We start from the raw sequence: 280,084 nt of genomic DNA, 5'->3' as shown, positions 1-280,084 counted from the left end.
GTCACTCATTCATCTGTTCTATCTTTCTATTTCTGCCTGACAAGCACATGACACTGGAAGTTCCTTTGATAAGTAACTCTAGGGTCCTGCTTTTTAGCCTATACTCCCTGTACAGGACCACTTCAGCCTCTCTCCCAAGTCATTGGTGCCAATGTACACCATGATCCGGGCTGCTTATCCTTTCTCTTGAGAGTGTTTTGCTCTGAGATATCTTTGACCCTAGCACCTGGGAGGCAACATAACATCCTGGTGTTTCTTTGGCAGCCACACAATTTCCTGTATGTCTCCCTGACTGCTTACTCTCCTTACTTCTCCTGGTGGTCAACCATCTATCTGAACGTTGTGCCTTGACTGTGACCACCTGCTGGCATGCACAGGTAATTAGCTAGTAGAAACTGAGAATCAAGATAAATGGATTACTTTTCGATTAATAATCAGCAACCAGAGTGGTGACATGGGGAACAGTGCTGTGACCACAAGTCCATACAAAAGATTTGGATGAAGGGACTGAGTATGTAGCCAAATATAATGGTGTGCAAATGAACTAACTAACTAAAAACAGACAGTGTGAATAATCAGGTCACTTTTGGATTGGTAATCAATAATTAGTGGGGTCAGCGCTGAGCTCTCAACAATTACATGTATGTCTTGAATGGAGGATCCCAGCTGGACTGCATCCAGATCTGATGGTAATACAAAGATAGATGTGCTAACAAGTTGTGAGAAGGCCATAAGAATCTTACATAGATATAGTTAAAGCTATGTAAGTTAAGCGAATGGATATGAAATTGGCAAATGGAATATATGTGGGAAAATGTAAGGTTATCCATTTTGAAGGAAGAATAAAAATAAACAATAGTTAATGGAGTAAGACTACAAAATGTTACCTTCCAATGGACTTAGAGGCCTTAAAGCTGAAAGGGTACAAGAAATAAGACTAATTAAATGCTATTTTTATTGTTAGGGGTATGAAATATCCATATCCTTCACAATGTTAAGGAGGAAATTCTGAAGCAACCATACAGAGCGCTGGTGAGACTGCAGCTGAAGTACTGCATAGTTTTTGTCTCCATATTTAAACAAGACTATACTTACATTAGAGGTAACGCAGAGAAGTTTCACCGGGTTGATTCCTGGGTTAAAGAGGGTTGAAAATGTGGAGAGGTTATGCAGGTTGGGCCTGGAGTTCAGGAGAATGAGAGGTAATTCTTACTGAAACATACAAGATTCGGAGAGGTGCTGAAAGGGTAGATGCTGAGATGTTACTTCCCTTAGTGGGTTTTTCTAAATCTGGGGAAAATAGGTTCAGCTTTAGGGACCACCAATTTAAGATAAATAGTGAAGAGGAATTTCTCCTCTTTAAGGATTATTGCACTTTGGAATTCTCCACCCCAAGAGATCTGTCATCAAATATATTCTACGTAGAAACTGACAGAGATTTGAATGATAAAGAAGCCACGGGGATAGGGAGGGAGCAGGAAAAAGTGGTCTTGAACCAGAACTGGATCAGCCATATTGAATAGTAGAGTATCTTCAAAGGGTTGATAAGACTGCCTCTGTTTCTTTTGTTTTTTGTAATATTGCACTTCAAAATAAATAAAAGGAAGATGTGTTAAATGCACTTATGTCATAAATATCTCCTGTTCTGCATTAATTCAGACTATTTTTGTTTCTAACTTCCTCTCTTTTTTACTGCATCTTAAAAAATGGTTTATCTCAAACCAGCAGTTATTATATGTTAAGTGACCTATTAATGTCTCCAGAAATGTTTGTATGTATTTCATATTCCCAATATTATCAGCATCTAGGTTTATTTGTTGATGGCTTAGCAAAGATATGAGGAAACCAGAAAATAACCCTGCAGGAGGCATTTGATAATATATGTAGATATATATTAAGAGAGAGACTGGAAATTAATAGATTCATAGCATCTACCTTCAGGGATTAAAATAATTAAGAAAATAAGAACAGAAGGACTGAGTGGAAGAGTAGGCCATCTTGCCGTTCAAGTCTTCTCTGGTAATCATCTTGATCACTACTGACTTTTTTAAAACTCAGATTAATTTTCCAGCACCTCCCCCATTTTCTTTGATTCTTTTAATGTCCAGAAATCTACCTTTTCCTATTTTGAATAAATTCAATGATTGAGCATCAAAGCTCTCTTTAAGTGAAAAAAAATCTCCTTATCTCAGTTCTGAAGGGCCTATCCACTATTTTGAAATTGATCTCTGGTTCTAGACTCCTCAGCTGGGAATTTTGCAAGAGATTTCACAAGTTTCCATAAGTTCACTTTTCATTCTTCCATACTCCAGAGAATGTAGGCCTTGCTTATTCAGTCTTACCTCATATGTCAAAGTCTCCGTTGAAGAAATAGACTAGGGAGTCACTGTTCACTATGGCAAATATATACTTATTGGAGAGGAGAACAAAACTCTTATGCAATACTCCAGGTATGGTCTTATCAAAGCCTTTTATAATTGTAATGACACTTCTATTTCTCGACTCAGATCCTTTCATAGTGGAGGCCAACATATTATTTGCTTTTCTAATCGTGGCATACACAATAGCTCTCAGTAATTTCTGTTCAGGAACACCTAGTTCTCTTTGAACATCAACATTATTCAGTCTGTCAACAATTTTAAAATAATCTGCTTTCCCATTCTGTATATAGCTAAAGGAAATTTCATTATCTATCGAAATTCTTCTGTTTTAGTAACTGTTCAGTTGGATTAAGTGTAAATATCACTACATTATTTATAAAAGGAATGTAAAGCATAAAGTTATTATTCACATAACAGTTTTGTGGAGAGAATTAAATTGAGGATTAGTCTGACTGAACACTTGGATGTAGAACAGTGAAACTGCTTGAAGGCTGGAACAAAAAGTACTGAACAGAGATGCAGCAGAATGTGATCACACAGGGTGTGCTGTTCAATGGACACATCCAGATGTGCCCTTTAATAGCCATAACAGTGCATGCTCTTCGATGAGCGTAGGAGGATGAATCTTTAACCATTTCAAAGTTCAAAGTAAATTTATTATCAAAGTACATATATGTCACCATGTACAACCCTGAGATTCATTTTCTTGCGGGCATACTCAATAAATCCATAATAGAGTAATAACCGTAATAGAATCAACAAAAGACTGAACCAAATTGGGTGTTCAACCGGCGTGCAAAAGACAACAAACTGTAGAAACACAAAAAGAAAGAAATAATAAATAAATAAATATCGAGAACATGTGATGAAGAATCCTCAAAAGTGAGTCCATAGGTTGTGGGAACATTACAATGATGGGACAAGTGAAGTTGAGTGAAGTTATCACCTCTAGTTGAAGAGCCTGATGGTTGAGAGGTATATCTGTTCCTGAACCTGGTAGTGTGAATTCTGAGGTTCTTTATGGGTACAATAGGGTGTTCTCTCCAACAGACAGAACAGGGTGTATTGCTTAACATACAGAACATAAATGGACACCATAGAGTGTGCTCTTTAATGAACCATCAAATCTATGTTGGTTCTCAGACCAATCTCATCATTATCCACTTATTACCCTCTCACTTGTCCTTTAACTACCACTTCCACCCATCCTCACCTCATCCCACCACCAATTCTCTTATTATTCACCTACAAAAATAGAGCAATTCATATTAGCGAATTGATTTAAGAACCAGCATATATTTGTGATGACAAAGTAAACTGGAGCACCTGGGGTCTGAGGTGTTCAGGATGTGGGGAGGATCCAAGCAATCATGGGGAGAATGTACAAACTCACTCAAACAGCATTAGTTAAGATCAAACCTAAGTCATTGAAACGTTGAGTCACCTGCTGAACTATATGCTGAGCACAGCAGGTATTTCTATCTGAGTCCAGATAAAGGGTCTCAGTCCAAAACATTAACTGTTGAGTTCCTCCAGCGACTTGTGTGTGTTGTTGTGATCTGCGTCTTGAATGATGTGTGAAGTGTATGGCAGGTCATTTATCCAGGGATGCTATAGTATGCATCTTTCAAATCTAATAGTTCATTTCTGACATCCATAATCTATTATGAAGGAAATTGTAACCAGGCACTTAGAAAATAATGGGATTAGGAATAGAAAAGGAATATGTTTTTGGCAAACCAGTTGTGATTTGTAGAAGTTATTTGGATCTAACAGTATACATTGCTGGTTGGTGGCGTAGTGGCATCAGTGCCGGACTTCAGAGCAAAGGCTCTCGCGTTCGAATCCGGCCGGCTCCCTTGCATGCTTTCCATCTGTGCTGGGTTGAGCATTGAGCTAGCAACTCAGCCTCGTAAAAATAAGAATGCCTGCTAAAAAAATTCCGTCCTGACAGCGTCCCGATGACTCCACGCGGAGTTAAGGGCTTTCTTCTTCTTCTTCCGTATACATAATGGCAAATAAATTTAAGTGGTACATTCCAACTTTCAGAAAACCTTCAAAAAGGAGCCCGATGAAAGATAATTAAACAAAACTGGAGCACACTTTATTAGGGATAATGAACTGGCATGATTGAGATTGCTCAACAGATAAGCAGGTTGTGCAGCAGCAAAAGGTACTATGGCCTCAGTTGTTTACAATTTATATCAAATTTATATAAGTTATACATTCAAATCCTTGAAATTTAGCAAAAGTATCCATTTAAATACTTTGAACTTTCTCCACCCTCTACGTACTTCAGTTTTAAATGAACTAGCTCCCTATCTTGCAATTTCCCCTCATTTTAGATCTCTCACTAATGAAAATTTCTCAAGATCTATCCTGTCATACTCCTCCGTATCTTCTGCGTTAGGTCACCATGCATCCTTGTAAGTTCCAAAGAATACAAACCAAACCTGAACCCTTGATAGGATGATCTTCTCATTCCAGGAGTCAGCCGGGTGAACTTCTTTTAGATTGCTCCAATGTTACTATATCCATTTATAGTGAAGGACATCGAAACTGTGTATAGTACCTCATCAACACCTTACATAACAGTAATAAGGCTTCCTATTTCTAAACTCAACACCTTTGCAATAAAATCCAATGTGCTACTTTTCCTCTTAACTACTTGCTGCATCTGCCCGCTAAATATGAGGTAATTCATTTGCTGAGTTTTAGAGAATCATAGAGTCATTAGAGATCTAAAGGTTTTTGGATTTGAAGGAAATCATGGGATATGGGTATAGTGGGGGTAAAGTCTCACTGAGGTATATCATCATGAGTTCATTGAAAGGTGAAGCATGCATATGAGGCTGAGTGGATTATTCCATCTTCTATTTCTTTTGTTCTTACAGCAGTGAAATATGAACATCTCTTGGAATTCCGTCAGGCTTTTTCCTTAGCTTAGCTTCCTCCATAGCTATAACAAAGGCATATTTTAAGGTTGCTTTAAGAGTGCTTTACCTTAACATATTTCACCATTTTAAAAAATAAAACAAAAATCAAAGATAACACTTAAAATGATACAAGATAAATTTAGAATCCAGGTGAGTGTTTCAAACTGTAAAAGGGCCAAAATTTTGCTTCCAATTCATGTTGACATTTTCAGAGAAATATCTTAAGACCATAAGACATAGAGCAGAATTAGGCAACTCGACCCATTGAGTCTGCTCCACCATTCCATCATGGCTGATTTATTATCCTGCTCAATCCCATTCTCCAGCCTTCTTCCCGTAACCTTTAATGCCCCGACTAATCAAGATTCTATCAACCTCCACTTTAAATATACTCAATGACTTGGCCTTCACAGCCATCTGTGGCAAAGAATTCCACAGATTCACCATCCCCTGGCTAAAGAAATTCCTCCTCATCTCTGTTCTAAATGGACGTCTCTATATTCTGAGGCTGTGGCCTCTGGTCCTAGACTCCCAACATAGGAAACAACCTCTCCACATCCAATCTATCTAGGCCTTTCAGTATTCCATAAGTTTCAATGAGGTTCCCCGCCTCATTCTTCTAAACTCCAGCAAGTACAGACCCATACCCATCAAGCACTTCTTATATGTTAACCGTTTGATTCCCAGATCCATTCTCATGAACTTCTTCTGGACCTTCTCCAATACCAGCACATCTTTTCTTAGATAAGGGACCCAAAAACACTCACAATACTCCAAGTGCAGTCTGACCAATGCCTTATAAAGCCTCAGCATCACATCCTTGCTCTTATATTCTAGTCCTCTTGAAATGAATGCTGACATTGCATTGCCTTCCATATCACTGACCCAACCTGCACGTTAACCTTTAGGGAATCCTGCATGCAGATTCCCAAGTCCCTCTGCACCTCTGACTTTTGAATTTTCTCTCCATTTACCACAAAGTACACATCTTTATTCCTTCTACCAAAATGAATGACCATGCAATTCCCTGTATTATATTCCATCTCCCACTTCTTTGTCTATTCTCCTAATCTGTCTAATTCCTTCTCGAATACAATACACAGTCACTGACCCAGCTGTTTGTGCATGGTCGGTCAAAACATCACTGAAACTACTGATTCACTGTAGGAATGGCTGACAAGCAGGTGCAAAGGCCACACAGAAATATCTGGGCCCATTCTATTTCATGTTTGGTTGTTGTAAAGTAGAACAGGCTAATCCTGGCACAATGGTGTCAATGGAGTCACATGAAAGTTTCTGTGTGCTCTGCACTTATATAAATTATTGAGCAAAGGCGGGGATATTTAGAATTATGCGATGGATGGTTGCTGAACATGTTGGATCAGAGTGAGCCTTTGATTGTCCTTGTATTAATGATAAGTCATGCATTTTATTTTGGGAATGGTCTTCAGCAAAAAGTTGGATTTCTAGGTAAGAGCAGTGAAATTGTCTTCTCATTGAAAAAAGGTTGAAAATCATTTTCTAACCTAAACAATGCTAATGTGAATCAGTAATCAAGTACTGAATGTACGTGTTACAGCTTCTGCACAGCTCCAAGGACCCTGGATCAGTTCTGACCTCAGCTGATGTCTGTGTGACAGAGTTTATTTGTCCTCCCGTGACAATACAGGTTTCCTTCAAGTGTTCTGGTTTCTTCACACATCTTAGAAAACCTGGTTAGTTTTTAAACCGGGTGCTATAATTTGCCTGTTACTATAGAAAAGTGGAGAAAAAACTTTAAAAAGAGAAATTTTTGTATATGTGTGAGAGAATATGTTGTAGGTTACAGGAGAATAAGATGAGGAGATACCAACCAACAAGAAACCAATTACTCTACTCTAATCCTACTGTAACCCAATTGATGTTTCTCACATTTCCATCAACTCCTCTCCCAACCCCAAAGTGTAACACTCGTGAATATACCTGGGGACAATTTACTGGGGCCAATTAAGGTAACAGCTACCATGTTTTTAGGATGTGGGAGGAATCCAGAGGAACCAATGTGGTCACAGGTAGAGCATACAAAATCCACACAGAAGGCACTTGTGGTCAGGATCAAATCTGGGCTGCTGGAGTGCTGAGGCAGTAACTCTACTAGCTATACTACTGTGCAGAGAATTACTTAGAGTCAACATCAATTTGGTACATATGATACATGCTAGAGTTTATGCTCCATATGTCTTTCCGCCTACTCTATTTATCGAATCCTATTAACTTTCTAATTCTTTCTCTCTCAAATGTATATTCAACTTCTCCTTCAATGTCACCCGTCTAGTCATCTCAACTATTCAATGAGACATTGAGTTCAACATAATTACCAAAGCCTGGACACTTAATTCTCTCTAAGTTCACGATTGGATTGATTAGTGCCTGCTTTGCCCTTTTGGCCAGAGCTTTGGAATCCTGCAAGATAGAATTCTCTTACCTTTGTTCATCCTACCAAACCATTTCACAATGTCAAGTCTTCCACCTGTCTCTTCTTGGCCTTTCACTATCTAGAAGAGTCCTGGCCTGTTCAATCTTTCCAGTTTGGCACAGATTACACAGATCAATTCAGTGATAGTGTGTGTTTTCAGATGTCCATGTATTGAGAGGATGTCTTGCTAATACCTACATTTATTGGGTTTTCAGACTGGCCAGAGGATTGCGGCATCCCACAGTTCTTGCCGAATGTAGCTGGAAGGATTATATCTGGGAATGAAGCACGTCCACATTCCTGGCCATGGCAGGTCTCCCTACAGGTAAACAACGAGTTGTGGCGATGGATGGATATGGAATCTTTTGCAACAGGAGTCATAATGGTCAGGTCACCAATGAGTTCATAATATTCTCCCATTTTCTTTTTTTCAAGTATTAAACCTTTTTAAAAGTTGTTATAAATTCTGCATCTGAAAGCATTTGATTTTTCTTTGTTGATGACAAATTAGAACGTAGTCCTCTATTTCCACTGTACCAGTTAGTAGAAAGAGGCACCTCAGAAAACTCTTACATAATTTGGAAAGCTTCCTTTAGTTCCCTTAAGAAATACTATTGGTCTAAACAGGGATTAGACGGATGAAAAATAAACATATTTGAAAATAAACTTGCAACATAAGCAGGGAATAAAAAGTGCAGATTTGATCTTCGAAGTCATGGATGAAATAAAGTTGTGCAATCTCATAAGAAAATATGAGCAGGAATAGGCCACTTAGCCTCTCAAATCTGCTCCTCCATTCAAGGTGATTATGGCTGATTTTACCCTGGCCTCATTCCCCCTTTCTGTTCCAGTTCTCTGTAGTCCTCAATCCCCTGAGGTTTTAAATATGTATCTGCTTCCTCTTTAAATATCCCATAATCTAGCTTCCCAACACTCCAGGGTGCAGAATTCAAAACCTTCTGTGAGAAGAAATTTATAATCACTGCAGCTTTAAATTACTGCACTTTATCTTGTTACCATATCCCCTCATTAGAGGTTATTCCACTTGTGCAAACATTTTAACATCTACACTTTAATGCTCCTTAAGGATCTATTTCAACAAGATCCCCCTTCATTCTTCTAAACACAAATAATAAAGATCTAACTTTTTTATCTATTCATATAGGGCAACCTTTTCTTCCCAATAATTAGTCTAGTTAATCTCTTTTAGGTCATCATAAATATCAGTTTTTCCTTTCTTAAATAGGGGTACCTAAACTTTATACAATACTCAAGATCTGGCCTCATCAGCACCTGTATGTCTTTATGACATAGAAGGAGGTCATTCAGCCCATTGAGTCTATGTCAGCTCACAAAGCAATTCCACACCCCCGGTTACTTTCCCTGTGATTTATTTCCATTAACTCTACTCCACTAGACACAACTTAGAATGATCAATCAGCTTCGCAGCCAGCACATCTTTAGAATGTAGGGAGGAAACTGAAGTAGCACAGGGAGAAGTGCAAACTCAACATATAGAGTATCGGGGCTCAGGTTTCAAGCTGGGTATCTGGAGCTGTGAGGCAGCAGCTCTATCAGCTATGCCACTCCCTAACACCTTCTACAATTACTGCAAATACTTCTCTATTTCTAAACTTTAGATCTCTTATAAGAAAGGCCAATATACCATTTGCCTTCCTCAAAATTTGTTGCAGCTTCCTGTTAACCTTTTGCTGTTCACGTGTAAGAATACTTAAACCCCTCCATGCTTTGCTCATCTACGGTCTTTCTCCATTTAGATAATTGTCTGCTTTTGGATTTTTACCTGACAAACATTATACTCAATTTACACTCATCAAAGTTGCTGGTGAACGCAGCAGGCCAGGCAGCATTTCTAGGAAGAGGTACAGTCGACGTTTCGGGCCAAGACCCTTTGTCAGGACTAACTGAAAGAAGAGTTAGTAAGAGATTTGAAAGTGGGAGGGGGAGGGGGAGATCCAAAATGATAGGAGACGACAGGAGGGGAAGGGATGGAGCCAAGAGCTGGACAGTTGATTGGCAAAAGGGATATGAGAGGATCATGGCACAGGAGGCCGAGGGAGAAAGAAAAAGGGGAGGGGGGAAAACCCAGAGGATGGGCAAGGGGTATAGTGAGAGGGACAGATGGAGAAAAAGGAGAGAGAGAAAAAGAATGTGTGTATATAAATAAATAATGGATGGATGGGGTACTGGGGGAGGTGGGGCATTAGCGAAAGTTTGAGAAGTCAATGTTGACTTCTCAAACTTCCGCTAATGCCCCACCTCCCCCTCGTACCCCATTCGTTATTTATTAGCTATGTGATATGGAGCGTAATGTACATAGTGGGGTTTCAACACACATGCTACCTTTCTTCTTGTGGTACATGTCACAGGTATGCTGTCTGAACAGCTTAGTCACCTAACAGCAGTATATTATGCAAATGGTACGTAGTGCAGCCGTGGTGTACAGATAGCGGAAGGAATCAATGCTTGGTGTAGTGGATAGGATACCTATCAGGAAAGCTTTCTGTTTCAAATAGTGTTGATCTTCTCCCATGGCGCATTCATCTAGGCAGGTGAAGGGTATCTAGTCACATTCTTGACTCGTGCATTGTAGATTATTGAAATTGACAGTACTAAAGGAGACCATTTGGCCCATCAGTTCTCTATGGTTCAAAAATGAACTTCAGGTTAATGCCACTTTCATCTCCTGTACAGAACCCCACTCTTCCATTGCCACTCTGACACTCTTTCAGATTAAATTCTGTCATGAGCCCTTCAGGCCTATGCAGCTAACCATAGAGTAGCTATATTTGTTTATTGTTGTCTTAACTAGAGTCGTTAAGCCCTTTCTGTTTAATCTTGTCAAGTTTATTTTGACTGGCACAGGTTCTCCTTGTTCTGTGATTATTTAAAGTGGACTCCTGATTAGCGCTTATAGCGAGGTCCTTGTTTTGGAGAAGGATTGGTCTCACAGTATCACTTGCTCAAGCAACCATGTTCTGTTGGAATTCCTATGTATAAATTCTTGCTTCCATCTATACATGGGAGTCTGTCGTTCCACTGCACCTGGGTTCAGGGACACCATGATAAAATTGTATTTGCTACTTTGTAACAACTTAAACAAATCATCCATTTTCCCATGTGCTAGAACTTCAACCACCCTGCCACTTTTGGTACCATGAACAAATTTCTTAACTTCACCCCTTACACTTAAATTAAAAGTATTTCTGTGTACAATAAAGCAAAGTGTCTAATACTGAACCTTGTGACACTCCACCACACTTGGGAAAACGCCCATCAACTTTAAACATTGCTTTCTGCCACTGAGACAATCTTAAATCAAACTACCACTTTGCTTATATCATGGGCTTTTATCCACCTTCCACCCTGTCCTCAAATTTACTTGGTCCATTTCTGACACCTCCCTCCCCTTTCTCGATCTCTCTGTCTCCATCTCTGGAGACAGTCTATCTACTGATACCTTTTATAATCCCACTTATTCTCACAGCTACCTGGACGATACCTCTTCCCACTCTGTCACTTGTAAAAGCGCTATCTCTTTCTCTCAGTTCCTCTGTCTCCACCACATCTGCTCTCAGGATGAGGCTTTTCGTTCCAAAACTAATGAGATGTCCTCCTCCTTCAAAGAAAGGGGCTTCCCTTCCTCCAACATCAACGCTGCCCTCACCTGCATCTCCTCCATTTCATGCACGTCTGCTCTCACTCCATTCTCCCACCGCCACACCAGGGATAGAATTCCTCTTGTCCTCACCTCCCACCCTATGCATCCAGCACATAATTCTCTGTACCTTCCACCGTCTCCAATGGGATCCCACCATCAAGTACATCTCCCCCCCTCCTGCTTTCCGCAGGGATCATGTGACCTATGTGACTCCCTTGTCCAGTCGTCCCTCCCCACCGATCTCCTTGCAAGCGGAACAAGTGCCACACCTGCCCCTGCACCTTTTCCTTCACTACTATTCAGGGTCCCAAACAGTCCTTCCAGGTGAGGCAACACTTCTCCTGAGAGTCTGTTAGGGTCATCTACTGTATCCAGTGCTCCCAGTGTGGTCTCCTGTATATCGGTGAGACCCGACGTAGATGAGACTGCTTTGCTGAACACCTATGCTCTGTCCACCAGAAAAAGTGGGATCTCCGTGTAGCCACCCATTTCAATTCCATTTCCCATTCCCATTCCAATATGTCAGTCCATGGCCTCCTCTACTGCAGCGATGAGGCCACACTCAAGTTGGAGGAGGAATACCTTACATTCCGTCTGGGTAGCCTCCAACCTGATGGCATGACAATTGACTTTTTGAACTTGCCACCCTCCCCCCCCCTTCACCATTGCCCATTCCTGTTTACTTCTCTCACCTTCTCTCCTGACTTGCCCATCACCTCCCTCTGGTGCTCCTTCCCCTTTCCTTTCTTCCATAGCCTTCAGTCGTCTACTATCAGATTCCCCTGCCTCCAGCCCTTTATCTCTTTCACCTATCAACTTCCCAGCTCTTTACTTCAGCCCCTTCTCTCTCCCAGTTTCACCTACCGCTGTGTGCTGCTTCCTCCCCACCTTTTTACTCTGACTTCTCCCCTTCATTTCCAGTCCTGATAAAGGGTCTCCCCTTGAAACAACAATTGTTTACTCTTTTCCATAGATGCTGCCTGGCCTGCTGAGTTCCTCCAGCATTTTGTGAGTGCTGCTTTGGGTTTTCAGCATCTGAAGATTTTCTCTTGTTTGTGATGGGCTTTTACTTCTGCTTTGTGGGACCTTTATCAAATGCTTTGCTAAAATTCTTGTATTCTACATCAAATACTCTCCCCTTATTGATATTTCTTGTTATCCTTTCTAAAAATCAACTGTTAATCAAATGAAGTCTGTAAGTGAGAGACTTGGAGGAAGTAACTCCGAATCTGAACTGTTTTTGTCGCTGTGATATTATATAGTTAATTCCATTGGTATTCCCAAGGATGTTATTGGTGGGGTCCAAGTTACAGAAATGCAACTGAATGTCAGAAGTAAAACAATACCATAAGGCATAGGAGCAGAATTAGATGATTTAGCCTACTGAGTCTGCTCCACCATTCTATCACGGCTGATTTACTGTATTATCCCTCTTAACCTCATTCTCCTACCCCTTCTCCCCATTACCTTTGATGTTCTTACTAATGAAGAACCAATCAACCTCCACACTAAATATACCCAATGACTTGGCCTCCACAGCCATCTATGACAAAAAATTCCACAGATTTATCACTGTCTGTTTAAAGAAGTTCCTCCTCATCTGTTTTCTAAATGGGGACATCCTTGTATTCTGAGACCATGCCCCCTGGTGCTAGACTCCCCTACTGTAGGAAACATCCTCTCCATGACCACTCTACCTAGGCTTTTCAAAATTTCATAGGTTTCAATGAGATTCTCCCTTCATTATTCTAACCTCTAGTGAGTACAGACCCAGAGCCATCAAACTCTCCCCATACGTTAACCCTTTCATTCCCAGGTTAGGCTCTTTCTTGACGATGGTCATTGTCTGGCATGTGTGAGGTAACTATTACTTGTGATTAAACAGAACATACTTGGCTATCATTTCTTGCTGTAGTTACAAGTTCTTCTCTCTTGCTAGGAGCGTCGTCAGGGGAGTAAATCCTACAGCCACATATGTGGAGGAACACTCATTCACAGCCACTGGATCCTGACTGCAGCACACTGCTTTCAAAAGTAAGCAATGGTTTGAGGCAAGGTGTATGAATAACATACCATAAAAAGAGGTGGGGAGGTTTGCCTGCATTACTGAGTCAGGCAGGAGGGCATAGGTAAAAACTTGGCCACTAGTATCTTTGGATCTATCCCATACAAAGCCAGCGATAGAAAAAGACATTAAGCTTTGCACTTAGCTAGGGGCATGTCCAGGGCAGCAGCTCCCTTGGGAATTCTCTTATTCTTAAGATGCATGGAATTCAGGACAAGATTTTGAGTCCTCAAAAAATGTGGACTTCACTGAGGCACTGAAGTGGGTGATGCCAAAACCAAAGTAGTATCTTGGATCCACAAAGGTTAAATAAGATATGATTGGACCACTTACAAAGAAGAGAATAATACACATACCTCATATGGGAGTGAGAAGGGAAGGTGGTGTAGAACACAAACGCTCTGCTCTCCACTCCCTCCGCACTAATCTTAACCTTACTATAAAACCCGTCCATAAGGGGGGTGCTGTTGTAGTCTGACGTACTGACCTCTACCTTGCTGAGGCACAGCGACAACTCACAGATACCTCCTCTTATTTACCCCTCGATCATGACCCCACTAAGGAGCACCAGGCCATTGTCTCTCACACCATCACCAACTTTATCAGCTCAGGGGCTCTCCCATCCACTGCCACCAATCTTATAGTTCCCACACCCCGCACTTCCCGTTTCTACCTCCTACCCAAGATCCACAAACCTGCCCGCCCAGGTAGACCCATTGTCTCAGCTTGTTCCTGCCTCACTGAATTCATTTCTGCATACCTCGACACTGTTTTATCCCCCCTTGTTCAATCCCTTCCCACCTATGTTTGTGACACTTCTCACACTCCGAATATTTTCAAAGATTTTAAGTTCCCTGGCCCCCACCACATTATTTTCACCATGGATGTCCAGTCCCTATATACCTCCATTCCCCCACCAGGAAAGTCTCAAAGCTCTCCACTTCTTTTTGGATTCCAGACCCAACCAGTTCCCTTCTATCACCACTCTCCTCTGTCTAGTGGAATTAGTCCTTACTCCTAATAATTTTTCCTTTGGCTCCTCCCACTTCCTCCAAACTAAAGGTGTAGCTATGGGCAACCGTATGGGTCCCAGCTATGCCTGCCTTTTTGTTGGCTTTGTGGAACAATCCATGTTCCAAGCCTATACCAGTATCTGTCCCCCACTTTTCCTTCGCTACATCGACGACTGCATTGATGATGCTTCCTGCACTCATGCTGAGCTCATTGACTTTATTAACTTTGCCTCCAACTTTCACCCTGCCCTCAAGTTTACCTGGTCCATTTCCAACACCTTCCTCCCCTTCCTTAATCTTTCTGTCTCTATCTCTGGAGACAGCTTATCTACTGATGTCTACTATAAGCCTACTGACTCTCACAGCTACCTGGATTATTCCTCTTCCTACCCTGTCTCTTGCGAAAATGCCATCCCCTTCTCGCAATTCCTCCGTCTCCGCCACATCTGCTCTCAGGACGAGGCTTTTCATTCCAGGACGAAGGAGATGTCCTCCTTTTTTAAAGAAAGGGGCTTCCCTTCCTCCACCATCAACTCTGCTCTCAAACGCATCTCTCCCATTTCACACACATCTGCTCTCACCCCATCCTCCCGCCACCCCACTAGGAATAGGGTTCCCCTTGTCCTCACCTACCACCTCACTAGCCTCTGGGTCCAATATATAATTCTCCGTAACTTCCACCACCTCCAACAGGATCCCACCACCAAGCACATCTTTCCCTCCCCGCCCCCCCCGCTTTCCACAGGGATCGCTCCCTACGCGACTCCCTTGTCCATTCGTCCCCCCCATCCCTTCCCACCAATCTCCCTCCTGGCACTTATCCTTGTAAGCGGAACAAGTGCTACACATGCCCTTACACTTCCTCCCTTACCACCATTCAGGGCCCCAAACAGTCCTTCCAGGTGAGGCAACACTTCACCTGTGAGTCGGCTGGGGTGATACACTGCGTCCGGTGCTCCCGATGTGGCCTCCTATATATTTGCGAGACCCAACGCAGACTGGGAGATCGTTTTGCTGAACACCTACGCTCTGTCCGCCAGAGAAAGCAGGATCTCCCAGTGGTAACACATTTTAATTCCACATCCCATTCCCATTCTGATACTGTACATCTATCCACGGCCTCCTCTACTGTCAAGATGAAGCCACACTCAGGTTGGAAGAACAACACCTTATATTCCGTCCGGGTAGCCTCCAAACTGATGGCATGAACATCGACTTCTCTAACTTCCGTTAATGTCCCACCTCCCCTTCGAACTCCATCCTTTCTTTCTTTCTTTCTTTCTTTCTTTCTTTCTTTATTTATCTATCTATCTATCTATCTATCTATCTATCTATCTATCTATCTATCTATCTATCTATCTCTTTCTGTTCTCCCTCTGTCCCTCTCACTGTAACTCCTTGCCCATCCTCTGGGCCTCCCGTCCCATGATATCTCCTCCTTCTCCAGCCTCGTATCCCTTTTGCCAATCAATTTTCCAGCTCTTAGCTCCATCCCTCCCCCTCCTGTCTTCTCCTATCATTTCTGATCTCCCCCTCCCCCTCCCACTTTCAAATCTCTTACTGTCTCTTCTTTCAGTTAGTCCTGACGAAGGGTCTCGGCCCAAAACGTCGATGGCACCTCTTCCTATAGATGCTACCTGGCCTGCTATATTCACCAGCATTTTTTGTGTGTGTTGCCACACATAAGGTTGCTTACCAAATTAAGAGCCCATGATATTACAGGAAAGTTACTAGCATGAATACAGCATTGGCTGATTGGTAGGAGGCAGCGAGTGGGAATAAAAGGATACTTTCCTGGTTGGTTGCCAGTCATGAGTAGTGTTCCGCAGGGGTCAGTGTTGGGACCATTTCTTTTGATGCTGTATATTAATGATTTAAATGATCAAATACATGGCTTTGTTGCCAGGTTTGCAGATGATATGAAGATTGGTGGAGGGGCAGGAAGTGTTGAGGAAACAAGAAGGCTGCAGAATGACTTAGACAGATTAGGAGAATGGGCAAGAAAGTGGCAAATGAAATACAATGTTGGAAAATGCATGGCCACGCACTTTGGTAGAAGAAGTAAATGTGCAGATTATATTCTAAACGGGGAGAAAATCTGAAAATCTGAGATGCAAAGGGACTTGGGAATCCTTGGGCAAAATACCCTCAAGGTTAACTTGTAGGTTGAGTCAGTGGTGAGGAAGGCAAATGCAATGTTAGCATTCATTTCAAGAGGTCTAAAATATAAAAGCAGGGATGTGATGCTAAGGCTTTATAAGACACTGGTGAGGCCTCACCTTGAGTACTGTGAACAGTTTAGTGCTCCTTATCTAAGAAAAGATGCTGGTATTGGACAGTGTTCAGAGGCGGTTCACAAGGATGATTCCGGGAATGAAAGGGTTATCATATGAGGTAAGCTTGACAGTTCAGGGCCTGTACTCACTGGAATTTAGAAGGATGAGGGGGAATCTCATTGAAACCTTTTGAATGTTGAAAGGCCTAGACAGAGTAGATGTGGAAAGGATGTTTCCCTTGGTGGGGGAGTCTAAGACATGAGGGCACAGCCTCTGGATAGAGGGGCATCCATTTAAAACAGATGCAGACAAGATTCTTTAGCCAGATGGTGGTGAATTTGTGGAATTTATTATCACAGGCATCTGTGAAGGCCCCGTCGTTGGGTGTATTTATGGCAGAGATTGATAGGTTCTTGATTGGCCACAGCATCAAAGAGAGAAGGCCGGGGAGTAGGGCTGAAGAGGGGAAAAAAAAGATCAGCCATGAAATGGTGGAGCAAGCTCAACAGGCCAAATAGCCTAATTCTGCTCTTATGTCTTATGGCCTTATGATCCTTGAAATTTAACTCTTGACCCAAACCTTTGTCCATTCCAGAGGGAAAAGGAAAGCAGTGGATACAGCTAATTGGCGCATTGTACTTGGTAAACACAACCTGAATCATTCAGAACGAACCGAAAAGATCTATCGTGTGAAAAGAATTTACAGACACGAGCGCTTTTACTACCCGCGCCACAGTGAAATTGACAATGACATTGCCTTGGTCAGATCAGCAGTGGCCATTTCACAAAACAACTATATCCGATATGCTTGTATGCCCAAGAAGGACATCCGACTACAGTCTGGTCAGCCATGTTGGGCCACAGGATGGGGTGCAACAAGAGGTAAGACGAGATTTAAAGAATGAATTGGTGACAACAAGAAACAATTCATCTGCTTCTCAAACATATCTTCAAATGCAAAACAGGAAGGGGAGGGAATGAGTCCCCATATCCTCATGGTTTTCCAGAATCTGCCTAGTGAGTCGGAAAGGCAATTCATGAAATTATTTTTCCCAGTTAATTTTGTTTCTTTCGGAGAATGGGGTGGCTGGCTTTGTGGGAGATGAACTAAATAAAGTAGCATTATCACAGTAATGACAAAGTTTGTTACACCACTCAATGTTTTTCCTTTCTACTATTTCCATAAGTTAATTTGCTTGGGAAGAAAAATCATCCACTACAAGTTGATTTTGAGGTCCTTCAAAGGTTTCACATTATTTGACAATATTCTTTCTTTCAGTTTTGTCTTTGGAAGACAGAGTAACATAAACCTAATTTTCTACAATTCAAAAAGAAAATTATTAAAATATAATCATTCTTCCTACAGTTTGATGAGCTGATGGGCTGTGCAGCCAAAGAATGATGGACAGAGTTTGTAAAGAAATGGTAATTGGGAACCAAAACATAAGGATTGACCATTAATTGCCCATTTTCTTCTGAAAAGGAATTTGGGGTTTCAATTTGAAGACTCTGCAGCAAAGTATAATTCTAGAACGTTGGTCTCAAATATGTGCTCAGGCAAGGGGACTTAAGCCCACATCCTGACCAAGGCTAAATATCGATTTCCACATCAGCACCCTGTGAAATGAGGAAGCAAGCCTTACCTGACACTCCAGGAATAAGCAGTAGTGTGGTATTTGACCACTCAAGTCTGCCTTGCTCTTTTCTTTTCTTTACAGTACAAAAGGAAAATGTTGTTTTATCTGAAGTGCTGAACCAAGCCAGAATGCCAATCATTGATCATCAGACCTGCAAAATGAAGAAGTTCTGGGGGGATCGAGTGCGTAGCACAATGATTTGTGCTGGCTTGAAAGATATAGAGGGGTCTCCTGCCGCTTGTCAGGTACTTGGAAAGAATCTGGTTGGAGGTTAACAGCACCTATTCCCCTCATCAGCTTCTCCTCTGTACCCTTGTATCATCCTTTTAAATAGATCAGAAATGTACATTTAATATGAACTTTCATATGAAGGACACATTTCACAGGCTAGGACTTTATTCCTTGGAACATAGAAAATTGAGTGGAGATTTGATAGCGGTATATAAAATTATGAGCGTATATATAGGGTAAGTGCAAGCAGGCCTTTTCCACTGAGTTGGGTGAAACTACAATCAGAGGTCATGGGTTAAGGGTGAAAGGCAAAAAGTTTAAAGGGAACATGAGGGGAAACTTCTTCATTCAGATGGTCATGAAAGTGTGGAATAAGCTGCCAGCACAGGTGCTGCACATGAGCTCAATTTCAATGTTTAAGAGAAGTTTGGATAGGTACATGGATGGAAGGATATGGTACTGGTGCAGGTCCTGGAGTGGCAATTTAAATGGTTTGGATGGACTAGATGGGCTGAAGGGCCTGTTTCTCTGCTGCACTTCTCTATGACTCTATGACAAAAATATTTTGCAGAGATCGTTTCTGTCTAAAATGAGCCCTGAGTCCATGGGAACCCTTTCTGTATTATCTGTATGCCCACAGTCTTTGATTGCCATCTGGGCAATATAATAAGTCCTCTTCTTATTTGTAGGTAGTTCCTCAGGAACAAGGGTAACTCCAGCTCTGCACACTCTGGGGTGGTTGATGTCAATGTGGGATCCACAAATTCTGCTCTATATAGACAGGGTAGGAGGTGATTGATAGGGTGGGCAGATGGGCAGCTTGGGAGTTGGTGAATTTTATCTGCTTTTATGCTGAATTTCTGTGTGCTCCCAACAAATGGACACAAGGCTCTCAATGGAGTATTAAGTTGTTCTTGTCATTCTGAGCAGTCAGAGGCCAGAATACCCACAGTAGTGGGTATGTTGTGTATCTGCAGGAAAGCACTGAGATATTCCCTTTCCTCTGTCCGGTGGTAATCTCTTTCTGTGACCAAACTCAGAAACTCCCAGTTCAGTCCCTTCCTACTTACATCCATGACACTTCACATGCTCTGGATCTTCTCAATGATTTCAGGTCCCTTAGCCCCCATTGTATTATTTTTACTAGGGATGTCCAGTCCCTCTACACCTCCATCCCCCACCAGGAAGGCCTCAAAGCTCTTCACTTTTTTCTAGACACACGACCTAACCAGTTCTCCTCCCCCACTACTCTCCTCTGCCTAGCAGAACTTGACCTCACTCAAAATAATTTCTCCTTTAGCTCCTCTCACTTCCTTCAAACAAAAGGTGTAGCCATGGGCACTCACGTGGGCCACAGCTATGTGGAACAGCCTATGTGCCAAGCCCACACTGGTGACAGTCCCACACTTCTCCTTCGCTACATCTATGACTGCATTGGTGCCGTTTCCTGCACCCATGCTGAACACGTCAACTTACATCAACTTCACCTCCAACTTCCACCCTGCCCTCAAATTTACCTGGTCTACTTCTAGCACCTCCCTCCCCTTTCTCCACCTCACTGTCTCTATCTCTGAAGACGGCTTATCCACTGATGTCTATTATGAACCCATGGATTCTCACAGCAACCTGGACTATACCTCTTCCCACCCTGTTACTTAAGTGCCATCCCCTCAATTCCTCTGCCTCTGCCCTCAGGATGAGGCTTTTCATTCCAGAGCTAAGGAGATGTCCTCCTTCTTCAAAGAAAGGGGCTTCCCTTCCTCCATCAGCGCTGCCCTCAACCACATCTCTTCCATTTCACACACATCTGTTCTTACCCCATTCTCCCACCACTCTACCAGGGATAGGGTTCCTCTTGTCCTCTCCTACGACCCCACCAGCCTCTGTATCCAGCACATAATTCTCTGAAACTTCTGTCATCTCCAACAGGACCCCACCACCAAGCACATCTCCCCCCCCCCCACTTTCTGCTTTCTGTAGGGATCGCTCCCCAAGTGACTCCCTTGTCCATTTGTCCCTCCCCACTGATCTCCCTCCTGGCACTTATCCTTGCAAGTGGACCAGTATTACACCTGCCCCTACACCTCCTCCCTCACTACCATTCAGGGCTCTAAACACTTCACCTGTGAGTCTGTTGGGGTCATATACTGTGTCCGATGCTCCTGGTGTGGCCTCCTGTATATTGGTGAGACCCAATGTAGATTGGGAGACTGTTTCGCTGAGCACCTACCCTCCATCTGTCTGAAAAAGCAGGAACTCCCAATGGTCGCCCATTTTAATTCCACTTCCATTCTCAGTCCCATGTCTATCCATGGCCTTCGCCACTGTCGTGATGAGGCCACACTCAGGTTGGAGGAGCAACATCTTATATTTTGTCTGGGTAGCCTCCAACCTGATGCACGAACATTTGATTTCTCTAACTTCCAGTAATGCACCCCACCCCTCCTCTCCTTCACCATTTCCCATCTCCTCGTCCCTCTCCCACCTTATCTCCTTGCCTGCCCATCACCTCCCTCTGGTGCTCCTCTCCTTTCTCTTTCTTCCACGGCCTTCTGTCTCTTTTACCAATTTACTTCTCAGCTCTTTACTTCATCCCCTCCCCCTTCAGGTTTCACCTATCACCTTGTTTTCCCTCTCGCCCCTCCCCCCACCTTTTGAACCTACTCCTCAGATTTATTTTTCCAATCCTGCCGAAGGGTTTCAGCCCAAAACGTCAACTGTACTCTTTCCCTGGATGCTGACTGGCCTACTGAGTTGCTCCAGCATTTTGTGTGTGTTGCTCAGAACAGGGTGCCTGTACCTGGAGAGTGGTGTTTGATAAGCCAACAACATGACCTGATCAATGAAAGGGACTAAATGTAACCAGGGCATCACTGTTGGGTTTGTTGGCCTAACAGCGGGAGAGATTGCTTATTCTGCCATTGTACTCAGAAGGTTGTTGGTAAATATCGCTTCAGTGCTCTGAAATGCCTGTTGAGATAGTCAGAGGTGCATAGGCAGCTGTGGATTATTTTCAAAGTAAATTTATTATCATAGTACATATATGTCATCATATACGATGCTGAGATTCATTTTCTTACAGGCAATCACAGTAAATACAAGAAACACAATAGAGTCAATGAAAGACCACAGCCACCAGGAGGGACAACAAGCAATGAGCAAAAACAACAACCTGAGCAAATACAAAAAGAAAGATGTAAAAATAAATAATAATAATAATAATAATTTTGGCATAATATCTTAGTCCAAAACTAATCTGGAAAACTTACAGAGAAAAATAAGAAATGAAATGACAAATTTTACAGAACACTATGTACATTTGGACACACTTAGATTAAAACTACCTAGGACAGAAGGAGGGAGGGGAATAACAGACATAAAAATTTAAAACAACAAACAGATAAAACTTCAAAGGATATATTTTCATCAACCAAATCAGGATTCAGCACGTCATATGGGCAAATGCAAATCTGATAAGTATACACATCTAAACTTAAATAAAAGCACAATCCAGAAAAATGAAGACATTATCACTATAGAAGGAAAAGTTAACCAATGGAAGAGACCTCTTCCCAGAAACAGAGAGTTTTTTTGTGGCAATTCAGGACCAGGCAGTTAACACAAATAATAATCAAAAATATATAACAAAAGACCAACAAATTAAAGACGCAGAAATGGCAAGAGAAACCAGAAACAACAGCAGTTTAATGCAATCTGATTACTTACACAAGCACAATCAAGTGGTAAACATCATTCACCAAAACTGTGCTTTAAAGTACAAACTCAAAAACAACAGCATACTTTACTATAAATACAAACCTGATCCAGTTTCAGTGTCAGAGTCCCACAGATCATATTAAACCAATCTGTTATTACAGATAGGAAAGTCCATAATAACCATCCAGATATAATAATACAGGATAAGCATTCAAGAACAACTTATTTAATAGATATAGCCATTCCAAACACACATAGCATTCAGAAATCAATAAGTGAAAACACCAGAAATATGCTGAATTAAAAGAGTAAATTGAAAGACTATGGAATATGAACAGTTATTTATTGTCAATAGAGAATAGTAATATCTACAACTGGTATCATTCTACACAATAGCATTAAATAATTAGTCCTACACAACATTTACATAAATTTCCAGAAAGCCACAATACTAAACACCACTGGAGTAATCCAAAAGTTCCTAGCAATTGAGAAATTAGTGTGATTGGCTATGCCTGTACCTCAGGCTTTACCAGTCTGAGCTGAGAAAAAAACTAAAAATACAACAATAATAACAATAAATAAATAAACAATAAATATTAAGAACGTGAGATGAACTCCTTGAAAGTCAGTCCACAGGCTATGGGAACAGTTCAGTGATGGGGCCAGTGACGTTGAGTGAAGTTATCCTCTCTGTTTCAAGAGCTTGGTAGTTGAGGGGAAATAACTGTTCCAGAACCTGGTGGTGCGGGTTCTGAGGCACCTGTATCTTCTTCCTGATGAAAGCAGTGAGAAGAGAGCATGGCCTGGATAGAGGGAGTCCTTGATGATGGATGTTGCATTCCTGGGACAGCGCTCCGTGTAGACGTGCTCAATAGTGGGCATGCTTTAACTGTGAGGGACAGTGCCGTATCCACTACTTTTTATAGGCTTTTCCATACAAGGACCATAAGACCATAAGACCATAAGACAAAGGAGCAGAAGTAGGCCATTCGGCCCATCGAGTCTGCTCCGCCATTTTATCATGAGCTGATCCATTTTATCCTATTTAGTCCCACTGCCCCGCCTTCTCACCATAACCTTTGATGTCCTGGCTACTCAGATACCTATCAATCTCTGCCTTAAATACACCCAATGACTTGGCCTCCACTGCTGCCCGTGGCAACAAATTCCATAGATTCACCACCCTCTGACTAAAAAAATTTCTTCGCATTTCTGTTCTGAAAGGGCGCCCTTCAATCCTGAAGTCATGCCCTCTCGTACTAGACTCCCCCATCATGGGAAACAACTTTGCCACATCCACTCTGTCCATGCCTTTTAACATTCGAAATGTTTCTATGAGGTCTCCCCTCATTCTTCTAAACTCCAAGGAATACAGTCCAAGAGCAGACAAACGTTCCTCATATGTTAACCCTCTCATTCCCGGAATCATTCTAGTGAATCTTCTCTGTACCCTCTCCAACGTCAGCACATCCTTTCTTAAATAAGGAGACCAAAACTGCCCACAGTACTCCAAGTGAGGTCTCACCAGCGCCTTATAGAGCCTCAACATCACATCCCTGCTCCTATACTCTATTCCTCTAGAAATGAATGCCAACATTGCATTCGCCTTCTTCACTACCGACTCAACCTGGAGGTTAACTTTAAGGGAATCCCGTATGAGGACTCCCAAGTCCCGTTGCATCTCAGAACTTTGAATTCTTTCCCCATTTAAATAATAGTCTGCCCGTTTATTTTTTCTGCCAAAGTATATAACCATACACTTTCCAACATTGTACTTCATTTGCCACTTCTCTGCCCATTCTTCCAATCTATCCAAGTCTCTCTGCAGACTCTCCGTTTCCTCAGCACTACCAACCCCTCCACCTATCTTCGTATCGTCAGCAAACTTAGCCACAAAGCCATCTATTCCATAATCCAAATCGTTGATGTACAATGTAAAAAGAAGCAGCCCCAACACGGACCCCTGTGGAACACCACTGCTAACTGGCAGCCAACCAGAATAGGATCCCTTTATTCCCACTCTCTGTTTCCTGCCAATCAGCCAACGCTCTATCCACGTATGTAACTTTCCTGTAATTCCATGGGCTCTTATCTTGTTAAGCAGCTCATGTGTGGCACCTTGTCAAAGGCCTTCTAAAAATCCAAATATACAACATCCACTGCATCCCCCTTGTCTAGCCTACTGGTAATTTCCTCAAAAAATTGTAATAGGTTTGTCAGGCAGGATTTTCCTTTAAGGAATCCATGCTGAGTTCTGCCTATCTTGTCATATGCAGGACATTGGTGTTCCCGTACCAGGCCATGATGAAGAAGGCAAGGCAGCAGCTATATTTCATTAGGAGTTTGAGGAGATTTAGTTTGTCACATAAACACTCAAAAAAACTTCTACAGATGTACTGTAAAGAGCATTCTGTCAGGCCACATCACCGTCTGATATGGGGGGGGGGGCGGGAGGTGGCTACTGCACAGGATCGAAAGAAGCTAAGGAACGAAAGTTGTTAAGTTAATCAGCTCCATCTTGGGTACTAGCCTCTGTAGAATCTAAGACATGTTCAAGGAGTGGTGCCTCAGAAAGGCAGCGTCCATTATTAAGGACCCCTATCACCCAGGGCATGCACTCTTCTCATTGTCACTGTCAGGAAGGACGTACAGAAGCCTGAAAGTACACACTCAGCAATTCAGGAACCGTTTCCTCCCCTCTGCCATCTGATTTCTAAATGGACATTGAACCCATGAACACCACCTCACTTTTTTATATTATTTGTTTCTGTACTATTTTTAATTTAACTATTTAAAATACATGTATATACCTACCGTAATAGACGTACCGCATTGTACGGCTGACACTAAGTTAACAAATTTCACAACATACGTCGGTGATTTTAAACCTGATTCTGATTCTCATACTAAAATAGTATGAGGATAATGTTTAGTTGTAATGACTAGAATGTAAAAATATAAGAAATAGAAGCAAAATCTACAAGACCATTAGGACTGTTGTGCTTGCTCCCATTAAAAGTCATGGATAAGACAAGCACTTCATTCATAAAATGCATCATGGTGCCACCATAGGCATATTACAGGGTTTCCTGTATGTGATGGTAGACAATGAAATCCATTTTGATGCTGTGTCACTAGGATTCACTGTGTAATGATGGGCTTCTGAGATTCACTGCGTACGACTGTATTGTACTGGGACTCATTGCAGTTTGTTGTGTTTCAGGGAGACTCTGGTGGCCCTCTTCTTTGCCAGAACAGCTCAGGTAAATGGGAAGTTCATGGTGTGGTCAGTTTTGGACCCATGGGCTGCATTGGTGAGAACAAGCCAAGCGTATTTACCAGAATCACCGCCTACCTCCCCTGGATTGAGAAAACAAAAATAAGAGATTTTTTCTTAGACTGATGCCCCATTCTCAGCTCAATATTATTCACTGGGGAAAAAAATTACATAAAAATAAAAGCTTTTGAAGGGAAGTTATTGACTGTCTTTAAATTTCTGTCTCCTTAAACTGTGGATAGCTTGAAGGAAGAGGGAATGTGGAATGTAGTTCTTCAGAAAGAAAGAGAAAGCTGGGTCAAAGCACTTCACAACCAATTAAGTGCTTAGAAACATTGACATTACTGTAATAAACAAAAACTAAATGAAAGAAGAAACTATTTGCTGAAATTAATTTGAAGAATCTTAAACTAGCTCTTAAAATGTCTGAGCCAGCAGTATTTTGCCACTGTATTGCACTTGATCCAATGTGGATCCAATGTAACTGTGATAAACTTGCCTTAAAAGAAACCTTTTAAGTTCAGTGGCAAAAAAATTGTTATTAATGGGCACTAATAGCATGATTGATTTATGTTGCTTTTTGCAGCAATTTTTTTTGAAGTCTAAAAATTTGTTATCCACATTGATCTTGCAGCACAAGGATACTCAATTAACAACATATATTTACTGATATTCATTACAATGTTACCTTCCCTGTTAAAATGTTGCACAAATTAACTCTAGGCTTGACATTATAAATAATGAAAGCTACTTAAAAGGCTACCTGCACTTAAAGCAATAGTCCATTTTGTCTGCAGTAAATAGTGAAAATCTACTGTGAAGTGAATTGGTGCTGTAATACTGAGAAGTGGTCAAATCAGCAATAGAGTGTCCACCAGCATTTTCTGTTAATCCATTGGGTGCCTTAATTGCAAGATGTTGAGGAATGAGAGATTTTCTATGTCCACAATGCAGAAGACATACACCAAAACACAATAGAAAAATGATCACCTTTGATGAAAAAGTGAATGCTGGCACTATTTTGCTCTGAGGTTACATTGGTAGCTCTGGCCATTCATTGGTGTCTCTGGAAATATCAGCAATAAGCACTTCTGTGAGCATTAAAACTTCCCTGAACGCACATAGCAGACATAACGTTCCTCCTTTCTTCTCTCCTACTCCCACCTTCACTCCTACTCCCTCAACCAATGTTTTTTTTCCGTTTTGTGTAGTTTTTCAGAATCAGAATCAGAATTCAAAATTAGGTTTAATCTCACTGGCATGTGTCATGAAATTTGTTAACTTAGCAGCAGCAATACAATGTAATATATGATAATAAAGAATAAATAAACAAATAAATAAATTGCAGAATATATATATATATATAATTGTTAAATTAAAAATAGTGCAAAAACAAAAACAAAACTCAAAATATAAATTTGCTGATGACACAACAATTGTAGGTCGTACCTTGGGTAATGATGAGTTTGAGTACAGAGAGGAAATTAAGAAGCTGGTGGCATGGTGCGAAGACAATAACCTATCCCTCAATGTCAGCAAGATGAAGGAATTGGTTGTTGACTTCAGAAGGAGTAGCGGACCGCACGACCCAATTTACATCGGTGATGCGCAAAGTGGAACAGGTCAAAAGCTTTAAGTTCCTCGGGGTCAATATCACAAATGACCTGACTTGGTCCAGCCAAGCAGAGTTCACTGCCAAGAAGGCCCACAAGCGCCTTTACTTCCTGAGAAAACTAAAGAAATTTGGCCTGTCCCCTAAAACCCTCACTGATTTTTATAGATGCACCATAGAAAGCATTCTTCTGGGGTGCATCACAACCTGGTATGGAAGTTGTCTTGTCCAAGACCGAAAGAAGCTGCAGAAGATCGTGAACACGACACAGCACAACACACAACCCAATCTTCCATCACTGGACTCACTTTACACCGCACGCCGTCGGAGCACTGCTGCCAGGATAATCAAGGACACGACCCACCCAGCCAACACACTTTTCGTCCCTCTTCCCTCCAGGAGAAGGCTCAGGAGCTTGAAGACTCGTACAGCCAGATTTGGGAACAGCTTCTTTCCAACTGTGACAAGACAGCTGAACAGATCCTGACCCGAATCTGGGCCGTACCCCCGGACCTGCCTCTCGGTTTTTTTGCACTACCTTACTTTCCATTTTTCTATTTTCTATTTATGATTTGTAATTTAAATTTTTAATATTTACTATTTTAAAAATATTTTTAATATTTAATATTTTTAATCCAGGGAGCGGGAAGCGTAGAATCAAATATCGCTGTGATGATTGTACGCTCTAGTATCAATTGTTTGGCGACAATGAAGTATAAAGTGTAAAAGTGAGGTCGTGTTCATGGGTTCGATGTCCATTTAGGGATCAGGTGGCAGAGGGGAAGAAGCTGTTCCTAAATCACTGAGGCTCCTGTACCTCCTTCCTGATGGTAACAATGAGAAGAGGGCATAACCTGGGTGACATGGGTCCTTAACAATGGACACCACCTTTCTGAGGCATGGTTGGCCTTAAAGAGAAAGAATTTCTTCTGGGAAATGGACATAACCAGAAAATTGAAGAAGGATCAGAAGAGGAGATGTTTTGGATACTACAGAGGCTAGTACCAAAGATGGAGTTGGCTAATTTTACAACTTTCTGTGGCTTCTTTCAATCCTGTGCAGTAGCACCCCCTCCCCCATACCAGACAGTGATGCAGCCTGTCAGAACACTCCCTACGGTACATCTGTAGAAGCTTTCGAGAGTTTTAGGTGACAAACCAAATTTTCTCAAACTCCTAATGAAATATAGCTGCTGTATTGCCTTATTTATAGCTGCATTAATATTTTGGGACCAGGTTAGATCCTCAGAAATCTTGATACCCAGGACCTTGAAATTGCTCACTCTCTCCGCTTCAGATCCCTCTCCGAGGATACAAAGCAGAGTTCAAGACAGCATCTGGATTTCCTGGCTATGTTTATTTCCTAGGAGAAACTCTTCCTCCTAAAGGCCAACCATGTCTGAAAATAAAAATCAAAATACAGCAAACGCTGGCAACCAAACTCAGCGGCCAAGCAGAATCTTAAGGAAGACAAGTAAAGTTAATATTTTAAGTCAAGCATCCTTCATCAAGCCTTTGGTCGGGATCTTTAACTTGGAGTGTTAAGTCTGTTTCCTTTCCATAAATGCTGCCTGATCTGTTGAGTGTTTCCAGCATTTTCTGTCCTTATGCTTGAAAATAACTTACTTCAACAGGGGCTTTTAAAAATATTTCAAAGCAAACAAATACCGTAATATCCAAAGGTATACTTAAACCTTAGCCAATTATAGAAAATTACCAAAATCATGAATTGCAATAGCAACAAGAAATAATTCAGCAACTAACGCCTTAACTGTTTGTTACCCCTGTAAATATCAGACAAGTGGAGGAGGGAAATCCTTTATTCCATTTAATCTCATGTTCAACTTTGTGAGGACAGGACAAGATGAGCCCAAATTCCAAATTCACAGCAGTGGTATCAAATTAGCATTGCACATTGTGACTCCTGCTGTTACCTCCACCCATCTTACCCACCAGGTCTGGATGCAGAAGGTTGATATTTCTAGTCATCTGCACCCTCAGGTCAGACAATACTGTTGCAATGGTGACTAGGCAGCAAGCAGTTGATGATCTGTTGCTCTGGGGGGTAACCAACAACACACTTCACCATAAGAGAGATTGCCAGTACAGGTACCGGTTGAGGCTTACCGTGGACCAACACGAAGCCTCCCCACATAACAAGGAATTCCAAGGAATAGCACAAGCTCATTACCAAAATTCCTTATGGACAGTTTTTTCAAAGGATCTTATATAGTAAAGACGACAAAATGAAATAAACATAATCATCTAGTTACTTATTCCTGAAACATACACCTTATTTGAAAGTCCTCAAAATATTAGAATTAGAAGTGAATTCTAATGACACAATGCAGTCACTTAAGAAAATAACTGTCTTTTTTAATCTCACTCTTCACACTTCCTCTCAGAGGACAAACATTCCCTACTCTTTAACTAAGACACAAAAATACTGGAGCAGCTCAGCAAATCAGCCAGCATGTATGGTGGGGAATAAACAGATGATGTAGACCTTTCATCAGGATGCCTAGACTCCTAGCACTGATAAAGGCCTTGGCCAAAAATATCAGCTGTTTATTACCCTCCATACACGCTGCCTGACTTGCTGAGCTCCTCCAGCATTTTGTGTGTATTGCTCAAGATTCCTAACACCTGTAGAATCTCGTGTCTATAATTTGCTGCTCTACTCCTTTATGTCAAGAAGCTAATTACATTTCCGCCCCGTCTAATCTTATCAAGCATTGTACTTTAAGGCATCATCTTTATCTTGTTATCCCTTGGGCTCAGGTACACATACCAGTCTTTCACATGAAAAAGCATAAGGGAGGTTGTGGCCTGAACCAAAACTGGCAGTTAGGTTTCTGCCAGTGAGAGACATTACAGTAAAACAGTACTTAGTATTGACTGCAAAGGTTGAGCATGGCTTTAAAGTCACAATAGTAAAATCACCCACTATTTAGGTTGTAACAACTGTCAGCAGAGGTTTGCCAAAGTCGGTTCAGTTCTCTATACTTCTGAACCAACCAAATGGACTCACTTTCAAGGGCTCTGAAACTCACATTCTCAGTATCAATCAATCAATCATTCATTCATCTATCTACACAGATTGTCATCTTTTGCACTTTTTTTTTCAGTATTTGTGTAAAGTGGTACAACCTATACTTCTGGTATCATAACCCAGTGTTATAAGGATTCAGTTCTAACAAAGACACTTTCAACCAAAGGATTAACACAAGAACACAAGAAATAGGAGCAGGAGTAGGCCATCCGGCCCATTGAGCCTGCCCCGCCATTCAATAAGATCATGGCTGATCTGTCTGTAAACTCAGCTCCATCTACCTGCCTTTTCCCCATAACCCTCAATTCCCCTACTATGTAAAAACCTATCTAACTGTATCTTAAATATATTTAGTGAAGAAGCCTCAGCTGCTTCCCTGGGCAGAGAATTCCACAGATTCACCACTCTCTGGGAAAATCAGTTCCTCCTCATGTCCGTCCTAAATCTTCTCCCCTGAACCTTGAGGCAATGTCCCCTAGTTCTAGTCTCACCTACCAATGGAAACAATTTTCCTCCTTCTATCCCTTTCAAAATTCTGTATGTTTCTATAAGATCCCCTCTCATCCCCTCTAATGTCCTCTTCAATTGACACCTGATCCCAGAATCAGAGTCAGAATCAGGTTTATTATCACCGGCATGTGTCATGGAATTTGTTAACTTAACATCAGCAGTTCAATGCAATACATAATATAGAAGCAGAAAAAAATCAATCAATCAATTACAGTATACGTATATTGAGTAGATTTTAAAATTCCTGCAAAAACAGAAACAATAAAAATGAGGTAGTGTTCATGGGTTCAATGTCCATTTAGGAATCAGATGGCAGAGGAGAAGAAACTGCTCCTGAATCGCTGAGTGTGTGCCTTCAGGCTTCTGTACCTCCTACCTGATGGTGACAGTAAGAAAAGGGCATGCACTGGGTGCTGGATGACCTTAATAATGGACGCTGCCTTTCTGAGACACCACTCCTTGAAGGTGTCCTCGGTACTTTGTAGGCTAGTACCCAAGATGGAGCCGACCAAATTTACAACCCTCTGCAGCTTCTTTCAGTCCTGTGCAGTAGCGCCCCACCCCCCAATACCAGACAGTGATGCAGCCTGTCAGAATGCTCTCCATGGTACATCTATGTAAGTTTTTGAGTGTTTTTGTTGACATGCCAAATCTCTTCAAACTCCTAATGAAGTATATTCACTGTCTTGCCTTCTTTATAGCTGCATCAATATATTGGGACCAGAGCTCTTGACCCCCAGGAACCTGTTCCTGAAGTCCACTATCAGCTCTTTCATCTTACTGACGTTGAGTGCAAGGTTGTTGCTGCGACATCACTTCAATAGTTGGCGTATCTCACTCCTGTACGCCCTCTCGTCTCCATCTGAGATTCTACCAACAATGGGTGTATCATCAGCAAACTTATAGATGGTATTTGAGCTATACCTAGCCACACAGTCATGGGTATAGAGAGGGTAGAGCAGTGGGCTAAGCACACACCCCCAAGGTGCACCAGTGTTGATTTGCTGATTATTTCCAGGTTTTCCTGTTTTTGATAGACAATAGACAATAGACAGTAGGTGCAGGAGTAGGCCATTTGGCCCTTCGAGCCAGCACCGCCATTCACTGTGATCATGGCTGATCATCCACAATCAGTACCCTTTTCCTGCCTTCTCCCCATATCCCTTGACTCCGTTATCATTAAGAGCTCTATCTCACTCTTTCTTGAAAGCATCCAGAGAATTGGCCTCCACTGCCTTCTGAGGGATATAGAGATAGGCAGTTCTTATGTGTCTGGCTGAATCCTAGTGTCCAATACAACAGTTCACCTGGGTATGTAGACTTGAATTCAGATTTGGTTCAAGATAGTTGGACCTTTCCCAACATGGTCCCTGGTCCCTGTCCCATTTGATCACTGGGTCTCTGATCTTATGTCTCAAGATTAGAGTGGCCTGCAGGCCCAAAAGACCTATCCAGTCTTTGAGCCTCCAGTCCATTTTCCATGGCCCAGCCGTGTTTTGGTCATCTCTTCCTGCATGTCCCTTTTGCTTCCTAGGTCTCCTGTCCCAAGCCATTCTATCATATACACCATTTCATTGGGCAGATATGCAAGCTGAGTTAAAACAGCTCTCACAGTTCAGTGGTTTTCATAAGGCATTTCTCTATTAAAAATTCTATTTTGTTTTGAATTATCATTTCAATTCCAATGAGAGTTGAAGACAAAATTTTCAGTATATTTCTTGAAGATATCACTCCAACATAGACCTTAATGAGACAGCATCCAGAACACACACTGTTCTCAAGTTATAAACACGACATGGAAGTCCTTACATACTAATATGTCCCATAATATTATAAAGTTCAAAAGTCCTGCTATGTACATACATTCATTCCTTTGAATGGGTGAACTAGTTTCCTCTTGCTATACTTTTAGTAAATATTCTTTTTTATCAGTCTTTTGTGGTTTGATGTCATTTACTGTGGATGTATAGTTACTATATTGAATGATTTTTGTGTACTATCTGACTTACAGACAAAATCAGCTTGCAGATACAGTATCTTTGAAAACAGAACCTGGTCATTACCTGCAGTAGCTTGTACTGTATTGTGTTCTGGCCAGGCTCCCTACTTTACAAAAGATACACTTGCAATTGTGGGATTGTAAGATTGATTCATTAGATTGATGCTTCAGATGGTACGTTATTCTTTTTGTGTCAACAGACATCAAGCAGACTGGCCCTAAACTGTACTGGAAATCTAACCAAACATAGAGAATGCTGCAAAAACAGCATGTCAGTCAAAATCTGTGGTAAATTCCACAAATGCTGCCTGGCCTGCTAAGTTTTTCTGGATTTTTCTGTTTTGTATATCTTTGGAAGAATGAGAGGTGATTTCATTTAAATGTATAGGGCTTGATAATATAGATGCAAGGGTGACTTTTCCACTGGCTTGAGTATCAAGAACCAGGATTCAGAGTCTTAAGTTAAGGTGCATCAATTCTGGACTGAGATGAGAATACTGGGAAAAGAAGTGGGAGAATGGGGTTACTCTGTGAGACCGCAATGACCAAAATGGCTTCTTTCTATGTTATATAGAGATATGGAAATTCCTTCCCAACATTAATGGATCTTTGCTGATCTTTGGGGTCCACAAACCCATGAACACTACCTCACTGTACCTCTTTTATACTATTTATGTTTTATTGTAACTTATAGTAATTTTTACATCTCGTACAGTACTGCTGCCACAAATCAACAAATGTCATGACATATGTCGGTGATAATAAACTTGATTCTGATTCAATACGAGAGGACTGTGGAGACCCAATCAAGAGACTTAGGCTAAGTTCAATTGAACTTCAGATATTTTGAGAATTAAGTATATTTTAAAGTGGTTCTAATGTAAAAGATCCAGCTGCATGGAACCAGGGGTTGAGTAGACCTATTTCTACCTCTCACCTTCTTATGAAATGTTTTGAGAATCTTATGATGTGAAGTTGTAACAAACAAGAGAAAATCTGAAGATGCTGGAAATCCAAGCAACACACACAAAATACTCGAGTCACTCAGCAGGCCAGGCAGCATCTATGGAAAAAAGTAAACAGTTGACATTTCAGCCGAGACCCTTCATCAGGACTGCAGAAAAAAGATGAGGAGGCAGAGTTAGAGGGTGGGGGGAGGGGAGGAGAGGAAGAAATACAAGGTAACAGGTGATAGGTGAAACTGGGAGGGGGAGGGGGGAGGAAGTCGATTGGTGAAAGAGATAAAGGGCTGGAGAAGGGGGAGTCTGATAGGAGAGGAGAGAAGGCCATGGGAGAAAGGGATGGGAGAGGAGCAGCAGAGGAGATAAGGTGAGAGAAGGAAATGGGAATGGTGGTTGGGGGGGGTGCAATTACCAGAAGCTCGACATATTGATGTCTATGCCATCAGTTTAGAGGCTACCCAGACAGAATATAAGGTGTTGAGCCTCCAACCTGAGTGTAGCCTCATCGCAGCAGTAGAAGAGGCCATAGACAGACATATCAGAATGGGATTGGGAAATAGAAAGCGGGAGATCCAGCTTTTTCTGGCAGATGGAGTGTAGGTGCTCGGCAAAACAGTCTGGAGGCTGGTGGGGTGGTAGATGAGGACAAGAGGAACCCTGTTCCTGGTGGCATGGCGGGAGAATGGAGTGAGGGCAGATGTGTGCAAAATGTTAGGGGTGTTGGGGAGGGCCGCGTTGATGGTGGAGGAAGGGAAGTGCCTTTCTTTAAAGAAGGAGGACACCTCCTTAGTTCTGAAATGAAAACCTTATCCTGAGAGCAGATGCAGCAGAGATGGAGGAATTCAGAGAATGGGATGGCATTTTTACAATTAACAAGGTGTGAGAATAAATGAGCTTTATAAAAGATATCAGTAGATAAGCTGTCTCCAGAAATAGAGACAGAGATCGAGAAAGGGGAGGGAGGTGTCAGAGATGGACCAGATAAATTTGAGGACAGGGTGGAAGTTGGAGGCAAAGTTGAAGAAGTCGATGAGCTCTGTATGGGTGCAGGAAGCAGCATTGGTGCAGTTGTTGATATAACATAGGAAGAGTTGGGGAGTGATACTAGTGTAGGCTTGGAACGTGGATGAAAAACAGGCACAGCTTGGATCCATGTGAGTGCCTATGGCTACACCTTTTGTTTGAAGGAAGTGAGAGGAGCCGTAGGAGAAATTATTGAGAGTGCAGACCAGTTCCGCCAGATGGAGGAGAGTGGTGGTGGAGGGGAACGGGTAGGGTCTGGTGTCCAGAAAGAAACAGGAAGCTTTGAGGCCTTCCTGATGGGGGATGGAGGTGTACAGGGACTGGGTATCCATGGTGAAAATAAGGCGATCAGGGCCAGGGAACTTGAAATCATTGAAAAGATCAAGAACATGTGTAATGCCACAGAAGTAAGTAGGAAGAGACTGAACCGGGGGATAAAACTGAGTCGAGTATGCAGATATAAGTTTGGTGGGACAGGAATACGCAGAAACAATGGGTCTACCTGGACAGGCAGGTTTGAGGTTCTTGGGTAGAAGATAGAAATGGGAGGTGCAGGGTAAGGAACTATAAGGTTGGTGTCAGTGAATGGGAGATCCCCGGAGATAATAAGGTCAGTGATGGTGTGAGAGAAAACAGCTTGTTGCTCTGTAGTGGGATCCTGTTCAAGGGGTAAATAAGAAGTGTCTGAGAGATGTTGCTGGGCCTCAGCAAAATAGTCCTCTGTCAGACTACTACAGCACTCCCCTTATCTGCAGGTTTGATGGTGAGGTTAGGATTAGAGTGGCGAGAGTAGAAAGCAGTATGTTCGGAAGAAGTAAGGTTGGAATTGGAGAGAGGAGTGGTGAAGTTGAGATGGTGGATGTCTTGTCAGCAGTTAGTAATGAAAAGATCCAAAGCAGGCAGAAGATCAGAGCGGGGTGCTAGAAAGAGGAGAATGGTTCATCGGTGCAGGCTGGAGAGTCCTTAACAAAGAAGTAGACACAGACTCAGAAGCAGCAGAAGAAGAGCTCAGCGCTGGGGTGGGCACGAAACTAAGTGAGGTGTGAGTGCAGGGGGAGCAAAGGTGAAGTCCTACTGAGGACAGAACATTCCGCCCCAGAGAGGGGATGGTGAAGACCCAGCATGGCTGAGAGCTGGGATCAGAGGGGGAAGGCAGTTGGCAGTGTCTGAGGAGAGGGGAAGGTTGGGTGTTCAGGAACGGTGGGGTGAGGACCCAAGAGCTGGCGGTGGGGCCTGAGAGACACAGAGTTGGACTGGTGGTGGGGGAAGGAGAGACTGAGGATCCAGTGGCAGTGCGTGAAGACCCAGCCTGGAGGTGGAGTCGAGGTTGGAGGTTGCGCAACAGGCCCTTTGAAGATGTCCGGGGCCATTGGAACCTGCATTGATGGTGGTGGAATCCGGGTTCTGAATCTGCTGAGGAGTGTTCGAACTGTTGAGGTCGACCGCAGGGATTGCAGTCTGGGGATGTCCGTGCCTACTGGTGTTGTAGTCTGTAGACCAGTGATCTTTTGACCCTTGCTGGACGTAACAAAGGCAGAGAACTGACGACTGAAAGCGTGGATCCGATGCAAGATAAAGTATTGGACAGGTCCATTGCAGGCTGCAGAGACAGCATCCCAGAGTTGTGGAAGGGACTGGGATGGGGACTCCCAGGTACCGCTTCACAGTGGAAAATGTGGCGCGTAGAACAGAGAAGCAGTCAATTGAATGTGAGTACCTGGGGTCCTCAGAGGATCTGAATCCAGGAGCTTGAAAATGGATCTGGAAGCCATGTGGCACAAAATGGCAGCCAAGGACATGTCGCTGTCGTAGCAGGTCTGGATGAGCAGTAAGTTGAAATATTGTTATGCGATCAGGTGCCCAATCTTGACCTGAAATGTCTCTGCCTCCACAGATGCTGCCTGACCCGCTGAGTACATCCAGCAATTTTTTAACTTATGAAAAATTAACTTTGCTTTTCCCTCTACAGAAGTTGCCTGAGTCATTGAATATTTCCAGAACTTTGTTTTTTCTTCCAAATTTCCTAGCTTCTACACCTTTATTTTAAAATTGTATTTTGCCTCAGGTATCTCTTCATTTACAGGACGACAATATGGGCCAGAAAATTCAACTACTGTCCAGGTCCCTCTGTGGGAATGTATGTACAGAGCAACTCAAATGCAATACAATAACGTATTAAAATTAATTAAATGTAACAAAATTAATTAAAATAAATGTCTATGACCTTTGTATTTGTAAACTTCCTGAGTAAGTAACTATTCTGACAATGAGATCATAGCCTCAACACCATGGCGTCGAGCGCAGCAGCAACGTGCGTGTCACGTGGTGCATGCGCCGTAATGTGTGTTGTCCGAGCTGCTGTGAAGTGTCGTGCGGACGCTGGTTACTATGGTCTAAACGTTCTGTGTGTGAAGTTCGACAGTCGGTGACGGGAGCTCTTTTCGTCTTTTATTCCATTTCGATAGTTTAAAAAAATGGACAACTCGGGAACCGGCGGAGGTTTGCGGGCCGGCTTCGGTCTTTTCGGTGGCGGTGGTGCGGGAGCAGCAGGGAGCTCAGTAGCTGATTATTCTCAGCCCGACCTTTCCCGTGTCCCTTGTGAGTATGGCGCGGGATAGGCCGTGAGCGCCGAATGGAGGAGCAGCTTGTTCGCCCTGGGTTAAAGGGGCAATGAGTCAGTACATGTGTTCAAAATGTTGACAATACATACAGTCTGATCGCACCCATTATAACTGGCTCTCGATGTTAAAATAAGTACAGGGACCCACATTGTTTCTGGGTGTTTTGTACGTTCTCTTATGTAACTGATTAATTTTGTTCATCGTAGGTGCAGTTTACAAGTGATCTGCTCATTAACTTTGCATGTTTTTTTTGTCGAATCTGTATGTCCATCCGATTTTCATTCCTGAGAGCTGGATCAAGGAAATTGTGATATTAAATTTAAGTCAAATTATCATGCCAAGGGGAAAAACATAAACGTCATCTGTTACATATATGTTCGTCTGGAATATCAAGTCACTTCCGCAGTGTGGAAGATGTTGTATAAATGTAGATTTTTTTTTAAATGCTGGAATCTAGAGCAACAAGCAAGATGCTGGAGAAGTCTGAGCTACTTAAATCACCAAGGAATAGTAATTGAAAGAGGGAGAGTAAACATTTTAGCTCATCAACTCACTAACAGTTTCTTCTCCCCTCCCACCCCGATGCTGCCTGATTTATTGATTTTCATTTCTGATTTCCTGCACCTGTGCGGGGGGGGGCGGTACTAGTGGGATTCTTCCCTTGTCCATTAATTAAAGAACGACTGAGAGTGATTAGAGTGATTAAACTAATTAGGATGTTTGGCTGGTGCTTGTGAAATTGAATTTCAGTGCAGAGCCTTAGAGAAAGGAAGGTGTCTCAAATCTTTAGGGGGAAGGGCTGAGAAAGAAGAAAATAGTATATTTGCAGAAAAAACTTCTGAAGTGACTAACCAAGTAAGTCTGAAGGGTCAGCCATTAGTGCAGTGTAGTGAATGAGGAATATGAGATTCTAAGGTAGCGGATTCATATAATGTATGCTTGGAGTGACAAGAAGAATTGAGATGCTGCAAAAGTTGAGGTGTAGCCCAAATTTAATGTTACTTCATATGATTGTGGATTGGTAGCAAATTCTGGTTTGGATAAAGGTGGTGGTTGATGAGTGCTAGTACTTGAAAACAGTTTTGTGTACTACTTGAGAAGGTAAAGAACATAAGGAATAGGAGCAGGAGTAGGCCATCTTATTGCTCTGCCAATCAATAAGATTATGGCTGATCTGACAATGTACTCATTTCCACCTACCTGCCTTTTCCCCATAACCCTTAATTTCCTTACAATCTTGTCTTAAATATATTTAGTGAGGTAGCCTCCATTGCTTCATTGGGCAGAGAATTCCACAGGTTCACCACTCTTCAGGAAAAGCAGTGCCTCCTCATCTCTGTCTTAAATTTACTCCCCTGAATCTTGAGGCTATGTCCCCTAGTTCTAGTCTCACCTGCAAACAACTTTCCTGCCTCTATCTTATCTATCCCTTTCACAATTTTATGTTTCTGTAAGATCTGAACTCCAGCAAGTACAGTCCCAGGCGACTCAATCTCTCCTCGTAGTCTAATCCCCTCATCTCTGGAATCAACCTGGTAAGCCTTCTGTGCACTACCTCCAAAGCCAGTATATTCTTCCTCAAGTAAAGAGACCAGAACTGCACATGGTACTCCAGATGTGGCCTCGCCAGTACCTTGTGCAGTTGCAGCATAACCTCCCTGCTCTTAAATTCAATCCCTCTAGCAGTGAAGACCAACATTCCGTTTGCCTTCTTGATAGCCTGCTGCACCTGTAAACTAACCTTTTGCAATTCATGCACAAACACTCCCAGGTCCTTCTGTATTGCAGCATGCTGCAATCTTTTACCATTTAAATAACAATTTGATCCTCCATTTTTCCTTCCAAAGTGGATGACCTTGCATTTACTAACATTGTACTCCATCTGCCAGACCCTTATCCACTCACTGACGAAGGGTCTCAGCCTGAAACGTCGACTGTACCTCTTCCTAGAGCTGCTGCCTGGCCTGCTGCGTTCACCAGCAACTTTGATGTGTGCCACTTACGTAACCTATCTTTAACTCTCTGCAGACTCTCCGTATCTTCTGCACAATCCTTTTCCACTCAATTTAGTGTCATCAGCAAACTTAGATACATTACACTTGGTCCCCTCTTCCAGATTGTTAATGCATATCGTGAACAGTTGCCGGCCCAGCACCAATCCCTGTGGCACGACGCTCACCACTGGTTGCCAGCCAGAGAAACATCCATGTATCCCAACTCTCTGCTTTCTATCAGTTAATCAATCCTCTATCCATGCTAATACATTAACCCCAACTCTATGCATTCTTACGGATAAGCCTTTTATGTGGCACCTTATCGAACGCCTTCGGGAAATCCAAGTAAACAAGGTCCATTGGTTCCTCTCTATCTACTGCGCTTAGGGCCCACCTTAACTGAATCCATGGTGCATCTGCATGATGAATCCATTTCTTTCCAGATGTCTTTCTATTTCTTCTTTAATGATATCTTCAAGCATTTTCCCAACTACAGATGTTAAACTAAGTTGATGCACAGTTGAGAGTATTTAAATATCTTGTGATATCTGATTGGAATGTGAATTTTGCAGAGGGAGATGATATGGGATGGGACTTTGGGATTGTTGGTGGGAAGAAAGTTGTAGATGTTTAGCTGGATTTGGTTTTTGGTAGTATTTTGTATGTTTCAATGTAATTAAAGGGAAAAAGTTCTTGTGGGTGAGTGAGGGGAAAAAAGTGAAGTTGTACAAAGTTCCATTTTTATAAGCTTAGCTTGAAGTATCTGCAGAGAGTAAAATAGAGTTGATATTTGAGCTGTGTAGCTCAGTGTCAAGGACACAAGGATAACTTTGGTGTTCTGTCAACATGCAGCCAGCAGATTTTAAACTTGTGTTAGCAACAAAGGATTATTTTTATACTGACATGTATTTAATAATGAAAATGTGCTCATTTATTCCAAAGTAGTTTCACAGTGCAACTGATAAACATACCATGGTACTCATTTCTGTTCATTAATGTTACGATAATGGTTATAGACTTTGTGTAGATAGAAACAATCTGAATTTATTTTATGGAGTGTTGTTCAGTATAAAACAGAAAATGCTGGGTATACTCAGATCACATAGTGTCTATGAAAGAAATCTGAGTTACCATTTCACACTAATCTTTCATGGGATCGAGAGAAAGTTAGAAATTGAACAGGTTTCAAGCTGCTGCCTATCATTGGTTATTTTATATTTTAATTTCAGTTTTCCGGCATCTGTATATTTTCACTTTTGGGTTGTCTATAAGCAATTCTGGAAGAATTCCTTATTGGCCAGTCAAACTACTTTATAAATCCTGAGGAGTCTTTTTAACTACTCTTGGGAGGCTTGCAGCATTTAACTGTACACTACTCTGCGGCTTCAAGATAAATTTAGAGGCTGTTTAGTCCGCTATGCCCAAATATAATTACTCTTGTGTCTCTGGTTTTTATTGTCAGCATTGATAATTTTCATAGCACCTCAGTTAGTAACAGGATGCTTTGTTGATTTGTCAGACTGGTAACATCCAGGTAAGATGGACAGTTAGCGCTAATGCAAATTGGAGTCCAAAAGATCACTCCCCAACTAAAAATACAAAGCCTTGGCAGCAGATGCTATCCCATTGAAGTTTTAAAATTCAACAGTAAAAAAAAAATGAATTTATAAGCTCATCATCTGTATCTGAAGAGAGGTGTTTGCCAAAATCATGATTGTCTTTAAGAAAGACAGATCTAGCTGGAGGAACTGCAGAGGGCTTTCCCTGCCCTCTGCTGTGGAGAAAAATCAATGCCACAGTCTTCATCAAGTTTGTCCTCTCAGTGCTTGTAGTGGCCAGTGAAATCCAATGCCTGTGACCTATTGCTTTAGGAGAGATGATAGAAGTAGCTTCATCCACAATATGTGGTCTCTTCTGGTTGTTTTCCAGGTATAGACCACCCCAGTATTGCTCTAAACTTAGTTTTAGCTAATATTGCATCTTATTTTGTAGGAGACCTAATTGACCATTAATGCTAAATGCATCTTTTGGTGCACCAAAATAGATGCAATCCAATTCCATTTGAAAATGAGCATGAAAGGGGTTCTCATCCAGTAAGTCATATTGATCAGGGAAAAAATGAGGATCTCTACTCTTGCAAAGTGGAAATTCTCAAAGTAGTATGTGTAACCTCCAGCTGGATTGTTTCCTTTCCTGAAGAAGGTATGATATCACCAACTTCTGGTGTGAGTGTGGGGGAAAAAGGAATGAGTTTTGGTGGGCTGAGGAGGGGGGAAAAGATGAAATGTCGCTGGGACTTATTGTTGCTGTCTTACTGTTTTCAGTGACTGGGATGAGCCCTTTGTCTCCATATTTGAACCTTGATCCTAGATATCTGGTCCAGGTAAGTAGAAAATGTTTTTGTCCAATATAATCAAGGTTCTACGTTGGTTGCAACAAGACTTTTTTTAATGGCTGAGATGTATAGAACAGCTTATGTTCATTAATGATGTAGGACAGATACACAATTCAGAATGCCACTGCTTTATTTGGGAGGTTTCTTAAGATTCTCTGGCAATTCTGTAGGACTGGAATTAATGTCATGATGAACCCAGCCTTTACTTTTAATCTTCTGTTGGTTGGGTGCCCAGGTCAAAACTGATATTAGGCATTCAAAAAAAGTGCATTAGCTTTCTCTTGACAAATTGAATGTGGATTCATAAGGAGCAGATGTACACCACTGAAATATACTGCTGGCTGATGCCAGTTCTCACTCCACCTCATGATTGCACTACAGTGACAGCAGCTGTAGTTCCTGGCCTGAAATTTAGTTTTTGTTGTTTCCTTTCAATAACACATCTATGATGTTGTCCAAGATCTGAAGAGCATTCAGATCATCCAAGTTGGTTGAACTGAATGAATGATCTACTTCTAAAAGCATGGCTTTCATAGCTCATTTTAAAGAATGTACCTTCGAAAAGTGAAGATTGGGAATTTGCTGAAAAGGGGGGAAGGGGTTCCTTGGTAAGTGTAAATAAATAGAATTACCTCAAAGGGAAATTAATTAAATGGGCTTTTGATTCAGGCAGGTGTTACATACCCCGTAACTGGGTTGCCAAACCAGCAGAAATGGTTTCAACTCAGTTGGAGTCTGGATTACTAGAACTAAGAAAGTTTTATTAAAGAAACAAGCAACACAGTAATCGAAAGGGTAATAAATGCAACAGTTCAGCAATGATAAACACACGTGCACAGAATTAAGATAACAGCATCAATCAAGCTCTATCGTTGTCTAGGGGTAAATGACCAATTTCAAAGTGACACAAAAGTCCAGTTCGATTTAATAGTTCAGTTCACAGTAATCGTTGCCATGGTGATGGACAACGTGGTGGGAGGGAGAGAGAGAATGACTGATCATTCAGAAACGGCTTCCACTCACAGACCGGCGATATTGCTCACAAGCAGCTTTCGGGCGGGTCCTTTGTGATGTCACCTGAGGTCACCAACTGTGACCCCTCCTCCAGATGCGGTCGATCCTCTGCAGTGAACCCGGCACCCAAGCAAGGGCGGACACACACCGGGTTCCCGCTGATCGTACCTTTCCACCCTGTGCGTTTAAGGTCCGGTACTTCCCACCGACTCGTGAGAGGCGCACCGCTTCCAGGGTCTCATTACCTCGGGTGTCGTGTGTGTGCTGCCTTAGCGAACCTGTCCCTTTTTATCCCCCCGCTGGGGTATTGCCTGTCCATCACTTCAAACAGTTCAGGGTTCAAAGGGGGAGCCGCTCCAGACAGCTCTCTCTCCTGTCCCTTCATTACACATCTCCAGATCGCCTGTCCATCACTTCAAACAGTTCAGGGTTCAAAGGGGGAGCCGCTCTAGACAGCTCTCTCTCCCGTCCCTTCATTACACATCTCCAGATGCTGCTTCATTGTTCCTTATTTCTCCTCCCCCTGAGGACAGGTGGCAGACCAACTGCTAATCTCACAGGACATCTAACATCTATGTGTATTCTCGTCACACAGGTATTACATATTGAATTGGGTTTTGAATTCTTTAATTCCTAATTTACAACTTTGGCTGAAGGGCCTGTTCTTGTGCTGTACTTTTCTGTTCTAATCTAGTAAATGGAAACATGCTAGGGCATTCAGTCTGTTGAAAGCAGGTTCCATGCCATTTGGAAAATTGACCATTCTCCTTGCTCCCTGAAGTAGGAAATGCAGTAAGCAGAAAGAGATTCCTTTTGGATTTCAGACTTTGAGCTGCTTTAAGCAATAATTCACTTGCACTTTTTGTAATTTAATTTATTTGAAGGTGCTGATGTCGGCCCCTCCACACTGGAGAAGTCATGTACAAAGCAACCCAATTCAGTCAACGGAAGTGACCCTGACTTTCCCATTGTCTGTTGCTTGAATTCTCCACCTCACCCCTATGTGTAGAGGTGTTCTTCCTTAAGCTAACATTGGGCATCTTTGGAGCACATAGTCCTAGCAACTTGATAGTGTATTTTTAAAAAAAAATTCTCTCTCTCGTTCTCTCACATTTGTATCTGTTGCAATTTCTATTTTCCACCTCTATCTTTAACTGCTGTTTTTTTAAATTAATTTTTACCTTGACAAGTTTAGTTTACACCCTTTCACAGACATCTTGCCTACCTTCCTGCGACAAAAAAACAGCTTGTGTCCTCACTTTCGTTATTTTAAGAAAGACTTGGCCATGCAGGAAAATAAAAGGGTGTAGGCATAAGTAGTGACTGAAAGGTTTCTAAGTTAGTAAGCTCCAGATGTTTACAGCTGCCACATGCTGGTGAATGCAGAAATGGGAAGATACTGCAAGTGATAGCTTAACTAAAATTAAATTGATTATTTTAAATTGGGGCTTTACTGGTGTTGGAGGAAGTGGGATATATAGGGCTGGAACCAATATCTTTTAAGAGAGCTTTGCTAATTCCATTGGGGAGGAGATAAAATAGTTTAGGAGGGAATGGGAACCCGACGACAGTTTCGGTAGAGAATGAGGCAAAATTGGATGTCCAATCACAGACAAGAGAAAATGTGCAGGTGCTGGAATCCAAGCATCACACACAAAATGTTGGAGGAGCTCAGCAAGCCAAGCAGCATCTGTGGAAAAGAGTACAGTCAATGTTTCAAACCGAGACCCTTAATCAGGACTTCATCAGATCCTGATGAAGGGTCTCGGCCTGGTACGTTGATTGTACTCTTTTCCATAGATGCTGTCTGGCTTGCTGAGTTTCCCCCAGCATTTTGTTGTGTGTATTGCCAAAACTGGATGTGGAGTGTAATGAAAACTTTAAAATTTAGGTGTTTCGAAGTCTCTGGCAAGATATAGGGGTGAAGGTTTAAGGAGGAGGTGGTCGATGATATTGGTTGAGGAAAGTTACAGCTGTGAGATGATGCGCCTGAAAGCATCAGGACCACTTGAGTCGGGGGGAGGGGCAGAGCTGAAATGGTTTAATCACACTGGTTGGAGTGTAGTAGGAGACAGGCTTGTCTACCTTCAATTTGCTGTTCTGAGAAATGTAACAATAATAACTCGGCAGTGGCAGATTTGCATTACCCGTAACGTTAGTGGGGACAACAACAGAGTAAAGGATGTTAGAAGGCACAGAATACCTGAAATGCATCCAAAAGAATTATCTGAATGAACAAGGGTGTCAATGATGCTGAACTTAGATTTTTAGGTGGCAAAGCTGGGCAAATACAAGGTTCACAGTAGAAAATATTTTGGAAACAATGATCACAATTCATTTCTTACACTTAGAAAAGATGTAACATGGGGGATCACAATTATACTCAGGCAATGGCAATCCTGAGATTTTGCTACAGTGGACTGGAAGCAAGTATTTGAAAGTCAAATGGTATTGGCATGGTCCCTGTGTTTCTGAATATTCCTAAGGCCTAATATTCATTGTGTATGCCCTACCATTACCGCCATCACAAACAGTATTATTTTTATTTGCACAGTGTGTTTTTGTTTGCACATTGGTTGTTTGACAGTTTTTTATTTGTTTTTTTGTAAAAAAAAATCTATTGCATTCTTCCCTTGTAAATGCCTGCAAGAAAATGGATTTCAGTGTAGTATATGGTAACATATATGTACTTTGATAAATTTACTTTGAACTTCTGAATTTTGAGCAGTGGAAACATTTGTGAATGGGGCAGTCAGCATTCAGACAAAGCACATTTCTTATAAAAGAAAAAGGAACTCTCTGACTAAACCTTTTGTGGTTGTTAAGAGTCCACAGGAAAAGATGAAGCAAAAAAGCTTGTAACGAATAGCAAAAGCTCAACACTTAGAACTCCTCAAAGAATGCAGTAAATGAGGAATGAATTTTGAAAATAATTAAGAAAGCTGAGTAGATGGAAGAGAATTTAAATATGTAAATTATAGGAAATCTCATCTTCTCGTTCGTTAAGAGCAGCTCATTCTTCTGAATTCAATGAGTATGGACCCAACTTACTGACCTTCACTTAATAAGGATGGGGCATACACAATGAATATCCTCAGGAATATTTGGCAACAGAGGAACCTTGGTGTATCAATCCTACAAACTCTATGGATGGCAGCACAGGTAAGGTGGGGAAAAAGTCATAGGATGCCAGGGCCCTGTAGCTGGGATACATAGTAGAAGAATCAGGAGGTTTGTTGTAACTTCAAGTACTTTTGTTCATACTGGTTGCATCACTACAGGAAGGAAATGATCGCATGAGAGAAGGTGTAGAGGATTTGGTAATTGTATGGGATGGATCATTTAAGTTATGACATTTTGTTTTTTGGAGCACTTGGCAGAGGTGGTACTGGGTAAAGGTATACAGAATGATGAAGGGTGTAGAAGGGGCAGATTAGGAGGAAACTTTTTCCCCCATAGCAGAAGTATCTAAGAGAACATGAATTCGGGCAAAGGGTAACATTTTAGAGGGGATCTGAGGGAGAACTTCTTTCACCCATAACATGGTTTATGTTACTTAGCCCCTGTGAAGATTTAAAAATCTCTTTCAAGGCCCCAGCATTTTCTTTTGCCTCTTATAATAAATATATACAGTGGATTCCAGTTAATTGGTCCATTGGTTAACCAGGGTAGCCGTTTATTTGGGAGAATTCTTAAAGAACAAAAACTAATTGAAAATAGCTGGGATTCCCTTCATTTATTTGGGACACTATGCCACTTAATTGGGACAGGACACTATTGCTGATCAGTTTCTGACTACTGTCAACTGCGTGAACTGTGTAGATGTTAGACACCACACCCAGTTGAAAGCCTACAGTTTTTAAATTTTGTCATTTGTGTGTGTCGTGTTCAAAAAGCCGTGATTATTGCCAGTGATAGTTGGCAAGAAATAAGCAGTCAGACCATTTGGAATTGTTTGGCTCACTGCTTGGAGATGCCAGAAACAGCTGGGAGTGAAAATAAAATTATTTCTCTGCTTCAACAAGTTAGGAACTATGAAGAATTTGAAGGGTGCAATATAGGTGGCCCCCGTTTTTCGAACGTTTGCTTTATGACAACTCACTGTTACGAAAGACCTACATTAGTACCTGTTTTCGCTAATCAAAGAGGATTTTCGCTTTTACAATTAAAAGAAAGTCTGCTTTATACACGTGTTTACCATGACCATGAAGCCTTGTGCGGGCAGTTGTGTGCGCATTCGTGTACGTGCCGATTTTTTTTCTCCAAATCGATTTTGGCTCGCTGTCTTCCCGATTTTGATAGGTGAAACTACACTGTACATACATTATTTCTACTTTATATAGGCTGTGTATTTATCATATCATTCCTGCTTTTACTATATGTTCGTGTTATTTTAGGTTTATTTGTGTTATTTATTATGATTTGGTAGGTTATTTTTTGGGTCTGGGAACGCTCAAAAATTTTTCCCATATAAATTAATGGTAATTGCTTCTTCGCTTTATGACATTTTGGCTTACAAGCATTTTACAAGGAGTTTCATGGGAACACTGTACCTTCGGATAGCAGGGGAAACCTGTAGTTGAAAGCATTGTATGAATGCAATGCATAATTTGCACTAGGTGTCTCCACTCATTTTCATTTACAGTCAATCAAAAGAACAGCAGCTTGTTGCTGTATGTTGTATCCAGTGATAGCAGTGAAACCTGTGTGGGAGGTTTATAAAGTGGAAAAACCATTGGACTGGGATAGTTCCACTCTTTCGACCTCGGAAATCTGGATCCAGCGGTACGCATAGTTGTCATAAACTGGGATTTTCCTTGGTTACAGTGGATAACCATAACGACTTCCGTGCATTATCATGCCTTCGCTGTCCTCAAGGTTTTGCAGAACGGCCTTCTGGGCAGTTGGATCTCACTCTTGATCTCATTTGCCCAGTCCACCAGAGCTGACTTCACATGCTATGATAGGCATGATTCTATTCCATTGGGGTATGAGGCCCAATGGTGAAACTCACCTGGATTAGCCTACCTGTCGAAGCAGTGTACTGGGGTGTGGCTGATGTAGCATACTAACAGCTACTCGTAGTTGCAGTTAAGAACTGAGTGTCTGGTGGGGACCAAAGGTGAGTAAGCTGCCCTAAAATGGACACATCACCAGAAGTGCTACCCCATACTCGGAATGGTACACTGGATGATTCCTCCATTGATATCTAATATACAGTTTTATAGTACAAAGTTCAAAGTAAACTTTTTTTTAAGAGTGCATGCACAACACATACAACCTTGAGATTCTTTTCCTGCAGGCATACTTAGCAAATTAAAAGAACAGTAACTGTAAACATCAGGATCTGTAAACAAGCTGCAAATGCAGATATAAATAACGAGCATGAAATAACAATAGAACAGAGTGCTTAAATAAGTATAGCTATTTCCTTCTGTACAAGAGCCTGATGGTTGAGTGGTAGTAACTGTTCTTGTACCTGATGGTGTGAGTCCTGAAGCACTTGTACCTTCTACCTGATGGCAGCAATAAGAAGAGAGTATGGCCTGGGTGGTGAGGATCTGTGGGTGCTATTTTTCTACAGCAACATTTTGTGTAGATGTGTTCAATGGTTGGGGGGGTTTTACCCAAGATATACTGGGCCGAATCCACTACTTTTTGTAGGATTTTCCACTCAAAGGCATTGGTATTCCCATACCAGGCCATAATGCAGCCAGTCAGCACACTTTCCACTGCATATCTATAGAAGTTTGCTATGGTTTTTGATGCTATGCTGAACCTCCGCTGACTCCTGAGGAAGTAGAGGTGCTGTCGTTTTTTCTTTGCAATAACATTTATATGATGGTCCAGGACAGGTAATCTGAGATAGTGACACCCAGGAATTTAAAGTTACTGACCCTCTCCACCTTTGATCTTCCGATGATTACTGGCTCACGGATTTTTGGTTTCCCTGTCCTTAAGTCTACAATCAGTTCCTTGGTCTTACTGACATTGAGTAAGAGGTTATTGTTTTCAATCGAGTTTTCAATCTGCCTGCTGTATGTTGATTCATCACCCTCTTTGATACAGCCCACAACAGTGTTGTGAGCAAAATTGTGTACGGTGTTGTAGCTGTACTTAGCCCACTGTCATGGGTGTAGAGCAGGGGGCTAAGTACACATCCCTCCGGTGCTCCTGTGCTGATGGAGATTGTTGAAGAGATGTTTTTGCCAATCAGAACTGACTGGGGTTGACAAGTGAGGAAATCCAAGATCTGATTGCACAAGGGGGTATTGAAGCCAAAGTCTTGGAGTTTACTGATTAGTAGTATTGGTAGTGTTCTGTGTTTCATTTAAATATGTCATTTTTACTTAGTTAAACAGTAGTTGGTCTATACCCTTTTAACTATTTCCATGAAACTTCAGCTATTTGGGACAGCTGCTTAATTAGGTTAAAGTGTACTTATAAGACCAAAGACATTGGAGAAGAATTAGGCCATTCAGCCCATTGAGTCTGCTCCACCATTCCATTCTGGCTGATCCCAAATCCCACTCAAGCCCATATGCATGCCTTCTCGCCATATCCTCTGATGTCCTGACCATTCAGGAAACTATCAACTTCTGCCTTAAATATACCCATGTACTTGCCCTCCACTGCAGTCTGTGGCAGAGCATTCCACAGATTCACTACTCTCTGGCTAAAAAAAATTACTCCTTACCTCTGTTCTAAAAGGTCATCCCTCAATTTTGAGGCTGTGCCCTCTAGTTCTGGATACGCCCAGCATAGGAAACATCCTCTCCACATCCACCCTATCTAGTCCTTTCAACATTCGGTAGGTTTCAGAAGGATTCCACCCCCCCCCCCCAACACGTCCTTCTAAATTCTGATGAGTACAGGCCCAAAGCTGCCAAACGCTTCTCGTATCTTAACCCCTTCATTCCTGGAATCATCCTCATGAATGTCCTCTGGACTCTCTCCAATAACAACACGTACTTTGAGATATGGGGCCCAAAACTGTTGACAGTACTCCAAATGTGGCCTGACTAGTGTCTTATAAAGCCTCAGCGTTATCTCCTTGTTTTTATATTCTACTGCTCTTGAAATAAATGCAAACGTTGCATTTGCCTTCTTCACCACAGACTCAACCTTCTGGGAGTCTTGTCTGATGTTCGAATTTTCTCCCCCTTTACATAGTCTGCACTATTGTTCCTTTTACCAAAATACATTATCATACATTTCCCAACACTATTCCATCTGCCACTTTTTTGCCCATTCTTCTAAACTGTCCAAGTCTTGCTGCAATCACATAGCTTCCTCAGCACTACGTACCCCTCCACCTATCTTCATATCATCTACAAACTTTGCCACAAAGCCATCAATTCCATTATCTAAATCAATGACAAACAATTCATTCTTGTTCCACAGACACTGTTCAAAACACCACCTGCTGTGGTTTGCATTTCACAGAATTACGTGTCCCTATGTCAGTTTTTTCCCCTCTCTCCTTGTTAATCTCTAAACAGCTCCAAAAATACTGAAACGACCTCAGCAATCCTGACCACCTCCTTTTGTCCTTTCCATTCCTTCACATGCTCAGCAACTTGTTCCCACTTTCTTCCCCTGTCAGAGATTTCAATGTGAATCATTAACTTTCTTTTTCCACAGTGACCATCTCAAACTTGATGATCATTTCTAGCATTTTCAATTTTCAGTTCATGTTTCCTATTCCCTCTGGGTATCCTAGATTTTTAGAGGTCAAAGTGTAGATAACAATTTTGACTCTGTAATTCTCTACATTTTAGAATGCCCCTACAGATTAAAAAATTATAAATTCTTCAGTACACAAATGTAAAGTGCAACAAAATGATTGTTACTCCAGATTTGATGCTTTATAAAAAAAATACAGTAAGCATAAAGAATATAATAAAACAAAAACAATGAATATAAATATAAAAGCAGTCCTATACAACATAATGTATAAGCAAATATACATAGACTGATACGTACAGAAAGTGACACGGGGGGATGTATATATAATGGTGGTGGGGTGGGTTAATGAGTAGTGGTGTTGATCACCCAGTCGACTTAGGAGAAGTACCTCCTGGTGGGAGCCTCTTCCCTGATTAAGAGTCAGACTAACAGTCCACAAGTCGTGTGGGTGGACTCTTTTATGATCCTTTTCTGGCACCTTTCCGTATTTATGTCCTTGATGTTATGTAGGTGGTACCAGTGATGTATTGGGCTGTTTGTAGAGCCTTCCTCTATGCCACAGTGCAGTTTCCATACCGCACGGTGATGCAGCATGTTAGGGTGGTTTCTACTGTGTATCTGTAGGTCATGAGTATTGGTATGCTTAGAGTAGCTCTCCATCCTCCTTGGAAAGTAGAGGCGCTAGTGAACTTTGACAGTGGAGGATGTTTTCTGGTACCATGAAAGGTTGTGTAAGATGTGCACTCCCAGGAGTTTGAAACTGCTCAGTTTCCACTGCTGTGCTACAACTTCAGAGGGAGAGTTAAAACAACGACAGCAACATGGACTGTGGCATAGAGGAAGGCTCTACAAACAGCCCAATACATCACTGGTACCACCTACATAACATCAAGTACTGTAGGCCATCATGAGGGCATAAAGGTAATTCCATGTGAAGCTAAGGACAATCAGATGCACAACAGCTGTGACAATTTAACCTGCTACAAGTATGAACTTTTTTTAAACTAATTGCCTTTTGATGTGGCTGGGTGAAAGGTGGGGAGGAAAGCGTTTTGTCTATTTGTGTGGAGAGAGCCTTGTTTAGTTACCTTGTTTTGCTGTGACCGAACACTTCATGCCATCTAGTGCCAGAATGCTAGAGCAACCACTGCTGAAATTCCAATAATCTGGCACACTTGTGACTTGGTGTCGGACTGGCGGATATTCCTGATTCTTGGATATTATTCATATTGGCGTCCAGTGCACTTTTAATTTTAAGTTGCACAGTAGTCTAAGAAATTTTCCAGTGATTTTTAAATGGAGCAAATGAAATACTGTTGAGCAATCAGGATTTCTGAGTAGTTTTCCTTCTGTACTCGCTCACCTGTCATCCAGTTGTTTTTAAGTTGTATCTTTATACCTGAATATTAATGTCTACGTTCTAGTTAATTTTCAAAATCTACTTCTCATGGTTATTACCCTCTTGTATAACAGTGGTTCCCATTTAAAAAAAAAATCTTGCCCAAGCATATTATCAGTGTTACTATTGGAGTGGTCCAGTAGCGTAGTGGTTAGAGTAATGTTTTACACCACCAGCAGTCCTAGTTAATTTTCCACTATTGTCTGTAAAGAGTTAGTATGTTCTGCCCATGACTGCGTGGGTTTCCTCCTCCATTCCAAAGGCTTATGTGTTAGAATTAGTGAATTATGGGCATACGATATAGGAGGAGATTTGGGCCATGCAGTCTGCTCCATCATTTCATCGTGGCTGATCCAATTTTCCTCTCAGCCCCCAATCTCCTGCTTTCTCCCCATATCCTTTCATTCTCTGACCAATCAAGAATCTATCAACCTCTGCCTTAAATATACATAAAGACACAGGTGCCTATGGCAAAGAGTTCCACAGATTCACCACTCTCTGGCTAAAGAAACTCCTCCTCATTCTAAAAGGATATCCCTCTATTCTGAGGCTGGTCTCGGACTCTCCCATCATAGAAACAACCCCTCCCCATCTACTGTATCAAGGTCACCCTTCATTCTTCTGAATTCCACCGAATACAGGCCCAGAGCCATCAAGCACTCTTCATATGACAAACCATTCAATCCTGGAATCATTTACGTGAACCTTCTCCAGTTTCAGCACATCCTTTCGTATATAAGGGGCCCAAAACTGCTCGCAATACTCCAAGTGAGGCCTCACCAGTGCTTTATAAAGTCTCAACATTACATCCTTGCTTTTATATTCTAGTCCTCTTGAAATTAGTGCTAACATTGCATTTGCTTTCCTCACCAAAGACTCAACCTGCAAATTAACCTTGAGGGAATAATACACAAGGACTCCCAAGTCCCTTTGCACTATACTGTTTTGTATTTTCTCTCCATTTAGAAAATAGTTAACCTTTCAAATTCTTTGCCCATTCTCTTAATCTAAGTTCTTCTGTAGCCTCTCTACTTCCTCAAAACTACCTACTCCTCCACCTTTCTTCATATCATCTGTAATCTTTGCAATAAAGCCATCAATTCCATCATCCAAATCATTGACATATACCGTAAAAAGAATCGGCTCCAACACAGACCCCTGTGGAACAGCACTAATCACCGGCAGCAAGCCAGAAAAGTTTCCCTTTATTCCCACCCTTTGCCTCCTGCCAATCAGCCATTGCTTTATCCATACTAGAATCTTTCCTGTAATGGGCTTGTAGCTTGTTAAGCAGCCTTATGTGTGGTAGCTTTGTCAAAGGCCTTCTGAAAATCCAAGTACGTAACATCAACCAATTCTCCTTTGTCTATTCTGCTTGTTATTTCTTCAAAGAATTCTAACGGATTTATCAGGCATGCTGACTACAGCCTATTCTATCACTTGCCTCCAAGTACCCTGAGACTTCATACATCTTCCCATCCTCTGAGGTCAGACTAACAGGCCTATAGTTTCCTTTCTTCTGCCTTTCTTCCTCCTTGAAGAGTGGATTGACATTTGCAAATTTCCAGTCTTCCAGAACCATCTAGTGATTATTGAAAGATCATTACTAATGTCTCCATGATATCTTCAGCCACCTCTTTCAGAACTCTGGGGTGTACACCATATGATCCGGGTGACTTATCTACCTTCAGACCTTAGTTTCCCAAAAACCTTTTCTCTAGTTATGGTAATTTCACACACTTCATGACCCCTGACACCCGGAACTTCCACCCTACTGCTAGTGTCTTCCACCATGAAGACTGATGCAAAATACTTATTCAGTTCATTCACCATTTCATTGTTCTCTCCCTCCCTCCCGTTACTACCTCTCTAGCAGAGTTTTCCAGTGGTCTGATAACCACTCTGGCTTCTCTTTTACACTTTATGTATCTGAAGAAATTTTTGGTATCCTCTTTAATATTATTGGCTAGCCTACTTTCGTGTTCCATTTTACCTTAATGACTTTGTAGTTGCCTTCTGAAAGCTTTCCAATCCTCTAATTTCCCAGTAATTTTTATTCTATGATATGCCCTCTCTTTGGCTTTTATGTTGGCTTTAACTTCTCTTGTTAGTCACGGTTGTGTTATCTTTCCTTTAGAATACTACTTCCTCTTTGGGATGCATATATCCTATGCCTTCCAAGTTGCTTCCAGAAGTTCCAGCCATTGTTGCTCTGCCATTATCCATGCCAGTGTTCTTTTCCAATTAATTCTGGCCAACTCCTCTCTCCTGCCTCTGTAGTTCTCTCTACTCCACTGTAATACTGACACATCTTTTCAAATTTCAGGATAAATTCAATCATATTACAATCACTTTCCCCTAAGGGTTCTTTTACCTTAAGCTTTCTAATCAATTCTGGTGCATTGCCCAACACCCAATCCAAAATAGCTGATCCTCTAGTGGGCTTAACCCCAAGCTGCTCTAAAAACCCATCTTGTAGACACACTAGAATTTCCCCTCCTGGAATCCAGCAGCAACCTGATTTTCCCAATCTATCTGTATATTGAAGTCCGCATGACTATTGTAACATTGCTCTTTTGGCATGTATTTTCTATCTCCCGTTGTAATTTGTAGGCCATATCCTTACTACTGTTTGGGGTCTTTATATAACTCCCATCAGGGTCTTTTTACCCTTGCAGTTCCTTGGTTCTATCCACAATGATTCAACACCTTCCTACCCTATGTCATGTCTTTCTAATCATTTGATTTCATTTATACCAACGGAACTGTGCCTTTATGCTCGTCTGTTCGATACAATGTGTGTTCTTGGACATTAAGCTTCCAGCTGTAATCTTTTCAGGCATGATTCAGTGATGTCTACAGCATCATACCTGCCAATCTGCAACTATGCTGCAAGTTCTTTTACCTTATTCTGTATACTGCCTGCATTCAGAAGCAACGCCTTCAGTCTTGTATTCACCCTCTTCGATTTTGTCCACCTTTTACATTGCAACTCATCCTGTTGACTGCAGTTTTGCCCTATCAACAGCCTCTCCTCACCATACGCTGCCTCTGTTTGTAAACCTGCTACCTCATCTTCAGGCAACACACATAAAAGTTGCTGGTGAACGCAGCAGGCCAGGCAGCATCTCTAGGAAGAGGTGCAGTCGACGTTTCAGGCCGAGACCCTTCGTCAGGACTCGGCCTGAAATATCGACTGCACCGCTTCCTAGAGATGCTGCCTGGCCTGCTGCGTTCACCAGCAACTTTGATGTGTGTTGCTTGAATTTCCAGCATCTGCAGAATTCCTGTTGTTTTCCTCATCTTCAGCATTATTATCCACCTTTCTTATGATACTTGTTGTATTGAAATACTGGCAGATCAGGGCACTAGTTGAGCCATGTCCAACCTTTTGATTCCTAACTGAAGTTTTACCAACATCTGCTTCCACAACCTTTCCACTAACTGTTTTGGCACGCTGGTTTCCATTTCCCTGCAACTCTAGTCTAAACCCTATCAAACTTTCCAGCTAGGATATTAGTGCCCCTCCAGTTCATGTGCAAGCCATCCTTTCTGTACAGGACCCACCTTCCCTGGAAGAGAGCCTAATGATCCAAAAGTCTTATGCCCTCATTTCTACACCAACCCCTTAGCATGTATTGTGCTGTAAAATCTTCCTAGTTCTGGCCTCTTGAGCACGTGACAAGGGTTGCAATCCTGAGGTCATAACCCTGAAGGCCCTGCCCTTAACTTGCAACCTAACTCCTTGAACTCCCAATGCAGAACCTCATCTCTCATCCTACCCATGTCATTGGTACCTACATGGACCATGACTTAAGTCGCTTACTTTCGCACTTTAAGGATACTGAGGACTTGATCCGAGATGTCCTGGCACCTGAGAGGCAACGTACCAACCAGGAATCCCCTCCTCTCCAAGCTGCCAATGTCCAGACTGGCTGCTAGTCAAAGCTCTCGTGGACATTTATGGTGGGGCAGGAAGCACGGCTACACTTACTGGTGCCCCTGCACATCCGCTGACTGTGTTGCTCATTGACACAAACAACACATTTTACTCTATTATTCTTTCATCTTAAATGAGGCTTGCCAGGGTGACCTCTTTACAGTAGACAGGACAGTCAGGGGCTTCACTGAAGAATTTTTACACATCCCCAAAGGTCTTAACAATGGCCTTTTATATTCAAGAGTTAGGGATGGGGGTTTTCAATCCCCAGTTGGAGACTGGGATCTCCTGGTGATTATAAAGAAATGTAAGGATTTCAATATACACGTGACAAATAAAGCTAATCTTTGTTTTAGTGAATGACTCCCGTGCTCTCTAACATGCTTATTACTTCCAAGATTTTCTCTTGTGAATTTTGGAAATCTGAAATTAATAATACATTGCTTTAACTTCCACCACCAAACTACACATTTTTTAATGCTTTTTTGTGGTCAGTATTAAGACCTGTATTTCTTTTGTCAGCATTTTTGTTTATGATTTTAGTTGGTACAAGTGCAAGAGTATATTTTAATGTTGATGATATGAAAGACTTGTCTAGCATTGTCAACACGTGTCATCTTGGATGGAATGGAGATATCAGCAGCAGGGAAGTTCCAACAGCGATGTATCATAACGTTAACTTGCACTGTAGAGAACAATGCTCTCTTTTTCTTGTCTTTTTCAGGATACTGATGAATTTATATTACCAACAGGAGCAAATAAGACAAGAGGAAGATTTGAGCTGGCATTTTTTACAATTGGCGGCTGCTGTATGACTGGTATGTTTGCTTTGTTTTTAATCACTAGATGAGTGATGCCATTTGAGTAAGCCAAAATTAAATCCTGTAGGCTCTCAATTTCACTTTTACATGTATCAGCTAACGCAAACTGAGGTCTCCAAGGAAGGTGTATAGGTTTAGCTCCAAAGATAGAAGATGGGGATGGGGGTGTTAGTGATGAACAGGTGCAGAGTAGTGACAAAGAATCTTTGTTCAGTTAGAGACTAGAAGATTTTGCGTCAAGTTAGGCCTTAGTAAAGTACTTCACGGGACACTGAAAACTTGTCTAGGAATACATGATGCACATTGAATTATGTTGCTTCCACCCTCTCCTCCCAAAAGAAACTGTTTTGTAGGAGGCCTTCCACTGGTGGGAGTCGACCATGGATGTTACGTCCTAGCTTCCTACATTGTTGGTGAAACATAGAAACATAGAAAACCTACAGCCCAATGTAGGCCCTTCGGCCCACAAAGTTGTGCCGAACATGTCCCTACCTTGGAAATTACTAGGCTTACCTATAGCCCTCTATTTTATCTAAGCTCCATGTACCTATCCAAAAGTCTCTTAAAAGACCCTATCGCATCCGCCTCCTCCACTGTTACCGGCAGCAACACACTCACCACTCTCTCTGAGTAAAAAAAACTTGCCCCAACACCTCCTCTGTACCTACTTCCCAGCACCTTAAACCTGTGTCCTCTTGTGGCAACCATTTCAGCCCTGGGAAAAAGCCTCTGACTATCCACACGATCAATGTCTCTCATCATCTTATACACCTCTATCAGGTCACCTCTCATCCTCCGTCGCTCCAAGGAGAAAAGGCTGAGTTTGCTCAACCTATTCTAATAAGGCATTTCTCCAATCCAGGCAGCATCCTTGTAAATCTCCTCTGCACCCTTTCTACGGCCAGAAGCATCATCAGTCCCCAAGCCAGGGGGTTGGAGAGCAAGCTGTTGCCCATGGCAGCAAGCTCCCCCTTTCCATGCAGCTGATGAATCAAAAGGAACAGCAGGAATACTGTTTGGCACAAATGGTGTCACAGGAGTTGCCAGTCAGTGTTCAATTCAACATAGAACTCCAGTTCAGATTGTTCCTTGGGGGTTTACTCCCATGTGTGGGTATAGCTGCAAGGCAGTGGAGGTTTAAGATCAGAGTTTTTGTTCTAGATGAGCTGCTAACCACAGCTGATGAGCCCCATCTGCCTGGTTTTAAGGCAGCAGTAACTAGCCTTTGCCCCTTTTCCTGTCAGTAGAAATGGTTCTGCTGGACTCGGTAGCTAAGCCATATGTGAAGGCCAGGAGCTGGACTTAGTTTTCAGAGATTATTTAAGATGAATGGCATTGAGAGCATTTAATAGGTAGTGGGACCTTCTCCCCACTACCCATCTCTTGCTATGACAAGCTTAAGGAACCGCTCTGTAGTAATCTCTATGTAGAATTAATTTTGCTGCTGTTCCTACTGACTGATAGAAGTGGAAGATGTCAGTTCAGTGGAAATAGAGGGAACTGTTTGATCTATTTTGTTTGCTTTAATCATGGGTGAAAAATTTGTAGATGAACATCCCACACTTCCTGATTGTTATGTACAAGTAAAATCAAAGTAATCTTGATCCATTGGAAATGGTTTCATAATGATTTCTTATTCGGCTAATTGTCAGGATTAAATACAGAGCACTTGATCATGTGGAAATACGTGAATTAGTAATACAATGTGGATACTTATCAATAGATTTAACAGAATGCTGATCCTCCATGAGTCTCTAATTTATTTCATATTTGAGTTATTAATGTAACATTTGGCACCAGTTTCCCTGTTTCCTTCTGCAATTTCCATGATATCCTGAAGTAGGAAGGTGAACAGCTAGAGGTCATGGTACATATTGGTACCAACTTCATAGGCAGGAACAGGGAGGAGATCCTGAAAACAGACTACAGGGAGTTAGGAAGGAGTTGAGAAGCAGGACCTCTCGGGATTATTGCCTGTGCAGCGGGACATTGATAGGATGCAAAACTGGGCTGAGAAGTGGCTGATGGAGTTCAACCCAGGTAAGAGTGATGTGGTTCATTTTGGTAGGTCAAGTATAATGGCAGAATATAATATTAATGGTAAGGCTCTTGGCAGTGCAGAGGATCAGAGGGATCTTGTGGTCCGAGTCCATAGGACACTCAAAGCTGCTGTGCAGGTTGACTGTGTGGTTAAGAAAGCATATTGTGCATTGGCCTTCATCAACTTTGGGATTGAGATTAAGAGCCGAGAGGTAATGTTATAGCTACATAGGACTCTGGTCAGACTCCACTTGGAGTACTGTGCTCAGTTCTGGTCACCTCACTACAGGAAGGATGTGGAAACTATAGAAAGGGTGCAGAGGAGATTTACAAGGATGTTGCCTGGATGGGGAGCATTCCTTACAAGAATAGGTTGAGTGAACTCAGCCTTTTTTCCTTGGAGCGACGGAGGATGAGAGGTGACCTGATAGAGGTGTATAAGATGATGAGATACATTGATCGTGTGGATAGTCAGAGGCTTTTTCCCCAGGGCTGAAATAGCTAGCTAACACGAGAGGGCACAGTTTTAAGGTGCTTGGAAGTAGGTACAGAGGAGATGTCAGGGGTAATTTTTTTACACAGGGTGGTGAGTGCGTGGAATGGGCTGCCAGCAACGGTGGTTGAGGCGGATAGGATAGGGCCTTTTAAGAGACTCCTGGAGTGTACATGGAGCTTAGAAAAATAGAGGGCTATGGGTAACCCTAGGTAATTTCTAAAGTAAGTACATGTTCGACACACATTGTGGGCTGAAGGGCCTGTATTGTGCTGTAGGTTTTCTATGTTTCTAATTTCCCTCTGAAAATTTTGTTTCATCAGGTGCTGCTATCGGTGCAGTAAATGGCTTGCGTCTGGGCTTGAAGGAAACTCGGGATATGGCATGGTCAAAACCTAGAAATGTTCAGTGAGTATCTTTCCAAAGCAGATTCCTCTCTGAATTCTATAATGAGCAGGCAAGGCTTCAAATGTATAACCCATAGAATTTGCAGCAAGTGAACAGTTTTAACTAAAACAATAAGGATGCCGATGCTGTGGAAAATGCACATGCCGAATTCAGAAATAATTTGTTCTGAAAATCCATTATGAATGGTTACCTCTGATTAAGTTTTTCAAGATAGACATGTTAATTAGTCTTCTAGTGATTGAAAGGTAGTTTCCAAATGCAAATCCTGTGCATTTTACATTCATGATTTGGACACTTTGTACAAACTGAATCGAGCAATTGGTTTGGTAATATGAGACAGAAGACAGTGGTAGGCAAGTGTTTTTCTGACTAAATGTTTGCAACATTTGGTATACTGGAAGGATTGATGTGGAACTGATTATTGAATGAGAATATGTGTGGTTTGATAAGTAAGTTTGCAGAAGGCAGACACATTAACAAAGTTGTTGCCTGAGGTACAGCAAGACATAGATCAATTGGAAAGTTAGAGAGGTGACAGAATTTAATTCAAACAAGTGAGAAGTAATGCACTTTGGGAAGTTAAATTCTTATAGGACATGGAGTAAATGTTGGGGCCTTTAGATGCAATGATATACAGAGAGTCCTTGAGCTGAAAGTCCAGTGCTCCCTGGAAGCGGTGGCACAAGTGGATAAAATGTTGAAAAGGGCACTTCATATATTTCATAGAATAAGTCATTGAGTATAAGAGTTAGGATTTGTTGTGGTTGTACAAAAATTTGATTAGGTCTTGTTTAATGTGTGCAGTTCTGGTCACCATCTACAGAAAGGATATGATAGGAATTGAGAGAGTGCAAAAGGGATTCACTAGGATGTCATCTGGAATGGAGAGCTGTAATGGGGGATACAAAATGCAATATTTAAGATGTTTTTGGATGGGTAAATGGAATAGAGGGGCTTGGAGGATTATGGTGTTTTCATGCTGTATTATTCTGTGACTCTGTAGTTAAAAGGAGACATTGATAGGCCGTATTTTGATTGGAACGTTGGAGACTGAGAAGTGATCTTGTAGATGTGGTGGATAGAATCTTATTTACAGGAAAACGGAGTCTAGAACTATCGGACACAGATACAAGGTGAGAAGGAAGGAATGAACAGTGCCTGTTTCTCCACCTCCTCCTCTCCTCCCCCCCCACCCCCACAAAGTTTTCATGTGTATTGTTTTACAACATTGATTCACAGTGGGTTTAATTTGGCTTTTTTGACACTGATCAACAGAAAAGACTCTTGTGAAAGCAAATTTCTACAAAATGCTCTAAATGTATTGCAATTATTAAAACACATTGATTACATAATGACTCACTCCATCCAAGTTAGTATTTGGTAGATGCACCTTTGGCAGCAATTACTCTGTGTGAATTGGTCTCTATCAGCTTTGTACATCTGGGCACTGCAATTTTTCCCCATTCTTCTTCACAAAACTGCTCCAGTTCAGTTAGATTACCTGGGGATCATGAGTGAACAGTCACAAGGCCCAGCCACAAATTCTCGATTGGATTGAGGTCTAGTCTCTGACTTGGCCACTTCCAGAACATTAACTTTGCCTTTAAGCAATTCCGTTGTCGCTTTGACTTTATGCTTGGAGTCATCATCCGGCTGGAAAACAAATCTTCTCCCAAGTTGCAGTTCTGTTGCAGACTGCATCAGGTTTTCCTCCAGGATTTCCTCTGTATTTTGCTGCATTCATTTTACCCTCTACTTTCACAAGCCTTCCAGGGCCTGCTGCAGTGAAGCATCCCCACAGCATAATGCAGCCACCACCATGAGATGGTGTGTTTTTGACAGTATGCAGTGATTGGCTTACACCAAACATAGCGTTTAGGCTGCTGGCCATTCTTCCAGCTGACTGCGGAGTCTGACAACAATTCTTCTGGCAAACTCTAGCTGAGATTTCATGTGAGTTTTTCTCAGCAGTGGCTTTCTCTTTGCTACTCTTCCATAAAGCGGTGACTGATGAAGCAGCCGGGCAACAGTTGTTGTATGTGCATTCTCCCATCTCAGCCACTGAAGCTTGTAACTCCTCCACAGTTGTCACAGGCCTCTTGGTGGCTCCCTCACTAGTTCCTTTCTTGCACGGTCACTCAGTTATTGAGGACAGCCTGCTCTGGGCAGATTTATAGCTGTGCCATATTCTTTCCATTTCTTGATGATTGACAACTGTGCTCCAAGATATGATCAGTGACTTTGAAATTTTCTTGTATCCATCTCCTGACTTGTGCTTTTCAATTATATTTTTGTGAAGTAGCTTGGATTGTTATTTTGTCTTCCTGGTGTAGTTTTTGCCAGGATACTGACTCAGCAGTAATTGGACCTTCCAGGTACAAGTGTATTTTTTACTACAGCCAAGTGAAACACCTTGACTGCACACAGGTCTCCAAAAACAGATCTCCATTCAACTAATTATGTGACTTCTAAATTATGTGCTCCGGTGATGATTTGATGTGTCACGTTAAAGGGGATGAATACTTTAAAACACAAAATAATTAATTAAATATTTCTAATTAATTTAGATTACTTTGTAGAGATCTGTTTTCACTTTGACATGAAAGAGTCTTTTTCTGTTGATCAGTGCCAACAAAGCCAAATTAAATACACTGTGATTCAATGTTGTAAATCAATAAAACATGAAAACTTCCAAGAGGGGTGAATACTTTTTATAAACGAGTAAAATTTTGCACATAAAGGGTAGTGGTTATATGGAATAAGCTGCCAGAAGAAGTGGAAGTAGCAGATACAATTATACCATTTAAAAGATGCATGGACAGGTACTTGGATAGGAATGGCATAAAGGAATCTGGATATAATTTGGGCAAATAGGATTAGCATTGATGGACATCACATTTGACATGGACAAAGTGAACTAAAAGGGCCTGTACATTTCTAATGCTCTTCAATGAGTCCTTCTATTTCATTGTTATGGTTTGCAATTTAATTATTTCAAATCAAGTTTGCTAAATTATGAAGAAAAATTAGAAAATCTGGATATTAACGAGTAATATTGATTTTTAAAACACATTAAGTTCTACCAGTTTTATCTGTTGAAATGCACAAGTGTACAAACATTTTGTTTTATTCCCCTTACATAAGTACAGGAAAGTAAACTTAATTTTATATAAGTGCCTGAATGAGCATTTGTTATGCTGTAACCAAAAGCAGAGACAGGGCTACCACCACCTTATGAGGGGGAGCTGCACTTGTGCAAGACGCTTTAGCAGCTGGCCAGTCTAGATTCGTCTCCAAATCCAGCAAATGGAGTAGTGGTCCTGAGGCTCTGAATACCTTGCAAGGATTTCAAACATGCAAATTCTGTAAGATGAACACAGATTTTCTGTGGGGCAGGAAGTTATAATTGTCATTGGAGTAAATGGGTATCAGGGAGCAATTTTTTTTTATTATGTAGATTATCTATGTTTTAATTTTAAATTTAATTTAGAGATGCACCATGGAACCAAGCCCTTCTGGCCTAGCGCGCCCATGCTGCCCAATTAACCTACTAGTCTGTACATCATTGAACTGCGGGAGGAAGCTGGAGCACCTAGAGGAAGCTCACATGGTCATGGGGAGATCATACACACTCCCTATAGATAGCAGTGGGAATTGAACTCCAGTTGCCTGCTCTATTACAGAGCTACACTACAGTGCTGTCCTTTTGCTTGTAAGCTATTCGTAAAGGGATAACCTTTATAAGTGTAATTAAAACATCCTGTCCTGTTCGTAGGTGCAGAGAAATTAGGCAGTTGAAAATGCTGGCTTACAGAGAACTTTTTTTTGTCGTCCAAATACCGGTCAGGTGTTGTCCTAATAGTTGCATTGCCAATGAAATACTTTAGAAAAGTGATAATCAATAATCAGTTGGAATAGGGAGATCTCACAAATGGCCAATGTGATAAATGACATTTTATTATATTTCAGTGTTATTGAAAAGGTTGTTAGCCAAATCAGCAGAACAATCCCACAGTGATGAGAGATCTTGGATAATCACTTGATCATGGAAATAAGCACAAAGCAATGCAGCCTGCTCTTTATTGCATATCATGTAAATTAAATCATGTAATCATTAAATCATGTAACCCAAATTTTGTCTCCAAAGTGATCTGTCTTGGGCCCACATTTTTGTTCTTTGGCAAAGGACTATTGTTCCTTGATAGCATTTGCTTTAACCTTTGACAAAACTCTTTTCAATGTTGAATGCCAAGTCAACTTGGCTGCCTCTTACCACGAGTTAAAATGTGTTCCACATTTTGATGCCAAGATAGAGGTATGCAAATTTCTTTTGCACTTTTACCTACTCTGATGATAGTTGTATATCATAACCTCCACATTCTGGTTTTGCCAAGGTATGTATATCTAAGAGAATGCAGACGAATGTGATAAATAAGGCTAATTGAGTTCATTTCAATTCTCAACAATTAAAGTTCAGAACTGGTTGCCCTCAGCTATTATGTATTGAGGGCCCCTTGGAATGGTAGTTGCAATGTGTGTAATAATCATACGAAGATAAATAAATGTGAATGAAGGAAGAAGCAAATGAGTTTTAAGATGTTTGATCAGTATATTTTTCATTGATCTTTTATGATTAGATTAGCACTTAATTGTAGTTATAGGTGCAACATTTCTAATTAAAACTAGCTCTCAACCCTAGACTTCCACTGAAAAGCCGACATATCTATTTGGCTGGAACTACGGGATGGTTCAGACTCCTGAGTGGAGGCTGAAGTCCATTCCAGCTGTGCTTCAGATGGAGTCCCAATAGGGCAGCATAGATTGCTTCTGATTCCCTAACAGGACTGGGAAGTTTGCCCATAGAAAATGTGAGTCTTCAACTTGATTAAGTTTGGTGGTGGGGGTGAATGAATACTGGGAGAGTATGGAGGTAGGAATTTTAAGTATAAATTTCTTTTTACTTTGATTTTTGATTGATGCTTTTAGTTGTTTTGAATTTTTATCATAAAATTCTTGCAAATATTAATAAGTGTAAACATTTGGGCATCTAAATGTAATCATTGATAGCCAGTAGCCCAGGAAGGATCTTGCTGACCATCAAGTTAGTCCACATGTCTCTTGTGTTATATTGCACCTCTGATCAATTGGATATCTGTAGGAGGTTGCAATTGGGGAAATGCTATAATAAATGCCCGATGATTTAATTGAACCGTCTCACTTCGAGGGTTCCCTCTGCTTTCTCTTTATTTGCCCTCTCTAACCCACACCTAGAACCATGTATGTTAATTTTCCAGTTTCTGTGTTACAGAGTAGTGAAGGAAAAATTAATTCTGGCAGAATTCATTTTCAGCCAAGCAGATAGGCTGCTGAAATAGGAAACTGATGAGAAATATAAATAAATATTTGGAGTGAAAATGAGCAGCAGTCTAAATTAAATGGTTCATTTTTATTGGGGAAGGAGGAACAGGTATACCTAAAGGGTTTCACGTAGTCCGGTGTAGAATGTGACGTAATAATTGACAAAACTTTTGGAAAGGACACGTATAATTGTGGGTGTTTTAATACAAAGTCTTAAGATACAAAAGCATCAAAGTAATGAGTTATGGGCGTGGCTTGAATACTGTGTTCAAGTGTGAGCAGTACATCTTGGAAAGGGTATCAAGGCTTTGGAGGGTTGCAGTAGAACTTTACCAAATTGGCTCTGGGAACAAGAGATTTAACATTGTTAATAATGTTGGATTGTTCTGCTTGAAGCAGGGATGTTAATGGGAAGTAGTGACAACACTGGAAATACTCAAGTGGCTCAGGCAGCATCTGTGGAGAGACAAACGTAATTAACATGATTTAATGACCTTTCATCAAAATTCTGAAGTTAGAAATTGGAAGTTACAGTGAGGGTGGAGGAGTAGAGCACCTTCCTCCTTCTGTGATACGGTGGATGCCAAAGGAGACTGACTGACTATTGGTAATGGTGATGCTGATTTGGGGAAGATGGATAAGAGTAAAGGGAGTGCAAGCAAAGAAGCAAGAATGACAAAAGAAATTGGAGCAATGATGCAGAGCAGTAGAGATGGGGAGATGTGAATGTTGAAAACATTTAGCAGACCAGGCTGCAATTGTAAAGAAGGGCAATGGGTAAACAATTAATTTTAATCAGAGCTGATCAATTTTAATACAGTCTTGAAGAGTTTGTGATTTGAAATTGTTGAATCATATGTCAATTCTTGACTGTGATGTGCCATCAGATGTTGACTTACTGTTCTTCAGGGTTGCATTGAATTTTGTTGGACTAAATGTAAGAGTCCAGAGATGGAGGTCAGACTGGGCTGGAGAATTAGTGTCAATCTGGAACTAGAGGGTAACTTCGCAGCCTAGATACAAAGTGGTCGCCCTCAGTGCAATAAATTGAACAGGTAGAAGTAATCTGTTCCTTCACCTGGAAGTCTTTGGGTAGCTGGCAGGTGGAAAAGGAAGTGGGAGAATACAGGAAACCCTGTCTTTGCTGAGGGTGGGAAGAGAAGGGGTGTGATCAGAAGTGGTGGAAATGGTGCAGATGTAATTGAGCTAGAGCAGGCAAACCCATAGTAAAAGAGATCCCAGCAGCACTGGAAGGTGTCATCATCAGAACAGCTAACTACAGAGCTGTGTTGAAGAGGTACTGTCAAGGTACTTAAATTAGTGTGGTTGCAATTATATTAATGCTAATCTGTCCTCTGTGAAGGGAAAAACAGATGAACCAGCTGAAAGTACGGGCACAAGTGATGAACCTTTCCAGTGTGGGATGGGAACAAAGTAGCACCAATACACTCATTGATGAACTGGAAATAGAGGTGGATTGAGCCCAAATAGAACTGAAGAAAGCATTGGTCAATGTATCTCACCAAGGTAGTCATAGTTTGGACCCATGCTATGCATTTAGTTTGGAGGAAATGAGCAATTTCTCCAGTGTCTCTCAATGTGAGAAGGTAGTCAAGTATAAGAAACAATGGTGAAAGGGGCTTCTGTAACTTTTATTCAAAGCAGAAGCAAAAATTGCTGCCGGGCTATTTTTATTTTAGCTGTTTTTACTTTTTGAGGGATAATAAAAGTGTACTGATTTTGAAAATAATGAGAGCTATTAGTATAAAAAATTGTCTCCCCTTCTTGAACTAATTTTTAAGATAATTTGCAGGAAAAATGTTAAACAGTTCATATTTATTTATATTAAAAAAAAAACACATTTGCAAAGCTTGTTGGAGGGGAAGTGGCAGAGGAGCAGCTCTAATTGGATAGTTCTTTCAAAGAACCAAAATGCACTACATGTAATTCAGTGGAAAATGCTTGCTTTCTGCTACTAATTGAAACTCTGATATGTCTTGAAGATTGTGAATATCCGCCAAAATACAGACTTCCGCATCTTAAACTGTCTTTAAAAAGCCTATGATCCTGTTAGCCACTTAGGAAGGGCTGTTCTGTGATCTAAAGAACATCAATGAGATGCCACAGACCCGGAAAGTTTGCATAGCAGTCAGAGAAGTGGTGAAATCCACTTTAGCTCAAACCATATTCTATATCATACTTTTTAAAGTTGCTCTCTGCACTTCCTGATGTTGCTGCCCTTCTCAATTGAAATTTATTATTTTATTTATTGAGATGCAGTGTGGAATAGATCATTACTGTTCATCACTGATTGTTATATAACAGACTGTACTTAGTCCTAAAGGCCATTAAGAAAACAGGCAATAAGATTCATGTCCGTTCTTTGGAATGATTGCTGTATAACAAATAATTCCATTCATTCCATATTTCAACATGTTCATAGCATGGCTACAAGACCCTCTGTGGGTTTAGATGAATTGCATTCGGTGTTGTTACTCATTTATTTCCTTTAGTGTGAAACCAAAACACCAGTTGGTTAATCATAAGTGCCCCTTGAAATTTCACTTCAAGTAGTTCACTTCAGTCAAGCTTCCAGTCTGGAAAAATGAACTGCATGATTACATTGACTGATTTCAGTGGGTTATGGTGGCGTAGTGGCATCAGCGTTGGACGTCGGGACGAAAGGTACCAGGTTCAAATTCAGCCAGCCAGCTCCCCTGCACGCTTTCCATCCGTGCTGGGTTACGAGCTGGTGATCTCTTTGGAAACTCACCCAGCAGAAGGCAGTGGCAAGCCACTGCTGTAACTTGCCTTGTACGCAATTCCCCACTACGTCAGAGAGGCGTGGAGGGAAATCGTCTGCTAACCGGAGAAACTCCGGATGCGACATACCTTTCCTTTATATTGGTATAGCCGTATGGTTGCATTTAGGAAAAGAACCGTGATTTACTTTTGGTAAAAACATCAGCTCTCTTGGCAATGTTTTTCACAACCTTGGACTGGACCAATACAATTTATAACAATGAAGTACTTTTCTATGAAGTGTAGCCACTGTTGTATGTATATGTAGTAAATAATTTGTGGACAGCAAGCTTCCATAAACATTATGATATTGTTTTATTAATCATTGATCCGTGATATCTACCCTTCATAACAGTTGCTACTGGGAAAGATCTACATAAATGCACATTAAGGTCAAAATTAAGCTCTTTTCAATTTGCTGCATTGTTTTTCTCTTTTCATCTGTCCTATCTGTACTGCTCTTCAGTAGAACAACAGAAGAACAACCACTATATATCTGTGCAGGCTCATATGAAGAAAAGTTTGGTGAAATGGGAGCTGCTGATTTTTGATGGTTTCACACCACATCGTTGTCTTTGACTACTTGGAATAGCAATGCCTTAGCAAGTTTAGCAAATGTTGACCACCACAATGACATGAAATCCCAGAGTTTTAATATTTAATTTTCCTAAGGTCACCTAACTTTGCGTCATGTGTTATCACTGGTTGTACAGCTGTCTTAGTGAGTACATGTTATCAGTCTGGTTCTCTAAACCCAAGGTTATAACTAATCTTTTTTTTATTTGAATTATATTTCACTTGCAGGAATGCTGCATTATTGCAGGGAAGTTTTTTGTTTGTTTCTTTTCTTGCTCCCAAATGAATTTCATCCTAATTCATTAAAATTCTAGAAATATAAACATATTGAAACTACACTGGTGAGTATTTGATATTCAAAGTTAAAACATCCAATTCTCATGTCACTGCATTAACAAGCGTATAACCCACAGCTTTGGCGAATAGATTCAAAAGTGGTATAAATACCAATTTTCCAAAATGCTGACTATGGCAATACTACCCATTTTTGTTTCTACATGTACATTTTCATTTTAAATATTTCTTCTATTTACTACCTGTACTCAATGTTGAATATTAAGTATTTGGAAATAGTGTTTTCTGAAGTTGATCCTGGAATTACAAAAACAAATGCATACCACCATAGTTTGAGGTTACTTTATTTTGCTTGGGTCAGAGAGTGTTTGAGCAGCTGTGTAGTTTGTGTACTGAGTCTATTTTATCAGGCTAAATGATGTAATCTATATGCTACTAAAACTCTCATGCTCTGTCTGTTTGTGACCTCCAATTAGCGCAAACGCTGCATTACAGCGGCACTGTTTTTGGCTAAATCGAATTAAAATGCCCTAACTTACAGAGTGCTGACAAAGTTCAGGGTTATATATTCGTGTAAAATTGCTCATTCGCCGAAAATCAACAGGCTGCCTTTCACCCAAGACCCGATCGGCCATCATGGAAATCGGGACGCGACAGCCCTACGCATGCGCACAGCCAGCCTCAGCAGCGACACCTACCAGCTCTATTTTGAGGGGTCACATCTGCTAATCACCAGCATGTGCAGGATTGGGACGGATCTAACTGCCACCCATCAATAAGAGATAATTAAATCTTATTGTAATGACATACTTCAAGACACCCATAAAACCCTTTGCTGCAGTCAGAGGACAGCGGTGACTATATCACGTTCATTTAGGAGAGCGCCAACCACATCATCAAGAATAATCAGCATCCTTTGGTGTTAGTGCTTCGTATCTTCTATCCAACATTAGGGTAAAAGAAAATTGGTCAGCCTAATTATGCCACATGGAAAGGGAAGGGGAACATTATGGTCAAGAGATGACGCCAAACGTAGTCAGGAAGCAGCAAGGAGGGGAGGGAACAAGAATCGGATGAGGCCAGGGCCGCACGACTCCAGGATCAAAAGAGTCAGGACAAAAAAAGATAGACAGAGGAGGAGAGGTAGGCACGTCTCCGGGATCAGAGACAAAGAACAAACAGCAGAAGAGATGAGATGGGGGATGAAAGGACTGCACGTCTCCAGAATGACAACGAGAGGCACAAGGGTGGAAGGTAAACCAGAAATGATGCCATCAAAAGTGTCCTTCATTAAATGAGGAGGAGCTATATTTCTTTTGCTACGCGTTGTTCTTCTTTAATAAACTGAGGTTTTCTACTTCAGTTTCCAAAGCAAAGCGATACCAATAACATTCAGGAAAATTTAATATACATTCTGGTCACATCAGACTGCACTACCCTTCTCTCAAAGGGTGTCCCAGCTGGTCACCCAATTGTCTAGTAGTGAATAATTCTTTAAACCAAATGATCAATTTCTACACTGTCGCCCCATTTGTCCACTGTCCTCCACCTTGGGTGGAAAGGCTCCATCATTCTATTAGCTGCTTGCCTGAAGCAGTGGGAAGTGTAGACAGAGTCGAAACTGGGAGGCTGGTATGTGTGATGGACTGGACTATGTTCATAATTCTGTAATTTTTTTTGCAATCTTGAGCAGAGCAACTGCTATAATGCACTGGATAGATACCTTCTGTGGTACATCTATAAAAATTGGAAAGAGTCATCAGCACATGCTGCATTTCCTTTTGAGGTAGTAGAGGCATTCATGTACTTCCTTGACTTGGTGTTTACATGACTGGACCAGGTCAAATTGTTGGTGACATTTAGACTGAGGAACTTGGAGCTCTCAACTATCTTCACCTCACCACCATTGATACAGACAGGTGTGCACTTGACTCTTCTCACTAAAGTCAATGACCAGCTCTTTCATTTTGTTGAGAAAAGGGGAATAGTACTTTTCTGTCAACTAGTTGTTATTTTATACATGATATTTTATGTTAATAAAAAAATTCACCATTTATAATTTTTGTAAATATAAACTGTTGCTCTGCTGAGATTTGGGCAGAAATTGTGAGTTGATGCCTATCACAGTGCTGAAGGGAAGCTATTCTCATGGGCTGATTTAATCATGGATGCTCATGGCTGATTTTTTTTTTAAAACTCAGTGCTATTTTGTCTCTGATTTCTACATTACAATAATGATTACCCATAAAGAGAAATTCAATGGTTGTGAACTGCTTTGGGCTCTTCTGGCATGAAGAATATTTCAGAAACGGAAATTATTTTTTCTTCCATTACTCTTGCCTGGGAAATACTAGGATTCAGAATTAATTTGAGTGGTCGGTGTTTAAGTACCAAATAGCATGTGGAAATGCGGATGGAATTGTTTCAGCAACACCGCAGTTAATTGTACCTTGGCACATAACAAATTTTAGAAATAATATTATTACTCCTGCATGATTAAATTGAAACTGAGCTTCTTACTATTCCTTTTTTTTCTGACTTAGTTGCTCTTAAAACTCATACTTACTGTTTCAGTGACCTTGATACCCTTGCATGAAATATTTGTCTTAATTCTATCCATATTCTTACTTTTTGGAATAGTTGTTATCACCTTTTTAATGGATCCTTAATAAATGTCATGCTCTGTTTACCATTTAAAGCTCTTTTTATTCAACCATCAGAATTAATCAGTAGTTCAATGGTCTAGCGGAATAATTGTTAGTTTTATAGCTGCCTTTAGGACACTTGAAATCACTTCATGAATCCCTGTGGTATATCCCTTGCTTATTCATAATGAAAGCAGTTTCAACAGTTGCATTGCAGTATTTCACTAATAAACTTTTGTTTCCCAACTCACCTTGTGCAAAGAGTAGCTTGGCTAACCCAGTATATTTTGGCTCAATTAAGCTCCTGTCCCAGTTAGCCAAAGTTTCATGAAAATAATTTTTTTTAAAGATATTGAAAAGGCAAACTGAATAACAAATTACATACCTTTTTTTGTAATATAATTTTTATTGAATTTTCAAAAAGAATACATGAAAAAAAGAATCTACCCTCCCCCGTCCCCATAACCCTCCCCCCCCCCATATATAGTCCTACCTAAAAAGAAAGAAAAAGAAAAAAAAGAAAAGAACCACCTGGGTATTGGAAGGTTTCCACATGCTCCATGGGATTCAAAATAAATTTGGTATAATTATTTGTTACTTTCCCCAAGTGACCAAAGTCTTTATTGGAGCACTTAAATATGCCATCCTATCTTTTGTAAATAAGGGCGCCAAATATTCAAAAATGTTACATATTTATCTCTTAAATTATAAGTAATTTTTTCGAGTGCAATAGAACTAGCCATTTCATTATTCCAACAATCCATACTTAAATACGCATCAGATTTCCAAGTAACTGCTATAGTCTTAGCTACTGCCAATGCAATTTTTATAAATTCTTTCTGATATTTATTCAATTTAAGTTTCGGTTTTATCCCTTCAATATCACCTAATAAAAATAATACAGGGTTATGTGGAAGTTGAGTTGCAGTAATTTGTTCCAATAAGATTCTTAAATTTATCCGAAAGGGTTGAATTTTAAAACAAGACCAAGTAGAATGCAAAAAAAAGTACCAATTTCTTGATTACACCGAAAGCATTCATCAGATAGATTTAAGTTTAATCTATTTATTTTTTGCAGTGTAATATATAATTGGTGTAAAAAATTATATTGTACTAATCTAAGTTGAACATTTATTGTATTTGTCATACTGTCAAGACAAAGTCTTGACCAATTTGTTTCATCAATAATAATATTCAGATCTGTTTCCCATTTTTGCTTTGACTTATGAGTTCCTTGTTTAATTGTCTTCTTGAATCAAATTATACATACAAGAAATAAATTTTTAAATTTTCCCTTTTTGAATTAAAATTTCAATTTCATTAGGTTTTGGCAAAAACATTGTTTGACCCAGCTTACCTTTTAAGTAAGCCCTTAATTGAAAGTAACAAAAGAAAGTATTATTAGATATTTTATATTTATCCTTTAATTGTTCAAATGACATCAATATACCTCGTTCAAAACAATCTCCTATAAATTTAATCCCTTTTTGGTACCAATTATATAAAAGTTGATTGTCCATTGTAAAAGGAATAAGTCTGTTTTGGAACAAAGGTCTCCTTGCTAATAGAGATTTCTGTGTTTCATTATCAACATTTATCTTATTCCATAGATCAATCAAATGTGTTAATATAGGAGATTCTTTCTTTTCCCGTATCGATTTAGATTCCCATTTATATATAAAATCTTCAGGTCTATTTTCTCCTATCTTGTCTAGTTCTATTTTAATCCATGCTGGTTTTCGATCATCGAAGAAAGATGCAATAAATCTAAATTGATTTGCTTTATAATAGTTTTTAAAGTTTGGAAGTTGTAACCCTCCTAACCCAAATTTACATGTCAATTTTTCCAATGATATTCTTGACATTTTACCTTTCCAAAGAAATTTTCTTGCACGTTTATTTAACTCTTGAAAAAATTTCTGTGGCAATTGTATTGGTAATGTTTGAAACAAATACTGTAATCTAGGAAATATATTCATTTTTACAACATTGACTCTACCTACTAATGTTATTGGTAGTGTCATCTATTTGTCAAGATCTTCTTGAATTGTTTTCAATAGTGGTAAATAATTAAATTTATATAAATTCTTCAGATCATTCTCAAGTCTTATACCTAAATACTTTATACCATTTACCGGCCATCTAAATTGGGTTATTAATCGACATTGACTATAGTCTCCTTTAGTAAGAGGTAAAATTTCACTTTTATCCCAATTTATTTTGTAACCTGATACCTTCCCATATTCATCCAATCTAGAAGATAGTTTATGTAACGAATGTTGTGGATTTGTTAAATAGATCAAAACATCATCGGCAAAAAGATTAATTTTATATTCCTCCTGATTAACTCTAAAACCCATAATATCTGGATCAATTCTAATTAGTTCTGCTAATGGCTCTATCGCCAATACAAATAAAGCAGATGATAGTGGACAACCTTGTCTAGTTGACCTTTTTAACTGGAATGGTGTTGAAATTTGAGAGTTTGTCACCACTTTAGCTTTAGGCTTAGAATTTAAAGTTTTAATCCAATTTATAAAAGATGTTCCTAATCCATATTTTTCTAGTACTTTAAATAAAAAATCCCATTCTAATCTATCAAATGCTTTTTCTGCATCCAAAGCTACTACTATACTCTTCTCATCCCTTTTTTGTGCCAAATGAATTATACTGAGTAGCCGAGTTACATTATCTGCCAATTGTCTATTTTTAATAAATCCTGTTTGATCCATATGTATTAATTTTGGTAAATATTTAGATAATCTATTCGATAAAATTTTTGCTATTATTTTATAATCTGTATTCAATAAAGAAATAGGCCTATATGATGCTGGTTTCATAGGATCTCTGTCTTTTTTTGGCAATACTATTACAATCGCTGTTGAAAAAGATTCTGGAAGTTTATGTATTTTTTCTGCTTGACGTATTAGTTCCATAAAAAGAGGAAATAATAAATCTTTAAATTTTTTATAAAATTCAGGTGGAAAACCATCTTCTCCTGGAGATTTATTACTTTGAAGTGATCCTAAAGCTTCTTCAACTTCTTTTAATGTAAAAGGCATATCTAATCCCTTATGTTCTTCCAAATTCAATTTTGGAAGAGAAACTTGTGATAAAAACCTTTCTATCTCATTAACATCATTTTGGGATTCTGATTGATATAATTCAGAATAGAAATTTTTAAAAGTTTCATTTATTTCAAGAGGTTTATAAGATATTTTATTTGCCCTTGTTCTAATTGCGTTTATTGTTTTAGAAGCTTGTTCTGTTTTCAACTGCCAGGCAAGAATTTTGTGTGCTCTCTCACCTAACTCATAATACCTTTGTTTAGTTCTTATAATTGCTTTTTCCGTTCTATATGTCTGAAGCGTATTATATTGTAACTTCTTATTGACAAGTTGGTTTCGTTTTTCTTCTGACATATATCTTTGAGATTCTTTTTCTATTTTTGTAATCTCTTTTTCCAATTGATCTAGTTCTGCCATATATTCTTTCTTAATTTTAGACGTATAACTTATTATCTGGCCCCTAAGATATGCTTTCATCGCATCCCATAATATAGATTTATCATCCATTGAATGAAAATTTGTATCCAAAAAAAATTGAACCTGCTTTTTCATAAAATCACAAAAATCTTGACATTTTAATAATGTTGAATTAAATCTCCATCTATAAGCCACTTCTTCCTTATCAGCCATTATTATTGTCATTAATAAAGGGGAATGATCTGATAATATTCTTGCTTTATATTCCATATTTTTCACTCTGTGTTGAATATGCATTGATAATAGAAACAAATCTATCCTTGAGTAAGTTTTATGTCTATGGGAGTAGAACGAATAGTCTCTTTCTTTAGGATTGATTCTTCTCCAGATATCAATCAGATTTAAATCCTTCATCAATGATAAAGTTAAATATACTACCTTCGATTTTATAACAGCCTTGGTTGATCTATCTAAGACTGGGTCTAAAGGCTCCTCCAATTAATATTTTTTCATGCGCATCCGCCAAATTCAGAAAAGCTTCTTGTATGAATTTTGCATCATTTTCATTTGGTGCATAAATATTCATAAAAGTCCATAGTTCAGAAAAAAGTTGACAATGTATAATCACATATCTCTCCGCAGAATCAGTTATTACATTTTGTATTCTAATTGGTAACGTTTTATTGATCAAAATTGCTACTCCCCTCGCTTTTGAATTATATGAAGCCGCAACAACACTACCCACCCAATCGCTCTTCAGTTTCTGATGTTCTGTTTCCGTTAGGTGTGTTTCCTGTAAAAAAGCTAAATCTATCTTAATTTTTTTAATATGTGTTAAGATCCTTTTTCTTTTCACTGGTCCATTAAGAACCCTAACCCTAACCCTAACCCTAACCCTAACCCTAACCCTAACCCTAACCCTAACCCTAACCCTAACCCTAACCCTAACCCTAACCCTAACCCTAACCCTAACCCTAACCCTAACCCTAACCCTAACCCTAACCCTAACCCTAACCCTAACCCTAACCCTAACCCTAACCCTAACCCTAACCCTAACCCTAACCCTAACCCTAACCCTAACCCTAACCCTAACCCTAACCCTAACCCTAACCCTAACCCTAACCCTAACCCTAACCCTAACCCTAACCCTAACCCTAACCCTAACCCTAACCCTAACCCTAACCCTAACCCTAACCCTAACCCTAACCCTAACCCTAACCCTAACCCTAACCCTAACCCTAACCCTAACCCTAACCCTAACCCTAACCCTAACCCTAACCCTAACCCTAACCCTAACCCTAACCCTAACCCTAACCCTAACCCTAACCCTAACCCTAACCCTAACCCTAACCCTAACCCTAACCCTAACCCTAACCCTAACCCTAACCCTAACCCTAACCCTAACCCTAACCCTAACCCTAACCCTAACCCTAACCCTAACCCTAACCCTAACCCTAACCCTAACCCTAACCCTAACCCTAACCCTAACCCTAACCCTAACCCTAACCCTAACCCTAACCCTAACCCTAACCCTAACCCTAACCCTAACCCTAACCCTAACCCTAACCCTAACCCTAACCCTAACCCTAACCCTAACCCTAACCCTAACCCTAACCCTAACCCTAACCCTAACCCTAACCCTAACCCTAACCCTAACCCTAACCCTAACCCTAACCCTAACCCTAACCCTAACCCTAACCCTAACCCTAACCCTAACCCTAACCCTAACCCTAACCCTAACCCTAACCCTAACCCTAACCCTAACCCTAACCCTAACCCTAACCCTAACCCTAACCCTAACCCTAACCCTAACCCTAACCCTAACCCTAACCCTAACCCTAACCCTAACCCTAACCCTAACCCTAACCCTAACCCTAACCCTAACCCTAACCCTAACCCTAACCCTAACCCTAACCCTAACCCTAACCCTAACCCTAACCCTAACCCTAACCCTAACCCTAACCCTAACCCTAACCCTAACCCTAACCCTAACCCTAACCCTAACCCTAACCCTAACCCTAACCCTAACCCTAACCCTAACCCTAACCCTAACCCTAACCCTAACCCTAACCCTAACCCTAACCCTAACCCTAACCCTAACCCTAACCCTAACCCTAACCCTAACCCTAACCCTAACCCTAACCCTAACCCTAACCCTAACCCTAACCCTAACCCTAACCCTAACCCTAACCCTAACCCTAACCCTAACCCTAACCCTAACCCTAACCCTAACCCTAACCCTAACCCTAACCCTAACCCTAACCCTAACCCTAACCCTAACCCTAACCCTAACCCTAACCCTAACCCTAACCCTAACCCTAACCCTAACCCTAACCCTAACCCTAACCCTAACCCTAACCCTAACCCTAACCCTAACCCTAACCCTAACCCTAACCCTAACCCTAACCCTAACCCTAACCCTAACCCTAACCCTAACCCTAACCCTAACCCTAACCCTAACCCTAACCCTAACCCTAACCCTAACCCTAACCCTAACCCTAACCCTAACCCTAACCCTAACCCTAACCCTAACCCTAACCCTAACCCTAACCCTAACCCTAACCCTAACCCTAACCCTAACCCTAACCCTAACCCTAACCCTAACCCTAACCCTAACCCTAACCCTAACCCTAACCCTAACCCTAACCCTAACCCTAACCCTAACCCTAACCCTAACCCTAACCCTAACCCTAACCCTAACCCTAACCCTAACCCTAACCCTAACCCTAACCCTAACCCTAACCCTAACCCTAACCCTAACCCTAACCCTAACCCTAACCCTAACCCTAACCCTAACCCTAACCCTAACCCTAACCCTAACCCTAACCCTAACCCTAACCCTAACCCTAACCCTAACCCTAACCCTAACCCTAACCCTAACCCTAACCCTAACCCTAACCCTAACCCTAACCCTAACCCTAACCCTAACCCTAACCCTAACCCTAACCCTAACCCTAACCCTAACCCTAACCCTAACCCTAACCCTAACCCTAACCCTAACCCTAACCCTAACCCTAACCCTAACCCTAACCCTAACCCTAACCCTAACCCTAACCCTAACCCTAACCCTAACCCTAACCCTAACCCTAACCCTAACCCTAACCCTAACCCTAACCCTAACCCTAACCCTAACCCTAACCCTAACCCTAACCCTAACCCTAACCCTAACCCTAACCCTAACCCTAACCCTAACCCTAACCCTAACCCTAACCCTAACCCTAACCCTAACCCTAACCCTAACCCTAACCCTAACCCTAACCCTAACCCTAACCCTAACCCTAACCCTAACCCTAACCCTAACCCTAACCCTAACCCTAACCCTAACCCTCACCCTCACCCTAACCCTAACCCTAACCCTAACCCTAACCCTAACCCTCACCCTCACCCTCACCCTAACCCTAACCCTAACCCTCACCCTAACCCTCACCCTCACCCTCCCTCACCCTCACCCGCCACATCGCGTGAAATTGAATCTCAAGTGAGGAGATCAAAAAGCACGTGAGGGCTGATTTGCCCACTGCCCGCATACTCTCACCCTAACCCTAGGATGCATTACTGATGATGTGTCCCAGTGCATACCCAGTTCATTGAACCAAGAGGTGTCGGACCACGATAATGAAAGGCATGGGCCAGATTCACCTGGCTTCACCACACAAGCCTATGCGCCTTAGCACCTCATACCTCACCACTCAAAACTCCGCAGCCTTACCTCTCCCAGTCACACACATTTATCCACCAGCCCAACACTCAAACCTAATCCTAAAGTCCAAGGGGGCACACACCCCCACAAACCCTAGGCACATCCCAATGATCATGCCACACCCCCACAGACCCTGGGCACGCCCCGACTAACCCTGGCCACTCCCCCACAAACCCGATTAACTTTGTCAGGAAGGGCAAGATCCAAGAAAGGCAAGTGTTGGACCTGGTTAATGAAGGCGTGGGCCAGATCAAAGTGGCAGGGTCGCGTGAAATTGAATCTCAAGTGAGGAGATCAAAAAGCACAAGAGGGCTGATTTGCCCACTGCCCGCATACTCTCAACCTAACCCTCTCTGCTTTCTGGTAATCATCAAAAAATCTTTTTTCTCCACCAGACAAAAAAATCTTCAAGGTTGCAGGATAACGCAGTGTAAATTGATAACCATGATCCCATAGGGTTTTTTCCACTGGATTAAATTTCTTCCTTCTCTTCAAAAGTTCGTAGCTTACATCAGGATAGAAAAAAACTTTGTTCCCTTCAATTATCAATGGCCCTTTTCTATCTTTGGCAGCTCGAGCAGCTGCCTGTAGAATCCTTTCCTTGTCTTGAAATCTTAAGAATTTTATTAAAATCGATCGTGGATATTGGTCATCTTTTCCGGTGTCTTCTTCGAAGAAGCCGTTGCCACTGCCATTGCTCCCTGTTCTACCGAAGGAGATCCAACCTGAGTCCGAGGCTCCATTGTTGCAGTAGGCCCTTTTTTCTTCCCGTCTCGCGGCTGCTTTGCAACAGCAGACTTTTGTTGCGGTTTAGGAGGCATATCGTAAAGTAATCTTACAAAGTTTATAAATAGTTTTCAGAAAATATTTACTAACTGTGTTTTGTTTAAACGGTACTTTACTGATTTGTTGCGGGAGAGCTGGATTTACAGGTCTCAATCCCACGTCATCACGTGACGCCCCCCACAAATTACATACTTAAATGAAATACAGAACAGATTAAAACACTATAGTACTATAAAGCTGTATTAGTTTCTAATACTTAGCAATGGGGGAATTTATCCACGTCACTTTCTTTTGAGCGCAAATGAACAAAATTCACACAGACTACAAGTGCAGATAATGGACTGCCTTCATATAAAGGTGTCCATGATTGCATCCTCCAAATCTTCATTTTTCATTGCAACATTCAAGATAGTTGTTGATATCTTCAAATCCTTTGTGGTTGTTAACTTGTTGAAGTAGTAACATGGTTTCATTTTCATTCCTGGTCATTTCTGGTATCTCCAAGCCTGAATGCTTGAAACCGCAGTGAGCAAAAGAGTTCTGAATTGTCTTGCTGCTTATTTCCTGCCAATTGTCAGTGACAAAAATCGACACTTTTTGAACACAAGTATGTGCAAATCTGTGCTTAAAAACTTGTTCCTCCAGCATTTTGTGTATGTTGTTATTTTAGAAACTGTTTGCTCATTCCACAACAGTCTCCTCCCCCAGTTAAGCACCATTTTGTCCCAAATAAATGAAGGGTATCCTGGCTATTTTCTTGCTTTGTTTTAGTTCTGTAAGAATTTACCCAAATAAGCAGCTGTCCCAATTAACCAAGATCCACCGTATTTCAAATAATCATTTACAAACCTTTCCCATAGGCTTCAACACTACTTTTCCCCACTCATCTACCTCTGCTCCTTTAATAGGTTCTTAGTCTCTTTATCCCTCTAGAAGTTAATTAAATCCTTCTGCCAGCTTTTGTAGGAAAATTCCATTCTGTCACTTTGCAGCTTTCCAAGGGATTTGGAAAACACTTGCCCACACTGCCAATCCTGACCCCTTGTTCTCCAACTTCCAAAGGTTATGGAAAGTCTTGCTGTGTTTCAGTACATTATAAATTTGTACTCTAATGCTTGTTTTATTTTGCAGAATCCTGAACATGGTCACACGGCAAGGAGCTTTGTGGGCCAACACGTTGGGCTCCTTGGGTAAGTGCGTTTTACATTTATGAACATATATATCGGATATTGTGAGAACTATAGAAACATAGAAAACCTACAACACAATACAGGCCCTTCAGCCCGCAAAGCTGTGCCGAACATGTCCCTACCTTAGAAATTACTAGGCTTACCCATAGCCCTCTATTTTTCTAAGCTCCATGTACCTATCCAAAAGTCTCTTAGAAGACCCTATTGTATCTGCCTCCACCACTGTTGCCAGCAGCCCATTCCATTCACTCACCACTCTCTGAGTGAAAAAAACTTACCCTTGACATCTCCTCTGTACCTACTCCCCAGCACCTTAAACCTGTGTCCTCTTGTGGCAACCATTTCAGCCCTGGAAAAAAGCCTCTGACTACCCACACGATCAATGCCTCTCATCATCTTATACACCTCTATCAAGTCACCTCTCATCCTCCGTCACTCCAAGTAGAAAAGGCTGAGTTCACTCAACCTGTTTTCATAAGGCATGCTCCCCAATCCAGGCAACATCCTTGTAAATCTCCTCTGCACCCTTTCTATGGCTTCCACATCCTTCCTGTAGTGAGGTGACCAGAACTGAGCACAGTACTCCAAGTGGGGTCTGCCCAGGGTCCTATATAGCTGCAACATCACCTCTCGGATCCTAAACTCAATCCCACAATTAATGAAGGCTAATACACTGTATGCCTTCTTAACCACAGAGTCAATCTGCGCAACTGCATTGAGCGTCCTATGGACTCGGACCCCAAGATCCCTCTGATCCTCCACTCTACCAAGAGTCTTACCATTAATACTATATTCTGCCATCATATTTGACCTACCAAAATGAACTACTTCACACTTATCTGGGTTGAACTCCATCTGCCACTTCTCAGCCCAGTTTTGCACCCTATCATTGTCCCACTGTAACCTCTGACAGCCCTCCACACTATCCACAACACCCCCAACCTTTGTGTCATCAGCAGACTTACTAGCCCATCCCTCCAGTTCCTCATCCAGGTCATTTATAAAAATCACAAAGAGTAAGTGTCCCAGAACAGATCCCTGAGGCACACCCACTGGTCACCGACCTCCATGCAGAATATGACCCTTCTACAACCACTCTTTGCCTTCTGTGGGCAAGCCAGTTCTGGATCCACAAAGCAATATCCCCTTGGATCCCATGCCTCCTTACTTTCTCAATAAGCCTGGCATGAGGTACCTTATCAAATGCTTTGTTGAAATCCATATACACTACATATACTGCTCTTCCTTCATCCTTCCTTCATCCATGTGTGTAGTCACATCCTCAAAAAATTCAATCAGGCTCGTAAGGCACGACCTGCCCTTAACAAAAGTCATGCTGACTATTCTTAATCATATTATACCTCTCCAAATGTTCATAAATCCTGCCTCTCAGGATCTTCTCCATCAATTTAACCACTAAAGTAAAACTCACTGGTCTATAATTTCCTGGGCTATCTCTACTCCCTTTCTTGAATAAAGGAACAACGTCCTCAACCCTCCAATCCTCCGGAACCTCTCCCGTCCCCATTGATGATGCAAAGATCATCGCCAGAGACTCAGCAATCTCCTCCCTTGCCTCCCACAGTAGCCTGGGGTACACCTCATCCGGTCCCGGAGACTTATCCAACTTGATGCTTTCCAAAAGCTCCAGCACATCCTCTTTCTTAATATCTACATGCTCAAGCTTTTCAGTCTGCTGCAAGTCATCACTACAGTCACCAAGATTCTTTTCTATAGTGAATACTGAACTAAAGTATTCATTAAGTACCTCTGCTATTTCCTCCGGTTCCATACACACTTTCCCACTGTCACACTTGATATGTCCTATTCTTTTACATCTTATCCTCTTGTTTTTCCACATATTTCTGGAATGCCTTGGGGTTTTCCTTAATCCTGCCCGCCAAGGCCTTCTCATGGCCCCTTCTGGCTCTCCTAATTTCCTTTTTAAGCTCCTTCCTGTTAGCCTTATAATCTTCTAGATCTCTAACATCACCTAGCTCTCTGAACCTTTTGTAAGCTTTTCTTTTCTTCTTGACTAGATTTATTACAGCCTTTGTACACCACGGTTCCTGGACCCTACCATAACTTCCCTGTCTCATTGGAACGTACCTGTGCAGAACTCCGCACAAATATCCCCTGAACATTTGCCACATTTCTTCCGTACTTCCCTGAGAACATCTGTTCCTAATTTAAGCTTCCAATTTCCTGCCTGAGAGCCTCATAATTCCAATTACTCCAATTAAACACCTTTCTAACTTGTCTATTCCTATCTCTCTCCAATGCTATTGTAAAGGAGATAGAATTAGATTAGATTATGAGGACACTCAGTCCTCATTTATTGTTATTTAGAAATGCATGCATTAAGAAATGGTACAATGTTCCTCCAGTATGATAACACAGGACAGACCAGGACTAAAACTAACAAAAACCACATAATTATAACATAGTTACAACAGTGCAAAGCAATACCATAATTTGATAAAGAGCAGACCATGGTCACGGTAAAAAAAAGTCTCAAAGTCCCGATAGCCCATCATCTCACGCAGACGGTAGAAGGGAGAAACTCTCCCTGCCATGAACCTCCAGCACCGCAAACTTGCTGATGCAGCACCCGACCACAGCCGACTCTGAGTCCGTCTGAAAACATCGAGTCTCCGACCAGCCCTCCAGCACCGAGCACCATCTCTGCCGAGCGCTTCGACCCCGCCCCAGCCGGGGTCTCCTCTTGTAGGCTTATCTACATATTGTGTCAAGAAACCTTCCTGAACACACCTAACAAACCCCACCCCATCTAAATCCCTTGCTCTAGGGAGATGCCAATCGATATTTGGAAATTAAAATCTCCCATCATGCCAACTCTGTTGTTATTATTACACCTTTCCAGGATCTGTTTCCCTACCTGCTCCTCGATATCCCTGTTACTATTGGGCAGCATATAAAAAATACCCGGTAAAATTATTGACCCCTTTCTGTTCCTAACCTCCATCCACAGAGACTCCGTAGACAATCCCTCCATGACGTCCACCTTTTCTGCAGCCGTGACACTATCTCTGATCAACAGTGCCACGCCCCCACCTCTTTTTCCTCACTCCCGGTCCTTCCTGAAACATCTAAAACCTGGCACTTGAAGTAACCATTCCTGTCCCTGAGCCATCCAAGTCTCAGTAATGGCCACCACATCATATCTCCTAGTACTGATCCACGCTCTAAGCTCATCTGCTTTGTTCACAATACTCCTTGCGTTAAAATAGACACATCTCAGACTGTCCGTCTGAGCGCGTCCCTTCTCTATCACCTGCCTATCCTCCCTCTAAGCTTTCTCTATTTGTGAGCCAACCTCCTCTTCCCCAGTCTCTTTAGTTTGGTTACCACCCCCCAACAATTCTAGTTTAAACTCTCCCCAGTAGCCTTAGCAAACCTCCCCACCAGGAAATTGGCCCCCCTGGGATTCAAGTGCAACCCGTCCTTTTTGTACAGGTCACACCTGCCCCAAAAGAGGTCCCAATGATCCAGAAATCTGAATCCCTGCCTCCTGCTCCAATCCCTCAACCACGCATTTATCCTCCACCTCATTCTATTCCTATACTCACTGTCGCATGGCACAAACAGTAATCCTGAGATTACTACCTTTGCGGTCCTGCTTCTCAACTTCCTTCCTAACTCCCTGTAGTCTTTTTTCAGGACCTCTTCCCTTTTCCTGCCTATGTCAATATGTACCACGACCTCTGGCTGTTCTCCCTCCCATTGCAGGATATTTTGGACACGATCTGAAACATCCCAGACCCTGGCACCTGGGAAGCAAACTACCATCCAAGTTTCTTTCCTGAGTCCACAGAATCGCCTGTCAAACCCCCTAACTATAGTCCCCTATCACTACTGCCTTCCTCTTCCTTTCCCTACCGTTCTGAGCCACAGGGCCGGACTCTATGCCAGAGGCACGATCACTGTTGCTTCCCCCAGGTAGGCTGTCCCCCCAACAGTACTCAAACAGGGGTACTTATTGTCAAGGGGTACAGCCACAGGGGTACTCTCTAGTTACCTGACTCTTCCCCTTCCCTCTCCTGACTGTTAACCCACTTGTCTGTCTCCCGTGGCCCCGGTGTGACCACTTGCCTATTACTCCTTTCTATCACCTCCTCGCTGTCCCTGACCGGGTAAAAGTCATCAAGCTGCATCTCCAGTTCCCTAATGCGGTCCCTTAGGAGCTGCAGCTCAACACACCAAGTGCAGATATGGCCGTCCGGCAGGCTGAGAGACTCCATGACTTGCCACATCTGACACCGAGCACAGTTAATTGGCCTCAGACACATACTTCCTTTCCGCAATTAACACAGGTAAACCTACCTTGCCTCGTTACCACCTGAGCCCCTTGAGCCAAAGCCCTGCCACTCTACTACCTCTCACTCCGCTGCCCGCTGGATATGGAGGTATTTTTAAACTTTTCCCGCTCTATTGGTTGACGTCACGCGTCTGTGCCGCCTTGCCTCTCTTTTACCCCGAGTAGTAAAATGCCTTTGCTCCGGAAATCCTTAGCTGTTCCACTCACAGCCTTCCTGCTTGGAGTCTGAACTATTTTGAAGAAAAATACTTATTTTTTTCCCACAGGACTAATTTAACTACAATTTTGCAGAACTTCTACTACAAGTTTTTTCTACATTGTTTCTTCCTTTCTGGGGTCAGACAGGATGAACCCATGTTTCTATAGGAAATGAGGGAGGAAATTGTCCACACTGGCCACAGTAGTAGAATCAGATGATTGGGGGTGGCAAATGTTATTCGTTCATTCGAGGAAGGAAGTAGGGATAACACTACTCTAGTAAAAACCAGTGAGTCTTACTTTAGTGCTGGGCAAATTATTGGAGAGACTCTTAGAGACAGGATTTACAAATGTTTAGAGAAGCATAGTCTGATTAGGGTTAATCATCATGGCTTTGTGAGAGGCAGGTCATGAAACTGATTGAATTCTTTGAGGATGTGGTAAAGCACATTGATGAAGGTTTTCGTAAGGCAGTTGATAGATTCCCCATGGGAGGCTCATTTAGAAAGTTTGGAAGCATGGGATCCAGGGAATCTTGATTGTGGATTCAGAATTGGTTTGCCCATAGAAGGTAGAGGGTGGATGTAGTTGGAGTGTATTGTGTCCGAGTTTGGTGACCAGCAGTGTTCAGCGGGGATCCTTTTTGGGACTCCCTGCTCTTTGTGATTTTGATAAATGACATGGATGAGGAAATGAAAGGGTGGGCTAGTCAGGTTGTAGATGTCATGAAGGATGGTGGAGTTGTGGATAATGTAGAAGGTTGTCAAAGTTTACGACAGGATATTGACGGGACACACAGCTGGGCTGAGAAGTGGGGTTCAACCTGGAAAAGTGTGAGGTAATTTACTTTTTGGAAGGTTGAATTTAAAGGCAGAATACGAGTTTTAATGGCAGGATTCTTAGCAATGTGAAGGACCAGAGGGATCTTGGGATCCACATCCATAGATCTTCAAAGTTGCCATGCTCATTGTTAAGAAGGCATATGGTGTGTTGGCTTTCATTAGTCAGGAGGATGAGTCCAGGAGCCTTGAGGTAATGTCACAGCTCTATAAAACCCTGGTTAGGCCACACTTAGAATATTGTGTTCAGTTCTGATCGCCTTGTAGGAAGGATACAGAAGCCTTGGACATGGTGAAGAGGAGATTTACCAGGATGCTGTGTAGATTAGAGATCATGTCTTATGAGGAGAAGTTGAGTGAGCTTGAGCTTTTCTCCTTTGAATTAAGGAGGATGAGAGATGATTTGATGGTTGTTCACAAAATAAAGAGACATTGATTAAGTGGATAGCAAGTGTTTCCTCCCCCCACCTACCCCACTGCACCCCAGGGTGGAAAAGGCTAATATGAGGGGGCACAATTTTATGGTTATTGGAGGAAAAGACAATCCTCCACCAAAGCTTGGAATCCATCTCCCTGCTGCCGAAGACTTCAGTGATTTTAGGTGACACCACCACCACCATTGGTCTGGATATTTTTCTGGCACCAAATATTCCCCATTTCAGTGGAAATGATACAAACCCTCGAAGATAATAGACAATAGGTGCAGGAGTAGGCCATTTGGCCCTTCGAGCCAGCACCGCCATCCACAATCAGTATCCAGTTCCTGCCTTATCCTCACAACCTTTGATTCCACTATCTTTAAGAGCGCTATCCATCTCTTTCTCGAAAGCATCCAGAGACTTGGCCTCCACGGCCTTCTGAAGCAGAGCATTCCATATATCCACCACTCTCTGGGTGAAAACGTTTTTCCTCAACTCCTTTCTAAATGGCCTACCCCTTATTCTTAAACTGTGGCCTCTGGTTCTGGACTCAACCATCAGTGGAAACATGCTTCCTGCCTCCAGCGTGTCCAATCCCTTAATAATCTGATATGTTTCAATAAGATCCCCTCTCAGCCTTCTAATTTCCAGAGTATACAAGCCCAGTCGCTCCAGTCTTTCAACATATGACAGTCCCGCCATCCCGGGAATTAACCTTGTGAACCTACGCTGCACTCCCTCAATAGCAAGAATGTCCTTCCTCAAATTTAGAGACCAAAACTGCACACAGTACTCCGGGTGTGGTCTCACCAGGGCCCTGTACAACTGCAGAAGAACCTCTTTGCTCTTGTACTCAATTCCCCTTGTTATGAAGGCCAGCATGCCATTAGCTTTCTTCACTGCCTGCTGTACTTGCATGCTTGCTTTCAGTGACTGATGTACAAGAACACCTAGATTTCATTGTACTTCCCCTTTTCCAAACTTGACTCCATTTAGATAATAATCTGCCTTCCTGTTCTTACCACCAAGGTGGATAACCTCACATTTATCCACATTAAACTGCATCTGCCATGCATCTGCCCACTCACCCAGCTTGTCCAAGTCACCCTGCATTCTCATAACATCCTCCTCACAATTCACACTGCCACCCAGCTTTGTGTCATCGGCAAATTTGCTAATGTTACTTTTAATTCCCTCATCTAAATCATTAATATGTATTGTAAACAGCTGCAGTCCCAGCACTGAACCCTGCGGTACCCCACTGGTCACCGCCTGCCATTCCGAAAGGGACCCGTTAATCGCTACTCTTTGTTTTCTGTCAGCCAGCCAATTTTCAATCCATGTCAGTACTCTGCCCCCAATACCATGTGCCCTAATTTTGCCCACTAATCTCCTATGTGGGACTTTATCAAAGGCTTTCTGAAAGTCCAGGTACACTACATCCACTGGCTCTGCCTTGTCCATTTTCATAGTTACATCCTCAAAAAATTCCAGAAGATTAGCCAAGCATGATTTCCCCTTCGTAAATCCATGCTGACTCGGACCGATCCTGTTACTGCTATCCAGATGTGTCGTAATTTCATCTTTTATAATTGATTCCAGCATCTTTCCCACCACCGACGTCAGGCTAACTGGTCTATAATTCCCTGTTTTCTCTCTTCCTCCCTTCTTGAAGAGATGGACAACATTAGCCACCCTCCAATCCACAGGAACTGATCCTGAATCTATAGATCTGGGCATAGATATTCTTTTTGAACTGTTTAATGGTATATATGGGTCTGGTGTATTGCCTGATGACCTCTTGAAATCAGTATTTATAACTCTGCCAAAAATTCCTGGAACTATTGACTGCGAAAATTATAGAACAATCAGTCTAATGAGTCACATAATAAAGATTTTGTTGAGAATTGTTCTGAGTCGAATTAAAAACAAGTTAAGACCAGAAACTTCTAAACTGCAATATGGCTTTATTGAGGATAGAGGAACTACGGACGCAATTTTCATACAAGTGCTTTCAGAAAGGGTAATTGAATATCAAAATGATGTCTTTATGTTTTATTGATTTCACTAAAGCATTTGTCAAAGTGCAACATGAAAAATTATTTCAAATTCTCACTAAACTAAACATTGACAGAAGGGGCAAACAATTGCTTCAAAATTTATATTGGAACCAAAGGGCGGCAGTAAAAATTGATGATAATGTAAGCAGTTGGACTAAAATTCAAAGAGGAGTTAGACAGGGTTGCGCTGCCTTACCGGAATTATTTAATATCTAGAGTGAAATGATTCTCAGAGAAATAGAAGACCTAGATGGGATAAAAATTGGAGGTGTTAACATCAACAATATAAGATATGCAGACGATACCACCCTAATAGCAAGTGCTGCAGAAGACCTACAAATCCTCCTAGACAAAGTAATACAAACAAGTGCAGATTTTGGTCTAACCATCAACTGTTTAAAAAAGAGAACATAACCAGATGTATGGTAATATCAGAACAGCAGGATACTCCCAACTGCCAGTTGTACATCGGTAACCAAGAGATTGAACAAAAGACCAGCTTTAATTACCTTGGTAGTTTTATATCACAAGATGCTAGATGTAAAGTAGGAATACAAAGAAGAATTGTCATTGCCATTGGTAGAAACCCATTTTTACCAACGCACACATTTCTATGACATCGAGGCTTAGGCTACTAAAATGTTATATCTGGTCAATCTTGCTGTATGCTTCCGAAACATAAACTATAACACCAGAACTCCAAAGAAACTTGAAGCAGCAGAAATGTGGTTTCTTGGAAGAATGCTGAAAATATCATATAGAGATAGGGTAACTAATGAGACAGTGCTCCAACGTGCCCATACAAAAAGATCTTTAATGAGAACATTAAATGAGAGGAGACTTAAATTCCTGGGCCTCGTCATCAGAAAGGGAGAAATAGAATGCCTTACATTACAAGGCCGTATGCCTGGGAAACGCAGTAGAGGAAGGCAAAGAAGAAAATATATGGACACTGTGAAAGAACTAACAGATCTAGGTGTGCGAGATATCATTGTTACTGCCAGGGATCGTTCGATGTGGAGAGCCATGAGTGCCCAAGCGTGTAACGTGCAAGGCACATGAAGAAGAAGATTGGAGGAAAGTTTTGGGGGGTGGGGGGATGTAAGGGGTATGTTTTTTTTAAGAGAGATGAGTGTGTGGGACACGCTGCCAGGATGGTGGTAATAGGGGCATTTAAGATGCTCTTCAATAGGTATATGGATGACAGAAAAATGGAGGGCTATATAGCGGGGAAGGATTAGATTGATCTTAGAGTAGGTTCAAAGTTTGGCATGACATCGTGGCCCCAAGGGCATGTACTGAGGTGTAATGCTCTATGTTCTGTGTATGTCTGGGAAATGCATACAAGGCAGATTAGTAGAATGCTAGGGTTAGTTTTCCTAAGGGTTATCAGTGAACTTTGGCTGTGTAATTAGTTGTAAGGACGAAAGCTGCCACTTTCAGATATAATCTGATTTTAAATTTGAATTCTCAGACTGACAATAGGTGTTCTAGGCTGTAAAGCAATTCCATACTGGAGAAGGAATATTCCATGAAGTTACTAGATCAAGTCTCTGAATTGTTATTTAGGCTACGTCCACACTACGCCGGATAATTTTGAAAACAAAGCCTTTTCTCTTCGTTTTGACCCTCCGTCCACATTGAAACGGCGTTTTCATCCCCCAGAAATGGAGCTTTTCTAAAACACTCTCCAGAGTGTGTAAATTTGGAAACGATTGTTGCACATTGCAGTGTGGACGGGGTAAACGGAGATATTTAAAAGCGCTGTCATGACAACACCACAACAACAATGCTTTTTCTGCTTCTGCTTGGTACTGCTGGATGGCTGTTATAACGTGCAGTCGGTGTGAACGGTGTGAGAGTTAAATTGTAAAGTGAGCTTTTTTGACTTGATCCCCTAAATTGATTTGATTGAGTCTATCTTTAAAAATATTAATGTCAGAAATACTGCACAGGTCTGGTGGCAGAAGATTCTACTCCCTTATTGATCTTGGGTAGAGGATGGCTTCATGCGTGTGTTGTTTACTTTATTGTCTACATTAATAGCTTGTTTGGAGTTAATCATCTCCACATTCTCCACTGCTTTACTAACTTTGTAGTCGTTTGTACCGCGCAGAAACAGCTGGACTCCATTGTCTGTCTAAACGAAGAAGTCCGGTCTGCTTTTTCCAGCGGAGGTTTTCTTTGTATTCAAGACATTGTTGAAAACTTTCTTTTGCTGTTGTTGTTGGTACTCTAGTTTTTGACTAATGGAAATAGCACAACGCTGCTGCGGAAACGTAAATATTATACAGTTTCCTCTTCACTTGTTTTCTGTAGATGTGTCTGCGCATGCCCAGTAGGAGTAGATTTGCTCAAATATCCGTTTTAATGTGGACAGAGATATTTTGGAAAACGCCTAGTGTGGACGCCTGTTGTTTTTACTCGAAACCAGCATTTTCAAAATTATCCAGTGTAGTGTGGACGTAGCCTTAGCCCCAGGTCATTTTGCAGAGGTACAGTAGCTTTGTACTGCTTCATGTTTGTATTGCCTGTCAGTCAATTGATGTCTGCATTTCTCCAGGCCTCATGAGCATCTATGTCTATACATCACTTACACTGAATTATTTATGCAGCTCTCTTGTACAGCACATTTGGTGTTGTGATTGAAAAGGTTCGAGGTGCAGAGGATGACCTGAATACAGTGGCAGCGGGGACCTTAACTGGCTTACTATACAAATCTACAGGTAAATGACAAATAGGATTTAAGCTTTCATTAATCTAGAATTCTGCTTGCCCACTGGTGTGTTGTCTGGTTAGCTACTGCTTCAAATTTATCACTGAATTGAAACAGCTCTTCTGTAAGAATTGTCCATTGTTCATTTACACTGTGGCCACTTTATTAGGTATGTCCTATGTTCATGGACCTGCTGTTGTCACCCATCCACCTCAAGGTTCAACATGTGCGTTCAGAGATGCTCTTCTGCACACCACTGTTGTAACACATGGTTATTTGAGTTACTGTCTCCTTCCTATCATTTTGAATCTGTCTAGTCATTCTCCTCTGACCTTTCATTAAGACGGTGTTTTCACCCACAGAACTGCAGCTCAGTGGATGTTTTCTTTTTGTCTTTCACACTCTTCTCCATAAACTAGAGACTGTTGTGAGTGAAAATCCCAGATCAGCAGTTTCTGAGATGCTCAAACTATTCCAGCTGATACCAACAAAGTCACCTAGATCACACATCTTCCATATTCTGGTGTTTGGTCTGAACCTCTTGACCATGTCTGTATGCTTTTATGTATTAACTTGTTGCCACATGATTGGCTGATTAGATATTTGGATTAATGAGCAAGTGTACCTAATAATGTGGCCAGTGGGTGTATTTGTGTACTTGTTTTGAGATCTCTAGGGTTCATTTTTGTTTTGGAAAGTAACTTTAGAAATCATCATTGTAAAATTATATAAATATTTTTGTTAATTGCACAAAACTTAAATCATTATTCCAATTAAAAGTTATCAATTCAGAATTCAGTATTCCATGTGCATTAACATAACTAAAGCTAATTATTGTGCGCTGCTCTAAAAACAAGCAGAACTTGCACTGGATCAATCAGAGTGATCAAGGTCTAATTTCTACATGAATTGGTGGGTTTTTTTAAGGAATTTCATTAATTTACAAGAAGATCCTTTTCACGAAGGAGAAGTTTCTGGTAGTGGTTTACTATTTTTGAGGTTTACTATCATGACAGTAAAGTATGCTTCGGAAAAGGGTCCCAAAACTCACAGGGCTGCATTTCAGAGATGCATAGCTGTTGTGGAATAAAACTGCATGCCAAGAACTGGTTCTTTGGGCACTCCACTAGGCACTGAAGTCTCCCTGATAAAGTCAAAGGCCAGCAGTAACCCTGGGATATGTCGTACAACTGCAAAACTTGGTTTTGAAATCCACATTGTGGTGAGATCGGTTTAAAACAGCACACACATTAGGTGCCCACAAAGATGCAGCTCCAACAAAAACCATCCAGCAGCCCACTGGATGATTGTCTGCTACTGAGGTGACTTGATGTTTCTGCCTTCCTAGTTCATGGGAGACACTAAACAGGCTGCAAGGATTGATTGGTTCTAGGCCGTCATTTATTTCTGATTTAAATTACTTGAAGAGGGCAGAGTGTAAGGTTTCTATTATCAAGATCTACACCTAAAGAAATGGGCCCCTTTAACAGCCACATTGCCTGTCATACAAACTTTCAAATTCAATTCACAGAGCTCTTCATTCAGCAAAGTTTGTGATGGTGGTGCAGAGCATTGCTCTGTTCTGGTGATATACCATGTGTTCAATTCAGTTGTTGAGTATAAACAGGGAGTGTTGCAAGTTGCCTTCAAATCTGGTGTTAATATGGACGACTTTGTTTCATGGTATGCTCGGCTGGATGGGATGTATTTTTTAACTTTGACTTTGGGCCCAATTCTGTGATGGTCAACTTCACTGTTAAATGGTCAGCTTCACTGGAGACCCACATTAACACCACAGGTGCTGACTTCCATCAGATTTTTATTTCTACAGTATAACCTCTGTCTTGACACTTTAGTTCACTGAGTGTATTATATGAACTTGTAATATTTAAATGTATTCCCTCTGCAAATATTTACTTAGCAATATGAGAAGAATTAAACAAAAGGTAAATCTGAAGTCTTAATTTGTATCCCATAGCCTTCTGTGCCTATCTTTGAAATGCTGTGGAATGATGTGCTCTTGTGAATTGTGCAAATGTCTTTGTTCCTGTTTACTTTTGTATTGTTGTGGTTTGCTACTGAACACATTTGGCGATGTGTATTGAAGCAAACGGTTTAGAGAACCTCATATCCTGCCCTTGCCTCAGATCTTTGCAGGCAGATGTTCTGTGACCTTCTTCAGATTCTGAGGGCTGAGTCACTGGCCTGGCACCATCCTTCCTACTGAATGTTGACCCTGACCCAAACGCAAGAATTATCTTACCATTTCATTTAATTTTGTAAAAATGCTGCATTGGAGTGTCTTCCCAATCATTTCGCCTTTGTGGCTTGGAAATGCAGTGCAGCTAAGTATGTCAGAAGCCCTCTTGCCTTGCTGCTTTAAAGATGAATAAAGTGCATTGCATTCTCAGCTCAGTTTATGCTGGGTGTGGTGAAAGAACTCTGGGGTACTGAATTATGGGCATGCCTAGCAGTAGTCTTAGTAATTGGAAATATTTGGGTTATTATAATTTGTCAGACTAAATTTAGGTTAATAAAATTAAATAATATTCTATGTTTCAGATTTGTGTTAAAAGGGTGAGGGCAGACCTCTTGTATAGTCCATTTAGACTATTCCTAAATGTAAACTATTTGTAACAATGGTTAATTTTGTCCAGTCCAAAGACTGAGGGGAAGCGTAAGGATTCTCCTGATTCACTTACCTCTGAAACAGATTGTATGAAGACATATGGTAGGAAATTAGGTTTAAAAAAAAAGCTGCTGTGGCGGCTCGCCCACGCGGCAAGCGAACCGGTTCCAGCAGTCGTGGGCGAGTCCCCAGCCAGCGGCAACCGAGAGGCTGAGTGTGGGGCAGACCTTGGCCCGGAAGCCGACGTCACTTCAGCCCCACAAAGTGCGGGAGATGCTGGGAGCGGACACTTAAGCACGCGGGGATTGAAACAGTAAAACTGTTCAACCAGACCCTGCTTGACTGTTTTCACTCGTTGCGTATCAGTGTGACTACACTGCAGTAATTCAAACAGAATGACAGAACCTGCTTAGTCTATTTCTATGCATCCACAGTGCAATGCCCTCATTCATTGAGTTTGAAAGGGCTTTAGAGTACTTTGCATAATTTTAATTTTTGTTGTCTTAAAGTGTATCTAGGGAGATCTAGTTCGTCAATTCAGCCCACTTGCAAACAAACTAGCTGTAATTCTCCTGACAAATGTCTATCCCTTACAGAGAATGAGGGTTGGTGTTGGGGTTTGTAGGTTCCTTTCTTCACAAATTCTGCTCACTGTTACAGGTGACATTATTGATCTGCCTCTCTATAGTTTTGCTGAAGAGCTCCTGTATCAGAAAAAACACTAGAACAGGGGTTCCCAACCTTTTTTTATGCCATGGACTAATACCATTAAGTAAGGTGCTCTGTGGACCCCAAGTTGGGAACCTCTGCACTAGAAGATCTTCTGTGGTTAGCATGCAACGTAACTTTCTTTTCTCCTTGTATTCTTGTATTTTTACCCAGCTGGACTTCGTGGAGCTGCACGGGGAGGATTTATCGGCTTCACTCTGACTGGACTCTATGCTCTCTATAACAACTGGGACCATATAAAGGGTGTATCTGTGCGACATTCCCTCTGAGACTGCACTATGGGAATTCTGTGGGAAGAGCCAAGATAGACATCTGAATAGGAAATAAGTACAGTAAATGACTTGATCTTTTAAAAAAATATGCATTAAATGCCACTTTATCCTTTTTTTTTGAGATTTGACATGGAAGGCACTCACATTGTGAGTGAATTGTATTGTTCTTTTGGTTAATTGGTCCCAGTCTTACCGTGACACTGAGGCGAGCAGAGTCTGCAGAAGTAACAAACTCCCTCAGGCATAGCTCTCAGATTGGCAGCAATCCCAAATAGAATGGATCAAAGTAGAATAACTTTTGGGTCATGAGCAGTGGGATAATTTATTAACTAATCAAACCCTCCATCAGCAGAAACTGCAGACTGCACTAGTGTTGAGTAGTGATACAATCAGACATTGGATCAGAACCTCCACACCTGGGGTATCTTCAGGCTATTTCATTATGTTCCTCTTAACTGTTCTCAATATCCAGCTTTGTAATAATGTCCAAACTCATGTTATTGAGGTACCTTTTTCTTAATGGGTATCTCAGCTTCTGCAGTGGGACAGAGTATAATCATCCCATCTGACAACATTCATACCTTTACTCAGTGTGTCTGACCTAAGAGCAGCAACCTTGTGGATTTGCGCTGATTGTTCACTAACTGTTCTGCTGATTCCCCAAAAAGCAAATTAGATTTTTATTCAAGTGATTTAACATACTTATGGCAAGACAGCTGATCAGATGGTTTTCTCTCACTTCCTGTATTGTGCAGCACACTCTGAAAATGGATTAGCTAAATTCCTTACTTTATTATGCAGCCCAACTTTGCCCAAGTTGTGCCTAGTTTAAAAAAAAAAGTTCCATGCGCATAAATTTTTTTGTGGGAATGTCGAGGTGACGTGCTGGTCCCCACCTTCTGGTCTAATTTGCAATCGCTTCAGATTCAACAATTTTGTCCCAACAAAGCAAACCACATACCATTTGTTATATTGATATACTTCCCATGCAATAAAGCTATATAAATACTTGCTAATTATGTACATGGACATGCTTTGGAAAAATCTTAGAGCAATAGTTGTGAAGAAAATAAAATTGTAGCCTGAAATGGAATGGGAAAACTAAGGTGCCTGAAAATAAAGTTGTTCAGAATGAGTATCAAAGAGGGAAGCTTGTCATCGATCTGTTAATCACTTGTAAAATGTTGGAGAAATCCAGGAAAAGGGCCATAGGGACTCTGCTGGAAAAATAACTTGTGAACTGTTCCTCTATTACCTGAGTTATTTGGGTTGAAGCCACCACCCTTTTAACTGTTCTATTGTATTTTTTTAAACAAATGTATTCTATTGGAGGAATCTCGTCACAAACTGTATGGCAAGCACAGAACAAAATAAAGAAAAGCTATTTATTGTGTTAATAAATGATGTTTATTTTATTTTTAACATTTACACAAACGCTTGGAGCTTAAAGAACTATTTAACTCAGTTTTAATCATGTAAAAGCGCCTTTTAAATTGCTTTGAGAGTATGGCATATGCAAAGACAAAACATCGCAGTTTTTTTTTCCAGTAATAAGGGAATCAAGGTTTAATACAGAAATGTGAAGCCAAGGTAAAAGATCTGTTATGGTCTTAAGAAGTGGAACTGGGCATAAAGGATGTTTCTATTGAGGTAGTTCCTTAATCTTGCACTGTCTTCAATTTCTTATAACCAGAAGACTGCAGAATTTCTTCTGAGAATCTTTTTTTTACGCCCTCAGACTTCTTTAGCATTCACCCACAAATTCTGTGAAGACGATTGCTAATGTTTAATAGACTTACTGCAGCAGAGTATGCTGAGTCCTTGTTGAGCAATCTGATTTAGATCTTCCTGCTCCATTCCCTTGCATAACTACTCAGCTCTCTTTCAAAAGATTTTTTTCCCTCCAAGTCACCTTGACATATAAAGTTCCATATCATTGCTTTCTATATGAAGCAGTTTCTCATGTTCTAATCTTAGCAAAATATTACACCTCCTTCCACATCGTTATGAGTGCTTATAGACAATAGAAATGCTTTTGAAGCCCAATGACTTAAATTGACATGGTATACTGCAAAACACTGATGTAATGTATCTGTGGGATTGTGGAGCATGTGAAGATCTTGCAGTTGTCAGGTTAGCATCTCGCTTTTACTATGTCTGGTGGATGTAGCCTTCTATATACTTTATTGACCCAGAATTGGTCTAGTGACAAAATGAGGGATATTCAGAACCATGCAATGCAATTCAATTGTTGCTGCCACTGATGGCTTGCATACCTCATGGATGCTCAGTTTATAACAGCCAGATTTATACCACAGCACAAATGAAGTGACACAATAATGAAAGCTGCCCTTTGTAAAGATGTCATTGACCTCTCAATTGTGGTAGTTATTGAAGGATTGAGCAGCAGTCCTACTAACCTGTCAGGGTTAAATGTATTTGCAACAACCACTAACAAGTTCAGCCCTCATCTGCCATTAGTAGAGTGTCTAGGATCCATAAGCACAGCCTTAGAATAAACTGTCAGAAGATAGTGAATCTGGAATTCATAGCCAGAGAGCTGCAGAGGCTGTCATTGGGTGCATTTAAGGTAGAGAGTGATAGGTTCTTGGTTGGTAAACATTTCGGGGACAAGACAGGAGAATGGGGTTGACAGATTAAAAAATCAGCCATGATTGATATCAGCTACAAGAGGCAGGGGTAAAACTGAGTAGTCAAAATTGTGGGGAGAGTCAAGACCCTCACAAATGGTGACAGGCACCCAGCAAAAACTTAAAAAAAAAGAATGGAGCACTCGTGTTTAAAATCACATTTAACACCCCCGTCAGATCCAAAGCATAGCCCACTGGCAGAGGTTTCATCTCGTACAATATCATCTGAGCCTAGTTTAAAATCGATGTGTACAGTATATAAAAGGCATGAAGGCGCGTAGTTTTGCTACAGCATTTTATTGAGATGATTATACTTCAAAACAAAACCTATAAATATGATTGCTGAAGCAATGTCAAGGTATATTTGCAATAGAAAGGGAAGAATAGATGTAACTTAGTTTAGTGTAGTTTATTTATTTTGATTACACAAAAGCAGTAATGAAACTGATTGCAACAGTTAATACTAAAGTCCTGTGAGACCAGAAGGGCTTGCACAATCCTGAAAGTCACCAAGTTTAAGGACTTGACAATGCCCAGATCTTTATACAATTTAAGCTGAAACACAAGGTGAGCAGATGTGGGAAAAGGTAAAAGCAAATGTTGATCATTATATTGAAATTGGGATGGATTCTATTCAATTAAAAACTGAGTAAGTTTACAAAGCTGTACAGAGAACATGCCCACTGATGGCAATTTTTTCACAAGGCCAGTTGTGTACACGTCCTCGATGGCAATCTGGTATTTCCTAACCTGTTTTTAAATTTCTTAAATGGGTTTACATTCCACCAGCCTGTGGCAAGGCAGCAGTATTGTGTCTTCTGTCACCTGCCAGTCACTGCCAGGCCCACCCACTCTTTAGCCCTACAACATATTGACAGATCCACCCAGAGCATTTTTCAGCCCCATTATCAAGAGTCCTGACCTAATCTTCAGGATCAAACAGCACCTAGAAGAGACTGAAGGAGGCCACACACTGAATTGGAGTTGTCAAGTACAACTTAAATACCTGGCGTGTAGTCAGATCATGACCATTCTGTGAGGGTGACGGACAAAGCCAATACAGTAAGTGGTTAATTCCAACTATACTAGACAGAGGATTTTCTCTTTCTCTTCCCCGCCCCCCCCCCCCCCCATGGGTACAACTGATGGAATCAAGTTCTTGATTCCTTTTGTGCCAAATTAGTACTGGCTAGCACCAAATATTTTGTTATGGATTAAGTGGATTTGTTGTTGGCAAAACTAGTGAAATGGGACAGATTACCGTGTTCTTCACTTGTGCACATTCCACTACGGTAACTGGTCATCCTGGATTAGACTGGTTTTGCAACTTACTAAAGAACCCAATTTTCTTTAAATAAGGAAATAAAACTGAACCATTTACACACAAAATGCTGCAGGAACTCAGCAGGTCAGGCAGCAACTATGGAAATGAACAGTCAACTTTTTGGGCCAAGACCCTCCTTCAAGACTCTACGCATTTAACTAGAAATGTCAAAACAACAGATCCAATATATTTCATCTTCTAATGCGAATATCTGCTGCAAATAAACTGTCTGAGAAGACTTAACATTCACCAAAGGCAAGTAACACACCTTGAACACAAATACACCAATCTCAGAAGAAATGGTGTATTCATTTGTGCTGAGCTCAGATTGTACTGCAGTAATTTAAAGTCTATCACTGGACTGGGTTACTATATTGCATGACAGATAAAGACCACAAAGTATGTTAAATCCACTACAGAAGTGGCTTAGTGAAATGTGAACTGAGCCTGCCGACACAGAAACTGGTGCACTATGCTCTCTGCTGCAAGCACTTACTGCATCAACTCTAATGCCCAACACAAGGCAATGAGGTATTGGTTTATAACAGCAGAGATTACTGTGTCAATATAATTCATCACCACCTTTTCCAACAGTGTAATTAGCAGTAGTGCTAACTAAATCAATTAGAAATCCTCCAATACAGGGCAAGTCTCATGAGCTTCGTTCACCTCACTAAGCATTATGAATCCTGTTCTGGAGGATTTTAGCTATTAGACCAGTTGCACAATGCCTAGAATGAAAATGGTCATTTTGTGGAGAGGAGGGGTGGGAATGAAGGAATCCCAATTACATAGACTTCCCAAACATGTTGAGGCTACAGAGTTTCACAGTACAACTCACACACAAAGGATCTGAACACAAAAATGGTCTTCAAGGCAGAAGCAAAGAATTAATTCAGCAGAATCTGAGGTGATAAATGTGCCTGATGTCACTCCAGAATAAAGGCCGGTCAATCAATTCATCTGTAGCATGGATGATTCAAAGCTACAAAAAGAGAGAAGATAGATAAAATTATCAGCTGAACATTAATTTTTACAGGACAGAAAACATTCACCAATCTCCAATTCCTCTTTCTCCTGTAACTTTTAAGTCAATCAATACCATATTGCAGCACTACACATTTGGAACATTTGCTGGAACCAGTTGAAGCTTGTGACAAAACGAACAGATTGGGACAGAACGAACAATCTAATCATTGTTTACTCCAATGATGTCAATCAACTATCATTCAAGCTTTAAAGTCAAGGTCAAGTTTGTCATATTCACAAGTACAAGTATGCACAGGTGCAAAGAAAGAGCAGCCTCACAGGCACATTGCATCAGATAAACAGCACTCACAAGAAAAACACATACCTAAAAAACTGAACATGGCTAGCAGAAGATCTCCAAGAGCAGTCAATGAAAGAACAGAAAATCAGCTAAAACACATCAACAAAAAAACCTTGTACAAAAAAACAGAGTATCATATTCTAGTCCACTGACCAACAATTAAGGATAATTGGAAATAAACGGTTTAAGGGCTTGTACTAGCTACAAGGGCTTGTACAGCAGATACAAAAATGAAGGTGTCCATTTTCCAACGTTACTTTGGGGGAGATCAACTCTGACCAATTGCAACAGCTGCATCTGAACATCAGAAAGAGAAAAATACACCTTCAGCAGAACGCCGAATTAAAAGTCTCAGGAAAAGCTGCATATTTGGCAACTCCAGATAACTAACAGAGAGGTGGTCTTCAAAATCCAGAGTTTGGTCAGTGACCAACAGCCTGACATAAAATAGCAAACCAAATAAGTATGAATGATCACTACCACTAATTTGATCAATCAATAAATGGATATCATGGGAGCGGATTTAAGTGGGTGGGGACATGCTAAGAGTTTTTTTTACAGATGGCACAATTTGAAACAGTCTAAATTTTCACTTTGAAGACCACCATTTATTGATAGCCTTTACCAAATTGGTAAAGGTGCTGAGGAAGAGGATTTCTTGGAATGTATGCGGGATGGTTTTTTGAACCAACATGTCGAGGAACCAACTAGAGAGCAGGCTATTCTGGACTGGGTTTTGAGCAATGAGGAAGGGTTAATTAGCAATCTTGTCGTGAGAGGCCTCTTGGGTAAGAGTGACCATAATATGGTGGAATTCTTCATTAAGATGGAGAGTGACATAGTTAATTCAGAAACAAAGGTTCTGAACTTAAAGAGGGGTAACCTTGAAGGTATGAGACGTGAATTAGCTAAGATAGACTGGCAAATGACACTTAAAGGATTGACTGTGGATATGCAATGGCAAGCATTTAAAGGTTGCATGGATGAACTACAACAATTGTTCATCCCAGTTTGGCAAAAGAATAAATCAAGGAAGGTAGTGCACCCGTGGCTGACAAGAGAAATTAGGGACAGTATCAATTCCAAAGAAGAAGCATACAAATTAGCCAGAGAAAGCGGCTCACCTGAGGACTGGGAGAAATTCAGAGTTCAGCAGAGGAGGACAAAGGGCTTAATTAGGAAGGGGAAAAAAAGATTCTGAGAGAAAACTGGCAGGGAACATAAAAACTGACTGTAAAAGCTTTTATAGATATGTAAAAAGGAAAAGACAGGTAAAGACAAATGTAGGTCCCCTACAGAAACAGGTGAATTGATTATGGGGAGCAAGGACATGGCAGACCAATTGAGTAATTACTTTGGTTCTGTCTTCACTAAGGAGGACATAAATAATCTTCCAGAAATAGTAGGGGACAGAGGGTCCAGTGAGATGGAGGAACTGAGCGAAATACATGTTAGTAGGGAAGTGGTGTTAGGTAAATTGAAGGGATTGAAGGCAGATAAATCCCCAGGGCCAGATGGTCTGCATCCTAGAGTGCTTAAGGAAGTAGCCCAAGAAATAGGGGATGCATTAGTGATAATTTTTCAAGACTCGTTAGATTCTGGACTAGTTCCTGAGGATTGGAGGGTGGCTAATGTAACCCCACTTTTTAAAAAAGGAAGGAGAGAGAAACCGGGGAATTATAGACCGGTTAGCCTAACGTCGGTGGTGGGGAAACTGCTGGAGTCAGTTATCAAAGATGTGATAACAGCACATTTGGAAAGCGGTGAAATCATCGGACAAAGTCAGCATGGATTTGTGAAAGGAAAATCATGTCTGACGAATCTCATGGAATTTTTTGAGGATGTAACTAGTAGAGTGGATAGGGGAGAACCAGTGGATGTGGTATATTTGGATTTTCAAAAGGCTTTTGACAAGGTCCCACACGGGAGATTAGTGTGCAAACTTAAAGCACACGGTATTGGGGGTAAGGTATTGATATGGATGGAGAATTGGTTAGCAGACAGGAAGCAAAGAGTGGGAATAAACGGGACCTTTTCAGAATGGCAGACGGTGACTAGTGGGGTACCGCAAGGCTCAGTGCTGGGACCCCAGTTGTTTACAATATATATTAATGACTTGGATGAGGGAATTAAATGCAGCATCTCCAAGTTTGCGGATGACACGAAGCTGGGTGGCAGTGTTAGCTGTGAGGAGGATGCTAAGAGGATGCAGAGTGACTTGGATAGGTTGGGTGAGTGGGCAAATTCATGGCATATGCAATTTAATGTGGATAAATGTGAAGTTATCCACTTTGGTGGCAAAAATAGGAAAACAGATTATTATCTGAATGGTGGCTGATTAGGAAAAGGGGAGGTGCAACGAGACCTGGGTGTCATTATACACCAGTCATTGAAAGTGGGCATGCAGGTACAGCAGGCGGTGAAAAAGGCGAATGGTATGCTGGCATTTATAGCGAGAGGATTCGAGTACAGGAGCAGGGAGGTACTACTGCAGTTGTACAAGGCCTTGGTGAGACCACGCCTGGAGTATTGTGTGCAGTTTTGGTCCCCTAATCTGAGGAAAGATATCCTTGCCATAGAGGGAGTACAAAGAAGGTTCACCAGATTGATTCGTGGGATGGCAGGACTTTCATATGAAGAAAGACTGGATGAACTGGGCTTGTACTCGTTGGAATTTAGAAGATTGAGGGGGGATCTAATTGAAACGTATAAAATCCTAAAGGGATTGGACAGGCTAGATGCAGGAAGATTGTTCCCGATGTTGGGGAAGTCCAGAACAAGGGGTCACAGTTTGAGGATAAAGGGGAAGCCTTTTAGGACCGAGATTAGGAAAAACTTCTTCACACACAGAGTGGTGAATCTGTGGAATTCTCTGCCACAGGAAACAGTTGAGGCCAGTTCATTGGCTATACTTAAGAGGGAGTTAGATATGGCCCTTGTGGCTACGGGGATCAGGGGGTATGGAGGGAAGGCTGGGGCAGGGTTCTGAGTTGGATGATCAGCCATGATCATAATAAATGGCGGTGTAGGCTCGAAGGGCCGAATGGCCTACTCCTGCACCTATTTTCTATGTTTCTATGTTATTAAAAAAAATTGAGCAAAAAACAATCAGTGGGTCAGACAGCATCTGTGGAGGCAAAGTGATAGTCCACATTAGGCATCAAGACCCTCTAACAGGACAGCACATGGAGGGAAGGTAGCCAGTACAGAGATGTGAGACAGAGGCTGGTGATAGGGAACCGCTCTTTGTCACCTGCTGGCCTCCATTTTGCTCTTCCCTCACTCCTGAAAAACGTTTATCTTTCTTCTACACACCTGGTCCTGATGCAGTGTCTCAACCAGAAATGTCAGCCATTCTGTGCCTCCACTGATGCTAAATGTCACTCAAAGTCCCTCCAGCAACAAATCTGCAGCTCCCATATTCCCAGAAACTGAGGTTCTGATTTAAACACTGATTAGACAAGGGTATGAACTTCTTCCCATTGCATTACTTTTCCCCTTCCAGTGTTTGACTGGATATGAACCAGCAAGAGGAATGAAGACTCCTGTGTGAAATCAACTCCAGCCAATGGGGTAAACTATACCATGAGAAGACCAAGTCTGTGGAAAATAACTCAAAATAGACATCCCATTTCAATGAAATAAATAAATAGGTAGTCTTAATTCTACTTCAAACCCAGGAACTCTGGTGCTTAGGGCATCCCATCATAGCATTAACTCAAAAGTTCTGTAACTTCTGCTCTAGGTTATATTACAGAGAAGCAATACGGGAAAATACCAACCTAACAGAGGGTCCATGTCTGGTCATTTCTCACAATCAACATACTCCACTAAGCTCTGGAGTATGAGCTCCCTTTGGGTCTTGTTCAATCTGCATGTGGACAGAGATCATTAGGTAACTCACTACATCTTTGAAAATTTACAATACAAAAGGCCTTGTGGCCCTTCACATCTATGCTGGTCAAGAAAATGTCACCTTCTAGAACCAAGGCCACAGCCTAGAGATGACAGCTCTTCCACCAAAACTATCCTCTTTAATATGAGAACTTCTAACACTATCACCCTTTCAGGCAATACCTGAAATACTTCCCTAGTATCCTCTTTAATTCTATCAGTTACTTTAAAGTTGTGTCCCATCAGCTAGTAGAAGAGTCCTTCCTACTTATTTGATCTAGATCACTCAGTTTTATACCTCAATTAGATCCCTTTTTGACTGACCCCTTGTTATATAAAATGATCCCAGCCACCCTATTTTTCTTTATAGCTAAAATTTTCTTGCAACATTTTCTTGAATATTCAACATTCTCTGCAGTCATGCTAGAACAATTATACACTTATTTTAATATGCTGTACTCGAGCTGTAGCCTAATTGGTGTTACATCCAGTTGCAAGAAAAAGTCTTGTCAACCCTTTGCATTTAGCTGGGTTTTCTGCATTAATTACTCATAAATTTTTGCCTGATCTCCATCCAAGTCACAATTATAGACAAAATCTACCTAAACTAGTAATACACATACAATTGTACTTCTTCTCTTGAGAACTGATACACCATTTAAATATCATAGTCTAGGTTCAAAAACATACATGAACCTCTGGGGTAATGTCTTCTACAAAAACTACCTGGGAGTCAGGTGTTCCAATCAGTGAAATAAGATTGGAGGTGTGGGTTGTAAGGGTGCCCTGCCCTATACAAAAAAAAAGACACAAAGATAGATTACTGACAGCCTGCTCTTCTCAAGAAAGATCTGTTTACGTGCACCGTACCTCGATCAAAACTTTCAGAGGACCATAGAAGAATTATAAAGCCGCATGAAGTTGGAACAGATTACAAAAGCATTTCTAAAGAACTGAGTGTTTATCAGTTCACAGTAAGCAAAATTGTCTACAACTGGAGGAAATTCAGTATTGGTGCTACTCTCCCAAGGAGTGGGCACCTTGCAAAGATCACACCAAGAGCACAACATGCAATGCTGAAAGAGGTGAAAAAGAACCCCAGGATAACAGCAAAAGACCGGCTAAAGTCTCTGTTCATGTGTCCACTATAAGAAAAACACTGAACAAGAATGGTGTTCATAGAAGGACACAGTGGAGGAAATCACTGCTCTCCAAAAAAACATTGCTGCGTGTTTCAAGTTTGCAAAAGACCACCTGGATGTTGCACAACACTTCTGGGACAATGTTCGGTGGAAAGACAAGACAAAAGTTGAGCTTTGTGGCAGAAATGTACACCACTATATTCGGAAGGAAAAGGACACTGCACACCAACAACATAACCTCATCCCAACTGTGAAGCATGGTGGAATGAACATCATGGTTTGGTGCAGCTTTGCTGCCTCAGGGCCTGGACAGTTTGCAATCGTTGAGGGAAAAATGAATTCAAAATTGTATCAAGACATTTTACTGAAGATTGTCAAGGTAGCAGTCCATCACCTAAAGCTTAATAGAAGTTGAATGGTGCAACAAGACAATGATCCAAAACACAAGAGTAAATCAAAAATGGAATAGTTTAAGAGGAGGAAAATTTGTGTTTTCAAATGGTCATGTCAGAGTCCAGACCTTAACCCAACTGAGAAGATGTGGCATAACTTGAAGAGGGCTGTTCATGCAAGGTATCCTAGAAATTTTGACGAACTGGAACAGTTTTATATGGAGTAATGGTTTAAAATTCCTCCTTCCCATTGTGCAAGTCTGATGAACATCTAAAGGAAGCACTTGGTGGAGGCTATTGTTAAAGGAGGTTCTTCCAGTTATTAAACACAAGGGTTCACATACTTTTTTCCAGCCTGGACTGTGAAAAATTAAACAATGTGTTTAATAAAGACATGAAAAGTACAATTGTTTGTGTGGTATTAGTTTACAGATTGTTTTGTCTATTATTGTGACTTAGATTAAGATCAAATGACATTTTATGAGTAATTAATGCAGAAAACCAGGTAATTTCAAAGGATTCACAAACTTTTACTTGCAACTCAAGTAAATAGATTTAAGACAAGGTTGGATAGATTTTTGCATAACAGGGGAATGAAAGGTTATGGGGAAAAGGCAGATAGATGGGGATGAGTCCATGGCCATATCAGCCATGATCTTATTGAATGGCAGAGCAGGCTTGATGGGCCAGATGGCCTACTCCTATTTCTTGTGTTCTTAACTGTATATTTCCAAAATAAATTGGATAAAATCTGAAGTAGGGAACTTCTGATAATATGGCAGACCCTTTTGCATTTGTGACCAGCTATTCACCTATTCTGCAACCATTCATTTGTTATTGTCACGTCTTGCAAACTTTATACATAACAAATCATTACATAGTGCATTGAGCTAGAGTAAAACAATAACAACGCAGGTGTAAAAGCCACCAAAAATGTGCAGTACAAGTAAACAATAAAGTGAATGATCATGAAGAGGTAGACCGTGAAGCCGAGAGTCCATCTTATCCTACTAGAGGTCCACTCAGCAGCTGAAGTTGATGGGATAGAAGCTGTCCTTCAGCCTGGTGGTACTTGCTTTCAGGCTTTTCTATCTCCTCCTTCACACAAGAAGGGAGGAGAGATAACGTGCAAGGTGAAAGGGTTATTTGATTATGCTGGCTGCTTTACTGAGGCAGTGAGTATAGACATACAGAGTCCGTAGAGGAGAATCTGGTTTTTCTAATGCTGACCTGTGCACACAACTCTTCACAGTTGCCTGCAATCACATGCAGAGCAACTGCCATACCAAACTGTTATGCACCCAGACAGAATGCTTTCTATGGTGCATCAATAACAATTGGTAAGGGGATCTGTGAACAAACACAGTTCTTCTATTCCACAGATCACTTAATATCCTCCCATATTATATATTCTCTCATCATTGTCGCCAACCAAATGTATCACCTCAAGCATTCAATACAATTTAGGGGACAAAGCCTACGAGCAAAGAAGCCAAGTGATAAACGAGCTGGAGATGCGGCAGACTTTCTCATCACAAATCAGCGAGTTGTTTTGTTATGTCTCCTCGCTCTGAAAGGGTGACACCTCTCTGTCCCTTCATTGGGGACAGAGCCTGTGATATATTGAACTGTCGGGGTGAATAATTATTTTTTGTCGTACTGCAAGATCATGGTCTTTCTTGAGGGTTTTGCTACTGCTTGCTTGGTGGGTGGAAAATGCTGATGCTTTTTTTGCTGAAGTAAGTGGGAGAGGGGAGAGTTGGGGGGGTGTTTGGGTTTTAACATTTCTACTGTCACTCATACTTTGGTGCACTCTTGTTTACAGGGATGTCAGCGAAGAATATATAGTGTAATAATTTCTCTGATATTAAAAGGAACTATTGAAACACACACACAAAATGCCGGAGGAACTCAGCAGGCCAGGCAGCATCAATGGAAAAAAAATACAGTCAACGTTTCGGGCCAAGACCTTTCGGTAGGACAGGAGAGCAGCAGGGAGCAGTGAGAGGGGGTTTCATTGAACTCCCAAATGGAAGAATTAAACTTCTTCAGGGTAGTCATCCCTGGAAGAGACTTCACAGTGTAGTAATCCAATCACAAACATGACAAAATCTGCAGACATTGGAAATCCAAGCAACACACACAAAATGCTGGAGGAACTCAGCAGGCCAGGCAGCATCTATAGAAAAAAGAAGTCGACGTTTCAGGTAGACGTGCTTCGGCAGGACTATTGACTATTGTTGATGCTTTGTGTCTCTCAAAGCTGCCCCTTTGGAACTGCAGAGAAGTTTTCGATTAGACAAAACTTCCCTTAACATGTGGATTTCTTTTAGGAAACTTTTGACTATTGTTACATGCTGAACATGTACAGATCAGTACACCCAAGGCCATCTCATCATTAAATTTAATTGCTGAGTGCTCTGTATCACAAGTTCATGTATCATCCTGGTTCTAATAATCACAATTTCCAAGCAAAACGATAGTGTGGAATAAATCATCAGAGCACTGTCTCTGTGCATAACACGCGTCCAGTAGTCAGTTGCTACCAATCCAGCCTCAAAAGGCTGATTAGTTTCCGTGTCCACCTAAGATTGTGCAGCAGAAATCAATACTGAGCATGTAGCAAATGAGTTATGGTTCTGGTTTATATACCACAGAATTTTTTTCATCATTGTTCAATTTAATTCCTACTGACCTGGTGAGAACCTTCATAGAGCCATTTCTCTGGATCAAAAGGCTCCTTAAAGGGTGAAAACAAATCTTCAAACAATTTAGATTGATCCTGAATGCAAAGAGAAAAAAAAAAATCAGATAACACAAATCAGAATGCAATGAAAAATTTATATAATTTAAATGACAAAGACTGTGCTCTAAGAAAATTGTATTTAGCTACACTAAATCCAACACCTTTCAATTACAATAAAAACCATGCACCATCAAAAGATAATTATTGGAAAACATAACTTCAATTTCTTCCCCACATGCATAAATTTATCAGAGCTCTAACACTTTAATAAATCAAACATAGGCTAAAGATTATTTTATTTTCAAAGAAATCCACATTTTTAAAGGAAGTTTTGTCTAATCTAAAATTTCTCTACAGCTCCAAGGGGGCAGCTGACAAAAGATTTGAGAGACAGAAGGCATTGACAAACTTTACAGGTAGATATCAAGGAGCAGCAACACATAAATCAGTGTCAATCCAAGTAGTAAGCTATCCTCACACTGTGACACTGTCCCTAGCAATACATGAAAATGAAGATATCACTATGTGCAATGATTCCACAGTACTGTACAAATCAATTCAGTGCCATCCCATGTTCAGTATCAAGAAGTATATGGATAAAGGTCCAAGAGCAGAACTGGCACAACTTATTGGGAAACCTCTTTTGAAAGGTTAGAGTAAATCACTAAGATTTGCTGAACAAAGTTTACACAAGCAAAGTTAGTATATTTGTATTAGTAACACAGATACTGACCTTCACCAGAAGCTTCTCTCGACCAACAGAAAGGCTCAGATTAGATACAAGATTGGACACTTCAGGGATACCATTCAATCCCTGTAGACAAACACAGGAAATGTTTGTGAAAAAAAACAAGGAAAGTAGCTATTGAATTTTGTTATTTTGAAAGAATTTTCAATGCACCACTAAATCTGCACTGCACTGAACACATTTCAGTTAAACAGGCAAATATCTCAAAACATTTTGCCCAATTAGGAGTGAAGCAATGCTTAATAAGTCATTACACCTTCTTAACCTCTTGTTTAATAGTATTGAGCTAGATATAAAAATCCAAGTTGATAACAGCTCAGGTAAACCTAGGTACCAATATCAGACAAGCTACATTATTTGTCATTTTGGGACTGCTTTGTTTCATGGCTTTTCCATTAGAAGTTGGAGTCTTTTTACAGCTTAGTACCTTTATTTTCTTGAACTGTAAATGTGAATTCCTTCCCAAGATCACTCATCTTCTCAGTTTTAAAAATATACCTCACTTATCTTGGTATGATCAAATGTGACTCAGTGGCATAACTATGGGAATACAAACAATTCAGCAAAACTAAGCTGAATAAATTGAGTCAAACAATCCCATCCAATACCACAAGACCATATCCACTCTGCTAGCCCACCTTCCTATAGGGAGGCCCAAGTTACAGTACCAGACATTTGAGAAACAAAAATCCAAATCTACCCCTACACTACTAAGTCCACACCTGACAAAAATGACAGCCTCCTATTATCATAGATGCAGGGCGCAATGCAGCTTGCCCAATTCCAAGAATCACCTACAATAGCTAGGATCCTAGCAGAGATAACCCCAAAGCTGTATGGAGGAATAACGCAGGTACTTCTAAATAAAACTGATTACTGTGATTCACCCAAAAATATTTCATCATACACTCCTGATGAAGGAGCTTGGCCCAAAATGCTGACTATTCCTTTCCTGACCTGCTGAGTTCCTCCAGTATTTTGTGCTACTCATCATGAACTCGTAATGGTTTACTATAAAACACGATGCCAAGTGGCTGTTCTTTTTAAAGTAACGTCATAGTTTAATGCTTTTCCTTCTCAATATTGAATTATCTACCTACATGTGACAAATAAGAAACCAACTGCTAAGTGAACAAATAGTGAAGGTACTACCATCATTCAAATCAGTTTTTGTTAGGAGCAGCAAGGGAGTGGAGAAATGCTTACATGTGTTTTCTTGCGTAACAAAAATTTATTTTCCACTTCAAGCTCAGCTCCTTTCTCAGTATCCTCATTTTTTTTGTACGTCAACTTATCCACTAGATTTATATGAGTGTTGAATGGAGAGCTTAACTTCAAGTCTTCCAGTGACTTTACAGGAATATTGACAGAAGACTCTGTAAGTAGCTGTCTTGCTGATTTTGACAAGGGATGCAGCCACTGCTCTAATTCGACCTTCTCTGGTGCTGTAATACTTTTGTTTGGTTGGTCTGTCTGCACTCCATTCTTGTCCTTCCCTCCTTGTTTGAGAAGCCACTCATTGATTGCTTCCTTTTCACAACTCCGTCCACACACACATTCAGAGAAGCTGCTGCATTGCTCATTAGCCTTACAGACATCAGCCACTTGAAATGGCAACATGGACTGCTGAAATCGCCGAGCAGCATTTGGTGAAGCAGGCGGGGACTTTCTGGCATTGTGGTGCTCACTCAGGCACTTCAAATTTCCAAGATTTTCTATTTCTATTGCTTTTGTTTTAACTGCACAGCAACTGACACAGGATTCAGACTTGCTAGGCATAAGCCACTCACTGGCAATAAACTTCTCTCTGAAAGGCCGAGTTATGGATTTCCACTTATCTTCCTCATTGCTGCTACTCAATTTTTCAGCATGTGTGCGCTTCACATTGCAGCCACTCATTTTTCCAGTGAGTGCCCTCAGTTCTTTCTCGTCTTGGTCCACAATCTCCATGTCAAATTGCTCTACTAGCTCAAAACTGGAAGAACTACCAGATGATTCAGAACGTTCACGTGCAGGAGCTTCCTTGCTAGGTTTGGACTTCTGCTCAACAGGAAGGAGCCAGTGCTCAAGGCCCTGACGATGCCTCCAAGCCTGTAATTTATAGTAATTAAGATCAATTTGGATCTCACGGGCAGAACTCATGCATTGTTGTGCAGATTTCTTCTCTGTAGTTTCATTCTTTTCTGCGGCTTCATTCTTCTTTGCAGCTTCATTCTTCTCTGTGGATTCATTCTCCAGCTCGCTAGAAAGCAGCCAGTGCTCAAGACCCCGTCGATCACCCCAGGCCTGCTCTCTGTAGTAGTCTGCGTCCTTTGGTTCCCGATTACAGATCCTGGTGGTTTCAGTGGATTGTTGAGTAGTGGTGTTCTCAGCTGGATTGCTCTTTTGGTTACTGAAAGACAGCGAGTGGTCAAGGCCCTGTTGACATTCCCAAGCTCGAACATTTGATGCTGCCTGTGGGGAAAATTAAATACTACAATTAATTTTAGATACTAACCTCACTACAAGGAATCAGGACAATGATCTCAACACTACGATAAATTTTAACATTAATTTGATTAGTATACATAAAATTCCAAATACAGTAAAATTGTTAATCCAGCCACTCAGGACGTGCACATTTTCCAAGCTATCAGATGTTAATTTATTAATACTCCAATACATTTCTAATTCGGAATTTAAACCTGGGCACCACGGTAGCTTGGCAGTCAGCGCAACGCCATTACAGCTCAGGGTGTCAAAGAGTTCAGAGTTCAATTCCGACATCATTTGTAAGGAGTCTGTACGTCTTCCGCGTGGAATGTGTGGGTTTTCTCAGGGTTCTCCCCCAGTCCAAGGATGTACTGAGTAGATTAAATGGTCATTGCAAATTGTCCTGCGATTAGGTGAGGGTTAAATTGGGGTTTCAGGGTTGCTGGACAGTGCAGTGCGAAGGGCCAGAAAGGATAATTCTGTACTGTATCGCTAAATAAAAAAAGCTAAACATGATATTATACAGTAATATTTCAGTAAATGTGGAGTCCCACAGGAACTGATTCCCCACAGCAAGTACAAATGTTTCCTAATGAGTTAATAGATTTCTAAATACTCCGATGGCAGATTATTGGAATTTTACTATACCACTGCTCAATATCATGTTTTCCTTATAAAGTTGCCTCCAATAAGCAAATTCCAAGGTACTTTGTCAAGTATAATTTAATCACCCATCTCCTAATACAATTTTGAAGCTGTACAAATTCATAGGTTCCTATTTCCAGACATACTCAACTCTCTTCCTTCCTCCATTTGAGACTTTTCTCTAGCCCAAGGATGGTTCCTAACTAGCTCAAGTCTCAAAAATTATTTGATGAGTTTTAATGAATCCAAATCTCAAAATGTCCCCTCCGTGCAGTGTTAACATGGTCAATTCATTCCAATGACAGCAGTCCACTTTAAAAAAATCATTCAACATACATATTTATTAGGTAACTAAAAATCATCTAACCAGTGTGAATTCAGTGTTTGATACAGCCAGATCTATACTGTGCTGGCATGATCCAATCTGCATTCTGACGTAATAAAGTGTAATTGTAATTAATAACCAGATGACTTCATTAAGTTTTTCACTGCATACCAATTACTATTGCTATTACTACTTGAACACTGGCTCATTTTAACAAAATGTTAATTCATTTCTTCCTATGTTGTCCAATAAAACAAATCACAATCAATGATAAAGCAATGGTCCTCAACAATCCTAAATTAAGCAGCATAATAAGCCCCTCTGTTGTTTTGTAATGGATGGTTCTGTGTGAATGGCATGCAAGACAAGTTTTACACTGCACCTTGGTACATAAAGGGTTATTTGTCACATGTACATCATAACATAACACTGAAATGTACCGCTTGCGTTGATGACTAGCAGAGTCCCAGGATGTGCTGAGGGCAACCCATACATGTCGTTGATTGTGGCGGCAACATTGCACTCAGTTTACTTGCCCTAACTCGTAGTTTCCTGGAAGGAAACTATAGCATCTGGAGGAAACCCGTAGTCACGGGGTGAACATGCAAACTCCTTACAAACAGGTCACTGGCATTGTAACGGCATTACACTAAACACTACACTATCAGGCCACCCCACAGTACAGGTGATAATAATAATCAATTTATCAAAGGACTGATTAAGTTGCTCAGGGATTATAAAAGCAAAACCTTGATCTACCTTGAAACCACTTCCTCAAGAGTTATATCTACTAAATGTGAATGGAATGCACTAAATTAGAGATTGAAAAAAAAAATCACTCAAATATTTCAATAATCCATTAAAGTGATATGAACAAAGGTACATGAAACCTTCTACCAAAGCCTTACAGATCAATTAAATGAAGATATTACATTTGCCCTGTAGGCAAAGGATCTTTACCTCACACTGGGCTATATGTTATTATGCATAATCAACATGGAGGGTACATAACAAGTACTTATTAACATTTCTTTTTTTAAAATGTCATCTCTTCAGGAAGTTGCTTCCTGAACATATTTCCTCTTAAATTTAAACATAATATTGAAAAAATATACTGTTATACAAAAAAAAATCTAAATCCACTACCAGAAAAAAAACAGCTGTTTAGTTTTTAAAAAAAGAGGAATTATCATATAATAAAAAATTTTTTTAGCCAATATCTGTGCTTAATAGCAAATCAAAGACTTTGAAAATAATTCAAAAAAGGTCCCCAGAATGTAAAAAAAACTTCTGTAGGTTCAGAAATTGAACAACGAATCTTCTCTAAATTTAAACATGACATAACATCATTTAACCAATGAGTATGAATAGGCGGAGTGGCATCCTTCCACTTAAGCAACAACACCCTCCTGGCTATAAGAGACATAAAAGCCAACATATGCAGTCGTTGACTCCAATATCATTTCCTCCAACAACACCAAATAAGGCAGTCAAAGGATTAGGTTTAAAATTTACTTTAAAGAGCACTGAAAAAGTTTGGAACACTTCCTTCCAATATTTTTCAAGACTCGGACAAGTCCAAAACATATGAATTAGTGCAGCTTCTCAACTGTTACACCTATCACAATAGGGAGATATATCCGAATAAAAACGAGAGAGCTTATCTTTAGTCATGTGGGCCCTATGAACCACTTTAAATTATAGAAGGGAATGACGAGGTATTAACCAATTTAAAAATTTCATTCCAAGTATCCTCAGAAATTAGAATCTGTAAATCTTGTTCCCAGAGGTTTTCAATTTTGTCTAAAGGAATATTTCTCATTCCCAAAAACATGCCATAAATATTAGATATAGATCCAGTATGGAAGAGTTTCAAATTAAAAATTGTATCAAGTAAATTCTTATCTGGACTCTTAGGAAATGTATGTACTTGAGAACGCAAAAGGTCTCTAATTTGTAAATATAGAAAGAAGTGAGTTTTGGGTAGGTTATACTTAGCTGACAATTGTTCGAATGAAGAGAGACCACCTCCAACAAACAAATCCTGAAAATACCCAAACTATTCCACTCTTTAAAAACTACATCAGTCATAGGTTTAAAAAAAGTTTTAAAAAATGGGATATGAAAGTGAAAAACTCAATAAACCAAATTATTTTCTAAACTGTACCCAAATCCTCAAGGAGTGTTTAACTACAAAATTAACAGTTAAATTACTTAAAGATAAAGGAATTGAGAATCCGAGAAGAGAAAGGATAGAAAATTTATTAATAGAATTAGCTTCTAAAGAAACCCAGACCGGACAGTCCTCTCGATTAATATAATATAACCAAAACGTAAAATTCCGTATATTAACTGCCCAGTAATAAAACCTAAAATTGGGTAAAGCTAAACCTCCATTCTTTTTTGCTTTCTGAAGATCAACTTTATTTAATCAAAAAATTTTATTTTCCATATATATGAAGATATAATAGAATCCAGAAAAAGGATTTAGGAATAAAAACAGGTACGGCCTGAAATAAATATAAAAATTTTGGCAAAATATTCATTTTAATAGAATTAATTCGGCCAACCAATGATATAGAGAGGGGTGACCAATTTGATAGTGCCTTCTTAACATAATTCAGAAGTGTAAAAAAATTTTCTTTTAAAAGGAATTTATAATTCCTAGTAATTGTTACGCCCAAATAAGAAAATTGATTTTTTACAATTTTAAAAGGAAGGTTAGTATTAACTAATACCAAATTATTATCACTCTTATGAAGGTTAAGTTTATATCCTGAAAACTGACTAAAGCAGGAAAGTAGAGAGTACGGAAGGTAAAGACTCCACATTAGAAATGTAGAGCAAAAGGTCATCAGCATAAAGCAACACTTTGTGAGTAATACCCCTCCTTAAAATACCAGTGATATCATTAGATTCCCGGAAAGCAATAGCTAAAGGTTCTAAGACCAAATCAAAAAGCAAAGGACTCAAAGGACAACCTTGTCTGGTTCCACGTTGAAGTTTAAATGGTTTAGAATTCTAAGAGTTAGTAAGAACCTGAGCGGAGGGAGACAGGTAAAGTAATTTAATCCATTGAATAAAATCTGGCCCAAAGTTAAATTTTTCTAAGGTTTTAAATAAATAATTCTATTCAACCCGATCAAAGGCTTTCTCAGCATCTAAGGATATCACATATTCCGATATCTCTTTAGAAGGAGAATAAATAACATTCAATAAACAACGAATATTAAAGTGGGAGTATCGACTTTTGATAAATCCAGTCTGATCATCAGAAATAATAGATGGCAAAATATTTTCAATCCTACTACCCAAAAATTTAGATAAAATTTTAGTATCAACATTAAGGAAATTGGTCTAAAAGAAGAACATTCAGTTGGATCCTTATTCTTTTTAAGAATAAGCAAAATGCAGGCTTCATAAAAAGATTGTGGCAACCTACCTAATTTAAAAGAGTCCTGAAGGACTGAGTATAAGTGAGGTATAAGCAAAGAGGAAAAAGCCTTATAAAACTCTCCCAAAAATCCATCAGGACCCAGAGTCTTCCTCAAGTGCAATTTCCTCATAAGGAATGGGTTGATCCAGCAATTTTCGATTATCATCAGAAAGTGTAGGAACGTTTAATCAATCTAAGAAATCAGAATTAATTCAATTCTCTCCTTATTAGCTTTTTTCTTAACAACTTCTGAGATTGATTCAGCATTCAAAAAATCCTGCACCTCTTCGGTCAAGCAAAACCATCTCTCAGAACCCTTTTTCAAAATGATTCTAAGACAAGCAGGGTATCAAAGAGAGGGTTTTAAAAATCTTTATTATACAGCTCAGACATGACTTTTTTTAAACTTGAAGCGTTCATTCAACACCTCAGGTGAAAGATCTTCCACATTTCTGAATTTCTGGTCTTCATAATCAATCATACCTTTCCTACGAGCTCCACGAATTAAAAGTTCCTTTGTTTGAAAGTCATGAAGACAAATTAACACTGAGCAGGGTCATCCTCCCGGAGGAGGTCTTGGTACAGCGATCTATGAGCTCGGTCTATTTTAGGTGGAGATTTTAAAATATTTGGAAATAATTTAGCCAAAAGGTTTGCAAAAAATTCCGAAGGCTGATTGCCTTCCAATGACTCTTTAAAACCTAGAATACGTTGATTGTTTCTTCTGTTTCTATTTTCTAAGTTGATAACCTTCTGCCTTAATATTTCATTAGCCTTTAACTGTTTATCACAGATCTGTTCCAGGTCAGCAATCTTCGTGTCAAACGTCATCAAAATATCTTCGTTCTCTTTTATCCGTTTATCGTGTTCACTTAAAAGTTTTTGAATAGAATCCAATTTTCCATCTATCCGTTTAAATTCAGCGCTGAGTTGCTGTAACTTCTCCGAAAGTTCATTTTTATGTTGCCAAAGTGTCACCAAAATAGTTTCCAAAGTTACCGGAGGGTTCTCTTTCTTTTTTAGTAGTTTTAGCACAACTCATTATAAAGCATTTAAAAGTAAGTTTTCAAAACAAGTTGGAAGCAGTAAATTAAAAAGAGTAGGAGCACCTATAAAAGTGCTGCTATTCCATCAACAGCCAGCAGGATCTGTCTTGCTGTACAAATGAGCTCTGTACAACTTAAAATTCAGAGTTCTGGTGGCAGTGGAGACTGCTGCAGACTCTCCATGATATCATGTTAATAAACTCTTAAAATGAAACTCAAAAGTCGCTCTGGTGTTCTTAGTTAGTGTTTCCATGACAAATATTTGATTGCTAATAATGTAGTGTCCTCTACAATGGGGAACGATGAATCCTGAGCTTCTAACCACCCACCATTTTAATTCTCAATATCACTATCCACTGCCTCCTGGACACTCCAACAAAGTTCAATACATTCTCAAATACAATCCAACACAGGATTTTCTGGAAACACAAGAGATTATAGATGCTGTGGTCTGGAGTAAATAAAAACCAAACGGCTGGAACTAAGCAGTGTTGGGATATTGGGAGACAGCAGCTTATAGGTGGAGACAGATTAGGAGACACAGAGATGGCATGGAATGAGGAGTTCAGAGAGGCAAATGGACAGTGTAGGTGTTCCACAATGTCTAGTCTACACTTGATCTTGTCAATGTAGAGGTAGCCACAAAGAAGAGCATCAAATACAACAGAGGGTGGAAGAAGTGGATATGAATCATTGCCCGATCTGGATAGCTGTGGCGGTCCATAGCGATACTGGCGGGACAAGCAATGCACCTTTCTACACTTGCAGAATATTTTCCTTCTTTCACTACATCATAGAACTTTTATCTCCACCTTGTTCAGATGAATGTCATCAAAGAACATTTTTTCAGCACAGATACTGCTAGATCTCCTGAGCATTTCCAGTTTTATTTTCCAGATTTTCAGCACTTGTTGTATTTGTTTTAGAATATTGAACAGTGTCACACAATGGAGTTGGGGAAATTTAGTGCAATACACAGTTGCTAGCTCATCAGCACAAACAGGTCTTCTCTGTGAGAAAGATGACTCGTAAGCGGTTTAGAAATAACCATTTTATCATAAATGGAAATATTTAAATTATCAATGCCGAAAGGAATGTTGTGCTATTTGTAGTTTACAAGTTCTGCCTGTGACCTCAGGTTTCCTCCCACGTTCAAAGATATTAGGATTGGCCATGGCTAATTACCTTTGTTAAAGTAGAAAAATGGCAGAATCTGTTGGAGAAGAGGAAGGGTGGACTCAGTGGTAAGGAACCCAGTTCCAGGCTATATAACTTACTGCAAAAAGCAGGACACTGATACCTACCTGGCTGGGTGGCTTCAGTGGATAGTCTATGTTTAGGAATGGCATCCGCTTCACTGGAGGGCTATACAGCCAGTCAGCAAGTGGGCATTCATTACCATTGGGGAATGTCTTCTGCAAGAAAAAGAAAGCCAATATGAATCAGAGATGCATTAATATAAAAACAAAATAATGTGGGGTTTCAAAAATTTAAGTCAACAATACCCTAGAGATAGAGAAAGAGTTCATGTTAATATAAATGATAGTTCATCAGAACATTGTCTACTGTATCCCACTGTCACCTATACTGCACTCTTCAAATACAGAAGCACTATAAGCAAACAAGCCATATTCCCCCACCGTAGGCATAGAACCAACACCTGTAATTCTTCTCACAAGATGAAAGCTCCCATTTGATGATCATTCAATGCCACTGAAATGCATAAACATGCTCCACAATACATCATTCACAAAACAAATCTATATACATCAAATGAAACTGAAAATGTCTCAGCAAGATTACATTACAATAAAATAAATTTACATTACAATAAAATAAATACCAGTTGCACAGAAAACACTACATCTTACCACCACAGCAAACTATAATCAATGCTACACTTGAAATATAGACATTCACATATAGCTTTTTATAAAATGAATACCTGCTTATCAAAATTATTAATACAGCTTTCATAATTAAGAACATCGGAAAGAGGAGGAGTGGGCCACCTGGTCTGTCGAGCCTGCTCCGCCATTCAATAAGATCATGGCTGACCTGGCCATAGACACATCTCCACTTACCTGCCTTTTCCCCATAACCCTCAATTCCCCTACTATGTAAAAATCTATCCAACCTTGTCTTATAAATATTTACTGAGATAGCCTCCACTGCTTCATTTTGCAGAGAATTCCAGAGATTCACCACTCTCTGGGAAAAGCAGTTCTTCCTCATCTCAACCCTAAATCTACTCCCCAACTCTTGAGGCTATGGCCCCTAGTTCCAGTCTCATCTACCAGTGGAAACAACTTTTCTGCCTCTATCTATCTATCCCTTTCATAATTCTTTATGTTTCTATAAGATCTCCTCTCATTCTACTGAATTCCAGCAAGTATAGTCCCAGGCAACTCAATCTCTCCTCATAGTCTAGCCCCTTCATCTCTGGAATCAACTTGGTGCACTATCTCCAAAGCCAGTATATCATTCCTCAAGTAAGGAAACCAGAACTGCACACAGTACTCCAGGTGCAGACTTATCAATACCATGTACAGCTGCAGCATAACCTTCCTGCTCTTAAATTCAATCCCTCTAGCAATGAAAGCCAACATTCCACTTGCCTTCTTGATAGTCCGCTGCACCTGCAAACCAATCTTTTGTGATTAACGCAAGTCCCTCTGCACAGCAGCATTCTGCAATATTTTACCATTTAAATAATAATCTGCTCTTTAATTTTTCCTTCCAAAGTGGATGATGTGCGTGCCTTTACAGTTTCAGAGAGGGCATCACAAAGTGCAAAGTTACAACTGCTAAGAGACCAACAGCAAGGTGCTTAATAGATAAGTTCCATAACATTTAATGGCAAATTCACTTGCAAATCAGCTTGTACTCCAGGAAACCCTGATTAATATTGGACTTAAATTGATCAATATGTTCAGTAATGATGGAGACTAGTATGGTGCTTTGGAAACCACAAAACCTGTGTCTGAAGAGCAAGCATGTAATCACCAACATTATCCAAGTTTACACTCAATTCTTGATGGAATATTTTGCAATATATGTGTGTGCCTACTGAGATCAAAAGCAGGTATTTAGTAACTGACATTGCATGGTATTCATTCAATAACTGCATAATTAATGTACTTTGTAAACTCCAGTAAACACAGGATAATCAAGAGCAAAAAAATCAACACATCAGGATTGCAAATGATGTAATATCTAAAAAGATTGTTTACCTTTGCTAGCATTGGTACAAAGCAGTAATCCAGATCAACTGACATGCCGCAAGTACTCTTGCAGTCCTTTTCTGAACCCTGCACCAGACCAGAAATTAATTCCTTTGATTTTAGGCAGACAACAAATATCAGCGCTACCAAACTTCCACCCACATTTATAAGTGGTATGAACACAAACTTATTTGCTGTCCTAAAAATGTGTTGGGTCACCTTAATTTTACTTTAAAGGTTTAAATTCAGCCCAAAAAACATTGTGGTTATAATAGAGAAATCATGAATATGCCCATCACTTTGGCTACGAAAGCAGCTTTTGCATGGCAAGGAGCATAGGTAGCAGGGTCACTGAGCCAATGCCTAATAAAATCATAAGTAGGAGTAAGGAAGAGGAGAACCTGTCCGGGAATATCATAATAAAAATGTATTACCTAACCCTACATTCCTGAGATTAAGGGTACATCAAGAGATGTGGCTTTATTATATGCAAATTAATGTAGGATCCAACCTGGACACTTACAACACCCCAAAGAGAGGTAACCTGCAACATACAGTTGCAAGGACGTTTTTGATCCCTTTGACATTAACTCATTTTCTGCATTAATTACTCATAAAATGTGGTCTGATCTTCATCTAAGACAATAACAGACAAACACAATCTGCCTAAACTAATAACACACAAACAATTGTACTTTCCACTGTCTTTATTGGGCGCATTATTTAATGATTCACAGTCCAGGCTGGAAAAAGTATGTAGACCCTTGTATTTTATAACTGGTAGAACCTCTTTTTAGCAGCAATAACTTCCACCAAACATTTCCTCTATCTGCTGATCAAACTTGCACAATACCATAAGATATAGGAGCAAAAGTAGGCCATTCAGCCCATTGAGTCTACCCCGCCAATCATGGGCTGGCTGATCCAATTCTTCCAGTCATCCCCACTCCCCTGCCTTCTCCCCATACCCTTTGATGTCTTAGCTAATCAAAAACCTATCTACCTCTGCCGTAAATACACCCAATGACTTGGCCTCCACAGCCGCTCGTGGCAACAAATTCCACAGATTTACCACACTCTGGCTAAAGTAATTTCTCCGCATCTCTGTTCTAAATAGACGTCCTTCAATCCTGAAGTCGTGCCTCTTGTCCTAGACTCCCCCACCATGGGAAATAACTTTGCCATATCTAATCTGTTCAGACCTTTTAACATTTGGAATGTTTCTGTGAGAACCCCCTCAGTCTCCTGAACTCCAGGGAATACAGCCCAAGAGTTGCCAGGCATTACTCATATGGTAACCCTTTCATTCCCGAGAAATTTTAGACCATTTCTCCATACAAAACTGTTTCAGTTCATCAAAATTTCTCAGATACCTTGCCTGAACAACCCTCTTCAGGTCATGTCACAGCATCTCAACTGGGTTAAGGTCAGGACTGACCTGGCCATACCAAAACATAATTTTTCTTCCTGTTAAACCATTCTGTTGTTGATTTACCCTTGTCTTTTGGATTATTGGCTTGCTGCATCATCTATAACTTCTATTAAGCTTCAGGTGACAGACCAGTACCCTGACATTGTCCTGTAAAATGTCTTCATACAGTTTTGAACACTATTCCTTCAATGATTGCAAGTTATCCAGGCCGCGAGGCAGCAAAGCAACCCCAAGCCATGATGCTCTTTCCACAATCCTTCAGTTTGGATGTGGGTTTGGTGTTAATGTGCACTGCCCTTTTTCCTCCAAACATAGCGGTATGCATTTCTGCACAAAGCTCAACTTTCATCTCATCTGTCCACAGAACATTGTCCCAGAAGCATTGTGGAACATCCAGATGGTTTTTTGCAAAATGGAGACGAACCAATGTTTTTTTTTGGAAGAGCTGTGGTTTCCTCCATAGTGTCCTTCCATGAACACAATTCTTGTTCAGTGGTTTTCTTACAGTGAACTCATGAACTCTTGGGTTTTTCTTCACCTCCTTCAGTACTGAACTTTGTAGCAACAGTGCTGAATTTCCTCCATAATTATTTCTCTTCCTGTGGACTGATGAACACTCAGGTGTTTAGAAATGCTTTTGTCGCCTTTTCCAGCTTAAGCATTTCTACAATTCTTCTAAGGTCCTCCGAAAGATGTCATCAAAGCATGGTGCACATAAACAGATCTTTCTTAAGAGCAAGCTCTGTCAGTAATCTGACTTTGTGGGTCTTTCTCAATAGGGCAGGGCACGACTACAACCTACACCTCCAATCTCATCTCATTGATTGGAACATCTGACTCCAAATAGCTTCTGTAGACAGCATTACCCCAGAGGTTCACATCCTGTTTTGAACCTAGACTGTGATTGTTTAAATAGTGTACTCAGTATTGACTAGTAGTAGTAGTACAATTCTCTGAGATATTAGCTTAGATAGTGTTTGTCTATTATTGTGACTTAGACAAAGATCAGACCATGTTTTATGAGTAATTAATGCAGAAAACCAGGTAATCACAAAGGGTTCAAAAACATTTTCTTGCAACTGTAGGTAAGAGGCTAGTGAATGTTTAAGTAGTACCAATGAAATAGTTTGTTCTTCAACTAAATGGACACAAAATAAAGCATATTCACCCCACCTCTTAAAAGCATCCTCTAATGAAGTAAAAACCAGATGCTTCGCCCCACCTATTCATTACAATAAATATTTCTTAATTTAAGAAAGGTTAAGACCATTACCGGAGTTTTAATGGCCCCAAAGCTTGTAATGGCTTGGCGGAGTGAAGGGACATCAGCTTCAAAATTCAGGATTGGAGATTCTTCTGGTTTCAGGGCTAGGTTCTTCAATCTGGAAATGGAGTTTAAGTTTTAATATCAATGTGTTCGTAAAAGGTTTTATTGATTACTTTTAAGATTTTGTTTGGAGAAAAATGCTCATCTTTTAATAAAGGTGCTATTAACTAAGTCAATACATCTCACACTTCTATTCAACTGTGCAGCAAATTTTTCCTTAATATCAGATTCATGCCAACTCCCATTAGACTCATTTTCCTGAAACTCAATACTCACACATATCCATCAATGGTCTTTTAATTCTTTCGTCACTTATCATTTGTTGATTACAGTAACCAATTAACTAAACAATCAGTATGTCTCTGGGATGCGGGTTGAACCTAGAGCACTCATAGAAAACCTAGATCCATGAAACTAAGGCAACAGTATTAATGCGGTGCGTCTGGTAGCTACTTATATCACAAGCCTTAAATTTCTCATTAGAGATCACGCTGGGTACAATAGCAACAAAAAGCTGCTACAATTTGAAGTAACTCACCTCTCCAGGCAGGCTGTAACTTCACTTGTTGGATGGTTATTCTGGGGATATTCCAATTGATGAATAAGGCAATTGAATTGACCAAGCAGCTGGGAGGAAATGAAAATTTGCATTGATACATTTATAAAGCATATAATCTTAACATATGTCGAAATTCTTTTATGAGATTTATTGATAGCCTAATGATTGTATTAAAGGATTAATAATTCAGAGACCTGACCAAATTATTTGGAGATAAGAGTTCGAAGTACACCATACTTAGCTAATTGATAAGATATTTGCATGCAAAATTACATGACTATGAAAATATGAGATTTACAAAATCATAACTAGTACATTAATGTCATTTGAAAACAAAAGGTAATAAACTGTTCACGCTTTGTCCAGCATAATTGCAAAGACCCGCTTCATAGAAAACAACCCTCTGACGTGGACCAGCAGCACAATCAATTCAAGGAGATGTTGGTGTGACCAATAAAAAGTCATTCCTTATAAAAAGTTACTTGTGCACAGGGAGGGCAACAGTGTCCAGTCAATTTATATCAACGGTGTTCTGGTCCAAAAAAAGAGATGAAGCATCTGCCTAAGTGGTACAGCAGAGAAAGTGCTCGACTTCAAATGGGGTCATGGCATAAGGACCTTAGTTTATTGAGGGTTAAGATCACCATGATCTGTTTGTTTAATTCAAACTGATGCACTCACGAAACATTACAGAACTCCTGTTCAACTTGGAATCCAGAGAGAAAGGGACGAACCAATGGAGCAAGATGCCAAGAGTGGATCAGTGGCAAGGGCATGTTTTTTGCATCACAATGAAACTAGATTTAGTAGCATTGAGGGAGGGGTCTAAGTAGCCACTGAGGTGATAAAATTCAATTAGAATACTAACCCAGAATACTACTTAGATTATAGTAATAGTATACTCCTGAAAATTCAAGAACAAGGTAAAATTAATTCCAGAACTAATCCACTGAGGTGCTGCCAGTGCAAAGAACTGGGGCCAGGAGGAAACATTCACACGTAGTGGACACCTAACCATAAAGCTAAAGGTCAAATGAGCTTCAGTAAGGGAGTTGAAAAAGGCGGTTTTAATTTTAAGAAGGCAAAACACAAATGGTCACAACATCAAACAAGGATAAATATATAAAATCTGCAGGATCACAGAGTGCAAGATCTGCTGGGGATATGAAAATGAGAGCAAGAAGTAAAATTCCAAAGTTGGATGAACCTGGAGTCAGCAGGCAGAACAATGTAATTTAGTGCCCAACAGAAGAAAGGCAGTTCTTTAGGCCAGATTATGTTTTTAGACATATGGGGAATAAATAAGCAAAAAAAATTAATATAAACGCAATACTACAAGTGGAAAGCGAACAATGAGAAAAGCAACATGTGGATAAAAGAATGAACAATGTGAAGAGGATCAGGCAGTAACAGAGCATTATGAACGAGTCATTAGCTGCAGCTTTTTAATTATCCCACTGACTTTGGATAGTTGAATCTATGAGAAAACTTTGGTGAAAGGGTCCGATATGTCATGCTGCATCTTATTAAAGGAAATACTCAAATACACATGCTCCTTACCCAATAGAGCTGCTGAATTTGCTGTTGCAGGGATTCCTCCTTCAGCTGTTGAACAAGGTCAATCTGCTCCAAGAGACAAACTTCTCTACTCCGCAGGCACTCCATATGACGGCTGATACAACTATGAATTTGGAATTTTACCTACAGAAGAATAAGTGAACAATGGCTTTCACTAGTCAGGAAATTTCATACACCTACATTACAGCGTAATACCACAGATAGATTTATTTAAAATCATCCTTATTACATTTGCCGCATTGTTTTTGACCACCACTTATTACAATCCATGCTATTTTACCTCATGGCTGTTTGCTTTTATTTCCTTTTCAGCCTGAATGATATTGTTGATGGCTGTTTCAAGATCTCGCTTAGCCTGTAGGCAATTAGTTAAGGAATCTTTGAATTGGAAGCTGGCACTCTCCCCAGCATGGGCGTGTATCGAATTCATCTTGGCCTTAGCTGAAAGAAGAGAGAGGTAGTTACGATAAAATTCGACTGTATTCATGGCTACACAAGATTAGCAGGGAGGGTCACACACTTAGACAACCCACACCAGATGGCAGAACTTTAAAAACAGCTCAGTGTTATGCTGATAACTCAAAATTGAATTTAGTTATTCTAGAAGGGAAAAAAATCCAAAAGCAATAACTTTCAGTGAATTACTTTAAACACTGCTCTAATTTCACCCAAACAACCAAGATTGGTGAGTTTCCATATGGAAAGTGCCTTGACAGGTAAATCAACTCATTTACCTACTACAATATTCTAACAGTTGAGCACTGTTACTCTGGTACTTATACCCATAGACACAAAAATGTACTTAAGCATTTCCTGATTGAGCAATCCTGTTTTGTGATAGATTACTTTCAAAAAAATAAAGCATTGACAAGCCATTGGAAATTTGTCACAAAGTCACTTGCATGCACAGGCTACAATTCCCTGTATAAGAATGTCTTAAATTGCCAGATTATTTACTGTAATCTTCCTTTGATAATGATGGAAATTCAAGGTGAAAATATTAAATTGATATAGAAGTTCCACAAGCTGAGGGAAATAGTATGCCATGTACTATGACATTTTCTATATATAAGAAATTAAACGCAATGACCATACAGAATATGCAAATACACTGTGCAGATTGAGTCACAGCTAAAAGATAATAAGACAAACTATCGAAGGACAATAAGTAAACTTAACTGCATCAGTACAAACGCTCAAAAAGCTTTCATCAATACTCCTTGGTTTGACATATAGTTGTTTATAATACTTCACCAAAAAGGATTACGCATAGTGTGATCACATGAAGGTAACAGCAATCTCCATTAAATTCCCTTTTCGCGCATACAAAATAAAACACATCTTAATATGTTTGGCTTGCGAACCAAAAAAAAATGGGTTGGGGCAGAAACAATGATCTCTCTCTCCATTGATACCGCCTGACCTGCTGAGTTCCTCCAGCATTTTGTGTGTTGTTCATATTTCCAGCATCTGCAAAATCTCATATGAAAATTTTAATGCTGCCTAGGTGGGATCTCCAATTCCCGTCTTGATATCGAGTTTGCACCCGAAATGCCAACAATTCCTTCCTCCCCACGCATTTCCTCCAGCAGAACATTCACCTAACCTCCAATCTCTGGCCCACTTCACTTCTAGTTAAAACCCACCGTTAGCCGAAAGTACGCGGAGTTGGGACTGGCATCTACCAGAGGTGAAGACAGATCCCGTCGCCGACCTGTGCAGACACAATGTACTGCAGTCTTTAAAAAAAAAGACAAGCCGTGTGCTCAAACCCACGAGTAAGCGGGTTCTTCGCAACTGGCCCAACAAAGTCATCCCAACCAAGACCCTGCCTGCTCTGCTTCCCACCGAGTAGAGAGCGTCCACAAGCAGTGGTCCCAGGGTCAGTGAGTGAGAGAGACAGACCGCGGGACCGGTGCAGATGCCGTCGAAAGTGGCACCAGAACCGAGCGCAGGCCCCAGCCAGAGGAAGACGCCGACCCAGTTCCACGTCATCCCGATTATACGGTAGGAAAAGGGAGTACCCTAACTCAGTACGCTGCCCTCGGCCTGGAATTGGTGCCGTACCTGTAATCAGGATACCAGGAACCGGTGTTCTTCCCCCCAAACCACCGACCCGACTCTGCAGTTTTCCAGTACCAGCCGCCTTCCACCCGGCTATTTATGTTGGCGGGGGGGGACGTGCGCTTTGCGCGCTGACGTCACGCCGCCTCGGCCCGCAAGTTCCCACGCGTCAGCGATCCGCCACTAGCAGGTCGCCCGGGCGCACGTACACAGGAGAGAGTGCAGCAGCAGATCACAGGCACACACAGGCTCAGGGGTACCCTATCGGGAGAGGCTGACAGCTGCCAGATAAGATTGCCTGACCGTTCAAACAAAACCTGAAAAAAAACATGCAACCTACCAATGATTGTCCAACTTTGCAAAATTCACAGAATAAAATGATAAATTCGGCTTGAAACATTGCCAATGCCCCAAAAAATTCTTTGAGATTAAAATCAGATTAAACTCATTTCACGCACACTTTGTATTACCAATTACAAATAATACAAAGCAACACAATGAAGGCTGAGCAGCAATGGCAAAGAAAACCAATTTTGCCAAGGAACTTGCTAAGAAAACGGCACCTGGCAAACGACCTGAAAGTTGACTTGTCTTCTTCACAAATGCCAACTGCCTTGAACACTTCCTTATGTATTATTCTGATTCCGAAGATTCAGCAAGCCATCTAAAACTTTGACAAACTTCTATAGATGTGCGGTGGAGAGTATACTGACTAGTTGCATCTCGGCCTGGTATGCAAAAACTAATTCCCTTTGAACTGAAAGGCTTATGAAAAGTAGGCAATACAGTCCAGTCCATCCCTCCCCACCATTGTGCACATCTACTGAGCATTGTCGCAGGAAATCAGCATCCATCATCAAGGACCCCCAGCATTCAGACCATGCTCTCAACTTGCTGCTGCATTCAGGAGGTGCTACAGGAGCCTTAAATCCCATACAACCAGGTTCAGGAAGTCATTACTCCTCAACCATCAGGCTGTTGATCCATTGTGAACCTGTGGACTCACTTTCAAAAACTCTAGAACTCATGTTCTCAATATTTATTTATTTTCTCTTTTTTTTGTATTTGTACAATTTGTCTTTTGCACATTGGTTCTTTACTTTGTTGTGTGCAGTACTTCATTGATTCTATTGTGCTTCTTTGTATTTACTGTTAATGCCTGCGAGAAAATCCGTCTCAGGGCAGTATACAATGACGTACATGTACTTTGATAATTAATTTACTTTGAACTTTACTATGTGTGGCTAAGGTGTGATCTGAGCTAGTTGAGAGATCCCAAGAGTTTTTAGTTGCTCAGCTGGGCCCCCTTCAGGGGTAAAATGCATCAATTCTTCATCTCATCCTAATGAAAGCACAAGTGACAGTGCACTGTAGGGCCAGTTTACATTGTTCATCCAAATTACGAGGGGAAAGTGCAAGCTTACTCTGCAAATAGGATATACTTGTTAGGAAGACACCAAAGGTGGACAATTTAAATACAATTATATAGCATTACAGACAACAGGGTGACCTGTTGGGGCACCCTTTGACAGAAGGGTAGTGCAGTCTGATGTGACCAGAATGAACATTAAATGTTCCTGAATGCTATTGGCATCGCTTTGCTTTGGCAACTGAAGTAGAAAAGCTCAGTTTATTAAAGAAGAACGAAGCGTAGCAAAGCAAATATAGCTCCTCCTCGTTTAACGAAGGACACTCTTGATGGCATCATTTCTGGTTTATCTTCCACCCTCGTGCCTCTCATTTTCATTCTGGAGACGTGCAGTCCTTTCATCCCCCGTCTCATCTCTTCTGCTCTTTGTTCTTTGTCTCTGATCCTGGAGACGTGCATTTCTCAGCTCCTCTGTCTCTTCCTCTCTCCTCCTTCTGTGCCTGTTTTTGTCATTCTGGAGATGTGCAGCCCTTTCATCCCCGTCTCTTCATCTCTTCTGCTGTTTGTTGTTTGTCTCTAATCCTGGAGTCGTGCAGCCCTGGCCTCATCCGATTTTTGTTCTCTCCCTCTCCTTGCCGCTTCCCGACGACGTTTGGCGTCATCTCTTGACCATAATGTCCCCATTCCCTTTCCACACGGCATAATTAGGCTGAACTTTTTTTTTTACCCTAATGCTGGATAGAAGATACGAAGCAGTAACACCAAATTCTTGACGATGTGGTTGGCGCTCTCCTAAATGGACATGATATAGTCACCGCTGTCCTTTGACTGCAGCAAAGGGTTTTATGGGTGTCTCGAAGTACATCATTACAATAAGATTTAATTATCTCTTATTGATGGGTCTCAGTTTGATCTGTCCCAATCCTGCACATGCTGATAGTGATTAGCAGAAGGTGACGCCTCGAAATAGAGCTGCCCTGCCTTTCTGCTCTGGTAGGTGTCGCTGCTGAGGCTGGCCATGTGCATGCGTCGGGTTGTCGTGTCCTGATTTCTGTGATGGCGTATCGGCTCTCGGGTGAAAGTGAGCCTGCTGATTTTGGCGAATGAGCAATTTTATACGAATATATAACCCTGAACTTTGCCTGCATTCTGTAAGTTAGCGCATTTTAATTCGATTTAGCCAAAAAAAGTGCCGCTGTATGGCACCATTTGCACTAATTGGAGGTTATAGCGAGTATAACAAATGTCATATTAGCTATCTGAAATTTGGAACTAGGACTTCATAATATTAATTTTTATGAGAAATTAACTAGTTCCACATTTGCATCATTTTGGTGTAGTGCAGTGTCTTTCTAACTTTGGTAAGAACTGATGTGTTACCATGGCAACAGCAAGAACATTATTGAACCAATGCTCAGTGCTCTGAGAAAGGCAGACATAGATTCCTGGGGCGTCAACATGTTTGCATTCCTAGCAAATGGGCAGATCCTGATTTCAGTCACACAAAGCTGTGTCATCTGCAAATGCATCAAGAAATGAGAGTTTTAAAAAAGTATTTATTTATATTTTCTTTCTGTGCGAGAGTGAATTTTATTCCATATCTCAAATTTTTGGATAGATTTGAATTGAATTGACTTTTGTTACTTACATCCTTCACATACATGAGGAGTAAAAATCTTTACGTTATGTCTCAGTCTAAATGTGCAATTTATAGTAATTTGTAATAAATAGTATGTACAACAGGACAGTCACTATAGCATAGAAATACAACTATATCAGTGTGAATTAATCAGTCTGATGGCCTGGTGGAAGAAACTGTCCCGGAGCCTGTTGGTTCTGGCTTTTATGCCACGGTACCGTTTCCCAGATGGTAGCAGCAGGAACAGTATATGGCTGGGGCGACTTGGGTGAATTTTGCCAAGGTGAATTTCCATAATCTGAACAGTAGTAATATTGAAGTCATGAGTTCTAGTTTTGCCAATATTTCTTATTTACTGATATTAATTCTTCAGTCTCTTTTTTTTGGTTACCTATTACAGAAATGATTTTAATGCCATTAAAGTAAATTCCAATACAAAATATAACTCCCCATGTCATCTTTCTATTTCCCATAATTCCCTAATCGGAGCTTCAAATGGAGCACATATTTGTGTGGCTTTTTGGTTTAAAGATTTAAGTTCCTACAACCCTTTAGACCACTCTCATTCTATTTATTCCATATTTATCAATGTTTCTACATTCTCTGAAATTGGCAGACCTTTTATGCACTTCATCAGTTTTATTTCCTTCAATTTTATACGACCTACATTTAATTAGCCAATGATTGGTGTATTCATTGAAAGTTGCAACATACAGTGCCTTGAAAAAGTATTCAGCCCCTACAATTTTTACATTTTACTCTCTCATTTTCTAAATTTAAAATATACTGAAGTAGGATTTCTGAGCAAATCTGCAAAACATTGTGCATTATTTCAAATCAAAAGAAAAAATCCAAAACATCTACAAATTAAAAACCAAAATTGTAAGTCTGAAAAAGTATTCATCTCCTTTGTAATTACTACACTAACTTTTCTCAGCTGCAATACTGTACATTAGCTCACCAATTCACAAATTGGAGGATCACCATAACAAATACTCTCGTTCTCTGTAAGATCCAATAGGATGACAGATTTTCAACAGACCAAACCAAAATGAGGCCAAAAGAGCATTCGAGGCAAGTCAGGGAAGCACAAATCTAGGGAAGGGTACAAGACCATCTCAAAAGCACTGAACATACCTCAGAGCTCAGTGACAGGTCCCACTGCCTAGGTCAGGATGCCCCTCTAAACTTAGTCGCCGAGGAAAAATGGCACTTCAGTAAGAGGCTACTCCAACACCAAGAGTCACTCTGAGTGAGCTGCAGAAGTTAGTGGCTACAACTAGAGATGAAATTCATGGCTGTACAATCTCTAAGGCCTTGCACAAAAAGGGTATTTATGGAAGTGTGACAAGAAAGTAGCCCCAGCTAAATAAAAAGCACATCCTTGCCCATCAAAGCTTTGTTAAGTGTCACTAGAAGATACTTTAAAGATGTAGAAGGTGGTCTTGTGGCCTCAACACCAAGTGAAACACATGGCATAAATCTAATACTGTGTATCAGCCAGGTCACACCATCCCTACTGTAAAGTATAGTGGAGGTAGCATCATGTTATGGGGATGCTTTTCAGCAGCAGAGACTGGAAATCTGGTCAGGATTGAAGGGAAGATGAATACTGCTAAATACAGAAAGATCTTGGACAAAAAAAAACCCCTGCTAGCCTCTGCCAGAAAACAAACTGAGGAGGAAGTTTGTCTTTCCAATAGGACAATGACCCAAAGTATACTGCCAGAGCAACCATGGAATGGTTTCAAATGAAGACTATTGATGTCCTTGAGTGGCCCAGAGTCCTGACCTTAATTTGATCGAATGTCTCTGGCAAGACCTCAAGATTGTTGTCCACCGTCATTCCCCAACTAACCTGGCACAGCTTGAGCAATTTTGCAAAGAGGAATGGGCAAATCTTGCTCCATCCCATTCTCCAAAGCTTATAGAGCCTTATCCAAAAGACTACAGGCTGTAATAGCTGTGAAAGGTGGTCCAACTAAGTACTGAGTAAAGGGGAATAAAAATTCTGGAAATGCTAACTTTTCAGTTTTTGAATTTTAAGTTTCTAATATCTTACAACTGTCCCTGTCTTTTGGGCTCTACTGTTTAAAAAAAGGATGTGATTCACAAATAAAAATTCTCAGTTAAAGTGATCAAAATCCCTGACTGTAATCCAGCAGGCCAGGCAGCATCTCTAGGAAGAGGTACAGTCGACGTTTCGGGCCGAGACCCTTCGTCAGTCCTGACCCTTTCTCAGCCCGAAATGTCGACTGTACCTCTTCCTAGAGATACTGCCTGGCCTGCTGCGTTCACCAGCAACTTTGATGTGTGTTGCTTGAATTTCCAGCATCTGCAGAATTCCTCGTGTTTACCCTGGCTGTAATACTCATTCATGTGAACAAAGGGTTGGGGGGCGGGGGGGGCCACATTTTTTTACAAGGCACTGTATATTAGATGTTTACCATTGTTTAACTACCGTCATATCCCTTAAACTAAATTTCCGAAGTCGCTCAGCTAAGGCTACGTCCACACTACGCCGGATAATTTTGAAAACGCCGGTTTCGAGTAAAAACGACAGGCGTCCACACTAAGCGTTTTTCAAAATATCTCCGTCCACATTAGGCGGATATTTGGGTGAATTTCCTCCTACTGGGCATGCGCAGGACACACAGAAAACAAGAGAAGAGGAAATGATATACTTAGTGCGCGTTTGTCCAGTTACAGAGTAGAAAAACTTTAAAGGAATTGCTCTTGGCTGTCGCGCAGGAGGACTTAAAACTTGAAAAAAAACAAATACTGGAGCGTATGGAGGCAACCAACAGGGAGTTCACGGACAGTATAACCCAGCTGACGATGAACATTGTTTAACTCTGTTGCATTAATAAAGCACCTTGTTAAATGTATAAAATGTCTGCATCAGCATTATCTAGTATTTCCATACAATGTTACATTAAGCTGTTACACATCTATTGTCAGAGAAGTACTTGCATAAATAGGTAAACCATCTTCATGCAAGCAAGGACAGAAAACAGGGCGAAGTGAGTATACTTATTTATTCAGTAAGTTATGGGTCAACTGGCTTCAGTCTCGTCCGTCTGTTCTGAAATTGTTAGGTGGTGGCGTTCAAGAAAACAACGAACGTCTGTTCCAGCACATCATGACAGCGTTTTTAGATAGTCCAAAAAACTCACTTTACAATTTAACTCTCACGCTGTACACACCGACTGCGCGTTATAACAGCTTGCGCAGTACCAAGCAGAAGCAGAAAAAAGCATTGTTGTTGTGGTGTTGTCATGACAGCGTTTTAAAATCTCTCCGGTTACCCCGTATACACTACGCCGGATATTAAGCATTTTCAGATTTATTCACTCTGGAGAGTGTTTTCAAAAATCTCCATTTTCGGGGGCTGAAAACACCGGCTCAGTGTGGATGGGAGGGCAAAACAAAGAGAAAAAGCTTTGTTTTCAAAATTATCCGGCGTAGTGTGGACGTACCCTAACTCTTCCCCCATACGCTTCCAACATTCAAAATACCTATTTAATTGTCTCTATTCAAATTAGACTCTTTGAATAAGTCTGTCACTTTTGAGTAGAAAAGATTTTCTTTAAAGCATATTTATCCTTGGTCATCAATTCTTTCTGTGGAGATTCTGCCTTTCCTTGACCAATAACTCCAGCTGAACAGAACTCCAAGCAGAAACAGGTACAACAGCTATTCAGCCCAACTAGCGGCTAAGCTCTAAATAACCCCTGTTCCAGCTGAAACTACCTGTCAGCATATCCAACCTTTTACATTTATAATGCACATTTCTGGGCTCCTTCATGTGGAAGGCCATAATTAAAACCACCTTACAGAAAACTTGGAACTGTGAGATCCAATATTCTCCCCCTTTCCCACAGGTAAGGGCCCCCTCCATTTTAGGATTCCTTAAATACAAATGTATTACATTCTTGTCTAAGGTACAAAGTCAGTCATCAAACACAGACACAAGAGATTCTGCAGATGCTGGAAATCTTGAGCAACACACACAAAATGCTGTAGGAATTCAGCAAGTCAGGCAGCATCTATGATGGGAATAAACGAAGTGAAGATTCCTGACCCAAGACACCTATTTATTACCTTCTATAAATGTTATTTTATTTGCTAAGCTCCTCCACCAATTTTGTGTGTTGCTCTGTCATCAAAGTTTGTCCCATTTCCAATTGCAAACCTTTGTTTGAATTAGACGACAGAACTTCTGAACCTTTCTCTTTAACATTTAACTTCAGATATATATTGTCTAATAAAATCATAATCGATTTATGACTTAAGTTTCTCAAGCAAAAGAAAAGGTAGCATGACGCGATCAGTAAATATCACAAGATGCACAGCATTCACACCCACCTTCCAGCTGGAGGTAAAAGTTTATTTCAAAGACACGCTCAGCAATTTATTTGGATTTTGTCCTCATTTGCAATCTCTACTAGATTTCAAAGTTAATATTGTACATCACAATCACTTAATAACATGTTTTAATCCTTGTAAAGAATGCAACCGATATCCATTTTCAAAAGTTTGTTTTAGAAAGGGGGAAGGGAAAAGATTCAAGAAAATCTTACAATTTATGTTAAATGTTACAATTTCTGATGACTCAAAGGTGATTATTCAATACTTTGTATCACCAAAATAAACAGATAATTTTAAAATGATAAAACTGAAACAAATGAATTACAACCAGATGCGCAAGCATACTTGCAGACATCAGTGGTGAAAAGATCATTTATAAGCCACATATTTTAGTGGTGATTTTAGAATAGTGGAACATTAAACCTGCAATGCAGAGACACAATATGATTTACACAAACAACACAAAAGTGCTCTCGGAGGTCCTGGATTTTTAGTCAGCAAGTGGCAATGTTTGCCGAAGTCCTCAAAGACAGCTGCATATAAAGGTCAGGTAACCTGTGTAAAGGACCCTTTTATCATTTCAATTTTATGCCAATGTCAACAAATGGGGTTGTTCAGATTCAGTAATATTGCTATCATCAAGCAGGCTAAGCAACCAATCACAACAGAAAGATCAAGGAAGTTTGAAAATTCTGAGAGAATTAGACATATAATATTAAGATCAGAGAAGTGTCCAGTACTTACGAATGACTGCAGCATTGAAATCAGTTTCAATTCATTCAAAATAGCTTTGTTTTTTTTTAATGTTTGGCAACAGGAAGAATAGTTGATAAACTGATATTGCTGAACTTCATAAACAGATTTTTATTTACAAGAATGTGAAAACGAACAAATACTGAGAGCAGCTCAGGATTTTCACAATTCGAGACTGAAGGAGTTGCTCTCTTTTTCAATGCAATGACAACAAACATCGATAATTTCACGACAGAAGTGTGTGCTGTTATTATTGAATAGAGATCGGATGTCACGAATCCAGTTAAACAGGTTGGTTATGTAATTCACGGTGAATGAAAAGAAAATCAGGTTTCTGTTCCATTTCGGGATTGTTACCAAGATTCACTTGTAACCAAGATATGCAGGAATACAAATGTAATTCCAATTTAAATCTCTGTATTCCAGATTAAGCATGAGCAATTTAACATTTTTAATGGAAACAATGTTCCATCTTTCTCTAAAACAGCAATGGCTGGAAATTCGGGGGGGGGGGGGTCATCAGAAGGTGCACAATACATACAGTTGCAGGAAAAAGTTTGTAAACCCTTTATAATTCCCTGGTTTAATCATTCACTGTCCAGGCTGGAAGTAGTATGTGAACCCTTGTATTTAATCACTGGTAGAACCTCCTTCAGCAGCAATAACCTCCACCAACACACATCAAAGTTGCTGGTGAACGCAGCAGGCCAGGCAGTATCTCTAGGAAGAGGTACAGTCGACGTTTCAGGCCGAGACCCTTCGTCAGGACCTCCACCAAATGTTTTCTGTAGCTGCTGATCAGATTTGCACAATGGTGAGGAGGAATTTTAGACATTCTTCCATTAAAAAACTGTTTCAGTTCATCAATATATTTCTGAGATAACTTGCCTGAACAGCCCTCCTCAGGTCATGCAACAGCATCTCAATTGGGTTAAGGACTGGACTCTGACTCAGCCACTCCAAAACACAAATTTACTTATTTTTAAACCATTCTATTGTTGACTTACTCGTGTTTCAGATCATTGTCTTGTTGCATTATCCAACTTCTATTAAGCTTCAGGAGATGGATCACTACCCTGACATTCTCCTGTAAAATTTCTCGATACAATTTTAAATTCATTGTTCCCTCAACGATTGCAAACTATCCAGGCCCTGAGGCAGCAAAGCAGCCCCAAGCCACGATGCTCCTTCCACTATGCTTCACAGTTGGGATGAGGTGTTGGTGTTGGTGTGCAGTGTCCTTTTTCCTCCAAACATTGTGGTTTACATTTCTGCCAAAAAGTTCAACTTTTGCCTCATTTGTCACTATCCCAGAACCATTGTGAAATATCCAGGTGGTCTTTTGCAAACTTGAAATGTGCAGCAATGTTTTTTTTTGGAGAGCACCATTCTTGTTCAGTGCTTTTCTTACAGTGGACACATGAACTAAGACTTTGGCAAGTTTCAGAGATTTCTGAAAGTCTTTTGCTATTACCCTTCCTTCAGCATTACACATTATGCTCTTGGTGTGATCTTTGCAAGGATGACCACTCCTAGGAAAAGTAACAACAGTACTGCATTTCCTCAATTTGTAGTTCAATTTCTCTTACTGCAGACTAACAAACACTCAGGTATTTAGAAATGCTTTTGTAGCCTTTTCCAGCTTCGTGCATCTCTACAATCCTTCTTCTAAGAACTTCTGAAAGTTGTTTTGATCAAGGGATGGTGCACATAAACAGTTCTTTCCTGAAAAGAGTAGGCTCTGTCAGTAATCTGACTTTGCATGTCTTTTTTATAAGCAGGGCACCTCTTCAACCCATGCCTCCAATCTCATCTCAATGACTGGAACATCTGACTCCAAATAGCCTTTATAAAAGGCAATACCCAATGTTCACATACTTTTTTGAACCTAGGCTGTGATTGTTTAAATGGTGTACTCAGTATTGATGAGAAATAGTACAATCGTTTGTGTGTTATTAGTATAGGTTGCTCGTGTTTGTCTATTATTGTGACTTGTATGAAGATCAGACCATATTTTATGTGGAAAACCAGGTAATTGCAAAGGGTTCATGAACTCTTTCTTGCAACTATACATCCCAAAGATGAAGTATTCAAAAGGGAGGATGAGGTCACTGGAGCAGACAAGGGAACTCAAAAGACAGCACAAAAGGAAAATAGCAGAAATTAGTAGGAAATTAGAGGATTGGAAAGCTTTTAAAAACAATAGAATGCAAATAAAAGTCAAAAGGAGGAAAAAGAGGTAGCTGAAGAGATTTTGGAGGCATAAGTAATGATCTTTCAAGAATCACTAGACTCTTGAATGATTTTGAGGGACTGGGATATTGCAAATGACACCCAACTCTAAGAAGGGAGAGAGGCTGCAGTAAGGAAATTATAGGCCAGCTAGCCTGACCTTAGTGGAGTCTATTTCTAAGGAAGAGTTTCTTGATATGTGGAGGCACATGATAAAATGGGCCAAAGGAAACAGGGTTTCCTTAAGAGGAAATCTTGCCCGACAAATCTGTTAGAAATCTTTCAGGAAATAACAGGCAGTAGAGACAAAGGAGAGTCAGTGTATGCTCTGTACTTGGATTTTCAGAAGGCCTTTGACAAGGTGCCACACATGAGGCTACATAACAAAATAAAAGCATGCAACACACATCAAAGTTGCTGGTGAATGCAGCAGGCCAGGCAGCATCTCTAGGAAGAGGTACAGTCGACGTTTCAGGCCGAGACCCTTCGTCAGGACATGTTTCAAGTTCAAGTTTATTGTTATTCAACCATACACATTTTTGCGGCAAGTCTTAATCCAAAATAAAATCAAAACAATTGCCACTTGGCTGCAACCATACTTGCGTGACACCCCCACAACTCCAATGATTGTTCCAAAAGTCGAAGCCCTTTATTAGCAATTAGCAAACATAAAAATAAGTGTTATTGAGTGTTATCTCAGCAATATCTTGCCAGTCAGCGAAGGATACAACCTCCGCAGGTCCCAAGGTACAAACTGCCATAAAATAAGCAAGAATACACAACTTATTCCCTTTGCATTTACCATGCCCCCACTCATGTATGACCATAATAAACAGAGTAAACATGCAACACAGAACAAGCAGATAGAGAACAGATACATGGCTCCTACATTCCAGGCCCCCTAATTATTATTCTATAATTACAAAAACATGTTACCAATACACAGGAGACACAAAATTTCAACATCTACACAAATATCTTCTTTTGTTGAGCTGTCTGTCCTAGATTGTGATTTCTCCTGACAAACTCGGTTGTCCCTCTTGACTACATTCAGGAAAATCTGTCTTTAATCACTGCTGCCAAAGCACATTCAAGCGCAAAACTAAAATCCTATTAACGGTCTCTTCCACCACCATTGTCTCCTTTCAACGATCCATTAACTGTCCAACCCAGCATTGTTCAGATTGCATAGGGTCTATCATTAACACTGCAAATCACTTGCAACAGCTCCAATGCCTCAGGCACATTCACCCCCACCAGCAGCTCAATTTCTAATTTAGGCTACGTCCACACTAGACTGATTAATTTTGAAAACACCGGTTTCGAGTAAAAACGACAAGCGTCCACAATAGGCGTTTTTCAAAACATCTCTGTCCACATTAAAAGGGATATTTGGGTGAATCTACTCCTACTGGGCAAGTGTCGACACATCTACAGAAAACAAGCAAAGAGGAAACGGTATAATATTTACATTTTTGCAGCAGCATTGTGCTATTTCCATTGGTCAAAAACTAGAGTACCAACAACAACAGTGAAAGAAATTTTTCAACAATGTCTTTGAGGAATACAAAGAAAACCTCTGCTGGAAAAAGCAGACCAGACTTCTTTGTTTAGACAGACAATGAAGTCGAGCTGTTTCTGCAAGTTACAAACGACTACAAATTCAGCAAAGCAGTGGAGAATGTGGAGATGATTAACTCCAAACAAGCTATTAATGTAGACAATAAAGTAAACAACCACACGCATGAAGCCATCCTCTACCCAAGATCAACAAGAGAATGGAATCTTCTGCCACCAGACCTGTGCAGTATTTATGTTATTAATATTTTTATATTACATTAACATTTTATATGACTCAATCAAATCAATTTAGGGGATCAAGTCAAAAAAGCTGACTTTACAATTTAACTCTCACACCGTTCACACCAACTGCACGTTATAACAGCCATCCAGCAGTACCAAGCAGAAGCAGAAAAAGCATTGCTGTTGTGGTGTTGTCATGACAGCGTTTTTAAATATCTCCGTTTACCCCATCCACACTGCAACGTGCAACAATCGTTTCCAAATTTACACACACTGGAGAGTGTTTTAGAAAAGCTCCATTTTCAGGGGATGAAAACGCCACTTCAATGTGGACGGAGGGTCAAAATGATGAGAAAAGGCTTTGTTTTCAAAATTATCCAGTATAGTGTGGATGTAGCCTTAATATCCAGCAGATAAACATGTTTCAGGTGAGACCATTCTTGAATATCTCTCTGACAAGAAATGTTCCCTTTGTAGACAAGCATATATTTCTGCGTAGATGTTAAGCAGTTCACAAGTCTTCACCATGTGACTAGCCATTTCCAATCCTGAAATAACACAAATACTTACGACCTTCTCTTGACCCATGGTGCATTAGAGAATGCATTTCTTTTTCTGTCAGGTTGAGCTTGTTCATGAGGCCCACTATGCAGAACACCACTGTACTTCCTTGATCTAGGAAAGCACAAGTCACCATTGTCTTGCTACTCTTCTTAGACCTCACTGAAATGGAATGACTGAAACATTGACTACTTTTCTCCATAGATGCTGCCTGGCCTGCTGAGTTTCTCCAGCATTTTGTGTGTGTTGCTCGGATTTCCAGCATCTGCAGACTTTCTCGTTTGTGGAATGACTATATATGAAGTTTATAATCATGATCCCTACCCTTCATATGGCCATTAGATACCAGGGCAGATGACTCATTTTTTTTAAACCAGTCCTAATGAAGGGTCTCAGCCCAAAACGTCGACTGTGACCTTTTCCATAAACGCTGCCTGGCCTGCTGTGTTCCTCCAGCATTGTGTGTGTGTGTCGATAGGTTGAGTGTCTTCTTGGTGCAGGCTGAGAGTGAACACCCTGAACTTACTCTTGGGGTTCAAATTTGTGGCTCAGACGTTTGAGAAACAAATATATCCACATTGACCTCGAGTATGTTGGAATTACTATTAATGAACAGATCACTCCAACACTGGGAACATCATTTGGTCCAGGTTGGAGATTAACTACTTTTTTTTGTGATAGCGCTAGCTAAGTGGGTCTATATATTCACTTAATAAAATATTCTGGTCAGATTTGAAATTGGTTTATTATTGTCCTTTGTACAAGATAGTGAAATGCTTGTCTTGCATACTGTTCATACAGATTAAATCATTACAGTGTATTGAAGTACACTAAGTGGTCACTTTATTAGGCATACCTGCTCATCAATACAAATATCTAATCAGTGTGGCAGCACTCAATGCATTGAAGCATGCAGACATCAAGAAGTTCAGTTGTTGTTCAGACCAAATACCAGAATGGGGAAGAAATGTGATCTAAGTGACTTTGACTGTGGAATGATTGTTGGTGCGGTTCAAGTATATCTCAGAAACTGCTGATCTCCTGGGATTTTCATGCACCATTGTCTCTAGAATGATGCAAAATACAACAAAAACCACCTTGTAAATGAGAGAGGTTGGAAGAGAACAGCCAGTCTGGTTCAAGCTGTCATGAAGATGACAGTAACTCAGATCACCACGTTACAACAGTGGCGTGCAAAGAAGCATCCCTGAACGTAGAACAGGTTGAACTTTGAAGTGAATGGGCTACAAAACAAACTTGCAAGACAACGTTTTCCTGCAAGTTATGCACCCAGTGACATTGTGTCCTCATGTTGCATCAAATTCCCACACAGAAATAAAATGGATTAAAGATCCCATCCTTTCTGCTTTATATCATTGTTTTGCTAAAGGAAATCAACTGGCTGCAGCAGATCATAAACAACCGATTCTGCAGACCCTGGAAATCCAGAGCAACACGTGCAAAATACTGGAGGAACTCAGCAGATTAAGTAGCAACATGGAGAAGAATAAAGAGTCAATGTTGTGAGCTGAGACCCTTGAAGTCCTGATGAAGGATCTCAACCCGAAATGTCGACTCCTTATTCCTCTTTATAGGTGCTGCCCGACCTGCTAAGTTCCTCCACTATTTTGTGTGTGTTATTCTGGCTTCAGCAGATCTGCATTTATTGTGTATACAATTTATTCAGTCATTTCCATGCAGAAGCTCCAATGGCCAAGAAATCATTTCCAAAAGGGGGACCCGGTGAATAGATAAGGGCAGAGACCAAGATCACCTTAAACATTGGAAACCTCTGATAAATACAACAGGGTTTAAGAATAATGGGCCTATAACTGAAAGCTCTAGCATCAAGTGTTGATTAGCCAAGTTCCACAACTGCTCAGTGATTAGGTAAATGTCTAATAATAGTACTCAAGATCAAAATAGTACCCTGAACAAATTTTTCCACATACTCCTGTTTAACCTATCTTTCTCTCTCCATCGCTACATCAACGACTGCTTTGGTGCTGCTTCCTGCACCCGTGTTGTGGAAGTCGAATCCGGATAAAGTCACTCAGAGACCGTATAAGTACAAACTCTTTATTCAAAGCACCCGGGGCTTACTCAGTTAGTAGCTCGAACTGGAACAATCCAACTGTGACTATTCTTGCCGATCCACCGACTAACTCACAATTCCCCTTACAGAAGGGATATATCCGTTCAGATACCCCCGCATATACCAAGTTGGAATCAGACTTACCTGTTGCTTGACATTACCGAAAGACAAGTTACAGAATAGGCATAATGGCCTAAATGTATGAAACAGACTGGAGCTGTCCTATCTCTACGCATGACTGCACAAGGAGATAAGCATCCTGAAACCCTAGCTAGCTACCTTCAAGAAGAAATATTGCTCAGCATTGAATAACAAAATTAGTACATCTGTTGATCAGTGGTTTCTTTCAGAAAAACATGCTGCTATTGTTTAATGAAGTGTTAACCCTTTTACATACTTTATCTGTGTTGAACTCATCGACTTCATCCACTTTGCCTTCAACTTCCACCCTTCCCTCAAATTCACCTGGTCCATTTTCAACACCTCCCTTCCCTTTCTCAATCTCACTGTCTCCATCTCCGGAGACAGTTTATCCACTGATATCTATTACAAACCCACAGATTCTCCCAGCTACCTAGACTACACCACGTCCCACCCTACTACCTGTGAAAACGTCATTCCCCTTTCTCAATTCCTCCATCTCCGCCACATCTGCTCTCACGATGAGCCTTTTCATTCCAGAACAAAGGAGATGTCCTTCTTTTTCAAAGAAAGGGGCTTCCCTTCCTTCACCATCAATGCTGCCCTCAACCACATCCTTCCATTTCACACGTCTGCTCTTACCCCACCTTCACACCATCCTACCAGAGATAGGGTTCTTCTTGTCCTCACCTACCACCCCACTAGCCTCCACATCCAGCACGCAATTCTCCAAAACTTCCGCCACCTCCAACAGGATCCCACCACCAAGCACGTCTATCCCTCCCGCCCCCCCACTTTCTGCTTTCCATAGGGATCGCTCCCTGCATAACTTCCTTGTCCATTCGTCCCTCCCCACTGATCTCCCTTCTGCCATTTATTCTTGCAAGTGGAACAAGTGCTACACCTGCCCCTACACCTCCTCCTTCACTATCATCCAGGGCCCTAAACAGTCCTTCTAGGTGAGGTGACACTTCACCTGTGAGTTTGTTGGGGTAATTTACTGTGTTTGGTGCACCTGGTGTGGCCTCATATACATCAGTAAGACCCGATGCAGATTGGGAGACTGCTTTGCCAAGTATCTACACTCCATCTGCCAGAACAATCGGGATCTCCCAGTGGCCACCTATTTTAATACCACTTTCCATTCTGCTATGTCCATCTATGGCCTCTACCACTGTCATGATGAGGCCACACTTAGGCTGGAGGAACAACACCTTCTATTGTAAACACAAAATACTCTGCAGATGCTGGGGTCAAAGCAACACTCACAACAAGCTGAAGGAACTCAGCAGGTCGGGCAGCATCTGTGGAAACGATCAATCAACGTTTCGGGCCGGAACCCTTCGTCAGGACTGAAGAGGGAAGGGGCAGAGGCCCTATTAAGAAGGTGGGGGGAGGGTGGGAAGAAAGCTGGTAGGTTCCAAGTGAAAAACCAGTAAGGGGAAAGATAAAGGGATGGGGGAGGGGAAGCAGGGAGGTGATAGGCAGGAAAGATGAAGGAGGAATAGGGGGAAACACAATGGGTGGTAGAAGGAGGCAGAACCATGAGGGAGGTAGTAGGCAGCTGAGGGAGGGGGCAGAGTGAAATAGGGATAGGGGAAGGGAATTACCAGAAGTTGGAGAATTCAATGTTCATACCAAGGAGCTGGAGACTACCTAGACGGTATATGAGGTGTTGCTCCTCCAACCTGAGTTTAGCCTCATCATGGCAGTAGAGGAGGCCATGTATGGACATATCCAAATGGGAATGTGAAGCAGAGTTGAAGTGGGGGGCAACTGGGAGATCCTGTCTGTTGTGGCGGATGGAGCAGAGGTGCTCGATGAAGCAGTCCCCCAATCTGCGTCGGGTTTCACCAATGTAGAGGAGGCTGCACGGGAGCACCGGATGCAATAGATGACCGCAACAGACTCACAAGTGAAGTGTTGTCTCACCTGGAAGGACTGTTTGGGGCTCTGAATGGTGGCAAGAGAGGAGCTGTAGGGACAAGTGGAGCACTTACACTTACAGGGATAAATGCCGGGTGGGAGATTCATGGGGAGGGTCGTGTGGATCAGGGAGTCGCGGAGGGACAGATCCCTGTGGAAAGCGGAGAGGGAAAGATGTGCTTAGTGGTGGAAGGTGGCGGAAGTTGTGGAGGATAATGTGCTGGATCCGGAGGCTGGTGGGGTGATAGGTGAGGACAAGGGGAACTCTGTCCCTGTTGTGGTGGCAGGAGGATGGGGTGAGGGCCGGAGCAGGAAATGGAGGAGATGCAGATGAGAGCATCATTGATGACAGAAGGGAAACCACGATCCTTAAAGAAAGAGGACATTTGAGATGTCCTGGAACGGAAAGCCTCATCCTGGGAACAGATGCGGCGGAGATGAAGAAACACCTTATATTGTGTTTATAGCCTCCAACCTGACAGCATAAACATCCATTTCTCAAACTTCCAGTAATGTCCCCCAGCCCCTTTTCCCTCTCTCACCTCATCTCCTTGCCCGTCCATCACCTCCCTCTGATGCTCCTTTCACCAACTTCCCAGCTCTTTACTTCATCCTTCTCCCTTGAGGTTTCACCTCTCACCTGGTGGTTTCCTCTCCCCTCCCCCAACGTTTTAAATCTACTCAGCTTTTTCTCTCCTCACCCAACCCCCCACCCCCCATCCCTCCTCGCCCAGCACTTACCCACCCCTCGTCCCTCCTCCAGCCACACGTCGCAACGACGCCCCGGCCCTCCTTGCATACACCCTGAACCCCCCCCCCCATCATCATTGACCCCCAGGTTCCCGCCACCTCCTCTCCCTCTCACCCCTTCCCAACATCGGATCTCCTTCCCCATCAGTGCACTATGCGGGCTCCCACCCCGCCCAGTCACTCACCCGATGTCCCGCTCGAGCCGTCACTTCAGCCACCCGTAACCTTCAGCCGCCCGTCCGCCGACCGCCACTCCGCCAGCACCAAGTCTCGCGAAAACCGGGGCGACATCTCGGACCGACCCAATCACGACGGAAGCTGAGGGGTGGTGAAATCTAGTAACTTTAAACAGTTTCGGAGATTCAACATCAAACACAAACAAGAAACACATAAAATTGTTTTAATTACAGTATCTATACTTTAGGAGATAAATTATTCTCGATATTTGAATAAATGTTTATAATAGTTTCAATTTGAATCCCTCTTTATTCCCAAATGATTTGGTCCACGTCTTTATTAGTGACGTCCACCCGTCCCAGCTCGTGTTTGCGCAGCCGCATTATACAACGGGCTCAAAATGCCGAGGAAGCCCTGTAGGTCAGGTAACATCTATAGAGGGAAATGAAAGTCGACGTTTCGGGCCGAGCCCCTTCATAAGGCCTTCAACTTTCTCGTCGGCCTCCTACATTGTTCTAAGCTGCAGTTGGCAGTGAGTTCAACAGCTTCAGATCGTGGAACATTATAGGCGGTCCCTTTTCCCGCTACAATCAAGTTCCGACTTAATTCCTAAACTTCCAGAATATTAAGTTGGAAATCAAACTGAAATGTAGCTCCCGCAGAAACACTCAGCAGGTCAGCCAACATTTGTGGATGATGTCTCAAAGTCAAGAGTCAAAGTTAGCTTGAGATTCATTTTCTTGCAGGCATTTAACAGATATTAAAAAATATGTATTTGAATTAATGGAAAACTATACATAAAGAAGGACTGGCAAACAACCGTTGTTTAAAAGAACACAAGAAGTGCCAGTAAAAAAAAGTTGTGGAGTCCTTGAAAGTAAGTGTAGGTTGTGGAATCTCTTCATAGTTGTGAGTGAAGTTATCCACACTAGTTCTAAAGTTCTGTCACAGACATCTGTGGAGGCCTAAGACTGTGGATATATTTAAAGTGGAAATAGATAGTTTCCTGATTGCCCAGGGGAAACAAAGGTTATGGTGAGAAGGCAGGTGTATGGGATTGAGTGGGATCAGCCACAGGCAGCAGACTCAAAGGGCTGAATGGCTTGATTTTGCTCCTATGTCCTATGTCAGGAGCCTGATGGTTTTAGGGTAACAACTGCTCTTGAATCTAGTAGCATGGGACCTAAGGGTCCTCTACATCCTGTCTGATGGTAGTAGCGAGATGAACATGTGGATGATGGATGCTGATTTCCTGTGACAGTGCTCCATGTAAATGTACTCAATAGTGGAGAGGGCTTTCCCTATGATGTACCGGGCTGTATCCGCCATTTTCTGGAGATTTTCCCATTCCGGGGTATGATGCAACCATTTAGGATTCTCTCCACTGTGCATCCATAGACATTTGTAAAAATTTTAGATGTTATACAAACTTCTAAGAAAGTAGAGGTGCTGTTGTGTCTTCTTTGTGATGGCACCTACGTGCTGGTCACAGGACAGATTAGGCCTGAGACCATCATAACTGGGAAAGGGGAAACAACTTAGTTTACCTTTTGCGGAGAAGATGTGGGTGGTATAAGTAGCTTCCCATTTAAGATGGTGCTGGTGAAGTCCAGCAACTACTTTTTTTTAGATTATGAGGACATGCAGTCCTCTTTTATTGTCATTTAGTATTGCATGCTTTAAGAAATGATACAATGTTTTTCCAGAATGATATCACAGAAACACATGACAAACTGACTTAAAAACTAAGAAAAACCACATAATTATAACATATAGTTACAACAGTGCAAAGCAATACCGTAATTTGATAAGAACAGACCATGGGCACGGTAAAAGTCTCAAAAGTCTCTCGAAAGTCCCATCATCTCACGCAGATGGTAAACCTCCAGCGCCGCAAACTTGCCGATGCAGCATCCTGGCAGTATCCAACCACAGTCCGACTCTGAGTCCGTCCAAAATCTCCAAGCCTCCGACCAGCTCTCTGACACCGAGCACCATTTCTGCCAAGCGCTTCGACTGCAGTCCTGGCAATAGGCAAAGCCGAGGATTTGGGGTCTTTCCCTCCGGAGATTCTCGATCGCACAGCAGCAGTGGCAGCGAAGCGGGCATTTCATAAGTTTCTCCAGGTGTTCCTCTGTGCTTCTCACGTCTGTCTCCATCAAATCAGGATTGTGCACGGCATCCTACTTCACAAATACGATATCATTCAGAACAGCCGCACACACTACGTGGCGTCGCCATCTTCTCCCTCCTTTTGGCAGCAGACAAAGCAAAGAATACTTTATTAATAACACTTTCTCTGGTAAACGATCACAAACAATGGAGGCGAGGCCCATCCACTAAAACGAAAGCAAGGAAAGGCCCGAGTTTTGATTGCTCTAAGCGCCAGGCCGATATGGAAAGGTCAGGTGCGGGCCGAAACATGGCGGTGAGATCCAGGCCCAGAAGATATCAAGTCATCAGGACCCGGGGCCTAGAGTGAGGAATGACTCAATGTTTGGGCGATTTAAATGCTGGGCCAGATTGGAAAGGTAAGGGTCGGGCCAGTTCTGCTTGCTGCTCCGCGATGTTTACTCAATTCTGTGCTGAACTGAGGCTATGGCCTTCTCTGGATGCAGTGATGCCTTTCTTTTTGTCTGTAGGCTCACTTTTGTTCTAAGTGCTGTTTGCTTGCTTTTATCGTTTGCACAACTTGTTTTCTCTCTGCACTTTGGTTATTTGATATTCTTTTAATGAGTTTCTTTGTTTTGTGGCTGCCTGGAAGGAGATGTATAATGTGTACATAATTTGAAAATAAATGTACTTTTAATAAGGAAAATATCTCTGACAGGATGAGATTAAATAAGTAACTGTGGTATTTAGAATCAGATTATGCTTCTTTGACTTTGTCATGTGCTGGGAGCACGCAGAAGCCCAACATAAATGGGGAAGGAATGCACAACCTTACAAACTACCACCGTCCCCATCCCATTAGGTATCTCCTACACCATCTGTGAAACAGTCTGCAGTTCCACCCCAACCGTCCCCCCAGCACCTGTGTCAGACACCTTAGGTCATCCAGAGGTGACTCAGACCATTTCACCAGCAATGGTCTAGGAGGAACAAGGGATGAGATTTTTAAAACTTATTAAAGATACTTATGAAACAGGACTTTAATGTTAGTAATCTGAAGATTACTTCTTGGTATTACACCTTGGTTGAATATAGAAATTAGAAGGATATTATGGAGAAGTGTATGGTTGGAAAGATGGTGCAAGAGTGAAGGCTTCAGATCCTTGAGGACACTGGGATTGATTCTCAAAGATGGAATTTGGCGAGGCCATACATGTATTGTCAGGAAAACATTAGGTGCTGTCATTTGAGAATTTGAAACTAATGTAGCAGGAGGGTCTGGGCACCAAGATGTAGTGTAGAAATAGATTAAAGGTTGCGTGAAGGGCTGAGACTGTACTAAAATTTTTTAAAAAGGACCAGACCAAAAGAGAGTATGGAAAAGGTGTAAGGTAGGTTTGTAATATACTTACTATAAAATAAGGTTTGAGTGTTTTAAGCGTAATAAGGTATATGGGACTATTACATTGGTAAAAGAAAGGTCTGGATTGGGCTAATAAATATTCATTGCTAGAAGTTTGGGAAGTTAAGAAAGATGAGGAGGAAACACAGTGGTGCTGACAACATTGATTGAGCCACATAGAACGGTACTAGAAAGGGGAGGTGAAGGACAGAATCAATCTTGTTAGAGTTGAGAAAGAACAGGAGTACAATCGCAGTACTGGATGAGTATTCTATAGGCCACCCAAAAGTGGGAAGGACATAGAGGTGGAAATTTTCAGAGAAATTACAGAGATGTAAAAAAGCCATTGAGTGAGATAATGGAGAATTTTAGCCATTCATGGGTCACCATATACCGGAATATGAGCCATGTAAGGGGAAGAATGCTGGGGAAGAATTTTTGCAATGAGATCAGGAAATCTTTTTGATTAGTATGTTTCCAACCAACAATGAAGGAGTCATTAGGCAGAATTGAATTGGGAATGAGATGGACCAAGTGGAACAAGCAAAATGGTGAGAACTTTTAGAGAACTTCAATCATAGTATCATAAGATTTAGGCGAGTTAAGGGAAAGTACCACTTTCAGGTTAAAATAGTCAATTGGAAAAGGGATTTCAATAGGATAAGAACAAATCTAAACTGAAAACAAAAACTAGCAATAAAGTGGCCACTTTACTAGATACAATGTACACCTGTTCATTAATGCAAATATCTAAACAGCCGATCTTGTTTATGCCAGCAACTCAATGTATACATGGTGAAGAGGTTCAGTTGTGGTTCATACCGAACATCTGAATGGGAAAAATTGTAATCTAAATGATTTTGACCATGGAATGATTGTTGATACCAGATGGGACAATTTGATTACGTATCTCAGAAACTGCTGATTTCCTGGAATTCTCACATACAACAGTCTCTAGAGTTTATGGAGAATTATCAAAGAAAAACAAAACCATCCAGTGTGTGGCAGTTCTGTGGGCGAAAATGCCTCATTAATGAAAGAGGCCAGAGGTGAACGGTCAAACTGGTTCAAGCTGACAGGAAGGCGACAGTAATTCGACTAACCACGCATTACAACAATGGTGTGCAGAAGGGCATCTCTGAATGCACAACAAGTTGAACCTTAAAGTGGATGGGCTACAGCACCAGAAGACCACAAACTTGCACTCAATTATCACTTTATTAGGTGGAGGGGGTACCTAAAACAGTGGCCGCTTCGTGAAAATGAACAATTGACAGGAGGAGCTGGTTCTTATATGACCATAAGACATATGAGCAGAATTAGACCAGTGGTCCCTAACCACCGGGCCGCAAAGCATATGCTGCCGGGCAACGAGGAAACGATACGAATCAACTGCACATTCCCTGTCACACCCACTGTTGAACTTGAACGCACACGAGGTCATTGCCCATGTGAGGACATAAGTCGGTCATTAACCTACAACTACTCGATGAGTGAAAAACAAACGTTGCTTGAGAGTTTCTTTGGAAGAGATGGTAGGGGACATAAAAGGCCTAACAATGATGATAATGCACATACAGCTGAGGCCGAGACTGCAAAAAAAAGCTTCCTTCAACAGAAAATACGATGAGTCATACATAAAATATGGCCTTATTGCGACCGGTGACTCGCACAGTCCAAGCCCCCTGTGTGTGATATGTGGAGACAAGCTGTCTAATGAGGCAATGAAGCCCTCAAAACTGCTTTGGAACCTTGAGTCCAAGCACCCTGTACTTAAAGACAAACCCATCGAGTTTTTTGAGCAGAAAAAACGTGAGCAAGTGGGACAGAAGCAAGTGCTGAGAGCGACCACCTCCACAAATGCTGCTGCTCTGAGAGCATCATACTTAGTGGCTAGCCGTATTGCTAAGGCTAAGAAGCCTTTCACTGTTGGGGAAGAACTGATTCTGCCTGCTGCCAAGGACATGTGCCGCAAACTGTTGGAAGAAGCTGCAGCTAGCAAGATGGCACAGGTTTCTCTTTCAGCTACCACAGTTTCAAGGAGAATCGATGACATAGCGGAGGACATCGAAGCACAGCTGTTGGAACGGTTTAACGAGTCTGGTTTCATTACCCGAGTCAAAGAGGTTGCTCCTGATTGCCAGTCTGCACACTGTGTCACACACAAGGAAATGCAGGCTAGCCGAAAAATGTCACCTGATCTTAACAGTGTGTTGAGTGATGTTGTTGAAGTTATCAATCACATCAAAGCAAAAGCCCTTAACTCACATCTGTTTGAGCAGCTTTGTGAGGAAATGGATGCAGAGCACGAACACCTTCTCTTACGCACTGAAGTCAGGTGGCTATCAAGGGGGAGAGCCCTGGCCAGGGTTTTTGAGTTAAGAGAGCAGCTACAGAGATTTCTTTCAGGAAAAAAGTCACCACTGGCAGCACACTTCAGTGACGAGGAGTGGATACCAAAACTCGCTTATCTGAGTGACATCTTCAACCTGCTCAATGAACTCAATTTGTCACTTAAGGGGAGAATGTGTCTGCCTTCACAACCAAACTGGAACTGTGGGGACAGGGGCATATTTGACATGTTCCCAACATTAGCTGGGAATTTGGGAGAGACTGAGGCTCACAGCTGGTGCGCGAACACCTATCTTCGCTGTCGACAGAATTTGAGTGTTACTTCCCAACCGCAAATGACCCAAGACGTGCAAAGGAATGGGTCCGTGACCCATTTGTGAATGTCCCCGGTGAATCGTCCATGTCAGCGCGGGAAGAAGATCAACTCCTCGAGCTTGCAAATGACGGTGGGCTGCAAAGTATATTTGACATAACATCTCTGCCGGCATTCTGGATCAAAGTCAAGGCTGAATATCCTGAGATAGCCACGAAAGCACTGAAGACCTTGCTTCCATTTCCAACATCATATCTCTGCGAAGCGGAGTTTTCTGCAATGAATGCAACGAAAACTAAATTGCGGAATAGACTGGACATAAGGAACCCCCTTATGACTTATAATTGACATCACTATATTCATGCGAGGAAAATATGCACTGTGTGTTTAATATTAAATTTGTTAGATAAACCCTTTTAGAAACAAAATTGAGTGTATTAGCCACTGATAAGTGACTTATAGTTGACTTATCACCTATACGCCGGTCGTGATTAACAACCCCCCCCCCCCCCGTCGGCCGGTCCGCAAGAATATTGTTGATATTAAACCGGTCCGCGGAGCAAAAAAGGTTGGGGACCCGTGAATTAGACTATTCAGCCCATTGAGACTGCTGTGCCATTCAATCGGGCTGATTTGTTTTTCATCTCAATCCCACTCTCCTGCCTGCTGTCCATGACCTTTGAAGCCCTGACAAATCAAGACCCTCTCCACCTCTGATCCTCTGATGAGAACTGGCTTCAGAGCCTCTGGTTTCCCTCTCCTGAAGTCTACAATCAGTTCCTTGGTCTTGCGGACATTGAATGAGAGGTTGTTGTAATGACACCACTCAGACAAATTTTCAATCTCCTTCCTGCATGCTGATTCATCACCACCTTTGATACAGCCCACCACAGTGGTGTCATCAGCAAACTTGAATATGGTGTTGGAGCTGTACTTAGCCACACAGCCATAGGTGTAAAGCGAGTAGAGTAGGAGGGTAAGCACACAGCCCTGTGCTGGTGAAGGTTGTCGAGGAGATATTTTTGCTGTTTTGCCTGTGGTCTGCAAGTGAGGAAATCCAGGACCCAATTGCACAAGGATTGCCTAGGACTTGGATTTTACTGATTAGTTTTGAGGGGATGATGGTATTAAGGCACATTACCTTGTTTTTCTCTGGCACTGGGGTGATAGTGGTCTTCTCAAAACAGATGGGAACCTCAGATTGGAGTAAGGTGAGGTTAAAAATGTCTACATATACTTCTGTCAGCTGGTCTACACAGGATCTGAAGATGCGGCTAGGGACTTGATTCAGGTTGGCTGCCAGGGAGGCTGACTGACATTTGTGACTGTGATTGTAGGTTAGGGCAGGTGAGTCAAAGAGCACCCCCCCCCATAGCACAGAAACAGGCTCTTCAGCCCATCTACTCCATGCCAAATTGTTATTCTGCCTCTTCCCATCTGGACCATAGCCCTCTATACCTCTCCCATTCATGCACTGATTCAAACTGTTGCAATTGCCCCCACATCCACCACTTCCATTGGCAGCTCATTCCACACTCACCACCGTCTGAGTGACGAAGTTCTCCATCAGGCTGTCCTTAAACATTTCACCTTTCACCCTTAACCTATGACCTCTAGTCCTAGTTTCACCCAACCTCAGTGGAAAAAGCCTGCTTGCATTGACCTTATCTGTATTGTCATAATTTTGTATACTTCTATGAAATCTCCCCTCAGTCTATTTCTCTCAAGGAAAATGTCCTAACCTACTAACTTTTCCTATAATTTCTCACGTCCTGGCAACATCCTTGTCAATTTTCACTGTACTCTTCCAAAGTTCAAAGTAAATTCATTTACCAAAGTACATATATGTCACCATATACAACCCTGAGATTCTTTCTTTGCGGGCATTCACAGTAAATCCAAGAAACATAATGAAAGAGCACCAAACAGGACAGACAAACAGCCAATGCACAAGAGATAAAAAACTGTGCAAATACAAAAAATGAAAAATAATAAATAAATAAGCAATAGAAACATAGAAAACCTACAGCACAATACAGGCCCTTCTGCCCACAAAGCTGTGCCGAACATGTCCTTACCTCAGAAATTACCTAGGCTTACCCATGGCCCTCTATTTTTCTGAGCTCTATGTATCCATCCAGGAGTCTCTTAAAAGGCCCTATCGTTTCCACCTCCACCACCACCACCGACAGCCCATTCCATGCACTCACCACTCTGCGTAAAAAAACTTACCCCTGACATCTCCTCTGTACCTTCTGCCAAGCACCTTAAAACTATGTCCTCTCATATTAGCCATTTCAGCCCTGGGAAAAAGCCTCTGACTATCCACACGATCATTGCCTCTCATCATCTTTTACACCTCTATCAGGTCACCTCTCATCCTCCATCGCTCCAAGGAAAAAAGGTTGAGTTCACTCAACTTATTCTCATACAGCATGCTCCCCAATCCAGGCAACATCCTTGTAAATCTCCTCTGCACCCTTTCTATGGTTTCCACATCCTTCCTATAGTGAGGTGACTAGAACTGAGCACAGTACTCCAAGTGGGGTCTGACCAGGGTCCTATGTAGCTGCAACATTACCTCTGGGCTCCTAAACTCAATCCCATGATTGATGAAGGCCAATACATCGTATGCCTTCTTAACCACAGAGTGAACCTGCACTGCAGCTTTGAGTGTCCTATGGACTCAGACCCCAAGATCCCTCTGATCCTCCATACTGTCAAGAGTCATACCATTAATACTATATTCTGTCATCATATTTGACCTACCAAAATGAACCACCTCACGTTTATCTGGGTTGAACTCCATCTGCCACTTCTCAGCCCAGTTTTGCATCCTATTAATGTCCCACTGTAACCTCTGACAGCCCTCCACACTATCCACAATACACCCAACCTTTGTGTCATCAGCAAATTTACTAATCCGTCCCTCCACTTCCTCATCCAGATCATTTATAAAAATCACAAAGAGTAGGGGTCCCAGAACAGATCCCTGAGGCACACCACTGGTCACCGACCTCCATGCAGAATATGACCCATCTACAACCACTCTTTGCCTTCTGTGGGCAAGCCAGTTCTGGATGCACAAAGCAATGTCCCCTTGGATCCCATGTCTCCTTACTTTCTCAATAAGCCTTGCACAGGGTACCTTGTTAAATGCCTTGCTGAAATCCATATACACTACATCTACTGCTCTACCTTCATCAATGTGTTTAGTCACATCCTCAAAAAATTCATTCAGGCTCGTAAGGCACGACCTGCCTTTAACAAAGCCATGCTGACTATTCCTAATTATGTCTCTCTTTTGGGAATAAATACGTATTGAGAAAATAAAATGGAATCTTTGCAAGTGAGTCCATAGGTGGTGGGAACAGTTCAGTGATGGGGCAAATGAAGTTATCTACACTGCTTTAAGAGTCTGATGGATGAGGGGTAATAACTGTTCAGGAACCTGGTGGTGTGGGTGCTGAGGCTCCTGCACCTTCTTCCTGATGTCAGCCACAAGAAGAGAGCATGGCCTGGGTGGTGGGGTCCTTGATAATGGATGCTGCTTTCCTGCAACAGAGCTCTGTGTAAGTGCACTTAGTGATGGGGAGGGCTTTACTCATGATGGACTGCGCCTAGGATTTTCCATTCCAGGGCATTGGTGTTTTGCATACCAGGAATTATGGATCTGTATTCCCAAATCTCTCTATTCTGCTGTATTCATTTCATTTGTTCTTATTTCACTGACCTTCTGTTGGAAGCATGCATAGAATAGATTGACCTCATCAAGGATGGGTGTGATGCTACCCGTCTTTATTTTGCAGCCTATGATAGCATGTGAGCTTTTATGCAACTTGCACTATTGGATATATAGGACTGGCTCATGGACCTCCGGTTTCCTCCTCCTGAAGTCAATAATCAGCTTCTTATTCTTGCTGACATTGAGTGAGAGCTTCTTGTTGTGGCACCACTCAGCTAGATTTTCAATCTCCCTCCTATATGCTGATTCATCACCACAGAAAAGCAGCATCTATCATCAAAGACCTCCCCACAACCATCCAGCCAAATCCCTCTTCTTGCTACTACCATTAGGAAGATAGTACAGAAGCCTTAGATGCACAGTTCCAGGTCAGGAACAGTTATAACCCTACAACCACCAGGCTCGCAAACCTGTGTGGATAACTTCAGTCACCACTATGAACTCATTCTACAAACTACAGACTCACTTTCAAGGACTCTACATCTCTTCCTCAGTATAATTTTTTTATTTGCACAGTTTGTCTTCTTTTGCACATTGGTTACATTGTATCTGACTGTACATACATATCTACAAAACAATTATGTTTGGGCAACATCCTCCCACATTTCCTTTCCTTATTGCTTGTACATTGTAACGGAGACATAACATAAAGATATTTTCTCCCTCATGTTGTGAGATGCATGTAAAAAATAAAAATAAATTCTAATTGTCAGCTTTTATCTTATTTTATGTATTTTTTGTAAATTCTGTTGTATTTCTTTTTTCCCGTAGATGCCTGCAAGAAAGTGAATCTCAAGGTAGTATGTGGTAACATACTTTGATAATAAATTTGAACTCTTGAACTGACAGCTGGGAGGATTATCTTGGCACCTCTGAACGCTGTGCACCTCAATACCTCTGTACTTCAATTGCTCGTACAGATCATGGTCAACTGTGCTGAATGCCTCAGACCTGGACTTCATTTGGGAATGGATCTCTCATGGTTTCCTGTTGGTGAACACTTCTTTGATACACAGCCCTTTACACACCTAGTGGTAAAATCTGTTACGCATTGGCTTAGTCATTTGGGTTAACTAGTCCACTGACTCAGAGCAGCTAGTTAAGAGCTCATCTCTTTCCTCAGGTCAGCACCGTACCAGATCCTCATGTATGCTTGAAAGAGTTCAAAAGTACACGTGGACTAAGATGTTAACTGTTGAATGAACACAGCTTGATTATCTACCTTTTCAAAATGCTTGTAGTGGATGGAGCAGTAGACATGGTTGGTGGTTATGTAACAGTATCCATGTCCTAATAGTGAATGTACAATTATCAGCACATCTCCTATCAGCACACAAGATGGGCTGATAATTGTAGAGGTATTGTTCGTCATTTTCAAACCATCTGAAGCTAATGGGGTTGTGACACACAACTGAAGAGTTGCAAACATCACCCTTATTCAAGAAAGGGTATAAGGACAAACAATTTACAGCCCAGTCAGCTTAATTTCAGCCTTTCAGAATGATAATCAAGAACATAATCAGCTATCATTTGGACAATGTGGAGTGATGAGAAAAAAACCTTTGATTTGTTGAAGGTAAACTTTGTTTAACTAATTTGGTAAAGCTTTATGTTGAGGTTCCTGAGGGTAAATGATCAAAGTACAATTTATGTGCCATATTAGGATTTTTAAAAAAGGTGTTTAATAAAGTGCTAATCTCTTTCATAAACTGGTTTAATCCCATAGGGGAGAAAGAGTTCACAGGTAAAGGTGGTTAAGTGATGGGAAACAGTGACAATGCAGCATTGTTCTTGGGCCAGAGAGAATTCTGCAATCACAAACAAGAGAAAATTTGCAGATGCTGGAAATCCAAGTAATACAGTACACACAGACTGCTGGATGAACTCAGCAGGCCAAGAAGCATCTACGGAAAAGAATACTGTACAGTCAACGTTTTGGGCCAAGACACTTCAGCTGGACCTCAATGCTCTGACCACCAGAAAAAGCAGGATCTCCCAGTGGCCACCCATTTTAATTTCACTTCCCATTCCCATTCCGACATGTCTATCCAGGGAAACACGAGGATTCCTGCAGATGCTGGAAATTCAAGCAACACACATCAAAGTTGCTCCTGCGTTCACCAGCAACTTGAAATGTTGACTGTACCTCTTCCTAGAGATGCTGCCTGGCCTGCTGCGTTCTCCAGCAACTTGAAATGTCGACTGTACCTCTTCCTAGAGATGCTGCCTGGCCTGCTGCGTTCTCCAGCAACTTGAAATGTCGACTGTACCTCTTCCAAGAGATGCTGCCTGGCCTGCTGCGTTCACCAGCAACTTTGATGTGTGTTGCATGTCTATCTAGGGCCTCCTCCACTGTTGTGATGAGGCCACACTCAGTTTGAAGGAACAACAACTTATATTCTGTCTGGGTAGCCTCCAACCTGATGACATGAGCATCGATTTCTCAAACTTTCAGTAATGCCCCCCCCCCCCAGCCATTCCCCATCCCCTATTTCCTTTCTCACCTTGCCTCCCTTTGGTGCTCCTCCCACTTTTTCTTTATAGAAACATAGAAAATAGGTGCAGGAGTAGGCCAATCAGCCCTTCGAGCCTGCACCACCATTCAGTATGATCATGCCTGATCATCCAACTCAGAACCCTGTACCTGCCTTCTCTCCATACCCCCGATCCCTTTAGTCACAAGGGCCATATCTAACTCCCTCTTAAATATAGCCAATGAACTGGCCTCAACTGTTTCCTGTGGCAGAGAATTCCACAGATTCACCACTCTCCGTGTGAAGAAGTTTTTCCTCATCTCGGTCCTAAAAGACTTCCGCTTTATCCTTAAACTGTGACCCCTCATTCTGGACTTCCCCAACATCGGGAACAATCTTCCTGCATCGAGCCTGTCCAATCCCTTTAGGATTTTATACGTTTCAGTAAGATCCCCCCCCCCCCCAATCTTCTAGATTCCAGTGAGTATAAGCCTAGTCGATCCAGTCTTTCATCATATGAAAGTCCTGCCATCCCAGGAATTAATCTGGTGAACCTTTTTTGTACTCCCTCTATGGCAAGAATGTCTTTCCTCAGATTAGGGGACCAAAACTGCGCACAATACTCCAGGTGTGGTCTCACCAAGGCCTTGTATAACTGCAGTAGTACCTCCCTGCTCCTGTACTCGAATCCTCTTGCTATGAATGCCAGCATACCATTCGCCTTTTTCACCACCTGCTGTACCTGCATGCCCACTTTCAATGACTGGTGTGCAATGACACCCAGGTCTCGTTGCACCTCCCCTTTTCCTAATCGGCTACCATTCAGATAATGATCTGTTTTCCTGTTTTTGCCACCAAAGTGGATAACCTCACATTTATCCACATCAAATTGCATCTGCCATGAATTTGCCCGCTCACCTAACCTATCCAAGTCACCCTCCATCCTCTTAGCATCCTCTTCACAGCTAACACTGCCGCCTAGCTTCCTGTCATCCGCAAACTTGGAGATGCTGCATTTAATCCCCTCATCTAAGTCATTAATATATATTGTAAACAACTGGGGTCCCAGCACTAAGCCTTGCAGTACCCCACTAGTCACTGACTGCCATTTTGAATAGGTCCCGTTTACTCCCACTCTTTGCTTTCTGTCTGCCAACCAATTCTCTATCCACATCAACACCATACCCCCAATACCGTGTGCTTTAAGTTTGCACACTAATCTGTGTGGGACCTTGTCAAAAGCCTTTTGAAAATCCAAATATACCACATCCACTGGTTCTCCCTGATCCACTCTACTAGTTACATCCTCAAAAAATTCTATCAGATTCGTCAGACATGATTTTCCTTTCACAAATCCATGCTGACTTTGTACGATGATTTTACCACTTTCCAAATGTGCTGTTATCACATCTTTGATAACTGACTCTAGCATTTTCCCTACCACCGATCTTAGGCTAACCGGTCTATAATTCCCCGGTTTCTCTCTCCCTCCTTTTTTAAAAAGCAGGGTTACATTAGCCACCCTCCAATCCTCAGGAACTAATCCAGAATCTAAAGAGTTTTGAAAAATTATCACTAATGCATCCACTATTTCTTGGGCTACTTCCTTAAGCAATCTGGGATGCAGACCATCTGGCCCTGGGGATTTATCTGCCTTTAATCCCTTCAATTTACTTAACACCACTTCCCTACTAACATGTATTTCCCTCAGTTCCTTCATCTCACTAGATCCTCGGTCCCCTACTATTTCCAGAAGATTAATTATGTCCTCCTTTGTGAAGACAGAACCAAAGTAGTTATTCAATTGGTCTGCCATGTCCTTGTTCCCCATGATCAATTCACCTGTTTCTCACTGTAAGGGACCTACATTTGTCTTAGCCAATCTTTTTCTTTTCACATATCTATAAAAGCTTTTACAGTCAGTTTTTATGTTCCCTGCCAGTTTTCTCTCATAATCTTTTTTCTCTTTCCTAATTAAGCTCTTTGTCCTCCTCTGCTAGACTCTGAATTTCTCCCAGTCCTCAGGTGAGCCGCTTTTTCTGTCTAATTTGTATGTTTCTTCTTTGGAATTGATACTATCCCTAATTTCCCTTGTCAGCCATGGGTGCACTACCTTCCTTGGTTTATTCTTTTGCCAAACTGGGATGAACAATTGTTGTAGTTCATCCATGCGATCTGTAAATGCTTGCCATTGCATATCCACCGTCAACCCTTTAAGTATCATTTGCCTTTATCTTTCTTCCATGGATGTCTGTCCTCTCCTATCAGACTCCCCCTTCTCCAGCCCTGTATCTTTTTCATCAACTTCCCAGCTCTTTACCTGACACCTACCCCCTCTGGTTTCACCTCACTTTGTGTTTATCCCTCCCCTCCCTCTTTTAACTCTACTCATCTTTTTTTCTCCAGTCCTGCTGAAGGGCCTCAGCCTGAAACATCGACTGTACTCTTTTCCATAGATGCTGCCTGGCCTGCTGAGTTCCTCCAGCAGTTTGTGTGTGTTGTGAGAACTCTGTAGTGTTGATTGCTTGCAATCAGCATTAGGTAGTGTGTTTATATTTGTGTGTTAAGGGTGACCTTACTTTAAGCTACCATCATTTGAAGTATTGTCTTGCAATTGACTGCTCTGTAGGATAGAGCAGTGTTTTGGAGACCTCCTTGTAGTAAATGGCCCCGCTCTTGCAACTGTTCCTGGGTCTGTGAGCATGTGTATTTCCTCACCCACAAGGTTTCACAAAGAACCCAGGACACTGATTCCAGTTAGCTACTTTGCTTAGAATATGATCTGGCCTCATGAACACAATTGTGTCAGCATTAGGTAGTGTGTTTATATTTGTGTGTTAAGGGTGACCTTACTTTAAGCTACCATCATTTGAAGTATTGTCTTACAATTGACTGCTCAATTTCCAAATTTACGGATGATACCAGAGGATGGCAATGGACTTCAAGAGGATGTATGCAGGATAACAGAAGGTATACAGTTTAGAAATAAACCAGTTGATCTACTTGAACCTTCTTGCATCTTGTGATCACTTGAATTGAGTATGATGTTGTCCGAAAGGGTTGTCAGTTAATTCACTTAATGATGAATGCCTCTGCATGACTTTGACACATGGCAGAAACCACACTGTCCTTGACAGATCTGGGGGCGAGGGTCCAGTGGCATGGAATGTACGATGACTGAGGACTCTTTACTGCTGCAGCCTTCCTCCACCTTCCTTACAGTTGTTATGTGTCATCATCTTCTGCCAACTCGACCACTGAGGTCTTGGTTGGTTTGATCTTTGTCTGGAGCCTTCCCCTTGAACTTACCACCATATGGCACTTAGCTCCTGGTCTTACCAGGAATTGTAGGCTAAAGACTACAAAAAAGGATAGAAAAGGCATGTCAAAAGGGCAATGTTATAATAGTCATGGGAATTTCAATATGCAGGTAGATTGGGAAAATTAGTTTGGTGCTGGATCCCAAAAGGGGGAGCATGTAGAATGCCTACAAGATGGCTTTTTAGAGCAGCTCATAGTTGACCCAACTATGGATCAGTTATTCTGTATTAGGTGTTGCACAACGAACCAGAATTGATTAGAGAGCCCTTGGGAGAAATGATCATAATATGATAGAATTCACCGTGCAATTTGAGAGGGAGAAGCTAAAGACAAATGGATCAGTATTACAGTGGAGTAAAGGGAATTACAGAGGCATGAGAGAAGAGCTGTCCAAAGTTGATTGGTAGGAGACTCTAGCAGGGATGATGGTGAGTAGCAATGGCTGGAGTTTCTGGGAGCAATTAGGAAGGCACAAGATAGATACATTCTAAAGAAGAAAAAGTATTCTAAAGGCAGGATGACACAGCTGTGGCTGACAAGGGAAGTCAAAGCCAACTTAAAAGCCAAAGAGATCAAAAATAAGTGGGTTAGAGGATTGGGAAGCTTTTAAAAACCAACAGAAGGCAACTAAAAAGTCAGAAGGCCAGAAAAGATGGAATACAGAGATAAGCTAGCCAATAATATTAAAGATGATACCAAAGATGCTTGGTTATCTCATTGAAACCTATCAAATGTTGAAAGGCCTTGATTCTGTGGATGGGGAGAGGATGTTTCCTATGTTGAGGGAACCTAGGACTAGAGGACGCAGCCTCAGCCTCAGAATAGAGGGATGTCCACATAGGACGGAGATGAGGAGGAATTTCTTTAGCCCGGGAGTGGTGAATCTGTGGATTCCATTGCCACAGGTGGCTGTGAAGGCCAAGTGATTGGGTATATTTAAGGTAGAGGTTGATATATTCTTGATTAGTCAGGGCATGAAAGGTTACAGGGAGAAGACAGGAGACTGGGGCTGAGAGGAAAAGGATCAGCCATGATGAAATGGCAGAGCAGACTGAATGGGCCAAGTGGCCTAATTCTGCGCCTGAATTTTATGGTTTTATGGCTAAACTCTAGATAGCATAATCCTAATGATAACAAGAACTCACATGTTTCTTCACCACAGCAAGGTGAAGATCCTTGTGGAGTGTGGAGGAGCAGAGGGATCTGGGGGTACATGTCCACAGATCCCTGTAAGTTGCCTCACAGGTAGATAGGGTAGTTAAGAAAGCTTATGGAATGTTAGCTTTCATAAGTCGAGGGATAGAGTTTAAGAGTCGCGGGGTAATGATGCAGCTCTATAAAACTCTGGTTAGGCCACACTTGGAGTAGTGTGTCCAGTTCTGGTCGCCTCACTATAGGAAGGATGTGGAAGCATTGGAAAGGGTACAGAGGAAATTTACCAGGATGCTGCCTGGTTTAGAGAGTATGTATTATGATCAGAGATTAAGGGAGCCAGGGCTTTACTCTCTGGAGAGAAGGAGGATGAGAGGAGACATGATAGAGGTATACAGGATATTAAGAGGAATAGATAGAGTGGACAGCCAGCGCCTCTTCCCCAGGGCACCACTGCTCAATACAAGAGGACATGGCTTTAAGGTAAGGGGTGGGAAGTTCAAGGGGGATATTAGAGGAAGGTTTTTTACTCAGAGAGTGGTTGGTGCGTGGAATACACTGCCTGAGTCAGTAGTGGAGGCAGATACACTAGTGAAATTTAAGAGACTACTGGACAGGTATATGGAGGAATTTAAGGTGGGGGTTATATGGGAGGCAGGGTTTAAGGGTCGGCACAACATTGTGGGCCGAAGGGCCTGTACTGTGCTCTACTGTTCTATGATCTATGTTCTATATTCTATCCTCAGAGAAGATTTACACTGTGAACCTCAACCACTCCCAGTCTCCCACTGTCAGAGTGAAGACATTTAATCAAAATCCCTATTGGATTTTTTGATGGCATTCTTATATTCATGGGCTCTAGTTGAGTCCCACCTATTATGTTTTGTAATCGCAAAACTTAAAACAAACTAATTGGAAGACAAGCAAGGGTCCAAAATGAGAGCCTAACTTTGTGTTTAGTTTTAAGCGAGGTGTGTATGTATCACATGGGAGCATCAAGATGTATGGAATTTGTATATTTTTGCATATAATTCATAATGATTATGTAAACAACAAAACAATGCTTAACCAAACAATATAATATATTTCAATATTACTGAACTATACATAATACCACCAACAAGTGGAACATTCTGTATCCACTCTATCAAAACCTCTTTCTTGTTTTAAAGATTTTTGCTTTATCATTCTTCATTTTTCTTCAATTGGGGAAAGTGGAGTTTGTACAGATCTGTATCTTCTCCATTACCTTGGAATCAGAATCAGGTTTATTAATAATGTGATCAGAATTGTACTCCAAGTATGGTCCAATGTATCTCTGCCGAACCATTCTGCACATTTATTATCCTTTTGTGATTTGTTGCCATCCTCCTTAGTATTATTCTTTCCTCAATCTGTAAACCATAAAAAATATTTTTGATTCCTTGTCTGGATCATCAGTGTAATTTGTGAGGAATGGTGGTCCCAGCTTCTGGTTCTTGCCTACTAGCTGCCCATTACTCCTTGTTTCTGTCTCGTATCTAGCCAGCAATCTACTTTGCTCTCTGCCTCTAACTACATTCTTTAGAGTTCTATGGGAAATCTAGCTGAATTACATATATTTCAATACCAATACCTACTCCATTTTTACAATGCAGCAAGATTACTCTTCCAGTCACTCTTTATCATTCCAAAGCCACTATGGTGCTGATTATTATAGATTTTATTTTCAATACTGTTCTCATCTCTTTTTGTCAGAATTCTTTCCAGCAATATTAAGCTGATTGGTCTATTATTCTCTGGAGAGATTCTAACCCCTTTTTTAGAATATTGGTAGTATATTAATTATCTGCCTTTTTTAAAATAAGTTATTAAATATGTGTACTAATATCTTCACTATCTTTTTCTTAGATTTTAACATTATTGATGCAATCTTTCCAGATGAAAGTTTATGATCTTTTCTGATCAGTTTACTCAATATAGTTTCCCATTTTAAATGCACTAATTCCATATTCATCTCATTATCTGATTCCATATCACTAGTAAATACTACAGCAAAATAATAAGTTAACATTTCTGCCATCGTCCTGTCATTGCCTGTGTGCCAGCTTATGAACACCTGAACTATGTACAGCCCATCCATATGGACAAGTGTTTGGGAGGTGGTGGGATTGATTTGCAGTTCACATAGACAGAACTTTGCTCTAAACTGGGGAGAACCCCTCTTCATCACTTGGTTGCCTTATTCCTGTCCCAATTTTCCTTTCTTTATTAATTTGCTCTTAAAATATGTTATTAATTTGCTTATCTTCTTTGATGATTTAATTTCATAATTCCTCCTTTCCTTTATCTGTTTTTCCAACTTCCCTCTTAATTGCTTCATATTTTTTCTTATTGAGGGCACCCTTCATTCTCTGTATTTAATATCTATCCTGTTCCTCATCTTAACTCCTTCCTTGGAGACATAAGAGATGCTGGAGGACCTCACTCTAAATGCTGGAGGTACTCAGCAAGTCAGACAGCATCTATAGAGGGAAATGAATGTTCAACATTAGGCTCAAAACAAAAATGTTCATTGCAGTGTAAAACGCACAAAATGCTGGATGAACTCAGAGGGCCAGGCAGCATCTATAGAAAAAAGTACAGTCGACGTTTCGGGCTGAGACCCTTCATCAGGACTGGAAAAAGAGATTAGAAGTCAGTGGAAGGAGGTGGGGCGGAAAGGAAGAAGTACAAGGTGATAGATTAAACTGGGAGAGGTGGAGGGGTGAAGTAAAGAGCTGGGAAATCAATTGGTGAAAGATAAAGGACTGGAGAAGGGGGAATCTGATAGGACAGGAAAGGAGGCCATAGAAGAAATGGAAGGGGGAGGAGCACCAGAGGGAGGTGATGGGCAAGTACGGAAATAAGGTGAGAGAGGGAAAAAGTGGGGGGGGGGCATTACCGGAAGTTTGAGAAATCGTTTGAGGTTGAGGCTACCCAGACAAAATATAAGGTATTGCTCCTCCAACCATAGTGTGGCCTCATCATGGCAGCAAAGGACACCATGGACTGACATGTTGGAATGGGAAGTAGAATTGAAATGGATCCCACTTTTTCTTGTGGACATGGTTTTCCAATCTATGTCAGGTCTCACCGATAGGAGGCCACACTGGGAGCACCGGATACAGTAGATGACCCCCCCCCCCCTAGCAGACTCACAGGTGAAATGTTGCCTCACCGGGGAAGGACTGTTTGGGTTCCTGATTGGTAGTGAGGGAGGAGGTGTAGCACTTGTTCCGTTTGCAAGGATAAGTGCCAGGAGGGAGATCAGTGGGGAGGAACGAATGGACAAGGGAGTCGCATAGGGAGTGATCCCTGTGGAAAGTGAGGGGGGGGTGGAAAATATGTGCTTGGTGGTGGGATCCCATTGGAGGTGCCAGAAGTTATGGAGAATTATGTGCTGGACGTGGAGGTTGATGGGGTGGTAGGTAAGGACAAGAGGAAAAGAGGAACCCTATCCGTAATGGGGTGAGGGCAGATGTGCATGAAATGGAAGAGATGAGGGCAGTTTTGATGGTGGAGGAAGAAGAGCCCCTTTCATTAGCTCTGGAAGGAAAAGCCTCATCCTGAGAGCTGAAGTGGTGGAGATGGAGGAAATGAGAGAATGAGATGGCAGTTCTACAAGTGACAGAGTGGGAAGAGGTATAGTCCAGGTAGCTGTGAGAATCAGTTTGTAAAAGGCATCAGTGGATAAACTGTTTCCAGAGATAGACAGAGAGATTGAGAAAAGGGAGGGAAGTGTTGGAACTGGACCAGGTAAATTTGAAGGCAGGGTAGTAGATGGAGACAAAGTTGATGATATCAATAAGCTCAGCATGGGTGTAGGAAGCAGCACCAATGCAGTCGTCAGTGCCCCCTCTTTTCCTTTATGCTGTCTTTGACTTCATTTGTCAGCCACAATTGTCTCATCTTCCTTTTAGAATATTCCTTCATCTTTGAGATGTACAGAATCTATCCTGTGACTTCTGAATTGCCCCCAGAAATTCCAGCCATTGCTGTTCTGCCATTATTCCTGGTAGTGTCCCCTTCCAATCAACTATGGCCAGCTCCTCTGTAATGCCACTGTAATTCTCTTTACTCCACAGTAATATTGATATATCTTATCTATCCTCTCCCACTCGAAATGTAAGGTGAATTCCATCATATTATGATCACTGACTCCTAAGGGTTCTTTTACCTTAAGCAAATTTGGTTCATTACACCCAATCCAGAATTGCCTTTCCCCTCGTGGGCTCACCATAAGCTGTACTAAAAAGCCACGTTGTAGGCATTCTACTAATTCCTTCTTGGGATCCAGCACCAACCTTGATTTTCCCAATCTACCTGCATATTGAAATTCCCCCATGATTATTATAACATTGTCCTTATTACATGCCCTGTTGAAATTTATATCCCACACACTGGCTACTGTTCGGGGGCCTGTATATAACCCCCATCAGGATCTTTTTACCCTTGCAGTTTCTTAACTATACACACAAGATTCTATATCTTCTGATCTTATGTCACCCTTTTATAAGGGTTTTGATTTCATTTTTCACCAACAGAGCCACCCCACCCCCTCTGCCTACCTGCCTGTTCTTTCGATACAAGGTGTATCCGTGGATCTTAAACTCACAACTATGATCTTCTTTCAACCACGACTCTGTGATGCCTACCATGTCATACCGGCTAATCTCTAACTGCACTACAAAATCATTTACCTTATTCCACACATTGCATACATTCAAATATAACATCTTCAATCCTGCATTCATCGCCCTTTTCAGTTTTGCCGCCATTACACTTCAACTCATTCTGACTGCAAATTTGGCCTATCATTTGCCTGTCCTTCCTCACAGTCTAACTACACACAGTATACCAACTCCCTTATCCTCAGCCCTATCACTCCAGTTCCCACCCCCCTGCCAACTTAGTTTAAACCCTCCCCAACAGCTCTAGCAAACCTGCCCACAAGGATGCTGGTCTCCCTCGGGTTCAGGTGTAATCTGTCCTTTTTGTACAGGTCATTTCTTCCCCAGAAGAAATCCCAATGATCCAGAAATCTAAACCCTGCCCCCTGCACCACTTCCTCCACCACTCATTCATCTGTACTATCATCCTATTCCTGCCCTGACTAGCATGTGGAACTGGGAGTGATCCAGAGATCACTACCTTGGCGGTCCTGCACTTCAGCCTCTTCCCTAACTCCCTGTACCCACTGCGCAGGACCTCTTGCCCCTATCCAGCCACGTCATTGGTGTCAATGTGCACTACAACCTCTGGCTGTTCACCCTCCCTCCTGAGAACATTCTGCAACTGTTTTGAAAATTCCTGGAGCCTAGCACCTGGAACGCGACTCGCCAACCTTGCTTTTCTTTCGTGGCCACAGAACCTGCTGTCTGCCCTCTTAACTAATGAGTCTCCAACCACTATCATTCTGCCTGACTTAACCCTTCCCTTCTGAGCCTCAGAGCCAGCCACAATGCCAATGATCTGGCTGTGTTGCTGTGCCCTGATAGGTCATTAACTTCCCTAAATATAGATTCAGAATCTGAAACCCCTTATTACCTCCACTTATCAGCTCCCAGCCTTTGTCTCTACCCCCACCTCTGCTTGCTCACCAGGCTCCTGCTGCCCATCTCTTTACCTGGTTTTAGTTTTCATCAGGCAACCCTGCTTCTCCCTCCCTCTCACCTCTTTATACCAACCATCTCCCCTTTACACTCACAGTCCTTGATGCAGGGTGACAACCTAAAACATCAACCATTCCTGTCTCCACAGATGCTTCCTGACCCACCAAATTCCCCCAGTGGTTTGTTTTCAGCTTCACTTGTTCATTTTACCTCTTTATGTGACATATCATGAGGATTTATTTTGTTCTTACAACAGAACATATTTTTCCTGAGATTTAGTTGGGATGAACACTGCACTAGAGGCCCCAGTTTTGGTGTACACTCTTACTACAGTTCCCAATACTGTCCTGAACACCCCACTCCTACAGCAAACCCCAACGCTGGTGTACAGTCCACTCCCACTACGGACCCCAGCTCTGGTGTACAGCCCACTCCCACTACGGACCCCAGCTCTGGTGTACACCTGATTCCCTCTCTGCCTGTACATCCCACTCCCACACAAACCCCAGCTCTGGTGTACAGTTCACTCCCTCTACAGATCCCAGCTCTAATCTACACTCCCATATTCTCAACAATTCCGTCAGATTCATCCACTCACATATCCACTACACTTAATTTCTGTTTCAAATCGTCCCTTATTGTCTAAAGCAGGTTAACCCTGAACTCCCCTTGATATTTCAGCAGTAGGCAGATACTTCACAGCTGTTCCCTGCTATTACAATATGTTGTATTGGCAGGGTTGTGATTACAGCTGCGTTCTGCAATCTGCTGGAATCGATGTGTGGCTTTAATTTTGACATTATGAAACATTCCATTTCTGCATCAACTGCATGAGCTGCTTTATTAGACCATCAATACTTTTTAACCACTTTTCTCAGCATAAAGACCAGAACGTCTTATGGGGAAAAAAAGCCATTTTAAGTAAAGCTTCTGATTTGAGATCTCCCTTGCTGAGATAATTTGCAGTCTGTGAATAAACCTTCATCCTGCAGATTAGGCTGAACTCACAGTCTGATTCTTTAACATTACTTCATACTGGTTTGCTTCCGTCCACTGGGTCCCAGCTCCTCTCATCTGGTAGAATGGTTATCACCAGAAGCTGGGCCTAACACTCTGTTGCTGGGATACAGGAACAACACATACAAGATGAAAGTATTCACTCTTGTTCAGCACTTTCCCTGATCAAGGCAGCTAAATTCTTTTTGCAACTAGTGAAGTATTTTCCATGAACTCCCTGTCTTCAAGGGGCTATGACATACATAGCAAAAATCCCATTAACAGAATCAAGATAAATGACTAAGTAACAGATAAAGTGAATGATCCAGCCTTTTACCCAGGGTAGGGGTGTCTAAAACTAGTGGGGAAAGGGTTAAAGGGGACCTGAGGGTCAAGATTTTCACACGGAGGGTTGTGGGTGTAGGGAGTGAGCTGCCAGAGGAAGTGGTAGAAGTGGGTACAATTACTCTGTTTAAAACACATTTGGACAGGCACATGGATAGGAAAGATTGACAGGGATATGGATCAACACAGGCAAATGAGACTAGCTCAGGAAGGCAACTTGGTCAGCATGGATTAGTTGGGCCAGCAGGCAACAGGCTTGTTTTCTTGCTGTATAATTCTATGAATCTCTCTGATCCCATCTATAATGTTGGGGGCAATGGGAGTTAGGGATGTTGGGTGCGAGTAATGTTGATCAGGACAAGAGGAGAAAGTTTGTTCCTCTTTGAGTAATCTCATGAGATTTCATCTAACACCCAAGAAAAATGGTGTTGGTTAGGTTTACAAATCTCATCTGAAACATAGCATCAACAATGAAATACTTTTCAGTCGACTGAGATTTCATGTTGAAGATTCAACAAAAAGGTCTTGAATCTTCAGAGTTCCAGCTCAGGTGAGATAATGCTCAGAGATGCTGCCCATTATGTGAGTTCTGGGATCTAAATTATTTAATCAGCTCCTATATGAAAAGGATGGTCAAGCCAAAGTGATTCGTAAAACGTGTAAATCATTCACTTGACTTTAATAATGGCAGTGAATGTTACAAGATGCATTGACTGTGGTGCTTCAGTCAAATAGAAACCACAATCACCATCTCTCACCCATGGAAAACAGATTCTGGAGGGGGTTGAAGTGAGGAGCAGTGAGCTATAGTCGGATAGAGTGAAATGGTTGACCCCTTTGGTGCAGTGATTGGGAAATGTTGTGTCACAGTCACCTATAATTAAAGTGACAGAACATAAGGAGTTCCAGACACAATATTGTCCACCCAGTAACCTCCTGTGAGACCGTCCTGTGCTCCACAGAGCCTTGTTCCAATTAATGCTACCCAGTGTTTCCATTATTGCACAGAAAAATTAGCAAATTAAAAATAAACAGGGAGAAACCTGCAGCATAAAATACAGTTGCATTGCGGAGGAGCAGATAGACCACAGCTCTCCTCAGCAGTCCCAGCAGAACAGGCAGTTTGCTCTCCTGCTCCTCGAGGTGTGGTAGCATAGCGATTACATCATTGGACTTGTATTCAAATTTATGAGCTCACACAGCTGGCAAATTAAATACAATTGCATAAAGCCAAGAAATTACCAAATGTTTGTATAAACCCATCCAGTTTACTGATTCCCTTTGTAGAAGAAAATCTGTCGTTTTACCCAATGTGACACCAGACCACAGTAGTAGACTTTTAACTGAAACAGCTCAGTATGCCACATTTCAAAAGAAATCAAGGATGAACAATAAATATTGACTTTGCCACAATGTTGTGTTTGAATCAAAAGTACTGACTCTCATGGGAAAGGAGAGGTATAACCCCACAGTCTGTAACTCAATAAATACTGAATTCCTTCTGTTGCTCTCTTCAAAGTGATCAGTTCTCAGATGAACCCTGCAGCACAGTGGTGAGGTTAGAAGGGCTCCAGCCCTCAGTTTCAATCCTACTCTTCGGTACACTCTGTGCAGAGTTTACACCAGGTGTTCTGGTTTCCTCCCATGTCCCAAAGATGTGCTGGTCATGGTCAATTGTCTCTCATGGAAGTGGGAATTGATAGAAATGTGGGGAGAAGAAATTACAGGAAAAAATATAGTGTGAAATGAGATTGCTTGGTGGGCTGGCATAGACATGATGGGCCAAATAACAACCTCCTGTGTCATAAAGAACTATAGTTGAAGGTATATGCTGAAATGGTCAAGGTTACCTCAGTAGCTTGTACACCCACTTTCCATTGATGTTAATGCAATGGTCCCTAATTGTTGCCCTTATTATGGATGTATATAGTGAGCAGCCAATCCAATATCCCCAGTTTTACACTAATGTCACAAGTTAAAACCACCCCTCTCTTGCAAGTGAGCTCTCAGTGTCGGATTCATCACAGCCAATAGTAACTTGGTCCTTCTAAGTGGTCAGAAGCTGGAATCTGTGTTTTACTTGTCCTCTCTGGAACTTTTAGCATAACTCATATTGGTACCCATCTAATAATCCTGGAATTAATTGTTGACAAAGATATCACTAGACTACCTGAAGGGACCTCCTCCAGTACGGTTACCAACTCTGACTGGATGCATCCCTGTAGCTTTGACCCTGTGACCAGCTTCCTGTAACTCAGCAGCTCAGTAACAATTCTTTCCATCAGCAGCAATATTTTTGAAATAGCATCAATTAAAGTGAACATCAATTATAGGGTTCAATGCTTGTTTCTCTCCCTAAGTCCTAAAGATCAATCTTGGATCCCTACACAGTTCTGGAGAACTGACGAAAATGGTTCAGCTGTTTATGTAGTCCTGAAATAAGTATTTTGCCATACTGATGAAATTTTAGTGGATCAAACTGGTACTCTGTTCTTCAGATCTGATTAAAGTTCCATTAATATTAAGGAAAGACTGATGGGGTAGAGGGGTTGATATAGATAAAGTACCTCAACTACTGGGCAAGATCAAAACCACAGCCCATGAAAATAAGAGAGTCACCAAGAAACTTAATAAAAAATTCAAGATTTTTTACCCAGAGAGTTGCAAAATATCATCAGGTCAATTGAGTATATTAGCTGAATAGCAAACATCAAGTCAAGTGGAAGGTAAATAGGTAAAAATAAAGGAAGGGACGTGTTGCATTGATGAGTGGTAAGTGGTCCATGTTGGGCACAAACACTGGCTGGAATCTGTTGGATTGAATGTTTATGTTTGTTAATATTTGCATTTCTACATAACATTCCAGTTTTTGTTCAGTTACTAAAGGTAAAAAGACATCTTCTGAAACATCCACATAGAGAGGCTCAGTTATCTTATCCAGTTTCTTCAGGGACATGGTGCCATTATCTCCAACAGATTGTTATGGGGTATCTGCCGTTTTCATTTCTGAATTTGCTTCAAGAAATTCGAGGTACAAGGATATTTTACATAGGACTGAGTAAAGGAAAGCTGATAAGGACCACTGTCAAGTCTTCGGCCCAGACTTCCACCTGCGGCTCGATGGAGTAATACATACATTTTGCGGCTGCCTTTAATTGCTCCTTTTCCCCAGTTTAAACCTTGAATTTTTAACTTTTATTTCTCAGATCTTAGAGGGAAATAGTTGTCATTATGTCATATCCTTTAAGAAGTGGAAAGCTGCCTTTTGAATCCAGCAATGGAAAGGGAAAAACTTTGAAAGAAAAATCGGAAGATATGCCTGTCTGGGCTGAGCGTTTGGAACGTGCGTTGATGGCTCTCGACAACAAAATAGACAATAACACTTCTGAGTTGAAGTCGTTCCGACAGAGTTTTCAGTCTATTGAAGAAAATATTATTTCCTTGAATACTGAGTTTAAAGAATCAAAACGTCAGATTGTGGATATTTCAACCCACTTGGAACAGGTTCAACGTAAAATTGTCAATTTAGAAGTGAAGTCTCGTCGGAATAATATACGAATTATCGAACTCAAAGAAGGTTCTGAGAGTGGGAATTTATTGGACTATTTTGCCAATTTGTTTCAGTCTTTGTTTCCGGATATTCTACCTCAACCTCCTGATATTGAAAGAGCTCATAAAATTTCCATTTCGAATTCTTAGATTTCAGGTAAACCTCAGCCTATTTTGGTCAACTTTCTTCGCTTTAAAGTTAAAAACCAAATCATAAAATGTGCAAGGAAACAGAGAGTTTTTAAATTTAACGGTTCCGAGATCCATTTTTACAAAGACTATCCACAGGAAATTATGGAACAGCAGATCAAATTTGCCCCAGCGATGAAAATTACTTATGCAAAGGGACTTTTTCCATTGCTCCGCTATCCAGCTCGATTAAAATTATTTCCTAAAGATTCTACACCTCATGTGTTTTCGGATCCCCAAGCAGCATTGGACCTTATTAACTCTATCATGAAGTCGGCTGACGCATGAAGGATATTTGGGTTGCTGAATAATTTTATGAAAGAAAACAGGCTTTGAAGAATTTTGATATGCTGAAGATTTCCTTTGATTGACGAACTATTTAAAGAAGAGGTGAACTTCTTGGTTTGACTAATGAATGATAGTTTATATAGACTCTTTCTTATATAGTGAGGAGTGTTTAGAATAGATAATTAGCTTTAGTTTTAAGCTAAAGGAATAATGGTGTCTTTTTTTTACACAGCAAGTGGGATGCGCATGGAATGTACTGCCAGGCTGATTGTCAAGGCAGATACGTAAGGAACATTTACAGACTCTTAGATTAGCATATGGATGAAAAAAAAAATGGAGAACAATGTGGGAGGGCAGGGTTAGATTGATCTTGGAGTAGGTTAAAAGGTCAGTAATTCATCATGGGCTGAAGGGCCTATAATGTGCTGTACTCTTATATGTTCTATGTGCAGATATGGTGGTGTCTTGTTAACTTGCTAACAGTGTCCCAATCATTTAAAAATATAGCCCCGCGGGTGTGTTGCACAAAGCAAAGCATCCATTGATACAAGGAACAAATGCAATTTATAAAAAGCACATTGTTAGAGTACATTTGTGAGAATTTTTCTTGACATATTCGTGAGTAATGGCTGATAAAGTATTTCTGTGGTATGATTAAATTTTTGGTTCAAAGTAGATTTTTTCATTATGAAGAAAGGTATCGTGCTGTTCAAACCAGACCTACGGAGATAAAGAGAGTTAAACAGAGACTTGTTCCCCAGTTTACTTCCTTCTTAACTTCCTATTGCTGACTCGTGACCTTACAATTGTTCCCCAGAACCACTCTAAGCAAGACCAGAGTGGGATTTCACAAGCCTTTTGATCGTGAACAAATACATGATGAAAAGTACATGGTTATGTGTGAAAGAGGTTTGGTTGAATGAATGAGCATTTGGGCTTTACCCTGGCCAACCATCCCTGTCTGATAGGGACACAAGACACTGCAGATGGTGGAGCCTCAAGCAACACACAAAGCTATTCTCATGCCTCCATTCCCTCCAGCATCTTGTGCATTTATCCCAAACTAATTCTCTCCTTAGCTTTGTTCTACAGACTTGCACATTTGCACATAGACTTACACCACAGACACACATGTGCAAAGATTGCAGGTAACTTCCCTGAATGCAGCTGTGTATATGTGTCCATGCACTTACCACTTCCATGAACAACTACTTTCAAAGACTCATCGACATACACATTTACCTGTATACATCCACAGGTTCACATATACACCTGCATATACTGTACCTTCAGGCATGAGCCCATCCAAAAGCACTTGCATGCATATGCACACACATGGTCATCTGGCACACAGGAACATGTGTAGACCTACTGAAATGAGGTCATACCTGCACATGCATACACACACACACACACACACACACACACACGTACCTTTAAAAGGTACCTATATGACGCTACACATTCACAAGTACATTCATTAACTTTACTGCTCATACCACAGATACGGACATTTAGGCATATGCATACATTTAGCTGCGTACATCTGCATCCATACACATTTACCAGGAACACATTACCTGTACACACAAGGTAAGCACACACTTGCAGAGATAACCACAGATACATACATTCACCTGTACACATCCAAAGCCACTTACAAACATACAATTAACTTGCCTACACACACACACACACTTACCTGTACACACCTGCAGCTATACATACCTAATTATGCATAGTTTTAATCACACACTTTTCCTGTGTACACCCACAGGAATATATTAACTTGTATACACCCGCAGATGCATAAATTTTCTTATACCTAGAGCCATACAGGTTTACCTGTTCATACCTGCAGTTACCACACTTACCAGTGCATAGCCACAGATATGCACATGTACACCTACACACCTCTAATTAGGCGTTGCTTAAGCCCAGTGGTGCCGATATAGACCGGTACCACCCAACCTGATGTCTTTCCTGACACCCTTAGGTGTCCTGCATTCAGTGCTGATGGTGGTCCCCTTGACATGGAGAAGCCAACTGCAGTTTGGTGCCCACTCTGATTGAGCAGCTCTGCTCGGTTCTCAAGAGTGACCCTGAGCTTCATCTATCACTTTAATTCTACATCGTCTCCCTCTCTGACCTTTCAACCCTCAATCTCCTACATCGCTCCAATGATACAAAATACAGGCTCAAGGAATGGCCCTTCAGCTCTACAGCCACTGGAATCCAAGATTGAAGTTAATAACTTCAGGCATTCAACTCTACGCTTTCCCTCCTCAGAGAGACTCTTTCAATTTGTTTTCTCTCTCTTCAACTGCATTTCTTACAGAACTATAACCTACTGCAAATTTAGAAATTACAAAGGGGTTATTCTACATTCCCCAATTGTTAGTGTGAGTTACTGAGCAGGTATGTATACTAAGCTAGAGGGTCTGAGTTATAGTTGGCCACACTCAATCTTTATTCCTTGGAGTTTAGGAAAATGAGGGTTGAACTCATAGAAGTGTATTAAATCATGAAGGCACGAAAAAGGTCCAAGAGTTGCGGAATCAAAACTGAGGGAGCACAGAGATACAAGATAAGAGGGAGGACATCTAAAGGAGACCCATGAGAGGCAACTTCTTTATACTGAGGGTAGTGCCTACCTGGAATGAGCTGCCAGAGGAAGTGCTCAAGGTGAGTACAATTGCAGCATTCAAGAGGCATTTGGATAGGCACCTGGAGGGGAAGGGCTTGGAGGGTAATGGGTCAAAAGGGGGAACTTGGAACTAGCAGGGAGGATGCTGTGGTCAGCATGGATCAGATAGGCCATAGGATTTGTTTCTCTGCTGCATTACTCAATTACTCTATGTGCCTGGGGCTGTTGTAAAGTCAAATGGGTGCCTTTTCGATTGTTTAAGGGTAAGTATGTGTGTGTGTATGTGTATACGCACCCTATCACAATCTTTCCCTGCCTCCTCACACTTACTCTAAAACACAGCTTGCAACTTGAACACATTTGTTTTCTCATTTATTGAAGGGTCATTGATCTAAAACATTGACTCTGTTTCTTTCCCCACAGATGCCGTCTGACCTGCTGAGTATTTCCAGTACATCCCAATTTTGTCTCAGATTTCCAGATTCTGCATTCCCCCCTCCCCACCCCCAAAATCTAGCATTGGGTGACTGAAATGGGCACCCAGAATGAACCAGTCTCACTTCAATGAGCACAAAGTTTTCCAGAGGAAAGAAAAATAATCCATAAATTCACACGCCACCTTCAAAAATGTCAATGGTTGGAGGCCCTAACTCAAGAGAAATGTCGGAAGTCTCGATGAACTTGAGCAGATCAGACACTTCTGCCTCCAAGTGATTCACTGTTTGTTCGATATTCTGTAGCAAGACAGGAAAGTAAGAAAGAGTTAATCACAACTCATGCACCATGGTGAGTAAAAGTAAGTGCTTGGATTTATACATTGCCTGTTACATTCTCACCTTATCCCAATGTGACAAAGTCTTGAGAGATTTGATGAGTGGACGTGGAGGATGGTAATTGATGGAGAACCAAGATCTAATCTCCTCTCTTTAAAAACAAAGGGCCATCAATTTCAGAGCAAGGTGATACTTGTTTTTGTCTCCTTCATCCACACACCAGAGGTATTTTTTATGGTATTCAATTAATCTGTCAAACTGCACATTTTTGGGGGGGTATGTGGGAGGAAACTGGAGTAACTGCATGCACCCAAGTTGTCCCAGTTTTCCCCACACAGACAGCACTGGAGATCAGGGTCGAACCCAGGTCACTGGAGTTTTGAAGTGACTTGACCAGTGGTGTCACTGAGCAATCCCTAAGGCAGGAGGGTGACAGATTCTTGATCAGCAAGGTGGTGGGCAAGGACGTGTTGAGGTCAAGCACACCATTGCTGAGTATTGGACCAGACTTTGGTTTAGTTTAGTTTATAACTTATATCTTCTTTTATACAGTCAGTAGCCACTTCAGTACTTCCTCTATTTAATAAAGTGGCCACTGAGTGTATGTTCGTGGTCTTCTGAAGCTGTAGCCCATCTACTTCAAGATTCAACATGTTAAACATTCTGAGATGCTCTTCTGCACATTACTATTGTAATGTGTGGTAACTTTACTATCATTTTCCAGTCAGCTTGAACCAGTCTGCTCTCTGACTTCTCTCATTAACAAGGTGTTTTCACCCACATATCTGCCACTCACTGGTTGTCTTGTTTTTCGCACCATTCTCTGTAAAGTCTAGAGACTGTGTGTGTGTGTGTGAAAATCCCAGGAGATAATCAGTTTCTGAGATACTCAAATCATCCCACCTGGTATCAACAATTATTCCCTGGTCAAAGTCACTTAGATCACATTTCTTCCCTATTGTGATATTTGGTCTGAACAACAACTGAACCTCTTGAGCATGTCTGCATGCTTTTATACATCAAGTTTTTGCCATATAATTGGCTGATTGGATACTTGCATTAATGAGCAGGTGTACAATTGTATTTAATAAAGTGACCACTGATTGTGTCTTTTGTTTGCCAAAGAAATACTTCTGACATAGGGTCAGCATTATGATCTTGGAAATGCAGCAGGAAATCTGTACATAGCAAGATTCCAGTGCCAGCATTTGAAAACAGAAAAGCCCAGAATAGCTGGGATGCATCTGGTTTCCCATAATACCCACCTCTCATTTGGAGAAAGAGCATGGAATTAAAGGAGAACAGGGGCACCCGAAACATTGTGCTACTGTTTGCTTCTTCTCCACACACACCTCCCCCCGCCAGCTATTTCCAAATTTCACCTCCTCTCATGGTCACTTGGTCCATGTCTGGGTCTTCCCTGACATTCAGCAACATTTCACTTCGAGGGATAACTTCCTGACCAAGATAATCTATGGATTTATGAGCTCTTACTGCTCCTTTGACCACTGACCTATCCAATTCACCTCCTGTGACAATTCCATTCCATTCACCCCATTTCCTTATCTCCAATGTTCCTGCTCTGATATTGCCACATTAGTGCTTCTAATATGTCTGTCCTAGTCCATTCCCTTTCCTGCACTTCGGCTCTCAACCGTTTCCCTCCCTCCCAGAATTAAATGCAGTCCCCTCTTGCCCTTATCTTCAACCTCCCCATTTCAATGGTTTACCTGCTAACATCTCAGCAAAAGATCCTGCCAAAGAAACACATCTTCCCAAACTTCCTTCCTTCAGAAACAGCAATTGGGACACACCGGTCCAATCACCCTGTTCTTTGGGATGGTGAGGAATACATGACCTGCATTTATTGTCCATTACTTATCAATGAAGATAGAGTGAACAAACTGCCTGACATTTCCTTATCTGTGACTTGTAGGTGGTGGAGGTGCGGCTCTAGTTGCCGTGTCCTTGTGTGCTGACTGTTCTCCTTCTACATTCTAGAGGTTTTCTGTCAAGAAGGTCTGTGGGAGTTGTTGCAGTGCATTCTGCAGCAGGTACACTGTGGGTGAGGTGCACCATTATGGAGGGAGTACTGTATTCAGAAGGTGGGATGTCATTGCTTTGTAGTAGATGGTGTTGAGATTCTTAGGCAGTATTGGAGCTGCACTCATCCAGGAGAGTATTCCATCATGCTCCTGACATGCTTGGTAAAAAAGTCTTTTAGTGAGCCAAGAGGTGAGTTACTTGCCACAAGTTAGTCAGTTTCTAACCTGCTCTAAGTAACCATTTACATGGATGGACCTGATAAATTGCTGGTCAGTGATGACCTCCACTCTAGGATATTGACAAGGAGTCCTGACAATAGAGATCCCTAATGTAAAGGTTAGGTGGTCAGATTTAATCTTGTTGACATTCATTATCAAACACTTGCGTGATACAAATGTTGCACTCCAGTTATCAGCCCATGGCTTAATATGATCTATATATAACTGTGTGCAAGCACGGGTTGCTTTGTTATCTGTGGAGTTATTCATGGAAATGAACATTGTGCAATTATCAATGATTATCCCAACTTCTGATCTCTGGTACTGAGTTTATTGTTCAAAGTTCAAACTGAGAATGGAGCGAAATCCAGAGTGGGTATTAATTAGTAAGTGCCATTTGACAGCACTGTGAACCTCTCTACTCCTCTTCCCACTCTCCTTGTCCCGTACTTCATGAATATCTGTCATATCTCTAATTTTTCCATGCAGCAGTTGTGGCCCATTTGTTCACCATAGATCCCAACTAATCATCCATTATAAATGACCTTATACATAACCATAGCTGATAAGCTGAAAGGGAATAGTCTTGGTTACCTTTTCTACAACATTCAACCGTGCGTGGAGTGCCTTGTCATATTCACACCAGTTTGTGACATCTTGCTGAAGGTCCAGCACTGAAACAAGTAAAATCAGTGAGTCAGTGAGTCTTCTCTTCCCATTCGTCCTCCTTCTGACACTCACTCTGCCCCCCGCACACATCTGTGTTTATTTGCTGCAGATACACTGTACTTCATGAATCCATTGTGTAGTCATTCTGAATCTCAATAAACTCCACCAACCCTTCAAAGAGTGAAAATGATTGGTGAACTCTTAATGAAAGCTGTCAGTCAAGCTGTAAACCCTACGTGTATGATGCTGGTTGTAACAGCATTGCATTTCCCAACATTAGAGCTGTAGTAATAAAGGGTTAAATATTTATTTCAATTTCATCATCCTGCTCTCCCAACAGGGATCCACCTCATCTATAGCAAGGGAAATGGAATCATCCTTATATCATCACTTTACCAGCAGGAATTAGTAATTATATCATTATAGAAATAAAAATTAAAAAGAGTAGAATTTTAAATAATCTGGACATAATATTTGTTGGCATTTAGAATCAAAGAGGAAGAGAAGCAAAATTCATCACAGGCTGATTAAGAACCAAATCATTTGATAAATTGTGTCAGATTCATGAATATGTAACTGAAGTACACAAAGTCTATAATGAACAATCCAGTCATCTCTCAGTGCGTCACAAGGGCCTTACAGATGTATCTCAAGGAAAAAAATTGCTAAGGTTCAATGTACAATTATTATCAAAGTATGTACAGTATACATTGTACAACCTTGGATTCATCTCCTTACAGGCAAAACAAAGAAACCCACATAAAATCATAAGACCGCCGAACACCCAATGTGCAGAGATACAAAACAAATCGTGTTAACAATAAACACAAGCAAATAGCATTCTGAACTGAAGTCTATAAGACCATAGCCATTCAGCCCATCAAGTGTGCTCTGCCATTCCACAAGAGTCCATTGACAGACCCTTAGTTCAGAGCAGAGCTGAGCTGCAAGCTGAACCAGCCCATCCCTCGCCTCAGGCCCTGACATCGTGTCCTTTTCAATCTGGTCCAGCATTTAAATCGTCATGCAAACTTCTGGGTCAGCCGCTTCGAAACACCCTGGGGCCTGGACCCCACCCCTCCTACTCAGCCCACCACTTAAATCATCCTCTAACGGTAGTGTACTGGTTAGCACAACGCTTTACAGTACAGGCAGCCCAGGTTCAATTCCTGCCGCTGTCTGTAAGGACTTTAAATAGCATTCTGAACTGAAGTCTATAAGACCATAGCCATTCAGCCCATCAAGTGTGCTCTGCCATTCCACAAGAGTCCATTGACAGACCCTTAGTTCAGAGCAGAGCTGAGCTGCAAGCTGAACCAGCCCATCCCTCGCCTCAGGCCCTGACATCGTGTCCTTTTCAATCTGGTCCAGCATTTAAATCGTCATGCAAACTTCTGGGTCAGCCGCTTCGAAACACCCTGGGGCCTGGACCCCACCCCTCCTACTCAGCCCACCACTTAAATCATCCTCTAACGGTAGTGTACTGGTTAGCACAACGCTTTACAGTACAGGCAGCCCAGGTTCAATTCCTGCCGCTGTCTGTAAGGACTTTGTACGTTCTCCCCATGACCATGTGGGTTTCCTCCGGGTGCTCTGGTTTCTTCCCACAGTCCAAAGATGTACTGGTTGGTAGGTTAATTGGTCATTGTAAATTGCCCTGTGATTAGGCTAGGGTTAAATTGGGGGATAGCTGAGCAGTGCGGCGCGAAGGGACTATTCTATCTCAATAAGTCAAAAATAAACTAAATAAATATTGGGTTCAGTCACTTCGGTACATTCTGGGGCTTGGACCCCACCGCCTCAATTTGGCCTGTAATCGACTTTTCCAATTCAACCTGGCACAAAAAATCAATCGAACTGCAGGTCTTCCTTGCTCTCGGCAACGGGCCCTCCACCTCGCCTTGGTTCTGCTGCATCGAACTGCCTCCAAGTCCAAAGGGAAGTTATAGACTATTGTTTGCGATGAGCATTTGACAGAAAAAGAGTCATTAACAATGTATTTAGTTGTTTTCCTTGTTCCGTTAGCCACCAGCCAGAAGTCACTGAGATTCACCAGCGCCATCTAAAACCGGCATCATAAAAGAACATAGAGCATAGAAACAGAGAAAATCAACAGCACATTACAGGCCCTTCGGCCCACAATGTTGTGCCGACCATGTAACCTACTCTAGAAACTGCCTAGAATTTCCCTAGTGCATAGCCCTCTATTTTTCTAAGCTCCATGTACCTATCTCAGAGTCTCTTAAAAGACCTTATTGTATCTGCCTCTACCACCTTTGCTGGCAGTGTATTCCATGCACCCACCACTCTGACATCCCCCTTGTACCTACTTCTAAGCACCTTAAAATGATGCCCCCTTGCATTAGCAATTCCAGCCCTGGGAAAAACTCTCTGGGGAGGACCGCCCCTGTCTGCAAATGGAGTAGCAGTATTTTTGTGCTGCTCTTAGTTTTCTTTCTCTCCCCCCAGTTTAAGCTTTGAATTTAAAATTTTTACTTGCTGCTTCTTGAGGGGGAACAATATATCTATATTTACAAGAAGTGGAAAGAATTTACCTGAACCTAGTGATAAAGGTAATGGGAAAGGAAAGGTGCAAAAGGAAAGATCTGATGAAATGCCATCGTGGGCTGAAGATATCATTCGGACACTGAATTCAATTAAGGATCAGAATGGATCAATTAAAGATCAACTGGAAAAGAATAGTAATGAAATGAAGTCATTTCTGGGAAAACTTAAAGACCTGGAAACTCAAGTTATTTCACATGAAGAGGAATTGAAGATAACTAAGCAAAAGTTGTCTGAAGCTACAACTCGTTTGGAAAGATATCAAAATAAGATTATAGACCTGGAAACTAGGTCTCGACGAAAGAATATATGAAGTGTTGGGCTGCAAGAAGGAGCTGAAGATGGAGATTTAACTGCTTACTTTGGTAAGCTTTTCCACACTTTATTTCCTACCTTTCTATCAAAGCTGCCTGCTATAGAAAGGGCACATAGGGCGTTTATCTCGAAATTGAAGGATTCTAGTAAACCAAGATCTGTTCTGGTCTGCTTTCATCACTTTAAAATTAAAGATCAAATAATGCGACAGGCAAGAAAATAGAGTTTTTAGATTTATGGAATCTGAGCTCCGCTTTTATGAAGATTATCCAAGAGAGATAATGGAACAAAGATCAAAATTTGCCCTGGTAATGAAACAAGCATATGATAAAAAACTTTTTCCGTCTTTGAGGTACCCAACAAGAATTAAAGTTTTTCCTGCTAATTCTCCTCCTCGTACTTTTTTTGATCCAAAAGCTGCACGGGACTTTGTTCAGGCTATACCTGCCGCTGTTGAAGGATCTACTGTATCTGAAAGGCTGTTTGACTATCTGTATATTATTCGCATTTTGGAAAGAAGATTTATGAAGGTCATTTGTATATTTAATTGAGAGACTAATTAAAGAAGACAAGGAGAGTTTTTCATTATTGCATATTGTTGGTTTTCCTTTGGAAAGATTTATGGCTTAAGTATCTCTGTCTAAATGATCTCTGAACATTCTACGACTGAGAGAAGAAGATAAGGGGATTTGTTCCTTTAATACTTGGTTTGTTTCTTTTTTTAATCAGCTAATTGGTAGTTTTTTCCTACTAATGGGGCTTTTTATATATTTTTTCTGTTTTATTATAACATTTTATAATTGAATTTAAAGCTTTTTTAGGGAATTAATATTAAACTTAAAGATGGCGCTGGTTTTTCTCTCTAAGAGATAACATTATTTTGGTTCTTGTTTATTAGTCGATGGAATGTAAATACCTTTTTTTTGCTGAGACTTTTTTTTCACAAGGTCATTCTACTTTTTTACTAACTGGGGGAGGGAAAGAAAACACAGACAGAGCAGTCAGTAGCTTTGAATTCTATCATAGATCGTTTGCCTTTTTTGGGTTTCCGGGTGTGGGTGGGTGGGTTTAGAGTTAGGAGTTTTTTCCCATTGGGTGGTTCCGGAGCATACGTGTTTTTTATCTGGTTGTATTCTTCATCACTGCCATTTTTGATCATCCTGTATTGGCATGTGCTCTGTGCATGTATAAAGTAGAATAAAATTATAGTATGGTATTTAAACGGATTAATATAATAAGTTGGAATGTACGTGGTTAGTATCATCCTATTAAATGAAAAATAGACTTTTAAAATTATTAACCGATTCCAAACTGATATAATTTTTGCTCAAGACACACATATCAGGGCGGGAGATCAAAATAGATTTTTTAGATGGTAGAATGGTTTGCAATTCCACTCTACTTCTCAGAGTAAAACAAAAGGTGTGTCTATTTTTATTAAACCTAATATATTTATTCAAGAGGATATTGAATCAGATTCTAATGGTAGATTTTTAATTGTTAAAGGAACAATCTGTAACAGAAAAGTTGTTTTGGTTAATTTGTATGGTCCTAACTTAGATGATCCTTCTTTTTTTAAAAAGGTATTTGCTTTACTGCCTGATTTAAATGAATATATGCTGATAATGGGTGGGGATTTTAATTGCTGCCTAAATCCTATGATTGATAAGAGCTCAACCAATCAGCGACTTCCAAATCGATCCGCGTCATTTATTAATTCCTTTTTGATTGATTTGTGGAGGTACTGTATCTCCATCCCAATAATAGAGAATGTTCTTTCTTCTCACATGTTTATAAAAAATATTCGAGGATCCATTATAATCGATCCCCGCTTCTTGCCTAGTGTTAAAACTTGCGAATATGACGCTATTGCTATATCTGATCATGCGCCCCTGAGTTTGTCTTTTGAATGTGATGATATCACTCTTGCCCGCCCATCTTGGTGCATGTCTCAGACATTATTGCAAAACTCTGACTTTGTCAGTTTCATTGAAACCCAGATAAAATATTTTTTTCTTTTTAATGATATAGGGGGTATGTCTAAATTAGTTATATGGGATACATTTAAAGCATTTTTACGTGGTCAGATTATTTCTTATTCAGCTAAACTTAAAAAACAAACTAAAGCAGAATTAGGTAGAATTGCAAAACAAATTAAAGATTTAGATAATATCTACACAATTTCCCCCAATACTGATTTATTTAAACAAAGGGTGGAACTTCAATCACAATATAACCTGTTATTAACTCATCCCATTGAAGGATATTTGCTTAAGTTAAAGAACCAATTTTATATGTTTGGAGATAAAAATAATAAACTGCTTGTATCTCAATTAAAAATGGCTGCAGCCAAAAGGCAAATTATGAAAATTCATAGGAGAGATGGTACCTTAGCTGTTTGGAGATAAAAATAATAAACTGCTTGTATCTCAATTAAAAATGGCTGCAGCCAAAAGGCAAATTATGAAAATTCATAGGAGAGATGGTACCTTAGCTCAGGAATATGAAGAAATTAATAAGATTTTTCAAGATTTTTAGGCTGAGCTTTATAAATCTCAATGTCCATTAGATACCACTGAAATGAATGCTTTTTTTACGAAAGATTGTTTTTCCTAAAATCTCGGCTGAGGATCAAAAAACTCTCAATGCTCAAATTACTGAAGCCGAAATTCATGAAGCTATTTTTTCAATGCAATCTGGTAAATCCCCAGGACTTGATGGCTATCCTGTAGAATTTTATAAAAAATTTGGAAAGTTGCTTTCTCCATATATGTTGGAAATGTTTTAGGATTCTTTTGTGAAAGGTGACTTACCCTCTACTTTTGATGAGGCTTCTATTTCTTTAATTCTTAAAAAAGATAAAGATCCTACTGACTGTGCTTCATTTAGACCTATTTCATTACTGAATGTCGACGCGAAGATTTTGTCAAAGATAATGGCCAATCAGTTGGAGAATATTTTGGGTAAAATTATTTTTAAAGATCAAACGGGCTTTATAAAGGGTCGCTATTCTTTTTCAAATGTTCGGAGACTATTTAACATTATATATTCGTCCTCTTTTAAAACTCCGCAATGTGTTGTATCTTTGAATACTGAAAAAGCGTTCGACCAAGTCGAATGGAAATATTTATTCAATGTTTTAGAGAAATTTGGCTTTGATGCTAATTTTAATAATTGGATTAAAATGATATATAAAGCCCCTATTGCCACTGTTGTCACTAACAATTGTAGGTCTTTTTTTCAGCTTTCACAGGGGACAAGGCAAGGCTGTCCATTAAGTCCTTTGTTTAATTTAATATTAGAACTCCTTGCTATTGCTCTTCGTGAGGCTAAAAAATCCATGGGATTTTTGTGAAAGAGAGCGTGCATAAGGTCTCTCTTTGCACTGATGATTTATTGGTTTATATATCTAACCTTGACGAATCCATTCCTGCCCTGTTAAAATTATTTAATGAATTTGGAGGTTTTTCAGGATATAAAATAAATTTTAGTAAAAGTGAATCATTTCTTTTAAATGATTCTGTCTCTATATATGATAATACTCCTTTTAAAATTACAGACTCTTTTGATATCTAGGTATTATAATCACTAAAAAATATAAGGATCTTTATAAAGCCAATTTGTTCCCTTAGTAGACTCTATGAAGTATTTATTTAGTAGATGGAGTCCACTTACATTTTCACTTGTTGGTCATATTCATACAGTTAAAATGATGATTTTACTGAAATTTTTATATTTATTTCAGAATATTCCTGTTTTATTGACTAGGAAGTTTTTTGATCGGATTGATTCTATTATTTTAACTTTTATTTGGAATAATAAAAGACCAAGAATTAGTAAATGTCATTTACAAAAATTGAAAAAGGATGGAGGTCTTGCTTTGCCTAATCTAAGAATGTATTATTGGGCTATTAATGTGTGATATATGTCTTTTTGGTTATACTGGGTTGATAAGAGTGATCAGCCAATTTGGGTCGACCTGGAACTGAAAGTTGTGAAACAGTTTTATTTAACTTTGTTATTGGGAGCTCCTTTACCTATGCAATTAGTTAAAGTTGTTAATTTAAACCTATATGCTGTGAGTAAGTTTTCTTAACAAATTTGGCTCCAATTCTGCAATTTTTTTAATCTTAAAAAATTTAAACTTTGTAGTTTAATTTACCGAAATTACTTTTTTAAGCCTTCTTTGAGTGATCCAATTTTTTTACTTTGGAAAAATAAAGGTATTAATTCTTTTTTGGATTTATTTAAAGAAGATAGATTGATGTCTTTTGAACAATTAATTGATAAATATTCTCTTTCATACTCACACTTTCTGCAATACCTTCAAGTTAGACATTTTTTACAAAAATATTTAAGTAATTTTCCTTACATATTGGCAGCTGACCTGTTAGATACTATTATGAGTATGAATCCTTTGATTAAGGGTTCTATTGGAAGAATTTATAATTTATTATTACAATGGGATAAGCGTCCTTTATCTAAGATTAAACAGGATTGGGAAAAGGAACTTAATTTGACTTTTATGACGGAGGATTGGATGCGGATATTGAAGTTGGTTAACTCTTCTTCAATTTGTGCTAGCCATTCATTGATTCAATTTAAAATTGTACATCATTATCATTTGACAAAGGAGAGACTTCCTAAAATCTTTTCTAATGTTGATAGTCATTATGATAGATGTTAAACTGAGATAGCTACACTAACACATATGTTTTGGTCTTGTTCTATATTAGAACAGTTCTGGAAGTCGTTTTTTTCAACAATTTCTAAAGCACTTAAAATTAATTTACAACCTAATAAATTAACTGTGCTTTTTGGAATAATTCCTCAAAGTATTCATGGTATTTCTGTGTCTGACCAACATGTTATTGCATTTGTTACATTGATAGCTAGGAGGGCCATTTTGTTGAAGTGGAAGGATACATCAGCTCCCACTTGGTCACAATGGTTCTCTCAAATGATGCTATGTCTTAGTTTGGAGAAAATTAGAAGTAGAACCTTTGAACCTTTATTTGATTTTGAGAAAAGATGGGGCTCATTTGCTTGTTATTATCATTTGAGTTAATTGATATAATTTTTCCATGATCTAATTGTAAATTTTTTAGTATATTTTCTTTTCTTGCTGGCGGTTTGATGTTTATTTTTAGAAGCTTTTTGTATGACGCATGGCTGCGGGGTTGTACGCCTAATGGGTTCTTTTTTTTTCTCACTTTCCTGCTTAGTAGGTTTTTTTTGTTACCACAATTTTTTTTCAATCTTTAAGATAATGTCTTTTTTGAGACATTGTAAGTGTTGTTACTTTAATGTACTCATGTTATTTTTCCTGTATAATATAACAATAAAAAGATTTGAAAAGAAAGGAAAAACCCTCTGGCTATCCACACAATCATTGCCTTTCATCATCTTATACACCATCTTGTAAAGGGTGAAACTACCAAGTTTACTGAATCACCAATCACCGAACTCTCAGTAAATCACACAAGTAAAATTTGGCAGATACTGGAAATCTGAAATAAACGCAGAAAAAACTGGAAATACTCAGTGCGTTGAACAGTGTCAATGGGCTTGGAATAGAGGTAATGTTTTTGGTCAATGGAGCTTTCACCAGTAGGGTCCTGTTTTTATCACAATGTGTTAGATTAAAAATGACATGAGTGGGGTGGTGCTGCAGCTCTACAGTGTTTACTGCAGATCACCAAGAGAACAAATCATCCATATAGAATGACTAAGCCATTTCCAGCAGCAAATCAGGTTCCTGACTGTGACTTTTCTTCTGAGTACAAGGCATTGCAAACATTTAGCATTAGCATGTTTAGGTTCAATACATGTTAAGAAACAATCTACCAAACACCCTAATTTGGATGATTACATGGGATATAGAGAAACCTTCAAGACCTACACATGGTTAAATTGAATGTGAGGCTGATGTTCTGCATCTGACTTTTCAGAAATATTTTGATAAAATACTTCATAGTAGTATTTTTAGCACCAGAGACTTGGGTTCAATCCTGACCTCCAGGGTTGTCTTTGTGCCGTTTGCGTATTCTCTCAGCACAGATTCCAATGATAAATGGATGTGGAAACCATAGAAAGGGTGCAGAGGAGATTTATAAGGCTGTTGCCTGGATTTGGGAGCATGCCTTATGAGAGTAAGTTGAGTGAATTTGGCCTTTTCTCCTTGGAGTGACGGAGGATGAGAGGTGACCTGATAGAGGTGTACAAAGTAATGAGAGGCATTGATCGTGTGGATAGTCAGAGGCTTTTTACCAGGGCTGAAAGGGCATAGTTTTAAGGTGCTTGGAAGTAGGTAAAGAGAAGATGTCAGGGGTAAGTTTTTTATGCAGAGAGTGGTGCCAGCAGTGGTGGTGGAGGCGGAAATGATGGGGTCTTTTAAGAGACTCCTGGATAGGTACATGGAGCTTAGAAAAATAGAGGGCTATGGGTAAGCCTAGTAGTTCTAAGGTAAGGACATGTTCGGCACAGCTTTGTGGGCCGAAGGGCCTGTATTGCACTGTAGCTTTTCTATGTTTCTAAATGGTTTTGAAGGTTAATTGACCACTGTTCTGTAGATGAGCAAGCAGATTGGAGCTGGTGGGGGAGAACTGAAAATGGGATTAATGTAGGACTAGTGTATGTGAGTGTTTGATGGTTAATGTGGACTTGGTGGGCTGTAAGCCTGTTTAGTATTTTATATCTCTCTGGCACTCTATGACCCTTTGAAATAAGGTGAAATGACTCAAGCACTTGCCATCATTACCTCCATTCACAGGCTGAGCAACTCAACCCAAATGAATGGGGTCACTGCATGTGGGCGTCTTCACCCTCTCAGTGGTCCACCACTACGCTCAGTCTGAGCCTCGCTGCAGAGTGACAGAGAGAAGCATCAACTTCCACACCTGTCCGGCATGGTGCTGAAATCCAAGAAATGTGGAGGCCAAAAGGGCAGATGGCAGGCAGATCACCGCAGAATCTCAGGCTTTCATTCGACTTGAAGTTGCCCAGCGTAAGTAGTGAAAAATCGTGCAGGACATTGTAAAATAGCACGTGGGTCACACTGCAACAAAATGTTGTCACAAAACAAGTTTTACATCTTATAGGACCACAAATTTGTCATAGGATTTGGAGGCTTGTGTGTCTCAATGACCCGGAGTGCTATTTTGGCTGGAGTCAGGACTTTATACTTTGGCACTTGGTAGGGTCACTCGTGCCAAACAGGTGAAAGGGTAGAGGACTGACTAAGGGTGGTCTACCGGTTCTCCAGGTTCAGGGATTCAGCACGGAGCTAACAACCATGACAGGTAAAACAAAATTGTTAATGAAACAGCAATGAAGAATCCTTCTACATTTGAGTGTGATGGTATTCCTGAGTCTCCACCCAGGACTTGCATGACTGACAGTAGTGAAAACTGAGAGGAAACTACTGACACAATGAAGGAAGCCCTGAGCAGCACCCAAGATGGAGGACCTCTATTGATGTCCAAAATGTCAGCAGCATAACAGGCAGACAATAGTAAGACATTGAATTTACTTTATTTCATACATCCTTCACATACATGAATAAATATCATTACATTACATCTCCATCTGAATGTGCAATTTACAGTAATTTGTAATAAATAGTATGTACAACAGTCAATAGAGCATAGAAATACAATTGTATCAGCATGAATTAATCAGTCTGACTGGTGGAAGAAGCTGTCCCAGAGCCTGTTGGTTCTGGCTTTAATACTGCAGTACTGTTTCCCAGATGGTAGCAGCTGGAACAGTTTGTGGTTGGGGTGACTCAGGTCCCCAATGGTCCTTCAGGCCCTTTTCACACACCTGTCTCTGTAAATGTCCCGAATAGTGGGAAGTTCACATCTACAGATGCGCTGGGCTGTCTGCACCACCCTCTGCAGAGTCCTGCGATTAAGGGAGGTACAGTTCCCAGTGATGAAGCCAGTCAGGATGCTCTCAATTGTGCCCCTGTAGAAAGTTCTTAGGATTTGGGGACTCATGCTAAACGTCTTCAACCATATGAGATGAAAGAGGTTCAGTTGTGCTTCTTTCATGACACAGCCGGTATGTACAGACCACGTGAGATTCTCAGTGATGTGTATGGTGAGCAACTTAAAGCTGTTCACCGTCTCAATCCCAGATCCATTGATGTCAATAGGGGTTAGCTTGTCTCCGTTCCTCCTGTAGTCCACAACCAGCTCCTTTCTTTTTTGCGACATTGAGGGAGAGGTTGTTTTCTTGACACCAGTGTGATGACTTCTTCTCTGTAGGCTGCCTCGTTATCATTTGAGATTAGGCCAATACCAATGTAGTACTTAATTAGCAGATTGGAGCTGTGGGTGGCAACACAGTCATGGGTATACAGAGAGTAAAGGAGGGGGCTTAGTACACAGCCCTGAGGGGCACCTGTGTTGAGGGTCAGAGGGGCAGAAGTGAGGGAGCCCACTCTTACTACCTGCCGGTGATCTGACAGGAAGTCCAGGATCCATCTGCACAAGGCAGGGTTAAGGCTGAGGTCTCTGAGCCTGGAGGGAATTACTGTGTTGAATGCTGAACTGTAGTCCAAGAACAGCATTCTCACATAAGCATCCTTCTTCTCCAGATGTGTAAGGATGGTATGTATAGCAGTGGCTATTGCAACATCTGTCGATCGGCTGTGTTGATAGGCGAATTGTAGGGGGTCTAGTGTGGGTGGTAGCAAGCTGCAGATGTAGTGCTGTAGATGCAGACAGTGATAATAATCCTGATTTTGAATTAGACATTGGCTTCATGCTATGATTTTCAGATTGTGAGGAGGACCACCCTTTAAACTCTGAATTTCTTTTACAACATCCAGCCTGTTCCCATCTCACAATTCAGGGCAAATGCAACCAGCAATTTGAGATTTACCACTGACTGTGAGAGTATTCACTTCTGCATTTGCTCTCAGGATTTACTGGATATTTAATTCCAGGAGATTCCCTAATAATCTTGGATGATTAGCTGCACTAAACTCCTCCATGAAATTTAAGGACCAGAGTGATCTAGTTTGGTTCTGGACACCTGAAATGGGTCAGAAAGAAATTTCCTTGATCTTTCTAATCCCCCGATTTAGCAAGCAGTTTTATACTTTTGCTCTGCCTCTGACAGGAGGTTCTGGTTTTGGGTCAAGGTGGAAAATATTTATTGTGATGGAAAGAATATGATTTCTGTGTGGATCTGACTGGAGGAGTCTTTGCCTGAGGTCTCTATTCTGACTGGAGGAGTCTTTGCCTGAGGTCTCCATTCTGACTGGAGGAGTCTTTGTCTATTCTTATGTTGATGGTGAATGATGATGTTCATGGGCCCCAATAAAGAAAGTCTGTATTCCAAAATGGGGAAGGAACATTCAGAGAAGAGTTGGACTATTGGAAGTGGAAACTATGCTGACAATCACTTAGCAAAGCAACTAAAAAAAAACACACATTTATGTTATTTCCTGATTTTTTAAAGATCTTTTTGGCCTCTGCTTAGTTTTTGGGCAGTCCTTGGGTAAATCGCTGGACAAGGAGTGAACTTGGGAAGTCCTAGTTTGGATCTTAACTCTTTTAACAAACTACCTTTAGACACGCTTAGAAAATGTCTGATGAAGAATCATTATCTGTCTAGATGCTAACTTAATTCCTGAGGGTGTTGAACACTCTTTCATTTTTGTTCAGATTTCCAACAACCAATGCATTTTTCTTTCAGCGAATTTCCTCACTCAGAGGGTGGTCCCTATGTGGAACAAGCTACCAGAGGAAGTGGTTGAGGCATTTACAATAGCAACATTCAAAAGTCACTTGGACAGGAACATGGACGGGAAAGATTTAGCAGGATATGGGCCAAAGATAAGCAAAATAGTAGTAGCTTTAATAGGCATCTCGATCAGCATGGTTAAATTGGGTCGAAGGAACTGTCTCCATGTTGCAAGACTTTAAACAAGGCAGACGAGAGTCTGTGATGAAGCGATTGCTTTGTCATCAAAGAGTGTTAGAGCAGTGAAACTGGCTCTTCGGCCCATCACGACCATGCCGACCAATGAACTAAGTACGCAGTCACCCTTGCGATCTCCAGATTTGGGATAATTTACTGGAAAACAGGTCAAGAGTTTCACAACAGTGCATCAGGTTTAACGCCAGAGGGCTCTGTTCGCCAACGTCAAGCCAGGGAGGTGGGAAAGGCAATTAAAAGCAGTGGATTGTCCACCAGATCACAATAGGCGTCCTCAAAATACAAACGGCAGAGCTGGCACGCGTATCTGATTGACCATAAAATGTTTTATATTGAGGCGATGGCCTCCGTTGGTCAGAGTTGGCCATGGATATTGTGTCCTAGCTGTCTAGATACGCAAGCCTGGGCAGCACAATGCGGAGAGCAAGCAAAACACCCCCGCATCTGATGAAGGTAAAGGAACGGCAGAGACCGATAGATACAGTCTGGTACCAGCAGCGTCGTAGCAGTTGCTGGCCAGCACTGACCTAAGCGTTGGACTGCCTCAGGGGCTCCAGCTCCGGATTTTTCCCTCGGGGTTTACTCCCGAAGCCTTCCCCATGAGTTGCTACCCCCACAAAGCAGCGGAGGTTTGAGGTCAAAGGTTTCATTCTCCTAGATGAGCTCCTAATCACGGCTGACGAGCCCCATCTGCCCGAAACGACTGGTTTTAAGGCATCAGTAACCCGTCTTTGCCCCTTCTCTCAGTAGAACGGTTCTGCCAGGATTGGTAGCTAAGCCACACGTGAAAGCCAGGAGCTGCACTTGATTGTCAGAGGCTATTTGAGGCTTCATTGGGAGCACTTAATAGGTGGTGGGAGCTTGTCGCCATTACTACCCCAGCTATAACAATCTTAAGGAACATATTAATGTTACGGAAAAAATGTAACACGGCTTTGCGAACGTCCTGGTGGTAGAAAATAATAGATATGTACTGTATTGCAATGAAATGATAATTTAAAAATTGTGGACGATTTTGCAATCAGCATTAAACGCTGAAAAATAACCCCAGAAGTAGGAAAAATAAAAATTGACTTTCGCCACCAGTAGGTGCGGCAGAGAAACCAGCACAATATTCAGTCCAGTCACAGGGCTTCATTTCTGTCCTGGGCAGTTCTGAACCCAGAGGAATCCAACACTTTAAGAGACCTGGAATCTACCTCTCATTAAATTGGCGAATCTCTGTTAACCATCAGTCACCCCAGGTAGAGTGAGGTTAGATGATTGGGAGAGAGTGTGTGGCGGTTTATTATCTTCCACCACCCCGCCCCTGTCTCATTCCCCTCTCCATAGGTCTGCTTCCTTCCCCCTTGGGATTTCTTTTTCCTCTTCCAACCGGATCCCCTCTAGTCCCCTGTACCTTCAGTCTCAGAATTCCAGATATCAATCCCTTTCTCCTCTTCTTTATCCTGACTGCATTAGGCTCTCGCTAACCGAAAATTTCTTTTCTTCACCTAAAATATCTCCTCGCCAAAATTGGAATAAGTTATAACTGGAATAAATAAACGACGAAAAACTCCGAAACACCCGGAGAATCCTCAAAGCGAAACGGCGGCACACCTACCGGCCCGCGTCCGTCCAAACATCAGCAATATCCCAGCTACAGCCCACACGGCGCGCATTTTGTGACGTTAACGGCGATTTAGGGTTCCGTCGACCTGTCACTTGCTCCAGAATCCGAGAGAACGGAGCTGGCAGGAAGAGAGAGAGATTTACACTGAATATTTTCTTGATTCCTGCTCCAAACTGCGCCCTTCCTTTTAAATTGCGAGCTCTGGTGGTGCAAGTCACTAACCACTCCCTCTGTGGCTTTATTCACTCCTCGGGTTTTATTTTGATTGTAACAGGACTGGAAACTTCTGATAGTAACTCAGTGTTCAGTAATGAATGCTCATTTGCACTCGAGGGAACTCGCCAATCCAACGGCGCTGCTTGTGATGAATTAGAGCGTCTCTCTTGGCAACCTCAGCCCTGGATATTTTTGCCCGAGGAATGCCATAAGATCCTGAGATCGGAGTTGGGAGATTAAAAGAATATTTTTACTTAAGTTGTTCCTAATATGAAATTTGCGCTGAAAGTATTACGAGAGTGCTGCACTGTCGGAGGCGCCTATAGAGACGGAAAGACGAACTTTAGCAATGCCCCAGAAACACCTGGGACGTTTCTCCACTATCCTGGCACGTTCAGGCAATATCAACAAGCACGTTACATTTGCTCGTCTTCCTCCCTCCCCACCGCCCCCCCCACCCCGCCTCCACTCCTGGCAGAGGGGATCAAAAACTAGAGGGCATAGATTTTAGGTGAGAGAGGGGAGAGATTTTAAAGACACTCAAGGAGTGTTGCTTTGACCCCAGCATCTGCAGAGTACTTTGTGTTTACCGATCTTGGGAGACCTTGTGCAGAACACCCTGAAGGTTAACTTGGTGGTGAGGAAGGCAAATGCAATGTTAGTATTCATTTCAAGAGGTCTAGAATACAAGAGCAAGGATGTGATGCTGAGGCTTTATAAGGCACTGGTGAGGCCTCACCTTGGGTATTGTGAACAGTTTTGGGCCCCTCATCTTAGAAAGGATGCGCTGGCATTGGAGAAGGTGCAGAGGAGGTTCACAAGGATGATTCCTGGATTGAAAGGGTTATCATACAAGGAACGTTTGATGGCTCTGGGTCTGTACTCACTGGAATTCAGAAGGATGAGGGGGATCTCAATGAAACCTTTCAAATGTTGAGAGGCCTAGAAAGAGTGGATGGTGGGGGAGTCTAGGACAGGAGGACACAGCCTCAGGATAGAGGGGCGCCCTTTCAAAACAGAGATGTGGAGAAATTTCTTTAGCCAAAGGGTGGTGAATTTGTGGAATTTGTTGCCAAATGCAGCTGTGGAGGCCAGGTCATTGGGTGTATTTAAGGCAGAGATTGATAGGTTCTTGATTGGACATAGCATCTAAGGTTATGGGGAGATGGCCAGGAACTGGGGTTGAGGAGGAGATAGAAAAAAGGATCAGCCATGATTGAATGGTGGAGCAGACTCGATAGACCAGATGGCCCAATTCTGCTCCTACGTCTTATGTCTTATGGTCTTTGTCAAATAAAAAATAAATTACCCCAAAAAGTCCTATAGATTGTAAATAATGAAAGAATTAATATTGTGAATTAAATTAAAGTCACTTCCATAAGTTAGTAAAGTTTTTAAATGAAAACTATCACCCCCCAGAAATAGTAATGCCACATGCATTTGCTTTCCTTCAACCTTATATGCTTCACATTGTAAAAGAATGTGTTCAACAGTTTGATAACGATGACAAAACCTGCACACCCCAGAGTTTTCCAACAAGATACAAGGGATAATTAAGCAGTTAAGTTGAGTCAATATAATTCTTTCCCTTCCTGTTTATCCCCTTCTCCCATCAACCCAATAGTTTTATGTATTCTGTAAAGGTGAATCCCCTTGTGCTTGTTACCCCAAAGGTCTTGCCATAATCCCCTAATTCTTAACCCCACCAACCCCTTAGCTTCTGATTTGCTAAGTGGAAGGTCTATATCCGCAGTTGAACTTTTAACAGCATTTTTGGCCAAACAATCAACTCTCATTTCCCGCAGCACCTCTATGTGCAGGGACCCATAAGAAAAGGACATGTAAACCAATACTTTGAATATAAAATAAAGTTTGATGAGCTTCCATCAGTAAATCTGACCTACTGCTAGAATGACCTATTTTAAAATTAATCAAAACCAAAAACGAATCTGAACAAATTTCAACTTTGCAAGGACAAATTTCTTCCACCCACTGTAAGCTCAAAATGATGGCAATGAATTCTGCTGTATATACTGATAAATGATTAGAAAGAGATTTCTTTATTGTTACCTGTAATTCAGGCACAAAAACAACCATACCAGCGTTTCCAGTTATGTCTTCTTTTGATCCATTAGTAAAAATGGTTAACGATAATTTTCCTTAACATACTGATGAAGCAGCAGACTGTCAGGCATATCAGGATCCTTGGACTTCATTAAATCATGTAACCTAAAATCAACTAAACTCATTGGCTCATCAGCCGTGGTTGGCAGCTCATCTAGGAGAAGGAAAACTTCGATCTCAAGCCTCTGCTGCCTTGTGGCTATACCCATTCACGGGGAAGGCTTTGGGAATAAACCCTAAGGGAAATATCTGGAGCTGAAGTCCTTGAGGCAGTCTTACATTGAGTTCAATGTTGATGGGCAACTCCTGCGACACCGTTGTACAAACTGTATCGATCTCTGCCGTTCCTTTGGGTTGATCAGATGTGTGGAGAGGGGTAGCTTGCTACACGGGCAACAGTTTGCTCTCCATATGGTACTGTCCAGGCTTGTATATCTAGACAGCTAGAATGCAACATCCATGGCCAACTCTGACTGACGGAGGCCCTCGACTCAACATTGGAAACAAACCAAGGAGGGGTTACCAAGAGGGCTACAGTGGGATAAAAAGGCACTGAATGAAAGATTTCTTGAAATAATCATAGAATCTGGGAAATAAGTGCAGCCACAATTAACTTGAGAAGATTAAACTAAAAAAACAAGGGCTTAACAACTCTAGTTAAGATATTGATTAGTAAATACAGGTGCTCAAAAACTAGAGAAGCTCAACGTCTATGGCAAGTCTCAGGGGTCATGACAGAGGGCTTCATAAATGAGACTTCTACTGACGCGGTCTCACCCAAGATACAGGCTTCATATAGAAGGATGACCAGCAGGAGAAGTAAGGGGAGTGGGTTCGCCTGTGGTCATTCCCCTCAGCAACAACTATACCCCTTTGAGCACCACTGGGGTGGGGCAGGGGGAGATGACCTTTCAGAGCACAGCAGCAGCCTGGTTAATGGCACTGTGGGCAGCTCCGAGGGTCAGCAGAGAAGGGCAAATCTGGCAGAGCAATAGTGATAGGAGACTTGATAGTTAAGGGGACAGGCAGAGATTCTGTGTCTATGAAAGAGACACCGGGGTGGTGTGTTGCCTCCTGGGTGCCAGGTTCGAGGATGTCTCAGAGTGGTTGCAGAACATTCTCAATAGGGAGGGGAAGTAGCTAGAGATTGCAGTGCACATTGGCCCCAATGACATAGGGAGAAAGGGTGAAGAGGCCCGACTCAGAGAGTATAGGCAGTTGCAAAAGAGGCTGCAAAGCAGGGCCTTGAAGGTAATAATCTCTGGATAACTCCTGGTGCCACATGCTAATCAGGGCAGGAATATAAACAGTTTAATTGAAAGGCAGAGGAACTGGTACTGGGACAGAGTTTCAGGTTCTTAAATCATTGGGCAGAGATGACCTGTACAAGAGGGACAGGTTGGGCCTTAACTGGAGGGGAACCAATATCCTGGCCGGAAGATTTGCTAATGCTCCTATCAGGAGAGTTTATACTAGTTTGGCAGGGGGAGGGGAGCGAGAGAACCAGGTCAGAAAGTGGAAGGATTGAAAGGAAGGCAGATGTCTCAATCAGTAAAACAGGTAAGAGCAATCGACACAATGGGATGACAGGTTGAAGTGCGTTCATTTGAATACTAGGAATGCTAAGTTCAGCGATGAACAGAGTATGGATCAATACATGGAACTATAATGTTGTGGCCATAATAGAGACTTGGTTGAGAGAGGGTCAGGAATAGATGCTTAATGTATCAGGGTTTTGATATTTTAGAAAAGATAGTGAAGGGAACATAATGGAGGGCTCATCTACTGAGTCTATAGGGGTAGAACTCAAAAATAAGAAAGGTGCAATGACTCTGATGGGATAATACTACAGACATTCCATTAACCATGGTGACATTGAGGGGAAGATTTTGGAAGGTGTAAAGACAACAGCGTTGTTTTTTATGGGTGGCTTCAACTTCCCTAAAATAGACTGGACCTCTTTGGTGCAAGAGGTTTAGATGGAGCAGAATTTGTTAGATACAACCAGGAGAGTTTCTTGAATCAATACATATGTAGATAGTCCAACAAAAGGGTTGCCATACTAGACCAGGTGTTAGGTAATGAGCCTGGCCAGATGACTGACCTTAGTGAGAGAATAAGTAGGAAACAGTGCTTAAAACTCCTTAATTTTATGTTAATAATATATTTATGGACCTTGCAGGAGAGTATTAAATAGGAGCAGAGCAAATAATGAGAGTATTCGGCAGGAACTAGGGAAAGTTAATTTAAGTAATTGTTCTTGGGCAAGTCCACATCTGACATGCACAGGGCACAGAATATTTTCCAGTAAGAAGGAAGGACAAGGATGGGAACATCAGGGAACCTTGCTTGTTGAGAGAGGTAGTAAATTCACTCAAGAAGAAAAAGAAAATGCATGTAAGGCTTGAGCAACACACAAAATGCTGGAGGAACTCAGCAGGTCAGGCAGCATCTATGGAGGGAAAGGAAGTCAACAATTTGGGCCAAGTCCCTTCATCAGGTGTTTTGGGTTTCAGCCTGAAATATTGACTGTTCATTTCCCTCCATAGATGTTGTCTGACCTGCTGAGTTCCTCCAGCACTTTTAGACCACAAGACCATAAGACATAGGAGCAGAATTAGGTCACCTGGCCCATCGAGTCTGCTCCACCATTCAATCACGGCTGATCCCTTTTTTCTATCTCTATATTCTGTGTGTGTTGCTCCAATTTCCAGTATCTGCAGAGTCTCTTATGTCTTTTGTGTCCGTGTATATAAGGCTTAGGAAGTGAAGAGTGCTTTATAATTTCAATAGTTCATCTCATGCCCTGGATTATTGCTGAGGCTCTTGGCTGACTAAGGTTCACAGAAAGGAAATGCTGCCGGGTTTCTCAGTACAGGTGCTGCATGGCCTACTGAGTTTTTCTGGCACATTCCTCTTTTGATTCAACATTTCCTGTAGCATTTGACTTTGTTCTTACTGACTCGTGATTCTGCAGAGACAAAGGGTATTTATCATTCAGTCAGAAGGTGACTGTTCAGACACTAAATGATAGGCACCATAGAAACATAGAGAGATACAGCAGGGAAAGAGGCCCTTCAGCCCATTGAGTCCATGCTGACCACCTCCTTATGCCAGTCAGAATCAGGTTTAATATCACCAGCATATGTTGTAAAATTTGTTAACTTGACAGCAGCAGTACGTCTATTAAATAGTTAAGTTAAAAATAGGTTGTGCAAAAACCAAACAAAAAAACTAGTAAGGTAGTGTTCACGGGTTCAATGTCCATCTAGAAATCGGCAGGCAGAGGGGAGGAAGCTGTTCCTGAATCACTGAGTGTGTGCCTTCAGGCTTCTGTACCTCCTTCCCAATGGTAACAAAGAGAAGAGGGTACATCCTGGGCAGTGGAGTTCCTTAATGATGAACGCCACCTCTCAAAGGCACCGCTCCTTGAAGATGTCTTGGATACTACGGAGGCTGGTACCCATGATGGAGCTGACTAATTTTACTAATTTCTGTAACCTACTTCGATCTTGTGCAGTAGTCCCCACCCACCCATACTAGACCGTGATGCAGGCAGTCAGAATACTCTCCACTGTGCATTCATAGAAATTTTCGAGTGTTTTAGTTGACAAAACAAATCTCCTCAAACTCCCAATGCAATATAGCTGCTGTCTTGCCTTCTTTATAACTGCATCAGTATGTTGCGTCCAGGTTAGGTCTTCAGAGATATTGACACCCAAGAGCTTGAAATTGCTCACTCTCTCCACTTCTGATCCCTCTATGAGGATTGGTTTGTGTTCCCTCGTCTTACCCTTCCTGAAGTCCATAATCAGCTCTTTGGTCTTGTTGACATCGAATACAAGGTTGTTATTGCAACACCACTCAACTAACTGGTACATCTCAGCATCTGAGATTCTGCCAACGATGGTTGTATCAGCAGCAGATTTATACATGGCATTTGAGCTATGGCTAGCCACACAGTCATGCGTGTAGAATCCTACATTAATCCCATTTTCTATCCATGAGAAGCATTCTTTGATTCAGATTAAAGTGATGTATACTTATTCCACTGGATTAGTAATCCTAACGCTGGGTTCAATTGATCGCGAAAGCAGAGAGGGCCACGCTGAGGAAGTGGTACAGCATTCTAGCTATCGTTACTCAGATGATGAGTTAAACCAAAACCTCAGCTCCTTCAGGTAGAAGTGTCATTTATAATTGGTATGCTGCCCAAAGCCATCATAAAACCAATATAAACTTAAAACAGTTTAACTGCCCTTTGTCACTAACGGTGGGTTCTTCCTGTGTACAAATTGTCTGGAATATTTCTGACATTGTAAATGCAACTTCAAAGCAGACAAATAATCATTGACTGGTTGTGCCCTGGTGGGACTGCAGAGAAGACTACAATGAATTAGAGGCGTGCCTTATAAATTGGATTATTATTCCAGCGTATTGGTTAACTGTCCCAGAGAATGGAGAGAAGCCTACCACAGACTTTCTCCCCTTAAGAGTTCTTATCCTGGTAGAAAGATTAATCTGATGGTGTCCACACTGGTGGTAAAAGTGGGATTTCTAAAACAGATGAATTAACATTTTTCTTGGTTTCTGTCAGTTGAGGAAGTGCATTAAGGACATGGAATACTGGATTTGTAACAATATGGTAGGAGTGAAATGAAGGCTTTTAATTTATTCAGAAATATTGTTATTTCATCTCAGTTTGTGGTATCTCTAGATCTCTAGTTTGTGCTGTGATGCACTTACGCAAGGGATCACGGGATCTGCAGCATTTCACCCAAGTGGCTGTTCTAGGTCTTTGAACACAGGTTCACCCTGCAAAACGGAAATGGGATCCTTCAATCACATGCAGCACCAACACAAACATTCATTCACAATCAGAATCAGGAATCAGAGTTGAATTTGCTTTTTCTGGCTTGATTCACTGTGGGAAAAAAAGTTACCATATTTACTGAATAATAGAATCTCTCTCCCTAAACACTGAGTACAGAGGAACCCCTCTTCCTAAACACTGACTAGAGTGGACTCTTTCTACAAAATACTACAGATAATTGTGACACCTCTTTTCATGGTTGGGTGAAAGGGTCTGTTTCTGTGCGCTCTGTGTCCTTGACTCTAACTTTATCCAAAATGTGAAGCAGCTTATTTACCTATCGAGGCATTGGAATGTCCTCAGTATAAGAATGTCTTTAAAACATCAAATATTTAATTGATTCTGTAATTCTGTGCATTAAACAGAGTGCAGTTATAAATAATCATCTCAAAATACTTCCTCATTGAGCTCCCTTCTTAGTAAATCTTCAAAGCTTTAGCAGCGCTGCTCAGTGAGGAGGTTAGATGTAACTGAGGATTTGTCAAATTGATAGAGACGGTTTGACAGGTAGAATAATCTCTTTAAATAATAGCATCAGTACTGTCACCCACAGTCATCGCAAGTAGGTTGGTGGTATTGAAGTTGAAATCGGTTCAAGTGCAACACTTTGTTTTTTTATATAAAAGAATTGAAGAGAACAAGTATCTGCTAACATCAGTTTTCTCCTGTGTGGTATTCTGTGTCCACATCTCGTGGGAAATATGAACCTCATTGCCCAGTTTCTGTTTTCAAAGTCCAAGAGCATTAAAGCGCTCAAGAAGACTTCTTCAGAAGAAGAGGAATATGATCCCTTTTGGAGAAGGTTGGGTTGAACTTACTATTTTTAGGAATAGGCAATGTTTCAGAATTGTGTATCCCTTGAAAACTGTGTCTTGTAGGGAACACCACTGTGTTACAGCCAAAACTTCAGGGCACACACCAGGTTGAAAGTGGGGCCTCTCCTCCTCCTTCCTCCCACTATAGTTTACTAGGGTTCTGCTTCATTTCTTTATTCTTGCCACAATAATTTGATGGGAGCCCGTGGTTGAAGGGCCCAGAGAAAGAGAATATGGCTATAAAATTAAGTGAAAGAGATTTAGATGGGTGGTTAATGCAAAAGAGCAAAGGGTAAAGACAACAATGGGCTTTGGATTCAGAATTTCTCATATTCGGGTAAACACCTGTTTGACTGGGTGGACTGTATAATCTATCGTTTACAGTAAAGTACATGTAATTCTAAGTTTTTTTAAATTAACTTCATGGAGATCTATATAAGGGCTTGTCTAACCCTTACAGTTCAAAACAGGACAGATAGTATTTTTTTGGCTAAATGAGAAAGAAATTTCTCTAGTATTCACAAAGTATCTGTCATTTCCTCAACATTTTACTGTATACAGAATTTGGCTTAGCCTTCAGTGTTGATGGATGATCCACATCCGAAAGGCTATCCGACTTTACGGATACTGACTGGCCAGCGAATGTTTTTTGTTGGCAATGAAAATGGTAGACATTCTCAGACAGGGGATGGGTGAAGACTGGGAACTATAACTTGAATGACCATTTGCGGGTGCCTCTGATTGTAAGCTATCTATCACCCGAGTTAGGTCAGGGGGTTGGAAGCAGCTAACAGGAAGTTCCCTCTGTGTTTACATTGCTCTGATTCAATGAAGGGATATGAGTTGAATTACTCACTGTTTCTCTCTTCAACTTGCAGTGTGTTTCGAGCATGTTCTGTTTTATTTCAGATTTACAACAGATACAGTAATTTGACTTGGTTACATACTGACAGGATGCATTTTATCATTATCAAATTTGCAATATAATTCCCAGCCTGATCAGTAGCTACAGACTGCAAAGCTGAACAACTGCATGAAATGACACTACTACTTGGTGCTGAATGAAATAATGTGTCCCCTCCACCCCTGTGCTTTTTGTTCTGATTTTCCTGCTCCGTCATCATCACTCTGTAATTTTCAAGTATCTGAACAATGCGACTCTTTGAAAGTTACTACTGAATCAGTTTTCACCACCCATTCTTTACTGATTGATAAAATGTTCAAGTGAAAGGAAAACTAATCACAAACTGTAATATGAATATCTGTGACCTGAATATCTGTATTGGTATTGTAATGTCTGTTCTGTTATGAAACACACTGCAAGATTACTCAGGACGTCAGCTTTCTTCAGCACCTTTTGCTGCTTATAAAAATCCTCCAGGGGTACTGAAATCCTCTAACCCCGAATCTGTACTCCACATGGGTCACTTTTGACTCTGAGATAGGGAGCCCACCACCAAGATAGCAAGCATACTCTTTGTTCGAGAATCCCTTGCTGATTATTAATCTATTTTTTGGAGATCATGTCCTCACTTCCAATCAGCCACTTAGCGCCTGGAAGAGGCCTTGAACCCTTCACCTTCTGACTGAGGAGACGGAACTTCTGTTGACTAAAGTACATTGTCAATCCACCGTATCCGATCAGCAGTTTGTTACCTGTTGATTAGAACTACATGGATGCTGGCAGACAATTCAGCTACAGATGAGAACAAGTAGCACATAAATGTCTTCTGTTTTGTGACATGTATTTTTCAATTATTTGATAGCTCTGCCCTACTTTATGCTGTTTCTAACTGGCTTTGTTTACTTGCAGCTTTGCTTAGCCCACAGCAGAGACGTCAATTCTTAAAGAGATTAATCTGCTTAATTTATTCAAACACATTAAAGCTCCAGTGATAAGGCAGCCGGTCCAGAGGAATAAGGGGTGATTCTCTCAAACTTGTAGGATACTAAAAGATCATGAAAGAGTGGATGGGGGAGTCTTGAACAAGCAGACATGGTTACAAAGGGACAGTGAGTTAAAAAGTGAATCAGAAATTTGTTTTTTAAAGGATGATGTATCTCTGGAGTTCCTTACTGTGAATGGCTGGGGAGGCTGATTAGATGCAGTATACTACCCTGAGATACATTTTCTTGCAGACATTCACAGTAGATACAAAGAAACACAATCGAATTAATGAAAAGCTACACACAAATACACACAAACAGCAAATGTGCAAAAGACAACAAATCGTACATGTATAAAAAGAAGAACAAAATAATAAATAAATAAATAGTATTGAGAACATGAGTTGTAGAGTTGTTGAAAGTGAGTTCATAGGTTGTGAAACCAGTTCAGTGTTGGGGTGAGTGAAGTTAACCCCTCTGGTTCAGGAGCCTGATGGATGATGGGTAATAACTGTTCCCGACCCGAGGCTCCTGTACCTCCTTCTTGATGGCAGCAACGAGGAGAAAGCATGGCCTAGATGGTGGGGGTCCTTGATGATGGATACCTTTTTCCTTGCAGATGTGCTCAGTGATGGGGAGGGTTTTACCCGTGATGGGCTGGGCCGTATCCACTACTCTCTGTGTTCTCTCCGAGTTCATATTTAAACCATGTGGCACGGTAGCATAGTGGCTAGCACAATCGCGTTACTGTGCCAGTGGTTCCAATTCCCACTGCTGTCTGTAAGGGCTGTCTGTGTGTATGTCTTCACATAATTACATGTATTTTCTCAGGGGACACAATGTGACCGGAAGAAGAATATCTGTCAGATGAACACAGGACAGGAACTTAAATGGTTGGCCACTTTGATAAAAATTGTGGAAAAGCTACATTCTAGGCAGAGTTACTCCTCACACCTTACTAAGTTTTTTTTTATAACTCTGATATAAACATCAGCCCAGAGACATATGAATCACAAGATTAAGTAGGAGAAGATCAAGGAAAGGTCCCTAAGTTTGAAAACACAATTTAATAGTGCAAGGTTTGTTGGAACTCCTTTCCCAGTAGAGTATGCTTCAGGTATTTGGAACTGTTGATTATGAGAATGCTAACAGGAGTAAGAAAGTGACACTCACTGCACAAACCATGGTTCCACTTAAATGGCTTTGAAGCACACTGTAGGATCCCGATTAGCGGATCGGCATGAAAGCTCCTGTTGGGTACAAGTGGACTCACATCACATTGTTTTCATTTAATGTGGCAAGCTTTATTTCTATCAAAGGAGTCAAATTGGAAGAAGCTCATTGTTATCACTGAAATAGTTCAATAATGAAAAAGATTGCCAATTCCAGACTTGTGAAGATAACCCCGTTTACTCCACATTTTCTCTGAATGAGTCTGACTTCAACCGTAGGATTATATCGTAGAAGCATCATTTCTTTTCAGCTTCTGTTCTTTTGGCTCTGACTCCTGGTTCCATTGGATTCCTACACAATTCCATCTGCAGGAGCGATCACGACTTTGGCCTGGGGAGGAGTGAGGAGGACTGCCTTTCCCCCTCTTGCCCTGACGCTAACCATGCAACGGAATTTCTAACATTGTGCTGTCATTTCAATTCAGTCTGGAGTTGTCCAATCTTCCTATAAGTGAGGTCATCTCCCACTAACACAGGTCTGTAGCTATCATTGAGACTCTGGTACTTGGCAGAACACCAACAACAATATCCTATTGACAGTGGGTTCCATAAAGCGTGCTCAACTGCTCGGTGGGCAGCTGCCTAGCCTAACCCAGTCCCGTGCTCACTATGTCTCCATTGTATGCTTAATAATGATTATGGGTGGCATTCCGTCCGCTTCGCCCCAGTTCATCCTCCTTTACACCCCTCCCATTCCAGATTCACAAATCAGCATGGACATGTCACGGAACATTTCCAGACCTGAAAGCTCTGGAATTCCCTCTCTAAATCCCATCTCATTACCTCCACCTACTGATTTGATCACATTTTAGAATCTCACTCACTTAATGCCAAATGTTGTTTTACTGTGATTCCTGGTTGAGTTCAGTACATTAGAAGCACTGTAAAAATGCACGCTGTTGTTGCCTTTAATTTAAGTGAGTTATCGGCTAACATTAAAGGTTAGAGAGAGATTAGCTTTACTTCGCACATGTACAGTACATCAAAACATACAGTGAAATGCGTGGTTTGTGTCAAATCAAATCAGCGAGAATTGTGAAGGGCAGCCCACAAGTGCCATTAGGGGCCGGCATAGCATTGCTACTACTCACTAACCCTAACCTGCACATCTTTGGAATGTTGGAGGAGACCAGAGCACCCAGAGGAAACCCACGCAGTCACGTGGAAAATGTACAAATGGTGGGAACCGAACCCCAATCTCATGGCTAGTGCTGTAAATCCAGGTTGTTGAAGCAGAGAAGCAGCAACTCTATTAGATAAGACACTGTGAGTAAAGGAAAGCCATTTCCCTGGAAAGAATTCCTAGCATTCATGCCTTACATCATCATGTCTTAATTTGCAGTTGGCACAGTGGTGTGGAAAGAGATCAGCAGAGGCATCAGCCCGTGAGAGATGATTCCCAAAGGCAGAGGGTTGACCCGATCAGGAATGGATATCCGGGACTTCGGCAGAGGTCTATAAACCCAGAAAGGCTTAAGGACTTCGGGGAGGATGAGTACCTGGGCAAAGATGTTAAGACTTGGGAAGTGACAGTAACAGGCCACTCAGAGAAACTGCTCAGCACTGCCCAGAATGTGCCACCACAAAAGACCAGCAAGTCTCCTGAAGCAAGCAGCAGTCAAGCTCCATTTGAGGACATTAGGGCAGCAGCCTTTAAAATCCAGCATGGAATCCAGAAAACCCCTTGCACGGTAGGTTCTGCTTCATTTCCTGCATTTCCTAGCACTGTCATTGAGGCTAAAGGCAGAAGTTTGGTTTCTCCAAGTCCTGGCAGAGTTGTAAGTAACAAGTGAAATTCCTGTAGGAACAAAGCCACTGCATCATAAATGCTCTACAAACTCCCACACACTGTAATAAATCCATTTTTATATTGTTAGAGTATTAACATCAGTCAAGAGAACACCCTTACTCACTAACTATTGATGTTTTTCCGTCTAGCAAGAAGGTACAGAGCTCACATCTGACAGTGTGATACTCCAGTACTGCACTGTACTGGAGCGGGACTTGAACTCATGACCATATTAGAATACTACAGCACACGCAAGTTTAACACTAAATTCCCAGCGCTCTTTGTATCTGGCCTATTATGCAATTATAGATTTAGTTTCAGCTCTTGGTCTTCCAGAGTTGTCTGTAGTACTTTTGACAGGTGTGAACAACTTGTCAGCAGAAGTCTGATAAGAACAAAGATCTTGAAATCACATGAACAAATTGATTAATTCCAGTATTCCAGGCTCTCAAAGCAATATGGGATGGAAATCTACCTGAAGAAGGAATACCTGCACCACACGGGCAGCGTGAAGGAGCGAGGAGTGTGGTACCTGTTGACATCACTCTCACAGGTATAGAATGTCAGATTTTCTGTCCTTCCTCATAAAACTGCATTGCAGCAATCGACATGGGGAACCTTCTAAAAGGATTGGAAAATGTTGGGAATAAGCAGCTCTGGGAAGCGGATCTTTCATCTGCATTGAAACATGGGCTCATTTTGTAAAATAAGGGAAAAGGAGATGAGGGACCTGAGGAACGAAAGTGAGGGGCTAATGGTTGAATGATAGCAAGCTTCTTCAGTGAAACCCACAATAAGAGTTTGCTAGCCATTACTGTTAATAGCAGAACCAGTGAATTGTGAATGTTCCATTCATGTGAATTGTGAAGGGCAAGTTGTAAGATCTCCTCATTTAATACTTGAAGTGAGCCCTTGCCTCTGACTGGCCCCATGCTAGGGCTTGCCAATGGCAGTGAGTGGGAATAGAATGAATACATTTTAAAGAAACAGAGCCACTGTGGTCTGTGCCTTTAAAACCTGTTTATTCTATTTCTACCCATTGGGAACTAAGTGAAGCAGCAACTTTCATAACTGTAAATTCATGATATGGAAATTGTTGGCAGCTCTTTCTTGAAATTGCAACAGGGAATAGAGTCTTTGGGCAAATGTCCAACACCCAGGTGGCACAGCTGGTAGAGTCGCTCCCCAACAGCTCCACTGACCCTTGCGCCCCTGATCTCTGGTGCCGTCTGTGTGAAGATTGCACGTTCCAGGTTTCCCATCTCCACCAAAAATCTCAGTCACACACACAGATGGAAAAGCAAGGACTTATTAGGGACAGTTTAGTTTTTGATGAGGTACCAAAGTAGACGGATGGGGGTAGAGCAGTGGATGTTCTCTACATGAACTTCCAACTGTAAAGATCGCTCATGGCAGATTGGTCTTGAAGATGTTCCTGTTCTTATTCTCTGTGCTTCTGTCTGTGCATCTCCTTCCCTACAGCACCAAAGGGAACCAGAAAGGTTCTTTGACAGTCCGCTCACTAACATAAGCTGTGGAGTAGATACAGTAGCTCTGCTTGGTATCCTATAGCATCTAGGACTTGTAGTTCTGTGCCTAGCAGGATATTGTGGGCACATTCAGTGATTGAAACTATGTATGAAGGGTCAGGAGCAGGCACAGAAAAAGATGGCATATCTTGACAAGGCTGCCCAGATACCATGCACAATAGCAATGGATGACTTGGATGACAAGTGTACATCTAACTGTGTACCTTGTCCAGCATGTGGAAAGGATCCCACATGTAGACTGTATTCCTAAGAAATCTGGATCTGCAGGTTCTAGAAGTATTCTCATGGAATCAGAAAAGAGAAAATTACGAGGAAGTGTTTAATTTAGTGTTGATGGTGCCCCATATCTCACAACATTTAAGAAGAGCCTGAATCGCCAAGGAATGAAAGGCTGTAAACCTCATGCAGTAAATGGAATGAATATTGATAAGTATAGTTATCTGCTCGGACAAGAGCCTGTTTCTGTGCTGTACCACTCTATAATTCTAAATCACAGAGATGTCATTCCCTGGTTTAAAGAAGGCATGGATTAGGCAGCTAATTAATGCAATTGAGGAGATGAGCTCTTGACCAGAGACTAGACTGTTCTATTTGTTAGAGGGGTAATGGGGTAAGTTGAACAACTCTTTCAGTGAGCCAGTGCAGCTGTGATATAAATGTCCAAATTTCTGAGCTGGTTTTATGTTTGGCTTGCAGGAACAGCAGAGGAAGGGTGTGATCCTGGCATCGGACAACAACTTCACCAAGGCCGTGGCTCACCATGCCTCTGAACTCCACATCCCAGTGTTTGTCATCCTGTCTACCAGCACCCCACCAGGCAGAGTCAAAGCCTGCCGTGAGTACGGTGCTATGGTGATCACCTATGGGTGCAACATAAAGGATTCCCAAAGCCATGCTCAGAAACTGGCCAGTGAGAACAGCTATCTCTATCTGCAGGAGTGAGTTACCAAACTACTGGTTATTTACAAATGGGGATGCAACCCCGATTTCACAAAGGAACAAGGCAGAATTCTCAGTAAAGATTTCCTCACTTTTCCTTGGGAGATTTGTAGGTCAGGCCTTTATTATTGAATGCATTTGGGAAAGGGATGAGAATAGATAATTCTCCTTTTGCTGTGCTTTTTGGGGAGGAAATCTGATCAAGGTCTTTACAAATATTAATGTCTTTGATAGCTTCTGCACATCCAAGGTCAGGCATTCTTTCGTGTACAGGAGCCAGGAAGAAGAGGTAGTAAATGTGAGGTGGCTTGGTCATCAAACACAGAATCAGTTGTCCCTGGGGTATTCCGTCCCTCATTCAAGTTGCTAACTTTGATTTAACCAAGAAGTTGGAATCACAGCTCCCATCAACTGAGAGCTTGACCTTATATCCGTTGCATTGGAAAGGTAAATGGGTTCTATAACCTCACTTCCCTCTGTCTCTGTTGACAACTCAACCAGAATTCTGTTCCTCTGGTACTCCTGTATTTCCCCCTCACTCCTCTCAGTCATTATTTTAACTTTTCTCCTTCAATAATCACTAACTTCCTCCCTACATCTCCTTTTCCTACTTTTGAGATTTCCTTTAAAACTCCCTTTGACTAAGTTTTTCATCATTCCATTTTATATCTCACAATATGGTTGTTTTTTATTTGTGATTCTCCAAACAATTTTCCAACAGGTTTTTAATCTTAAGGTTGCTGCTGAAATCTGTGACTTTATTGTTGATAGACTGCATTTTCTCTCATTTCTGTGTGAATCCAGCAGGGGACAATAGATGTGAGATAATTTTTAAAAAATATTTAAAACTTGGTAAAAATACAGAACTCACTGTCCATGGACTAATTGAAGCAGTCAAGAAGAAAAAAATAAGCTTACGAAAGGTTCAAAAAAACTAGGTAATGATTAAGAGCTAGAAAATTATAAGGCTAGCAGGAAAAGAATTTAACAATGAAATTAGGAGAGCCAGAAGGGTCCATGAGAAGGCCTTGGCCAGCAGGATTAAGGAAAACCCCAAAGCATTCTACAAGTATGTGAAGAGTAAGAGGAGAAGATGTGAGAGAATAGGACCAATCAAGTGTGACAGTGGAAAAGTGTGTATGGAACCAAAGGAGATAGCGGAGGTACTTAGAGATAGCCCAGGAAATTATAGACCAGTGAGTCTTACTTCAGCGGTTGTTAAATTGATGGAAAAGATCCTGAGAGGCAGGATTTATGAACATTTGGAGTGGCATGATACGATTAGGAATAGTCAGCATGGCTTTGTCAAAGGCAGGTCATGCCTGACAAGCCTGATTGAATTTTTTGAGGATGGGACTAAACACATTGATGAAGGTAGAGCAGTAGATGTAACGTATATGGATTTCAGCAAGGCATTTGATAAGGTAACCCATGCGAGGCTTATTGAGAAAGTAAGGAGGCAAGGGATCCAAGGGGAACTTTGTGGATCCAGAACTGACTTGCCCACAGAAGGCAAAGAGTGGTTGTAGATGGGTCATATTCTGCATGGAGGTTGGTGACCAGCGGTGTGCCTCAGGGATCTGTTCTGGGATCCCCTCTCTTTGTGAATTTTATAAATGACCTGGACGAGGAAGTGGAGGGATGGGTTAGTAAATTTGCTGATGTCACAAAGGTTGGGGGTGTTGTGGATAGTGCGGAAGGCTGTCAGAGGTTACAGCAGGACATTGATAGGGTGCAAAACTGGGCTAAGAAGTGGCAGATGGAGTTCAACCCAGATAAGTGTGAAGTGGTTCATTTTGGTAGGTCAAATATGATGGCAGAATATAGTATTAATAGTAAGACTCTTGGCAGTGTGGAGGATCAGAGGGATCTTGGGGTCTGAGTCCACAGGACACTCAAAGCTGCTACGCAGGTTGACCGTGTGGTTCAGAAGGCATACAGTGCATTGGCCTTCATCAACTGTGGGATTGAGTTCAAGAGCTAAGAAGTTATGTTACAGCTGTATAGGACCCTGGTCAGACTGCATTTGAAGTACTGTGCTCAGTTCTGGTCACCTCACTACAGGAAGGATGTGGAAACCATAGAAATCTCCTCTGCACTCTTTCTTACACTCTCCTCACATGCCGCAAGGATCTGTTGAATATTCCCAGAATTCTGTTTTAATCCCAATCTAAATGGCTCTTGGAGGTACGGGTAGCAGAGACACATCCTCACAGCTCCAGTGACCCAGGTTTGATCTTAACCTATAGTCTGTAGTGCTGTCAGCGTGGAGCTTGCACATCCTCCCTGTGATATGCAGGTTGGTGAGTTGATTGGCCACTGTCAGTTGCGTCTAGTGTGTAGGTAAGTGGTAGAATCTGGGGGACTTGAGGAGAATGTGGGGAAAGTAAAGAGAAGTGGGATTAATGTCAGCGTAGTGTGAATAGGTGTTTGATGGTCAGCACATACTCAGTAGGCTGAAGGGTCCATTTCTGTGTTGTACCTTTATGTCTGCAACACCAGGTTAAAGATATTTGGCATTCTCCAAAGGGAACACAGGCTCGATCTAGTGAAAAGTAAAAATACTACAAACAAGAAATATTTGCATGTTGGGTTATTACTTGGAGTAAAATTCCAGGTTCAGAGATCCAGGTGAAATAAATTAGTGAATATGAATTTTCACGGTTTTCCAGAAGGGAAGGAATATTGGCCAAGTTGGCTCGTGGTGGATGTGACCATGTTGTGTATCTCTCTGACAGGGAAGACAGCACGCCATACCTGGCAGGACTGGGAACCATGGGGCTCGAAGTTTATGAGCAGGTGAACAAACTGGATGCCATTATTCTGCCAGCGGGTGGAGAACGCCTTATCCTGGCAGGGGCTGCAGCTCCCATCAAACACCTAAACCCGGCTATTACTGTTATTGTGAGTATCCTCATACTGACTCCTTACCATCACATTAAAGTGTGTTTTTGGCAGAAAGTTAACACAGTCCTGACTTCCTATTTTTCTAAGGGTCACCACAGTGGAGTGGGAGGTGGAACTGGACTTTGAGCTAACCAATGTAAAGTGTTTTAGGTGGTAGAATTGGAGATCTACATTGAAGCAGAATGAGTGGATTCATATTGTCCACATGAATCCATACTCCCATCAAGTATTGGGTTTCGCTCCTTCAGACAGTTGCTGATTTCCTCTCTGTTCCTACATTGGCTTTTCTCCTCTAGTGGAGAGAGTCTTTGGGTATTTGGCATTATTGAAAGATCAACACATATCATAGTTATCAACCATTTATTGAAATCCTTGAGCTCCTTTAAGCCAAAGGTTTGTTGGACCTCAGACTTAGGAAGATGTGGTTTTTTTCACCCCTTAGGGCAGTCCAACAACACCTTAATTAGCTCCTGGATCTCTTACTTGATAATATCAAACCAATCTCAATGGAAGAGCAACGAAGAGTCCTTTCACAAGGACTAATTACAATGGCCTTTGTGGCAGACCAGACACTTAGGCTCCTGTTGGGGAGTTTTTTTAGGTTGTCAGTGAGGTGTTGACTCAGTACAGCAGTCTTTGCAGGGTCCTCTGAGACCCTTGATATTTAATTTCCTGCAGCGATGTTTTTACTGTGTCACCATTTGGGGCCAGGCTGGTGAAGATTACAGGCTGGATTGGCAGAGTTGGTCCACTGTCATCAGCACCTGGGATGGCACCGGTGATGCGGACATTTCCCTGATTCCTCTTCAAATGAGGGCTTAGTTTAACATGTGCCAATATTTGGTTCAAGGGCATTGCCAGGGGGCCCTGTATCTGTTGTACATGACCAGCAGAGATAGGAGGCTTTCTCTCCAGTTTAAGTCAGAGTTATAAAGTAAACTTCAGAGATGAAAGCCTGAGGTAGTAAACTATGTCACTTGGCATTCCAGTTTGAAGCAGAAACACATTAATACTGGGATAAACAATTCAACAAATGATTAGAATGACAAGGGTGATATCCAGTGGCTGTCAGACTGTTTTCATTACAGTAAGGTAGACTCAAATGCTCAAGGTAGTCTATCATCGTGGATACTGGATGATGACAGGATTGAGCTTATCCTTGGTCTTGGCCCGAAATGTCGACTGTACTTTTTTCCATGGATGCTGCCTGGCCTGCTGAGTTCCTCCAGCATTTTGTATGTGTTGCTTTGAGCTTATCCTTTATGGTTTTTTTGTATGATTGTTGTCATGTGCCTACAAATTGGATTGAGCTGTAATAATTTTTGGCCTAAAATGGCTACTGAAGAGATAATTCCCTTCTCCAACCCCTTTCCCTCCATGGACCTTGAACATTCAAAATTCTGGAATAGAATTCTGGAATTCTGGAATGTGATTATACTGCATATCCTTTGGTTCCTTCCCTTGAAGGTTAATAAGTGATTTGATGTTTTTTTTATTTTGAAAGAAACTGATAGGTAAGGTGAAGAACCCTCTGATGGAGGGACGTGAATAAGGGGCTATAATCTTCTTATCAGACCCAGACCATTCAAGAAGCCGGATGCAGGATTTTGACCCAAAATGTTGATGATTCCTTTCCTCCGGGAGATGCTGCTCGACCCGCTGAGTTCCTCCAGCAGTTTGTTTGTTGCTGCAGGGAAGGTGTCTGAAACACAGAACTGTCAGTTACAAATGTGGGAGATAGTTACTTCAATAATAATTTAAAACCCAGATTGCTAATTGTTTTCTATTAAAGGGTATCATTGAGGCATGGGAGATATTATTAATGCAGATGGATAGAGTCAAGGTACAGGCTTGACCATGCTTTAACTGGTGATGCAGCTCAAGGAGTTGAAGGGTCTACTTAAGTTCCTCCATTGTTAAAGGCCAATCTTGGCACCCAACATTAGCAAACTATCTCCAAGCCTGTGACTAACTCTAGAAATTAAGCCAACCATTCATTCCTGCGTTTTTGTCAATGACTTGCTCAATTATATAGTTCAAAGTATGTTCTGGTTGCATTCCTGATTTATGAAGAAGAACAGCGTGCTGTTGCTTGCTTTCATTATTCACATGATGTGCATGTTTTTTTTTCTCCCTGTGTATTGGATGCTTGTCATTCTTTCAAAGGGTTCTTTTGGGTTTCTTGTTTTGTGGCTGCCTGCAATCAGACGAATCTCAAATTGTATAATTTATAGCAACACACATCAAAGTTGCTGGTGAACGCAGCAGGCCAGGCAGCATCTCTAGGAAGAGGTACAGTCGACGTTTCGGGCTGAGACCCTTCGTCAAGAAGATGCTGCCTGGCCTGCTGCATTCACCAGCAACTTTGATGTGTGTTGCTTGAATTTCCAGCATCTGCAGAATTCCTCGGGTTTACGTTGTATAATTTATACATCCTTTGATAATAAATGTACTTCGAACTTTTGAACTTTGAGCTTGAAAAGTCTGGCTGCTGAAGTCAGGAACATTGGAAGTGACTGGAGGTAAAAAGCACACTGTGAATGTGTTGCTGATGAGAAATCAATGCAGTGAGATCAGTTTGAATGGGAATCCTGTGTGATATCAACTGCACTTGCGTATTGGGATTGTGCCCAATGCCTCTCTTTTCTAACACCTGTGTTTTTATCAAGTGTCTGCCAGTGACAACTAGTTGTATTTACATGCAGGGTGTGGAACCTGAGAAATATCCCACTGCACAACAAACCCTCGGGAAGGACCCTACTCCAAAGGCATTACCTTGCACCAACCACAAATTCTATGGAGGTAAGCAGTTTCTGAGATACACACATATATGGCAAGTGGCCACTTAGCCCAAGTAGCCCTACAAGAAATAGCCCAGGTCTGGTTTACCTGCCCACCTCCGTTTTCCCTTCACTCTTTTTTTTCTCTTAACCAGTTTAATCATAGAACAGTTTCTGTTCAACCATTAATCCCTGGAGTGAATTATTTAGCTTGCAGCTCTCTGTATAATGATTCCAAGTGCCTCCTGCCTTCTACTTTCTAGAAGTAACTTGGTGTCAATGTAACAACACATAATCCAGCATTTTGTCCTCAGCTGTAAGGAACGCAACACAATTAAAGCTAATTAAGTGGTCTGGGCTGGAAGTCTCACTGGTCAATCTGCATGAATTCCATAATTATTTGAGTTGGCTTTCTGGAAGATGAAGCATCCTATTCTTTCAACTAATGTTGCAATGACAGTGCAAACAACAATGGGGAATTCTGTTCAATCTCCCCTCTGGAAGGTGAGAACCTTCCTCTGAAAGTTTAATATCTATGAAACTTTCAAATCTGCAAAAAACTAATTCTTGTATCAACAGTCCTAGAGCGAACATTCTATTGACCAGCTCGTGTTCCAAAGGCCAGTTTGTTCCATCTGTGTAGGTTATGGTGTCTAGAGTCTAGAAGCTGGGACTTCCTTGGATGTCAGGAAGGGTATTTTCTCTCAGTTGTCGGGGGGAAGCTGCTGCCTCGGGAGGTGAATGATAATTTGAACTATTTCCAGATGGGGCATTATGACATTGATCAGGAACCGACTGCATTTTTGAACTTGTCTGATTCCCTTAAAGGAGTTGAGGAGGAGCATTACAGATGTTTCCTCCCAAATGAAGACACATGTATTTCACTCTCCCAAATGATCACATGAGTGAGATGAGGCAGGTATAAAATCTTTCTAGATTGCCTGAATAATAAATAGAGGTATATTTGTCCCATTTAATGCCTTGATTTTGCGGTCTTATCCTTGATTTCGGATCCCTACATGGGATTCATAACCACTTCAAGGTTAGTTATCCTGCAAGACCTTGGTGCTGGTTCAGTTAGATAGATAGATAGATAGATAGATATACTTTATTAATCCTGAGGGAAAGTTGGTTTTGTTACAGCCACACCAACCAAGAATAGAGTGTAAATATAGCAATACAAAAACCACAAACAATCAAACAACAAAATGCAAACTATGCCAGATGGAAAATAAGTCCAGGACCAGTCTATTGGCTCAGGGTGTCTGCCCTCCACGGGAGGAGCTGGTCTCCTGCTCACTTCCTATCAAAATCAACCAACCATTGGTGGTTCTGCTTAGGTTGCACTCTCTGTAGCTCATTAGAAAAGCCTTTTTTTTTACCTCAACACATCTCTCCTCTTTTAGGTCACCCTTTAAAATCTAGAACCAAGCTCAGTCCTCACAGATTAATACTAATACTGTTTGAAATGCAAGCATTTGTTGTTGTTATTGTTATTTTCACCACTAATAAAAACTTAGCACTATGAGGCTCATTCTGCTTCAATAGTAAATCTGTCTCTTTATTTCACAGAATTGTTCAACTCATCTTCTGGCAACAATGCCTTTCAGATGACTGAGAAACTAGTAGATAAAGTTGTTACTGTTAAGTAAGTATTATTTCTTCATAATGGTTCAAATTTAGGACAAGACTTTTAGTTCCTGCCATACCAATAACCCACCTACCAACAATATGTTTCCATGCCATGCCAATAATATTCACAAATAGGGATATTTGCTAATTTTCACCTTATTTTCACTGACTTACTTCCTTACCCTGTGCACCAGTTAGTTGGCATAACCAATATATCATGTGATTGAAAATTTTTTTAAAACCTGGTGGTGCTAAAAATCTGAAGTGCTGGAAATACTCAGCAGAACCTCTGAAGAAGAATCTCTGATCTGAAAGGTTGACTCTGTTTATCTTCCCACAGGAGCAGCATGATCGGTTGAATATTTCTAGTATTTTTTGTTTTTGCTTTAAATATCTTATTACAGTATTGTCACACTGAATATGTCAAATGGGTTCAGGAATAAACTTCACAGGGGGATATCTGTCAACGTTAACTACTTGATCTTCCAAATTGGTCCAGTTGACTTCTTCCAAAGTGGTTGTCCCCATCACCTTCTGAAGACTGATGATGACACTTGTGGACATCTTTGCAAACATGGGACTGTAGCTACTGGAACCTGGAGGAATGCTGCTTGACCTGCTGAGTTCCTCGAGCACCTTGCTAGCGGATTGTCAGTAGAATTGGCTGATTTTAACCTTAACCTTAACTCTGCATTCCCATTTACCTAAGACAAATACTTACCTACCTTTGCCTTAAATACGTTTGTATATCCAAAGGCTTCCACTGCCCTTTGAGGAAGAGAGTTGCAAAAGCTCGCAATCTTCTGTGAGAAAAAAGAATGTCCACATCGCTACCTTAAGTGGGTGGCCTCTTGTTTTAAACAATTTCCCTTAGTTCCAGATTTTCCCTTAGGAGAAATTACCTCTCTGCTTCCATCCTGTCAACACGTCTCAAAATCTTGCATATTTCAATCATTGCTACATACTCTTCTAAACTCCTGTGGATGCAAGACAAGCCTGAACCACTATTCCTCATAGAAAGAAAACCCACACCTTCCAGCAATTAGTCTAGCAAGCCTATTTTGAAGAGTTTTCAATACATTAAATAAAGAGGCCGGTTCTGCCCAAAGCGATCCAGATATGGCCTCACCACAGTTCTGTATAACTTAAGCACAACCTCCCAACTTTTATATTCAACTCCCATAGCAATAAGGCAAAACTATTCTAGAAACTTTCCTAATCGCTTACAGTACTTGCATGCTAGATTTTTGAAACTTGCACTAAAATTCCAAGACCCCTCTGTCCTCAAAGCTTTGTAACCTCTCATCTTTTGGATAATTTACTTTTTTAAGTGGACAATTTCACATTGTCTCGCGCTATAATGCATTTAGCAGATCTTTGGCCACTTATTAATCTGCCCACATCCCTTTGTTGTCTCCTCATGTCTCCTGCCTTTTCTACTTGCTACGTGTCATTGAAACCAGTCTGTAAATCTCCAACAGCTGAGATGCAGTGCAAGGTGACGTGTTGTTGAAATGTAACAGAGCAGGGAAAACTTGTGTTCTGTGCTGTGTTAGCTGAAACCAGGCAGATAGCAGTCTCAACCTGGCTCTAGAGACGAGGAGAAACAATGAACCAGATAGAACTCCATCACTCAATTGCGATCAAGTAAAGCTTGCTACAAAAGTCAGGCATGTGTGCATTGGCTGAGGGTTAGAAAAGTTTTAGTTGTGAATATTCTCCAAGTGCAAATGGTGAAAGAAAAAAAAAAGCCATCTTGTTTTTAGAAAGCTCCCAAAAGTTTTATAAGACACAACTCAGGGCACACTTGGAGTATTGTCAACAGTTTTGAGCCCCTTATCTCAGAAAGGATGTGTTTTCATTAGAGAGAGTCCAGAGGAGGATCATGAGGATGATTCCAGGAATGAAGGGGTTAACGTATGGGGAGCGATTGGCAGCTTTGGGCTTGTACTCACTGGAATTTAGAATAATGCGGGGGGATCTCAGTGAAACCTACTGAATGTTGAAAGGACTAGGTAAGGTGGATGTGGAGAGGATGTTTCCTCTGGTGCGGGTATCCGGAACTAGAGGTCACAGCCTCAAAACTGAGGGGCAACCTTTCAGAGCAGAAATAAGGAAGATTTTTTTTTTAGCCAAAGAGTAGTGAATCTGTGGAACGCCCTGCTGCAGACTGCGGTGAAGGCCAAGTCTGTGGGTATATTTAAAGCGAAAGTTGCCTGATTGGTTGGGGCATCAAGCAATATGATGAGAGGGCAGGTGTACCAGGTTGAATGGGATCCGGGATCAGCAATGATGAAATGATGGAGCCGACTCAATGGGCTGAATGGCCTAATTCTACTCCTACCTTTTGTGGTCTTAAAACAGAAAGGATTTGGTACTGTTGGGTGGGGACACCAGGAGAAATCCCCTGCTATTCCACAGAGAGACAAGGAGATTTTTGCATTGATCTGGAAGGATAAACAGGGCTTTGGTTTCACACTTGGCAATGTATGAGGAAGTTGCTGCACCTGTGGGCCAGTATCTCAGTGCCTTTGGGGGAGGAGGGGAAAATGAGGGGAAGTGGGAGAGATGAAAATCAAAAGTTGCCTCAATAAAGCTGCACGGTGACTGCTCTTCTCCTCGGTGAGAACTCTTGTATTTTATCTCTCAGGGAAGCAGACATCCTGCTCTCCATTCTTCAAATCATGGAGTATGAAAGGTCAACTGTGGATGCCATGGGAGCTATTGGCCTTGCTGCTGTGATTGCTGGAAAACTACCAGAACTCAAAGGCAAGAGGTGAGAATTTCATCCAAGTCAATAGCTTAGGTCTGTCAGCTCCATATGTTGGACAAGGCCATTGAAATTTTGCTAAATCCTTGGTCCAGAACTCAACCTGGGTTTCCTTTCCACAACATAATTACAAAATCAAAACTTCTTGGAGTAATGCACTACAGAAGGAGGCAAGCGGGACAATGTGTTAGTGATTTGCAAGAGCTAACCTTTCAGTCGTACCCCCCTTGCAGTTTCCCTGAGCCCTGCATTTCTTTTCCCCATTGAACATGTATTTGGTTTCCTCTCAGAAAAGAGAAAGCTCCTCCTCTGAGAATTCTGCTATTAGAGCTAGCACATTACTGAGCCAACTGAATTGTAATGTCATAGCAATGATTCTGCTCAGCAGATTTGGCATCAATAATTCTGTTTTTCTGAAATTTAACCCATGAACAGCTTTTTCCCCCTCTTGTGTCGAATTCTCACTTGCCCCTGACATTTAAACGCAGCAGTCTTTGAATCTGAGCCAGTGTGAAATCGATGTGAAGAAACAGCATCACATTTTAGTAAGAAGGAAGTCAGGAGGCAGAGTGCCAAGGAGGTGATAAAATGCATGGAATGCAAATCTGTAAAAGCAGCGTGAGAAAGGGAGGGAGATTTACAAGGATATTGCCTGGATTGGGGAGCATGATTTATGAGAATAGGTTGAGTGAACTTGGCCTTTTCTCTTTGGAACGATGGAGGACAATAGGCGACCTGATAGAGGTGTACAAGATGATGACAGGCATTGATTGTGTGGATAGCCTGAGGGTTTTTCCTAGGGTTGAAATGGCTAACACAAGGGGGCATAGTTTTAAGGTGTTTGGAAGTAGGTACAAGGGGGATGTCAGAGGTAAGTTTCTCACACAGAGAGTGGTGGGTGCATGGAATGCACTGCCGGCGAAGGTGGTAGAGGCAGATACAATAGGGTCTTTTTTAGAGACTTTTAGATAGGTATATGGAGCTTAGAAAAATAGAGGGCTATGCGGTAGGGAAATCCTAGGTAGTTTCTAAAGTAGATTACATGGTCGGCACAACATTGTGGGCCGAAGGGCCTGTGATGTGCTGTAGGTTTCTATGTTTCTAATAAACTCCAATATGGCAAAGTGGAACCAACTACCAGTGACCAACATTGCCATTTTCCAAACCACCATCATCTAATCTACGTACTGGGAACCAGTGCTCACCACAGGCTTAACTGGATCAGCCAGCCAAATAGTAGAGCAGGTGAGGGCCAATGTTGTGGCGTATGCCACTTTTCACTAGACTCTCAAAGCCTTTCCACCTTATCCAAGATACAATGAGAAGTATGACAAAATAACTTTGCCGAGATGAGTTTGGGTCCAATAACATGGTGAAAAGTCAACAGCGTCCAGGGGAAAGCAAGCCACTCAATCAGAACATCATTACACAAGAATCAGAATGAGGAGTAAGGCAATTGGCTCCTCAGGTTTCTGCACCATTCTGTAAGAGCAGGGTTGATTCAATCTTGGCCTTAACACCAATTTCTCACTCTCTCTCCAGACCTCAACTCACTTCAGTTTAGATGCTTGTTAATCTCCACTTTCATCTGCACAGCTCTCTGGTGTTTAGGAGTCCAATGTGTCATGTACCCCTGAGGGGAGAAATTCATCTTCACCTCAGTAATAAATGAGCAGCTCTATTTTCTGAAGCAATACTGTTGGCTCTAGATACTCTCACGAGGGAAACACTTCCTCTCAACATGAACCCTGTCCATCACCCTTCTAAACTCAATGAGAGTAGAGCTTGTTTATGGATTAATCATTTCATCCTGGGGTGAATCTTCTCTGCACTCCCTCTAGCACAAGTATATCTTCCCTTAAAAGTGAGAGACCAAAATTGTACAGTTTTCCAGCTGCTGTCTCACTGCAACCTATATAATTGCATGAAAACTTAACTGGCTTTATATATTTCCTACCCCATGAAGTAAAGGCCAACTGCCCATTAACCTAACTGCTTACCATATTTGAGTAGTTCTGGTTACTTGGCCTCTGTGCCTCTATGCATGTGCATATACTGCCATTCTGTTGGGTGGATTTGCATGGCACCCACATGAATACTCAGTCCATGGTAGAATCCTGAAGATACAAGGGGTACATAGGTTAATCAATCTGCCTTGTGGAATATAAAATCTCATCGTGTAGGAGGTAAAACTTTGGCATGAGTAGGAGATTAGCTGACTAGCAGGAAACAGAGCAGGTATGAATGGTCACCAACATGGTACAAATAGTTTGCCAAAGGAATGGTGCTGGACACTCAACATTGTACAACTTATATAAATTCCTGGATGAATTTGCTGATGACGTAAAGACAGGAAGAAAAATAGATCATGAAAATGATATAAGAGGACTACAAAAGGAGATAGATGGTGAGTGGGCCACGATCTGGTAGAAGGAATATAATGTGGGAAAACACAATTGTCCATCTTACCAGAAAAAAAATTGAAGAATTATATCAACACACACAAAATTCTGGAGGAACTCAGCAAGTCAAGCAGCAACACACACAAAAAATGCTGGTGGAACGCAGCAGGCCAGGCAGCATCTATAGGAAGAGGATGAAGGGTCCCGGCCTGAAACGTCGACTGTACCTCTTCCTATAAATGCTGCCTGGCCTGCGCGTTCACCAACATTTCTTGTGTGTTTTGCTTAAATTTCCAACATCTGCAGATTTCCTTGTGTCTGCGAAGTCAAGCAGCATCCTTGGGCATGAATAAATAGGTGATGTTTTGGGCTGAGACCCTTCAACACCTTTTACTTTTGTATTTTCCCGGTGGTGAGAGATTACAGAGCTCTCAATGCAGAGGGTTCTGGGCTCCCAAAGCATGATACACAAATGGCTAGTGTTCAAGTAGACAAGTAAATAAGAAAGCTAACAGAATGTTTTTTGTGAAGAAAATTGAATACAGAAGTAGGGCAACTATGCTTTAGTTATATAGGCTATTGATGAGACCTTTTTTGGAGCACAGTGTAAACGACTGGTCTCTTTATTTAAGGAAGGACGTTAATGAATTGGAAGCAGTTTAGGAAAGGTTTACAAGATTATTACCTGGAATGGGCGGATTGTCTTACAAAGATTGGACAGGGAAGCTTTTCACCACTTGAGTTTAGGAGAGGGACTTGATAAAAAAGTCCATAAGACTATAAGTCCTAGGAGCAGAATTAGGCTATTCGGCCCATCAAGTCTGCTCTACCATTCCATCATGGCAGATTTATTATTCCTCTCAACCTAATTTTCCTGCCTTCTCCCTGTAACCATTTACCCTGATTAATCAAGAACCTATCAACTTCTGCCTTAAATTATACCCAATGACACGGGCTGTACAGCTGTCTGGAGCAAAGAATTCCACAGATTCAACACAACTGGCTAAAGAAATCTTTTCTTATCCCTGTTCTAAATGGATGTCCCTCAATTTTGAGGCTGTGGCCTCTGATCCTAGATTCCTCCATTATAGGAAACATCGTCTCCACATCCACTCTAACCAGACCTTTCAGTGTTCAATAGGTTTCAATGAGATCCCCCTTCATTCTTCTAAACTCCAGTGAGTACAGGCCCACAGCCATCATATGCTCCTCATATGTTAATCTTTCATTTCTGGGATCATTCTCGTGAACCTCCTCTGGACTCTCTCCACATCCTTTCTTAGATAAGGGGCCAAAACTGCTCACGATACTCCAAGTGCGGTCTGACCAATGCCTTATAAAGCCGCAGCAGTACATCCTTGCTTTTTATTCTCGTCCTCTCAAAATGAATGCTAACCTCGCATACGCCTTCCTCATCACCGACTCAACCTGCAAGTTAACCTTTAGGGAATCCTACACGAGGACTCCCAAGTCCCTCTGCACCTCTGTTTTTTGAATGTTCTCCCCCACTTACAAAATACTCCACACCTTTATTCCTTCTACCAAAGTGCATGACCATGCACATCCCTACATCACATTCTATCTGGCTCTCCTTTGCCCAATCTCCCAATCTGCCTAAATCCTTCTGCAGACTCTCTGTTTCCTCAACACTACCTGCTCCTCCCCTATTTTCATATCGTCCAAAAATGGGGCCACAAAGTCATCAATTCCTTTATCCAAATTATGGACATACAATATGAAAAGAAGCAGTCCCACCACTGATCCCTGTAGCACACCACTAGCCTTGGAACCAACCAGAAAAGTCCCCCTTTATTTCCACTCTTTGCCTCCTGCCAATCTTCTATCCATCTGAGTATCTTTTTCAAAGTACCATGACTCTTATTTTGTTAAGTAGTCCCATGTGCAGCTCCTTGACAAAGGCCTTCTGGAAATCCAAATAAACAACATCCACTGACTCTCCTTTGTCTATCCTGCCTGTTGTTTACTCAAAGAATTCCAACAGATTTGTCGGGCAAGATTTTCCCTTTAGAAAAGCATGTTGACTTTGGCCTATTTTATCTTGTGCCTTCATACCCCGAAACCTCATCCTGAATAATAGATTCCAACATCTTTCTAACCACTGAAGTCAGGTTAACTGGCCCATAATTTATTTTCTTCTGCCTCCCTCCCTTCTTAAAGTGTGGATTGACATTTGCAATTTTCCATTCCAGAATTGAGTGATTCTTGAAAGATCACTACTAAGGTCTCCACAATCTCTTCAGCTACCTCTGTCAGAACCCTGGCATGTAGTCCATCTGGTCCACGTGACTTATCTACCTTCAGACTTTTCAGCTTCCTAAGCCTCTTTCCCTTAGTAATAGCAATGACACTCACTTCTGCCGCCTGACACTCTTGCATTTCTGCCATTCTGCTGGTGTCTTACACGTTGAGGACTGACACAAAATACTTATTAAGTTCCCCCACCATTTCTTTGTCCCCCATTACCACCTCTCCAGAGTAATCTTCCAGTGGTCCAATATCCACTCTAATCTCTTTTTCACTCCTTATACATCTGAAAAAACTTACTGTATCCTGAAAAAGGATGTAGTGCATTCTCAGTTTATATGATGAATAAATTCTTCTCAGGCTTCTAGCCGGGTACAGGTATCAATTATGACCAACACTTCAATAACAAATTCTGCCATCTTCATCGGAGATAATGCCTGGGCATGTCTAGTCTGGTATCCCATCCCCCCGATTGGTTAGTCCTCATCCAATCAAATTTCCGCTCGTTCACCTTGTTTACAATTGAATTCTAGTTCTTACTTAGAGTGAGACCTTTGTCTTTGTTAAAGTTCTTTTCCTCTAATTTTATTTCAATGGCTTCCTTTACCAGGCGGTCCCAAAAGCCATTGGCACGGCACAGTAGGTTTCAGCTGTTGAAGTCCATCCTATGGTCATTGCAAATGCAGTGTTCTGCTACCGCCGATTTCTCTGGGAAACCCAAACAGATACACCTCCTAGGCTCCTTGATGCAGGTTTCCACCATGCGTCCTGTCTGGCCAATATACACTGCCTCGCATTCACAGGGATTCCTGTAAGCAGCAGCTGATCTGAGTCCCAGATCACCTTTGACCCGCAAAAGCTGAGATTTGAGCTTCCTTACGGGTTTGTGGATGGTATTTCTTCAGGATCCTGGTGATCCTTCCAGAAACTGTGGAAATATACAGAAGACAGGCAGTGGCGGTGGGTTCCTCCTCAGTTAGTCCTGACGAAGGGTCTCGGCCTGAAACGTCGACTGTACCTCTTCCTAGAGATGCTGCCTGGCCTGCTGCGTTCACCAGCAACTTTGATGTGTGTTGCTTGAATTTCCAGCATCTGCAGAATTCCTGTTGTTTGCCAGCACATCTTTTCTAAGATGGGGGCCCAAAACTGCTCACAATACTCAAGGTGAGGCCTCACCAGTGCCTTATAAAGCCTCAGCATCACATTCTTCCTGTTATTTTTTTGACCTCTTGAAATGAATGCTAACATAGCATTTATCTTCCTCACCACTAACTCGACCTGCAAGTTAACCTTTAGGGTGTTCTGCAAAAGGACTCCCAAGTCCCTTTACATCTCAGATTTTTGGATTTTCTCCCCATTTAGAAAATAGTCCTCACATTTATTTGTACTACCAAAGTGCATGACCATGCACTTTCCAGCATTGTATTTCATTTGCTATTTCCTTGCCCATTCTCTTAATCTGTCTTAAGTCTTTCTGCATCCTATCTGTTTCCTCAATACTACCTACCCCTCCACCAATCTTCGTACCATCTGCAAACTTGGCAACAAAGCCATCTATTCCATCATCTAAATCATTTATACACAGCATAAAAAGAAGTGGCCCCAACATCAACCCCTGTGGAACATCACTAGTCACTGGCAACCAACCAGAAAAAAATCCTTTTATTCCCACTCGCTGCCTCCTACCAATCAGCCAATGCTCTAACCATGTTAGTAACTTTCCTGTAATACCATGAGCTCTTAACTTGGTAAGCAGCCTCATGTGTGGCACCTTGTCAAAGGCCTTCTGAAAGTCCAAATAAACAACATCCACTGCATCCCCTTTATCTAGCCTACTTGTAATCTCTTCAAAGAATTCTGACAGGTTCGTCAGGCAGGATTTTCCCTGAAGGAAACCATGCTGACTTTGTACTATCTTGTCCATTGTCACCAAGTACTCCATCACCTCATCCCTAACAAATGACTCTAACATCTTCCCATCCACTGAGGTCAGGCTAACTAGTCTATCATTTCCTTTCTGCTGCCTTCCTCCTTTCTTAAAGAATGGAGAAACATTTGCAATTTTTCAGTCCTGTGGCACCACACCAGTGTCCAAAGATTTTTGAAAGATCATTTCTAATGCCACCACAATCTCTAACACTATCTCTTTCAGAATCCTAGGGTGCAGTTCATTTGGTCTGGGTGACTCATGTACCTTTAGGTCTTTTAGCTTTTTGAGCACCTTCTCTCTTGTAATAGTAACTGCACCCACTTCTCTTCCTTCACACACTACAACATCAGGCATACTGCTAGTGTCTTCCACAGTGAAGACTGATGCAAAATACTCATTTAGTTCATCAGCCATCTCCTTGTCCCCCGTTATTATTTCTCCTGCTTCATTTTCTAGCGGTCTTATTTCCACTCTCGTTTCTCTTTTATTTTTAACATACTTGAAAAAACCTTTTACTATCCACTTTGATATTATTTGCTAGCTTGCTTTCATATTTCATCTTTTCCCTTCTAATGATTCTTTTACTTGCTTTCTGTAGGTTTTTAGAAACTTCCCAATCTTCTATCTTCCCACTAATTTTTGTTTTGTTGTATGCCCTTTCTTTTGCTTTTACATTAGCTTTGACTTCCCTTGTCAGCCATAGTTGTACTATTTTACCACTTAAGTATTTCTTCATTTTTGGAATGCATATGTCCATATTTTTCCCAGAAACGAACATCATTACTGCTCTGCTGACATCCCTGCCAACAGCTCCTTCCGATTTACTTTGGCCAACTCCTTTCTCATACCACTGTAATTTCCCTTACTCTATTGAAATACTGCTACATCAAACTTTACTTTTCCCATATCAAATTTCAAGTTGAATAATCATATTGTGATCACTGGTTCCTAAGGGTTCTTTTACCTTAAGCTCCCTAATCGCCTCTGGTTCATTACATAACACCCAATCCAGTACAGCTGATCCCCTAGTAGGCTCAATGACAAACTGCTCTAAAAAACCACCTCGTAGGCATTCAACAAACTCACTCTCCTGAGATCCATTACCAACCTGATTTTCCCAATCAACCTGCATGTTAAAATCTCCCATGACTACCATAATGTTGCCCTTTTAACATGCCTTTTCTATTTTCTATTGTAACCTGTCATCCATCTCCCAGCCACTGTTGGGAGGTCTGTATGTAACTGCCAACAACATCCTTTTACCCTTGCAGTTTCTTAACTCAACCCACAAGGATTCAACATCTTCCAATCCTGTGTTACATCTTTCTACTGATTTGATGCCATTCTTTACCAGTAGAGCCACACCACCTCTGCCTACCTTCCTATCCCTCCGATATAACGTGTAACCTTGAACGTTCAGCTCCCAACTGTAGCCATCCTTCAGCCTTGATTCATGGATGACCACAACATCATACCTGGCAAACTGTAATAGTGTCACAAGATCACCCACCTTATCCCTTATACTACATGCATTTAGGTTCAACATCTTGAGTACCGTATTTGCTGTCCTTCCTGATTCTGCATCCCTAATGTTTTGATACTTAGCCTGTTGGTTGCAACCAAGTCCCATCACTTGCCTGCCCTTCCTGACAATCTGATTGCACGCTATCTTTACTTTTTTACCATCTGTCCTATCCTGAGTTCCTTCACTCCGGTTCCCACCCTCCTGCCAAATTAGTTTAAACCCTCCCCAACAGCTCTAACAAACCTGCCCACGAGAATATTGGTCCCCCTCGGGTTCAGGTGCAACCCGTCACTTTTGAACAGGTCATACCTCCCCCAGAAGAGATCCCAATGATCCTAGAACTTATTGCATTCGGCACGAAAAGCACACCACAGCCATTTAAATGGCACAGTGGGAGGGGAGAAAAAAGATAAACAGGAAACCTCAACAGACGCTTTATCCAGAGCCAACACCTCTTCCAAGCCGAAGCCTCCTTTGAGCCAAAGCCAGTCACTTCTACTCTCGCTACTGGTCTACTCCCGACAATGGCCGCTCCAGTTATCCCTTCTGTACTTTTAGTTTGCTGGTGAAAGTTGCTGGTGAACGCAGCAGGCCAGGCAGCATCTCTAGGAAGAAGTACAGTCGATGTTCCAGGCCGAGACCCTTCGTCAGGAACATCGACTGTACTTCTTCCTAGAGATGCTGCCTGGCCTGCTGCATTCACCAGCAACTTTGATGTGTGTTGCTTGAATTTCCAGCATCTGCAGAATTCCTCGTGTTTGCGTGTACTTTTAATTTGTAGAGCTCTGTAGACACCGCTGATAGGCCCCGTACAATGGACAAACGCCCTTGAAGCTCTCTTTTTAAGTAATCGCCACTGACCTGTGAGAAACACCTCCTCTTTGTAGAGCTCTGTGACACCGCTGATAGGCTCCGCACAATTTACTCCACCTTGTAGCCATTCTGTAGGAACGTCTCATTTCCTCTGGGAGATTCTCTGGGTCTAAAATAGTTTTCGTACAGTTAATGAAAGTAGTAAGAACTACTCTACGTTGGGAGGCATGATAGTGACTGTTATTGTTGAGGTATAAGTCTACGTGAGTGTGTTTCCGATAGATGCCATGTCCTAGGCTACCATCCAGTTTCCATTGTATTAGAATGTCCAGGAATTTTAACAAAGGTGAAGGTCTCACTCTAAGTAAGAACTGGAATTCAATTGTAAACAAGGTAGGAAAGCGGAAAACTGGTTGCTTGAGGACGAACCAATCAGGCTACAGGAGTATAAATACCATCGGACTAGAATATCATCCCTGATGAAGATGGCAGAGTTGGCATCAAAATATCGGTTATAATCAATACCTGTAGCCAGCTGAAAGCCCGAGGAGAGTAATTTATTGTTTCCTCTTTTAAATTATTGGCTAGCTTACCTTCATATTTAATCTTTTTTCTCTTTATAGCTTTTTCAGTTGCCTTCAGTTGTTTTTGCTTTAAATTCCCAATTCTCTACCTCCCCATTATTTTTTGCTGTATTACATGCCCCCTCTTTTCCTTTATGCTGTCTTTGACTTTGCTTGTCAGCCATGTTTGCTTTCTTCCTTCAGAATACTTCTTCATCTTTGGGATGTCTCTTTCCAGCGCCCTCTGAATTTCCCTGCAGAAACACCAGCCATTGCTGTTCTGCAATCATCTCTGCTAGTGTCTCCTTCCAATCAACTTTGGCCAGCTCCTCTCTCATGGCTCTGCAATTCCCTTTGCTCCACTGTAATACCGATACATCTGATTTTAGATTTTCCTTCTCAAGCGCAGGGTGAACTCTATAATATTATCACTGTCTCCCAAGGGTTCCTTTACCTTAAGCTTCCTAATCAAATCTGGATCATTACACAACACCCAAACCAGAATTGTCATTCCTCTAGCGGGCTCCATCACAAGCAGCTCTCAAAAGCGTTCTCATAGGCATTCTACAAATGTCCTCTCTTGGAATAAAGTTGTAAGTCTCGAGAAATCCTGACAATGTAATGGGATGAGGATGTTCTTCTTACTGGAAAATCTGGAATTGGGGATTACTATTTAAAAATAAAGGGTCCCCTATTTATGACAGAAATGAGCCGAAGTGTTTTGACATAATTTCTGTGAGTTTAAAGTCAGTAAAAAATTGCTAGGGAAAATGAAAGTCAGTCCAAAAATTTGGAGACAGATCTCTGAATAGGAAAGCAGACACCCAGAAATCTACAGGAAAATTTAGCTAATTTTCAACAAGTTTCTAGACCATTATACATCATCTACAAATGCACTCCGATACTTGCCAAGCCTACTTTTGTAAAACCTTCCAAAGTTGCATCCAGGAACTCCCAGAAAGAAACATAAAAAGTGCTGGAAATACTTGGCAGATTGGTTGGGCAGCTGGAGAGTAAAACAGAGTTAATGTTTCAGATTTATGACCTTCCATCAATCTGTGAATGTTAACTCTGTTTTCTCTTCAGCTTTTCTTTGTTTAACTGTTTCATTATGCTGTCTGCATAGCTCTGAGAACTTCAGCTGTAGAGGAGCTCAAAACTAGAGCCAAACTTTAAAAAAAACACAGTCCAAACTGCAATAATTTATTTTTTGTTCATTCATGAAACTCCACGTCTCCAATGTTGCAAACCATACAGAATTTTTGATTTTATTAATTTTATTTTAAGAATCTTGCATGTGGCTATTAAAATGTACTTAGAGCCAAGTACCTAACCTGATTTATTTATCGTTGGTCAGTGGTACGACGATCAGAATCAGGTTTATTATCACTGACATATGTTGTGCATTTTTTGGTGAACTGGTAAATGCTAGTATGACTTTTGAGTTCATGTGTATAATTATTATTACTGATTTTCATTTGATTAAGCTTCAGAGGGTGAAAGTTAATGCTGAAAATTCCCAACAATATAAATAAATTAAGAAAAGCTTTGGAACTTAAGCAAGAATTTAAAATAATTGAACAATTCAGCCCCTACTCAACAACAATTTCCAGAGATATTTTTGTCCCTGAGTCAGGTTAATAAGTGAAACATGCAGGACTTGAGATAAATAACATTTAAAGGTTACACAAGGGAATAGCCAAAGGGTGGTGAATTTGTGGAATTTGTTGCCACATGCAGCTGTGGAGGTCAGGTCGTTGGATGTATTTAAGGCAGAGATTGATAGGTTCTTGATTGGACATGACATCAAAGTTTATGGGGAGAAAGCTGGGAACTGGGGTTGAGGAGGAGAAAAAAAAGGATCAGTTATGATTGAATGGCCGAGCAGACTCAATGGGTCAGATGGCATAATTTTGTTCCTATGTCTTATGGTCTTATGGAATAGAAAAAGGAATAAGATATGTTAATTGCACTGGGTGAACAAGTCCAGGAGGAAGTTCTGATGAATTTAACTGTTGGGCTGAAAGGCCTACTTTATCTAGGTAAATTCTGTGTAATCTCTTTGCAGATTCATCATTATATCTTGACTCCTATATTCTATACCTTGAGGTGAAGTCTAGAATTTCATGAGATTTCCTGATATCTTGCCTTAATATTCTGAGATTCGATATTCAAATCCCAGAGCCTTACTCCATCACCAGGTCTCCTTCCGTTCAGATCGTTCCTTTGCCTGTTACTTTTCCTAAGAATATTCATCCCTTCCCACTGGCTGACACGAGGTTATGGGAGGTTTAGTGTAACAAAGCAGCAATATGGTGGAAACAGCTGGGTTTAAAGAAGAGAGAGGATTTTGAAACTTACTTTCTGTAAGTGGAGATATGACTTCCTTCTAAACACCGTAGTCTACGTATTAAGGTCAGGATGGGGAAAATTTTTGCTCGTAACCAAGCCACACAACAGTCTCCAGCACAGACTCATGTAAGTTAATTTTTAATATGATGGTACACTACACTGGCAGAAATTCAACAAGCACTTTGTTTCGGTCTTGTGGTTACCAAGGCTCTTGTTTGGATTTCCATTGTGCAGTGTACTTCCGTCACTTCATAATCCTTTGCCAGCAATTTATCTGATGGGAAAATACTTTTTCCATGAGGCTGTCACTGGTAACGTCAGATTTAGAGTTATGATCTTTGGACACTTGACTTTTCTATAAAAAACGGTCCATCATGAAAACATTCAGATATTTTCGTGGCAGACCCATTGCTTTAATAAAGCAAAACATTGAATTTTCATAAATCATGAAGGCTGATCTGTCTTCATCAGTAGGTGCAGTGTCGTGACTAATACAAAATTAGTCTGTTTTCATCAATGACCAAGAGGGGTTTACCCTACCCCCTCTATGAGAAGCTACACTATGACCATTAGCATTCTGCCCTGGCTTCACCACCAAGCACAATATTGTTCAAAAGAGGACCATCCTCGCTTCAATATTAAGGCAGCATGTTTCTCATAAGCTGATTCCCCTTTCTTCAGTACCATGGCAATAGGTGACTGGAGTGTCTTCTTACTGTGTCCCACTATCCTCAGTAAGACATTGTTCCATCTTCTCCATGGGTAAGTAAGGATACAGTTGGGGAAATAGATACTTTTCATAGATTGTTTATTCTCTTCCGGTATTACTCATGTTAGTCACCCCATTCTGTTTCCCAATCAGCAGCCACGGGTAGCTCCACTGTGCCAAGCGATATTGGTTGGTCAATTCCACTATATCAGATTTTTGTCCAGCTCTTGGTCTCTGGCAGCATTGTAACATCTGATGAATGAGGAAACCTTTCTAGCTTAAAGTTAAGATCAGATTTATTTGTCACATGTACAGTGAAATGCATTGTTTGCATCAAATCAAATCAGTGAGGATTGCGGGGGCAGCCTGCAACATCTCCAAGATTCTGGCTCCTGCAGAGCATGCCCACAACTTGCTAACCCTAATTCATCTCTCATTGGAATGCAGGTGGAGAACATACAAACTCCTTACAGACAGCAGTGGGAATTGAACCCCAGTAAGTGATCACTGGTGCTGTAAAGCATTGGTGCTAACCGCTATGCTACCGTGCCACATGGTTTAAATATGAATGTGGAGAGTATACCAACTAGTTGCATCACAGCCTGGTATGGAAACACCATAGTATAGTCATAGTCATAGTCATACTTTATTGATCCTGGGGGAAATTGGTTTTCGTTACAGTTGCACCATGACCTTGAACGCCCTTGAACGCCCTTGAATAGAAAAATCTACAAAGAGTAGGGGAATACAGCCCAGTCCATCATGGGTAAAGCTCTCCCCACTGTTGAGCACATCTACAAAGAGTTCTGTTATAGGAAAGTGGCATCCATCATCACAGACCTCCACCATCCAGGCTCCGTGCTCTTCACACTGCTGACCTCAGGAAGGAGGTACAGGAGCCTTATGTCCCACACTGCCAGGTTCAGGAACAGTTATTACCTGTCAACCATCAGGTTCCAGAACCAGAGGGGTTAACTTCACTCACCCCAGTACAGAATAGATTCCACAATCTATGGACTTACTTCCAATGACTTTACAACTCATGTTATTATTTATTTGTTATTTTGTTCTTCTTTTTGTATATGTATAATTTGATCTCTTTTGCAAATTCATTGTTTGCCTGTCTTTATTTGTGTGTAGTTTTTCATTGATTTGATTATTTCTTTATATCTACTATGAATGCCCGCAAGAAAGTGTGTCCTAGGTAGTATTTGGTGACATATACTATGAGAATAAATTTACTTTAAACTTTGAGAGGCTTTGTATGGGTTCCTTTCAATGATTTTCTCTTCCAGAGTGGTCATTCCACTTTGCAGTGGGAATTTGGATGTTCCACTAATGCGTCAATGTCTGGACAGGGCCTTGGTTCTAGACAACAAGCTGTGCAAGTTCTCCATTCAAGTGTGTGACTGCACTGGAGATCTTGCAAAACTACTCGAGGTACTCGCCCGTGCAGAAGTAAGGTGAGTGTAGAGTGTGTGAAATTAGTTCATAAACGTACTTAGAATGTTATTATTCCTGGATTGTAACAATTATATTAAGATCCTAGAAGTCATAAAATTTTATATCAGCAGCTATTTAGCCCATCAAATCCATGCTGGCTCCTTAGGCAGCAAATGACCAGCCTTAATCCCCCGGATTTTCTGTCACCCTGAAATTATTTTTCCTCAGTTACTCATCAAATTTCCTGTGGAATGCGCTGAGTGTTCACTATCCACTCAGGTAGAAAATTCCAGCTCCTCACAACGTGAAAGAAATTAAATTTTCTAAGCATTCAAGGTCTTAATGTTGGTGTGCATCTGTGCTGTATGTAGATCTGTGTTTGAAAATGATGGGGTATGGTATACAGTAGGAGCTAGTGTGAGTGCGTGTATATCGGTTTGGTAATGTATTTTGAAGAAAGGTTATTTTCCAAGTGCCATCATAGGGAAGAATTCCAGTCATCTGGTCCAAGTTTCTCCTCTTTTCAGTTTGTGAGATGACCTCTGATGGTGAAAGGTTGATGTAGAGTTGTTGAGTCATTGGGGATCATGTCATGAACTCATGCATTTCTGATATTGGCCTATTGAAAGGATGGACATGGAAGTCATAGAATCTGCATCATAGATTTGCCTCATGTCTAAAGTCACATTTGGACATGATATCAAGCTGCTAATGGTGAATTAATTGATTTGTACCAGATTTGATGTTGTCCAAGGTGGACAACGATCAAATTCACACTAACAATCTCCTCAAACAAAGTAGCTAAAATTACAAGGTAATCAAAAAAAAAAGCCAATTTCCGTGGCAACCTTCATTCAGGAGTTTTATATTCGGAAATCTAAGTGATCCTTGTCTTAAGGTGAATCCGTTTTTCTATAACCCTTTTTGCAAGATGTGAGCATATTGCCACTGGTTTACTTGCATCTTCATGTACTGCTCAACAAGGCGACCAGATCAGCAGAGGTGAGCTGAAACAGTGGCCAGTTGTTCATGCATGTCAATGCTGGTAATTAACATGATTACCTGATTCATTACCTGCCCTCCATTTATTCTTTCCCCTTACATTCTCTCAATCTTTCTTTTTGCCTTAGGGTGCTGGATGTTATTCAGGAGCGCTTTTTTGTCACCTCAGCTATTTTCAACATTAAGGTAATAAAAACAATGAACAGTCACATCAGTAGGGGATGGAGGGATATGGATCATATCCAGATCAAAGGCATTTAGCTTCATTTGGCATTGTGTTCTGCACAGACATTGTGGGCCGAAGGGCCTTTTCCTGTACTTTTCTGTGTTCAGTGTGTTGAAGTCACATACTTTTCATTAATGGTTATCAGCTGGGAAAATCCAATGTACACCTGCTTTTAAATTCAGCACTGATTGAAAGGAATGAATGTTGTCCCTGACTAGAAACTAGGAAACATAAAAAAAATTATATGTTCACCACAGGGACTGAACGAGCTCAAACGCAAGAATGTTTGTGTCAGGGTAAAAACTCAACCAAGTACTTTCAGCGAGAACTGGAAGCAATTATTTTGCATGGTCACCAGAAGAAATGGATAGCCATTCACTTCATACAGAACATTCCATTGCAGTATGAGGTGTTAAGTGTTTTAGATCAGCCATGATTTAATAATTAGATTCTAATTAAATGGTAGAAAAGCTTGAAGAGCAGAATGGCCTCTTCCTGTTTTATATGACTTAAAGACCATTTCAAACTTCTGTCAACATGTTTTAGACATTATTGCTATAAAAGCTACCAATTCGGGCGTTCAGTTAGAATCAGAATCAGATCTAATATCACTAGCCTATGTCATGAAATTTGCTGTTTTGCGGCAGCAGTACATTGCAATACATAATCGTTTAAGAAAACTATAAATTGCAATCAGAAATATATATAAAAATTAAATTAAGTAAGTAGTGCAAAAAGCAAGCAAAAAAAAATAGTGAGGCCGTGTTCATGTGTTCATTGACTATTTAAAAATCTGATGGCGGAGGGGAAGAAGCTGTCCCTGAAACGTTGAGGAAATATTGATATATTAGGGGCATTTAAGGGTCTCTTAGATAAGACACGTTTTTAAAATTGATTCATTTATGGGAAGTGGGCATTGCCAGCTAAGCCAGCATTTATTGCCCATCCCTAGTTGCCCTTGAGAAGATGGTGACGAGCTGCCTTCTTGAACCGGGGCAGTCCCTGAGGTGCAGGTACACCCACAGAGCTGTTAGGGAGGGAATTCCATGATCCTGACCCAGTGACAATGAAGGAACAGCAATATGTTTCCAAGTCAGGTTGGTGAGTGACTTGGAGGGGGATTTCCAAGTGGTGGTATTCCCAGGTATCAGCTGTTCTCATCCTTCTGGATGGTAGTGGTTGTGGGTCTGGAAGGTGCTGCCTTAGGAACTTTGAACTTTGATTGATGAAAGAAAAATGGAAGGAAGGATTGGATTAATCTTGACGTAGATTAAAAGTTTGGCACAACATTTTAAGCCGAAGGGCCCGTACTGTGCTGTACTGCTTTACTTTCTATGTTCTATGACACCTGGGCCTACATGTTAGCTGGGCATGATACAAGTTTTAAAAGAAAAGCTACCATCAAGCAGCCACAGTAACACTGCTAGTAGAGCTGCTGCCTCTCAGTGCCAAGAGACCCAGGTTCAATCCTAATCTCTGGTGCTGCCTGTTCTTCCTGTGATCACATGAGTTTCTTCTGGAAGCTCCAGGTTTTCTCCTACAACCTAAAGTTGTGAGGGTTGGAAGGTTAATTGGCCACTATAAATTGCCCCTAGTGTGTAGGAGTTGATGGGAATGTAGGGGGAACAATAAAACATTAATGTAGGCTCAATATAAGTGAGTAGTTGACAGAATAGACTCAGTGGGCTGTAGGATCCATTTCCAAATGTTGCTTCTTCCCCCGGCTCCATAAGTGCTACAGAGATGGCACAGCTCCATGTTCCGTCATATTTTTTCCAACAAAAGTGTCATTCAATTAGATTACCATCTTATATGGTCAGGGAGACCACACAACAGAGAGGATGGATAATTTAGCTTATTTGGTATTCTTTAGACACAAGACCATAAGACAAAGATGCAGAATTAAACCATTTGGCCCAATGAGTCTGTTCAGCCATTCCATCATGGCTGATTTATTATCCCTCTCAACCCCATTCTTCTGCCTTCTCCCCGTAACCTTTGACACCCTTACTAATCAAGAACCTATCAACTTCCATTTTAAATATACCCAATTACTTGGCCTCCACAAATTCCACAGATTCACCACCCTATGGCTAAAGAAATTCCTCCTCATCTCTGTTCTAAAGAAACACCTTCTATTTTCAGGCTGTGTCCTCTGGTCTTAGACTGTCCCAGTATTGAAAATATCCTTTTCATGTCCACGCTCCAGGCCTATCAACGTTCAGTAGGTTTCAATGAGATCCCTCCCCTGTCCCCCATTCTCCTAAACTCCAGTGAGAAAAGGCCCAGAGCCATCAAGCACTCCTCATCTATCAATCCTTTCATTCCCAGGATCATTCTTGTTAACCTCCTCTGGATCCACTCCAGTGCCAGCACATCCATCCTTAGATATGGGGCTCAAATCTGCTTACAGTACTCCAAATGTGGCCTGACCAATGTGTTATAAAGCCTCAGTATTACATCCTTGCTTTTATATTCTATTCCTCACAAAATGAATGCTAACAATACAAACAACAGGAATTCTGCGGATGCTGGAAATTCAAGCAACACACATCAAAGTTGCTGGTGAATGCAGCAGGCCAGGCACCATCTCTAGGAAGAGGTGCAGTCGACGTTTCAGGCCGAGACCCTTCGTCAGGACTAACTGAAGGAAGAGTGAGTAAGGGATTTGAAAGCTGGAGGGGGAGGGGGAGATGCAAAATGATAGGAGAAGACAGGAGGGGGAGGGATAGAGCCAAGAGCTGGACAGGTGATAGGCAAAAGGGGATACGAGAGGATCATGGGACAGGAGGTCCGGGAAGAAAGACAAGGGGCGGGGGGGACCCAGAGGATGGGCAAGAGGTATATTCAGAGGGACAGAGGGAGAAAAAGGAGAGTGAGAGATAGAATGTGTGCATAAAAATAAGTAACAGATGGGGTACGAAGGGGAGGTGGAGCCTTAGCGGAAGTTAGAGAAGTCGATGTTCATGCTATCAGGTTGGAGGCTACCCAGACGGAATATAAGGTGTTGTTCCTCCAACCTGAGTGTGGCTTCATCTTTACAGTAGAGGAGGCCGTGGATAGACATGTCAGAATGGGAATGGGATGTGGAATTAAAATGTGTGGCCACTGGGAGATCCTGCTTTCTCTGGCGGACAGAGCGTAGATGTTCAGCAAAGCGGTCTCCCAGTCTGCGTCGGGTCTCGCCAATATATAAAAGGCCACATCGGGAGCACCGGACGCAGTATAACCTTACACTTCCTCCCTTACCACCATTCAGGGCCCCAAACAGTCCTTCCAGGTGAGGCAACACTTTACCTGTGAGTTGACTGGGGTGATATACTGCATCCGGTGCTCCCAATGTGGCCTTTTATATATTGGCGAGACCCGACGCAGACTGGGAGACCGCTTTGCTGAACATCTACGCTCTGTCCACCAGAGAAAGCAGGATCTCCCAGTGGCCACACATTTTAATTCCACATCCCATTCCCATTCTGACATGTCTATCCACGGCCTCCTCAACTGTAAAGATGAAACCACACTCAGGTTGGAGGAACAACACTTTATATTCCGTCTGGGTAGCCTCCAACCTGATGGCATGAACATCGACTTCTCTAACTTCCACTAAGGCCCCACCTCCCCCTCGCACCCCATCTGTTACTTATTTTTATGCACACATTCTTTCTCTCACTCTCCTTTTTCTCCCTCTGTCCCTCTGAATATACCTCTTGCCCATCCTCTGGGTTCCCCCCCCCCCCCGTCTTTCTTCCCGGACCTCCTGTCCCATGATCCTCTCGTATCCCCTTTTGGGTATCACCTGTCCAGCTCTTGGCTCTATCCCTCCCCCTCCTGTCTTCTCCTATCATTTTGGATCTCCCCCTCCCCCTCCAACTTCCAAATCCCTTACTCACTCTTCCTTCAGTTAGTCCTGACGAAGGGTCTCGGCCTGAAACGTCGACTGCACCTCTTCCTACAGATGCTGCCTGGCCTGCTGTGTTCACCAGCAACTTTGATGTGTGTTGCTAACAATACATTTGCCTTTGCTTACTATCGACTCAAACAGAAAGTTAACCTTTAGGGAATCATACATTAGGACTCCCAAGTCCCTTTGCACCTCTGATTTCTGAATTTGCTCCCAGTTTAGAAAGTAGTCTATACCTTTATTCCTTCTACCAAAGTACATGACCATTCATTCCATACACTGTATTCCATCTGTCACAACTTTGTCCATTGCCCTAATCTGTTCCAGATTTCTGCAGACTCTTCTTCCTCAGCACTACCTGCCACTCCATCTACTTTTGTAACATCCAAAAATGTGGCCACAAGCTCATCAATTCCATCATCCAGATCATTAACATATACTATGAAAAGTAGTGGACCCGACACTGGCCTCTCTGGAACACCAATAGCCACTAGCAGCCAACCACTCTTTGCCTTCTGCCAGTCGGACAAGCCTTAAGCTTGTTGAAATAATAAATAAATGAAGTAAACACAAAATAATCTGCAGATGCTGGGGTCAAAGCAACACTCACAACACGCTGGAGGAACTCAGCAGACCGGGCAGCATCCGTGGAAACGTCGACCAATCTTTTGCACGGATGCTACCCGGACAAATAAATGAAGTAATTAGGAGCCCTCCTTGGCAGGTTAGGCTATTCCCTCTAAGGAGTCAATGTCCACCAATGGCTTACCTCCATCTTCTGCGCTCTTGACCAAATGTTTTTACATTCTGAGAAATTCGCAGTAACACTAACAAGTCAGTCATAAAGTACACACCAGCAAATTGAAGTGTTGTCTGCTTAAGCTTCCCATCAGGCTGTTAAAGATTTGGCTGCATCTTGATCACTCATAAAACACATAACATTGGCATGCTCTCCCATAATAATTATTTACAGATAAGTATTTCCATCTGGTACCAGAAATATCTACTGCTTCATTGCCATTAGTATGCATGCAGTTATTCGCCATTTTATGAAGGAAAATAAAATTACCTCACTTTCTGTAATTTCTTTTGAGGCCCCATGAACTTAGTGCTGTTAATCAGGAGACTGCCACAACACGTTCAACTTATGTTATCATTACCTGGGAGTTTGAGAACCTTGACGATGCAACTGGTCACTGTAAACCCCTTGCTGAAACCGTCAGGTGACATCTATTACTGCTGGGGCTGGTTGCTGTTCCACACATAACATCTGCAACATGTATAAGATCGGTAATGGTTAAGATTGTGCCCTGTAACAGTTCCCATGTGTAACATCTGTTACTGTTGGACTGTGAGCACTAATACTTTACATTAGTGTTTTCCACCTTTTTTAGCCCAACATTTACATTTTCATTGTTACGAACGACCCCCACTAAAGCACCATCATACTTGTCAAGCAACATACATCAAAGTTGCTGGTGAACGCAGCAGGCCAGACAGCATCTCCAGGAAGAGGTACAGTTGACGTTTCAGGCCGAGACCCTTCGTCAGGACTAACTGAAGGAAGAGCTAGTAAGAGATTTGAAAGTGGGAGGGGGAGGGGGAGATCCAAAATGATAGGAGAAGACAGGAGGGGGAGGGATGGAGCCAAGAGCTGTATGGGTGATTGGCAAAAGGGATATGAGAGGATCATGGAACAGGAGGCCCAGGGAGAAGGAAAAGGGGGAGGGGGGGGAAAAAACCCAGAGGATGGGTTGACCTAATCAGTTCCCCTCTACTAGTCCAGTCCCTATATACAAACGTACTTCCATCCCCCATCAGGAAGGTCTCAAAGCTCTCCGCTTCTTTTTGGATTCCAGACCTAATCAGTTCCCCTCTACCACCACTCTGCTCCGTCTAGCGGAATTAGTCCTTACTCTTAATAATTTCTCCTTTGGCTCCTCCCACTTCCTCCAAACTAAAGGTGTAGCTATGGGCACCCATATGGGTCCTAGCTATGCCTGTCTTTTTGTTGGCTTTGTGGAACAATCTATGTTCCAAGCCTATTCTGGTATCTGTCCCCCACTTTTCCCTTGCTACGTTGATGACTGCATTGGCGCTGCTTCCTGCACGCATGCTGAGCTCGTTGAATTCATTAACTTTGCCTCCAACTTTCACCTTGCCCTCAAGTTTACCTGGTCCATTTCTGACACCTCTCTCCCCTTTCTAGATCTTTCTGTCTCAATCTCTGGAGACAGCTTATCTACTGATGTCTACTATAAGCCTACTGACTCTCACAGCTATCTGGACTATTCCTCTTCTCACCCTGTCTCTTGCAAAAATGCCATCCCCTTCTCGCAATTCCTCCGTCTCCGCTGCATCTGCTCTTAGGATGAGGCTTTTCATTCCCGGATGAGGGAGATGTCCTCCTTTTTTAAAGAAAGGGGCTTCCCTTCCTCCACCATCAACTCTGCTCTCAAACGCATCTCCCCCATTTCACGCACATCTGCTCTCACTCCATCCTCCTGTCACCCCACTAGGAATAGGGTTCCTCTGGTCTTCACCTACCATCCCATCAGCCTCCGGGTCCAACATATTATTCTCCGTAACTTCCGCCACCTCCAACGGGATCCCACCACTAAGCACATCTTTCCCTCCCCCGTCTCTCTGCTTTCCGCAAGAATCGCTCCCTACGCAATTCCCTTGTCCATTCGTTCCCCCCCCATCCCTCCCCACTGATCTCCCTCCTGGCACTTATCCTTGTAAGCGGAACAAGTGCTACACATGCCCTTACACTTCCTCCCTCACCACCATTCAGGGCCCCAGACAGTCCTTCCAGGTGAGGCAACACTTCACCTGTGAGTCGGCTGGGTGATATACTGCGTCTGGTGCTCCTGATGTGGCCTTCTATATATTGGGGAGACCCGACGCAGACTGGGAGATCGTTTTGCTGAACACCTACGCTCTGTCCGCCAGAGAAAGCAGGATCTCCCAGTAGCCATACATTTTAATTCCACATCCCATTCCCATTCTGATATGTCTATCCACGGCCTCCTCTACTGTCAAGATGAAGCCACACTCAGGTTGGAGGAACAACACCTTATATTCCGTCTGGGTAGCCTCCAACCTGATGGCATGAACATTGACTTCTCTAACTTCCGCTAATGCCCCACCTCCCCCTCATACCCCATCCGTTATTTATTTATATACACACATCCTTTCTCTCTCTCACCTTTTTCTCTCTCTGTCCCTCTCACTATATCCCTTGCCCATCCTCTGGGTTTTCCCTCCTCCCCCTTTTCCTTCTCCCTGGGCCTCCTGTCCCATGATCCTCTCATATCCCTTTTTCCAATCACCTGTCCAGCTCTTGGCTCCATCCCTCCCCCTCCTGTCTTCTCCTATCATTTTGGATCTCCCCCACCCCCTCCCACTTTCAAATCTCTAACTAGCTCTTCCTTCAGTTAGTCCTGACGAAGGGTCTCGGCCCAAAACGTCGACTGTACCTCTTCCTAGAGATGCTGCCTGGCCTGCTGCGTTCACCAGCAACTTTGATGTGTGTTGCTTGAATTTCCAGCATCTGCAGAATTCCTCGTGTTTACATCATACTTGTCAACGCCCCTCTTAGGCACAGTGTACTTTCTGGCGCCCCTATAGTGTAAAAATATGTCTATCATATGCCACACATGAGGCCACTTAACAAGATAAAATCTTTTGGCGTTACAGGAAAGATATTAGCATGCATAGTGAAATGGCTGACAGGCGGGCGGGAGCAAGTGGGAATAAAACCTTTTCTGGTTGGCTGCCAGTGACTAGTGGTGTTCCTCAGGGGTCAGTATTGAGACCACTGCTTTTCACATTGTTTGTCAATGATTTAGATAATGGAATTGAATGCTTTGTGGCAAAAGTTTGTGGATGATACGAAGTTAGGTGGAGGGGTAGATAGTACTAAGGGAGCAATGCGATTGCAGAAGGAGGACTTAGACAAATTGGAAGAATGGGCAAAAAGTGGCAGATGGAAGACAGTGCTGGGAAATGTGTGATAACACATTTTGGTAAAAGGAACAATGGTGTGGACTATCATCTAAACGGGGAGAAGGTTCAAACATCAGAGGTGCAGAGGGACTTGGAAGCCCTCTTGCAAGACTCCCAAAAGATTAGTTTACAGGTTGAGTCTGTGGAAAAGAAGGCAGGTGCAATGTTGGCATTTATTTCAAGGGGGATAGAATTTAAAAGCAAGGAGGTAATGCTGAGCCTTTATAAGACACAAGTCATGCTGCACTTGGAGTATTGTCAACAGTTTTGGGCCTTACATCTCAGAAAGGATGTGTTGTCATTGGAGGGAGTCCAGAGGAGGTTCATGAGGATGATTCCAGGAATGAAGGGGCTAACATATGAGGCAGCTTTGGCCTGTATTCACTGGAATTTAGAAGAATGCAAGGGATCTCATTGAAACCTACCGAATGTTGAAAGGACTAGATAAGGTGGATGTGGAGAGGACGTTTCCTATGGTGGGCGTATCCAGAACTAGAGGGCACAGCCTCAGAATTGAGGTGCAATGCTTTAGAACAGAGGAAAGGAGAATTTTTTTTAGCCAGAGAGTGATAGATCTCTGTCACTGACTGCTGTGGAGGCCAAGTCCATGCATATGTTTAAGGCAGAAGCGCATCAGTCAGAGCATCAAAGGATATGGTGAGAAGACAGGTGTATGGGATTGAGTGGGATCTGAGATCAGCCATGATGGAATGTGGAGCAGACTCAATGGGCTGAATGGCCTAATTCTGCTCCTATGTCTTATGGTCTTATGGAAACTAGCTCTTGGCATGATACTGCCTGAACCGTGGCTAAAGGTAAGCTTAAAAATTTCGCTCTCTCCATCATAGCATTCCGTATCTGTTCATCTCAAAGGCACAAGGGACTATTATCATTTAAAATTTAACTATTCCTGTTCATCTCAGTACTTCCTCTGTGATACAGTACTGTGCAAAAGTCTTAGGCACATATATATAGCTGGGGTACCTAAGAAATTTGCATTTTATGTATTGCACTGTACTGCAACCGCAAAAAACAAATTTCATGACATATGTGAGTGATGATAAACCCGATTCTGATATGGGTCTCTATTGTGGACTGAGTCTAGGAAGGGGGCAGGGAGAGGGAAATCACAGTTGGGGAAAGGGAAAGGGAAGCATCAGAGAGACATTCTGTAATGATCAATAAATCAATTGCTTGGAGTCAAATGAGCTTGCCTGTTGTCTCAGGGCTGGGTGTGTTTGCATCCACACCATCTGCCCCACCCCTGCACCCCTTCTCAGCCATCTGTCTCACATCCCTCTCACCGCACTCCACTCTCTCAATTCCCAACATCCATTGCTCCCACTAGATTTACAATCTCACTCCCCACTCCACCTTGTCAAGTTCAGTACTGTGCTAAAGTGTAAGGCACCCTAATGATATATATGTGCCTAAGACTTTTGCACAGTACAATAGATCGCAGTGATTTTCAAAACACACAAATGAGTATTGCTTGTGAATTTATGGACAAGTCTCTCTCAATTATTGCTAATGCTGGAGCTCGGATGCTGAGTTAGGAGATCTCAGACAGTGCTGCAAATGTCATATTAGGTTCTAGCAGATCTGGGATAGGAAGGGAAAATCCAACAGGGCTCCCACTCCACAAAGTCCCTACTGGAGAAGGAGATCAGAGGACTTGGGATGACACAATTAACTAATTGAGGAATATAGGCATCATCTCTTGCCATCTAATTAAACTGTGAGCTTCTCAGCATCATGTATCTTTATTTGCTCCAATTTTGTTACCTCTGATAGTGTCCCATTGAAATTACAATGGATTCTCAATACAGAGCTGTTAGATGACTGGTGACTCTTTCGTAACCAAGGAGCTACCGATTATCCATCTTTGGGTCTCTTAAATGAACTTCCCCCTTCACATTATGCGTGTAAACTACCTGCCTATCAACCCGTAATGTATCTGGCAAGAGAGCAATGAAGTATTTTGGTGTTCCAGCAGTCAGAGGGAATAAGATAATTGGTGGGTGCAATTCCCTTTGGTTGACCAGGGCATAGGTGTGGGAACTTTGGCTGAATAAAACTTGATGCATCCCAAAACCAAGTAACCAAATAACCTGCTAATCTGTGACCCTAAATGATTGTCTAAGTGTGCCGACACTGAGCACCTTTCAGAAACTGATAGGGATTGGAGTGGTATCAAGCATCTCCAATTTCTTTCCACTTTATCCAGACTCTAAGCTAAATAATTCCTCCCCTAATTCTTTCCACCTCTTTCTAAGATTTGTAAACCTGTATACAAGCCTTTGGTCTTTTCTCCCAGTGTTAATTGCTTTGGCTGATTATGTTGTGTAAAGCATCTTGTTAAAAGGTACAAAATAAATGCAAGTTACTGTAGATGGTCAATGTCACAACCTGCTTGGTTCTTTCAGGTCACGTGTGTTATCGAGGTCCGAGACAGATCGCAAATGGTGCAGGTGGAGAGAACGCTGAGGGAACGCTACACCACGTTCACCTGGCAGGAACAGTCTGAAGACTGAGATGAAGAAAAGAAAGTAAAGGTTGCTACAGGCAGAGAACAACGTCTGGCACATGGTGCTTTTCACTTGTAGTTTAGGCAGCCTGTCTCTGTGGTTGTTCATTTCTGATGAGCCGTTGCAGGTAATGCCATCTTGCCAACCGTAGCAAGGTCGGCCTTTTCTCAGTGTCAGCTGCGACACGATTCTCACCTATGAGTTAGAAGCCCCACAAAGAGACTAGAGCACAAAATCCAGGCTGAAACTCGAGTGCAGCACTGAGGAAGTGCAGCATTGGCAGAAGTACAATTGTTTGATGTGAAATAGAAATGAAGCCTTGTCTTTTCTCAGTTGGATGTATACCCTTAAGTACAAGTCTTCTGAAGAGCAATGGGATTTGCCATTGTGTCCTGGCCTTGACTTACTCATCATTACATTACAACTTATGGGACCTTGATTGGAATGCATTCTAGGCAAAAGAAAATGGGGAAACATTTCTGAAGGGTGGATACTTGGTTCACACTTCTGAAGCAGATATCAGAGTATTGAGCATGGATCAGGAATTGCACAGAGCCAAGTTCATCCTATTGTAATACACAATATCAATCAAATGCATGTCTGCACTTCATTGTAACTGATTTTTGAAAGCATTTTCAGTGTCAGTATCAAAGGTTTAACTTTAGATATGATGTAAGTCATGTTAGCTCTGTGAGGTACAAAAGGACAGTTTTGCGTCCCACTGGTCAATGAAATGGAAGATTGGGAGAAATATATACCATTTTACACTGTTGCTTGAAGGCAAAATTGCCCCTCATTTACTGATAGAGCACAGAGGGAGGGATGGAGAGGGCAAGGATGAGAGTACAAGTGGGGGTGGGTAGAGAGAGAGAGTGAGAAAGAAAGATAGAAAAAGAGAAGAAGGAGGGAGAGAGAAAGAGTATTACTATAGTGTAAAAAGAATCGAGAGGTCTCTCAACTCTGTGATTTTTGTTTCATTCTTTACAGAAGTTACGGACAATCAACATCAAAGTGATTTGTCACTCACTAAAAGATCTTAATGTTTTAGAAAAAATCTAAACTACTGAAAAGGCTAGAAATGGAACACAAGAAGCTAACATCTGGGGAACATTCAATTGGCCACTCTGCCTTTACGTATAAGATGGAAGAAGTGGTCCCAACAGCGTCCATTCCTGATCTGGGTAAAACATGCTCACTTACCTTTCCAGGCCAGCCTTGGAGGAAACCCCATCAGATTTTTGTACAGCAGAAAGAAAAGCATCACCTAGGACAACCAAGATGAGAAGTGACATTAAAGTCAGAAAGACTTCTGAACTGCTCAGAACATAATCTTTAAAAACATTCTGAATGTTTCTATTACATTCAAAAATATAGCAAATAAATAATTTCTTAACAATTCATGATAAGACTTAAAACATCTTTCAAAATTAATAACCCATAGGATTTTTTTCAAATTAACAAGCAAGTGCCCAGATCTTCCACATTTACTCTACCATATTAAATCCAGTAGTCATGAAAAAAAGTAAAACAAAGTGCTTACATTAGTAATTGTAGTTTTGATCTTTGCTTGTAGTTATCACTCAGAAATATCATCTCAACATGCTGATTATGAGTTCCAATCTCTCCCAATATCAGTTCTACCAGAAAATGTTTCACAGGTTGGAGAAAATACCAGAATAAAATTCAGGTTAAAAATGAAAAAAAATCAGTGGGAAAACACCCCTTACATTATCTCAGTCTGATCCTCAGTCCAGGTGATAGAATCATAGAAAATTTACAACACAGGAGACTACTCAGCATATTGTGTCCATGTCAGTCCAGAAAAAGTGACCCAGTTCAATACCACCTTTCTGTACAAGGTCCAGATCTTTGAGTGTACATGCTGATTGCCTCTCCAATCCTTCCAGCTATTACTTTAAATCTACGTCTCCAGGTTTTGACTTCTTCCTACTTATTCTGTGTATGCCTCATAATTTTATTGACTTCACTTAAGTCTCCATTCAGCCTCTTCTGTCCCAATAAAAAGAAAGCCAGTTTAACCAATTTTCCGTAACTGCAAAAACCTTCCAACCACAGGCAACATCTTCATAAATGTCACCTGAAATCTCTCCAGTGCAATCATATCTTTGCTGCCAAGTAGTAATTAGAACTGTATGCAATACCAATTAATAATGTACATAATTCTAGAAATAAACTGTTGGTATATTTTATGGCTGTATGCCTTTTAATTACCTTATTAAGTTGTCATAATACTTTCAGAATTATACACATGCACTCCTGGATCTCTCTGTTCCTTCACACCTCTTTCTTCATGGGATTAATGTACATTTGCTAATTTTATGTTCAAGTGACCAGGCGATCTGTATCTTTCCGCAGTCTAAAACTTTCTTTCTATCAACCACTTGGCCAACATTTATAGTATTTGCAAACTTCCATATCATGCCCCTTACAATTATATCTAAATCATTAACATACGTTCCAAAAGTAAGTTCCTTCTGTAATTACAAGGTAATTGTGGGTAAATTACTAGATAATTAACCCACAATAGTTCACAGGTTTGCAGCAAATCTCTGGGAGAACATCCAAATTTCAAGCTTGAAAACAAGTGCATGGAAGAGCCGACAGGTTCACAAGCAAGAGTTGATTGTGGAGTTCACTGGAAAATGGCGGAGAGAGAGAACATCAAGGAAAGAGCCAAGCTGTTGAAGGAAGTTTTTGGCGAGAGTGGAAGTGAATTAGAGATGGAGGTCGGCGGGAAAGAGGAACAGAATGGAAAGAAGAAGAAAAGAAAGCAGAGGTACGGGATATCAACCTCTGAGGAGTCAGCGGATGATCAAAACAGGACAGCAAAACGATGGAAAGAAGATGAGCTTAAAGCTATTATAAAACTAAACAAAGATGGGGCGTCTTTTGGTGATTGGAACCCGATTCGTTTGACAAAGATGCTCAACAAAATTATAGGCGAGATTAAAAGAGCAAAGATTTTACGAAATGGATCACTATTAGTGATTTGTCGGGATAGTGCTCAGCAAAGCAAAGTGATAAGATTAAGTAAAGTAGACGGCAAAGAAGTACAATGCTCAGTACCCAACAATAGAAAGTGGACTAGAGGAGTTATTTCGGGGATACCAACAAAAGCTACTATGGATGAGATTAAACAGAACGTAAAAGGAGCAAACACACACAAAAATTGCTGGTGAACGCAGCAGGCCAGGCAGCATCTCTAGGAAGAGGTACAGTCGACATTTTGGGCCAAGACCCTTCCTCAGGACTCACAGGCAGTCCTGGCCTGCTGCGTTCACCAGTAACTTTTGTGTGTGTTGCTGGAAATTCCAGCATCTGCAGGTTTCCTCATGTTTGCATAAAAGGGGCAAAAATTATTGAGGCCAAACGTTTGAAAGTTACAAGAAATGGGAAAAAGTGTGATAGTTTATTGGTAATGATTAACTTTGATGAAGCGAGAGTGCCGACTAACCTTTACTTAGGGTATATGTGTTATGCGGTTAAAATATATATACCACCGCCTTTAAGATGCTATAAATGTCAGAAGTTCGGGCACATTGCGGCGGTCTGCAGAGGAAAACAAAGATGTGGGAGATGCGCTGGAGAACATGAATATGGGAAATGTGAAGCTGGAGCTAGGTTGAAATGCTGCAATTGTGGCAAGGAACACAGCGCAGCTTATCGAGGGTGCATTTATAGCAAGAAGGCGGCTGAGGTACAATATGTAAAAGTAACTCAAGGAATCAGTTATGCAGAGGGTGTGAAAGAACTTGATGAAAAAGGCTGTCAAGCAAACAAATACAGGGAAATAAACTGGTGAATTGTGAGGGCTGTAATATGAAAAATAAGGATACACTATTAATGAGTAGAAAGGAGTGCAGACTTTTTATGGTGGATGCAATTAATTGTTCAGCGCAGACAAACAAAAGGACTGAAAAAATTAAAATTATAGTCAAGTCTGCAGAAAAGTATCTTGGTATTAAAGGGATTAGGTGGGAAGAAGTCAAAGAAACGCTGAATGGAGGATCCAACAGTTCACTGGCAGGGGAGATGGAATCTTAATGGTAGTATATTTATTGCAGATGGTCAAGAATGTAATAAATATGTTTCAGAACTTCAGGAAAATCCTCAGACTTTATGGTTGAAGCCCAGGGTTAATGTGCAGAACTCCAACAACAAATAGAAGTACCCGACAAGAACAACTGTGAGTTGGAAAGAGATTGGAAAATGGAGGAAATTATTACAAGGATACAAAAAGGAAAAGGAATTTGTTGCAAAGTGAATTATCCACATTCAGATTATAAAATGAAAACATGGCAGCAAATGAAAAAGGACTCCGAGGTCTCAGTAAACAACTGCAGGCTACGATCCAAGAAAAGGAAAACCTGAAAAAGCAGATAGACTTGGAAAAACAGCAATTTAAAAGTATAACCTGCAATAATTACTATTCTTTAACAAGACAATTTTAGTCTTACAAGTGATGTAGATTAAATCAATGTAATTGAGGTAATGCAACTACATGAAAACATGTGACAAAATTAGGGAAGAATAGCAGTTTGCGGCATTACCTAATGAGCACATTAAGCATTCACGAGGAATTGCAACTACAGAGTGATGCTAATAGAGAACTGCAGGCTGAACTAGATTGTCTAAAGTAGAGAACTCCAGGACATATTTGGTTGGAACACCACAAATCTAGCAGGTGGAGATAATGCACTGAAAAACTGGTTGCCAACCGCCATAAAACAAAAAGGAAGAAGAAGAAGAGGAGGAAGAAGTGCATAGAAATTCCAAAGTTGCCGTCTGATCCTTGTGTACTAAAGGCAAACACTGATAATTCACGGACTTGATGGACAGAAAGCCAACAGTGAGAGTTGATAGGTGTGTGAAGCTCCATGCACATCAGATTTTGTTAAATTATATTAATGACCAGTACTCAGAGGGTAAAGTTAAGTTTGCTGATGGCAACAAAATTGGTTGTGAGAACAGAATTGTTGGCAGCAGGAAGAGGTTGATGGTGCAGACGAAGTTAGTTCTGGAGTAATGCATGATAGTGCACATGGGGAGGAGAAACAAGCCAAATGAATAAGTAAACAGTATGAGGACCAGAAGAATCTTGTCGTGGATGTCTACAGACTCTTGAAAGTAGTGGGACAGAAAACGTCGTTAAGAAACTTTAAGAATATTTATTTCTGAATTGACTGAGGTATAGGAGAATTTGAGAATCAGTTAGCCCACAGCTAGAGCATTGTATACAGTTCTGGCTTTGCATTACAGGAAAGATGTGCTGGTATGGGAGGTGAAGTAGGGAAGTTTTGTGAGGACGTGCCAATGCTGGAAAAGCAATTATGCAGATAAATAGAACAAGAAGAGATGCAAGTGTATTAAATTGAGGTGTGTATAATTACAATATGTTCTGAAAGGACAAACGTGAATAACTTATAAGAGGTCATAATCTATAGTAGCTTGCAGGATCGGAGGGTAAAAGAGTTGTGAGGGTTTGAAATTCATTGGTTGAAAGTTTATTAAAAGCAGAAATCTTCATATTTAAGGAGCACCTGTTGAGAGTGGAAAAGGGATTAGTTGTATACAGGCTGGCTTGTATAAAATGCTTCACATTTTTTTTGTGCCTTAAATTATTTTGCTGTCTTTACCTTCACAAAATATGACTATTAATCTTTCAGGTAAAAGTACATGAAAGAAAGAATTCTCAATTATCTGAAGTCCTTCGTTACCTAAAGTACTCCCAAATACAGTCATAGCCAATGAAATTTTTTCAAGATATGGTGACTGTACTTTTTCCATAGCAATGAGGTAAGAGCAGATAGTGTTTTAAATTGTCAGTTGAGAGACATTGAGAGGACACTTAGCTTTTCAGCAAAATAGAACCCTGAAAGGGCAGACAAAAGCTCAGCTCAATCATACCTCTGATATCACCGTGCTTCCTTACCAGTCCTCTGAAGTGTCACCTTACATTAAGTCCTCCGAGTGTGACTTGAATCTATGTTCTTTAACTCGGGTGACCATGCTATTACAGAATCACAGCTAATTATTTAGATAAAGATGAGATGTTCTGCTAAATTGTTATGTATAAAGATAAATAATTTTTCTTTCTTTACAAGGGGTGCTAGGTCTGCCAAATGTTTCAGCCATTTTCTATTTCAATTTTTGTCTCTAAAAGTGGTTTATCATCAAAGGCATCAGCCAAGTATATTCTCAGAGGAGTTGTATTAAGTTTTATGCAACAATTACAGCATCTTCAATCTGATGCTATAAACAACTTGCTGTGCTATTGACATCTCCAGCATTTCCTGTTTAAAGTATACAACAATTTAATAGTAAAAAAAAGGCAAACAGATCTTCCTGCCCAGTGGAATTTCAATGCATAAACACTTGGCTGAATGCAAAAGATAGAGCCAAAGTGGCTCAGTATGGGGCATTGCAGATATCACAAAACTCTTCTTTTGTTGTCCACATTTCAAAGCTGTAGCATTATAAGTACTGTCATACTGAGACCATTCACTCAAAGGACTGCAGCAGATCACCTCATTTGCTATCATTTTCTCAAGAGCAATTACTGACTGGCAATAAATAATGTCGCTACCTCTGACACCATTCCCCAACCCCACCATCCCGATAACAAATACAAAGCTGAGTAATAGTTCCATTTTAGCTTCATGTTTATTCATAAAAGATTAGGGTGATTGCTTAAAAATGACAAGTTTGAGGTCTTTGAAAGGACTTCCTTTAAGTTTAAATGAAGGGTTATTTGCTGGTGAGACTCTCCTGGGTACTCAGTGCAATCAACCCAGCTGTGAAATGTTTTTTTTGTCTCACTGTGAGAGAGGTCAAAAACAGAAAGAATCGTGGAGCTTTTATTAAACCTCCAACTTGCCCCGATCCAAATGCCAACAATGGTTGCAAGTTGTGACCTTCCTCACATTCCTACTCCCATGCCAAGAGAAAATCAAACAGGTTCTTAATAGCGCAAACATGAGGAAATCTGCAGATGCTGGAAATTCAAGCAACACACATCAAAGTTGCTGGTGAACGCAGCAGGCCAGGCAGCATCTCTAGGAAGAGGTACAGTCAACGTTTCGGGTCGAGACCCTTTGTCAGGACTAACTGAAAGAAGAGCTAGTAAGAGATTTGAAAGTTGAAGGGGGAGGGGGAGATCCAAAATGATAGGAGAGGACAGGAGGGGGAGGGATGGAGCCAAGAGCTGGACAGGTGATTGGCAAAAGGGATATGAGAGGATCATGGGACAGGAGGCCTAGGGAGAAAAAGAGGGGGGGAACCCAGAGGATGGGCAAGGGGTATAGTGAGAGGGACAGAGGGAGAAAAAGGAGAGAGAGAAAAAGAATGTGTGTATATAAATAAATAACGGATGGGGTACGAGGGGGAGGTAGGGCATTAGCAGAGGTTTGAGAAGTCAATGTTCATGCCATCAGGTTGGAGGCTACCCAGACGGAATATAAGGTGTTGTTCCTCCAACCTGAGTGTGGCTTCATCTTTACAGTAGAGGAGGCCGTGGATAGACACATCAGAATGTGAATGGGATGTGGAATTAAAATGTGTGGCCACTGGGAGATCCTGCTTTCTCTGGTTCCTAACAGCATAATTGGATGATGCTGGTTGTCGGTTCAATAAAAGTTCTCCCTTCTCAAATAATTTCAAGAATTTAAACCAAATGCATCTTTTACTTTATGCTCTGAAATTAATTTTAATTCTTGGACTGCACAGCTCAATCTCACAGGCGAGTAACTCTAACACAGTAGTGAATCAAAGCAAAAATCAAAAGGATTACAGATGCTGCAAACCTAAAAAAAATAGAAATTTCTGGAAATATTTAACAGGAAAGGCCACATTCATGGGAAGAGAAACAGTGTTCTTTTTATGTTATTAATATTCCAGTATTGGATGAGATCACATCAGCTTATGAAAGTGCAACAAAGAATGCTTTAGTTCTTTCTGTACAGTTGGGCCACATAAACCAACTAATAATTATTTCCCTAAAGCTTCATGTTTACAAGGACTGTGATGATTTAGTTTAAATGTAAAATGCTTAAATATCACAATTTTTACAATGATAAAAATGTATTTTTTCCAATTTTGTCAATGTCTGCTATTATATAAAAATTGTATCCTGGCATTGACAAAGGATTACCTAGAATCTTCAATACAATAACACCATTTATTTGGCTACCTCCATGAATGCATCCTGTTCTAGTTAAAAATGTCATCATTTACATGGCACATCGGTGCTCTTACAGTTGAGAAGCCCTGACTATACAAGGTAACAAATTAGGCTCCACAATGCCCCAGTGAATAAATATACACTTCACAACTGCATGGAGACACATGGACTTGCAGGGTGCCAAGTTTGATGTTTCATCGATAAGGCACTGGCCTCACCTCCAGTTTGTGGGAAGACCAAAATTGGTGCCCATCCATTCAAGGTAGTTACCAAGAAATCATAAATTCAGAAAGAAAAACATCTACTTGAAGAGTAGTAAGAATGTGGAATTCAACATGCAACATTCAACAGGGGCTTACTATGATCTCTTAAAAATCTGCAAATGTGTCACATGAAATCAGCAAATGTTTTACATGAAGGAAGAACTTTGAATAATGAATAATCTTTTCCTAAATCTAGTATGAATGGGGTTAATTCCATTTTCAACAATTCCCAATTCCTTGATGACAACCCATCCAACACTCAATCCATGGACTGTTTAGGAATACTGCTTCCAAGACTCTCAACATATTGACAATCTTAAAACTGTTCTTCACTTCAGATAAGAGATTCTCACAGCATGATTTTCCTATGATGTGTGATTCCACATTATGTTTAGGGCTAGGCTTACATCTGTTCTGTGGAGAGGAAAGGTTCAGCTGTCATGATGGTTTTGTGATTTAACCATTAATAGTGATAGGAAGCTTAGAATTAAACATACTGCCTCACGTTAAATACATCAGTCATTAAAGGTCTCTATACTAAAACCCGACTAGTAACACCGGACAATTTTTTTTTCAGAAGTGTTGCTTCCTCAGAAATGTTTTGTTTATTATAGATCACAAAGCTGCACACAAATATAATTTTGAACTACTTGTATCATGTAGGAATTTGGAAAAACAAGAAAATAACTTGTATTAAGTCTGCAGATGCTGGAAATCCAAGCAACACACAAAATGCTGGAGGAACTCAGCAGGTCAGATGGCATTGGTGGAAAAGAGTAAACAGTGGATATTTCAGGCCAAGCTGCTTCATCAGGACTGGAAAAAAACAGGACATCTTATCTTTTTTCCAGTCCTGCTGAAGGATCTTGGCACAAAATGTTGACTATTTGCTCATTTCCATAGCTGCTGCCTGGCTTGCTGAGTTTCTCCTCCCTTTTGTGTGTGTTGCTTTTATTGAATATAATGTGCTTAATTGCATAACGATGCTGATGCTTTTCAATAATTCAACTAAGCTAATAATGTTTTATTGATGATTTTTGTTTGTACTCTGTGTCTGAGGCTTCTTGCTTAAGTGTCCAACAATAATCAGCCAGCATTGATGGATTCCAGTTGCTCTGATACCATATCTCCATGACCACAATGTCCTGGAGAAACCTTCCACTATGCTCTTCACTGACAGCACCAAGATTTGCAGGAAAGAAGTCTAAATGGGAATACAGAAAATGAATCTTTAGTGACATGTTGCACTTCATGGTTTTGTACGCTTAAAACATGTTGTCAACCAGCTGCACATAGTTTGGTGCTCTGTAGTTGCCAAGAAAATTTTCAACAACATCCTTCAATGCCTTCCATGCGATTATCTACAGTACCACAAGGAGTTCTTCGAATTGCCTGTCATTGATGACCTGTTTGATTTGTGGACCAACAAAGATATCTTTCTTAGTCTTGGTATCAGTTATTCTGACTTGAATTATGAATTGAAATAACAAATGTAGATGATTTTTTAATGGTGCATGATAGGGAAATTTCATGGTGATTTTCATGATCAGCAGCCCAAAATCCATAAGATATACCCAGAAATATTCAGGAAACAAAATTTTTTGTTGCCTAGTGTAATTGTCCACAATCTGTCTAACAGTGCAAAGTGACAGTGAAGGGTGGTGGGGAGTTGGGTGCAGGTATGGCTCATAATAGCACTTGTCTGAGAGTTATTTTGTTGTAGGTTGAAGCCCCATGTAGGAAACTTACAATAAAATGTTGGCTGAAATTCTGTTGAGTCATACTGTGCGAAAACAGATCCTTCGGCCCACTCCACCCACATTGACCATCAAACACTCATCTACACTGATCCCACTGTCCCTCTCACATACCCGTCATCGTTAATATGGAACAGTATTTAGAACATTACATGCTCTTCGACCTGTGATGTTATGCCGACATTTTAACTTACTCAAAGATCAAACTAATGCTTTCTTCCCACACTTGATTCCACATCCCAATTCTCCTGCCACCCACCTGCACTAGGAATAATTTACAGTGGCCAATTGACCAATCACATCTTTGTAATGTGAGGTTGAAGGGCAGGAGAAATCTATGCAGTTGCAGGGAGAACATACAAGCTCCAAACAATCAACACAGGTGGTCCGGATCAAACATTGGTCTCTGGAGACCACAGCATTATCAATAGCACCACAGATGAAGTCAAGTTTATTATTATTTAGCAATATACAGGTATACTGCCAAACAAGGCGTTTCTCTGGACCCAGGGCGCAAAGTACAGAAGGACACATAACATACATATACTGTTACACACAATAACTTAGGAAAGTAAAAATAAAATCTACAAATGAATTATGCACAAACAAAGTAAAGTGCATAAATTAAATGTTATAAGGTACAGAACAAATTATCTGGTGACACTTCGAATGGGGATGCAGCAGGTAGTTCAGAAACCTAATGGCCTAAGGGAAGAAGCTATTTCCCACCCGGACCGTTCCTGTTTTTATGCATCAGAGTCTCCTGCCTGATGGTAGAATGTCAGAGGATGCTGCATGAGTAACCTACAAAATTTCAGACACATTTCACAATCGATTTCTTGTGTGGGGCTTCAGTGAAAACCTAAGAGTAAACTGTTAAATGACGCACACTGAACATCAGGCATTCAGATGAGTAACAGATGGTTATCCGGCAAGGTTTGTTTCCATGTGGCTGAATTAAAATTAATTGCACAGAACAATGTGTAAAGGTTTTAAGCTCACAAAAGTAATGGGCTTTGAGAACAGGTACCATGATCGCAATTCTCTGCGCTAAGGCTGATACAGTGCTGCTAGAGAGTTTGTGAACTCTGTAGTTTTATCTATTTCTGCATATGTCCAGAACTTCATGTAAGTCCTAAAACTAGATAAAGAGAACCCAATTAAATAAACAACACAAAAACATTATTCTTGTTCATGTATTTATTGAGAAAAATAATCCAATATTACACGTATTTGTAGGAAAAAGTATGTGAACCTCTGAGGTAATCCCTTCTACAAAAGCTATTTGGAGTCAGATGTTCCAATCAATGAGCTGAGATTGGAAGTGTGGGTTGTAGAGGCGCCCTGCCCATAAAACGACACACACTCAGGTTATTGACAGAGCCTGCTCTTCTCAAGAAAGATCTGTTTATGTGTGTCATGCCTCTATCAAAACAACTTTCAAAGGGCCTTAGAAGAAAAATAGTAAAGATACATGAAGCTGGAAAAGGCAACAAAAACATTTCTAAAGACTTGAGTGCTCATCAGTCCACATGTTTACAAATGCAGGAAACTCAGTACGGTTGCTACTCTCCCTAGGAGTGGGCATCCTGCAAAGATCACACCAAAAGTACAACGTGCAATGCTGAAGGAGGTGAAAAAGTACCGAAAGGTAACAGCAGAAGACCTGCAGAAATATCTAGAACTTGCTAAAGTTCTAAAGATAACCATATAACAATTACAGCATGGAAACAGGCCATCTTCGCCCTTCTAGTCCATGCCAAATGCTTACTCTCAACTAGTCCCACCGACCTGCACTCAGTCGATAACCCTCCATTCCTTTCCTGTCCATATAGCTATCCAATTTTACTTTAAATGACAATATCGAGCCTGCCTCTACCACTTCTACTGGAAGCTCGTTCCACACAGCTACCACTCTGAGTAAAGAAGTTCTCCCTTCTGTTACCCCTAAACTTTTGCCCTCTAACTCTCAACTCATGTCCTCTTGTTTGAATCTCCCCTACTCTCAATGGAAAAAGCCTATCCACATCAACTCTATCTATCCCCCTCATAATTTTAAATACCTCTATCAAGTCCCCCCTCAACCTTCTACGCTCCAAAGAATAAAGACACAACTTGTTCAACTGTAATTTAGGTGCTGAAACCCAGGTAACATTCTAGTGAATCTTCTCTGTACTCTCTCTATTTTGTTGACATCTTTCCTATAATTCGGTTACCAGAACTGTACACAGTACTCCAAATCTGGCCTTACTAATGCCTTGTACAATTTTAACATTACATCCCAACTCCTATACTCAATACTCTGATTTACAAAGGCCAGCATACCAAAAGCTTTCTTCACCACCCTATCCACATGAGATTCCACCTTCAGGGAACTATGCACCACTATTCCTAGATTCCTCTGTTCTACTGCATTCTTCAATGCCCTACCATTTACCATGTATGTCCTATTTTGATTAGTCCTACCAAAATGTAGCACCTCACACTTATCAGCATTAAACTCCATTTGCCATCTTTCAGCCCACTCTTCTAACTGGCCTAAATCTCTCTGCAAGCTTTGAAAGCCTACTTCATTATCCACAACGCCACCTATCTTAGTATCATCTGCATACTTACTAATCCAATTTACCACCCCATCATCCAGATCATTAATGCATATGACAAACAACATCGGACCCAGTACAGATCCCTGAGGCACACCACTAGTCACCGGCCTCCAACCTGACAAACAGTTATCCACCACTACTCTTTGGCGTTGTGACGAAAAACCAAGTTATCAGAAGATTGATACTGATGAGAGAGATAAGGGAGACAATGGAGAAGCGTTCAAAATGTTAATGAGAGAGAAGAGAGAGGTAACGGAAAAGAAACACAATTAAGAGTATTGACAGACCGGTTGCTTTGAACCTGAACTGTTTGAAGTTTGATGGACAGGCGATACCCCAGCAGGGGGATAAAAAGAACAGGTTCGCTAAGGCAAGACAGACACCACGAGATCATGAGATAACGAGACCCTGGAAAAGCGGTGTGCCCCCACAAGTTAGTGAGAGTTTGGAGGTCTGGTCACGGGACCGACCATAGATGCACAGGGTGAAAAGGTACAATCGGTGGGAACCTAGTGTGTGTGTCCGCCCTTGCCTGGGTGCCGGGTTCACTGTGGAAGAATGGTCGTATCCGGAATAGAGGGGTCACAGTCGGTGACCACAGAAGACATTAAAAGGGCTCGCCCGAAAGCTAACTGCGAAGAACAAAAGTCTGTCTGAATCAGATTTGCATAGTCTCTCTCTCTCCAACGGCACAACAGCGATTACTGCGAACTGTACTAAGTTGAACTGAACTCTGCGTCACTTGAGACTGATCATTTTACCCCTAGACTGCGATAGAGCTTGATTGATTCCTATTACCCTAGTTCTGTGTACATGTGTGTTTTATCATTGCTAACATGTTGCATTTATATCCTTACGATTAGAGTACTGTGTTACTTATTTCTTTAATAAAACTTTCTTAGTTCCAGTAATCCAGACGCCAACTAAGTGGTCCATTTCTGCTGGTTTGGCAACCCAATTACGGGGTACGTAACAGCGTCTCCCATCCAGCCACTGTTTAAACCATTTTACTACTTCAATATTAATACCTAACAATTAAACCTTCCTGACTAACCTTCCTTGTGGAACCTTGTCAAAGGCCTTACTGAAGTCCATATAGACAACATCCACCGCTTTACCCTCGTCAACTTTCCTAGTAACCTCTTCAAAAAATTCAATAAGATTTGTCAAACATGACCTTCCACGCACAAATCCATGTTGACTGTTCCTAATCAGACCGTCTACCCAGATAATTATATATATCATCTCTAAGAATACTTTCCATTAATTTACCCACCACTGACGTCAAACTTACAGGCTGATAATTGCTAGTTTATTCTTAGAACCCTTTTTAAACAATGGAACAACATGAGCAATACGCCAATCATCCGGCACCATCCCCGTTTCTAATGACATTTGAAATATTTCTGTCAGAGCCCTGCTATTTCTACACTAACTTCCCCTAAGGTCCTAGGGAATATCCTGTCAGGACCTGGAGACTTATCCACTTTTATATTCCTTAAAAGTGCCAATACTTCCTCCTCTTTAATCATCATAGTTTCCATAATTTCCCTTACCTTACACAATTCAATATCCTTCTCCTTTCAGGACTCCCTCACTCTTCCTACCCACGTCATTGGTCCCTACATGGACTACGGCATCTGGCTGCTCACCCTCCCTCTTGAGAATACCGAGAACTCGATCCGAAATATCACGGAACTTGGCACCAGGGAGGCAACAGACCATCCGGGATTCTCCATCTCTTCCACAGAACCTCTTATCTGTCCCCCTAACTATCGAATCCCCTATCACTACTGCTCTCCTCCTTTCCCTCCTTCCCTTCTGAGTTGAGGGTCCAGTCTCATTGCCAGAGATGCAACCACTGCAACTTGTCCCTGGTAGGTCATCCCCATCAACAGTATCCAAAATGATATACTTATTATTGGCAGGAACAGCCACAGGAGTGTTCTGCTCATTCTGTCTACTCCCCTTCCCTCTCCTGACAGTCACCCAGCTACCTGTCTCCTGACCCTTAGGGCTGACTATCTCCCTGTAACTCCTCTCTATTTCTGCCTCTGCCTCCCGAATGATCCGAAGTTCATCCAGCTCCAGCTCCAGTTCCCTAACTCGGTTTGTCAGGAGCTGCAGCTGGATGCACCTTTCGCAGGTGTAGTCATCAGGGACAATTGTGCTTGCCCTGACTTCCCACATACTCAAACGGAGCACTTTACTGCCCTAACTGCTGCCTCCATTACCTACTCTTAAGGTAATTAAATTAATTAAAGGAACTTACCGGCCTCACCTCACTTGGAGTGAAGCTCTTCCTCAGCCTCTGCTCGCCGAAGCCTCTCAAGCCAAAGCCTTCCTACTCTGTCTCCCTCTATTCCGTCTCCCGCTCCATTAATCTGCTCACTTTTTAACTCTCCCGCTGTCTCACGGTCCGACTTTCACGCACTTGTGCAGTCGTGCCCCACTGATGTGTCCACTATCAGAAAAACACTAAACAAGAATGGTGTTCATGGAAGGACACCATGGAGGAAACCATAGCTCTTCAAAAAAAACATTGCTGCACATCTCAAATTTGCAGAAGACAATGATCCGAAAGACAAGAGTAAATCAACAGAATGGTTTAAAAAGAAGAAAATTCATATTTTGGAATAGCCAGGTCAAAGTCCTGCCCTTAATCCTATAGAAATGTTGAGGAAGGACCTGAAGCAAACAGTTCAGGCAAGGAAGAACAGAGTTGGAGCAGTTTTTAAGGAGGAATGACCTAAAATTCCTCCAAGTCCATGTGTAGGATTGATCAACAGTTACCAGAAGTGTTTGGTTGAAGTTATTGCTGTACGAGGGGGTCACACCAGTTACTGAAAACAAAGGTTCACATACTTTCTCCAACAAATATGTGTACTATATTGGATCATTTTTCTCAATCAATAAATGAACAGGTATAATGTTTTTGTGTTATTTATTTAATTGGGTTCTCTTTATCTAGTTTCAGGACAACGTGAAGATCTGATCACATTTTAGGTCATATTTATGCAGAAATATAGAAAATTCTTCAGGGTTCACGAACTTTCTAGCACCACAGTATGTAGTCGATATGGCCCAGTCCATCATGGGTAAAACCATTAAGCACATCTGCTGTCACAGGAAAGCAGCATCCATCATCAGGAACCCCCACTACCCAGGCCAGGCTTCTTGCTGTTGCTATCAGAAAGAAGGTACTGCAGCTTCAGGACTCCCACCACCAGGTTCAGGAACAGTTATTTGTTGAGTATGCCCACAAGAAAATGAATCTCAGGATAGCATACCGTGACATATATGTACTTTGATAATAAATTTACTTCAAATTTTGAACTACATGACTAAGTACCTTTAGTCCAATCAGTGCATTAATTGGTCCAAACTGCAAACCAGATTAGGAAAATTACACAGCCCAACCTGATGAGAGCTGACGGATTGGCAGCAGGTTACCATCCATCACTTCTGCTTCTTAGGACTTTGCACAAGGAGCCAATGAAAGAGTGAACACACACTGCCTGACCATGGTAGGGAAGTGATACAGAATGGACTGAGCTTAATTTCACTCAGAAGTTTTCTCCTTAAACTATAAAACTGCCATCAACAGCTGCAAGCCCTGTCTCATAGACAGAGAGGCCCTTACTTTTCCATGTTGCATAAGCATAGCTTTCATTCCCTCACATTGAAGGCTGAGAGACGATCTGATTGAGGTGATAAAAGCTACTGTCAGAATGGACTGAGCTTAATTTCACTCAGAAGTTTTCTCCTTAAACTATAAAACTGCCATCAACAGCTGCAAGCCCTGTCTGGTAGACAGAGAGGCCCTTACTTTTCCATGTTGCATAAGCATAGCTTTCATTCCCTCACATTGAAGGCTGAGAGACGATCTGATTGAGGTGATAAAAGCTACTGTCAGTTGATGGAGTAAGTACTGAATATGTTTCAACAAGCAGAGGAAGTCCATTGTCTCAATAATCTTTTTTTTAATATAATTTTTATTGAGTTTTTGAAGTGATTACATAGAAAGACAATGACTACCCTCCCCCTCCCCTTAACCCTACCCCCCGATATATACCCCTAACTGAAAAAAAAAAGAAAAAGAAAGAAGAACTGCCTGGATATTGGAAGGTTTCCACATGCTCCATGGGATTCAAAGTAAATTTAGTATATTTATTTATTACTTTCCCGAAGGGACCAATATCTTTATCATCGGAGCAATTAAATATGCCATCCTATCTTTCGTAAATAAGGGCGCCAAATATTCAAAAATGTATCATATTTATCTCTTAAATTATAAGTAATTTTTTCGAGTGGAATACAACTAGACATTTCATTGTTCCAACCATTCATACTTAAATACGAATCCGATTTTCAAGTAACTGCTATAGCCTTCTTGGCTACTGCCAATGCAATTCTTATGAATTCTTTCTGATATTTATTCAGTTTAAGTTTCGGTTTTATCCCTTCAATATCACCTAATAGAAATAATACAGGGTTATGTGGAAGTTGAGTTCCAGTAATTTGTTCCAATAAGACTCTTAAATTTATCCAAAAAGGTTGAATTTTAGAACAAGACCAAGTAGAATGTAAGAAAGTACCAATTTCTTGATGACACCGAAAACATTGATTGGATAAGTTTGAATTTAATCTATTTATTTTTTGCGGTGAAATATATAATTGGTGTAAAAAATTATATTGTACTAATCTAAGTTGAATGTTTATTGTATTTGTCATACTGTCAAGACAGAGTCTTGACCAATTTGTTTCATCAATATTAATATTCAGATCTGTTTCCCATTTTTGTTTTGACTTGTGGATTCCTTGTTTAATTGTCTGTTTTTGAATCAAATTATACATACAAGAAATAAATTTTTAAATTTTTCCTTTTTGAACTAAAACTTCAATTTCATTGGGTTTTGGCAAAAACATTTTTGACCCAGTTTGTCTTTTAAGTAAGCCCTTAACTGAAGGTAACAAAAGGAAGTGTTATTTGATATTTTATATTTATTCTTTAGTTGTTCAAATGACATCAATATACCTCGTTCATAACAGTCTCCTATAGATCCTCAATAAATAATCTGAGCTGTTCGTCTGTGGAGACAAAGATAATTATCTTCCACTCAAAACTGGAACTCCTCTCTGTCGATGAAAAGATTGGAAATCGCCAGTTGAACTTTTCAAGACTGGAATTGCTGGATTTTTGTTGGATGAGGATCTCGAGACAAACACACCAAAGCAGAATATGAAACTGAGGTACAGGTTCAATAGTGGAACAGGTTTCAGGACCTAAATCAGGACTTAGATGGCATCTAAAGATTGCTATGGGTATAAAATCATATTATACATTTTAAGTAGGTGACTTGACATTATGACTTGAAAACCTAAACTGATACAAGTAATGAACCAGTATGTGAGAACGGTCAATGATTTGGTTGTAGAAAACAATCAAAAGTTAGTCACATTATTATCAACACCATTCACCTTAAGACTACAATTTCCCTGAAAACAAAGTGCCTTTGAGCTTAATGTGGCCAGAGATGAGGAATGTGGTTGTATCATCAGGTCTTCACTTTTCCTTCTGCTCTGGTTTGTATGAGCACAGTTGCTGAAGAGAGGCGGCCCCAAACAGGCATGTTTGAAATGCCCATTTCACTCGAGTTCTGAGGCTTGTGATCCCTTTGTCACTGTGCGAGGTAAAGACAACGATAGTTAGCATTATCGGGTACAGCCACACAATTGCACCCATGCCCACGTCCCGTCCTACCAATACCATCCAGACTCACAGTCATTCCCTCTGACCATAAAAAAGGAATTGCAAAGCCATTTTGAGTTTGATTCAGAAAAATCTATGGAGCGATTTCTTCAGAGACAAACTTTATTATTTGGACCAGAATTTAACAAAGTCCATACGACAGAGGACTCCTTACATCCACCAGAACAAACTTCTGTTTGTTTAGCATGCATCGTCCTTTAAAGAGGAGGATCAAGAAAAAAAATTAATCATTTGTATTTTTTGTCCATCAAAATAGTTGGTACTTGTGACAGGACATAGCATGAAAAGAATATTTTGAATAAACAACCTTTTTGCACTGTTACGTACCCCGTAACTGGGTTGCCAAACCAGCAGAAATGGATCACTCAAAGTTTTATTAAAGAAGCAAGCAACACAGTAATCGAAAGGATAATAAATGCAACAGTTCAGCGATGATAAACACACATGTGCACAGAATTAAGATAACAGCATCAATCAAGCTCTATCGTTGTCTCGGGGTAAATGACCAAATTTCAAAGTGACTCAAAGTTCAGTCCAGTTTAGTAGTTCAGTTTGCAGTAATCGTTGCCATGGCGATGGACAACGTGGGGGGAAGAGAGAGAGAGAGAACAGGAACAACTGATCATTCAGACACGGCTTCACTCACAGACCGGCGATATGGCTCACAAGCAGCTTTTGGGCGGGTCCTTGGTGATGTCACCTGAGGTCACTGACTGTGACCCCTCCTCCAGATGCGGTCGATCCTCTGCAGTGAACCCGGCACCCAGGCAAGGGCGGACACACACCGGGTTCCCGCTGATTGTACCTTTCCACCCTGGCCGTTGTCTGGTACTTCCCACCGACTCGTGAGAAGCGTACCGCTTCCAGGGTCTCGTTACCTCAGGTGGCGTGTGTGTCCTGCCTTAGCGAACCTGTCCCTTTTTATCCCCCTGCTGGGGCATCGCCTGTCCACCACTTCAAACAGTTCAGGGTTCAAAGGGGGAGCCGCTCCAGACAGCTCTCTACACATCTCCAGGTGCTGTTTCATTGTGTCCCTTATCTCTCTTTCCCCTGAGGGCAGGTGGCAGACCACTTGCTGATGTCACTGATGCTGACCCAGGCCAGCAAACATCTTAATTTTATGTGTATTCTCGTCACAGCACCAAAGCCTCAAAGATCCCTTCCTAACCGTTGTCTTTTCATTCTCTTGCCAGACTGGAAAGGGTGGTCTTCCACTACCTGACGAAGGGCTCACTCTGTGAGATTAACCTGCTGTGGCTCAGTAGGTGCAGTCCTGCATCTGAATCAGCAATCTGTGAGTAGGTATCACTACAAAATTTAGGAAGATACTCCAATGGGGCATGAAGAGAAAACTGTACTGTTGGAGGTGTTGTTGCATGAACAAAATCACCAGAGAGAAGTACTGGTAGATATGAAGCAGCCTCTTTATTCGACAAAATGAGATATAGCAGGCATCAGATGGATACCCCTTTGGAGGAAGAAGGGCTGTTTGACCCAGCACTACATGACATTTTATGTTCTAAAGATCAAAGAAAATTTAAGACAATTCCATATTTACAATGCTTCCTTTGAATTACACACAATTCCATATTTACAATGCTTTCTTGGAACTACATACCACTTTAATAGACAATAGACAATAGGTGCAGGAGTAGGCCATTCAGCCCTTTCAGCCAGCACCACCATTCACTGTGATCATGGCTGATCATCCACAATCAGTTCCCTTTTCCTGCCTTCTCCCCATATCCCTTCACTCTGCTATCTTTAAGAGCTCTATCTAGCCCTTTCCTGAAAGAATCCAGAGAATTGGCCTCCACTGCCTTCTGAGGCAGAGCATTCCACAGAACCACAACCCTCTGTGTGAAAAAGTTTTCCCTCAACTCCATTCTAAATTGTCTACCCCTTATTCTTAAACTGTGGCCTCTGGTTCTAAACTCCCCCAACATTGGGAACATGCTTCCTGCCTCTAGCGTGTCCAATCCCTTAATAGTCTTATATGTTTCAATCAGATCCCCTCTCATTCTTCTAAACTGCAGCGTATACAACCCCAGTCACTCCAATCTTTCAACATATGACAGTCTCGCCATCCCAGGAATTAACCTCGTGAACCTACACTGCACTCCCTCAATAGCTAGAATGTCCTTCCTCAAATTTGGAGACCAAAACTGTACACAATACTCCAGGTGGGGTCTCACCAGGGCCCTGTACAACTGCAGAAGGATCTCTTTGCTCCTACTCTCAACTTCCCTTGTTATGAAGGCCAACATGCCATTAGCTTTCTTTACTGCCTGCTATACTGCATGCTTACTTTCAGTGACTGATGAACAAGGACACCTAGATCTCGTTGTGCTTCCCCTTTTCCTAACTTGACACCATTCAGATAGTAATCTGCCTTCCTGTTCACATCTGTCTTCACTTTCACACCTCTCTCCTTCACACCCATTCCACAGACAACCAAATACACACAAAAAACAAATTTAAATCAGTGTTTTCTGGTCTTCCAGTTAACTGTGGTGTCTTCCAATTAACCTGGTTCATGGTTCTTAGGAAACCATTGTTCAGAGTTGCATTTTAGATTTAATATTCAATACATATTCAGATCTGAAGGTTGGTCGCTGAAATCAATATTTGGTATATGTCCTAACCACAAAAAACCCCAACAGGAGGTGCCATTTTTTTGGGAAAGATATAAAAAATGATCTCCCTTGTGAATACAATATGCCATTATTTTGAATACAGGCAAAGCAGCACTCCTTCATGCCTTGTCCAACATCCCTAAGACTGATCACCTGTTTGCCACATTGCTAATTGTGGGAATTTCCTCTGTGCAACTAGGCTGCAAATTTTCATCCAACGCATCACACTTTTAAAGTATTTCATTTGATAGAGAATTTAGAAATGGAAATGTTCTGTTTATACACAGGTTCTCTTATAAGAGAGAGATCGGAGAGAGTCCACATTTTAACTATGTGCTTCTGGAATTGTCCTGGACCACATGATATACATCTTCATTAGTGTTAAGAGGAGGCAGATTTCTGGCATTTGTGGCCAAATTCGAAACATTGTTTTTATCAAAAGTAATGTATAAAATGTAATATCAAAACACTGCTTTATCAGAAGTTTTTTGCAGGGTAGGCTATCTATTGCAAATAGACAGAACTAAGATCTTTACAATGATAATTGTCTTCCCATCTTTACTTTGACACAGTTTAGGCAGGGAGCAATGCCAATAAAATATGACCTGAAGATTTATTTCCCTCCCTACAGACCAATGTTTCAGAACAAGAGCTCATTTGGAGCTATGTTTGGGGAGGTTGGGCAAGCAATTCAACCATAAAGTTCAGGAAAGAAAATTCTTGGAAAAGACTTCTTGTCAGAAATTCCTCCAGGCAATGATTTCATCCCATAGGAACCACAGATTGCAGGAGTATGTTTTGGAGTACGACTTGGATGTCAATGCAGCAACTTTAGCTCCAGCAGACCCATTTCAGAGGTTAACATGGAAAAGACTAGGCTCCTGCCTTAAGTTCTCCACCAGAGGACATGGCTAGATAAAATATGCCAACAGGGAACCTTCTCCCCTTCTTACCCCCTCCTTGCCAGACCCAAGAAAGAGGCAATCTTGATGCCATAATGGAGGCTTTCCCAGAGGTTCATCTTGGAGTTACGGTGGTGAACCATCTGGTTCAGCTTCTGACCCATTGCCAGGGAGACAGACGGGATTAGTGTCTTGTGAACAAAACGTGAAGCGGCGACTGACAACAATAGTTTTAGATTTCCCAATATTTAGTTAGGCTAAATCCTATCAGGAAACAATATTATTTGGAAATTTTGACCAATCGCTGATTCTCTGTTTTAATTGCCAAATCAGAGTGCAAGGAACAGTAAGACATTTTATCACATAAATATCTGCTGGAGAGTTACAAACTGCAGTGGAGTACAAACATTGAACAAGTAACAAAAGTTAATGAACTTAAAGACGGAAGAATTCCTTTACTGAGGGAAGAGTTAGAGTTACTTAACTGTAATTCTACCTTCCTCCCCCGGAGCCATAAACGATGCAACTCCACAAGCACGGCATATTTTACAAATTGTATATTGCCACACATCACATGCAGTGAACTTCATGCACCCTACACACACAGACGTCCTGCTCACAAACACAGCACACTTCACCCATCCCACACCTTGCACACATGCACACACATGCAAATACACACAGGCAATTTCCCCCTCCTGAAAAAAACACAACTGGCTCCACCACAGCACACCCAGTGATGCCTCATGAAATGTAATTGGCACAAAGCTGATTTTACTTCTTACTGATTTCACATCTCATACAAAAGATGGCTTTCTCTTAGTACTGCACAGATGTTTTATTTATACCATCTTCCAGCCTTTGTGGGAACCAACCCTTAGTAAACAGCTGTATTATATTGAACTCCAGAAGCGGACAAGCTCAACTTTGAACTCCTGACATCAGGATTACAAATTAATTGCCATACTCATCATCAAGTAATTCAGCCCATCAGTAAGCTCTTGTGTCAGCTCAAAATATTTAGTCATGTTGTTGAATAAAGGATTATTCTCTCTGCACTAGTCCTAAAAATCCTAGGCACTGTTGACCTGTCTCTTTCACTCCCCCTGCTGGCTCTCTGCAGGATTTCCAGCAGAGTCTCCTTGCTTTAACTATGGCAAAAGCGTTAAAGATATGTGCATCCCTGAATTTGCATGTGCTTTAATTTCTCTGCACCATAAGATCCCAACTGTGTAACTTTCCCATCTGTGAAGCAAAATCCGTGGCTCTGAAGACAGGACTAATCACATAGAGAGCTTTCATTACCTCAGAGTACTCCAAAGCATTTCATGGTGAAATGAAATATTTACATCATAATTATTGTTACAATTGTGAAAATGCAGAAGGATATTGGTTGAAATTGGAAGAGAAATTGGTTGTGTGGTGCTGTTTTTCTTTTCAATGCTGTGTATCAAAAAAAATCAATTTTATCCCATTAATCAAATTAGTGATTATTTTTGGGTGAAATGGCACCAATCGTAAAATTGTACCAAATCTGATTATTTTCCCCTTTACATTCACTGTCTTGCTTTTCACACTCACTCTGCATTCTCCCATTGACCAAGAGATACATAATAAATAGCTGAACAGCTTCACGGTTCTGAATGGCTTACTCCTATTGTTATGAACTCAAGGGGTTAAATAGCCCACTAATATCGCTATACAATCTCGAAATATCTAAGTGACCTATTCTTGTCCCTATACATACATGAACAGCTGAATAGCCTACTACATATTCAATGGTAGCTATACCATGGATACATACCTAATCATGTTTTACATCAGTTATACAACAAAGGCCCATACGTGACACGGAAGCATAGCGGTCAGCATAACACATTACAGCAGCGATCTCAGGGTTCAATTCCTGCCACTCTCTGTAAGGGACGCTCATCCTATGATGCCAAGATGGCACCAATATAAGTGGCAGCTCTGTTGGGAATCATCAAAAATTCCTGTTTAGGACCACTATAGCTGAAATCCAGTCACAGCTGGTAAGCAACATCATTCAGGGTGTTAAAAAAATATAATGATCCTCAAAATCAGCGGACCCCAGACTCCAGGCTCAGGCTATGAGCGTAGTTCTCCTTTTAGAAATAGGAGGTGGGGGAGGGGCTCTGGTCTGCAGGTACAATTGAATCACAGAGGCCTTAGACCCCCACTCCTGGTTATCCAACTGGAGAATGCACAGTCTCTGGAAAATGAAGACTTCAGACCAAGACTGCAGTACCAGAGGGAGATCAGGGGCTGGTGTACACTTTGCCTCAGGGAAACATACTACCATTTTGGAAGCAGCGTTGCAATCCGAGGGCTTCACCATTCACTGTGTAGTACGAGTGTTTTAAAGGTACGAGCACTTTAAATGTAGGGGAGGCAGAGTATGCTTCATGGTTAATTCATTGTGCTGCACAAATGTGGTGGTTCTGTGTCAATCAACCTTCCCAGCCTGGAACATCTAGCAGTCAAATGTCCTCCATTTCATCTGCTGAGGGAGTCTTCTGCCGTCATCCTGCTCGTGGTGTACATTCCACCTCAGCTCAACATCAGGCAGACACCAGAGGAGCTGAGCAGAGTTACAAAACCGTGCACCCTGACGCCTTCCCTATCATGGCAGGGGAAACTCAAACAAACCAGCTTGAAGAAGTCTCTGAACATCTACCACCAACAGACCTCCTGTGGAACCACATTGGACCACTGTTATACCACCATCAAGAATGCTTACCATGCCATCTGGCACCCGCACTTTGGAAAGTCTGATCACCTGGCTGTATTTCAACTTGCGGCGTATGGGCAGAGACGAAAGACCACAGCGCCAGTGGTGAGGACCAAGAAGGTACAATCGAGCGAGGCGGAGAAGTGCTCACAGGACTGCTTTGAGTTGGTGCACTGGACAACATTCAATCTTCAAATTTGAATGATTACTCCACAGTTGTCACCGATTTCATCAAAATCTTCAAGAACATACCGGACATACCCAAACCAAAGGCTGCCAATGAACCAAAAGATTCGTAGTCTGCTGGGGGATAGATCTGTGGCGTTTGACTGGTGATCCAGAACTATACAAAATGTCTATGTACAACCTACAGAAGGCTATCTTAAGGGGTGAAAAAAAAATCCCAGTTGAAGCTGGAGATGTCAGTTCTGGCGGGGATTGCAGGCATTACTTTCTACAAGGCGAAACCTAACATCATGAATGGCAGTGATGCATCATTCCTAGACAAGCTCAACTCATTTTACGCATTTTTTGAAAAGGAGAATAAAATTACACCTGTGTGAATCTCTGCAGTATCTGATGACCCTGTGATCTCTGTCTAAGAGGCCAATGTCAGTGCATCTTTGAAGAGGGCAAACCCTCGCAAGGCCTCAGGGCCTGATGTTGTACCTGGTAGGGCTATGCCAACGGACTGGGGCGGGGGGGGGGGTGTTCAAGGACAACTTCGAACTCTCACTGCTTGAAAATGGTGACAATCATCCCAGTGCCCAAGAAGGTCTGGGTGAGTTGCCTCAATGACTGCTGCCCAGTTGCATTCACCTATACTGTGAAAAAAGTGCTTTGAGAGGTTGATTATGACCAGAATCATCCTCAGCCTCAGCAAGGACCAGGACCCGCTGCAAATTGCCTATAACCACAATAGGTCTACAGCGGATGCAATCTCATTGGCTCTGTGCTCGGCCTTGGATCACTGGTTAATAGCAATACTTACATCATGTAGAATTCAGTACCATCATACCTTTAGTACTAATCGACAGCCTCCAGAACCTGGGCTTCTGTACCACTCCCTGCAACTGGATCCTTCACTTCTTTATTGAGGTTACGTAGGCAGAGGCAAAGTCACTTTTGCGCTTAACGGCCAGTCCTTTGAGTCAATCTGCGAAATCAGCTTAATTTCTACATTTGATGTCTCTCGTTTCCCTTTCCAGGGTGGATGGGGTTGTGTTGAAGACCCTGACCTGAAGTTACGCTCAGGCTTCGGCCTTAGCGGTGGTGGGACCCGCTCCCGGGGGCTAACAACTGGCCACTTTTTTAAATCTCAAGAACGCAGCCTAGAAGACAAACGCACCTTCGGGGTTCCGAGACTTCTCAGCACTACGGATGAGCCAATTCTATGCTGGTGCCGCCAAGTGAAGAGCTGTGGGAGGAAACGGAACATCGGGAACAGCAGATCAGCTGTCGGGGGCTCGGTACTCCGCGAATTGCGCTCTCTCTCGGTGGTGGGGAAGCTTAGTGTCGTTTCTCCAGTTGGAGAACTTGGGGAAAAAGAAGTGGCATGACAAACTTTTAACACCATAAGTCAGCAGTTTGTTTTTTATGTCTCCCCTCTCGCTGTGAAAGGGAACACCTCTTTTCCCTTTTATTAAGGAGAGAGAGAGAGAGCGCCTGTGGTATGTCAAATTGTAGGGTGAACTATCTGTTTTTGTTGTACTGCAGATCATAGTCTTTATTGGGGGCTTTGCTATTGCTTGCTTGGTGGGTGGAGGGTACTGATACTTTTTGACGGAAGTGAGTGGGGGGTGGGAGAGTGTCGATGCTTTGCTGCTGCTTGTGCGTGGGGGGGGGAGTAGGAGGGCCTCTGACTTGTATTGTCACTCATCCTTTGGGGCACTCTTCTGTTTTTGTGGATGTCAGCAAAGAATAGGAATTTCAGGATATACAGTGACATGCAGAAGTTTGGGCATCCCTGGTCACAATTTCTGTTACTGTGAATGGATAAGCGAGTAAAAGATGAACTGATTTCCAAAAGGCATAAAGTTAAAGATGACACATTTAATATTTTAAGCAAGAAAACCTTTTAATTTCCATCTTTTACAGTTTCAAAATAACAAAAAAGGGCCCAAAGCAACAGTTCAGGCACCCTGCATGGTCAGTACTTAGTAACACCCCCTTTGGCAAGTATCACAGCTTGTCAACGCTTTTTGTAGCTAGCTAAGAGTCTTTCAATTCTTGTTTGGGAGATTTTCGCCCATTCTTCCTTGCAAAAGGCTTCCAGTTCTGTGACATTCTTGGGATGTCTTGCACGCACTGCTCTTTTGAGGTCTATCCACAGATTCTCGATGATGTTTAGGTCGGGGGACTGTGAAAGCCATAGCAAAACCTTCAGCTTGTGCCTCTTGAGGTAGTCCATTGTGGATTTTGAGGTGTGTTTAGGTTCATTATCCTGTTGTAGAAGCCATCCTCTTTTCACCTTCGGCTTTCTTACAGATGGTGTAATGTTTGCTTCAAGAAGTTGCTGGTATTTAATTGAATTCATTGCTCCCTCTACCAGTAAATGGTCCCTGTGCCACTGACTATAACATAAGCCCAAAACATGATCGATCCACCTCCGTACTTAACAATTGGAGAAGGGTTCTTTTCCTGAAATTCTGCACCCTTTTTTCTCCAAACATTCCTTTGCTCATTTCAGCCAAAAAGTTCTATTCAAAAGGTTCAAAGGAACATCTAAACAAACCTGATGCATTTTGGAAACAAGTCCTGTGGACTGATGAATTTAAAATAGAATGGAAATGACATCTCTTCGCAAATAATCAACACTGGCACACTTCAAGGATGCATGCTTAGCCCACTGCTCTACTCTTCCATGGTTTCATCAAAACTTCTGACTTGGTTTTTTTGTTCATCAATTTCTAGATGGAGACTCAGTCTCTCCCGCCACCCCCCCCCAACTTTCTGATTCAGAAGCAAGACTACAACAGCAACAACTTTGCACAAAGCTATCCTTAAATTGGTTATCTCATTCAGGAAAGTCATAGGATGACGTTGGTGCCAAATTAATCTCATGCTCAAAATGGCAAGTGTTTTCACTTCAGCCAGTCAAGCTAGAAACCAAAAGCCCTTAAAAATTAGATGAACAGGAAAATATAAGTAGCCTCACCTGCAGAGTTTAATGCTGTACAATGCCTCAGCAAAGTGGACCAACCAGGCCACCCAGTAGCTGCAAATGATTATAATTTTTAAAACAGTGTTATCCAAAACAGCAGCAACAGAATACAATTAGACACAGTTCAGTTTCCTGCTTCACTGTACTGCCTTGAGAATGACAGAAGCCTCAACTATATAATCGTCCAAACCGGATCAAGTTCTGAGGATTTATATATAACACGAATTCTTTGATCTCTAAGGATCTCATGGTAACATCCCTGGAGCAGAAGTGGCAAACCCTTTGGAAAGCATGTGCGCAAATTAGACATGACCTTCTAAAAAATTCTCTTGTTTGCCATGTCCTGTGCATGATTTTGAGCGGAAGTTATATTAATGAATTAGTCACAATAATTATGTACCTTAAGGAAAAATTATGAGTCCCGTTGCTTATTTACAGGTACTTATTCTTTTACTATTAACATAACAGAGACAGATTGAAATAAATGAAGCATTTTAGAAACCTGTTCAAAAGTTAATCATCTTTTTAACAGACAATAGAAAAATAACATGATTTCTAAATAGTATTGTTGTTGTACCTTGTACTGTATATAATACCGGTGTATACACCAGGCTTGCAAAGAATTCAAAATGTAGCATCCAAATCAAGTGTTCTCACAACCATCTAGCTGGTGACAAGTGAGTGTGAGACGTTTCCTGTGAAAATATCTCACCGCTCTTGGATTGTAATAGGTCATTTGCTGCTTCATTTAGCAGTTTATATTCCAGTAGGACTCAGATGCAGCGGCCACCCAAATGTGTTTTTGTCTTTTTTAAACGCCTCTTTTATGATTGCAAAGCACTGCTGGACATTCCTACCACATGTGAGGGTTGCTCGTTAGCAGAGGGGCTAGAGTCGATGCAGATCACATTGCTGCCTGCTACAGAAATGCACCGGGGTAGGTGTGCGAAGGCAGTGTGCAGTGTAACAGCAAGTGATTGCCAGACCCGGTTGGACGTTGGTAACATAGAATACTGCAAGTGCGGTTCACTGGCTTATTGGAAAGAGCGACGGCAAGGGAGCTGCGTGGCCTCAGTTGTAGCACAGACTATGCCTCATGCCAGGTTTTCGCCTGTTGCAGCTGCCAGGAGGGGAGACGCTGGGTGCGGTGGGGCACAGCATCTGTGCTGGATAGGGGGCTGACCCGACTGTTAGTGCTGCCCTCCAGTGTTCATTTGGTGCATGACAAGCTGGATTACATGCATGCAACATACATCAAAGTTGCTGGTGAACGCAGCAGGCCAAGCAACATCTATAGGAAGAGGCGCAGTCGACGTTTCAGGCCGAGACCCTTCGTCAGGACTAACTGAAGGAAGAGTGAGTAAGGGATATGAAAGTTGGAGGGGGAGGGGGAGATCCAAAATGATAGGAGAAGACAGGAGGGGGAGGGATAGAGCCGAGAGCTGGACAGGTGATAGGCAAAAGGGGATACGAGAGGATCATGGGACAGGAGGTCCGGGAAGAAAGACAAGGGGGGGTGTGACCCAGAGGATGGGCAAGAGGTATATTCAGAGAGACAGAGGGAGAAAAAGGAGAGTGAGAGAAAGAATGTGTGCATAAAAATGAGTAACAGATGGGGTACGAGGGGGAGGTGGGGCCTTAGCGGAAGTTAGAGAAGTCGATGTTCGTGCCATCAGGTTGGAGCCTACCCAGACGGAATATAAGGTGTTGTTCCTCCAACCTGAGTGTGGCTTCATCTTTACTCATTTTTATGCACACATTCTTTCTCTCACTCTCCTTTTTCTCCCTCTGTCCCTCTGAATATACCTCTTGCCCATCCTCTGGGTCACACCCCCCCCTTGTCTTTCTTCCCGGACCTCCTGTCCCATGATCCTCTCGTATCCCCTTTTGCCAATCACCTGTCCAGCTCTCGGCTCCATCCCTCCTCCTCCTGTCTTCTCCTATCATTTTGGATCTCCCCCTCCCCCTCCAACTTTCAAATCCCTTACTCACTCTTCCTTCAGTTAGTCCTGACGAAGGGTCTCGGCCTGAAACGTCGACTGCGCCTCTTCCTATAGATGCTGCTTGGCCTGCTGCGTTCACCAGCAACTTTGATGTATGTTGCTTGAATTTCCAGCATCTGCAGAATTCCTGTTGTTTACATGCATGCATTTGTCTGTGGACTGCTGAGGGCTTGCTCCATCAATCTGAGGGACATGTCACTTAGGGACTTGGGCTATATTATATTTTTTTTGTATGACTGTATGCTTACTGCTATCTTGTATGTGCAATGTGGTCTTGTATGTCACTCTGCCCACTCCCCCACCTCCCTCATGGTTCCGCCTCCTTCTACTACCCATTGTGTTTTCCCCTATTCCTTCTTCACCTTTCCTGCCTATCACCTCCCTGCTTCCACTCCCCCACCCCTTTATCTTTCCCCTTACTGGTTTTTCACCTGGAACCCACCAGCCTTCTCCTTCCCACCCTCCCTCCACCTTCTTCATAGGGCCTCTGCCCCTTCCCCCTACAGTCCTGACGAGGGGTTCCGGCCCGAAACATCGACCGATCTTTTCCACCGATGCTGCCCGACCTGCTGTTTATGACTATTGGTACAGTGTTTTGCATCTTGGCCCTGACGGAACGCTGCTTTGTTGGCTGTATTCATTGGTATTCACGCATGGTTGAGCGATAATTCAACTTGAATTTGAACTAAAGATAATCATTATGATTCAGGAACAGCTTCTTCCCCTCTGCCATCCGATTCATGAATGGACATTGAACCCTTGGACACTACCTCACTTTTTTAATATATATTATTTGTTTTTTACACAATTTTTAATCTATTCAATATACATATACTGTAATTGATTTGTACTTATTTTTTTCTTCTATATTATGTATTACATTGAACTGCTGCTGCTAAGTTAACAAATTTCATGATACATGCTGGTGATAATAAACCTGATTCTGATAGTTTTTTTGTAATGGGTAAGGGTTTAAAGAATGGGGGCAGCACTGCATGCCATGTGCCTATAAAATTTTTTCACATTCTATCTTGGGCACGTCTGATATTCATCTCTACTGGAAACCCCTCCAATTCCACAAAGGCATAAACTGGGAGATCAACAAAACAGAATGAAGAGACCAAAGCTTCAAGAAGTAAATGAACAGTATTTGTCGAATGAAGATGGGAGAGAGAAGTCAGAGAGTTGTAGTGCTAGAATACACCCATGAAACGTACCCAACACATAAATGGGGGTGATATTGGTCCACCAGATACTTGGAGAAGTTGCCCCAGAGTCCCAGGCTCTTGTACGGTATGCTCTCCGGCCAAAACACCTGTAGCTGAAAAGAACAACAACCCATGTTTTTCAAAGTAACAAATAAAAAAAACCTCATCCAATATTTAGGAGAAACATCTTCACCCAGACAGAAATGAGTGGGTAGCAGTCATAACCATATGAAGCAATTCCTCGTGTTTGCGAGCCTTTTAACTTGCTATTTTGCAGAACGAATGGTGTTCTCGCTGCACATTTTTATCCCCGGTCTGTGAACGCAGTCCTAACCAAGCAGGACGTCTGAAACCAGGCAGATACATTTTAAGCAGACTTACAGTGAAATAACCAAAGGCTCCAGTAATGACAGCCACCCAGAAGAGACTGGGCCTTTTAAAGTAAGCACCAGAGACCTCGGCAGGCATTCTTTCCACGGGGTTCTGACCACCAGCTTCCCTGTCAAACAATTACAGTACCGTTTGGAGGTTCAAACGTCACTTACTAATTTCACTTCCTGTTGGATTTCTTAAAGGTACACTACACGTTTTGAGGGCAGATTAAGATCTGAAAGCACAAATAATGAACAGCCCAGTTGCAAACAAGTGTTAGCAAGCCCGTCGCAAATTCCTTCGCTGCATAGACTGAGATCTCTGAAGCCAGCCTACTTTCCCTGAGGACTGTGAGCAGTGTGAGGGTAGAGGCTGGACTGGGTCTCCAGGAGGAAGGCTGAGCAAGGCGTAAGGCACATAATATTTCAATATTTGTGTGGATCAACTGGCATATGAAGCAGTTATTTCACTGAAAACACTGTCTCATATCCTTGTTGCATTTTTAAACAATATTTGGTAGAAATTCGCCTTCAGCTGCAGAATTGAATGGCTATCATCACCCCATCAATGGAAGTAACAATACAGTAGAAACAAAAGCTCCCTTTATGTAATACCCAAGATGAATGTTTTAGGCCTCATTATTATTCATGTTTGTGTCATATTTTGGATTTGTTTTATGCGTAGTTTATTGAATTTGTAACCCTTCTATGTACTTGCTGACTTTGGCATCATGACAAGCTTTTATAATAAGCATGTTATCTCACCCATTTTTATCAAAATATTGGACAAAATTCTGATTTTCTCAACATAAAATATAAGTCTACACATTTTGTAAGAAATGCTGTAATGCAATTTAAAAATGTAATATATATTTATTACATTCTATAATAAAAAATCAGATTTTTACACAAAGTTTTCGAAGCTGTGATTTGTCTCATACTGTACATTAGCAGAACAGGAATTGGAATGGTGTGAATTTCCAGAATACCAGTAGTAATGGCATATCTATAACATACAACATCAGAATCAGGTTTAAATTAATATCACTGGCATATATCGTGAAATTTGTTGTTATGTGGCAGTAGTACACTGCACTGCATAATAATAACATCTGAATTACAGTAAATATAAATATATTTAAAAAGTTAAATTAACCAAGTAGTGCGAAAAGAAGGGGAAAAAAATAGTGAGGTAGTGTTCACGGGTTCAATGCCCATTCAGAAATCTGATGGTGGACTGAGGTCCTTTAACATCTGCCGGACGATGCTGAGGATGTTCTACGAGTCTGTGGTGGCCAGTGCTATCATGTTTGCTGTTGTGTGCTGGGGCAGCAGGCTGAGGGTAGCAGGTGCCAACAGAATCAACAAACTCATTCGTAAGGCCAGTGATGTTGTGGGGATGTAACTGGACTCTCTGACGGTGGTGTCTGAAAAGAGGATGCTGTCTAAGTTGCATGCCATCTTGGACAATGTCTCCCATCAACTACATAATGTACTGGTTGGGCACAGGAGTACATTCAGCCAGAGACTCATTCCACCGAGATGCAGCACTGAGCGTCATAGGAAGTCATTCTTGCCTGTGGCCATCAAACTTCACAACTCCTCCCTTGGAGGGTCAGACACCCTGAGCCAATAGGCAGATCCTGGACTTATTTCCTGGCATAATCTACATATTACTATTTAACTATTTTTGGTTTTATTATTACTATTTAATTATTTATGGTGCAACTGTAACGAAAACCAATTTCCCCCGGGATCAATAAAGTATGACTATGACTATGAACTGTGACTACTATAGAGGGGTTCCTGAATCGTTGAGTGTGTGCCTTTAGGCTCCTGCACCTCCTTCTTGACGGTAGCAATGAGAAGAGGGCACATCCTGAGTGGTGGGGGTACTTAAAATGGATGCATCCTTTCTGAGGCATCACACCTTGAAGATGTCCTGGATGCGGGAGGCTAGGGCCCATGATGGAACTGACTGAGTTTGCAACTTACTGTAGCTTATTTTGACCCAGTACAGTGCCCAGCCCCCATACCAGAAGGTGATGCAGCCGGTTAGAAGACTCTCCATGGTACATTGTAGACATTTGCAAGTGTCTTTGGTGACATACCAAATATCACCCAGGAACTCAAAACTGCTCACCTTTTCCACTTCTGATTCCTCTGTGAGGACTGGTGTGTGTTCCCTCCTCTTACCCTTTCCGAAGTCCACAGTCTTACTGAGGTTGAATCCAAGGTTGTTGCTGCGATACCACTCAACCAACTGATATTCTTGCTCCTGTATGCCTTCCCATCACCATCTGAAATTCTGCCAACCATCAGCAAATTTAAACATGCTGTTTGAGCGGTGCCTAGCCACACAGTCATGGGTGTAGAGAGAGTAGAGCAGTGGGCTAAGCACTCACCCTTAAGGTGCACCAGTGTTGATTATCAGCAAGGTGGAGACATCATTTCCAATCCACACAGACTGTTGTCTTCTGGTGAGGAAGTTGCGGATCCAGTTGCAGAGGGAGGTACAGAGGACCAGATTTTGGAACATTACACTGGTGTGGAAATTCTAAGAGGTCTAGGCCTCCACAAATGACTCCACAACATCCATTGATACCCCCCAAACAAGGCTAGATTTAAGATCTAAATGTTTGAAGGAACAAAATCCACACAGGGAAGAGGGAGGGGTAAGACAGAGGCTGGCAGGTGGTGGGTGAAACCAGGTTAAGTGAGCTATGATGGACAAATGGAGCCAGTTGGAAGAGGAGAGTCAGAGGTTGATGGGCAAGAGGTGGAAACAGTTAAGGAAAAAAAATTGAGATGGGAGGGTAAGAGGAAGATAGAGACGGATGCTGGAAGGTGATGTGGAACCAGATAATGGTGGGATGACAGGCAGATGGAGAGAGTGGATGAATCTAGATGGGAGAGGCGGGTAGAAAAGGTGGATGAAAGAAAAGAGAGCAGGTGGACTGATAAAAATATGAAAGTAACATGATTTTCAGATAGGTTACTTGAAAATCGAAAATTCAGTGTTCATACCATTCAGTTGTAGTCTACCTAAAAAGATTATGAGATGTTCTCCCATTTTGAGTTCTCTACTTTTGCCTGCAATTCAGTAAAATCAGAGTATTATGGGTCATTAACACCTGCTTGTTTTTCATCAATGTCCCCTGATATGCCAACCTATTAAGATGATTGAACAAGGTAAAACAGAAATTTCTATTAACCTCAGCAGTCTTTTGGTGGAGCAAGTTCTTCAATTCCTCAAATAAAAACGGGGAATGTTGGAGATAATCTTCAGGTCAAGCGGCATCTGAAGAGAGAGAAAGAAGGTAGAAGGTTAATGCTTCAGCTTGATGACCTTTCATCAGAACTAGAAAAGTGAAAATAAAACAAGTGTATTTTAACATGCAGAGAATGAGAGGGATGGAAAGAAGAAAATGGAATAACACACAGAACACTGGAGAAACTCAGCAGGCCAGGTAGCACTTATGGAGGGAAATAGACAGTTGCTGTTTTGGCTTGAGATTATTCTTTGGAACTGAGGGAATGTATGAGATAATGAGGAGACCAAGAATGATTTGGTGGTAGGAATGTTCTTAATATTATTTGGGGATGAGAGGGAGGAGGAGAGGGGGAGACGGGGGAGGGGAGAGAGAGAGAGAGAGAGAGAGAAGAAAAAAGAAAATATTTAATGTTTCAGGTGGAAGACCTTATATCAGAACTGGCAGAAATGCTAGTGATCTAAAATTGCTGAATGTAATATAAATCCTAAAGG

General features: G+C 41.4%; 6 protein-coding genes and 1 long non-coding RNA gene across 11 annotated transcripts; 4 read left to right on the top strand and 3 right to left on the bottom strand.

Moving 5' to 3' along the window:
• Nucleotides 1-6,690: 6,690 nt before the first annotated feature.
• Nucleotides 6,691-25,799, top strand: zgc:112285 (uncharacterized protein LOC561476 homolog). Its single transcript, XM_063070718.1, has 6 exons — nt 6,691-6,787; nt 7,988-8,097; nt 13,394-13,488; nt 17,404-17,690; nt 18,527-18,690; nt 25,620-25,799. Exons 1-6 carry the CDS (start codon nt 6,691-6,693, stop codon nt 25,797-25,799), a joined length of 933 nt encoding a protein of 310 aa, XP_062926788.1.
• Nucleotides 25,800-37,183: 11,384 nt separating this feature from the next.
• LOC134358470 (mitochondrial import inner membrane translocase subunit Tim23-like) lies at nt 37,184-98,292 on the top strand. Its single transcript, XM_063070715.1, has 7 exons — nt 37,184-37,428; nt 41,770-41,828; nt 56,607-56,700; nt 59,560-59,644; nt 80,422-80,480; nt 90,951-91,061; nt 94,563-98,292. Exons 1-7 carry the CDS (start codon nt 37,305-37,307, stop codon nt 94,676-94,678), a joined length of 648 nt encoding a protein of 215 aa, XP_062926785.1. The 5' UTR covers nt 37,184-37,304; the 3' UTR covers nt 94,679-98,292.
• A 137-nt stretch (nt 98,293-98,429) lies between these two features.
• ncoa4 (nuclear receptor coactivator 4) lies at nt 98,430-144,951 on the bottom strand. 3 transcript variants are annotated; one of them, XM_063070713.1, is made up of 12 exons: nt 144,842-144,951; nt 125,233-125,393; nt 124,935-125,075; nt 123,354-123,442; nt 122,762-122,870; nt 120,066-120,143; nt 118,137-118,247; nt 110,115-111,362; nt 108,894-108,974; nt 108,110-108,196; nt 103,769-103,857; nt 98,430-99,641 (listed from the first exon to the last, which is right to left on the bottom strand). In XM_063070713.1, exons 2-11 carry the CDS (start codon nt 125,380-125,382, stop codon nt 103,804-103,806), a joined length of 2,148 nt encoding a protein of 715 aa, XP_062926783.1. In that variant the 5' UTR covers nt 125,383-125,393; nt 144,842-144,951; the 3' UTR covers nt 98,430-99,641; nt 103,769-103,803. The 3 variants fall into 3 exon arrangements, with proteins under 3 accessions (XP_062926783.1, XP_062926782.1, XP_062926784.1); XM_063070712.1 differs by lacking the exon at nt 144,842-144,951 and adding an exon at nt 127,020-127,171; XM_063070714.1 differs by lacking the exons at nt 103,769-103,857; nt 144,842-144,951 and adding an exon at nt 127,020-127,171.
• Nucleotides 144,952-145,226: 275 nt separating this feature from the next.
• Nucleotides 145,227-175,959, top strand: LOC134358472 (uncharacterized). Its single transcript, XR_010020878.1, has 3 exons — nt 145,227-147,364; nt 155,529-156,333; nt 175,775-175,959. It is a non-coding gene; the product is annotated as an uncharacterized LOC134358472 (long non-coding RNA).
• Nucleotides 173,250-193,749, bottom strand: LOC134358471 (placenta-specific protein 9-like). Its single transcript, XM_063070716.1, has 4 exons — nt 193,492-193,749; nt 178,983-179,062; nt 175,971-176,085; nt 173,250-173,424 (listed from the first exon to the last, which is right to left on the bottom strand). The coding sequence occupies exons 1-4, from the start codon at nt 193,547-193,549 to the stop codon at nt 173,414-173,416; spliced, it is 264 nt and encodes an 87-aa protein (XP_062926786.1). The 5' UTR covers nt 193,550-193,749; the 3' UTR covers nt 173,250-173,413.
• Nucleotides 193,750-201,414: 7,665 nt separating this feature from the next.
• On the top strand, nt 201,415-245,140 carry LOC134358473 (L-threonine ammonia-lyase). Its single transcript, XM_063070717.1, has 11 exons — nt 201,415-201,515; nt 205,990-206,338; nt 206,873-206,989; nt 208,683-208,924; nt 211,664-211,829; nt 214,502-214,634; nt 216,185-216,260; nt 218,895-219,020; nt 232,869-233,036; nt 234,147-234,204; nt 244,583-245,140. The coding sequence occupies exons 1-11, from the start codon at nt 201,415-201,417 to the stop codon at nt 244,688-244,690; spliced, it is 1,644 nt and encodes a 547-aa protein (XP_062926787.1). The 3' UTR covers nt 244,691-245,140.
• A 16,438-nt stretch (nt 245,141-261,578) lies between these two features.
• tmem254 (transmembrane protein 254) lies at nt 261,579-276,474 on the bottom strand. Of its 3 annotated transcripts, XM_063070195.1 has the most exons (4): nt 276,329-276,474; nt 275,957-276,060; nt 272,731-272,790; nt 261,579-263,194 (listed from the first exon to the last, which is right to left on the bottom strand). In XM_063070195.1, exons 1-4 carry the CDS (start codon nt 276,413-276,415, stop codon nt 263,077-263,079), a joined length of 369 nt encoding a protein of 122 aa, XP_062926265.1. In that variant the 5' UTR covers nt 276,416-276,474; the 3' UTR covers nt 261,579-263,076. The 3 variants fall into 3 exon arrangements, with proteins under 3 accessions (XP_062926265.1, XP_062926266.1, XP_062926267.1); XM_063070196.1 differs by lacking the exon at nt 272,731-272,790; XM_063070197.1 differs by lacking the exon at nt 261,579-263,194 and having other exon boundaries at nt 272,727-272,790.
• Nucleotides 276,475-280,084: the final 3,610 nt, after the last annotated feature.

This window comes from Mobula hypostoma, chromosome 18, assembly GCF_963921235.1.
Source record: "Mobula hypostoma chromosome 18, sMobHyp1.1, whole genome shotgun sequence".
Taxonomy (NCBI): Eukaryota; Metazoa; Chordata; class Chondrichthyes; order Myliobatiformes; family Myliobatidae; genus Mobula; species Mobula hypostoma.
The sequence above is the reverse complement of the archived record's forward strand: the minus strand, read 5'-3'. Positions and strand labels throughout refer to the sequence as shown.

Excerpts from the sequence above, each read along its gene's own strand:
- LOC134358473 (XM_063070717.1), top strand. The coding sequence starts at position 201,415 with ATGAACCTCATTGCCCAGTTTCTGTTTTCAAAGTCCAAGAGCATTAAA. Across the intron at positions 206,990-208,682 it reads TGTTGACATCACTCTCACAG|GAACAGCAGAGGAAGGGTGT; the intron begins GTATAGAATGTC and ends TTTGGCTTGCAG. Across the intron at positions 216,261-218,894 it reads GATAAAGTTGTTACTGTTAA|GGAAGCAGACATCCTGCTCT; the intron begins GTAAGTATTATT and ends TTTATCTCTCAG.
- ncoa4 (XM_063070713.1), bottom strand. The coding sequence starts at position 125,382 with ATGAATTCGATACACGCCCATGCTGGGGAGAGTGCCAGCTTCCAATTC. Across the intron at positions 125,076-125,232 it reads TAAAAGCAAACAGCCATGAG|GTAAAATTCCAAATTCATAG; the intron begins GTAAAATAGCAT and ends ATTCTTCTGTAG. Across the intron at positions 111,363-118,136 it reads CACTGAAGCCACCCAGCCAG|GCAGCATCAAATGTTCGAGC; the intron begins GTAGGTATCAGT and ends TTTTCCCCACAG.
- LOC134358471 (XM_063070716.1), bottom strand. The coding sequence starts at position 193,549 with ATGCGCGCCGTGTGGGCTGTAGCTGGGATATTGCTGATGTTTGGACGG. Across the intron at positions 179,063-193,491 it reads GTTTGGACGGACGCGGGCCG|TGCTGGACCTTCAGCAAGAT; the intron begins GTAGGTGTGCCG and ends TACTTGTTTCAG. Across the intron at positions 176,086-178,982 it reads GGTTGAATGTTGTAGAAAAG|AATATCGAACAAACAGTGAA; the intron begins GTAACCAAGACT and ends GTCTTGCTACAG.
- LOC134358470 (XM_063070715.1), top strand. The coding sequence starts at position 37,305 with ATGGACAACTCGGGAACCGGCGGAGGTTTGCGGGCCGGCTTCGGTCTT. Across the intron at positions 59,645-80,421 it reads TCAAAACCTAGAAATGTTCA|AATCCTGAACATGGTCACAC; the intron begins GTGAGTATCTTT and ends TTTATTTTGCAG. Across the intron at positions 91,062-94,562 it reads CTTACTATACAAATCTACAG|CTGGACTTCGTGGAGCTGCA; the intron begins GTAAATGACAAA and ends ATTTTTACCCAG.
- tmem254 (XM_063070195.1), bottom strand. The coding sequence starts at position 276,415 with ATGCCTGCCGAGGTCTCTGGTGCTTACTTTAAAAGGCCCAGTCTCTTC. Across the intron at positions 276,061-276,328 it reads GAGCCTTTGGTTATTTCACT|CTACAGGTGTTTTGGCCGGA; the intron begins GTAAGTCTGCTT and ends TGTTCTTTTCAG. Across the intron at positions 263,195-272,730 it reads TACAGCATTAAACTCTGCAG|TGACAAAGGGATCACAAGCC; the intron begins GTGAGGCTACTT and ends TACCTCGCACAG.
- zgc:112285 (XM_063070718.1), top strand. The coding sequence starts at position 6,691 with ATGTTGGATCAGAGTGAGCCTTTGATTGTCCTTGTATTAATGATAAGT. Across the intron at positions 17,691-18,526 it reads AGGATGGGGTGCAACAAGAG|TACAAAAGGAAAATGTTGTT; the intron begins GTAAGACGAGAT and ends TTTTCTTTACAG. Across the intron at positions 18,691-25,619 it reads GGTCTCCTGCCGCTTGTCAG|GGAGACTCTGGTGGCCCTCT; the intron begins GTACTTGGAAAG and ends GTTGTGTTTCAG.